Source organism: Saccoglossus kowalevskii, chromosome 16, assembly GCF_978046115.1.
Source record: "Saccoglossus kowalevskii chromosome 16, keSacKowa6.1, whole genome shotgun sequence".
Taxonomy (NCBI): domain Eukaryota; kingdom Metazoa; phylum Hemichordata; class Enteropneusta; family Harrimaniidae; genus Saccoglossus; species Saccoglossus kowalevskii.
Window position 1 is genome coordinate 10,313,089 of NC_140656.1, and position 258,715 is coordinate 10,571,803.

A 258,715-nucleotide genomic window follows, 5' to 3' on the forward strand; every position below is an offset into this window, starting at 1 on the left:
TGTATTTTATACACTAATTTCAATTTTTTTGAATACATAAAAGAAATTCGCTAAAATAAATATTCAATATGGCCAAAACTCCTTTTCAATACTCGTGACGTTGATGCAACACCTGACTATGATTTATAATTATAGACTAGATTATTTCCTTTACACCACACTATATAAATATTTTTCGATGAAAACACTCGTGCAATGATTGTTATTTTACGTACCAAAACAATAACTGGACATGCATTTTAGGAATGTCATCTTTTCATCTAACGAATATTCTATTGCGTGCTTTCTTTCATGAAATCATAATCCGATGTGTTCACCAACATGCGCTAAAAGAAAAATGTTATTAAATGCTCTCGTCTGTATTGCAATTTTGAAACCACAAGAACTTGTAAAATTGCAGTAATATTTATTTTAGAATTAATCATTTAAACCCCAATGAATGTGATTGGAATCAAACTGAAATAGACAATTATTTGCTGATTGCTAGTATATTCAATAATTTGAGTTTTTTTTCTTTCAGTAGTGAACTTTACATTAAATATAGTAATACTGTGTGACATTGTATGTTTTTGACTTTACGCTGGTTGAGAATATAATAACGTCACCCAGAGAATGATACCAATCTACTGATCTCCAATATTACGCAACACTCAATTATAACTACAGTAAAAGATTATGGGAGTTATGAATTAGATCGTCATATTGCATTCTGGGTGAATCTTATACATTATTACTTTTGCGTGGTCAGGTTTCTTGCATAGATTTATTTACCTAAAAATGTACATTTATAGTATATATGGGTAAAATGGGAACCAGAAATAGCCGTGGGCTAATCTAGTCTGATTCCTCAGTGTTTGCAGAAGCAAATGAATTACACTAAAACTAATAATCTAAAACTGTATACTAGTATATAAACGAAGCAAGTAATAATAATAATATTCTGTGGTAGCTGGTTCCAAGGCTTAGGGCCAGTATTTTTAATGGAACGTTGGTCTGCATTACTACTTTGGAATGAGTAAATTTCCATTGGTTTGAAATCTAGCATGATAAGTTTTTGCTACAAACTGAAAGTGCAGTGAAATAGGATTAGAAAACGTCCATGAGGGCTATCAAAGACGAAAAGGGCTAATTGTAACTGCTGATGTTTGTATATGTCAAGTATATTACAATTATTAAATAATGGAGAAGTAAGTAAAAATTGAGGTGACCCAGTAACAGTACGTACAATTCGTTTTTAAATTATATATATATATATATATATATATTGGATATAATTATTTATATATTGGATATAAATTAATATTGTATGTATTTCCCCAGGTTTCCAACATTATATCTGAAATATGTGGCAAAATAAATAAATTATACTGTAATAATAAAAATTGATCTTTGAACAATTTTTCTTAGTTTATATATGATACCTGCTTTGACACTTACTTTGCTCGTCACATGATCAATATGTGGGTTTTTTTTTTCAATTCAAATTGTAGCCCAGCAGAACACCAACATATGTATTTTACCTCTAAATAGTATATTATTCAGATTGGGTGGTGTCATGTGATCGCCCCTAGCTGCAAAGGACAATGGAGGATATGATGTATTTTTTTGTCACGATTACGTTGATTTATTTGACATTGCGGATTGGGTGAGCGCTGCGACTGTTTGGAGAGAACTGATCGTTCACACCGAACATAAAGTAGAAGTGTTACTCGCTGATTTTGTTATTACTATCTGATTAAAATATGATGTATAGTACGGCGTGAATTTAATATAATTTTATATATTTTATTTTATTTTATTTTTTAATATATATTTTTATTAGTTTGTAATTGGTTTGTATTATAATTACGTACACCTTATTTTGTATTACCGGTACATACCAAAACTCTTAAAAAACTGCCTGAAAATTAATAAAATAAAATAAAATAAAATAAAATAAAATAAAATAAAATAAAATAAAATAAAATAAAATAAAATAAAATAAAATAAAATAAAATAAAATAAAATAAAATAAAATAAAATAAAATAAAATAAAATAAAATAAAATAAAATAAAATAAAATAAAATAATTATACACATATTTAAAAGAAAGCCCGATCTAGGATCTTATTTCAATCAGATTGGTTTTGCGCACGTATTAAAGGCATCCTATGGGTAATTTTGTCAACAAGATCATAAGCTATATTGTTGATCAGCCTGAGTGAGTGGCATTTGTTATGATACATTTTCTTGTTGGTTGGCAAACTTTAGACAAATCGTCGTCACGGTGCAACGGTCTGTATCCACCGATATTATTCAGCTAAATGACTGGCGTACAAATGCAATGTATATCCGCTAACACTGTATATCTTTGTCATTTGAAGTACATTCGTTATTGTGCATGTTAACGTGAAATAACGTCCTGTTTTACTGACTATATTAATAAATGCAGTAAATAAAGAACACCACCAACAATGTATTTACTTTTCCGATCACACAAAATAAATAATGTCTTAATCAAGTGGTAATCTATTAACGTCCCAAGATGCGTTGACCCGTGCATGGGACATGCACGACATCACTTACATATCTGTTGGTATTTTTAGACTATAAATGCGTTTATTGGTGAAGCAGAAACAATTATATCTCGACGATTGTGCAGATAATTGCGTCGAGTAGGCGTGAGAGTAATAACCATAGACCGCATAATATACCTGTAGTCGATGTTCGAACAGTTCGAGTGTTTCATTCGTGTGTCGGGCGTGGATGCGACACACTGAAACCGTTCATGCGTCGCTGTTGAAAGATGCGCCGAGTCGTCAGTGTGCCTCGCCCCCTCGTTTGTTATATATTGCTTTGTTGTTTCCTCATTGCATTTTTATCTGTATTTTTTGTTTGTTTCTGCATGTGAACAGACATGCTTCGAAATTTACAAGAGTATAAAACATTCACCATTGTGCATTGGACGTTGTGACTTGTGTTTATGCATAACATTCGTCCGTATTACGAACTCTCTTTAACCTCGTGCATATATTAATGTGTTGACGTGAGCGCACGTTTATACATGTACGGTACTCCATTTTAACGAGAATTATTGTTTTATTGCAGTATTTTCAATTTGCATGTCATCGAAACAGTGAGTGAATGAGGCGATGAAATCATTATAAGTGCAGAGTATTTGTGTATTATCATGCGAAAGTTTGCTGCAATATATTGCATATATTTATACAGGGGCGGATACAGGATTTTTTATGGGGGGGGTCCAAACTTTAAAATCGCCTGACTAAGTTAATGATTTTTTTATATTGTATAAAAACAAATTGAATATTTTTTTCAACGGGGGCCCCGGCCGGACCCCAGAACCCCCTAGACCCGCCACTGTTATATCATAAGGAAACACTGGAATTTCATGAAATTATAAATTAGTGTCTCGTTCATATTTTACTTTGAAATAGATTTGAGTCCGTGGCATTTGTGGCGTTATTACATAAACAAACTACTTCGTTGATCCCTTATTTTGGGGATTATTTCATAATAGATTGTTGTGAAGTCATATGGGCAATTAATACTATGTATACACTCGAAATCCAGGACCATTAATACACTGACTAACACATATGCATCATTTTGAACGTGTTGAGCCGGGCCAATTGTTTGAAATAAAAAAATGCAATTGTATTGATTAGTTCGTGTTTTTTAAATAAATAATGAGCTTTTTAACTAACATCTTTTTCATCAAATAACTGTTTAAAATTTACATCAACACACGGAATTTCCGGACTTGTCAGCAAATGGATTCATAACAGCGTTTATTATGCTGAATCGTGTTTTATGAAAAGATTTATTCCCTTTCATAGTTACGAATTTATTGTTATGTAAATTAGAATATAATGAGACGATTCAATATGCTTAAAGCAGAATCTGATAGTAATTGATTTTTATAAATAAAGTTTGTTCGCTATTGGGTGTGTAGACATTACAGAAGTGTGTATTACTAGGATATCATATTCACACTATGTTCCGTTATTTCTGGATAATGCAAGATAAAAAAAAGTATTGCATCTTTAATTTCATTCAATGAACACCGTTTGTTTGTTTGGTTTTTCGAATTTTGGGTTTAGTCAGTTTAATGACAGTTTAAATAAATGACAAATAATATACAAAAGTATATGAATTTTGCATATTGTCGTTTTTACGTATCGTGGTTGTCGGTGTCTCGACACAAAATCACCATACGTCAGATGGCCATAGCGTGTCATTGTTTATAAACTAGCGTCTATCCATGAGCCTCTGCGTTTTTAGCGTGTGTTGCTATCCGAGTCGTCTCAACCCTCCCGCTTTAAAGTAAATATATAATGCGCCTCTAAAAATATTAATAAACTGAATAAATTAATGAACTAATTTGTGATGTAAATATTATTACACACTAAACTATATGTCAACATGTAACTGGTTATGCGGGTTTCAGTGTCACGTGGTATTTTTGTCCAAATACGTCATGGAATCCGCCATTTTTTTCAGTCTCGTTCGCAGCTATTAGTACTATACTCATCAAAATTGTACTATAAGTATCAATCACACCGCAGCATATTAGTTAAATGTTTCATTTAAAAAACGCATTTCATTTGTAGTCGCTTTGTGGCAGTTGTGTGTGTCACTAGTCAGTGACCGTGCGAGCCATGATTCCTCTAAGATCGTTCTACACACAAATTGATGATGTAGTCGGACAGAATATATCACGCTCACCCTGAGAAATGCGCAAATGAATTAGCGACATGTTACGACACAGTCTTCATCCCATAGGTCTTTGCGATCATACTCCTACTTCATCGAACTATCTGAAATTGGTCAGACACTTGAATTAGACGCCCAGAAAGAATCGAAATTGAGTAAAAATCAGAAAGTACTTGTACATTAAAGCGGGGGGTGTCGTCACCTGCGCATGCGTCAGATGGCCATAGCGTGTCATTGTTTACAAACAAGTGTCTACCCATGCGTTTGGCGTGTGTTGTTATCGTCGCTTGGAACCCAATTCCCGCGCGTCCCACAGGTAACGACCCTTCCGCTTTAAGCTCACCTTGGACATGTAATTTTGTGTATTCAAACGTCGATAACATAATAGTTATTTCATTAGTTATATTTTTGAAACCATCATAATTTTTTTCTAATCAGACTGAATTCATTTGATGTAGATTTGATTTCCTGTCCACATGTAAGGTAATTTTAAAACGAAGAGAAATGTATGTCTCTACAATATGACGACTTCCATCTATTTTTTGATACTGACATTTTCAGCTCTTATGAACTCTGCGATTTGGACGATAATCCACCCAGTCAATCGCAGCCGTGGATATATAAAATCAATTATATTATGTTATATTTTGAAACACGGTCATGTAATCTGAGACGAGACACACTGTAAGTATGATGAGTTAGACACATTTGATAATACTGAAGGGAAACAAACACTTTAGGATCACACAAAAAAAATATTTTTTTAATCAAGTTGCATATAAAGAATGTCATGCGATGGCGGTTAGGATGGGGGTACAATGACGTGAGAATGGATTCTAGAAATACACAGTTTTCAGTATCTCTATATTTCATTTAATAGCGAGCCAGATATCGTCAATAATGCATATAGTACAGTCCCGTGAGCTATAATATTGTTTTTTTTTTTTTATAACATTATAATCAGAGTCAAGGTGCTAACGCGATATTTGTAGGTTCGGCTTGCATGTCAATCTGAGTGCCACGCCCAGATTTCTTGTTCCATTGAGATTCGGCACTCAATTTTTCAGTGTTTACCACGACCAACGTGACCAATGCGAACAAGACGACGTAATTGACATAGTAAATAGTATGAAATTTAACAAGCGTCAACCGGAAATTATACCTCATTAACGGGATATCAGTGACGCCACACCCAGACGTCCCCAAGACAGTACAAAATGCGTAAAATGGCTGCATTTAAGTGTAACCATTTAGTAATTATATGAGGTAATTGGACCCAGATGATGTGTAAATGAAGAATGAAATCAACGAGCAACTTGTTCGCAGCAGTCGCAAACAGAATGTAATCAAGTGCATTTCATTCATTCATTCATTCATTCCGTTACTTATAATACATTTAGTCTAATTCCGTTGCGATTACGTAACGAACATATGATACAGTGTGTGTGACGTCAGACTCTTTTCAATAATACGAGATCTGATGAAATATTCGTAAATGTTTTATCGCTGTGATGTTATCAGTTCATACTGACATTAAACGATATTAGATCTGACGTCCCCAGTGAGCTTCCAGGCGTTATACTCCCCGAGTCGTTAAATACCCGTCAATGTTGCCAATCCTTTTCAAAAATAAACATTTCTTTACTTTAATCAATTCTGGCGTGTCAAATCAAATCGTCATTCGCATTTGTATGTATATTATCATTGTACCGTGTGATTAATATAACCCCTTGAAAATACACGAACATTTTTTTACTATTGAAAAGGTTGTCTAAATTGATTAATCATTTAACACGTTACAACAGTGCACAGCCTAGAGAAAAACAATGATCATGATTTTCAGAAATCGAATACGCATGCTCTGTAGGTTACTTGTACGTACTATAAATATGAAGCGCATGCGCGTTTGCGTTGTTCATTGTCTTAATGAAAGGATACTATATTGTGTGGCTGCAAAAGCAACGTGTTTAGTTGATGATCAAGCTTCATTACGCGTCCAGATCGATATGCAAAGTGATAAAGAAGTAAAATTAAATGTATATGTCTTTGTTTTTTGGTCTTGTTTTATTTTTCTGAATTATCCTCAACCCAGAACAGAATGGAAGCCACGAGATAATAAGCAAGGATGACTACCTTTCACTTGGGAGCTGCAGGTTTACATTTCAAGTTGCAATGGCAGCCTGGGATGATGCTATTTGATGAAGGTTTTACTATACAGTGTTATCTCGTACACTGGCGGTTTCTAATAAACTGAATACCATACAGAGTGAAAACGAGACACAATACATTGGTGCATCAGACGTGGAATTTGATTCACCTGATGCAAATATAAATTATCCAAAATTACATAATAGATATAGGTAGATATTAATCGAAATAAAAATTTCAAAATTGTCTTTCAAAATGATTTACCATACGGCGCTAAACAGAGTTTTGCATTCGTAATCACATTATTGCCCTATCCAGATTATTTCCCTGAAAAAATATTATTTTCCTAACAAGACCATTGCTATAATATTCAAAAGAATATAAATAGCAGATGAATAACCACGTTATGAAAAATTCAGTTTGACAACCTCAAATTTTGAAATTTGTATTACACGCTTCTAAACATAGAGAAAATCTACCTAACCAGTTGTGACTAGCAGATTCAACAATTATTCAAAGAACCTCTTTGTGTATTATTCTATTTTTGATTTATTGTACCATAGGCCTGAGGCCATTGTACTGAATAAATTCATATCATAAATAACCAGATAATTATATTCTAACGGAATTATGGCCCTAGAAAATAAGATTTGTGCCCAAGTAACCAGGTTATTGTCCCCAAACACACTGTAATGTCCTTAGTCAGACTATTGCCATATCCATATTATTGCCCTTAAACAGATTATTGTCCTTGTCGATTTACTGCTCTTACCAGGTTATTATCTTAACCATATTATTGTCCCAACCAGATTATTGTCATAGCCAAGTTATTAACCTAGCCGGATTTATACCGTAATCACCTGATCCCTGATCAAGTAACCAGGTGACTGCAATAACCAGATTATTGGCCAATTTACCGAATTTGAGCTCAGGTAACCAGATGCTTTCCTAACCAAATGATTGCTCTAACCAGATGCATCAACAATTATTTCTGATTTACATAACTTGTCTAACTTATTCGACTGTTGATCCAGTAGTTTTTTCGCTCAATATTTTTAGAGCAAATAAGTAGTATTTCTTTTAACAAAATAACAAAATTTATGATGTTGGATACATTAAGTTTACTGGTGCGTAATGGCAGCGAAAATTGATTGAGTGTGACGTGTTTGAGTTTTTTTTTTTGCAGGACTCAGTTGTTGTCTCTCACTAGTAATCCTATTTAGCTTTCGCGGCTAACATCACCATGCGAAACATACACTATTACCATATTGCCTAGAGACATACTTGACTTGTTTCCATGGCAATAAGGTAATTACTCGAGTTTGCATTACGAAATACAAGGATAGAAAAGAGGTCACTCCTCGCTAATAAAAACACGAGACGTTTAATTTCCGTCGGGAGAAAATAAAACCTTGAGACTAGAATTACGAAGATTTCATTTTGAATATGAGGACGACATCGCATTCAGCACAAAAGAACATATCCATATATGAAGATTCTTATCTGTCGCCGTGACTAATATGAAAATCCACCCAATAGGTATTATAAATACAACATTCCAGCACGACGTCCTTTTGTATGACAAGTACGTGAATAGTTTGCCCGGCTCAGTGTGATGATGCACTCCGAGTACAATAAGTGCGACGTTAAATCTTCTTGCCAATTATGTTGCCAGTCAGTGAATCAGTCGGTCTAGAGTGTTACCAGAATAGAATAGAATAGAATAGAATAGAATAGAATAGAATAGAATAGAATAGAATAGAATAGAATAGAATAGAATAGAATAGAATAGAATAGAATAGAATAGAATAGAATAGAATTTCATAAGATGAAGAATACATCCACATACTTATACTTGAGGACGAGGACATTAGATAGATGAGTGATATCCTTGTCAAATCGTTGATATCATCAACCACGCTGCTTGATAACAAAGCCATATCAAAATGTATATTAAAAGATAGAATCATATATACGGAGTTTATGTGCCTGGTTTTCTAAATGTCAGTATTCATTCGTTCTAATCGCAAAGACAAAACTTCATATTAAATCCACGAGTAAAATAAAATAAAATAAAATATAGCAGACACACGTTTTAGCCAAACTGAACTGAGTGCCGTATTTCTACTATAATATAATCTTGTCTGAGTGGTTCAGACTATGAAATACAAATCTCAGTATTTTCAGTGGTTGCTATGAGACAGCATTACGTGGTTTGGTCATTCGCTGATCAATACATCTACAGTACATCGCGTTATTAATAGCATTCAGTGTTTTCCAAATAAAGTGTCAGATTGGTGCTCTGCTGCTGTTTCTTTTGCTTTGTATTGTCTATTTCATTTTATTGTCCGTCCCTCAGACTTTCATGATCACGTAGTTATATGCCATATCAATTCCGCGCTGTGACCCGGTATTATATTGGATTCATTCTATTTTCTTCTGTTTTAAATTTGGCTTATTAAGAGATTTGGCTAGATCAGAGAATCTGGTTATGTATAATAATAATATTTATGTTTTATGCCATGACTGATTTGATTTTTAATGTGTGATGTGACGTTTCAATATTGTGTTCATTTTAACGACCTTCACCTGGACTGGGTTCTTTTTATCATCGGGTTTACAGTCATAACGCATAATATGGCAATATCCTTGGTTGATTTGGCTTATTTGATTTCATTATATTTATTATTATTTTTTATGCAAGTTCATGAATCAGATATCCGAGTCTACACCTCAGAAAGAACATTTTGGGCACCTATTATTGATTCCCATTCGCGGACGGATACAGCGCATTTGTAGTAACTCGGACACGAATTCTGTGACTCTTTTATTCGACTGCGTCCGGATGGGGACGCCAATAGTACAACCTTGGGTCAGCCAGATTAGTCAGAATTGTTGAATTAGACCACCCGTCTGACCAATCAGAGTTCGTAACCCGCATTCTTAATCTTAAACAACACCGAACACACGAAACCATTAGATGTTTGTTATTAATGCGGCGAGGTCAACCGTTTATTGTTCGGCTCTGTGTTGAACCAAATCAACCACAATTGCTTGACATGGCTTACCCCCTATTCACATTATGGCGTCCGTGAGACACCTTCGGTCCGCACCCTTCGAAACGATGTCACTAACCCACTTACGAAGTATACCGATTCTACAACTTTTACCAGAATATTAAAAATATCGTGCGAAGCTTGAGCACAAATGACAATAACATAAACTAACCTGGGTTATTTTTAAACAATAGATCCTATCACAATGATGGCGCAGATGGTGCAGCGTAACACGGTGGACGAGCAAACACAGTGAAAGTCAAAGCAATACATGGCAGAACGCCGTAGGTGAAAGCGGGGGTCTGTGGGGTGATATGCGGGTCTAACCACGCTGCCCTGCATTGTACATGGTGGCAATCGTGCTTTATTCACGATGTTATATGTGTGAGTGTGTGTCCAACAATTATCGTCTCCCAATCTGTATAACGGTTGGTCAATAATGAGACGAGTTTACGTGCTTTGAATGAAACGCTGCCCGCACTTGAATTAATTACGTTTTTTTTGTTACATACGTTAAAGATATACAAAAACCGTCATCATTAATAATAGGAAAATTGAAATGGCAAACGCGAGTCCATGGTTTAATTACAAATCTCGGGATTGAGGCTTTGTTTTTTTAAACGACCAACAAATGTTATGTACAATACGATCACGTATCGCATGGGCGATCTTTTGATGATACGAATGTACATTTCAACTCCCACACAGAACAATTAAAGTCATGTTAAATTTAAGCAGCCTAAGTTGAAAATATAAATGTATATATATATATATATAACGCACATACTTTGCATTCAGCCACGTGTATTTTTAGAAATATTGTGATCCACTGGAACCAGTAAATATACACTGTACGTCGACCACTCCCAAATAGAATACGAACTCCGGGACGGACGTGAGAGAGGGTCGGAGGAAAGGGGTTGAGAATCCACCTACCTTTCCGATATCACCAACACAGGTCGATGGTATATGCCACGGAGAATTCAACAGCGGCGGATGTGTAATCCACGGAATGCGGTGTTCGCTGAAAACAAGAGTACAGTTGGTAGTTCCGCAGTGTACCTTTCTCAAACGCCAGTCACATATACGCTGTTATGACAAAGCCCCAGTGTATTCCCACCAATGGCGTGCTGTATTGATCGCCTGGGGGCGCTGTTACTCGTAGGCGTTCAACTTCCAGACCAATTAACAAATGCAATTTTACATCCACTTAAAGTTCGCCTCAGGTGATGAAACATGAATATGCAAAGCGGTAATTTCTTAATGACTTTTTCCTTGAGGGATACATGACACACACTTATATATTCACTAACACAGTGATTTCTATAATGTGATATGCCGGGTAGACACAGAGCTTAGTTGGCCGCTATTATAAATGATTTAATAATTTAAAAGCATCGCGATGTTGTGAGTGAAAAGATTAAATAAATGACAAACGGCAAATAACAAAATTACAAAGACTTGTGTAGTAAAATTACGTCACGGTGTCAAGGTCATATGCCAAACTCGCTTTTACTGGGATGAGACCCATGTTCTTATCAAAATGTACTCTATACTTTGTCGAATTACTGAAAAATGACTTCGAATTACTAAGAAATGGGAAAGTGTTATTATTTTGACGACTTGGTGTTTACATTTGCATATATTTTGCATAATTAATGAGTCCATTTAACATGTTAGAGTACACATACTTTTTGGAATACACCGTACCAAGTCTGTACAGAACTTTGATTTAAATTTCCATATTAAAAAACAGACAGTGCAAGCTGCGTATGTACTACAATTTAGTTCATGTGGGACGAAACAAACAAATGCTTTGTATTATTTGGAAATAGATTTTCAGAAACATCAATTATAGTGCTAATAGCAAATATACAATATGTGATGTTTAATGGGAAATATGGGTTTAAAACTAAGTATCAACGAACATTGGTTTCATTCCATAGTAATCTAAAAATAAGTGTTATTGATGTTTGGTCTATATGATAAGTGTTAGTAGATTAATGAGAAGATTTTCGAAGGTCTGTGTCCGAATACTGACAACCCCGGATTCTGTGTTTTTTTTCCGAGTGAATGATTTTAACACTACTTTCATTGAATTTTTAAAAGACAGGTCGTCACTCTCCCTGAAAATAATGGAACAGTCCGGCATATATCCGTTTCTCATTTAAAAAGAGAAAAGTTGTTCGATCCAAGACTACTTTCGAAAGCTGACTGGCCAAAAAGTGCCACTGTCCGAAAACTGCCATAGTGAGTTTATACTGGTTACTATAGATACTGAGGCTATAAAATAATATACTTAATATTTATTTGGGCAACTAATCTTCAAACACTGACCTAGTTTTCCTTTACTCGTAAAACACGGACAATTTTAGGCGCACTTCAATCGATGCTTAGAGAGGGTTGCCATCTCCCCGGGGTACTCATCTAGAGTTTACGTGGGAATGCTCCGCAGCTAGGCGTGAATGGCGCCCTCACCGACCGAGCGGCATCACACCTTGCAGACCATGGCGAACATCACACCCCACTAACTTTAGAGCACCGCAGAGGGCGCAACTCACGCGACCTTGTCAGGCTACTCTGCAGCCAGTTGAAAATTGAACCTAAAAAAACATTTGAGGGCGCTTCTGACAACAAAATTGTTGTTTTTCGCCAATGACCTAAATTTTTACTAAAATGTCCAAAAAACCGGTCACTGGTAGCATAGTGGTTGTCGCATCAGACTCGGTAGACCCAAGTTCAAATCCTACCTTAGGCTGAACATCAAAAGGGTCGACCCATACCCTGGGTGAGTGTGCCACAGACTCAATGGGAAGGCCAATTCCACTGGCCGAGATTCATTCACTAACGAATGCGACTCTGGGGGAGGATAGCGCATTAATTTTTCATTTGTTAGGAAGATGGCTACATAGCCCTGTCTTGTAATCCAAAATATGAATATGAATTCTGTGGCAAAAATGCACCATGTGCAACTTGCACATACAAAAAAGTCAGGAGAGACAACAGTAACATCCAATGTCCGCCTGGCACAAAACTTAAAATTGGGGATACTGAAGCTCATCATTGCTCGAGTAAATAAGTGAAAGTTGTCACAAACCTCGTGACACTGCATTTATATTCCCAAATAAACATCCGATACTTTTTGTACAAATATGTAAATACAACCCAGATTATGGCGACCAGCCAGTGCTGATATAGGGCGAATATAATCTGTGTTTTTATCAGGGGGGAAATCTTCTCTCCTCTAGGGTTCTCCACACGTGCCTGGGGGGGGGGAATCTCGTCTCGTCTCTATATCTAGTCCCCTTGAGGTACGGGACCGGGAAAGTCACTTAACTCTACAGTCAAATAAGACACACACAACGAAATACGTTTCAACTCTCGTCTTAGTCGGCCAGTCGAGTACTCTATAAGACACAGCGCCCTGGGGAAAAGTCCCCAAGACTATCGCAAGGCTGAACCAAGACTCGCCCAAGACTCTCTAGGACTGGACTTAGACTCTCTTAGGCTGGACTTAGACTGCGTCTTTTGTGGAGTACTCGCCAAGACCAACTCAAACTCTCTTTATTCATTTTCAAAACTCTAACCAATTACAAAATAGTAAAAAGACTCTAGGGCGTAACCTTCAATCATAAAGCCAATCACACTAAGTACTGAATACGTCATATCTTTTGATTAATCGTTCACTACATTAATAACTACGAATACCAACTGTCAGAAATAGTAGTCTGAATAGCGACGGTTATATCGTAATTAGTTCCAAATCACTGAGTCGAGTTTCGTCCAAAACTTCGCCTGCCTAAACGATGTCAGACATAACACAGCAATTCAGCTAATAATCAGCTAATTAAGTCGATTAACAGATACGCAAAAACAAATTCATCATATTTTTATCACACATCAGACAGACGGGAAAGTAATCAAAAATTTTAATTTAACAGGAATAATTTAAACAAGGTGAATTATATTCTTTGGAATTTATCGATATTTGGCGCATTAACAAGCTAAATGTTAAATGACTCACGTCAAACCAAACTATCCCGGTTATTCAAAGCTGTTTGAATTACTTTTTCATTTAAGACATCATTCAGGATAATGTCAAATCTGTCTCTAATGTTCCACCATTATGCTCTGACAGCCTGAGGTCATTTTGCTAAAAATGTGTAAAGGTCAATCTCTTGTTCATTATATGAAACAAAATTACAAACTATGTAGTGTGTTCAGCAACTCATGTATGAACAATGACTTTAATAAATATGATTTTACTTTTACATTTACTGTATTTTTCTGTATAAAAAAAACGAAAGAATCACGCAATGTCGGAAATGGAAAAAATACTGCATGATTAAGAAAAATCGTTAACGTTTTACAACTAAAATTTGGCGGACAACAAATCCAAAACATTTTGGACGAGCTTCACAGTATCCGTAACTCTATTATTAGGTTGCGATGGCAACTGGTATGTGTTTGGTGGAAGAACTGAAAGTGATGTGTTGAGCTTAGAAAAGGAAACGAGGCTCAGACCACTGAACCGATCTCCAAGAAAAATACAATACCAATTCTACCGGATTTATTAATTGTATAATTGTAGCGACACCGGTCGAATGTGTCAAGAAGATAGGATGATGATTACGATTTATAAATACACAGTGTGAGGGCGCTTTCACTTTCACAAAAGTGCTACTTGGCGCTACAATTATACTCTGCAGATTTTTACAAAATGTTTTGAAAAATACATTGTAAAGATAATGTGTTTTATTCAGTCTAACTCAATTAAAATAAATACATGAAAACATTGTTTTAAATTGTATCTGGGATGTGAAAAACATAGTAAATAGAAATACACTGACTACCTGGGTTGCGATTGTGGTGATGGGGTGTGGGTTAATAAGTTTGGTGTTTTGTTGAGTCACAGAAAATTGAATCGATTCGGATTACTACGAGAAGTTACCTTACTGCTTGACAGTTAATTATGCATGACGTTCCAAATATTGTTTAGCATATCCACAGTCCCCCCATCCCTCTATAGAGGGACTGTGGCATATCGTAAATCAGTTGCATTGGAACAACAAGTTTACTTCAGTTTTAACCGGCTAAGCGTCTTGATTGATTGATTGATTGATTGATTGATTGATTGATTGATTGATTGATTGATTGATTGATTGATTGATTGATTGATTGATTGATTGATTGATTGATTGATTGATTGATAGATTGAGTATGTTCTGGGGCATTAGAGACATCTTTCGTATTGAATTCACTCAAATTCAGGACATTGTTTTCGCTGTTTCTAATGAGTGGAGAATTTTAATTGACAATAACTTAAATGCACATACACAAATCTAGGAATACTGTTACTACCATTCCGTTTAATACTAGTATGTTGATATGCAGTCATTAACAAGTATTCGTATGTACAATATCCTATGAAAATATATTATCATTATTGAATCGTTATGGCAGGATATAAAGTGAAAAGATTCATACATGCGATATTAAAAAGAAACAAAAACAAAACAATTAACATATAAACATAAACGAAATATTTCATTACACTAGGGTGGTAGAGGTGTACAGTATGTATAAGACTACGGTACTGACATAAATGCGTGCAAGATGGTAAAAGCACTACCCTGTTGTCAAATAGGTATAAAGGAATATAGAGAGAAACAAACATGTTTTAATTAAGAGCGTCAAATGTAGTAATATTGCAGGATACACCGTTACCCATGCCGCTAGCACTACAGTTCCGGGCCGGCCCTGGAATAAACGAAACGCGTTATTATACGCAACACGGAGATCATTAAGGATCTCCCGGAAGTAAACCATTCCAACCTATATATTTTATGAAAGCCCAGACTTTATCCTAAATGAAAATCAATGTTATGTCATGCGCAACCCACAGTTAGTCAAGTGATCGTTGAGTAAATAAAACCATTATTGAGACTTTTAATCAGTATTGTGAAGAAATTAAAACGGCTATTAAAAATGTGTTCATCGAAAAAATATACGAAAAAAAAACGATTTTGAGTAACTTTTCTGGTTTATTGGAAGTTTGTGTTTTACTAGTTTGTGTGCCCGTTTTTACATTCGTGCAGTAAGATCTCTAGAATGTGTAAAAAATCCTGAAAACCGATGCGATTTCCGAATGTGTTGAAAGCACAGTTGTGTACGGTACACGTTAGAAAAAAATGATCAGAACAACGTAATTTCAACACCACTGCTACAACTAGAAAAGTTTCGAAGCAGAATTTTGGCTCTGCCGTGGAATGATCGTTTTATGTCCTCACCGATACAATTATCAGCAACAATACATCCAAGATAGACGTGCTTTTGCACAATTCTAAGCTTAGAGTCAGCAAGATATACGGATGGAAGTACACCGCTTCTAAGAGCACTCTTCCGGGGAATAATGTTCATTTATTCAGACTCTTTAGGATTGTAGACAATAATGGGCCATGTTCATAGCAAACAAAACAAAAGTTTGCAAACCGCGGATGGACGAATTCAAGATAAAAAAAAACCGCCAACGCAACAGCCCACTTTAGATGACTTTAAAAGATCAGCGAGGTCATCTATATATACACTGAAAATAAAGGCGAAATCTTATCTTACCGAACGAAGTAGACTTTCCCTCCAACGAACAGTAAACAACCGAGTACGGTACCAAACAATTACAATGCGAATAACAGCATAACCAGGTATGACCCTTGTAAATCAAATTTCTAAACCAATGGTTCACACGGACAAATGTCTTGGTGGCATCTAAAAAGCATGCATATTGTACGAATGATAATAGTAAGTAAATAATGTCTGTCATGGCATAAATACACATGTTAGAGAACACAGTGAAGATGGCAATAGATCTGGAGTTATTTTTGCAGATCAAGTCACCTGTTTTATCTTTCACTATATAGACCAGGATTGTTTTCATAAAATCACCGAGTAGAAAACCACAGATCACCATGGAGATCACCATTATTTAACCTAAAACTCGCTATTATGTCCATTTTGTTACAACGATGTTGAAACACTGGAACATTTATTAGTTTTTTGGTCACCGTCATAAAAATTCATGGAAATCACGTCAGGTCAAGTGTAGTACTATATAAAGTTACTAGGAATGACAGTCTAGCTATTACCATAGCCATACCATATGGGCCCAGCCCCTGTTACATTGTATTGATACATATCTATATTCTATGGAATCAGTCCTGCTATATTGTATTGATATACATCTATATTCTATGAGATTAGCTTCTGGTACATTGTATTGATATATATCTATATTCTATATTCTATGGGTTCACCTTCTGGTTCTCATTCTATAGATACATATCTATATTATATGGGACCAGGTCTTGCTACATTGTATTGATACATATCTATATTCCATGGGACCAGCTTCTGGTTCATTGTATTGATAAATATCTATATTCTATGGATCAGCCCCTGGTACATTGTGTTGATAAACATCCATTTTCTATGGGATCAGCTTCTGGTACATTATATTGATACATGTCTTTTTTTATATGGAATTTGCCCCAGGTACATTTGATTGATATACACATATATTCTATGGGATCAGCTTCTGGTACATTGTATTGACACATATCTATATTCTATGGGACCAGGTCCTGCTACATTGTATTGATACATATCTATATTATATGGGACCAGGTCCTGCTACATTGTATTGATACATATCTATATTATATGGGACCAGGTCATGCTACATTGTATTGATACATATCTATATTCTATGGGACCAGGTCCTGCTACATTGTATTGATACATATCTATATTATATGGGACCAGGTCTTGCTACATTGTATTGATACATATCTATATTCCATGGGATCAGCTTCTGGTTCATTGTATTGATAAATATCTATATTCTATGGGATCAGCCCCTGGTACATTGTGTTGATAAACATCCATATTCTATGGGATCAGCTTCTGGTACATTATATTGATACATGTCTATATTATATGGAATTTGCCCCAGGTACATTGTATTGATATACATATATATTCTATGGGATCAGCTTCTGGTACATTGTATTGACACATATCTATATTCTATGGGACCAGGTCCTGCTACATTGTATTGATACATATCTATATTATATGGGACCAGGTCCTGGTTCATTGTATTGATACATATCCATATTACATGGGACCAGGTCCTGCTACATTGTTTTGATATATATCTATATTATATCATGGGATCAGCCACTAGTGTATTGTATTGATATATATCTATATTCTATGCGATCAGCTTCTGGTTCATTGTATTGATACATATCTATATTCTTTAGAATCAGCCACTGGTACATTGTATTGATATATATCTATATTCTATGAGATCATTGTATTGATATATATCTATATTCTATGAGATCATTGTATTGATATATATCTATATTCTATGAGATCATTGTATTGATATATATCTATGTTACATGGGATCAGCTTCTGGTTCATTGTATTGATACATATCTATATTCTATGGAATCAGTCCTGCTATATTGTATTGATATACATCTATATTCTATATTCTATGGGAACAGCTTCTGGTTCATTGTATTGATACATATCTATATTCTATGGGTTCACCTTCTGGTTCTCATTGTATGGATACATATCTATATTATATGGGACCAGGTCTTGCTACATTGTATTGATACATATCTATATTCCATGGGATCAGCTTCTGGTTCATTGTATTGATAAATATCTATATTCTATGGGATCAGCCCCTGGTACATTGTGTTGATAAACATCCATATTCTATGGGATCAGCTTCTGGTACATTATATTGATACATGTCTATATTCTATGGAATTTGCCCCAGGTACATTGTATTGATATACATATATATTCTATGGGATCAGCTTCTGGTACATTGTATTGACACATATCTATATTCTATGGGACCAGGTCCTGCTACATTGTATTGATACATATCTATATTATATGGGACCAGGTCCTGCTACATTGTATTGATACATATCCATATTCTATGGGACCAGGTCCTGCTACATTGTATTGATACATATCTATATTCTATGGGACCAGGTCCTGCTACATTGTATTGATACATATCTATATTCCATGGGATCAGCTTCTGGTTCATTGTATTGATAAATATCTATATTCTATGGGATCAGTCCCTGGTACATTGTGTTGATAAACATCCATATTCTATGGGATCAGCTTCTGGTACATTATATTGATACATGTCTATATTATATGGAATTTGCCCCAGGTACATTGTATTGATATACATATATATTCTATGGGATCAGCTTCTGGTACATTGTATTGATACATATCTATATTCTATGGGACCAGGTCCTGCTACATTGTGTTGATACATATCTATATTATATGGGACCAGGTCCTGCTACATTGTATTGATACATATCTATATTATATGGGACCAGGTCCTGCTACATTGTATTGATACACATCTATATTCTATGGGACCAGGTCCTGCTACATTGTATTGATACATATCTATATTATATGGGACCAGGTCTTGCTACATTGTATTGATACACATCTATATTCCATGGGACCAGGTCTTGCTATATTGTATTGATACATATCTATATTCCATGGGATCAGCTTCTGGTTCATTGTATTGATGAATATCTATATTCTATGGGATCAGCCCCTGGTACATTATATTGATACATGTCTATATTATATGGAATTTGCCGCAGGTACATTGTATTTATACATATCTATTATTACATGGGACCAGGTCCTGCTACATTGTATTGATACATATCTATATTATATGGGACCAGGTCCTGCTACATTGTATTGATGCATATCTATATTATATAGGACCAGGTCCTGCTACATTGTATTGATACATATCTATATTATATGGGACCAGGTCCTGCTACATTGTATTGATACATATCTATATTATATGGGACCAGGTCCTGCTACATTGTATTGATACATATCTATATTATATGGGACCAGGTCCTGCTACATTGTATTGATACATATCTATATCATACAAGATCAGGTCCTGCTAAGTTGTATTGACACAGGTGGAACCGCATGTGCAAGATCAGCATAATAATATAGCCCCAACCAATGACAGACATTGTGTTGCAGATAGATGGACAGTTCTGCGAGCTTAGAGTTTGAACCCAGACTTTGTGTTGATTTTTTTGGTTATGCAGTAAAACTAGGTGTTGCATCTTTTATGTGATCTGTATAAAAGTCTCAGAACACATTATAAAAACAAAGATTCGACTTGAACACAAAGCGAATAACAAAATAACTTATGTCTAAAATTATTTTATTTTTTTCCCCCATACTGCAAGTGATTAAACAAAAATGGGTTGATAATGCATGTCAACATCAAGCTACAGTTACCTTATACTCCACAGTTCATTGAGGAGTTCAGCGGGAATTGTATTCCTCCTCGATCACCTACCCTGCTTACAAGCTTTAAGTAGACAATGTCATAATGCTGAAAATTCCTCAATAAACAATGGATACACACTGTAACCATAGTAACTGTGACTTATGAATTACTGGACAAGATCCTGGCTCTGTGGAGGACAGATTATACAAATCTACTGTACATTAGAAGTCCCTAAGTATAAATAGCACCATCTAGTATATTTGTGTGAATTTGTGAACCACCCCCTCTAGAGTTCATGATTGGTAAACTAAATATGGAAGATTACAACAAACAGACTGAAGCATATTGTTCTAAATGTACTCTTAAAGATCCTGTACTCAAATTGTACTTCACATTTTAAGTATCGAGCTTTATATGCGTTCATTACCTTATTATCCAAAACCACATTAAAAATGTAAACTCAATTGAAAGCTATAGATGTATGCAATACAAGGAGCCAATCAGGAAATGTAAAAGCAATCACATGATTTCTTCCAAAATGTCAGTCAGCCATGACAGATGGAAACATTTACAAGATATACAAAAACAAATCAATAATTTAGAGAATATTTTTCATTACATGCACTTTTATCTGTCTTGAGACGATTGTTCTAACTTCATTCAGTTCTAAGTTTGTGTAAAAAGTACCCCCTAGCTCCCCAAAATTAAATGTACATTGAAAACTAACAGGTGCAACTCAACTTGAATTTAGAGAGAAGGTTAGGGGTGCTTCCACAGGTGTAAAATTGCAATACATCATATACTGGATATACCTGGTCCTTAATTATAGCACCACTGGGTAATTCCCGCCATTTTTTAAAAGTAATATTGACGAGAGTAGATTTTAACTTGCATTTTTTCACATACCTACATGTAATTGCATTTTGATATCACACCTGTAAAAGTACACCACAAAAGCTTTCTCGAAAATCCACGACTCCCTAACTCCCCATTATTACAAACATCAGAAAAAGATCCTGCCACAATAATTCATCCCATTTTATAAAAAAAAGATTCCAATTCCACTTTATAATTCAACTTTTCCAGTTTTCCTTTTATCTGCTTTGTCTTCTGGTTCCTCTTCCTTAGTTTCTTTCTCCACTATTCTTTCCACATAGGGACCAGTTTTAAACTCCTCCGGCACTTCGCCATCTTTTTCATCTTTTTTATAAAAACCTTTGCTTTTTAATAAATGATTGCATTCATCCCTATCATATACGCTCAGATCAATTTTCTGTAAAGTAAACACAACAGTTTGTTACACATTGTGCTTGACCCGTGTCTAAATCACCCGCACACCAGACCAGACCATATCACGTATGCAATTTTGAGTAGAGATCAATTCTCTCAACAATAGTGACATCGAGTATTCATCTTTCTGTAATTTTCACTAAATTTAATTTCAAAATTAATTGGCAAGGCAAGAACAATTCCCAAATTCATTTTTTCAGAATACAGTATACAGGTCATATTAGATGAACAAAGACAAGACATTATTTTGGTTTTACCTCCACGACCTCTCCTTCTGCATCCAGTAAGAGAAGATCAGGGTTACGACCTGGCATTGCTTTGAATTCTACATTATGACTGAAAAAAATAGTTAAGGTGAAAACTTTGTTTCAAATGACGTTACTAAGCTAAGAGTCTTATCCCTAAGCATGTTCATATCGGGCGAACAAATGAGTAAACAAAAAAATAAAATACTAGCCAACAGATGAATTTATAAAAGTTGTGGCGTTGAAATTTCTTGAGGGTTTTAACAAATTAATAAATTACCGAAAATCACAGCAAAGTAATGCAGTTTAGGTTTAAAATGTCTTTATCGTCTGCAAACATGATTATCTATACTGTACTGCTATACTATAATTATGTTAGTTCTGTTTTTAGTAAGAATTTGTAATAATCATTACAAACATTATTTGTGATACTTAATAAACTCTCTGAGCATCATCATTTTTCAGGTTTTAGTCTGTACATGACAAAAGTTGACTCTGGCACTCAAAGGGATTATATGAAAGCTACATCCATTAAAGCACTCTGCGATCTATTCATAGTAGACATGGAGTGGGGTTCAGGAGCTCTACGCTTACTGGCTTACTTGTGCCTTACTGTAGTGTCCCACAAATACCATTTTCACAACAAATACTGTGCAACTTGATGTTAATTTGATACTTTTTCAATTACAGTTCATTCGGAATAAGGATATTTTCATCAGAATTCAATGTAAAGATAGAGAAATTGAGCAAGCAGTAGACTGAAATTGTTAACCTTATTCACACATCCAATGCATGTTGGGCACTTGAGAACATTAGTTGCATTCACGCACAGCTCCTTAGCACGGGCTAAGAGGTCAAATTCCTTAGCCAGTGCTAAGAAAACGTGCGTGAACGCTTAGCACGGGCTAAGGAATGCTAAGTACGGGTTAAATCTGATCCGAATTTAAGACGCGGTTTAGACCCTAGCACGGGCTAATGAAGTATGCGCGAACGCTTAGCCCAGGGCTAAGCACCCTCTGCGGCGACCTTTGGGTGTGAAAATTGTCTCATGTTCGTATAACGACAATATTCCACCAGTCATTACTCCGCGCTCGCTTCCACACTAACCGGGTCACTGTAGTAGAGCGTACAGCAGCTCCAATCGTAGACAAAATAAATTTGGTTCGCTGTCTACGACATGTATTAATAAACTCTGTATTCTGTTACGACCGTTGTATACTGTTTATGTGCATCCAAATAAGTTGGGTCCGTCTTCTCTCGCGTTCCTGTGCACGTCGCTTCAAAATTAGAAGGAAACATGCCAGCAGCAGAAATAGAACCTCGCGCGTGTCATCCTTTTTCGTTCGTAAATAGCGGATTACCAAAGGTCACCGACTAATGGCACCCCTTAGCCCGTGTTAACGACTGGCCCTCCCTGTGCGTGGACGCAATTGGGTCTAGCCGAAATGCAAATATGCTAGATAAGCCTAAATCAGCTTAAATCTTAGCCCGTACTTCGTGTAACGTGAACACAACTATTATTGAAATTAAAGGCTTTTGTTTCAACAAGAGTGATGAAAGTACAAAAGCAAATGTTTACTAAAATGATTAGCTTACATGTAACGTATACCTGTTTACATGATTATATTTTATACTCTAAATTGATTTGTACATATCTATCATGTTTACATTTGGTTGTTTTTTTTCCCCTTTTTACGACAACGCAAGAGAAAATTATGCTAATGTCACTGGGCTTTAAACATAGCACTGATGACCTTACACAATGGGTAAAAGCATTGGCATTCTAAACTGGATTATTTGAAAAATACATGTGCATGAAATGTTAGACCTACTTGTTGCTGGGAAAAGATTTTGGCATTTAAAAAAGCCTCCTAGATACATCAGAAACTGAATTGAGAGTAAGTATACTAAATTATTCAGTATTAAAATGAGTAGATACCAGAGTTCGTTAATCCCATACAAATGATAGGTAACATATGGTGTGAGATTTAATTTGAGCGTTCTTAAAATCATCCAACCCCAGTGGTGATTGACACAAGTCTTTTAGAGTAGCGTGGTTGATAAATTTGAATATGGTGATTATATTGCCATGAAAAATCAAGTTTCTATATTTCATGCTTTAGTTCAATGATTAACAAGAAATTGTAATTCTGGTGTTAATTTTAATTGATATTACTCATAGATGTAAAATTTACTCTATTTAAAAGCATCCCTAAAATAGCATATAACCAATAGTTGCATTTATTGAATACTAACGGTAGACCTTGGACACACCCATGTCATTCCTGTACAAGTGCATGCACAGTTGATAGCAAATATGGTAAAAATAATTATAATTAAAAAATAAATATTTGTGATCCGGCATTTCAAAATATATATCTTTTCATGAAGAGAATCATTATAAATTCATAATATTTTATATTTCCACTATAACCAGCATAACTGAAATTAATTATTTCTCTGCTGTTGAAGGCACGGAATGACAATATGTCATGACCACACAAATGTAAACAATGCCTGTCAATCACAACCTCACTTTATAAGGTAATAACATATTGTCAGATATTGAGTTTAAAGTGCAGATATGATGGTATGATATGCAAATAATATAAAAATACAAGATCAGAGTAAAATTATATCACCCAACCGATGTACTACGTGATGGTATACTTTATAGGAAAATGGACGAGAAAAGGAAATCATGAATAAACAAGCAAAGCCACCCCAATATCAACATATGTCGCAGTACAATGTGTTTGAGTACATAATTAGGATTAATTCGTATAAGCTTTTGAAGGCGGTAATTGTAACCATATTGCATCAGTTAAGTAACCAATCACAATAAGCCACACTGCTGTTACTCCATGGTCAGATTAAAAGGCATACATGCATAAATAATGATTTAGAAACTAAATTAGATAGTTCAGTTACCATATCTCTTATTTTGGACAGGGCCAACCAAATGTACATAAAAATTGAATTTAATTGCCAAAAATGTGGAACTATGAATTAATGCACAGAAATGAAATTTTAATATTAACATTGTTTTCTATTACTACAATATCCATATGGCAGGGATTAATGGCAATAATACATCCAGGGGCTCAAGCCAAAGATATAATCTTCACTGTATCTAGTTTTATAATCTCCATCATTTCTACATCAGCTTCATGTTGAAGCATGCCTTACTTGAGAGCACTATGTAACAAACGTTCTGTATTTGTTGCTGATTCTATGAGGCTGCTGCACATTGACACTGGGAAATGTTTAAAAAAAAAAAATACTATGAAAAATGTATTCAGTCGGTGCCATGATTGCATTTGTCTATAGTAAATATGGTTCAATATGGCCAATTTTTTTTAGTGTAATACACTATGTATTATGCGAGACCATGTGGGCAGATTCATTTTCTTATCAATTTTTATAACCTTTGACCTTGTTTATTCATACCACATTTAATTGACAGTATAATTCTCAGAATCATCATTTTAAGAACCATCTGTTTTTTTCTGCATTACATTTTATGAATATAATCCTATGGGGACTTGCACACGCAGCATCAATAAATCCTATTTTTTGTAAGCACCACACATTTAATTAGTTAATGAGATAGTTTCACACCATAAAATTTATACCAGACAGGATCTAAGGCGCTGCCGTTGTTTTTCGCAACTCGAGTGTAGTAGTTGCTGTTCACGAGTTCACCTCTGTCGCATTCATTGTATGCACGCTATTGATGATTAAAGCGAGTCGAGTTGTACCGTTTTTTTTACGTGTTATAGTTTCAGTTCATCACCTGACTTTTGAGAAGACCCCCTCCCCCAGACAGACCTCAAATTAATTGAATTCAATCCCTCATTTGTGTTAAACGCTAAACTCAAAATGAAGCTGGTGACGAAAATTGTAAAGGATACAAAAAAGGCAAATCCTCAAAGATGAATTTCTTCACTTTGGGAAGCCTGTTCAGTCGTCATCCTTGGCAACTCTGAAAAAAAAGAAAAACAGAAAACATGAATCAGAATTACACAGGTAATATTTATTTCACAGAATTCAACATCTAGTGTGACTATCTGTTCAAATTTTGTCTAATTAGTACTGTGAAATACTTTATTTTAGCTGGAATTAATTTTTGCTGAAAAGACATTTTTGGTGTTTTGTATGTACATGGTAATTTATTTTCACTAATTTTTGACATATTGAATGTAAAATATAGGAAAAAAGATATAGTTGCTGGATTTTACTTTCACTGAATCGTTCCTTCAGCGAAAATAGCAAAAATTAATTCCAAGTGAAAATAAAGTATTCTACATTATTTTACACAAGTTGCATATATCACATGGGACCCATATTGACACAGCATGTTGTAAAAAATAGCAGCCTTTGGCACAAATTTTACTCTGTACAACGGGCAGCATATGGTTCTATAAAGCCGGGCATGTTAATATTTCTATGGTACTATTTAGTAGTTTTTTGTTGTTGCTGGCACTGCTCACAGACACAATTTACATCATCAATCACCTATTCCCTACCGTTATTTAGAATATCAATGGAAAGTTCAAATTACCCAGTAGTAAGGCCAGAATTTTTTTTTATTCTTTGTTTCTCGAGTTTTTATAAAGCAATTTTTTTGAGGAGGGCGAAAAAAAAAAAAAATTAATTCTTTTTTCCCATTAGATTTGTGTGATTCTCAAAGAATTGTAAGTGAGATCATTGATTGGAGAGAAGAAATGAAATAAAATTGTATTCCATGTACCGGTATAACCTTGTTTCTCATCTGCGCAAGACTTCGGTACTTTGATCACGATACTCCCATGAAAATGCAACTTGGGTTTGTTATGCGGCGGGCGGAAAAAAATGAAGATAAAATAAGTTTTTTTAGCAATTTTTTGCACTTACAAGTCGGCGAGCGCGAGAAATTACGCTGAAATACAAACAAGGGATAATAAAAGTCTGGCCTAATTCTTTGCAAACCTAGCAGTCCATATGAGCTACCATTTCCCAAATATAACCATTATAGTAAATAGTACATATATTAGATAGTGTTTGGGCCACAAGCTACTACTGAGAAGTCATGGACTGGGAAAGACACTTTATATCGATTCAAACCATAGTGTTATTCCACACATGAATTCAAAACACAACCTAATTTTTATATAACAGTGGATGCGTTTACATAAATGACAACAAATACAGTATGGTAATAATAATATCAGCTTTCCTTGATAATTTTGTATTTGTCAATTTAACTGTCTTTCATCCATTGAAAAATACTGATCACATCAAATGACACAATTTCTAGAACTGAAGTTCTATTAGAACAAAATAAAAAACAATTTATGAATGTCTTTGAGACTGTTTACAGTTACTCTCGGGAAAAACTCAGACATGAGAAATACTAAAAAATAGGACTTGCACAGGTAACCCAATAGATGTTGATAATTCATCTAAATTTGTGAGGTTTTGTGTGCATGTATTACATGTTTTTCTTTATTTTACAGAGAAAGTTACAGATATTCACCAGTAATCTACTAATTATTTTTTTTTATATACACGAAGAGCGGAACTGCACGCAGGACTGACAGCTTAACGTCACCTCCATATGGAAGCTATTATGGCAAATTATGATTGTTACAAGCCTGCAAAGTGAGCAGTATATACACTCACACTTTTGCTGGTGAGTAGGCACACAACCACCGGAGTATCAAACCTTCAATCAACCCAATGCTGACATTACGTTTGCAAACATATTCGCATTTACTGTTTTATATAATTGTTATAACCATGCATTGGCGATGACAAAAGTAGGGTAATGCAAATTTAATTGCCAGCAAGTTAATGACAGATTATATCTGCGGTACCAAAACTTGCATAATTACTATGGATTATTACCAGTATTCAGCGACAGCTCAGCTACATCAACCGTAATGAATTATAGCAATGTCACTTCACTAATTTAATAATTATGAATATCTGATCATGCTCTAACAAATTCCAAAATGATTGCTCGCATGACCCTATATATATAATCAGCTTTTACTTCCTGTTTTCTAATTTAAAATAAAATAAACTATATCGTACTATACAAATTTCACTATCTGCATTGAATAGTATCACAAATTTGATCATACAAGTACCAATTTTGTGAAAGTGATATATTTTAATGTTGAAGTATATTGGAAAATATATTTATATACATTTTCGCACAGTCTGGAACTTAATGCATTGCAGATCTCATGAACTCAAAGCCATGGATCTCCTTTACATTTAACTTATCTCTGATTTAATATACATTAGAATTAATCAATAATAAACATTAAAGAAATCAAGGAAAAATAAAATTGTAATGACAATCATAATATTCCTTTTTGTCAAATTTAAACATTATTATGTCCACGTGTACTTATGGCCGCAGATGTTTACGATAAAACATGTTGAGATGGCAAAAATACTGTACCATTGGTTCGCTCCAATATTTCGCTGTAAATACACATTATTTTACATACCTCAACTCTGGCGCTCATAATTGGCTTCTTTTCAGCGTCTTCTGATAGCGCCAGCGCAAGAAATGCGCTGAAAAACAGCAATTTGTTCATCATGTTTACGTAACTCTTGTTCACACCGGCCTTGCCAATAATCTGAATCAATGTGTTGTCGGTTTCCTATTTGTAGTCGGGAGTTCCGGGGGCAAAGGTCACACGCGCGTTTGAGCTGGTTAACTCCTAATGCACGCACCAATATTTTAACTATCATATCGTTATATCTGAGGAACTGTTATTATAACGTTACCGCCATAATAGCGGTCGTGAGCGATTTATGAATAAAATAATATAAAAAACAAACATTAAAAAGCATTTACCCAGAATGCCTTAGAAAGTCACGTTGATCCAACATGGCGCTTGTCTGCTCAAGTAAGTAATGCTTCTTTATTATTTTCTTGGTTTTATTGGCTTACATTGAAACAGGAATATTTATTTACTGGATATTCTTATGCTGTAGATGTATAAAGTTGTTTGATTATACCTGGTACGCTCGTGAGTTAATACCGTTTCCAAGAAAACAACAAATTCTCGGGTTGTTAAACAAACTTTAGCCATACATACACAGTGTTCCATGCCATGCCTATGAATCTAGGCGCGTAAACAAAGGGAATCCCGAGTTATTCTGAACTATCGTTATTGCTTTTAATTGTATTTTGCCCGTTTTTATTGTTTAACGGTGTATCATCTTCTGTAGTCAACCTAAGTGCTGGAAGTTTGCCATATTTTGATCCAACTTTCAAAGTAGCAATGTTATGGCTTCTCTAATGTCACGTGTCCTTTTGTGTTGATTGGATTGGCTAACTGTGTTGTAATCTGTTGACATGTGTTGATTGATATTGATAGTAGTTAGGGGTATGTGTAAAAGCAAACAGACAATATTGAGGTCTGTGTATTGTTCTTATTTATTACACCTGTAATTTTTTCGGTCCATACTTGATCAAAATTACGTTTTCAGAAATTGTATTTCAAATATGAAAGTTAGCACAGTTTTTTTTTATTTAAAAGATTCTTCATAACATTTAACAATAATGAAAGAACAGCGTATGTTACACGTGTGTGTGGTGTGTTGGCTTGGGCAGTTTTATTTTGTCAATTAAGTAGGAGAAAGAAGTAAAACATTACAAAGCTCAAAATGCGAAAAATGAAAAATAAATTAATATCAGAGTGCAGAGCTTAATTTGCTTTTTCAGATCACCAGCTTACCTTCACCTGATCGTACTGTGCAGTGTCTTTAACTCTTGAAAGCTTTGAAGTATCGGCATACTTAGCAATGTCTAGTGTGAATGAAATCACCATTACGTTCTTTTCAGTGCTATGTAAGCAAATACAGCAATACCATATTGAATTTTCAATAATACCATAAGCTGTTTAATTTAGGCAGCTGGGCTGGTAATTAGTTTGTTAGAACTAAAAAAATTTTACTATAATTATTTTCAGCCTTGGTAATAAAGACAAATACAATTAATTTATTGTTTCCGGTAATGATCTAAAAAAAATAATGGGTTAGGCTGAGAAAAAAAATATCTGTTTCTCGTTTTCGCGTGCATCATTTTGAACTATGCGCCTCTAACATTATTTTTTTCTTCTAAAGCATTCCAAAATCGCTTGTACTCGCACTTGTCTCAAATTTCCCCCATCTTTTTTTCTCTGTAAATTAATCAAGATGTTTTGATCATATTGTAGAAAATGTCTATATATTATGCTGAATTGTTTTCTACTCGACATTTTACTATTATAGTTAGTCACGAAGTGCCGGAACATCCCGTGTTGTCACCAACCTCTGGTCACATATTTGAAAAAAGACTAATAGAGAAATATATCAGTGATAATGGTACTGATCCCATCAATGGTGAAGACCTCTCAGAAGACCAGTTGATTGACATCAAGGGTGAGTTGAGCTCAATACATGCCATCTTGTTGGCGCACAATGCACCGATTGTGTTCTTATCAGGAAATAAATATGTGGGCCAGAATTGTTCCATGAGTTTAGAGCGCATGATGATGACGCAATTACCTATCTGTGTAGAGATGTATTTCGGTGCTCTGAAAATGGACGAAATGTTCTTAAATATTTGATATTTGGTGATGTTTCATTCCATATCAATAAATTGTCATGTGTATTTTCTTATTTCTGTTAAAGAGTGTGTCACATAAATCATTTTTAATGAGAACACTGCTTGTGATCTGTGGGGAACATTTCATATGAAACGACTCATCAACATTCATGAGTGAATTTTCATACAACAATTACATTCGATGGTTCTAGTTGTATTATGGAGGAAAATAAATTTACAATGTAGCTGTACATGTATACGAAAATGTACCATGAACGACACACATGTCAGCTCCTAGTATGTCATTTGCTGATGATAAGTTTTAGTTAGGTTACCATGTTTTCAATATAATTGCACTGTTCCAGTAGTAGTGGCAGGGAATGAAAAAAAAACATTATACAACTAGCAATGAAAACAATGGAATTTACCGTAAAATCTTTATTAGAAGCCGCATCCCTAATAGAAGTCGCACCCCTTTAAACATTCTTTTCAAACATTTGAGAACCAAAAATTCATTTTTTCTCTAATAGAAACCACATTCCCTCTGTTGCATTGTAGCATTTCAATAGAAGCCGTGGCTTCTAATACAGATTTTACAGTACTGTAGGAAGCTGTATCTGTATTCGTTCAAAAATGTATCAACACTCATTCCAATGTTGAAGAATTGGAGGGGATTGTTGTCGAACATTGAAGCGTTCAAGATTATTGATGTCACAATCAAACAACTTCCTCAGTTTGCATTGGACACAGAAGTTCTATTAGCATATGACAGAATCGTGTCACTGAGTGCAAATATTTTTACAGTGCAAAACATCTTTTCCATTGCCATTTTAGGCTTTTACATTGATTAAATAATTACTACAAGCAGGAAGAAGATGTATAATAATAAGGTTATCATGAGAATATAGCAAAGTATGCACTCAGGCAGTATGGGTCACATTAACTTCTGCTATGCATTCATTTATCGCCATGCTGCCTTCATGCATATTTTGTGGTGTTCTCGCCAAAACCTTTTTTTTTCTCATGACCTCACACAGTGTTCATATTTAGCACATATAGAGAATAGCGTTTGTGTTTAAGATAAAATTTACTTGTGCATACTCATGAATGTATTTTGCTTTTAGTGAGTCCCGTAGTGAAGCCACGCCCACCCACGGCTACAAGTATACCAGCTATATTGAAAGCTTTACAGGATGAATGGGATGCATGTATGTTGCATAGTTTTACACTTAGACAACAACTACAGACGGCAAGACAAGAATTATCTCATGCCTTGTATCAGCATGATGCTGCCTGTCGTGTCATCGCTCGTCTCACTAAAGAAGTGATGGCTGCAAGAGAAGGTGAGTGTTTCATCATTGTCATCTCCATTTGCCTTTTTGATTGCTATCTACCTAGTCGTATATGCATTATATTTGCACTCTGAGATCATGCCCTAGCTTTATTGGGTAATATGGGTCTATTATGCAAAATGTTTTACTGTATGAATAAATTTCAGGAAATGTACAAGGATCTTTCTGTATTCTTTCTTGTTCTGAATTCTGGCACCTGGCGATATTTCTGAACTGATGCAAATCTTTGTGAATCCGTTCATGTGTAAACACTATTCAGTAGCATTAGTGAATGAAATACAAACACATCGAATATATGAAGTTAAAACAATCATTCTCATTTGTGTGTACTGAGAATCCATGTAGACTTTACTACACGTTTCATACTATCAAATATTTCACATAATAGTCCTAGCTTTATGAATCACCTTTAAAGGGATTTCGCATTTTGATTTCGTACACAATTCAACCTGTTTTGGATTGTTGGTTTTGTACTGTAGCAGGCAAGCTAAGTATGTCTTGGGGCTGTTCATTGTAGGCTTATGGTGCCACTATGGTATATACTTTGCCCGCAAGCTACTGTCATCCCATGCCATATTGTATTTGAATGATGTGTTAAGTATGTGTGATGTAGGTACAAATTTTGTTTATTAACAGAGCAGTGCTCTTCTCAGGCTACAACCAGCATGGCAGTGCTGCCAGGGTGCTCTGAGAGACCCTCTCACTTGTCTGACAAGGCCATGGTCAAAATCATTACTGTCATGTTTGATTTTCGCACATTTTCTATTGCCTATGATTTCCGCAGCTAGTGTTCTGTAACACTCGTCTTAGCTGTGTTCTTAGCCATGAACAATGACCAACAGAAGGCAGAAAGCTGAAAGTTTATGTATAAGGAAGTGGACGTAAAACTGTCACTTCTGTGTACTGTTTCTATCGTCAGTGCATGTAAAAGATCCAATTGTTCTTGTCCCAAAGAGTAGCGGTTACCGTGGGACAAGTGACATATTCATATACGGTAACACATGTGTATGCATTTCCGAGTCTGTAAATTATAATAAGAGTTGGTATAATATACATCTTCAATCACATAAATACTTTTTAAATAAATAAAATGTCTTTTCTGCAGCCTTGTGTTTTGTATTCACATGTTCTCTGGCACTTAAGTACTACTTTTCAACTCCCAGCCAATAATTGTCATCAAAGTTTACTCTGATTGACACATGGTCAGCATCTAATGCCCAAAGCACATGGGTTGACAGTCGGTCTATATTTTCAACTGTTTATACATTTCAGCCTTGGCTACATTGAAACCCCAGGCTGCTACTGGTATTATACCAACCACACCCACACAGCCTTCATTACCACCTGCCGTCATGGTGGCCGGTATGGAGCCCATGGAAGCTGCTGAAGCTGGTGAGGAAGCCGGAATGACTGATGAAGTTATCCAGAAGGTAATACAAGTGTTCACAACCTTTCAGTTATAAAGTGCCATTTAAGGTGGCTTGTGAGCATTCGACTTAGGGGCGAATACATTGTGATCTTTTGGTTCAAAAGTATTACATAATTGTTGATATAGACACATCATCAATTTTTGGGCTTTTTAAAATTTTTATGAAATATTTTGTTGGAAGAAAACTATATCTGAAAACATGCAAAAATGGGCAAAAATAAACAAGTATGGGCAAAAATAGGCATGTTTATTTGTGATTCTGGAATCTTATTGTGCACACCGTCTCATCCCCTACATATGTAGATATCTAAAACTGAACTTCTTCACAATTATATTTAATTCTAGATGTAGCTAATAAAAAGATTCACACCATATGTGCATTTATGGTGGTAATAATTTGCTTACAATGAAATAAAAACTTTCAGAATCAATTTTCATTCTCAAACATCTTTTGTTTGTAATTTTAAAAGATTCTTGTTGCCAACTTGTGCACATTATAGAAGCTCTCAAAAAACTGAAATAACCGAATATTCTATCTGATTCATCCAGGGTTCTCCCCAGAAAAAATGCATAGCGCTGCAACTAATTTGCATATTAATTTGCATATTAATTTGCATATCATTTACGTACATTTTCTTCATTAATTAACAGAACTCATTTACATTTATGAATATTAATGAGCTCAGTCACAGTGCAAATATTTTTTTTAATGGAATCAACACATTATGTTTCACAATTTAGAAGAGTTTGAAACATTCTCCAAATACTGATGCTGCAGACTAAAAACAAACACAAATAAATTTTTGTTGCAATTTAATTGTCTATTGTAAAACGTTGAATAAAACGCATTCGAAACGTTAAGCCAGAAATATGTTCACGAATTTCATGATTTTATTTACTCCAAAAACATTCACCTTCAAAAAATCGACAACGTAATTAATTGGCGTATTGTTGTAATTTATTATTCGTACCATCAACTTCTAAAACGTTTACATTTACAGTAATGAGCGAACAAATTAAACTTCAAAACGATCATCAAAGTTACGACGTGACATAACTTACTTGGCGATGTTATACACCGGTTATACCAATAATTCCTCACTAAATGTTACTTCTTTTTTTTTTATATGAAATTAAAGTAAAATCTGACTTATTTTTATCGGGAGCGATTATTTTTGATCACTCGATCGCTTTGGTAAAAAAAAAACAGACCCGCCATGATATTTGTGAACATTAGCATGTGTCCTTTGACCCGATGGGTCAAGAATGTCATTAACCAATCAAAATGCCGTATGGTAATGCCGGTAGAATCCGAAGTTTTCCGAATGGTAGTGATCATAAAAATTTACATTGCGGAAGTTAAGCGATGTCGTAGCACGATGTGTTGGCATCGATTTCAATTGAAAACTGCATGATGGTTTTCGAAAGAGGTGATTAGCAATTTTTAAAAGGTAAAATAGGTCTTGAAAGAAGAGTTTTTACATGATTCGTGATGATAACAGTTCAAATGTCTTTTACCAAATCACGCAATAAACACGTTGTTTTTTCTTGAGTAGCATAAACTGATCGTAAACTCTGCTTTGACCATGTTAGATCGAGGTGGAATTGATTTTAAAAGAATTTTAGCTTTCAATCTAAAGACTGTCTATCGCAGAAAGTATTTACTTACAAAGAGGTGCTAATTTCACAAATTTGACTAGCCGCTACGTATCGTGGGACTAGGTCTATTGTTTTCAAATTATAATCCACGACTGGCAGGATGCGTGTCGGTCAATACGTAATTATAATAACAATCGGACAATAGTCCTGGTCTGAAGCGTTTCCGTTGTGGTCACTAATTTTGAGTGACGGTCGGGGCTGACCAGTGTGGCGAACAAAGCTTTTGCACATCTGATATTGGCATTTCAAATATGAAATCAAGCGCCGAGGTCGGAACACTTAGCGCCGAGGTCTCAAGTAAAGCGCCGAGCTTCACAAGTATAGCGCCGCGGACCTCGGCGCTAAAAAGCCCTGGGGAGAACCCTGATGAAGACTTGTTCCTTCACTGATTCAAATCGTAGAGCTCAATGATCACCAGTTAGTCTAAGTTGTTCACATGCAAATCCACCAAACTTTAAACTTTGGCACTAAAAGAAATTCAAGCAAAATCAAAATTATCAAAGTGGATCACATGCATGTCATATCACAAACATCGATAACTTTCAAAGTGATGACATTTAATTGTCTTAAACACTTATTAAAATCTGACCTTGTCTGAATAATAACACCGAGAAGTTGAAGATGATTAGTGGTCTCGTTATTAAATACTAATACTATATTTGTATACTCTGTGTAGTTACAAGACAAGGCACAGTTGTTGACTGCCGAGCGTAAGAAGCGTGGAAAAAGAGTACCCGAGGGATTGGTTGGAAGTGAAGATATTAGAAACTATAAACAACAGTCTACACATCCTGTAAGTAACTACTGTAAAAGGGTTAATTATTCACTGGGTTTTAATTTTGCTTATTTCGCTGACTGGAAAATGCGCTAAATTAAAACCCAGTGAATATGTAAAATTTAGCATAGAACACATTATCTAAATGATAAAACCGTGAATTTAAAACCAGTGAAATTTAAACCCAGTGAAAATTAGTCATTTTAAAAGTATGCCAGCATAAAATGAAACAAAGAACACCAATGCTGCATACTGTATTAGCTCTATTAGAAACACATCCCCAATAAAATTGCTTATAAAACAAAAATCACATTTGTTAGTCTCCGTTCGGACGCAGTCCGAAAACGAGGACTTATGTTTTGACCTCCGTGTATCCATGCGTGTGTGCGTCCGGCCGGACATGTATCTTAGAAATGCCTGGACCAATCACAATCAAACTTCACACATATTTCATACATGATATTATACATATGCACGTCAATTTGTTTCACAATCTGATTCAAGATGGCCGAATGGCGGCCATTTTTTGTGCTAAAAATTCATAAAAATCAAGCATTTCTCGGCTGTTTACAGATGGATTTTGTTTCAAACTTGGTATATACATTAGACATTATGGGACCTTGATGCAAATAATTTTGTTTTTCAGATAAGATTCAAAATGGCCGACTGGCGGCCATTTTGTTTTAATAAATGTGGTTCTCGTGCCATATCTGACTTGCTTTCACTGATTATGTTCAAATTTTAAATATTCATTATACGTCATGTCATAGACAGATATATTGGTTTGACGATTCTATTCAAAATGGCCAAATGGTGGCCATTTTTGTGCTAAAAAATCATCAAATATCAAGCATTTATGGATGGATTTCGTTCAAACTTGGTACATATATTAGACATTACAGGTTCCTGATGCACGTCATTTTATTTTTCAGATTGGATTCAAAATAGCTGACTGCCAGGCATTTTTTTTTAATGATTGGGCTTCTGGAGCCATATCTCTTAAATGCTTTGACTGATTATATTCAAATTTTATATATTCGTTATACATCATGTTATATATATATACATGTATTCAAAATGGCTGATTTTGAATGCTGTTCCAGAGCAATATCTCTCAATATGGACAAGTATTTGTTTGACGATCAGATACAAATGTCAATCATTTTAATGTTAAAAAATCATATTCCTGACATGGTTATATTCCAGCTATATTACTATAAACAAAACTATATATCTTAAATTTGATAACTAACGGGGACTGTGCCATGCATGGCTTGTTAAAACATTACTTGTTTTAATCTTAGAAACATCTCTGTAATTTACGTAAGTACATAAGCTACTCATGGAGCAAACACGGTATATCTGTCTTCTATTCTAACAACGCTCAATCTTTGTGTTCAATGTACAGTGGGGAAAAAGCTTTTACTCTATTATGTGTTGATGAATCCGCTGGACAAATTCTTGAATGAAATCTGAGATCAACCAATCATCCCTTGATACACTAGACTTAAAGTGACTAAAGTGACAATCTTTGTCCTTAACATACAGCTAAAACATTACAGTTTATAGCGTGGAGACTTATTCTGAGTATATTGTTGCTCTAACTTAATAACTGATGATGCCATGATGTCTATTATCTATCGATCAAATCAGAGGTGACATCTCAAACAACAAGACTTACTGTAAAATCTGTATTAGAAGCTGCGGCTTCTATTAAAATGGTACAATGCAATAGAGGGGATGAGGCTTCTATTAGAGCATCTACACATATGAGAAATGGTGAATGTTTGCTTCTCAATTGTTAAAAAAGAATGGGTGCAATTTCTATTAGAGAAGCGGCTTCTAATACAGATTTACGGTACTCTATAATATCTAGCTGAGTTTAATTGCTAATGATATTTTTGAATTTTGTATTCATTCTACGCTAGTGGCGCTGGAAGTTGAGGATGAGACAACTTCAAAACTGCATTACCTTTTAATCTAGGAAACTAGATTTGTCTACTGTGGAATACGTTATTTTCGCTGGAATTAATTTTCGCTGAAAAGGCTGTTTGGGCATTTTGTATGGAATTTATTTTCACTGATTTTTTTATGAGTTTAATGTGAAATATAGGACCAAAAGTATATTCGCTGGATTTTATTTTCACGGAATCATCCCTTCAGCGAAAATAGCGAAAATAAATTCCAAGCGAAAATAAAGTATTCTACAGTATTCAGTCATTGTCTTACTAATTACTTATTTTTGTCTCCTCTCATCCAGGGTTTGCATAGTGCAAGCGTACCCGGCATCTTGTCAATGGACTTGCATGCTTCAGACACATCAAAGGTACTCACAGGTGAGTAGCACCCCCTACAGTTCAAAAGTGATAGGCCTGAAATACTGTACTTGTCACCCTATGCTGTTGTAATTGACACCTCCTTTGTGCAAAGCTTTTAATGATGGTAGCTTGTTGAATTTTAATTTAATACTTTGAAAATTTGTTTTCTTTAAATCTATTTATATTAAGGATCGTTAAACTGAATTGAAGATTACATGTACTGTAAAATTCCGATTTGAGGCAGCGGCTTTAATTAAAATTCATTTTTTCAATGGACGAATTCAGATGCGTGAAGTGTTGGTGCGGCTTTAATTAGAGCATTCACTTCAGTAACAGTGGGAAATGTTTCTCAGAAAACAAAGGCCAGAAGGGATAATGAGATGCACGACACTCGATTGCAACTTTGTTGCGATTCTAAGCGCACTTTCGGGTTTTTACACACAGACAAATTTGTCACAAACGAAATTTCACACTGTATAACATACTGCACAATAAATAATATCTACAAATAGATTTTTATGCATTGGCAGATTACGGTACCGTATACTATATAATCTCTTGAATGGACGTCACTCTAATTTGTTAGCACTCTCACAACTGAGAGACAGACGTCTGACACAGTTGATTGCGTTCAACTACTGGCATGTTCGACTTCCTGCAGAGTGTTTGTACCTTCCATGTTCTAATTAAGACAATCGGGGAAATCACATTAAATAAAAAGAAAAATGTTCACAAGATAACAAAAAAATATTTAGTACGGTATATTTAATGTATTATGTATTTATTTTCATATTTTTTTTGATAACGAAAAGTATATTCTAAAAGAAGTAAAAACCAAAACGAATGCAGTCTTAGTAGCAAATGATCACAGTAACGCAATCCAGCCGGTCATACTGCATTTCACACAAGTGAATAACTTACTTGTTTTCGAAGTGTTACAGTTGATGATTGTTACTCAGTAGTGATTACAATAACGTACAAAAAATAAATTCGTTAAATTGTTGTGAAAATTCAACTTAACTTCACTGCAAACGAATGTGAATGCTCGATCCGATAGGTTCAAACACTTTAATGACTTGAAACCGTTTTTTGACCTGATAGGTCAAGTCACTAATTAACCACTCAAATTGCTGGATGGGACCAACATGTTAAAATTACCATAGCTCATGTAAATATGTTAATGGTGGTTCAGCAACACTGGACACGGAAGAGATTTACCGTTGTTGTAGCGCGATCGTTTGATTTTGATGGGAAAACTGCATGATTTTTTTTTTCAAATCAAGAAATTAGTTGTTTTCGAAAGATAAGCTGAGCATTAAAGAAGAATTTAACACTTTTGACGATAATAACAGCTCATTGTTGAAACACACTTTACTCATTCATGCTACCCACAATAAACACTGTACTCTCAAATAAGCGTCAATGACTACGAAAAACCTAAATTAGACTCTAATCTAGGCGTCAGGAAAGATTGAAATGTTCGAAAAGTTATGCCTTAATATAATATAAAATTAAATGGTACATCTTTTTCTGAAATGTGTGGTGGCTGTTGGGTTTGTGAAAGTTTTGAGTGCGGCTTATATTGCAGACATTTTCTTGGGATCAAAACTTGACAATTTCAACATGAAACAATGTCTCAAGTTAGGGGTGCGGCTTCTATTAAAACTGCAGCCTCTAATCTGATTTTTACGGTATATGTCTTGTTCAAAATACTTACCTTTTTATAGGTTCATGCCATCAAAATCCCCCCAAAAAGTTTTTTTTGCCATGATTCAAGAGCCCAAAATGGTTAAAACTGTCATTTTTACACTGGGTTTTTACATAGAGATTATATCTTCAAATTTTTCTCTGTGACATGGGAGGAAAAAGTCGTGTAATATTATATTACCGTAACATAAATCCTAATCTTATGAAAACATTTGAAAAATATTTAGTGAGTTTCCATGGTGACAAGTTTTCCATGATGTATAACTGACCTACCATTACTGATTCAAATCATTGTCATACCAAATCGGTGATTTAATATGATCCTACTCACTATGATACAATTGTTATCCGAATCACTGATTGTAACATGTTTCAAATTGCTATGATGCCCTCACATGATGCCCTCTAAATTGCAGAGATCAAATATAATACAAATTACTACCGTGATGACTTGAGATTCGCTTGTTCATCTTAACTGAATAGACTACATCTTTGATATGACTGTATTTCTCTGTTTCACCACTAGGTGGCGCTGATAAGACTGCTGTTGTATTTAACAAAGACACTGAACATGTTGTAACGATTTTGAAAGGACATACAAAGAAAGTTACCAATGTCATCTACCATCCAGAGGAAGTAAGTTGATAATGTTAATCTGAACTTGAACTTCAACACATTCAATTTTGAATCGTGTCACGTGGGGATCATACACAACATTTCATCTATGAATTTTAAGCCTTTTAATAATTTGATTTCATGAACTTCTTGAATTTAGTGGTGGGGGGGTAATGTTTATTTATTTGCATATTTCTTACTAATCCTCTACCCCAATTTTGTTATACTTGTCTCTGCTTTTGTAAGGTTGCAGAGTATTTACAAATTGTCATAATGATATTGATGGCATGGATCTCTTCACTAGCCAATCATTTACAAGTTGTTGTCTTAATTGTTCCAATAGGACATTGTATTCACATCATCACCGGACACCACTATTCGTGTGTGGATGGTAGCAAATGGGTCATGTACACAAGTTATCCGTGCTCATGAAGGTCCAGTCACTGGTATCAGTTTACATGCAACGGGTGATTATCTACTCAGCTGTTCCGAAGATAGGCACTGGGCGTTCTCTGATATTAGAACTGGCCGTGTTCTCACTAGAATTTCAGATGAATCTGTCAGTCATCGTAAGTTCACGTTAATTTAGTAAAATGGAGCATTTCTAAATTTTAACCCTCTTAGTTCCTCAGCTATCTGTCTTCAATTAGTTTGTGAGTGTGGTTATATTCTGTAAAAAAACTTCCCAATTCGCAATAATTATCCTGTTATATTTGATAACTCATGGTCTCTTGATTATTGTTACAGTTTTTTGATAGAACACATGAACATCAATTGTACTGGAGAGCTTTGACTATTGATTTGCATTTTCTAACGATTTTTGTTCTATCCCAATCATACTACTCAGCATATGACACCTTTACCTGAGTATGCATTTCGACTCGTCAAATAAAGTAGTCCCATTTCTAGTTCCTTTTCAAATACTGTGTATGAATAGTAAAATGACATGCTTAAGTGTTTTATGGTTGTTACGCAATAACTCAAATTTATTTTCAGCGCTGACATGTGCTCAGTTCCATCCCGATGGTCTCATCTTTGGTACTGGTACTGGTGACAGCATGATTAAGATATGGGATTTGAAAGAGCGGGCTAATGTGGCCAACTTCCCAGGACATTCCGGACCGATCTCGGCTATCTCCTTTTCTGAGAATGGTTATTATCTTGCTACATCGGCAGACGACTCTGTCGTCAAATTGTGGGATCTACGAAAACTGAAGAATTTCAAGACAATCTCATTGGATGATCGATATGAGGTATTTTTTATTTTCTCTTCACTACTGGTGATGGTATTAATTTTCCAAATATTTTCTGTGAAATATAAATATTATTTGTGTACTGGCGTAATAGCAGTATTGTAAATTCTGATTTATGACTTGTTTGATAATCTGCATAATGATTATAATTTGTAGACTTTATTATTGATAAAAGCCATGGATACAGCAAAAATGATCACTTCATTTAGGGGTTGGGGAGTTGAAGTTAATTCAATCTGTGCAGAAACAGCAATGTTTACATAGTTTGTTACATTTTTGCACTTTTGTTTACAGGGAGAGTGAAGCAAAAGATAACTTTTGTTGTACACATGCTTTAATTACCCAATGCCCTTTATTGCAAGACTTAATTATGTCTGAATGAGATGGTGGGATACTTTGCTACATAGAGGATGAGGGCATGATTATCTTTATTATTGTTTTGCAGGTGAAATCTCTGTGTTTTGATCAGAGTGGTACATACTTGGCTGTAGCTGGTACCGATGTACGTGTATATCTCTGTAAACAATGGGATAACCTGGCAGTATTCAAAGGTAAGATGTGTGCACTATACCGTTCATGTATATGAGGTTTTTACGATGATACCTCAAAGTATGCATGAAGACAGTACAACAGAAGTATCGACCACCGTGCAGCAGAGATCGATATAACGGTGACTATGTGAGTGCTTACTTTGAGGTATCCTCATAATAACCTTATTATTATACATCTTTTCCGTCCAAGGATACATCATAGGAATGCCGAAATCCAAAATGTTTACAACAGAATCAGCAAACTTTGTGTGGAATCCAGTCAACCTTGGTGGCAGCCATGTTTGTTTTTATTATGCCCCATTCCATATTTGGAATTCGCATTTCCTAATATGGAAGAATGAAAATACCCAATAAAAATACCGCAAAATTAGGGCAGGCTGTAACTTATGGCATTACGGTGACAGATGTATAATAATACTCATTATTACAGCCAATTACTGGTTGTGCAGGGTACCTGTGCTTTATATTTTGTCTCCTACTCAGCTGAGCAGTGGGTACAGTTTGACAGATACAGTACATTCAACAAGATACGTACATTACACGGTTTGTTTGATTTTTTCCTCAGATCACTCGGATATGGCTACGGGAGTGCGATTTGGTCGGCATGCGTCATTCATCGCATCTACAGGTATGGACCGAAGTCTCAAATTCTATGGCCTATAGAGAATTTTAACTGGAGTACAGATAGTCACATACGAATCACTTGAAAACAGACAAAAGATTTTTACTGCAACATGTATTCATATTTTCTCGTAATTTTTCTGAATGTTATGAATAATTCAGTACCGGTACCTTATCCTGAATTGTAAATTTGCCATGTGCGATACACGCCTAGTGATTACCAACAATGTATGGGATTTTTATAGTTGGCAAGATCAATATCGTCAGACGTTGTCCTACACTGGAACACGCAAATAACACTAGTACATTTCCCCATTGCTATCACCATGAATTCATAAGTTAAGTTTATTTTCTTGTTAAGTAATTTCAAAAACAGGGCAGTGTAGAATAAGTCCCCATTTGAAATTGTTCCAACCCCACTTCCCTCTCTTCCATCCACTGTGTTAGTAGGAATGGAACACTGAAATATTGTAATATCTATTACCTTTAAAAAATATCATTCATGAATTATCAAAACTTGTGAACATGAGTAGTTTCAATTTAATCTACTTGTACAATCTTGACCAAAAAATTGAAAAAAAAAATATGCTAAAGGGAAATGTGTAACGTTATTGTAATCTGTAAGAACACTGTTGTGTATACACTTGTTTTCATAAAATTTATTGGAATTTATGATTATTACTGCCATTTAATATTTTATTTAATCCATTATTGTGACAAAAGTAATTATTGTTTCAGCTTGAGAATATGAATTTGAAAATATTAAAGATGTTTTAAAGATCTTGTACTTTCTGCCATAAAGGTTGCACATCCTGGTACTTTCTTCGGTAAAGGTCGCACATCCTGGTACTTTCTGCCATAAAGGTCGCACATCCTGGTACTTTCTGCCATAAAGGTCGCACATCCTGGTACTTTCTGCCATAAAGACTGCACATCATTTTCCAAAACTGAGTGGTTGTCATTCAATTTCACAAACAGTTTATATTATGCAAAAATTGAGGTATAATTCTGGAAATTATATTGTTTTAGAGCTGCATCATGCTCAGAAATGCCAGGATGTGTGACCTTTTGGGGTCATACAAACATCTCAATTTTCCTCGTATATTGTTTTCAGATTTGATTGTAATTTTTGAAGTATATTTTTGATGGCAGTTGCATATTTTTATTCTTAGGATAAACTATTATATAGCTGCATTTTTTTAACAGGATAAAAACTTAGGTGAAAGGGCCTTACAAGAAAATTCGTCAGTGGATTTACTGTTTTTTTTTTTTTTACTTGGATTTGTGATGGTATCTGACTCTGTAATACAAATATACCTATCTGTAGAAGACAGTCGGTTTTTGAACATGGAAGACTGGCTGGTTAAAGTAAATACAATTTATTCCACTTTGTAAAGCTTTGTTTTCATCAATAAATAGCCTTCTTTTTTTTCAAATATGGATTGAATGTTTGGTGTACCTGTACAACTATTTTTACCAGAGTTGATTGCTTAAAATGTTACCTCCTTGTCGTCAAGGCTAGAGGATATCCTTGAACCCTTTCAGTGCCATTGTCAACTTTTGGCACCATCTACAAAATGATTTTGTACAGTCATCCTCCCCACATGAAATATTGATAAAAATTGACAAACCTTTTGATCAAAAACTAAAGTCAATATCTGAAACAGTCTGTATGATCCAAAATGATGATGAAATTTACTGAAAATTCTCCAAAATGTGAAATATTTGCACTTAATTTTAGGCAAGAAAAATATCTGGCACTCAAGACTTTATTGAAATTATGATAGACATATTTTGATCATTATGAAGGCCGTCAAAGCAATTGGATAGAGAATATAATCAGATAATCTATAAAATGTCCTTCATTACCTACTATGTTATCAAAACTTTTCACTAGCTGCCCTCTATGGTCACTTTTAAACTATTTAGAAACATTACTTGCTTCTAGAGGGCTCTATCACTCGCTCATTCAGTCCTCATCTGGGCTGTCTGGTGCTTGAGGCGAAACAAGGAGTTTCCATCTGGCTCTGTCGGCTGCTATCCTGGGGACAGTCTCTTACTCCTGAGTTCTTTTTCTATTACATTCAAACATCCAACTCAGATGTTGCTTTTGAGCGTCAGGATGTCCGCTGTCAAGCTGGAGATGTCTATTCGACTTTGGTCCCTGCCGCCATACGTCCAGGTACCTGGACAGCTTCTCTCCTTCTGCCAGGTAGATTTAAATTCCTTGTTGTCCTGTAGCGTAGAAGGTTTTACGGGGTGGGGTTGCTAACGCCCAGCCCTCCTTCTTTCTAATCCAGGCTTGGGACCAGCCATGGTGGAGATGGCTCTATCAAACACGATCAACTAGTTGATTGTCGCATATGACTTATTTACTACTTTCGTGTCACTGAGAATGTTCTAGAACCGTACTGTGTCTGGGTGGAATATTCTAGATTTTTTTGTAGAGACTGGTTGAATAGGTAATAGAACACTGTAGGAGGCAATAGAAGGTAATGGAACATTCTAGAAATTTATAGTAAATTCCAGACTCATTATGTATGCTGATGTAATGGTCTATTTATAGACAGTGTGGGTATATATAGGGGAGTTGTTAAGCACTGAGTTCAGATCGGAGATCTCGTTGAATTGTATTGGAGTTTAAGTATCTAGTTATTGGAGGTTTGGAGTTTTACCGCGTTATTGTACTTGATGTTTGCAGAGTATAATAATACCAGTAGCAGTTGAAACCTCATCTGTTGGCTTCGTGTTTGTATGTTATCATCGCCGCCAGGGAAGTCTTTCTGTTACTGTTGCCATTTTGGTATTTGAACCATCACACCTGTACTATACCAATTACGGTAATATTACGTTGCGTGTGACATTGATGTATCAACAATTTAATTTGTTAATTTCATTCTGCATTGGTAGCTCATGATCGAATTGCACAGATTTGTTCACATTGCACTCCTGAAACCAGTGAATAAGACACTGCTACTATCAGTATGCAAATTAGTATGTGATGATTAAACCAATCATTGATGAGTTCCGAGGTCAAAAGTAGCTAATATTGTCACCAAATGAATAAATAACAATTTAAAGTAATGACTGAATAACTTTTTTTTGAATAAATCTGAAATACCGTATTTTTTCTATTAGAAGCACAACTCCAATAGAAATGCATATAAATCCAATATCACTTTTATTGTATACTGAATCATTAAAATATTATTTGTTTATTAGAGAAACAACTGTAATTGAGGTAAGCACATGTGCTACTAATAGAGAAAATATGGTAGATGTTTTAAAAATCAGAGATTTTTGCCACACTGAAAACTGCAGATATTGCCTTGAAATGCAAGTGAACCAACCTATTCATAAAAATAAAAATACATTTATTTTACCAAACTTTTTATAAATTAAAGAGCGATGGTCGTTACTAGCCACAATGAACTGAAATAGTTTTGGTTCTAGCCACCCAGACTTCACAAAACTTATTACATAATCCATATCTTTAACACAAAGTTTGTGTTCTAATAATTTTTATTGGAAGAGGCGTTAAATATTTTGAAACATAAATTTCGGATTGAGGATTACACTACAACTACAGATTAGCATTTGAGTCAATGCGAGGCCAATCACAGGATAGCGTCTCATTAGCTACCCAACCATAACACCCAAAGGACCAATCAGAGAGCATCTTTTATATTGACATTTTTTTTTTTTATGTATTATACAGTCATGTGTGTAGGCGCTGATTGTGAATTTCCTGCCCACTGCATTTTACTAGTACTCGCCAGAGGAAATATGTAACGACCGATGATTTGTGACTTAATAACTCATCCATATACTTTGGTATTAATTGTTTGCATATTGAATAAGCAATTGCTTTATGGTTTGTTTCCGGTCAATAAATTCAGTCTGAGTGTCTGACGTGCATAATCCAGTAAATTGCTTCTGGGCGACTACTATTACGTCAAACAAGTAATAAAATTGTCTACAATCAGTAAGTTTGAATAGAACGTAATTTATAAATACTCATTGAATAGCTATATAGGAACAATCAAATTTCCCTTGTCGATATTATTTTATGTTTGTCACAGTCTGTGGAGGTTTTGTTGGATACCATTAATAGTTCTAAACTTTTTCAGCTGCTTAATAATTATATTAAATGTGCTTCATCGCTGTCAGCCACCATTTGTATTTGCATCTTCTTAAAAAGTGCAAGCAAGACGACTTTGATATTTGATTACATGTACATGTACCTTGGCTGGACCTATATCTATATCATTTTGAGCTAATACAGGTATCTCTGATTCGCAGTGTATATTTTTGTTAAAAACTAATGATTTTTATTTCTCTTAAAAAAATTACTGAGAAAATGATTCAGTGAAAATAAAATCGACTGAATATACCTTTTTTCTTATCATTCAACTCGTCAAAAATCAGTGAAAATAAATTCCATACAAAATACTCAAAAAGTCTTTTCAGCTAAAATAAAGTATTCTATAGTATATGAATTTGCAGTTTTCTTTTTTTTTCCATGTGTGTGAAAAATTAATCCTTACCTAAGTTGCCTAATGAAATTCACATTGCTACAAAGTGTTGCGATTTTCACTATCTCTCAAAAATTTAGTCGCTTGTGAAATTACTGCAGTTTACAGTATATGTGATTGGTGTTGTACGCCAGTGCTGATTCAACTATTTCAGCGCCATTTTTGTTTCCAATTAAATTTATATAAATAAATTCTTTCACATTTTCTGTAATTTTCACAGAATTCAATCTTAATTTTGTACCAAACTGACAAAATTTGACATTGCTTCTGGATTTTGATCAAAAAAAGTTGAAATTTTTGGAACATTTCGTGTGGAAAAGAGCAAACATAAATGGTACTATTTTGTGGATGGTGGCTGAAGTTGGCTTTGGTGTCAAAAGGATTAGAACCCTGCCAAATATTCATTTGATTTATTTTCTGCATACTGTAAAACTTTTCAGCTAACACGTTAATTTAGCTAATTTTAACTAATTCATCATTTTGCTACTGTAAAATACTTTATTTTACCTGGAATTAATTTCGCTTTTTGGATGTTTTGTATAGAATTTATTTTCACTAATTTTTGACAATGAGTTGAATGTAAAATATAGAAAAAAAAAATATTTGCTGGTTTGCTGGATTTTATTTTCACTCAATCATTGCAAAAATCTAAATTATTTTACAGTAATTCATGATGTCATTTAAAATAAAGTATATTTATTGTCGCAATGAGATTGTTGTCACTTTAGCTAAATTACGGTTCCGTAAATTCATGCATGGAGTCAAATTTGCTTTTTCAACATGTTTTACAATATTTATAGCGCTATTGGTCGGATTGACGCAATAAATAAGACACTTAAGTACGGTACTGTTCATTGATGATTTTAATGGATAATGTACACAAGGAGTAAGGTATCCATTGTTTTCAAGAACTGTCAATTGTGTCTAAATCAGACCCTGTTTAAACCATCACATGTCAAAACTGAACATTGCTTTTGTAGTCCTTTCTCATCAGACTTAAATTGCTTATTATAAAAAAAAAAGATCCTATATAAACTGACCAATCCCTTTGATGTTAATAGCAGATATCAGACAGAGGTAGAACAGCTCGTCAAATCTTTTTATTTTAATCTGTCCTTTTTGGAAATAACAACAAAAATACTACAGATATGTTACATAAACGACACTGTATTGAAGTAGAAACTACTAAGCAACAAATCAAAGTATATATGTCCATTTTAAAAAATAACTTAAAAAACAATTCTATTTAAGTCTCGGATGTGTATTCGTAAGGCACATGTAATTACTGATAAGGCAATTTTGTCGATGCTCGCTTGGTTTTAAAATCTGAAAGCCTCTTTTTATTTCCACTCTAAGATGTCAGTAAAGCAACACAGGCAAGCTATTATTAGAAAGATTACAGCACTAATCATACCTTGAAGCATCGGACACTACACATTTAAAATTTTATGTAAACATGCATGGTACAATAGATATGACATTTTAAAATGTGAAATCAGAAAGTGTTTTTTCTTGAACTCTGACCCCAAATGGTCCGTCTCTTGTGAATTGGTTGCCTTTACAGTGAAATTGTATGGCAGTAATTTTTTTTTTTTAAAAATGTATCTTTTTACATACAGGATAATGCCACTTGATAGAAGGTGTCAAGGATTATTTTTTTGAGGCGGATGGGTACGGGTAGTAGCTAGCGTACATTATGCATAAAAGTGATATGCAGATATATTGGAAAGAAAATTTTTGAACAAAAAAACAAAACCGAATTATTATATATTATATTTTCCTCACCACCATCATTTTTGCTTGGATTCATAATTTTAAAAATACAAATTTCATTTTATAATCCAAACTACAGTGTCTATATAAAAATTGCAATTGCAGATTCTGTATCTAAATGAAAACCATTCTCTATTTCACCCAAAACACTGAATAATACGCCATACGAATAAAAAAAACACAATTTATAGTAAAAAGGAAGATAGAATGTAATGAAAATTTGCAGATGTTAAAAATTTGTAAATCAAAATACATCATGCAGAGAAAATGAGCAGCTGTATAATATTTGCATCTAATTACTGTCTCCATCATCAATGGTCAATGATAGATGACAGTTGATGAATATGCAAACGTTCGACCCATATATAGCATTCCATGCAAACATGTTCTCACAATAAGCAAATGAACTGCCCATATATGGTGGTGGAGGTGATATATTGCCCATATATGGGAGTAATAAGACTTTTTTTATCTTGATATATAGTACATCATTTAAGATTTCCTCACCAATTTTGGCAAAATGGAAAAAATCATTTTTATTTACAGCAATTGAAAATTTTAACTTATCAAAGTAAGATTGCACTTATTTCTTTGTAAAATGTTCTCATCAGCTGTCGGCAAAAGATTCTTTTTCCTTTTCTTTTTCTCTTCTTTCAAATGCTTGATGTGCTCTTTCTAAATCACTGATGACATCAAGTAATGTTGCTGCAGCTGCCATACGTGAATCATGGAAAGACTGGCTTTTCTTTAAACCACCTGTAGAGGGAGTGAAGAAATAAACATAGTCAAACTATAGAAGCCTTGCCATATGTGATAAGCATGGAATACTGAGATGAATGCCTTTGAATCATCAAATCACGATAACTTGTTGTTGAGTGAAACAAATGTTACCATGGGCAACCGAATAAAGTGATAATGAATACTACTATCTCTCCTCCAATTTTTCTTGGAATATTGCAATATTCTTTAGAACAGTACAGTCTTAGTGGTGATTGTTTGCACAATTCTGAATTATGTTGCAGATGGTACTTGTGAACAATTGATTTTATGGGTGATGTTTCTCTGTGAAAATTTTAGTAAATTAATTGAATGAAATATCAATTTGAATCATAGGAGCATTCTCCATTGGAACACAATGAATTAATCACAGCACAGACATACACTTTAATTTCAATTTCAAACCTGTCCCCCTATGAATATAGTCAATGTGGTACTTTTGAATGCAATCTCCCAAGGATATTGCAATGTTCCAAGGATATTGCAATGTTCTAAGGGGTATCGCAATGTCCCAAGGATATCGCAATGTTCTAAGGATATTGCAATGTTCTAAGGGGTATCGCAATGTTCTAAGGGGTATCACAATGTTCTAAGGGGTATCGCAATGTTCTAAAGGATATTACAATGTTTCAAGGGGTATCGCAATGTTCCAAGGATATTGCATGTTCTAAGGGGTATCGCAATGTTCCAAGGCTATTGCAATTGTTCTAAAGGATATTGCAATGTTCTAAGGGGTATCGCAATGTTCCAAGATATTCCAATGTTCTAAGGGGTATCGCAATGTTCCAAGGGGTATCGCAATGTTCCAAGGATATTGCAATGCTCTATGGGGTATAGCAATGTTCCAAGGATATTGCAATGTTCTAAGGGGTATCGCAATGTTCCAAGGATATTGCAATGTTCTAAGGGGTATCACAATGTTCCAAGGGGTATCGCAATGTTCTAAGGATGTAGCAATGTTCTAAGGATGTAGCAATGTTCTAAGGATGTAGCAATGTTCTAAGGATGTAGCAATGTTCTAAGGATGTAGCAATGTTCTAAGGATGTAGCAATGTTCTAAGCAATATTACAATGTTCAACGGGATATTGAAATGTTCTTAGCAATATTGCAATCTTCCAAAAGAAATTTATAGAGACAGTTTTCATGATCAGTTTATTTTGATGCCTGCTGTAAGTTCATTCTTACTTGAGCTGTCATCTTCCGGTACTATGTCATCCCCATTCACTGTTTGACTAATGGCATCTGCGGCTGCATTACCAAGATCTGATGATTCCAAATATTTAGTTCTGAAACAAATAAAAATAAATATTGAATATATAATCAAATGCAAAATATTATTTTTTAAAGAAAACAAGTGCCACAGGGCTGCTTAGTGTAATTCCTGGTATTCCCCAATGACAAGTTTTTAACTCTCCCCTCTGTAGCATCCTGTAGCATTTGAAGCGCCCTCAACCAATATAATGTCATAATGTCATAATGACAAATTCTTAAATGGCGGCAGACGTCGTGCCGCGTCCTGTTCGATATGGGACTCATAGCGACGTATACAACGCATGTAAAATACATTGTTTATTTACATGAAATTCGAACATGTGCTGCGCGACGACCAACGCTCTTTAACCCTTCTCCTGTTACACCCTCTAGATTTGAAGCGCCCCCTAGAGTCAAAATCAATCGGTAGTGATACACACCTTAACATGTCCCTTCCTAGTAACAACTGTGAATATATTGTCTGTGTTTCCGCATCAGGATCCAGTGGATCACGCCAATCACCAAGAGTACACGCTGAATGAGTTTTACTACACCCTCTGGCTGTAATAAGAGTAAACACAAAAGCAGTATTAAAAACAAAAGAATACTAGTTCACCTTATATGAAGACACTTACACACCAGATAAACATGTATAAAAGATAATTTATTAAAACAAGGCAGCAATACAAGAAATAAAATGTATGCATTAAAATATTGAAAAAAAACAATAAAAAATTGGGCAGGCAAGGGGTCACCCTTCAAATTCGCAATGGTGACTCATTGGGCAAAGATGTTCATAACTTGCCATGCCACACAAAGGAAATACCAGAAAGTGAGTGTTCGACCTTGTAATGGGGAACAGGATGAAGAATAACTAATATATGAGGATAAGAAAATAAAGTGCTCTGTCAATCTGTTTTCCAAAACAGTGAATGCGTTTTTTTTATTTTAGAATTTGTCATAAAATTGTGCTTTGACTTTTCATATACATAAGGAAATTATTTCTAAGGATGCAATAAATTCATTATTATTATTTTTATACATGTATTATTATACATTTGATCTTGGTTGTTTTTTAAAATAATTCTAAAGCTCTTTCTTTTATCTCTTAGATTTCTTTCATTTATTTTGCTGACCCCCATACCAACCCCCCCCCCCCCCAAGTTTCTAATGGTTAATTCCTAAGTTTGCATAATAACCTATTAAAGCACGGTAGTCGTCCTGCTATATGGGTCTCATATAAACAAAGATGGCTCCTTTGACTGTTACGCAGATCAACAAGTATAAACTGACACGTTTCCAAGCTTTAATTAGGCAATTTTCATGTGATTGGAAGGTATCGAAAGAGTCACAGGCGGTAATCAGTGCAAGTTGCGCCCAGGTCAAACCTCATACTTGTGATTTCTATTTGAAGAGTGCATTGGATTGTGGGAAAATCAATGTTTATCAACACAAATGTTGAACATGCGCAGACGACTACCGTGCTTTAACAATGCACCCAAAAATGTTCACTGTCATTTTATGAATTTTAAGATGATTACAGACAGAATGATTATATGATGTTTGTTTCATTAATAGGAAGTTAATTTCAAGGTTATTCTCAAAATACAGATGTATTTTTGTCAACTCCACTGACAGACAGATTGTGGGTCTCAAACAAAAGCAATCAACAAATCAACTACAGAGGGCGCTGCTCCAAAAAACTGCATCATCTTGCACAATCCTGTACATCAAATGGACTGTCGATCAAGAACAATCTGAAAATGTCAGTAAGTATCTAGGACTGCCTTACTGAGTAATAAACTACGGAGCTCATATACATATATCAACCCCATTCTTGATCATGAACTTCGGGTTTTCAATGTTGGTTAAAAAATTCAACTCTTAATCCGTCTAGATATTCTCAGTGTGAAAGCAGGTGTTGTGGCTATTTTTAGCATTAATACATTCTGGTTAACAAATAGCATGACTATTTATGTTGACATATGGGATCACAAGCAGTGGCTCGCCCATCAAACACATACATTTCTATTCATTCTATCATGGGTAGGAATTTGTAGTTTAAATTGTTTTCTTGTGAAAAGTGGCAATTGATGTTACAGCATTAAAACAGTTAAGTGGTTGTTCCAGATATATGTTTTTCATTTCAACCTTTGCCTTCGGTTTGATTTGTTTAATACTCACAAATTTGAAGTTTGAATGAAAATATTAATTTTTATCAAATATATAATTACACTATAAATTTTGCTAAGAACTATATAAGAATACAAAATGATAATTTTAGATATAAATAAATAACTTGATTTTTATCAAATATGTTGTCAGAAGTTAATGTACACCAAGACTTCAAAAACTAAGGTGCCATAGGTTATGTTATAAAAGGAATTGTTAAGTGGTTTATACAAATGCCAATAGAAATAGAATCATTGAAAAGTCTAAAGTATAGTTTTTTAAATTATAATGTACTTTTGGTGTCTGTGAGACTGATTAAATGTCATACTGACAGTGTAAGTATTGAAATAATGCATGTCAAAAGATAAGACGTATCCTATAAATACAAGCTTGATTCTAGACAAAGTTGAGATGCACTCAACCGGCATAGCTCAGATAAGGTACACGGATTGACATGAGATTTGTTCTCAATGACGTCAACTGTCATGCTAACGTAGTTTTGTCCTCAGGTCACCGATATTAATCCACACAAAAAGTTGTTCCTGCAAATCATTCTATATCTATGATGCAGATACAATAATATAATAACATTCACATTTATTATGTTATAATTACGATAGAGAGTGTATCTCAGTTAATCACCCATGACTTAACTATCTACCTTAAAAGTATCTACAAGTATTAAAAAATCAATATTTATTAACATTTTTATTAACTGTTATAAATTATACTCAAAATAGTACTAGTAAAAGTAATATAGTTTTGTAATTAAGTTTACTCTGAAATAATAATTTTTAGTTTTACATGTATTTATAAGTAAAGGAAATAAAAGGTTGCATTAATCAGAAAAAATCAAGGCTTTAATATTAAAAATAAATACTTTCAAAAGCAGTGAATTTTTGATGTTCACTTGTTTTTATAGCAGATTTCACTGATTATTGCAATTATTGAAAAATATACGCAGTGAATAGTTTAATGCATTTTTTAAGTGTTAGATAGTGGTATAGTGATGTACTCTGTCGATGCTTGATTGCTTTTATAAATGAATCACTAAATCATGTCAATTCAGTTGACAGCATCTTGTCTTATTGCTATTACATCATCTACAGACGAGAATGTTTCTCGTAAGCAGCTAATAACCAACAAGTACTGTACCACATGGGTAAAATTACCCATGATGCTTCTGTATAATGTCAGTATAATTATACACAAGACAGATTTGAAAATCAACATTTTTATGAAGTAATGAGAGAAGCTTATAAAATATTGTGTGGAAAATAAAAAAAATATAAATAAAAAAAAAAAGATTATAAAATGATTTTAAATTAAGGATAAATAATATAGTTAAGGTTTAACCCTGCTAGCCTCAATGGCACTTAATAATATTGTATTTTATAGGAAAATACTGTATATGCTACAGACAGCAAGTCCAATAATCCATAAACAACGATGTAAGGCTATGCAAGGGTTATATGCAAATATTGATTGATATATCATACTCTCAAAAACAATTTTAATATATTATCAAAACATAAAATTCTATTTTCATTTTACGACTATATACATATATAGTATAGAAGAAAAAGTTGATCAAAAGTGAAAAATGTGGTAGTGGGTGAAAGGTCATGTGGCAGTGGGTGAAAGGTCATGTGGCAGTGGGTGAAAGGTCATCTGACAGTGGATCATTACAACTATGTTCCAATGTTGAATTAATACTTGGAGGGAAGCCTGCTCACAAATAGAACAGCTACCGTTTCAAATTTATAGTCAGACGACTGAAAACCATTCTAATTTCACTAGAGACAAATTTTGAAATCTGTGAAAAACGTGAAATTTTGAGTGTTAATGCAGTGTGAATTTCACAGAATGTTGCCCACATACTGTCATACAAAATCATTAAATCAATATAATCCCTTGCAGCCAAAATTTAACAGGTTGTTTTTCTTTTCTCAACAAATTTAGGTTGAATGGACGATAACAATTGACAATAAAATCTGCCAGATAAAAAAAAAAAATTGGTGAATTATTACATCTGTGAAAATCATACGACTTGAAAGAGGTCAGAGGTCAGTTTGCCAGGATCATCTAATCTTTCAGCATGCCTGACAAATTGCCAAATTTATGACTGTCATAAAAACTCAATATATCATGAAATTGTTATTTAAACTGATCCTACTAAATTCTGTAGATAATACATAGTACTCTGCTCTTGACAATCGGCTGAATTACACAAACAAAATCAATGCAGTGGTGGTGAGGGATTGCCTAGCAACAAATAGTTTTGTCGTTATATTGAATATAGTTTAATTCAGAATAATTGTTAATAATCCAGTCTCACTAGAGAAGCGTTACTATATGAATATGGCTCAGACAGTACAGAACAACTTACGAATATTCTAAAAGCTTGTTAGTTAATCTCGGGGGTGCATGCTTGGAAATCCAGGCATTATCACTGCCTGGCAGTCATCACTGCAGTTAAAACAAAGTCAGTCACCTCTCAGAAAACTGTACTTTGGGTAAGCTGTTGAGACTCCCTTGAGCAGTGTACCAAGACTTCCCCCTACATGTGCAACACATATAAATATATAAGTTTGTGCTGTTTTAGACTTTAGCTGTTTTCATCGGCTCTTTGACCGGTGTACGTTCCACAGCAGCTCGCATAGAATCCATAAATACATGGTACAGTGGTGCTCGTCATAGAACATTCCATGACGTAGTGCCACCCCGAGCATTTTAAGTTGCAAGTGCTATATTTGTTATTCATTTGAATTATATTATAAGGCATTGTGATTGGTCAAATTATTTTCAACTGTCATTTGCAATTATAAATAATTATTATCTATAAATGTTTTTATATGAAAAAAAAAACTTTCACCCCGGAATGAAATTCAGTGTTTTAGCAATTTTTTTTTATAAAAAAGAGACAGAGACAATTTTTGACAATTTATTTTGCAGAAAATAATTTGAGTTAAAACGTGAGAAATTAATCATTAAAACATGAGAAATTAATCATTAAAACATGAGAAATTAATCATTAAAACATGAGAAATTAATCATTCAATATATAAGAGAGGGTAACCATGGTAGAAATATTATAACACAATAATTATGCTCCTATTTAGATTTTTCATGAATGTTTTTTTTTTTTTAAATAGCTGTGACATGCACAACCGACATGCGGTGACCAAATGTAAATATTTGTTGTGTGAACCTCAGTCAGGGTAAATATGGTATGAATCAACGTATTTTTTTAACGCTTTTCTCAATTATTTCTTGAAAAGAGAGACATAAGTTTGGTTCTAGTTCTTGATATTTTGCTACAGTCAACAACCTTCGCATGACATCTCACTGTACTTTACAGATGAATTGAAAGTACAGATTATTGAATCGAACCGCTGAGTACACCTGCAGGCACAGAACAACACGATAGTATGACAATTCGTGTGAAACATGACCTTCTCGGATATTATTCAGCATTTTTCCAATATACTTTAACAAATATTGAAAAAAAAGTATTAATGCATTGAACGCAATAATTTTTCCCTCCAAAATGTTTGTGTTACATTTTGCACATTTTTGTGTGTTTTTCTACAACTTTGTTTTCAATCAAATGGACATAATTTCTGACTTGCTGATGTTAATTTAAAAAAAAATCGTCTTTATATGTGAAAGATAACAAGTTGACAGGTTAATATTAAAGCCATTCCTGTATTATTCTGGAATTTGCATTCACTTACTTCTGCCTCATTTTCATATTATAAAAACAAATAGAACAGAAAACAAAAAAATGAAAAGTAATATTTTGTGGTGACTGGACTTTTTATTTGCGACTGAAATCAACAAGCAAAAAAAGTTGTCAAACTATTTTCAGTCATCATTCACTTCCCCACACAAAAAAATGAAAATAATAAAAAAAAAAGTGTCATTTATATTGGGAAAACAGTTTACAGGAAACATACTTTTTATGTGCACGTTCATATTACAGCGCCTTCTCATTCTTTTGATGCTATCAAAGCACTTTATACACTAGAAACATGCAGTTACTGGAGTATCGATTATCTTACCTGATTTAGCCGTCTGCAAACAACATGTCCAGCGACTTCCCCTGTACGCTCCAGGATGAAATGTATCCATCATATTTACATTAGAAACGCACGTCTTTCTAATCGCAGACAACCATTGGTGCATGTCATTTACATCCTACAAAAAAAATGTAACAAATGTTTATTTCACATATGTATAGCATGGGACACACATCATATATTGGCCTGCCGTGAAGTACTTCCTTGACAAAAAATTTGGTATTCATTGTTTAGAGTGGTTTAGAGTGGAATTTTGATTGAAAGACTAAGAAACCCTAATTTCAGATTCTTTAATTTTTTTATTAAAATAAACCAGTTTCAGTTTTCTTATTTCAGGGAAAAATGGCAAAAAAATTGCAATTAAAATCATCATTATACCCAGATTTCAAAAGAAACTAGAGTTTAAATTTATTTGCTCATGAATACGTAACTGAAATGGACCCCTCATGAATATGCAAATATAATGCACTTCCTCATGAATATGCAAATACAAAGACTTGCTCATGAATATGCAAATTGCAATTAAAATCGTCATTATACCCAGATTTCAAAAGAAACTACCCTAGAGCTTAAATTTATTTGCTCATGAATACGTAACTGAAATGGACCCCTCATGAATATGCAAATATAATGCACTTCCTCATGAATATGCAAATACAAAGACTTGCTCATGAATATGCAAATTAATAGACTTGCTCATGAATATGCAATTCTTTGTAAGTCATACTAATTCTGTACTTTCTTCTGAATTTATTCTGAACAAGGGAAATTCTGTTTTGACACTCGAAAAATGATGATGAACTGAAACTTTTCATCAGGATTGAAAAGATATTTCTTTCACTGAATGTCGTTATTATATCAATTCATTCTGTGACCTAGTTTTTAATCAAAAGCTGTAAAATAGAGTGAGTGAAAATGTATTCATGTAATGAAAGTAGTTTAATTGATACAACTTTAAATTGGCTCAATTTGGTTGATTCAGATGATAATATATTTTGTGCATTAATTGTCATAGAAATCTGTAATAAAAAAATTACAATTTTATTTAAATTATCCCATTGAAGCAACCCCTACGTATTTTTTTTTACTTACTTTTTTACATTTACTTTATTTCCCTGATTTTATTTTTTTGTATTGCATTCATCTTGCATTGTTTTGCAATTATTTGCAATTAAATAAATATAAATATGCAATTATTACATAACCATTAAAGTAAAGAGTCACAGTGACTTGAGCAAAATGTTTTTCTTATAGGGCTGTGGTCATCGTACCACGTTGTATTCAAAATGGAACTCATATAGCGACCTTTACAATGCGTGTGAAATACATTATCTGTTTACATGAGATTCGAACACGTGCTGCACAACGACCTCCGCCCTTTAAGAATGTTCCAATTCTAAACTTTTTCGATGCACAATATTTTTCGCTCTCAATTATTGAAACATAATTATTATCTGTTATATTTTTTTTTTTAAATAACGTCTTCAATGGTCTACCTCTAAACAAAAATTACGCATATAAACTTAGCTGACCTTGGCCTGCATGTAAAGTGTTTTGGGGTTTCCCTCTGAGTCTTTGTAGATGACTTGCATCATATATGGCCGTTGAAATGCATTAGTGTCGACTCTTTCCACTGCACAGGTACGGGGAATCTGTATCGTTGACCTGACCTGTGGAGAAAAAGACGAGAAAAAAAACAAACAAGCATATTGTTTTATATTGATATGTCATAAAGATTACTAGACATGGAATTCAATTGACGATCACTAATGAATTCTCTTCACGGACTAAACCCATTTTCTTTGAAGTAAAATCGATAAGAACCATGACGTCTGACTTGCCATTTGTTTTGAAAAAAAAAAAACGTCTGTAAATTACACAAATGTGTACTTTTCGGTTCCTTTACGGGAGAACAAAATTGTTTATAGACTGATCGAGTGATTATGATGACACCATTTCAATTTTCTTTTTTTCCCAGCAACACATATATCTAATTAACCTTTTGAACAAAGTCTACTTTCGGCACTTTTCACAAAATGAAACGCCACATTTTTTTTTTCATATTTGCCAAAGTTTTGATCAATACCTATATATCTGCATGGCCCAAAAATTATCAAAATTATATTAATATACTGTAGAATACTTTATTTTCGCTTGGAATTTATTTTCGCTATTTTCGCTGAAGGGATGATTCCGTGAAAATAAAATCCAGCGAATATACTTTTTTTCCTATATTTTACATTAAACTCATCAAAAATCAGTGAAAATAAATTCCATACAATATGCCCAAAAAGCCTTTTCAGCGAAAATTAATTCCAGCGAAAATAAAGTATTCCACAGTACATAAACACGGGCAAAATGTGGCACAAATATTTTGAAGATAAAAAATATGGTGTTAACATAATTCCTTATATCTTATACACAAAGCAAAACAAAAATAATAAATATTGTGTGCAAATGAGGGTGTGGGACAAAATTTGTAATTTTATTGTTTTTAATACTAGGTTTACTATTAAAGTTTCATGCTTTCCTAAAAAAACAATACTGTATACTGACAGCTTTCAACCCCTATCATGGTACATTTCCCTAATCTGCCTCGTGTGGAGCCTTTCACTGAATTGTCACTCCCAGCATGCAATTGGGACATACATGAGTTTTTCAAACCACTTCAAAGGACAATTCTCAGCTTGAACTTCTCTGTGAAATATCATTCACACATCATCTACGATAGATGTTAATTGTCTATATTTAAAAAAAAAAAACATGGATTTTTTTCTCATCTGAATATGTTATTTATCATGACATGCAAGATACATTCAGCATGGAAGATGAGGAGTTAGGGAACCAATACGCTGATGAAGGCTAATGATAAAAGTCTACACATGTATCATAAATCAAACCCATCCATCATTAAATGATACCGTATATGAAACGACTATAGGCAAGCTGTTTTATAGCATTTCTACACAGTCTAGAGTATATAAACATGGTTGTCTTCTTTTTCTGATGTCATTTCGTTCTCCAAATTTTATTTTAGCATAATCAATTATAAGTATTAATATAATTTGTATGTTGTCATTAACACTGACAATCAGACTACTCTGTAATGGTATTCCTTCTAAATAGTTCCAAGAAAAGCAACATTGAGTATCTTCATGCTTTTCACTGGTTCCCAGCATCCCTTGCAAACAGCAAGAAGAACACAGGTAAAATGGACATTGTAATCGACATATTAATTGTTCCCCTGGGCTGGGATTCTGGTTCTGGATTTATGTGCCTAATTGACTTGATCTTAAAGGGTAGTGGTGATGTCATGTGAGTCCTATTTGATATATATGGGTCTCATAGCGGTGTACACAATGCGTGGAAAATGCGATCACGTGCTGTGTGACAATTACCACCATAATCCATTCTCCTCAAATCAGTCTGTAATACTGCAATAAACACCGCACTAATTCAGTCTACCGGTACTTGTTATGTCTAAGGTGGTTCTATCAAAACAGTTTTATATTTTTAGAGTTAAAAGAAGACATTGCTTTACGACCAAGAGCGTAAGCACTGATGTCAAGCAACCAAGGGAAATAGAACAAAGAATGAAAACGTGATTAACCAATCAGAATGCCAGAACCCTTACTATAGTTACCAGCCTCTGTGTGCCCTAGCTGACACTTGAGGGAGGGGGTCGAACCAGCCAAATGCTCGCTTATCTTATGTCGGTGACCCTGAAAAATGTAACAAATGAGCATCTGCATGCCTGTCCTATGGTGGTTTCTCCCTCTATAGTTGACCCTGAGAAATGCGACAATGCATGAGCATCTGCATGCCAAGACTATGTTGTTTACATCTACAGGAAACCTTAGTAAGTACCTTGTTGTATATGTATACATTAAAAACAGTTGAAAGAAGAATATATCAAAAGATATCAAATGGCTGATCTTCCTGTTTCCTGCCATAATGGACATGTGCATCTTTAGTTCCTTGACTTAAGGATGTAGTAGCTAGGTTTTCCGGAAGTAAAATACGTATTAATTATATTCCTATTATTTCAACCTACTGTAAAATACTTTATTTTGGCCCAATTAACTTTCGCTGAAAAGGCTTCTTTAGTGTTGTGTATGGAATTTATTTTCACTGATTTTTGATGAGTTGAATGTAAAATATATGAAAAAAAGTATATTCGCTGGATTTTATTATCACTGAATCCTCCCTTCAGTGAAAATAACGAAAATAAATTCCAAGCGAAAACAAATTATTTTACAGTATGTATTTTATGAAAGCGCTTAAATAACCGTGAATAAAAATCAATGTTATATCAAGAGCAACCCTCAATTGATCATACGATCACTATATAAGTAAATAAATCCATGATTGAGATTTTGAATCAGTATTGTGAAGAAATTAAAAGGGGTATTAAAATGTGCTAATTGTAAATTGTAGAATAAAACCATTTCTGTTCTGTTGTCCATGTTTGTGTTTTCTAGACTAGGGTGTTTGTTTTTACATTCAGGCAGTAATATCTCTAGAATGCATAAATTTATAAAAGAATCCTGAAAACTTTTTCTTCATTTATACCAAATCTACAATCACTGAAAAAGTAAAGAACTCTGTTGTGTGCCCACCGAGTAGTACTTGATTAACTGCATGGGTTAACGTTTAAATGTACAACGGATGACCAACCATGATAGTAGTTGCATATACAGTGGTAATATCTGACGCTGTGAAACCTGTAAACATCGTAATTCATCGTAAAGCTCTAATTTCTGTTCGTTAATTAACTAAATTGAACTGTTTTCGGGCCTTGATTCAGGCCAGCGTAGAATGACACAAGTGTTATCACAACTACAATGTAACAATATTTGCTTTGATTGTCGTGTAGAGTGAACCACACTCAAGATTTTTTAAAATGATCACTTCCAAATGACGAATAAATGGGCATCGCTGCTTATATGAGGGTCGACAAGGGGTATTTTCGTAAATTGTTTTTATTTTCGTAATAATTTATTTTAAAAATATAAAAAAACGTAAATTCGTAGACATGAACAAGGTGTAAAATGTAATTAGCTATTTATTTTTGTAAGCATATAAAACATTTTTCAAATTAAACGTTGTAATTTCCAATTTTGATTCTTCAACTCAAATTTTCAAAAATATTGTAAAAACGTGAAATATAATTAGGAATTTGCTTTATCTGTAGAATAAAAACCTATTTTTTACTGTAAATGGAACTTTCATTTTATTTCTCGTAAAAATGTAAAATGCCGTTTTTATTTCCTGTTACCTGTACCAGCTATCCCCCCCCCCATATCTAGTGCTAGGATGGTTTGATTTTAATAATGGAACTATGATGAATGTCGTTCAGGATTTGTGAAAAGCTTAATATATCAGCAAACTTTTTAACGTGTATGGAAATCATCTTGGAAACATTCCATGTTCTTAAGTATTCCCGCGTTCCATTGTACATGGCATTGTCATCAGTTATCGATTCGTCGTGGTATAAACCCCTACACTCTGCAAACTGAGTGAAGAGCGTTTCACAGTTTTTCTGGTGTGATGTCATCTTCTTAAATTTGTCAATATTCTCAGTCATGCACATGCGATCACTGTCAATATTCTCAGTCACATATTTAACGCTGAGTGAAGTTCACTGTCTTTGTAATATAACCTTTGCATTTGTGCCAGGTACTTGGTGGTATCTTTATACTCATCGATATTATGTTTTTTTTCTCGCAGCTCCTTTTTTTTCTCAGCATCTTCAAAATGTTTGTGCAATAAATTAATGAGCTGACTGTTTAGATATGCGTTGTGTAGTGTACGTTGGCTATGGTATGCGTGTCTGTGTATTGTTTCTGCTGTTTCTTATGCAAATTAGGGTCCAAGCTTTAATTCTACTAATCCACTGTTTATCTTTGTTGTCATTAAGTTCTTAAGTGTAAAGTTTCTTGTTACACAACCTTTTTCAGACTCACTTGCAAAAAAATTTGATTCTGATGTCATAACTATATGAATACAGTAAGCATTCATTTTTGTGAAAAAGTAAACTTTGAGTGTCTTACACCAACAAAAATCTCTACTACATCCTTAAGGACTATAATTTAGCAATTTTTGGAGCTTTCACCAATATTAAGTGAGACAGAAATTCTACTGAATTATACCCATGCAGCTGCTACGGATGATTGGCCGCTGATTAACCACGGATCGTACAATCATAATACTCTCTGATATCTAAAAAATTCAATTGAATCAATTATTATAACTGCTGACTAACTATATACATTGGCCCCTCGCTAAGTCGTACGGGGGTTTCGAGATCTAAGCAAAAACTGTGATTTATTCAGGGGGGGGGGTCACAATTTACCTCGTGAAGAGATGGGGGTTTGTTGATTTCATCAAGTCTTGGTTATTTTGGTATATTATATAAAAATTTTAACCTTTAATTGACACTTAATTCAAATTTTGTCACTTTTCACAAAATAAATCGGCGTAATTTTTTTCCATCTTTTTCAAACATTTTTTATCAAGACCTGTGACTGATTGAAAATTCTGACCATATGATCCAAAATTAACAAAAAAATAACAGAGAAATACAAAAAATGTTGCACGAAAATCTTGGCAAGAAAATTATAATAGCATTCAAAACGTTTTAAACAAATTAAGAGAATTACATTTGTGATACATCCTGCTGTGGATCTTTTTTTATTTATTTTAGCTAGAAGTAATTTTCACTGAGAACAATAAGATATACTGTAGAATACTTTATTTTTGCTTGGAATTTATTTTCGCTATTTTCGCTGAAGGGATGATTCCGTGAAAATAAAATCCAGCGAATATACTTTTTTTCCTATATTTCACATTAATCTCATCAAAAATCAGTGAAAATAAATTCCAAGCAAAACGCCCAAAAAGCCCTTTCAGCGAAAATTAATTCCAGCAAAAATAAAGTATTCCACAGTATGTTGGAAAATATTGTATTTTTATCGACTTTAACAATATTACATGCAAACAATTAATATTATTATTTTCACGATATTATTATTGTGAAACCCAAGCATGGATTAACACTTTCTATTTTGCAATTGTGGTGTGACTATACAAGCTGAGATATTGTTTTTGTAGCTTTTGGTGGAGAGTATAATGATGCGATGGAAATCGTAACTCCTAAGGGAGATTGATGCTGCTGACATCGTGAACATATAGCGTATTATATCCACAGTTACCAGGATGTGACAGTTTGTATTATACCGCGTCGTGTGCGGTGATAAGCGCACTTAGTACAGAATGTAAAGAGATACATTTATAGCATTTGAGTTTTATACAGAGTTAAGAATTGCACTTCGAGCATATCTATAACATACCACCACTGAGCACACTGCGGTTGAAAGCCACAGCTCAAATTTACCCACCTATGGCAGTTGAATCTTTTAATGAACGTAGTCAGTCTCGTAATGCTGACATTGAGTGAAAAAGAGTACTTTACGTCACCCTCATGCTGAGAAAAAACATTATTTTTTTACACATCATTTACACAGTGATGCTTTCAAACTTTAAACCACTTTAGGTTCACCAGAGACAAATTTTCCCAAATTTCGCAGTCCGGGAAAATCATGAGATTTTGTAGCAGTTATATGGGTTCTATGACATGGAGTGTAAGCGACTTATGCAAATTTTCATAAAATCATCAAATCATGAGAATTCCTAGCAATGACAATAAGTTGGTTTATATCGGTATATTTGTAAGAAGGGGTTGACCATATCAGAAACTCTGAGGGAAGATATTAAACTATATATATGTCAACTTATTTTTTTCTTTGCCTTAACTTTGAGCTTGTGGCAGGATTGTTGTGGTATATATTTTGTTGTTTAATCTCCTCTATAATTTTTTTTTTTTCTTTAAAAAAAGATATTTTTTTTTATTTCTGTAATTTTCTTAATACCAGAGTATAATACCCCCACAATTATAATGGTCAAAGCCATGTTTAGTCTAAATAGTCTGCTAGCTGATCTAATCACCAAAATAGCCACTTATTGTCGATTCACAAGCAGATTAATACAGTTACCATATTTGTTCTATCTCCATCTCCAAAATAACATTTTGCATTTATTCCAAATTCTGGGTTGTTAAAGAGCAGACGCAGTGATTGTCATACCATGAGTCTCATATAATGTAAACAACTTGTGTAAAATTCTCACATGTCTAAAAAATTGCCGGTGTTAACACTGTTTTTTGTTTTAATATTTTGCAAATATTAGATAATCTGCTGAAATGTTTTGATCTTTCGTTGATATTGTAATAAAGTCCTGTCCAACCCCTTTTCAGCTGCTTTTTCTGCAATCACAGTACCATATACTCTAGCATTCCTAGACATTCCATCCATCATTCTTTGAATATTCGATTCTCTCCAAACAGATATCAGTAATCTTGTTTCTTTGTCTGACCAGTTCGACATTCGACCTGTAACCTCTGACGCCATCTTGTGTAATGACAAGCTTAAATAAGTTGGCAATAGAGGGCATTTGGCCATCGTATTGTGTTCACACTGCACATTGCGTTGTGCAAGGGCTGTTGTGACAAGAGCGTTTAGGATTTGGTCCACCCCATTTTACGACGGTGTCAAAAACGCCGATGCCACAACGGCGTATTCCGTTCACACACATATTTTAACAACTTTCTCAAATGAAAGGCATTGTGACAACGGCTTATGCCGTCCAGTGAGAACACCACTATACATTGTGTGTTTACACAAAATTTGAATATCATAACTACTACAGTCCTATTTATAACCATAGATACACCATTGTCATTTAAAGCACAGTGCACGACTTAGAGAAACAATAGTACATGTACTATAGTGTAACCAGGATACTGCATATATACTCTCCTTTAAAAAATAACAAAGAAGAAACATCTAAAACTCAAAAAATAACATTAAATTCAAAACACCATAGAGGCACAACACGATTAATTCCAAGTATGGGGTTCTATTTTGCACACCAAGTAATCTTAAATCCTTTTAGGGAAAATCCCTTGATAATACACTACTCTTTACAACATTGTAAGCTTAACACTGCATTCTTTTCTCTGCACACCCATAGCTCTCTTTTCTTTACATGCCTAGTTCTCTCTATGCTTTCCAGTCAATACCTCACAGTGTTTAATGTCCCCAAATGCTTTCTTTAATCTTGAAACATAAGAGCTATTTAATCTGACAGTATATGTATTATTTCTTATGAATAATCCCTAATTTTGAAGGAATCATTTAGCCTAGTTCTTATTTGATGAATTATCAAATCTCAGAAAACTGACAGAAAATTTAATAACAAGACTATAATTTTATATTTTTAGCAAAATTATGTCATTATGAGTTATATAGAACTAATTTGCAACAATTAAACCAAATGATATTAGTGGTTACCATTGAGGTATTACTGAAATATTACAGAATCAAAATATAATTAAATCTCACACGCAAATAGCCATATCATTATTCAAATATTTACACCTATTAATTATTACCCTTTTTTTTGCCAACATTTATCAAAAAAATAATTGTTTCTTAAAATTGATGCAAATAAAAGTTTCAAATGTTTAAAAGAGACTCAATTATGAAAGCATTCATAACTGAAACCCCCATTTTATCAGGAATAAAGTCCACTCATGAAAGCATTAATGTGAATTCTTCATTATCAATTTATTTGATGAAAGCTAAGTCTACAAATTCTATTATTTCATAACTTAACATCCTTCTTCAATTCATCCCATTGACACTCGTTACAATTAGAGTCTCTCAGCCGTTTACATCACTTATATACATCACTATAATCCTATTTAAGTTTGACCTTTTACTGACCCCTGTAGAAATGTACCGTCTGTCTCCATGCACATTTTCTAGAATGCTGCAGTTATTTCTTGGACCATATACTGTATTTCAGATTTGAATGCTTTTGTTCTGGACAGTTAAGTTTTTCCAATATTTTGAATATTCATACATGTCTCAGGAATATTTGTATGCAGAAATTACGTTTACATCTCCTAATCAGCATTCTAGATGAAGAAGAGACTTGGGGCATTCTTGATGTCAATATATATTACTAAGTGCAATATTCAAAATATAAAGTATGCATTCTGTTGCCTTGGAAATGTGCATCATCTTTACAAATATGCTAAGAAATGACATATTTAATGAACTGTTGAGTTTGTTACATTGGCAAACCAGTAGAGCATGTTACCATGACAACACTAATATAAGCTTTATAACCATTGATGTCATACACATCTTTTTGGATTTATTTTTGACAAGGTCGTTATAGTTCATCGGATGTGGGATGGTTTGAAAGAGATCTGAATTCTGTATGTTGCAGCTAGGAAAGCAAGATAATTTTAATGGTCATTTCAAATGAATTACTTCCTAATACTGTGAATATTTATTTGCTAATTTGCATAATTATTGCCATCAAGTAGCATGTGCTTGAAGATGTACATTTTCTCATGATGTTAAAACAAATATTTGACACATATCATGATGTAGAGGAAGAAAAGGAAAATTTTGTAGGAAATCTGACTGTGTGTGAGAATTGTTGCGATAAAAATGTTATCTTACTTCGATCTCTGGCTCTTTTGCATATGATAGATTTTCATTGCTCAACCAGAAGTAACGTTTCTTAAATGTGAACGGTGTGACGACTGCAATGTCTTCTCCGCGTCTTTTTCGCACATAGCCTTCTTTGATGGTCATCGAATGATGGAAGACACTTCTCTGTTGTAATTCACCTGCAGGGACTGGGGAGTAAAATAATCAACATAAACATTATCTCATATTTTACAAGAAGTGTGTTTCCTCTTAACACACAAACGTATACATATACCGTAAATATAAAGAGATATTATCTCATATTTTACAAGAAGTGTGTTTCCTCTTAACACACAAACATATACATATACCGTAAATATAAAGAGATATTATTACCACAATAAACATAAATTCAATTTAAGCCACCCAAAATTGATATTCCCTATTTTTAAGCAGAAAACACCAAATATAAAAAGTATGATATTTTATAATAAATATATTGAAAATTACTTTATCAAAAATATAACTTGGTGAATGAATTTATTAAAACACTCAAATGCAAATACAAATATCTGAATTATAAATCTTAAGCGATACAAGCAAATAAACAAAATAGTTATGAAAAGAATATGTCAATTTTGTTTATTATAAGTGCAGAGAACAAAAAGCGACAAAAAGACCACCACAAAAGTCAAGCGAATTGTGTTTAGTTTGGAAACAATTGAGAAATAATTCGTGGAAGAAAAACTTTATAGATGACCAGCTTTTTTAAATTTTGTTGTAGATATTTTTATTTTATTTTATTTTTTTTTTTACTTTTGTTTGTGGTAAGTCTTTGTGTTATTTATTCAAATCCTGTCACCGTAAACTTCCTTAGTTACAATAAACGTGACAGAGTGTATGCAGTGCCTTGCAGTGTATGTGTAAAAGTGATGCAAGGAAAAAAAAAAATGGAGTGGTTGCCAAGGCTTGCATGCAAATTAGCAAATGAGGTATTTTGATTGGCCCACCTTTCAGGTAATCCAGGTCATGTTGGGCTGTGACAGAGAGCAAGATGATTACAAGTGATGAGAGAAACAAGGTAAACAACAAGAAATGAATAATCTGGAGGAAATAATAGGAATAATTCTTGGAGATAATGGTCTGCGTGAAATGGTTAGTTGGCATCTTTATAGGTTCATATACAACTAAAAACTATAATAAAAATATTCATATTGATACTGAGAAAAGTAATAATATCTAAATAAAAATAAAAAAATGAAAAATTATGTTAATTAAAATGAAAAAAAATATGGTAAGTAAGTTACATTTAATGTTAACATGCTATGTTTTTATTTTGTTAGTATGTCTTCTGTGGAAAAAAATCAAAAAGTTAATTTTTTAATATTTTAGTGGATTAAATGTGGTGATTTAAAGGGCGGTAGTCGTCGTGTCGCGTCCTTTTCGATATGGGACTCATAGCGACGTACACAACACATGTAAAATGCAGTGTTTGTTCACATGAAATTCGAACAAATGCTGCGCGATGACCACCACCCTTTAACATCTATCACTCTCACCAACTGAAAATCTTCTTGTTTCATCTAATGTCTATAATTATGAAGGGGCTCAACTTCAAATCAACCCCTACCTTCAAATAATGGTATAGTCCGTTATTGCTTTCAGAATGTCCAACTTGCCTGACTCTGTAATCCTTTCTAACCTTTATATATGGTTTATTTCTATTTTCTAAAAGTTCAGTAATTTTGTGTAACTGCAATAATGTTGTTCTCTATCTTCTAATAATGGTATGGTCCAGTGTCAATCAAGGTCAAATAGATGAACAGTGTTCAATCCAATGGGAATTGGATCAGTTTACCAATGGTACATAAATTTACTCCAAATACAATTGGACATTAATTTAAAATTTACTTTTCCCTTTGAAAATTAATTTCATGCAAAACTTTGATTCTTGTGAATTTTTAGACATTTTTTAAATAAAACAAAAAAAAATTATTGACCGTTTCTCTCTCTTCGTCATATATATTTCTAATCTAATATAAACATTAGCGTACTCATTAATTGCTCTGTTCTGTTAAAACCCTTAACTGCTGAGTTGCCATGGAAATGTGATAAAATCACAGCAGAACTAGTTCAACAATATTATGTTAATTAACTGTTTGTCCTTGCAACAAATTGGTGACTTCATTATTTTATAAACAGTGGCCATGGAATAAGTAGGGAAATAAACTAATAGTGGTGCCAGGTGTTTTATAGTCACATGATTTGATTCAACCAATCAGCTTAGAACAGATGTAGCGACACATGCCATTGAGATATATGTCACCACTTAAACTAAGAGCGTTTATCGATCGATATTAACTAACATACCTTCTTCTTCGTCAATGTCAATCAGTCTGTCAAGAAAGTCTTTTATTCGGATAGCGCTATCCATGATAACAGGAAACAAAGGTTCCATATACTGCTCCTTTCCAAGCTGAGCTCCAAGGTTTCCTATACTTTGTATAGTCTAGAATGATAAAATATTTATAATTATTGATAACAGGTTGATCCAAACACCAAACATTGTCCAGAACTGGAAAACGAATGTATTTAATTCAGACAGAAAATATTCAAAATTAAAATTAAAAGTTTAAGGTCAATTTATTTTTCAAAATTGATGCAACCATGTATTTTAAATTTTTTTTTTTTTGAAAATTGTCATAAAATTGAAAATTTGATATTTTAAATATTTAAAAAATAATGATAAATCTTTTAAACAAGCAGCGTCTCGGCTGAGATAGATCCGCTGGCATGTTTCAATTAAAGAACTGAAGATATTATTAGAAAATGAACAAATCTGAGAGAGGTCCATCTGAGGTACCCACATGTATAACATCAAAGCAATCCGACTTGCGGTTTTTAACAAGAATTCAAAAATATCACTTTTTACCAAAAACGACAAAAATATTCATCAAAATTAGAGAATTGATAATATCATCATGATAATAAGTAATAAGAATTGTAGTTTACTAGAAGAAGTCGAAAGATTAAAAAGTTGACACGGACAACAGACGGCGACCGACAATCACTCATGTGATAAGCTCCGCTCGACAAAGTCGACAGCGAAGCTAAAAAGCTGTATGAGCAGAAACAAGAATATTTTTTTCCTCTGCCTTATATTATTAGCATGATTTATGCAATAAATTAAATGCATAAATAAAGGGACGAATGAAACAACAGTTGACACATTGCACAACCCCTTAAATATGAACAAATGTATTTGTACTATTCTCATCATCTATCATGTCTACTTACTGGATATGTAAACACTTCTAACTCACTCACAACTCTTTTAATTTAAACACCAAACTACTGTCTAAATAAGCTTTAAACTATGAAGCTACCTCTACGTATGAATTATCTCTGTAATGAACCACCTGTTGTACATTACTGGATGTGTCAAATAAAGTTAACATGAATCACTCAACATTTTCAATGACAAAACCCATTCCATTTCCCAAGATTTAAGACTCATTACATTTTTTTAGTTTAAAAACCCATTCTATTTTTCCAGATTAATAAAGGCACATTCCATTTTCTGGATTAAAGGCTCATTGCATTTTCTCAGATTAAAGACCCATTCTATTTTACCAGATTAATAAATGCACATTGCATTTTCCCGATTAAAGGCTCATTGCATTTTCTTAGATTAAAGACCCATTCTATTTTCCCAGATTAATAAAGGCACATTCTATTTTCTGGATTAAAGGCTCATTGCGTTTTCTCAAATTAAAGATCCATTCTATTTTCCTAGATTAATAAAGTCACATTCCTTTTTTGGGGATTAAATGCTCAGTGCATTTTCTCAGATTCTATTTTCCCAAATTAATAAAGGCACATTCAATTTTTTCTGGATTTAAGGCTCATTGCATTTTCTCAGATTGAAGACCCATTCTATTTTCCCAGATTAATAAAGGCACATACCATTTTCTGGATTAAGGCTCATTGCATTTTCTCAAATTAAAGACCCATTCTATTTTCCTAGATTTATAAAGGCACATTCCATTTTTTTGGATTGAATGCTCATTGCATTTTCTCAGATTCTATTTTCCCAGATTAATAAAGGCACATTCAATTTTTTTGGGATTAAAGGCACATTGCATTTTCTCAGATTAAAGACCCATTCTATTTTCCCAAATTAATAAAGCCGCATTCCATGTTCTGGAATAAAGGCTCCTTGTATTTTTTCAGATTAAAGAGCCATTTTCATAGCATTTAAACTTTATTGAAAATTGACAAAATGCATTCAATGCAGACAGATTGGATTATACTTCCAGCACAGGGCACCTCATTAAGACCTTTAATTTGCTCACAAACTAAGAATATGTTTTTCCCATTATTGAGCTGATTGGACCAAATAAGTCTTTGAGGAAAACTCTGTCACTTGTTATTAGTTGAGTTATGTTAGAGTTGCACGGTCGTAATCCCCGGCCGTAATCATTATACCTTGTAAACGGCAGTGTACGATTACAAGCTATCATTATAAGGACACCCATGAAGCAGAATGCTATGTCAACGGTTGTACTTATATTACAAGATAACTTCACACCTGAGGTTTTCACCAAAAAACCTTCGGTGATTGTGTTAAATCAAAATCAATTATCGTAAATAGATTCCAAAAAGCCTAAGGGTCTGATTAAATTAAGATTAAATTAACTTGAAAGCAGATGTTCCTCACCTTGGCCAGCAGTGTTAGTGTGCGGCTGACATATTTGTCGGCATGTTGTTCTCGCAATGAAAATAGTTTCGGTGATAATATTGCTGGTGCAAAAAATCTCAGAAATAAAAACCCGCTGATACACAGATATTTGATATCCTAGAAAATAAAACAGAAATGTCATTATTATTATTATTATTATTATTATTATAATTTATTGATAGGTTTGATGGTTTTGATATAAAATTAAATTGATTTTTTGATTTTGGTGTTTATATTATTCTGTAGGGATTTCAACATTTTATCTCAAAAACTGATGTAATGTTGATTCTTTTTTTTTTCTGTCAAAATATGGTATATATTTCTGTTGCTAGACTCGAAGCTTAATTGACAACTTTGTTCTATTCACATACGTCAATGTTGGCGGGGTTTTTTTGAAGCCTTTAAAACATCTATATGAAATGCCAAATTGTTTCCGCTGTAACTGTAAAAACTATAAACTATAAAAAAATGAAGACAACACCTTTGGTATGAAAATTTTTAAAGCATCAAAAGATTACCATGGAAACCACTCTGTGAATCTCTCCACAGCAACCTTACAACTAAAGTAGCTAGAACATACTGTACATAACAATCTGCAATGGATCAAACCATTATTTAGTGAGGGGGGATGGGTGATAGATTTTTTACATACCTCGTGTTCATGATCAGGAAACCTGTCTTCTACGCGCTTCCTGAGTTGCTTAAATGCAAGCCTCATGACAGGTGGACATCGATCGACAGACATTAGTATGCAGTTAATGATAGAAACCAGGTATGAAGTCAATGTGGCTGTACTGTGTTCTAACATTTGATTGGCACTCATGGTTTTCACACTCAGTTTCCTAAGAGCAAAAAAACGAGATTCATCACAAATTTAAAACCTAGCTGTCCAATAAAAGCTTGACTTAGCTGAACATTATTTATACCTAGTCTCTTTTTATGTACGTGAAAAGTTGTTTATTTTATTATGTAAATAAGCCAATAGTATTCATTCAAATCTCATTGGTATATTAAAAAAGGAGATGCTGAATTGTTCGAGTTACGAACATTGAGTTACGAACATGACCCTGCTCATATTTTAGAAACCATTCCCAAATTTTAACTTGATGATTAATTAACAGTTAACAGAACTTCGAGTTCCGGGCAACATATATTTTTGTTGTTGTTGAACGTCCACATTTAGTAACATGACCACGCCTGTATTTTAGAAACCACGCCCACTTTTGCGAAACCATGCCTAAATTGCAACTTGATGTTTAATTAACAGTTAACAGAACTTCGAGTTCCGGACAACATATATTTTTGTTGTTGTTGAATGTCCACATTTAGTAACATGACCACGCCTGTATTTTAGAAACCACGCCCACTTTTGCGAAACCATGCCTAAATTGCAACTTGATGTTTAATTAACAGTTAACAGAACTTCGAGTTCCGGACAACATATATTTTTGTTGTTGTTGAATGTCCACATTTAGTAACATGACCACGCCTGTATTTTAGAAACCATGCACACTTTTGCGAAACCACGCCTAAATTGCAACTTGATGTTTAATTAACAGTTAACAGAACTTCGAGAAAGAAGTGAGTATAAAGTTATTATATAGCAATGAGTCAATATATGAACTTTTAGAGCATGGGTGAGTTAATACAGGCCTTGTAAAGAAGTATATTATTTCTCTAGTTAACAATGTGTGTACAGTACGAGATTAAGGTCATACAAATGCTCTGGGTGAAATTTATTTCCATTTATTGACAGCATTGCAGTGGAAATAAAACTGATCTTTGAACTCAGGTGTCATGCTACAATTACCTGCATGTTATGCATGAGCTCTGAAATGCATTTATAGTCAATTTCTTGTTTCATTCTTGTTTCAGATGTCAATAAATAAATATTTCTAAATTCATCATTCTTGTGTATTAAACTCTTGCTTCATCAATTGCATCATTGTTGTTGTCGTCATTATATAAATTTAACCGTACTCACACTCCTATACAGTCTTACCTCCGGAGTTGATCCAATTTATCCGGATCAAGTTCCACCAGTTTTCGTTCATCAAATATCTTATCAATGACAGGTGCTAGTGTTTCATGTAAATAAGGCATTCCGATGACTTTCATGAACTGGTCAACTGATTTGGTTGCCAAGGTGTTTCCTCTGAATAGAGTGTTAGCATCCTCTATAAGAGACAGAAAGTTGGTAAAAAGTCTTAAATTGGTAAAAATAGCTTGGAAATGGTTAACCTTTTCACCACCAGAATTTCTCACCCAAATTTGTCTGCACTTTTTTTTTATATTCTTCAATATATATATTCTTCGGAAATGAACCCTAATTTTGGAGCCAACAGACAATTTTTAGTTTTTACTTGAAAAATTTGACTATGTTTGTCCTAATCTTCTGGAGGAAAGTACAGACTATAAATTGGACTATTTTGTGAATTTGTGATGAAAAAAGGGAACTGGTGGTGAAAAGGTTAAGGGGTGGTTGTCGCACCATGCTTGCAATAGATAACCGGGTCCCATATGAACGAGATAACATTTATGACAATGAAATGCACATGCACACATCTGCAGAAACAACTTTTAATGTTGCAGATCAGAGAGTAGAAGAACAGACAGATATCAAAGTTTATAGTATTTCAGGGCTCAACGGCCATCTTCTTGGTCACCTCCCATCTATCTCGGCTTCGCAGCAGGATCTCCTTGATCCATCAAGGACAAGATCTTGACCTACCTTGCGGGTGGGTCATGGCTTTGACCTCTGTAGTGTGACTGAAGGAGCCCCTTCCCGATTTTGTAGTAAAATTTGTATATGGAAGTTGTTTTATGATATTGTGTTTTGTGCTTCTGTATTTGATTAAGACTTGTATTTTACCATTGTCGTTTTTTTTTGTACTAAATGCAAAACTGTTCCTCTTACAAGCGTGTGGTATGCTGTGTGTTCCGGCTGCTTTTACATTACAACCATTAATGTATAAAGCAGCATAATCACTTGGAAAACTTAAAAAATAAAAGAAGTTTATGAGTAAAGCTAAATTTCCTGTTCAGCAATTAATACCCTACAGTTACATTTAAATAAACAGTTATTTAAACACTTTACGACATCTGGCAGCCGTTCTGCATGTACATATATAAGCTGATCTCCTATATTTAACACTTTTATGAACATTGCAGTCGTGTATATCATTCAAAGCTGCATAGGGATTTCAATTTTATACTCAGCTTGATTTAAGGCACTCCACATGTAAATGAGATGGTGTCTTTTCCCGATAGCTAAAATACCACTGTGATTCAGTCTTGCTATACCATTTGTTGAATAATAACATATTATTCGTCTAGACACTAGTCTGATTGATGCTACTACAGCAGTGGAACCAATTATCAGTCTGTTTTAGGGAGATGTCTAATTATAGCGGTTTATATGTTATCTGTCAGCTCCATGACATGTTAAGCTTGCTCGTAAACTGTGATAGATGCTTCGGTGCTATTATCATCAATATTTCCATTATGTATCTGCAGGGTTTATGTATGATTCAATATTATTCAGAATTGAGTATTTTCTGTTATGCAAATGAGGTGGTTATTTTCAGTTATGCAAATGAGGCTGTTATTTTCAGTTTAATATGGAAATGAGGCTGTTATTTTCAGTTATGCAAATGAGGCTGTTATTTTCAGTTATGCAAATGAGACTGTTATTTTCAGTTATGCAAATGAGGCTGTTATTTTCAGTTATGCAAATGAGACTGAACAGTACAATTAATTAATTCTACAACCATAAAATATTTTTCATCAATCAACGAGTTTCAATATAACAGTCAGGAAGGTATGTCATGTATATTCATGCATAAACCTTTAACTTTAGGTTCACTGGTATATCATATTTTTGAAATTAATCAACTTCTTTGGTATTTAATTTCTTTGTGTTCGTTTATTTAATTCTCAAACTGATGTATAGGAGGATAAGTGGAGGATGGTGAATGAGTAGTAGATTTGCCAGTGATATAAAAAATGGTTGCTAGGCAAAATAAGTTTTATATATTAAACAATTAACGTATTGCCTGTTGACATGTTTTATCTCATTCATTATTAGTATCAGTAGAGGCTTTCAACAGGCAATGTGTTAATCTTTTCACCACCAAATTTTTCTGCACTTTTTTCTTATATTCTTCAATATTTCTGGAAATGAACCCTAATTTTGGGGCCAATAGAAACAAATTTGAGTCAATTTTCAGTTTTTACTAAAAAAAATTGGCTATCATTGTCCCAATTATTTGAAGGAAAGTGCAGACTATAAACAAGACTATTTTGTGAATTTGTGATGAAAAGAGGGAATTGTTTCTTCTGCTTTACTGCTAAAAAAATAGGACCAAGTAGATTCAATGAAATAATATACATGTAGTACCATTTTAGTACATGGCGCAACTAGTATACATCTATTTTGAACTTTGTCATTATGTGATAAACCCAAATATTACCGAGTAACTATATACTAAAATAATTTATTGGGTTAATACTAGAAATTGAATTTGTTTATTTAGCTTAGCCAAAAAAGAACGTAATTTCAATATTTTTCACAAATAAACCATCTAAAACTGAAATTCATAAATGATGCAAGATTAATCAGTATTTCCACAAAAAATTTGAGATGGCTGAACAGTTAGATTTATATAATTTAGACACTTTTTTTTATAACAAATTGTGATTTAGTGTGATTAGTTGAACTTGTATCATAAATATTTGATGTAATAATGTAACAATTGCAATTAATGATAGAACTATGGTGGAATGCTACACAGAGGAAATATCATTGTCGTTTTCTTCATTTTTACATATTTCATGTCATGAGGATGAAGAAAATAGAATAAAAATAACTCAGTTCGGGGAAAAACGTTGGAGTGAAAATAGCATGTTTTGTTTGTTTCAGGGCATTTTTCCATTGTTATCTATGTAATGGAATGGATATATCTCCTTTATATATAAATGTACTTTTTTGTGTCTACAAATATTACAAATCGACAATATTTTTCATGGGTTTCTATCAAGGAAAAATGTTATCATTGTGGTATATGTAACTGCTGCTAAAATGCTAATATTTTATGCATATTAATTTACCATTTTTCTTCAAAAACAGATTGACACACATACTGTTGATTAAAATGAATAATTGTGGGCAGATTTTAACGCAAAATACCATATATCCCTATGAATTAAAGTGCACCATTCGTCACGCTTGATTCAAGTCCTATGCAACATATACAACAACAACATCATTGCTCATTTTAAAAAATGTTTTACACAAATAATTTTTTTTACCTATCTGCAAATTTGATGATCAGCTGATTTAACAATTTTAAGCCAATAAATTGATAATACATCATTGAGTAGTTGTAAATGGGTATGAAATTTTAATGTGTGAATTAAATGCATTGGAACAGAATCCAGCAATCTTAAAGAATTTATTCATGCAATGTTATTTTGCTTGTCAGTGGTAATTCCTACAATCATAAATTAACCATAGGTCACCATAAAAAAAAATTTCACGTCTGTTTTCATCTTTAGAATGACTTACACAGGTCTACTTGAAAGCATACTTCATCCTGAACTTGTGCTGTAAGAGCCCCTTCACATGTTTTTTTTTTTTTCACGTGGTTAATCGTTATTATACATATGCTTGGGGTGACTAAATTGTCTATCATTGCATCTTATGGTCACATGCACTTTAACACCAGACTAAGACGTTTAATATCTCTGGTGCAGTTTTTACATTATGTTTAATCTCTTTTTCAGAGGGTAATGAACCGTAACATTTCTATCTAAAACACTGCTTTGCTGCTTCCCAATTGTCAAATTAATTGTTGATTTAGTGCTTTAGTGCATGATGACCTTTTCGTGAGTTTCCGCTCAAAATGAAGTAAGCCTTTTACTTAATTGCTGAAACATTTAGTATTAAAACCCACTCATCAATTACAAATTCGATATCACAGTTAGTAACCTTTAGCGATGGTTTAATATCCTCCATTAAAGAAACTATCATGCAATTATCATGAGTCTGCCAGTATCTACCCATACCATAATGGTTGCACATCGGTCATATCATGGAAACATTAAAATATTTTGGGTAACTTGGCCAATTTGGGTCATATGGTAACTTGGCCAATTAGGGTTATATGGTGACTTGGCCAATTTGGGTCATATGGTCACTTGACTAATTAGGATCATATGGTGACTTGGCCAATTTGGGTCACACAGTCACTTGGCCAATTAGGGTCATATAGTGACTTGGCCAATTTCGGACATATAAAAGAATTTGACAGTTTGGGTCATATGGTTACGGGGCCAATTTGGGTCACAAGGTCACTTGGCCATATAGGGTCATATGGTTACTTGGCCAATTAGGGTCATATGGTGACTTGGCCATATAGGGTCATATGGTTACTTGGCCAATTAGGGTCATATGGTGACTTGGCCAGTTTGGGTCATATGGTCACATGACCAATTTTGGTCATATGACGACTTGGCCAATTTGAGTCATATGGTGACTCGGCCAATTTGGGTCACATGGTGACTTGGCCAATTTGGGTCACATGGTGACTTGGCCAATTTGGTTCATATGGTAACTTGGCCAATTTGGGTTATATGGCCAATTTGGGTCACATGGTCACTTGGCCAATTAGGGTCATATGGTTACTTAGCCAATTAAGGTCATATGGTGACTTGGCCAATTAGGGTCATATGGTAACTTGGTCAATTAGGGTTGTATGGTGACTTGGCCAATTAGGGTTGTATGGTGACTTGGCCAATTTGGTTCATATGGTAACTTGGCCAATTTGGGTCACATGGCCAATTTGGGTCACATGGTCACTTGGCCAATTAGGGTTATATGGTGACTTGGCCAATTTAGGTCATATGGTAACTTGGTCAATTAGGGTTGTATGGTGACTTGGCCAATTAGGGTTATATGGTGACTTGGCCAATTTAGGTCATATGGTAACTTGGTCAATTAGGGTTGTATGGTAACTTGGCCAATTAGGGTTATATGGTGACTTGGCCAATTTAGGTCATATGGTAACTTGGTCAATTAGGGTTGTATGGTAACTTGGTCAATTAGGGTTGTATGGTGACTTGGCCAATTAGGGTTGTATGGTAACTTGGCCAATTAGGGTCATATGGTGACTTGGCCAATTTCGGACATATAAAAGAATTTGACAGTTTGGGTCATATGGTTACAGGGCCAATTTGGGTCACAAGGTTACTTGGCCATATAGGGTCATATGGTTACTTGGCCAATTAGGGTTATATGGTGACTTGGCCAATTTAGGTCATATGGTAACTTGGTCAATTAGGATTGTATGGTGACTTGGCCATATAGGGTCATATGGTTACTTGGCCAATTAGGGTCATATGGTGACTTGGCCAGTTTGGGTCATATGGTCACATGACCAATTTTGGTCATATGACGACTTGGCCAATTTGAGTCATATGGTGACTCGGCCAATTTGGGTCATATGCCCAATTTGGGTCACATGGTGACTTGGCCAATTTGGGTCACACAGTCACTTGGCCAATTAGGGTCATATGGTGACTTGGCCAATTTCGGACATATAAAAGAATTTGACAGTTTGGGTCATATGGTTACAGGGCCAATTTGGGTCACAAGGTCACTTGGCCATATAGGGTCATATGGTTACTTGGCCAATTAGGGTCATATGGTGACTTGGCCAGTTTGGGTCATATGGTCACATGACCAATTTTGGTCACATGACGACTTGGCCAATTTGAGTCATATGGTGACTCGGCCAATTTGGGTCACATGGTGACTTGGCCAATTTGGGTCACATGGTGACTTGGCCAATTTGGGTCACATGGTGACTTGGCCAATTAGGGTCATATGGTGACTTGGCCAATTTGGGTCATATGGTGACTTGGCCAATTTGGTTCATATGGTGACTTGGCCAATTTGGTTCATATGGTAACTTGGCCAATTTGGGTCATATGGCCAATTAGGGTCACATGGTCACTTGGCCAATTAGGGTCATATGGTGACTTAGCCAATTAAGGTCATATGGTGACTTGGCCAATTAGGGTCATATGGTAACTTGGTCAATTAGGGTTGTATGGTGACTTGGCCAATTAGGGTTGTATGGTGACTTGGCCAATTTGGTCCATATGGTAACTTGGCCAATTTGGGTCATATGGCCAATTTGGGTCACATGGTCACTTGGCCAATTAGGGTTATATGGTGACTTGGCCAATTTAGGTCATATGGTAACTTGGTCAATTAGGGTTGTATGGTGACTTGGCCATATAGGATCATATGGTTACTTGGCCAATTAGGGTCATATGGTGACTTGGCCAGTTTGGGTCATATGGTCACATGACCAATTTTGGTCATATGACGACTTGGCCAATTTGAGTCATATGGTGACTCGGCTAATTTGGGTCATATGCCCAATTTGGGTCACATGGTGACTTGGCCAATTTGGGTCACATGGTGACTTGGCCAATTTGGGTCACACAGTCACTTGGCCAATTAGGGTCATATGGTGACTTGGCCAATTTCGGACATATAAAAGAATTTGACAGTTTGGGTCATATGGTTACAGGGCCAATTTGGGTCACAAGGTCACAGGGCCAATTTGGGTCACAAGGTCACTTGGCCATATAGGGTCATATGGTTACTTGGCCAATTAGGGTCATATGGTGACTTAGCCAGTTTGGGTCATATGGTCACATGACCAATTTTGGTCATATGACGACTTGGCCAATTTGAGTCATATGGTGACTCGGCCAATTTGGGTCATATGCCCAATTTGGGTCACATGGTGACTTGGCCAATTAGGGTCACATGGTGACTTGGCCAATTAGGGTCACATGGTGACTTGGCCAATTTGGGTCATATGGTGACTTGGCCAATTTGGTTCATATGGTAACTTGGCCAATTTGGGTCATATGGCCAATTAGGGTCACATGGTCACTTGGCCAATTAGGGTCATATGGTAACTTGGTCAATTAGGGTTGTATGGTGACTTGGCCAATTAGGGTTGTATGGTGACTTGGCCAATTTGGTCCATATGGTAACTTGGCCAATTTGGGTCATATGGCCAATTTGGGTCACATGGTCACTTGGCCAATTAGGGTTATATGGTGACTTGGCCAATTTAGGTCATATGGTAACTTGGTCAATTAGGGTTGTATGGTGACTTGGCCAATTAGGGTTGTATGGTAACTTGGCCAATTAGGGTTATATGGTGACTTGGCCAATTAGGGTTATATGGTGACTTGGCCAATTTGGGTCATATGTTCACTTGACTAATTAGGATCATATGGTGACTTGGCCAATTTGGTTCATATGGTAACTTGGCCAATTTGGGTCATATGGCCAATTAGGGTCACATGGTCACTTGGCCAATTAGGGTCACATGGTCTCTTGGCCAATTAGGGTCATATGGTGACTTGACCAATTAGGGTCATATGGTGACTTGGCCAATTAGGGTCGTATGGTGACTTAGCCAATTTGGGTCATATGGTGACTTGGCCAATTAGGATCATATGGTGACTTGGCCAATTTGGGTAATATGGTCACTTGGCCAATTAGGATCATATGGTGACTTGGCCAAATTGGGTCATATGGTAACTGGGCCAATTATGGTGACATTCATGTGACAGATACTTGACCAAATTGTGTCTTATAGTATCTTGGCCAATATGTTGTGACATGGCCAATTTAGGTTAAATATTGAATTGATAAGTTTGAGTCACATGAGGCCATGGCCAATTTGGTTCATATAGATATTGACTTAACTAGTTCATGTGATACAGTTATTGTCTAAATTTTGTCTTATGGAATGGATGTCATGATGTGTCATATGATTGGCTAATTAAACCCATGGTGATTTAGAATTCCAACTTTAATTACACTTTTTAATTTGGTTATCAGTTAGTGTCCAATAACTGGCAACTTACTTGCTCTGCCAACTTCTTGCATTATTAGTACATCTAAAAATGGCAGCACCATACCCTGACCTAAAAATATCTTCACTAACGTAGTCGCTACCTCCATTTTATCAAGCGTCATCACTTCTTCTAACATATTGAGTGGTGTGGAACCTTCTGCCTGTATAAGAGAATGGAAACAACGTGTATGAAACAACATATACTGAAAACATTTGCCCCCCCCCCCCCAAGACAATTGTCAAGAATTGTGAGTCAGCGAAAAATGGTGGCTTATGGGAATTCATGCCTCCACATGATTATCATAACACTAAAATATGATAGTGAAAATTAAACACCTTACTAACTGTAAAATACTTTATTTTAGCTGGATTTAATTTTTGCTGAAAAAACTTTTTGGGAACTTTGTATGGAATTTATGTAATATATAAAGCCAAACATTTCACCATCTCATATGACTAATTTTTTCTCGTCCAATTTTTCAATTTATTTTTGGTTAAAAACACATTTGCAAAAGTTCAATTCTTCAAAGTAAAATGATATTTATTATACATGTAGTGTTTAACAGATTTCTCTTAGTCACACTACCACAATTTAGGTATTAAAATGTAATAATATTATTGCATTTGGATGACAGTGTGTGTCACTTAAATATTCTGATCATCAGATAAATTTATAATGTAAAAAAGCAAAAGCATTTTGTTTGCAGAAATTAATGATACATTAGTTGTAGTTCTCATTACTGAAGAATACAATAGATTTTATATATCTATTAATTTCCTCCCACACCATCTCCTTCTGTTCCACCAAATAACCCCTGATAAAAGCCATTATTTGCAGCCCAAAACTAATTTTGATCCGTGCAATTTCCACAAATACAAAGATTCAATTTCAAGTGATGCATCAATTTAATGAACCATTACTGTATAATTGGGTAAATTGGCAGTATAAAATATTGATTGAAATTTCCTTATAACAGTCAAATCATATACTACAATCTGAAAAAATCCTTCTGTTATAAGCCCAGCGAGAAGGCCTATTATTATGATTTAAAAAAAGAAAATACATGTAGGAAATATAATTAAGGAAATATACAAATTTGATTGTAACTGACTAATCTGCATATTTATACTTAAAGCCTTTTAGCTTGATGAAAAAAAATAACCTTTTGTTTCAAACATTTATGTAAGTTCTTGTACTAAAATTAAACTTCCTTAGACGACAATGTAAAAACTTAAAAAGCAGAGCTTTTTACAATCTACCTAAAATCTATAAAAAATAAAATAAAAAGAGTAATTTTTTAGTTTAAAATGAAATACTAAACATCATTATCACATACGTTTAAAGTCCAAATAATGAAGATGATTAAACTACACTGGTATTGGTTAAGTTACAAATTTGTACACAGCTGCATGCATGTATTTAAATTGTATCATTCCACCAATCAAAAAACAGATGGTTTTTGCAAAAATTCTGCATACAAAACCTAAAGCATGCTAATATCGGGATTACATTCATGGGTTTCTGTGACCTTTATGTGACCTCGCATCTTGACAAAAATCCTAAATGCGATACGTAACCAAGAGCCCAATCCTAGTTTGAGCTTTATTTGTACTTTTTTCTCTCATTTTTTTTAAATATGTTTTCAATTATTATTATACACTTTCTATTACTTTATTTCATTTGGATTTATTATTAATTTGCTGGTAGTATTTACAAAATAATAAAATATATAGTAAAAATAAAATAAAATATGTAAATTAAAATCAAATTCATGCCGTACAATACATCGTAATTTAATCAGATTGTCAACAGCTTATAGATACTTTCCATTTTACTGACTGATGCTGAGAAAAATCTACAAGTATATTTGACTTTGATATATGCGTACATGTGAAAACACAATGTCTCGTGAACTCACATACCAAGTGAACTGATTTCAATTCACAATAAATCTTGTAAATAATCGTTGCCTTCTAAATTAATTCAAAAACAATATATTATTTTTATGAGAATTGTTAGACATTAATCCCCACACCAAGTGGTCGATGTGGACATTACTATTAAAGTGAATGTACCTGTGTATGTCATTTGTGTATCTCGGATTATTGCTATAATACTGGCTTGAGGGCTCGACTTTAATGGAAAGTTGAATTTCATGGAAAAAATATACAATGTATTGAAAAATTAGTTCTGAGAATGTGCAAAACTAATAAACATAAACACTTGAGAATGTAGCATTGTTTACTGTCAGTTTAATTGTCAGAATCAAACTACAAACCTGACTAGAGATGCTAGAAATTAAGTGCTCCTGTGTAAAATGAATTCTTAATTGCTTATGCTAGTTTACCGATTGATTCACAACTTAAATGATATATCGTGATTCAATCCATTTGACCAAACTGTTGTTAGATCACAAAATAAACCAAGTTTGAAATACCTAAATACAGGGCAGCTGTCGTCATGCCACGCATGCGCAAGATATATGGGTCTCATATAGACAAAGATGGTGACTTTGACTGTTGCGCAGATCAATGAGTACAAACTGAGACATTACTAAGCTTTAATTAGATATTTTTTAGGTGATTAGATCGAGGTATCAAAGGAGTCATCGCCGGTAATTAATGCAAATCGCGCCCATATCAAACCTTTTACGTTCCATTGGAAGAACACATTGGATTGTGGAAAAATCAGTGTTTATCAACACAAATGTCACACATGCGCAGCGCGACGACCATCGCCTTTAATATTCGCAGATAGTGTAGGATACTCAACTACATACACAGTATATGCCAGTGTACAGTTTAAAAGCATTTGAGCAAAACCACTATTATATGATACAGAATAAACAGACTGAAAATGAATTAAATGGCATAAACTAGCTGCTGATATCAAATATTCATTCACACAAATATCAAGTGCATATGCATTTGGCCAAACAGAACTTGAACTAGTTTGATAAATATCTATAGTCACAGATTGATGCCAAACAGTCATCAGTCATGTAACTACAAAAATACTATCTATGTACCAAGTTTTAATCCATTTGCGCAAACTATTGATACAATATCAACAAAACCCATATGCAAATTAATATATGCAGATTAATTCCAAAGCAGTGATACACATTCAACTACACAAAAAGTATGCATTTACAAATTTTTAACTTCTGTAAGCATATCAACAAACCATGCTGAATCAAACTATGCAAATTAGCTGATTAATATGCACATATTTGAACTAAAAACTAATCGGGTCTGGAGTTTATTACAAATTGCATTCATTGTTAATTACTCACCTGGGCCTGAGATACAGATTCCACTAATAAATCTATAAGAGGTTGGTAGTACTGTGAAGGCAAAATTCTCTCTTCTGAACACCTGACCTTTAACCTCAGTGACCCAAGGTCGGGGCTGAAAATAACAAAAAGAAAATTTTGATTCAACCCAGAAAACAAATACAACAGTTTTTAGTCAATTTAATTTCACAATCAATATGAGCATGCATTTTTTATCTTATTTTATTTTAAAATCTGAATTTTTCTTCTTTTTTTTTTTCTAAAATTCTAGAAAACAAATCAAAATATGAGCACACACACAGAATGTATAGAAACATGATAATTTCTGTCATGGCCTATACTTTTCTAAAAGTTATAATAATGAAGCGTTTTCATGCAATTATTTCTGAGTCTGTCAAGCCTATATTTGTTGAAATTAGACCTAATTTCATTTTTTAATATACTTTGAGTAAATGAGATTATGTCCAGTATATTATTATTTTTTCCCACTTATAAAATTTGCATCTACACATGGGTTTTGGTCTAAATATACAAGAATTCATGAATATTTAACCCTAAAATGTAGTTCATGACATTAAATATTGCGTAATGTAATTAATGGAGTCGCTCAATAATTAAACCAAACCATTTTTCACAAGCTTTTTTAGGATTCACAGAAAATCAATAAAAAGCTTCTGAGAAGACTAGTACATTGCATATACAGTACAGTTTTGGCATAGCAAGCTGGGTGTAATTTGCTGTTCCATAAAAACTTGTAATTTTTAAAATGAGTATTATTGTCATCCATAATTTTACCTTATGTCATGTGGTATTTGGATATAGGTATATGTAAATTATATGCAAAGTACAAATTAACAGATTGTCCAATTTGCTATATGGAAATTTGGATTAGCAAAATGTTACACTGTAAGTTGCGCTCGAACTGTAGACTTGACCTGATCATGTCATTCTTGCATTAATTTTAATTCTCACATTTTTATCAACAACGATGACAATACTGTAAAATACTTTATTTTAGCTGGAATTAGTTTTCGCTGAAAAGACTTTTTCTGTATTTTGTATTTTCACTGATTTTTGATGAGTTGAAAATGTAAAATACAGGAAAAAAAGGTATAATCACTGGCTGGATTTTACTTTTCACTAAATCATTCCTTTAGTAAAAATAGCGAAAATTAATTCCAATGGAAAATAAAGTGTTTTACAGTATGTAAATTACATCAACAACTCTACTTTGGAAATTGTTTATTATTTATCTGAGGGTAAATTAACATGTTATTCCCTTCAGTCTGTACGATTCTTTGCAGTCCAATTAACATGCTTTCCGGTACTTATGCTCAAAGATTCCATCACTTAGTTTTATTGAGCTGCATAAAATATGGTTCATATGTGATCAATTGCCACTAAATGCTATTAATTCACTCTGATAATAATAGATCAGATAAGCTGACTTTGAACTTGATGTTTCACTATACTGAGCAGATGTTTTTCTACTTAATATACAGCGATTACCCACAATACTTAAATTGTATGTGCTTATAAATCTTCCCAGAGTGCTTTTTTGATTCACAAATGGCTTTTGACTAGTTTTCTGACAGGTATGCTATTTCAATGTTAATTAAGTTCTGCATGTATTTATTACCTGAAAATACAATAATGACACCCAAGTATTTTTCAATCTCCATCTGTTCTCTGAAAAGCAGACCTTGCTAACAGTTTTTTCCTTTTTTTTATATTTACAAAATTAAGGCATGCAATTTTTAATGTCATTAACTGAGCCTTAAGATTTCAATTGAATTTTTTTTTTTTTAAATACAATGTTTTTCTAGTTTGATGCTTGCTTCCTGAATACATTAACTGAACACATCATTCTGATTGGTCAAGACCGTAGTTTTAATTATGCAAACCATGGTTAGCTAGATGATATACCATGGTTTTTCATGTTTACAATTAGGCCCCAAATGTGAATAGTATATACACATCGTTCTGATTGGTCAAGACCGTAGTTTTAATTATGCAAACCATGGTTAGCTAGATGATATACCATGGTTTTTCATGTTTACAATTAGGCCCCAAATGTGAATAGTATATACATATCGTTCTGATTGGTCAAGACCGTAGTTTTAATTATGCAAACCATGGTTAGCTAGATGATATACCATGGTTTTTCATGTTTACAATTAGGCCCCAAATGTGAATAGTATATACACATCGTTCTGATTGGTTAAGGCCGTAGTTTTAATTATGCAAACCATGGTTTTTCATTTTTACAATTAGGCCCCAAATGTGATTAATATATACACAAATGAATTCAAAAAAAATATAAGTTTGCGCTATGGAAAAGCATGAGAAAAATATTTCTTTTTCCAGAATTACACGAGCAACACCAAAAACAAACGTCTGCTCGCTTGTGAACTTATATAAGTTTTGTTGATCCTCCAAGTAAGGTCTACGGCAAATATAATTGGTGTTTTAATTTTTTTTAAAATTATGTTGTTTGAGACGATATTACAAGCATGTAAATAAACCTTTGTATGCTGAAATACTTGCACGAATTTGCAGTGTATCTTAATAACTGCATGCTTGTTCCAGGGCTCATTTCATTTAACAACAGTTGCAAGTCAAACTTTTAAGATGCTTTTTTGAACACGGTCTTTGGTGTTTTAAAATTATTTTTGTGTTAGTATAAGATAAAATACTATATTGTATAATCCACTCCTTATGTACCTTATGTTGTGAATTGTGCAATATATCTACCTACCTGAGGCGAATGTTTAAATTATTCCTTAAATCATACAGGTTTAGACCCAATTGTAAATTAGTCATTTTTGTATTCTCATGGGGAAAAAAGTTGTGTGGTCTAGGCCCGGGAGACTCAGGCACTTGAATGGGAACTTTGTAGACATGCAATACAAAAACATGTATTATAGATGATTTTCAAACAGATAGTCACGTCTGTATACACATGTACGCTGTTTATATACGCATTTAGGGGCATTTTTAGAATGCCATGTTTGAGCATGTGCCAATTAGAGTGCCCCTCAGTGTTTCGAGTGGAAATTTAAGAGAATAAATGCATACTCTATGCTTACTACGATAAATAGAAGTATTTTATCATCACACAAAACCTTTAACTTGGATCAAAACCACCAATAATTTTTACAATTTTTAAAATTTACCAGCTTTGCCTGTAAAAGCACAACTGGATTTTCAAAAGTGGCTGCTATCAATATGGATACATTTGTTGGTCTGACGATAGTGTAGTGCGCTGCTCTGACGATAGTGTAGTGCGCTGCTCTGACGATAGTGTAGTGCGCTGCTCTGACGATAGTGTAGTGCGCTGCTCTGACGATAGTGTAGTGCGCTGCTCTGACGATAGTGTAGTGCGCTGCTCTGACGATAGTGTAGTGCGCTGCTCAGACGATAGTGTAGTGTGCGGTTCTGACGATAGTGTAGTGTGCAGTTCTGACGATAGTGTAGTGCGCAGTTCTGACTATAGTGTAGTGTGCAGTTCTGACCTTAGTGTAGTGTGCAATTCTGACGATAGTGTAGTGCACAGTCCTGACGATAGTGTAGTGCACAGTCCTGACGATAGTGTAGTGCACAGTTCTGACGATAGTGTAGTGCACAGTCCTGACAATAGTGTAGTGCACAGTTCTGACGATAGTATAGTGTGCAGTTCTGACGATAGTGTAGTGCACAGTTCTGACGATAGTGTAGTGCGCAGTTCTGACGATAGTGTAGTGCACAGTTCTGATGATAGTGTAGTGCGCAGTTCTGACAACAGTGTAGTGCACAGTTCTGACGATAGTGTAGTGTGCGGTTCTGACAATAGTGTAGTGCACAGTTCTGACGATAGTGTAGTGCACAGTTCTGACGATAGTGTAGTGTGCAGTTCTGACGATAGTGTAGTGTGCAGTTCTGACGATAGTGTAGTGCACAGTTCTGACGATAGTGTAGTGCGCTGCTCTGACGATAGTGTAGTGTGCGGTTCTGACGATAGTGTAGTGCACAGTTCTGACGATAGTGTAGTGCACAGTTCGGACGATAGTGTAGTGCACAGTTCTGACGATAGTGTAGTGCACAGTTCTGACGATAGTGTAGTGTGCAGTTCTGACGATAGTGTAGTGCACAGTTCTGACGATAGTGTAGTGTGCAGTTCTGACGATAGTGTAGTGCACAGTTCTGACAATAGTGTAGTGTGCAGTTATGACGATAGTATGGTGCACAGTTCTGACCATAGTGCAGTGTGCAGTTCTGACGATAGTGTAGTGCACAGTTCTGACGATAGTGTAGTGCGCAGTTCTGATAATAGTGTAGTGCACAGTTCTGACGATAGTATAGTGCGCAGTTCTGACGATAGTGTAGTGCACAGTTCTTACGATAGTGTAGTGCGCAGTTCTGATAATAGTGTAGTGCACAGTTCTGACGATAGTATAGTGCGCAGTTCTGACGATAGTGTAGTGCGCAGTTCTGACAATAGTGTAGTGCACAGTTCTGACAGTAGTGTAGTGCGCAGTTCTGACGATAGTGAAGTGCACAGTTCTGACGATGGTGTAGTGCACAGTTCTGACGATAGTGTAGTGCACAGTTCTGACGATAGTGTAGTGCACAGTTCTGACGATAGTGTAATGCACAGTTCTGACGATGGTGCAGTGTGCAGTTCTGACAATAGTGTAGTGTGCAGTTCTGACGATAGTGTAGTGCACAGTTCTGATGATAGTGTAGTGCGCAGTTCTGACAATAGTGTAGTGCACAGTTCTGACGATAGTATAGTGTGCAGTTCTGACGATAGTGTAGTGCGCAGTTCTGACGATAGTGTAGTGCACGGTTCTGATGATAGTGTAGTGCACAGTTCTGACGATAGTGTAGTGCACAGGTCTGACGATAGTGTAGTGCGCAGTTCTGACGATAGTGTAGTGCACAGTTCTGACAATAGTGTAGTGTGCAGTTATGACGATAGTATGGTGCACAGTTCTGATGATAGTGTAGTGTGCAGTTCTGACGATAGTGTAGTGCACAGTTCTGACGATAGTGTAGTGTGCAGTTCTGACGATAGTGTAGTGCACAGTCCTGACGATAGTGTAGTACACAGTTCTGACGATAGTGTAGTGCACAGTTCTGATGATAGTGTAGTGCACAGTTCTGACAATAGTGTAGTGTGCAGTTATGAAGATAGTATGGTGCACAGTTCTGACGATAGTGTAGTGTGCAGTTCTGACGATAGTGTAGTGCAAGTTCTGACGATAGTGTAGTGCGCAGTTCTGACAATAGTGTAGTGCACAGTTCTGACGATAGTATAGTGCGCAGTTCTGACGATAGTGTAGTGCGCAGTTCTGACGATAGTGTAGTGCGCAGTTCTGACGATAGTGTAGTGCACAGTTCTGATGATAGTGTAGTGCGCAGTTCTGACAACAGTGTAGTGCACAGTTCTGACGATAGTATAGTGCGCAGTTCTTACGATAGTGTAGTGCGCAGATCTGATGATAGTGTAGTGCACAGTTCTGATGATAGTGTAGTGCACAGTTCTGACGATAGTGTAGTGCACAGTTCTGACGATAGTGTAGTGCACAGTTCTGACGATAGTATAGTGCGCAGTTCTGACGATAGTGTAGTGCGCAGTTCTGACGATAGTGTAGTGCGCAGTTCTGACGATAGTGTAGTGCACAGTTCTGATGATAGTGTAGTGCGCAGTTCTGACAACAGTGTAGTGCACAGTTCTGACGATAGTATAGTGCGCAGTTCTGACGATAGTGTAGTGCGCAGATCTGATGATAGTGTAGTGCACAGTTCTGATGATAGTGTAGTGCACAGTTCTGACGATAGTGTAGTGTGCAGTTATGACGATAGTATGGTGCACATTTCTGACGATAGTGTAGTGTGCAGTTCTGACAATAGTGTAATGCACAGTTCTGACGATAGTATAGTGCGCAGTTCTGACGATAGTGTAGTGCGCAGTTCTGACGATAGTGTAGTGCGCAGTTCTGATGATAGTGTAGTGTGCAGTTCTGACGATAGTGTAGTGTGCGGTTCTGACAATAGTGTAGTGCACAGTTCTGACGATAGTGTAGTGCACAGTTCTGACGATAGTGTAGTGTGCAGTTCTGACGATAGTGTAGTGTGCAGTTCTGACGATAGTGTAGTGCACAGTTCTGACGATAGTGTAGTGCACAGTTCTGACGATAGTGTAGTGCGCTGCTCTGACGATAGTGTAGTGCGCTGCTCTGACGATAGTGTAGTGTGCGGTTCTGACGATAGTGTAGTGCACAGTTCTGACGATAGTGTAGTGCACAGTTCTGACGATAGTGTAGTGTGCAGTTCTGACAATAGTGTAGTGTGCAGTTCTGACGATAGTGTAGTGCACAGTTCTGACGATAGTGTAGTGTGCAGTTCTGACGATAGTGTAGTGCGCTGCTCTGACGATAGTGTAGTGTGCGGTTCTGACGATAGTGTAGTGTGCAGTTCTGACGATAGTGTAGTGCACAGTTCTGACGATAGTGTAGTGCGCTGCTCTGACGATAGTGTAGTGTGCGGTTCTGACGATAGTGTAGTGTGCGGTTCTGACGATAGTGTAGTGTGCAGTTCTGACGATAGTGTAGTGCACAGTTCTGACGATAGTGTAGTGCGCTGCTCTGACGATAGTGTAGTGTGCGGTTCTGACGATAGTGTAGTGCACAGTTCTGACGATAGTGTAGTGCACAGTTCTGACGATAGTGTAGTGTGCAGTTCTGACGATAGTGTAGTGCACAGTTCTGACAATAGTGTAGTGCGCTGCTCTGACGATAGTGTAGTGTGCGGTTCTGACGATAGTGTAGTGCACAGTTCTGACGATAGTGTAGTGCACAGTTCGGACGATAGTGTAGTGCACAGTTCTGACGATAGTGTAGTGCACAGTTCTGACGATAGTGTAGTGTGCAGTTCTGACGATAGTGTAGTGCACAGTTCTGACGATAGTGTAGTGTGCAGTTCTGACGATAGTGTAGTGCACAGTTCTGACAATAGTGTAGTGTGCAGTTATGACGATAGTATGGTGCACAGTTCTGACCATAGTGCAGTGTGCAGTTCTGACGATAGTGTAGTGCACAGTTCTGACGATAGTGTAGTGCGCAGTTCTGATAATAGTGTAGTGCACAGTTCTGACGATAGTATAGTGCGCAGTTCTGACGATAGTGTAGTGCACAGTTCTGACGATAGTGTAGTGCGCAGTTCTGATAATAGTGTAGTGCACAGTTCTGACGATAGTATAGTGCGCAGTTCTGACGATAGTGTAGTGCGCAGTTCTGACAATAGTGTAGTGCACAGTTCTGACAGTAGTGTAGTGCGCAGTTCTGACGATAGTGAAGTGCACAGTTCTGACGATGGTGTAGTGCACAGTTCTGACGATAGTGTAGTGCACAGTTCTGACGATAGTGTAGTGCACAGTTCTGACGATAGTGTAATGCACAGTTCTGACGATGGTGCAGTGTGCAGTTCTGACAATAGTGTAGTGTGCAGTTCTGACGATAGTGTAGTGCACAGTTCTGATGATAGTGTAGTGCGCAGTTCTGACAATAGTGTAGTGCACAGTTCTGACGATAGTATAGTGTGCAGTTCTGACGATAGTGTAGTGCGCAGTTCTGACGATAGTGTAGTGCACGGTTCTGATGATAGTGTAGTGCACATTTCTGACGATAGTGTAGTGCACAGGTCTGACGATAGTGTAGTGCGCAGTTCTGACGATAGTGTAGTGCACAGTTCTGACAATAGTGTAGTGTGCAGTTATGACGATAGTATGGTGCACAGTTCTGATGATAGTGTAGTGTGCAGTTCTGACGATAGTGTAGTGCACAGTTCTGACGATAGTGTAGTGTGCAGTTCTGACGATAGTGTAGTGCACAGTCCTGACGATAGTGTAGTACACAGTTCTGACGATAGTGTAGTGCACAGTTCTGATGATAGTGTAGTGCACAGTTCTGACAATAGTGTAGTGTGCAGTTATGAAGATAGTATGGTGCACAGTTCTGACGATAGTGTAGTGTGCAGTTCTGACGATAGTGTAGTGCAAGTTCTGACGATAGTGTAGTGCGCAGTTCTGACAATAGTGTAGTGCACAGTTCTGACGATAGTATAGTGCGCAGTTCTGACGATAGTGTAGTGCGCAGTTCTGACGATAGTGTAGTGCGCAGTTCTGACGATAGTGTAGTGCACAGTTCTGATGATAGTGTAGTGCGCAGTTCTGACAACAGTGTAGTGCACAGTTCTGACGATAGTATAGTGCGCAGTTCTTACGATAGTGTAGTGCGCAGATCTGATGATAGTGTAGTGCACAGTTCTGATGATAGTGTAGTGCACAGTTCTGACGATAGTGTAGTGCACAGTTCTGACGATAGTGTAGTGCACAGTTCTGACGATAGTATAGTGCGCAGTTCTGACGATAGTGTAGTGCGCAGTTCTGACGATAGTGTAGTGCGCAGTTCTGACGATAGTGTAGTGCACAGTTCTGATGATAGTGTAGTGCGCAGTTCTGACAACAGTGTAGTGCACAGTTCTGACGATAGTATAGTGCGCAGTTCTGACGATAGTGTAGTGCGCAGATCTGATGATAGTGTAGTGCACAGTTCTGATGATAGTGTAGTGCACAGTTCTGACGATAGTGTAGTGTGCAGTTATGACGATAGTATGGTGCACATTTCTGACGATAGTGTAGTGTGCAGTTCTGACAATAGTGTAATGCACAGTTCTGACGATAGTATAGTGCGCAGTTCTGACGATAGTGTAGTGCGCAGTTCTGACGATAGTGTAGTGCGCAGTTCTGATGATAGTGTAGTGCGCAGTTCTGACGATAGTGTAGTGCGCAGTTCTGACAATAGTGTAGTGCACAGTTCTGACGATAGTATAGTGCGCAGTTCTGACGATAGTGTAGTGCACGGTTCTGATGATAGTGTAGTGCGCAGTTCTGACGATAGTGTAGTGCACGGTTCTGACAATAGTATAGTGCACAGTTCTGACGATAGTGTAATGCACAGTTCTGACAATAGTATAGTGCACAGTTCTGACGATAGTGTAATGCACAGTTCTGACGATAGTGTAGTGTGCAGTTCTGACAATAGTGTAGTGCACAGTTCTGATGATAGTGTAGTGCACAGTTCTGACGATAGTGTAGTGCGCAGTTCTGACGATAGTGAAGTGCACAGTTCTGACGATGGTGTAGTGCACAGTTCTGACGATAGTGTAGTGCACAGTTCTGACGATAGTGTAGTGCACGGTTCTGACGATAGTATAGTGCACAGTTCTGACGATAGTGTAGTGCACAGTTCTGACGATAGTGTAATGCACAGTTCTGACGATGGTGCAGTGTGCAGTTCTGACAATAGTAGTTCTGACGATAGTGTAGTGCGCAGTTCTGACGATAGTGTAGTGCACAGTTCTGATGATAGTGTAGTGCGCAGTTCTGACAACAGTGTAGTGCACAGTTCTGATGATAGTATAGTGCGCAGTTCTGACGATAGTGTAGTGCGCAGATCTGATGATAGTGTAGTGCACAGTTCTGATGATAGTGTAGTGCACAGTTCTGACGATAGTGTAGTGCACAGTTCTGACGATAGTGTGGTGCGCAGTTCTGACGATAGTGTCGTGCACAGTTCTGACAATAGTGTAGTGTGCAGTTATGACGATAGTATGGTGCACAGTTCTGACGATATTGTAGTGTGCAGTTCTGACAATAGTATAGTGCACAGTTCTGACGATAGTGTAGTGCACAGTTCTGACGATAGTGTAATGCGCAGTTCTGACGATAGTGTAATGCACAGTTCTGACAATAGTGTAGTGCGCAGTTCTGACGATAGTGTAGTGCACAGTTCTGACGATAGTGTAGTGCACGGTTCTGACAATAGTATAGTGCACAGTTCTGACGATAGTGTAATGCACAGTTCTGACGATAGTGTAGTGTGCAGTTCTGACAATAGTGTAGTGCACAGTTCTGATGATAGTGTAGTGCACAGTTCTGACGATAGTGTAGTGCGCAGTTCTGACAATAGTGTAGTGCGCAGTTCTGACGATAGTGTAGTGCACGGTTCTGACAATAGTGTAATGCACAGTTCTGACGATAGTGTAGTGCACAGTTCTGACGATAGTGTAGTGCGCAGTTCTGACAATAGTGTAGTGCACAGTTCTGACGATAGTATAGTGCGCAGTTCTGACGATAGTGTAGTGCGCAGTTCTGACGATAGTGTAGTGCGCAGTTCTGACGATAGTGTAGTGCACAGTTCTGATGATAGTGTAGTGCGCAGTTCTGACAACAGTGTAGTGCACAGTTCTGACGATAGTATAGTGCGCAGTTCTGACGATAGTGTAGTGCGCAGATCTGATGATAGTGTAGTGCACAGTTCTGATGATAGTGTAGTGCACAGTTCTGACGATAGTGTAGTGCACAGTTCTGACGATAGTGTGGTGCGCAGTTCTGACGATAGTGTCGTGCACAGTTCTGACAATAGTGTAGTGTGCAGTTATGACGATAGTATGGTGCACAGTTCTGACGATAGTGTAGTGTGCAGTTCTGACAATAGTGTAATGCACAGTTCTGACGATAGTATAATGCGCAGTTCTGACGATAGTGTAGTGCGCAGTTCTGACGATAGTGTAGTGCGCAGTTCTGATGATAGTGTAGTGCGCAGTTCTGATGATAGTGTAGTGCTCAGTTCTGATGATAGTGTAGTGCGCAGTTCTGACAATAGTGTAGTGCACAGTTCTGACGATAGTATAGTGCGCAGTTCTGACGATAGTGTAGTGCACGGTTCTGACGATAGTGTAGTGCGCAGTTCTGACGATAGTGTAGTGCACGGTTCTGACAATAGTATAGTGCACAGTTCTGACGATAGTGTAATGCACAGTTCTGACGATAGTGTAGTGTGCAGTTCTGACAATAGTGTAGTGCACAGTTCTGATGATAGTGTAGTGCACAGTTCTGACCATAGTGTAGTGCGCAGTTCTGACAATAGTGTAGTGCGCAGTTCTGACGATAGTGTAGTGCACGGTTCTGACAATAGTGTAATGCACAGTTCTGACGATAGTGTAATGCACAGTTCTGACGATAGTGTAGTGTGCAGTTCTGATGATAGTGTAGTGCGCAGTTCTGACAACAGTGTAGTGCACAGTTCTGACGATAGTATAGTGCGCAGTTCTGACGATAGTGTAGTGCGCAGATCTGATGATAGTGTAGTGCACAGTTCTGATGATAGTGTAGTGCACAGTTCTGACGATAGTGTAGTGCACAGTTCTGACGATAGTGTGGTGCGCAGTTCTGGCGATAGTGTCGTGCACAGTTCTGACAATAGTGTAGTGTGCAGTTATGACGATAGTATGGTGCACAGTTCTGACGATATTGTAGTGTGCAGTTCTGACAATAGTATAGTGCACAGTTCTGACGATAGTGTAGTGCACAGTTCTGACGATAGTGTAATGCGCAGTTCTGACGATAGTGTAATGCACAGTTCTGACGATAGTGTAGTGCACGGTTCTGACAATAGTATAGTGCACAGTTCTGACGATAGTGTAATGCACAGTTCTGACGATAGTGTAGTGTGCAGTTCTGACAATAGTGTAGTGCACAGTTCTGATGATAGTGTAGTGCACAGTTCTGACGATAGTGTAGTGCGCAGTTCTGACAATAGTGTAGTGCGCAGTTCTGACGATAGTGTAGTGCACGGTTCTGACAATAGTGTAATGCACAGTTCTGACGATAGTATAGTGCGCAGTTCTGACGATAGTGTAGTGCGCAGTTCTGACGATAGTGTAGTGCGCAGTTCTGACGATAGTGTAGTGCACAGTTCTGATGATAGTGTAGTGCGCAGTTCTGACAACAGTGTAGTGCACAGTTCTGACGATAGTATAGTGCGCAGTTCTGACGATAGTGTAGTGCGCAGATCTGATGATAGTGTAGTGCACAGTTCTGATGATAGTGTAGTGCACAGTTCTGACGATAGTGTAGTGCACAGTTCTGACGATAGTGTGGTGCGCAGTTCTGACGATAGTGTCGTGCACAGTTCTGACAATAGTGTAGTGTGCAGTTATGACGATAGTATGGTGCACAGTTCTGACGATAGTGTAGTGTGCAGTTCTGACAATAGTGTAATGCACAGTTCTGACGATAGTATAATGCGCAGTTCTGACGATAGTGTAGTGCGCAGTTCTGACGATAGTGTAGTGCGCAGTTCTGATGATAGTGTAGTGCGCAGTTCTGATGATAGTGTAGTGCTCAGTTCTGATGATAGTGTAGTGCGCAGTTCTGACAATAGTGTAGTGCACAGTTCTGACGATAGTATAGTGCGCAGTTCTGACGATAGTGTAGTGCACGGTTCTGACGATAGTGTAGTGCGCAGTTCTGACGATAGTGTAGTGCACGGTTCTGACAATAGTATAGTGCACAGTTCTGACGATAGTGTAATGCACAGTTCTGACGATAGTGTAGTGTGCAGTTCTGACAATAGTGTAGTGCACAGTTCTGATGATAGTGTAGTGCACAGTTCTGACCATAGTGTAGTGCGCAGTTCTGACAATAGTGTAGTGCGCAGTTCTGACGATAGTGTAGTGCACGGTTCTGACAATAGTGTAATGCACAGTTCTGACGATAGTGTAATGCACAGTTCTGACGATAGTGTAGTGTGCAGTTCTGATGATAGTGTAGTGCACAGTTCTGATGATAGTGTAGTGCGCAGTTCTGACAACAGTGTAGTGCACAGTTCTGATGATAGTATAGTGCGCAGTTCTGACAATAGTGTAGTGCACAGTTCTGATGATAGTGTAGTGCACAGTTCTGACGATAGTGTAGTGCACAGTTCTGACGATAGTGTAGTGCACAGTTCTGACGATAGTATGGTGCACAGTTCTGACGGTAGTGTAGTGTGCAGTTCTGACGATAGTGTAGTGCACAGTTCTGACGATGGTGTAGTGCACAGTTCTGACAATAGTGTAGTGCACAGTTCTGACGATAGTGTAGTGCACAGTTCTGACGATAGTGTAGTGCACAGTTCTGACAATAGTGTAGTGCACAGTTCTGACGATAGTATGGTGCACAGTTCTGACGGTAGTGTAGTGCACAGTTCTGACGATAGTATGGTGCACAGTTCTGACGATAGTGTAGTGCACAGTTCTGACGATAGTGTAGTGCACAGTTCTGACGATAGTGTAGTGCACAGTTCTGACAATAGTGTAGTGCACAGTTCTGACGATAGTATGGTGCACAGTTCTGACGGTAGTGTAGTGTGCAGTTCTGACGATAGTGTAGTGCACAGTTCTGACGATGGTGTAGTGCACAGTTCTGACGATAGTGTAGTGCACAGTTCTGACGATAGTGTAGTGCACAGTTCTGACGATAGTGTAGTGCACAGTTCTGATGATAGTGTAGTGCACAGTTCTGACGATAGTGTAGGGTGCAGTTCTGACGATGGTGTAGTGCACAGTTCTGACGATAGTGTAGTGCACACCATTGAGAAGAATCTATGGATATCAATTTTGCACGGGGAAATGTACTAGTATTTCCCAATCTTTGTAGAATGTATGTATTACACTCTCATGAATATTCATTAGCAAGTTTGCATTATTAATTTTTCTGTAATATCAAGTTGAATATACAGACAATGGTTTGCTGCTATTACATTACACCCAACATATTTTGAAAATGCATGTTTTTACGTAACGATTTTGAAGAATGCCCCAAGTTAGAATTCTAATATGTCATTCTGAATACACTATGAAGTTTTTATGAGGATACCGCAAAGTATGCACAAAGACAGTACAACAAGAGTATCGACCAACACTATTTTGTACAAAGCTCATATTTACTGATTATTAATGAATTAAACTTCAAGATACAGCATCACAATTAATTTTGGAAATTAGTTTAATTTAATTTTGGGCAATTTCCAACACTGATTATGATGATATTAGCAATTGAAAATTACTTTATATAGTCCATTTTTATAACATAACATAACATTGACCAATATGTTGTACTTTTTTTTAATGGGCAATATATTGCTATAGATTTTCCAATATTAATCTGGATTAAAAATACTGTAGAATACTTTTTTTTTTAGCTGGAATTAATTTTCGCTGAAAAGACTTTTTGTGTATTTTGTATTGAATTTATTTTCACTGATTATTGGCGGGTTGAATGTAAAATATAGTAAAAATGTTATATTTGCTGGATTTTATTTTCACTGAATCATTCTTTCAGCGAAAATAGTGAAAATTAATTTAAAACGAAAATATAAAAGCATTTTACAGTATAATGTTTTTGATTCAAAAAATATAATTATTCAAACATACCCTTCTGTTTGATCTTGCTCTTGAACTTGTCTGGTTTTCAATCGTATCCACTCATCATATGTTTTATTAGGAACTAAGTCAACTGGGTGTATTTCTAATTGTCCCATAAAGTCATTGTTTCCCAGTCTATCCCAGTCCCATATGCTCAACGAAATAACCGAGTCCTTTAGCGGTTCTGTTATTTCAAACTCAAATGATTCATACCATCTTGGAAATCTTGTTCTTCTAATAATCTGAAATAGAAATATTTTGGTAATATAGTTGAGAAATTGTGACTTTTAGAACAGTGGGATATGGGTGATTTTTTTTAGTTTCCATATTGTTCAAAACAAGGGCTCATATATTCATCTCTGTAGGTGCTTGTATGCATCGCACCTAGTATTGTGATTTTTAGAACAGTGGAATATGAATGGATTCACAGTGCATTATGGGATATACCAAAATATAACAAAACAAATTTTTTTTTTAGTCTCATATATTCATCTCTGTAGGTCCTTGTATGCATCGCACCTAGTATCTCAGACATGCATTCATTTCATGATTCAATTCAAGATGATTTATTAGTTGCAAATGTAATGCAAAAATGCATCAAAATCCAGCATTCCATTCATTTCGGAACTAGATTGCAGTCGTCATGGATGGATTTTATTCAACTTGGTAAATCTACATTAAAAATCATCATAGAAATTCGCAATGTCCGACTGGTGGCCATTTTGATTGAACATCTTTTTTTTCTGTCACAATTCTATCTGACATGTTTGGGTTTTATTACGTACAAACTTCACCCTGACAAACTACACAAACTGGACCAAATTGTTATAGTTGTGTATACATTGGATATAAAATGAAACCTCCATACATATGTGCATTTCATATTCATTATTTCGATTAACCTTTTTAACCATTGCTTAGAGGTCAAAGGTCATGAATTGAGAGGTCTAAAGTCCAGAAAAACAAGAAATATAAAAATAATTATTTATTAAATTCACAAAACAAAAACAGAGAAAATTTAATTGAAACAGACTGGTTATTTTGTGGAGCATATGTTAGTGGCATATATAATACTAATACTGGACAAATAAATACCTGTGTGGTTTTTGTTATTCCATTGAATATCAGCTTGGCAAATGGATCTGATGTCCCAGTCTTGTCCTTTGCGGCCAGATCCCTGTCAGAGGTCAAAGATGAAAATTCAATATAATTAAGTATTAAGTTGTTTGCTCTGCTGTCAGCTGATGCAGAACTTAGGGTAAATATTTGGCATCCCATTTTCATAAATAATACTTAATCTCAAAAACTATTTTTTCAAATTGTTTCCATACCTGATTTTAATTTGTTCATATCATGATGATAATTTTAATTCCTCTAATTTAAGTGTATATTTTTGTATTTTTTCATACAAAAATTACATTTTTTTTTATGTGGATGACCCTCTATTATGTGACATTGATTTGTTCATTGCATGACGACATCTGTTTTATTTTTTTATGAATACATGTAATTTAGCGATTCAGGATTATAGACAACTGCTGTTCTATTTCTTTGATATATATGTTTAGTGTATTCAGAATCTCAGATAAGACTATTAAATTTTGAATTATATAAATCCACAGATAGAACAGCAAAGCTGTCTAGACCAAGAGAACACTAGTATTTACTTAGCCGTAAATCAACAAAATTCATTTCATAATAAATATTGTAGCAAAGTCATTCAAAGACAAAAGTATGTTTTTAGCTCGTCCAAAGGACCAGTGATCATGAAGCACTGATTTTTGGTATGAAGATTCCTTATTGGTTGAAGATAGTAATTTGTTCAAGAGAAGTGGCTCCATCAACAAATTGGGTCAAAAAAGCTGAAAATTTATAATTTTGTCAATTTCTCAAAAACTGTCAGTCTAATTGACATGCTATTTAGCATGTGTGGCCTGTTGATGTAGTAGCATTATCTTCAAATTTGTATTTTAAAGCGCGGTGGTCGTCGCGCAGCGCGTGTTCGAATTTCATGTAAATAAACAAAGTACTTCACACGCGTTATATATGTCACTATGAGTCCCATATCGAACAGGATGCGGCGCGACGACTACTGCCCTTTAAATGATTTTGTATTTATTATTTTTTGATATTTTTAGCCAAAAGTGTTATTTTTGACTCCAAAACTGTCAGGCAAATTGCTTTGATATTTAGTATGTAGGGATCTGGGCATCTGGGGCAGACCTCTCTCACGGTTGTTCACGAAGTCTTCAATATTGTGCAACTTATCTTTTCTTTTATTTTTGACTCTCCATATATGGGACTTACAGAATGCATAGACCTAAGTGTAAGCAGTGACCATCAGCTTTGATTCTTAGTATGAAGGTACCCTATAGGGTAGGAATTGGAATTTCTTTATGAGATTGAAATGTTCATAGATCAGTCTATAATACTGCAAATTGGGTCAAAAAAAGCTAAAAATTGATATTTTTGTCAATTTCTCAAAAACCATCAGTCTGATTGACTTTGTATTTAGCATATAAGTACTTGTCCTCTGTGTTGCCTGTTGATATGGTAGCATTATCTTCAATTTTCTATTTTTAGTGAATTTTTTATTATTTTTTTGTCCAAGTCATGATTTTTGAGAAATTTCTTTCCAATCTTCACTCAGATTGCTTTGATGTTGACCATAAAGTCACCTGATATAACCATCTCTGTGATTTTGTCATATGGTGAAGTTATCTTTAATTTTGTATTCTTAGTGATTTTTTTAGATGCTATTTGTTGAATTTTTTGGCAGAAATGCTATTTTCAAGAATCTTTTCAAACTGCTAGATTGTTAGTTTTTAAGTTTTTATTTCAGGTTCCTTATTGGTTGAAGATGGTAATTTGTTCAAGAGGTGTTGATTGACTAATAAATCTGCAAATTGAGTCAGAAATGCCAAAACATCTCAATTTTTGTAATTTTATGTCAGATTGACTTCATATTTAGCATGCAGGAACATGGACTGTGTCTTGTCAATGTTGTGGTTTTATTTTCAATTTTTTGTTGTTATTGATTTATTTTGTTCTATGTATTTTTTGTCCAAAACAAAACTTTTGAACTAAATTATATATGGCAGGGATATATCTGGGCTGGTTCTCTGTTCTCAGAATGTACATGAACATGGAGTACACAATTTATACAGTGATCACCCACATACAGCATTGCTTAACTATACATTGCATGCTCAAAGCAATATCAATGTCACTGTGTTGTGAAATTGTCTAATTTCAGCTACAAAATTTAACACATACAGATTAATCTTGGCCTTGACACACTTGAGCAAGTATTGTAAATTATACTTCTAATTCGTTACTTGGCTAATGTTATAATTACCGACGAGCATCAGACCCACGGGCCTATTTTTTCTTCATTGTCTCCTGGATTCGCAAGTACTAACTTACAAACATGTATAGTACATTTTGCCTCAGAAATGATATACCAGGTTTACAGTTGAATCAAAGTACCGGTATGTATATATTATATATATAAAGGCAGAATTTGATATGTTGAAAAAACCTGTCAACAAGCAAGCTCCTCTCTGATTGGTATGACTGTTAGGTGTTAGGGTTGGGTAGCACATCCTTGTGGGTATAGCTTCGTATTACCTCCAAGTTTGGGACTAAATGACTACAATAAATTGGGAAATTGGGAAGATACACAAAAGCAAACAGTTATTTTGATGTAACCACTAGGTGCCAAAATCTGTAAATTATTGAATCACATATTTTACGATTGGGAGGAGACATCATCAACAGGTGGTTGTTCTAGACAACACCCCTGTGTAATAATGTTACAGTCCTATTTAATGTTTACAAGATTTAGAATTGTCAAATTATTTGTAATAAACACACTGGTTTACGCATGTTAATTTGTGTTCCACATAAAAACACTTTACATGTAGCACATGGCAACAACACTAGCTTATAGTATCTATGCAGAAAAGTTTCAGAGTCTCCCTTGAGGTGTTGCCATGGCAAAATGTGGCTAATTATATGCCCAGTGAAAGAGAAAAAAGTATTGAATCATGTAACAAACACGTCATCTGTCGCATCAAAGAAATCCCTATCCCTTCAGGAGGAACAGGAAATTGTATTTTCATGCAGACGCATTAGCCCTATTTTGGTTTTAGTTTCTTTTGTTCTCGAAATGTAACGAAATATCATACAGCTCACCTCAGCTTTCTAATCTATAGGAAACAAAATATACATAACTTGAGACAGCTATGGTTTGTAGCATATATCAAATATAATTGTCTACTTCCTGTTCCTGACGACTTTGATCCCGATGATTTTTGTTCTTACGGATATCATTACCATTATGTTGAGTGCTTCCTGTCGTTGTAAAAGCCCGGTAATGACGAGCATACTTTCTCATTTTGTAGTTATCAAATAATCTGTTTCTAAACTTGAGATTTAGTTAAGCTCATCTACAGCGACATAGCATCATTATCGTATCACGATAGTACAATTCAAATTTCTGTTCATATTTACGAGTGGGCTTCAAAGATGTAGTCAAGGTTGTAGAGGTTTTCAGGAAGTAAAATTCGCACTAATTATTTTCATAGAAGAATTGCTTTAAACCTTATCAAACTATGTATTTTATGAAAGCTCATAATTCACACTAATTAAAAATCAAAGGGTATTTTCGTAAGCTGTAATCAATTGTTTTTATTTTCGAAATAATGTAATTTAAATAAATAAAAAAACGTGAATTCGTAGACATGGGCAAGGTGTAAAATGTGATCACCTATTTATTAGTCCGTAATTTTGTACAAAGTTATTATTGTTTTTATTTTGAGTTATTTTATGAAATATTAAAAATTATGGACATTTTACCAGAGATAATTTCAGATTCGATAAAATTTGTCTGTTTGTTTTTTGAATATGTTGTCTCAGTCCAAAATCACGAGGCTGAGGCAAATTGTTAATGTTTAATTTTATAGCTAAATAAAAATTAGCTGTAACCTTTTCACCACCAGACTTCCTTGCCCAAATTATTCTGTACTTTTTTGTTTATATTCTTCAATATTTCTGGAAATGAAAATTTGTGTCAATTTTCAGTTTTTACTCAAAAAATTTGACCATTTTTGTCCCAATATTCTGAAGAAAAGTGCAGACTATAAACAGGACTATTTTGTGATGAAAAGAGGGAACTGGTGGTGAAAAGGTTAAATTAAGAAGAGCCAGTTTTTACTAGGTATACACTTTAAATATCTGTGAATCAGTCCATTTTGGTTTTTTCCATCACGGTCTAAATTTCTGATAGTGCATGATTTAGGATTGATGAAAAAATATTCATTGTTTTCAACATTTCATGAAACATTTAAAACTAAAGCATGACCAAGTAATGTATGACTTTGTTTTCATAGTGGTTAACCTATAGATGTCATGTTATGCATATTATTTAAGATTTTTTTTTCAAAAAACAGATTGAGACTGAACAAAAGTCCACAGATACTACAAAAACAATTAGAGATTTTTAAGCAAACTACCCAGTATATAAAAAATTTCTCTTACAGGAACATACCATTATGTTGTAGGGGTGACAGCTATACTTACCTAGCTTCTATAACTTGACATTTCACTGTATACTGATTGTTGACTTCAACTAATGTGATATTGATGTGTATTTCTCCCTGTATTTCAGTGTCTCTGTTAACTTTCTTTAATTTGAACCACTTTTCGATTCCAGCTTTCAAAAAATAAAACAAAGATCGTTAAGTTTTTTCTTTTCAACTGCAAGCTGCATTGAACAATGATAAGAATAACAAATTAGATTTTTTAAATTGATCGCAATCTGAGTATATCCAGACATTTTCAACTCATACTTTCTAACCACCTCTTATATTAGCATATAATTTTCATGATGACAATGAATATTTTATCATTAATAATTGTTGCATGCAGTTTCTGGCAAGCGAATGCAGATGAGTAGTTTATTGATTACTTAAAATACAACTGACGTAACCATAGAACATTGAAGCACGTGAACTGCGTCAGCCGGTTATTAGTTCACACACGATTTGTGTGTCGCCGCTGATCAAAATGACTCGAAACAGTCCGTTGCCAGAAAACAATTGCTTTATCACTGAAGAACATTCCGATGCTTTCATGAATGTGCTCAATTTGTGAAACAACCAAACAAAATAAATGGCCGCCACTCAGCCATTATTTGATCAGATCATTAAGCAAACAGATTGTTTACAACATTTGTTGTCTTTGTGAATGATATTGGTCAATGTATGGAGGAGAAATTATTTCAAGATTCAGATGGTGATCAACTCTATGATTTTTTGCTATTTTTTTGTTACTTCCTTCATGAAAAAGAGACAAATGAGCTAAAAGTATGTATGCTTTTATGGCTGGCATGCAGAGCTGTTATTTAATACATTGATTTAGTGATACATTCATATGTAAGAAGATAAGTTGTTCTCTTTTTGGTATGTTTGAATGTATTTAAATTGCTATATTGAAATTACTACTGTATTTTCTCTATTTGAATCATACCCCAAATAACAGTATTTCTTTTATTAGAATTAAGAACACTTCAAACAGAGGTCCATGTACCATATTTTTGTTTTTAGAATTGCAAGCACCGCCAAGTTAGAAAAATTTTAAAATTACAAATTGTTCTGTGGGTGACAAAATCTTGAACAATTTATAAATTTCGTGCAAGTGACAAAAATGCTCAAAGGGATAAGCTTTTCAACAAACACACCATCACGTACAAACATCGGGAATCAAAATAAAGTGAGATGAAAACATGTACCACAGATAATATTCATTCAAGTATTTGATATACTCTAGATATTATCTTCGACTTAACAGTAATTTTATATGTGCATCGCATGAAATACATGAATGTTAAGTATCAGCATGGTTCAGTGTCGTCAATGATTAAAATTGGTGGATTTCCCTTATTGCCATGGGGATCAACAGAAAAAAAATCACCACATGTGTTCATTCATTATTATACTATCATTTTGTACTTGTTCTTTACAAATCACCAAAAATGGTGATATAATAATGTTATACAGTTGATAGATGTATCTAAAATTACACGTTTTTTTTTTTCAATTGTTGCTTTTGAGATTAGATAATATTCTTTTGCATCAATGGTTTAAAAAGGCAACAAAATATCATAATTGAAGGCATGTGTTTTATCATGTGGGTGCTTTTATTGACAAAACAGACTTTTGAGCCTGCTGAGTAGCATCATTTGCTGCTATAACAACAAGCTATGTAACCCAGAATTTTTATAGATAACTTAAAAAGCAGATCGTTTATGGACCTAACTGAAATATTTGTAATAATGCTCTAATCTACCATGCTAATCTGTCACTGTAATCCACTGATGGATTACACATCTGTACCTCCTGCTGAATTCCACTATATGATAGATTAAAATAACATGTTTTGTCACTGGTGTATTATGCTAACTTCTGCCTCACTAATCCACCATGATGGATTATGCTAATTTCTACATTTCACTGTAATCCATCATGAAAGATTATAATAATCTATACCTCTCACTAATCTACCATGATGGAATATGCTAATCTGTATTTCACCATGTTGAATTATGCTAATTCATACCTCACACTAATCCACCATGAAGTATTATACTAATCTCTTTGTTCCACTTTAATCCACTATGATGGATTATGCTAATTTCTATCTCTCACTGTAATCCACCATGTTGGATTTTGCTAATTCATACCTTGCACTAATCCACCATGAAGTATTATACTAATATCTTTGTTCCACTTTAATCCACTATGATGGATTATGTTAATTTCTATCTCTCACTGTAATCCACCATGGTGGTCTATACTAATTCATACCTTGCACTATTTCACTATCATGGATTATGTTAATTCATACTTTCCTCTTTAATCCACCTAAGCTAGCAACCAAAATACACAGAATTAAATAAAAAATAACATTCAAGGAATATATTTTAAATTAGTTGAATAAACATAATCTAACTCTTAGCTCTAGTACTTCCACCTTTTGTAAATTTATATGTCTGTGTGTTCTTTATACCAAGGGTGACTTAAATCCTGAGGGATGAAAAATGGATCAATAATGGAATTTATCGGCAATTTTGGATGAAATTCAGAATACGTATTATAGATTGAAATTTCACTCAAAATTAATTGGGCTATTTCTATTTTTCCATTTTCAGTTTTTATATAATATATGACATCAATGAAAATATAATTTGTGGTTTCAATGAATATTAATAGCAGATGCAGATAACCCATGGATTATTTACTGCATGATGACATCAGTGATTGGTGGGAAGCTAATACACGTGGGTCAATGTCAATGAGAGTTTAAAGTTATCTGGTCGGCATGCTACTGTGCGTGCGTCAATTACACAATGGGACGGCAGATTTGATGAACAATGAATGAGGCGAGTAGAGTAGCAACTCATCATAAAACTGATGACTGGATGTATAACAATGTCTGCCTATTTTCTTCTCACTATGATCCATGAACAGTTGCTTAGCAACTATGGAACACAAAATTTTCATCTATTAATTACGTTTTACCATTGAAACCTAAACCAGTTTTACATTATTTATTACTTTTCAGCTCAGAAGTATTTCTTCACACTTCAGTGATTTCAAGATGAATTGGTTGTCATAGAAACCATACAAGTTGAACCACTTTTACAACTTTGTAAGTCAGAACCACTGCAGATTAAAAAGCAAAATATTGTTTAAGCAAAAAAAAAAACAATTAGGGCAATTTGAATTTGTAAATTATTTCAATATTTGTTAACAAAGCAAAGAATGAACATTCTGTATAATAATTTTAATATGTTTAATAATCTTGCATAATTTATGTGCTCCCAGTAATTTTGAAATTTGAAATGTTTTTTTTAGTGGCCAATAACTAAAATTTAGCCATAAATTAATAAATAAATATTATTTGTATTTGTTGTATGCAGATCTATCAAGTTTATAATATAAACCACTACTGGTCACATGCAAACCACCACTGGTCACATGCAAACCACCACTGGTTACATGCAAACCACCACTGGTCACATGCAAACCACCACTGGTCACATGCAAACCACCACTGGTCACATGCAAACCACCACTGGTCGCATGCAAACCACCACTGGTCGCATGCAAACCACCACTGGTCACATGCACCACCACTGGTTACATGCAAACCACCACTGGTTACATGCAAACCACCACTGGTCACATGCACCACCACTGGTCACATGCAAATCACCACTGGTCACATATAAACCACCACTGGTCACATGCAAACCACCAATGGTCACATGCAAACCACCACTGGTCACATGCAAACCTCCAATTGTCACATGCAAACCACCACTGATCACATGCAAACCACCACAGGTTACATGTAAACCACTACTGGTCACATGCAAACCACCACTGGTCACAAGCAAGCCACCACTGGTCACATGCAAACCACCACTGGTCACATGCAAACCACCACTGGTCGCATGCAAACCACCACTGGTCGCATGCAAACCACCACTGGTCGCATGCAAACCACCACTGGTCACATGCACCACCACTGGTTACATGCAAACCACCACTGGTCACATGCAAACCACCACTGGTCGCATGCAAACCACCACTGGTTACATGCAAACCACCACTGGTCACATGCACCACCACTGGTCACATGCAAATCACCACTGGTCACATATAAACCACCACTGGTCACATGCAAACCACCACTGGTCACATGCAAACCACCACTGGTCACATGCAAACCACCACTGATCACATGCAAACCACCACAAGGTCACATGTAAACCACTACTGGTCACATGCAAACCACCACTGGTCACATGCAAACCACCACTGGTTACATGCACCACCACTGGTCACATGCAAACCACCACAAGGTTACATGTAAACCACTACTGGTCACATGCAAACCACCACTGGTCACAAGCAAGCCACCACTGGTCACATGCAAACCACCACTGGTCACATGCAAACCACCATTGGTCACATGCAAACCACCACTGGTCACATGCAAACCACCACTGGTCACATGCAAACCTCCAATTGTCACATACAAACCACCACTGGTCACATGCAAACCACCACTGGTCACATGCAAACCACCACTGGTCACATGCAAACCACCATTGGTCACATGCAAACCACCACTGGTCACATGCAAACCACCACTGGTCACATGCAAACCTCCAATTGTCACATGCAGACCACCACTGGTCACATGCAAACCTCCAATTGTCACATACAAACCACCACTGGTCACATGCAAACCACCACTGGTCACATGCAAACCACCACTGGTCACATGCAAACCACCACTGGTCACATGCAAACCACCACTGGTCACATGCAAACCTCCAATTGTCACATACAAACCACCACTGGTCACATGCAAACCACTACTGGTCACATGCAAACCACCAGTGGTCACATGCAAACCACTACTGGTCACATGCAAACCACCACTGGTCATATACAAACCTCCAATGGTCACATGCAAACCACCACTGGTCACATGCAAACCACCATTGGTCACATGCAAACCCCCATTGGTCACATGCAAACCCCCACTGGTCACATGCAAACCACCACTGGTCACATGCAAACCACCACTGGTTACATGCACCACCACTGGTCACATGCAAACCACCACAAGGTCACATGTAAACCACCACTGATCACATGCAAACCACCACTATATGAACACTGTACTCTGAGTTAAGATTATTTAGATATCCCATAATGTACTGTAAAACATGTCTTTTTCGCGAGCATGTCTTTTTCGCGAATTTAGCGAGAGAACTGATTTGCTAATTCAAGATGTCGCTAATGACTTTATTGTCAATTCAAAATAGCCGCCAAACAAAGAAATCAACAATGACAAGAGAGATTCGCTAAATCAACATTTCGCTATTACGTCATTTTACCACAATTCGCTAAAATTGCATGCCGCTTTTTCAACATGTTTTACAGTACCTCAGCCTTTGTCTGATGACATCATCGTAGTCTGGTATATGAACCCGCATAAAAAATATGCCACGAAAAAATGTTTCTGGTAAAGTTTGTTTACACAAATCAACGCTCATAGACAGCATTTTATTTTTTATTTTTTTTTCTGAAATAGTCATTAAATTCATAATTTTTTCATGATAACCAAACTTTGTTTCACTTTTTCTAAAATTCTCACAAAAAGCCTAATTTTAATAGACACACATGGTGGTAAACATTAATATTTTTTTCTGGCCTAATTTTCTCGCAATATTTAACATTATATGTCATTTTTAGTATTCATAAATCCAACAATATTTTAATAAATAATATAATAAATATTATATCTTGAAAATAATATTTTTTTCCTGATTTCAATAAATATCATCATTGATGAAAATTATGCAAATATATGCATGAACACAGTTGTTCAGTTAAGCGTTACAACTAAAAGATGAGACTAGTACTGGCAACAGGTGTTTTTGGTAACCATGGCAATTCTAATATTTCGCTTCTGGCTATGGTCAACATGGTCATCACGTACAAATAAAACCTTCTATTGTATAGCAAACAGTGTGTTATTGTGTCTGGTAGTGGAACGTAACTCAGCAAGGGGTTCACCAACAGACACTGGGGGCGGTGGGGGTAAACTATACTGTGCAAATTGTGTTTCTTTATTAATTTTTCCTTATCACAATTCATTTTTGTCACAATCCAGCTTAATTTATTAAAATTTCCAAATCTTATTAATCCTTCATCATCATTGCACTCTTAACCTTTCCATGAAAGATATCAATGAAATCTGTGATCAAATCTATAATGCATATTCCACAAAATCAAAATTAAAAATTAATATCTGCACCAAATATTGAAATGTAAAAATTAACACGATTTTTGGTCAAATGACCACTCCGGCAAAATAGAAATTTGTGCATATTAAACATACTGTAATTAACATTATTATTCCAATTCTCTTTGCAATATGAACTTTGACCTATTAGTCTGATCAATCCAGGCATTAGCTAAAGCCCCAACATTACAGTTGCGCTAGATAACAGTCTATATAAAAGCATGTAGCAACCATACGGATTGTCCACTGTTAAATAAATGTAGTGTTCAATACCGCTTTGATTGACAGCCTTGGAATTGAATGTACATCAAAGCATGTATTAAATCCACTAGTACATATGGTACTTGTCAACAAATCCCTCAAAGTCCTTGTTACGTTTCTATAGCTTAACGGCAATCAATCGATGTACATGTGTACACTGGAAATCTGTTGGTTGTAAACTCTCTAAATCCTGTTCTGGTCATTTAGAACATGTCGGACTACAAGCTACAATTCTTTGTTCAAAGTATTCATTTTATTTTTCCAAATATTTTATTTCATAATGAGTGTCATGAGTTGATAACCATGTTGACTAACAGAACACTGGGGGGGGTGGTGGCAATATGTGTTGGCAAGACCCCCCCCCCTAAATTTTTTTTTATGTTTAAGTACAAATGAAAAACAGAAAATTGAGTCTCAAAAATACAACAATTATATATATTGCACATACTGTTCAACTGAAACCATCGGTGAAAGTACGCATGTAATTTCATACAAATCAGAGGAACTAATTAACAATCAAACAGCAGTGGGTACCATACTACCAACATTGAAACAACATTAAACCAACATAAAAACAATAATAAATCAACATTAAACCAACATAAAAACAATATTGAAACAATATTAAACCAACATTAAACCAACATTAACCCAACATTAAAAGAACAAAAAAACAACATTAACCAACTTTATAACAACATTAAGCCAACATTAAACCAACATAAAAACAACATTATATCCAGATACATTACATATATATATATGTTCTGCTTATTAAAGAAATCAGAACAGAAAAAAAAATCGTTGACATAGATACTAGTAATCGGATTCCTAATTATAAAATATATATATTTTGTGACGATCATAATACTTACCTCGAGGGTTATTATCAAGAAACTCTTTGTCCATGGAAATTTTTCCCATAGTATCATCTCCACTGTATGAGAAATTAGATAAACATTAAAAGTGAAAATACATGTTTACATTTCCTCTGGTTTAAAAAACTAGCTGGGTAAGAGAGAATCAGAATTAACATATTGGAATATTATTAATTGATTTAATTTTGAGACGAGAGTTTCTGTCATTAATATTTAATTTAATAACGAAGGTGTATGACAGACACGTCGTAGTCTAGTTGCTAGGGTCAGTGGGTATAGTTGCAATGGATGAACATTGCAAGTATGAGAAATATTAGTTTTGGAGCTGGTTGCTTTGCATGTTGTCATGGTAACATCCTTTTCATATGTTGTCAATAACTACCAAAAAAATGCTGGGTTAAAAAAACAGAGGAAGCAAATTATTTAATTATACTGTCAACCGTGTTCTACAAAAATGCTATTATTTTATAAAATTTACAACTTAACTATAAATTTGATATTATGCAAATTTTGTATTTAATATGTATGAATGAAAAATTAGGTGTGCAGATTATCTAAATAATTAATAGGCAAGTAATCAGTGGTGCTTGATACATCGGCAACACACAGACAGGGTAAACTCAAAGGCTCTCACTGTAAGCAAAGACAAAGTGTTATGCAAAGTACTTCCATATATGGGAAGTTATGAAAATTTCTTCCTTATATGGGAAGTTATGAAAATTATTTCCATATGTGGGGGTTTCCCCCCTGTTTATGCAAATTGCTTCCATATATGGGTTCATGCATTCTGGACAGTTATAAATATTACTACTATATCATGCATATATAATGAGAGGATATACTAATTACTTCTTGTAAATAAAATCATGCATTCTGGGAGGTTATGCAAATTACTTCCATATATGGGAAGTTATGCAAATTACTGGACAGTTATAAATATTACTAATATATCATGCATATATAATGAGAGGATATGCTAATTACTTCTTGTAAATAAAATCATGCATTCTGGGAGGTTATGCAAATTACTTCCATATATTCTTGCCTGAAAGATACAATTTCAAATCATCAGACCACATATGTATGGTAGTTCACATACCTGAGTGTGTCTTCATCGAGAACATAAATTGCCAAATTATGGAATCCACTTGGTAAATGCAAAGTATATTCCTCTCCCCAGAATGGATCCAATGTTTTCCATACAGTGGCTGTCCTGTATCAAATAAAAACATCATATTATTAATAAAAATCACAATACAATACATTGAATTGCTGGAGCTTTTTTTAGCTCCGCTGTCGACAAAGTCAACACATTCTCCGTTGTCGTCAGTCGTCGTCAACTTCACAATTTCAACTTCTTCTTTGAAACCGCAAGTCAGAGTGTTTTCAAATTTGATATGCCTTGGATGGTTCTTTCTCAGATTTTTTCATTTTATGTCAAAATCTCAAATTCTCTATTTTTGGGTGATTATTTTTGTCATTTTTGGTAAAAAGTGATATTTTCAACTTCTTGTTAAAAACAGCAATTCCGATTGCTTTTATATTACATATATAGGTACTACATGTGGACCTCTCCCAGATTTGTTTATTTTGTGATGATATCTTTAATTCTCTAATTTTGATGAATATTTTTGTAATTTTTGGTAAAAAGTGATATTTTCGAATTCTTGTTGAAAACAACAAGTCCGATTGCTTTGATACTATACATATTGTTCATTTTCTAATGATATCTTCAGTTCTTTAATTGAAATGTGCTTTGCTAACAGCAGAGCTATCTCAGCCGAGAGGCTGCTTGTTTAAAAACTTTGGATGATAGAGTGTAAGCATATTTTAATCATTTCCATTGTTCCAAAATACATGTGCAAATTAGCCACAATGTAAAGCATTTACTTTGAGATGGTTCTCTTAAAGTTTCTGTCAGATTCTAAAGAGAAGTTGAGTGTTTCTGGTCGATTTGCATGCACATTATGTTTGTTTTTATTTTGAAATTTTCATGAAACATTTACTACTTTTATTTTGATTTTTCATGAAAAATTATTTTTTCTGCCATTTTTACTAAAATTCTGACAAAATAAATCTGATGTACGTGATAATCAAAGACACAAAGCAAATGAACAAATTTGAATCCAGAAAAAAAATAAGTTATGACCAAAAATTATTTATCATATACAATGTATGCAAAGAATCTGGAAATAAAAATCCCAAAACATAAAAAAAATCAAACTGCACATATTGTTACAACACGTCACATGCTAGCGAAATTAAAAAACTTTAAAACATGGTTTTAGAGAAAAAGTCAAAAGACAAAATGACATCTAGCATTTACGAACAATGAGTTTAAATTTATTCATGCAAAAAAGAAACTGAAAATTGACAATTGCAACGATTGCTATTCAAAAATACTCGTTAACATTATGCTAATTATGTCGTTGTGTGCCAGGCAGTGGTAAGCTTAATACTCTATGTAACATGTATTGTCAGCTCAGTAAGGGTCATTTGCAGGGCAATAAAAACAGTCAACAACATTTGAAATTGTTTTATTTCTTTCGCTAATCAGTCAATCAAATTTTGATTTTAATTTATTTTTGGTATTTGTATTCTATGTATTATGTGATTTGATTTACTGTATCCACAAATTAGTCAGGCATGTAATAAAATTATTATATTATTATTATTAACAATCAATTTAAATTTATTCATGCAGGAAGGAAACTGAAAATCAACAATGACACATGTTTAAATTTTGTGGTGGTCATCGCACACAATCAAATTGTGTGGCGGTCATTGTGGAAATTCAAATTGCGTGGCGGTCATTGTGGATATTCAAATTGTGTGGTGGTCACTGTGGAAATTCAAATTGTGTGGTGGTCATTGTGGAAATTCAAATTGTGTGGTGGTCACTGTGGAAATTCAAATTGTGTGGTGGTCATTGTGGAAATTCAAATTGTGTGGTGGTCATTGTGGAAATTCAAATTGTGTAGTGGTCATTGTGGAAATTTAAATTATGTGGTGGTCATTGCACACATTGAAATTGTGTGGTGGTCATTGTGAAAATTCAAATTGTGTGGTGGTCATTGTGGAAATTCAAATTGTGTGGTGGTCATTGTGGAAATTCAAATTGTGTGGTGATCATTGTGGAAATTCAAATTGTGTGGTGGTCAATGTGGAAATTCAAATTGTGTGGTGGTCAATGTGGAAAATCAAATTTTGCAGCGGTTGTCAAGAACATTACAATTTTGTGGTGGTCATTGCTAACTTTCAAATTTTGTGGTAATCGTTGTAGACATTAACATTTGTTGATAAAAAGAAATGTATTTTTCATGTATACATCGCATAAGACACATACATACCATACACAACACTCAGTGACATCTGTCACCCTTTACCCCTTAATCAACATATTATTAAAACTTTATCGGTAAGATTCAGTCATGAAATATTCACACTTTAATGTTTTTCACACATACTTTGCAGACAATCTATGAAATTCGCAAGCACAAATTATATGCTTTTAGTATACTGTCTGTTTCCATGACAACTGATTCATTTTTTTTTTCACCTTTGTCCTTCTGATCTCATAAATACAATATTTATCGCTCAAGCTAAATCTCTGTATCAAATTGATTTCATTTTTCAAAATTGATCAAAGTTTGACAGCAAATTCCAACATGTGTTCCATTGGCTGCTTCTTGCATTGACACATTGGTGTTTGTTTCAGTTCATTTTTAGCTTATTTTCAGTTTGTTATTTGTTTATGTTTTTCTTAGCGAGCTGAATTACAATAACTTTACATACCCGCTAATTACACTGCACCATCAATGGATGCTGTATGGTAAGGATACAGATCAGACTAAGGGATATATATAAAATATAGATACACAATTAGGTTTTTTAAATTGTGTTTTTTAAGTATTTTGCAAGTGCAGTACTACTATTTAATATGCAAGTGAATATTAAATTTCGGTTAGCTGTATTACACATTTTTAATTTACAGTCTTCTAAAAGCATATTAATTTCTTTCTTGAGTGAAGAAGTTAGACTTACAGTAACAGTTAGAATCTATCTTAATTACCGGTAGAAAAGTTCATGTATTTTCATGTATTTAACAGTGTTTATTGGTTCAATAGTAGCCAATCAGGGTGAGCTAACCATTCATGTTACTTCCTTCCATTTTATTATTTTTTTATTTCTGTGTTATAGTTTTGTTCAGTCTAATTTTGAAAATCAAAATAACTAATTTTCCTCTACAAAACGGATCTTTGACTATATATAGAACTTTGACATTTTAAATTGTCATAAACGTAAGAATCATATTTTGGTATAAACAGCTTAATACACTGTTTCTTTGACATTTTACGTATTCAGAAATGCCCCGGGGGAAGTGCAGAGAATCATGTACTTCGCATGGCACAGAACAGAATCTCCTCACTACCTACCTGATCTTTCCATCAATGGAACACATACATGTACCGGTACATGTACTGCCCATGGACTCATCATTATCAATGTGGCAATTATTAAATTCATTGTTTGAAAAATTAATTTAAATAGGTTTTTCCAGTCTCTACTGAAAAATGTGTATGAGGTTTTATTTATATATAGCAGGGGATTACCTCCTAGAACTGCCTATGATTTTTGAGAAGGACTTTAAAGTACAATATATTTTCATATTCTCATTTGAATTCAATCTGTATGTCATAAAAATGCTAAAATGGAATTCCTAGCTACTGAAAGTGACAAACATAAATATTTGAAATTAATTACTAATGAAAACAGAAAACATGTAATATCATCCTTATCATATACTATATATGAGTGAGATAATGTTAAAGAATTTACATAATTTGAAAAACCTAGCTAGTAAAATACTATTAATATTGTGAATGATAACAAAATCACTGCATCATACAACCTTGAGTTTCAATCCTATGATTGACTGAATTAGGTCGAGGTAATGTAGGTATAAGTTTCCATCTTCGACCTTTTTAGAAAATTGAGCAGCATGCATAACCGCATTAAAAAAAATATAAAGTTACAATATATTACAAACACATAAAACATTTTACGTTTTTGTCAGTAAAAGAAAAGATGCCGTGAGAGATTGCATTGTCATAACAAATAAAGAGTACCAAATTTGTACAAAAACCAGCACTTTTTGAATCGTGCACATCAAATGGACAATAAATAATACTGTAAGCAAATTTGTGTCTCAAAGAAACCTGAAAACTAACAATGCAACCCAAACACTCTGAAAGATAAAAGTAACACATCGAATTGTAGAGTGGAAAGATAAATGTTTACAACTGCAATGAACACAAATGTTAACTTTTTGAGTGCTATATTTTCCCCGCCAATATTTCGGTGCACACTTTTCGCCTATTTTTATGTATTTTAAACAAATTTATTTGGAACAAATGGACAGCATTTTCAATTGGCTACAGGTCAAAATTTTTAAGCAATTAATCTAATAAAAGCTGTAAGTAGCTTTGCATGGGTCTAAGCAAGATTCATATTGTACACTACAAGTGAAGTTTAACAGGCTCAGATAAGCATGGTGATTGATGGTTGCCATGTTTGGTATGTTTTTGTTGTCTCATTTCATCTATGTTTCACACATATTTCATGTCGGTAGAATGATAGGACATCGGAGCATATCCCAATATTGTGTTTGTTATATTCATAGAATCCAATACGGAACACACAACACATGCGTATCACTGATAGATACAACACACTAAATATCGGATCATTCAGTCGAGCAGTTTAGGAGAAATACATTTTTTTGGACATTTTCCGTTAATCTATTGTGGCAACCAAACTATGCAACCATAATAACATTGTCAAGTTGTAATGCACAGGTACAACAATGTACGACAACCAAATTGTGATATTAATGTAGTTGTTGTTAGAAACAAATTAATTGTTTTAAGCATTTTATATTGTTTTTGGTAAATCCAATATGGCTGCCAAAGTTACACTCCTTATGGGGTCAAACTTTGTGAATTTTTGAAATGTTTTTGGAATGTCAGCAGTACCTTGGGAGCAATTGTAATTTTGGGTTCTTAGATATAGATGTGTATAGGCCAAAATTCAGCCTAAATCTTTGAGAAAAACATTTTGACAAATTTAAGCTATTATTTGTCAAAATATTAAATTAAAAGTCACATGACTGCAGTTGTTTTGATTATTAAAGTAAAAGCACATGTAGATGCTAGTATTACCTTTTATTTAGTATTTTCTTTTTTTTTTATTACATGTATTTGATTTTTTTTGTATTTTATGTCAAGATCTCAAATGGGATATGATAGCAATAAAGATTTACTTACTTACTTTAAACAAATCCAGCCATAGCAGTATGGGCACTTTTAGTTTCAGATATAAATCTATTTTTCATTAAATCAAAATGGCAGCCAAACCCTGAGACCTATCACACGCTTTAAGCTCAAAAGGTAAATAAACTATATGAAGGTACATATTGTATGACAACATTTAATCAGCTAAGCACTTTTATGAGGGATTTCAGCTTCTTACATAAAAACAAAATAGTGACAAAAGTCATATGAACGCTTTAGATTGTTTTCATCGAAGTGCATGAGAGCGCAAATGACGAAGATCTGTTAAAAAAAAAGTTGACTCTCCTTCCTCCACTATACGATAAATATACGACAAATAATCTGGACGATAACAACACCAGTAGGGATTGAAGCCCAGAAGACTCGGACCCCTAATGAATTTCTGCAGCAATCTGAATTATATCCATCAACATAAAAGCCATGTTGACGATAACAATAGACCTTCACTATATAGTTACCAACATCAGCGCTGAACATGTTTAGTAATAGTTTTCACAAATCACGTATATATTTTCACTAATAAGTGTATCTAGGACATAATGCACACTGGGAAGAGATCGACCCCCCCTCCTCGACCCCCACCCCCACCCCTAAGAGTTCATCTTTAATATTAGGTACACATTTGATTGGATTCTTGTTTGAGTATAATCTGTGCTATATACCAGTAGGTATAAATCTCTCGAACCAATCAATCCTTGAGCCTCATGCATGCACTATGATAGATGTAATCAGACATTGCTATCGAATATACACATGGGTACTTAGAAATAATCATCTCAAATCCTACTGAAAATAATATTTGCGTTATTTATCATTCAAGATATTTACTGCGGATGGCATTAATAATAGTGCTCAATACGAGACAATGTTACAGTCATCGTAGAGTTAAGACTGTTATAATTGGACAATCCTACCAATATCAACATTAGTAATATACTAGTAATTCTAATGCAATGTACATTGATAATAATTTTTATTTGTGTGCTGTATATATATTACAAGTAATAGTATTATAATGCTGACATTTTTATTAAATTAATGTCACATAGCTGCTCTATTAGAAGCGCATCTCCAATATAACTACATAAAACCAAAAATTGGCTATTGAAATTTCTCTTATTGTTGACATAATAGAGAAAATGTTGTATTTGTTTGAGGTTATGCACACCTGAATATTTTATTTAATAATATTTACAGATTCCTATATGTTAATATAAACCTATAATGCAACCTTGTCACAATTATCCGATAATCTTGCAGCCAATTGACAATGGGAAACAAATTTTATGAGAGTCAAATACTAGTATTTCATGAATAAAGCCAACTTTTGTGATCTTTCAAAAAATCATCCTCCACATTTCCATAATTTTTTTTTTTTTAAAAATGTTGATCAACAGCTTTAGCCATTATGTCTATTTGTTCGAAAATAAACAAATAAAATATTGATAAATACATTAAAAAATGTAAAATGTTACCTCCAAATTAAAAATACAAAAAAAGAATGATTCTGGCCTCTTTAATTCAAGTCCAACACTTCAGTTTCTAAGCATTACAAAAAATTGGACTAATTTATTACCACAATTTACTAAACGTGTTCTTGAGCATGAACTGTGATTTTTTTTTGCCTTTTAATAAAGGTACTATAAGCACTAAAAATGTCTCTTGAACCGAATTGAAAACTGAGGAAACATCTTGTTAATGAAGTGTATATATTACAAGGAGGGTTGGAGAGTCCCTATAAATACATTACTTGTATTAGACGTTACTGTGAAATACTTTATTTTTGCTTGGAATTAATTTTTGCTATTTTCGCTGAAGGGATGATTCAGTGAAAATAAAATCTAGCAAATATACCTATTTTCCTATATTTTACATTCAACTTGTCAAGAATCACTGAAAATAAAAACACCCAAAAATTCTTTTCAGCGAAAATTAATTCTAGCTAAAATTAAGTATTTTACAGTAGATAAATCCCAATCGAATCGTGTATACACAAATTTAAAATTATTAAATTCTTGAACATTACATCATACACCCTCCATTATTGTATCTGTATCCTTGAAATCTATAATCAAAAATAATCAAATCAGTTGAACTAAATCTATGAACCATTCTGCAGAATTACTACACAATTATAATAATGTGTTAAAAGAGTTGATCCAAAATATTCCCATTATGTCAGTTAAAAATATACCCTTTCCATGGAATCTAAACAAGATTCATTCATGGCATAAATATTTTATTTAGATAAGTTTTCATAAATTACATCTAAATTGATGTTATATGCAATTAATTAATATTCATCATTATAAAAATCAAGTTAAAAGATTTCATAAATTATTAAATGTATATTTTGGATAATATGAAAAATAAATTAATAAATCAATAGGTGTAGTGTAAACATAATAATTTATTATAAGACAATATACAGTATATGATGAATTGAATTCTAAGCAACGATATTTGTCATTCAATATTTTATACATAGTTCTTTCCGATTGTGTTTATGTCAATTCCAGGATCTATGATGGTGCCTTGGAGCAATTGACTATTCTTTGAAGACAGCTAGGAGACGTTTATTTTCAGTTTCACTATTTTTAGTTATAATTACTTCGCTTCTAATTCATTGATTTGTGAGTAGAAACGACTATTTTTACACTGTTTTAATTTTGTCATTTTCACTGATCAAAAATAGCAAAATTAACCAAGTGGACTACCTAATACATTTACAGTTACTTTGTTCTCAATCCTTTTTTTTTTTTTTTTTTTTTTTTTGCAATCTATTCTATTAGGGAAGTCTGGTTAAATGAGGCATATCAATATGAACTCACATCGACCTTTACAGATTCAAACAAAACCATTACCTCAGGTGAGCATGTCTAAAAATGTACACACAAATTGGGTTTAGAATTACAATCAAATCGTTGTCTAAAATCGGCATGGCCAATGAAACAAACAGGCTTGCTAGCCAAATTTTGATTGGCTAAAAGAGGTTAGAACATTCCAATAATTTATGCAGGGGTGGTGAGGGGCACTAATGTTGCAATGACTTCTAAACATAATCTACAGGAAGCACAATGTAGCTAATTTTCAATAAACAAACATGTATGTTCACAGATCCCAGATCTCTGAAATAAAGCATATATGCCTAATTTCAAAAAAAAAAGATATTAACCTCATATCCTGCAGAGGTCGAACCATAAGCTCTACGCTGTGACGATTATCATGATTATAACCATTTTACTTGGGCCCGTTGTAATCCCGCAAAATCTAGCCCCAGAGGGACTAGCATGACTGATAACCTGTGATAGGGTAACCCAAAGACAAGATTATACGATGACACAAATTGAGGACATTATTCTATAGAGACCAGATAAGGATACGGTAAGTTCTACCCATATATCAAGATGTTTTGTAATTGCGTTATAATTAATCTCTAGAAAGATTACTTTCTGCAGCGTATATGAACAATTATATCTTATCTCGGAACTAATTTGTTTGGCATTGGAAAATGTTGGTTAAATGAACTTGACTTTTAATTGACATACTTGTTTGTATTTCACCGCCCACTACAAGTTCTTTTAGATTAAAGTAATCCATTTGACACTTACCGGTACATCCACTTTAACAATATAATGCAGCCTCATTTTTCACATATTTTTTTCAAATCTTTTAATAACAACCTGCATGCAAAGGAAACTTACCGGTACAACAATTTTGTCCAAAATTAACAAAAAAATTACAGGAAATGGTAGTGGTGAAAATTACGGCACGATTTACTGCAAATACATCTTATACTATGTTCTTATAGTATATTTAATTAAATGGCGGTGGTCGTCACACAGCGTGGGTTCGAATTTTCTGTAAACAAATAATGTATTCGTCTAGCGTTGTGTTTGTCGCTATGAGTTTCATATCAAACAGGACGTGGTGCAACGACCACCACCCTTTAAAGCCAGATATATAATATCATACATTTGGTTAATGTAAATTGTGCTACTTCATATGCAAGAATTTGTACACGAATTTTCTGGCAGACTGCAGTTTTTGAGTGAGCGTATCTGTGTATGATCCACTGTGGTACTTAACATCTCGATAATAAAGTCCGTTACAATTTTATGATTTGAATATAAGAAACACAAAAATATAAAATTTATGGAAACTAAGATATTAATTTTATGCAGTAAAGTAGTTTTAATTTGAATAAATATTTCACTTCACATTAGTCTCCATATCTCTTGCAATATCCCTCTGAAATAATTGTACATTTCATCCATTTATTTGTTTATTTAGGTTGTGTCTTTTTTCTTTACAGGTTTCAATCAGAAACAACAATGATAACTAGAGAAGATAAATCAACTTTATCATACTAAATATACTAAATATCTGGTGCAATCAAAAATGATGGTATCTTGTACCTCAATTTATATTTGCATAATTAAAACTTATTAATTATCACATCTTTAATCACTCACATTAAGCATTGCCACATGCTTAATAGTAGAAAATGGTCATTTTAATTTGGAGAGTATAATCCCTTGAAACATCTATTGTTAACATCACATTTTTGTTGAAATTGAGACATGCTAATGTATTTCAAAAGCATGTTATACTTGAATAGACCATTTAACAAATATGAAATTGATAATCATCAATTTTTGAAATCTACCTCATCTGAACCAGATTTGACCTTGAATATCTTTCTTCAACAGTATTTCATATTATCCTTCTGGACATTCTGTTCAATTCAGAAAATCCACAAATTTGTTTTTTTTTAGTTGAAGGATTAAGATAAAAATTACATTAACCTAGAGTGGGTGAATTTCATTTTCAGGGAAAGATATTTTAAACACTATTTAAACAATTTTAAATCTATTGAAAAAATGCTTTTAATTTATCGTAATTAAAGTCACTTAGATGATAAAATTATCATATCAAGATTGGATAAATACAAAGGGTGCAAGTCATGTCTATGAATTGTTAGACAAAGTGTGTTAACACTAATATGGATACAAGTTAGTCATATTGATGCATGATGTCGTTAAAGTCACACTATATGTGAATGTCACATGCACCCTGCAACGACAGCTTCTATATCTACCTCTAACAATGACAAGCTCAAATGCGATACTGTATAACGACCATGATTGGGAGCTCGTATGTAACAATTAAGTTTTCTCTCCCATGATCCAACAAAGGAATTTCAATTGTCTTGCTCATTTGCATGTTGAACTTGCTGGTTAATTACTTAAAGCGAGAGGGTCGTCACCTGCGCACACACGGGAATTGAGTCCCTAGCGACGATAACAACACACACTAAAAACGCAAAGGCTCATGGTTAGATGCTTGTTTGTAAACAATGACACACTATGGCCATCTGACGCATGCGCAGGTGACGACTCCCCCGCATTAATTGCCAATTAAGGAAAATCAACATTGCTAGATACTGGTATATATTGTGTTAACAAGTATTAGAAACCTGAAACAAATGAACATCTGAATATTATTAAAAAGTCAATGCATGTCTTATATCACAACATGTAGTATGTATATTTCTCTGTGATTTCCAAATGAGAGTTTGTTGACTCAATGTCAATTAATGAAACTAACTTGTAAACAATATACTACGTAACTGTAAAATCTGTATTTGAAACCGTGGCTTCTATTAAAATGGTACAATAGAACAGAGGGAATGTGGTTTCTATTATAACATCTACACATTTTTTGGTTCTCAAATTTTCAAAAAGAATGGGTTCGGCTTTTATGGGATGCGATTTCTAATAAAGATTTCACGGTAAAGATTTTTACGCATAAAACACCCTTTTTTATTGTGTTTAGACAACATAATATACGAATTAATTATAAGACCTACTTCAAATACTACCTTAAAGTATTGCATAAAATAATATCAATAAAGTTATTGATAATTTGAATTGTAACATTTTATGGTAGTTTAGAGATAAAGTCAATAAATCCTTATAAATTTACAAGCTTTGCGTAGAATTCAATAACACTTTATCCTTTGGGACGATTAATATTCACATTCAGTCAATCGAAAACATTTTATTGTTATGATGTTTTCATCAATTGCCCCAATTTGACAAGATGAGGTAATATCAGCGACAATAAACACAATTTTCACTTTATTTTGTAATTATGGGAAATGAAAAAATTTATATTACCACTCTTTCCTTCAACATGAAAGAATAAATTAATATTTTATAGGTTGAATAGTTTTTATTCTATTTTTCAAATTCAGGTGTGAATATGTGACTATTTAATTATTTTACATTCGGAATTATTGGTAGTTGTCTCCCATGTTAAAAGCACATTACTTACATAAATTGTGTTGCAGTTGACATTTCATAAATTAACTTAAATATGGCAATAGGGATGACCATTTCCTAATATGTAATGGATCTTATTTTCTACAGTTTATACACATTCTTCAGCCACGGATGAAAACCTACAAAAGGTGGTGCTTGTTTTAATACATTTAACTACATATAATAAATGTAACCGCAGACTTAGCAGAATTCACAATAATAGTTTTTTCTGGATCTTCTAAAATTAATAAAACTTGGTACATAGATGATCTAGGATAATGTTGTCAGACAAGATATATGACCGAAATATCAAGCCATCATATATGGTCATGATTTCATTAAATATTTATAATTGTTATACCTTAATGTCAGATGAATATACAAACATAAGTCGCCTGTCTTAATTTTTCACCCCAAATTGGACTTGTTGTATACTGAATCATTGAAGTATTATTAATTTCGACCCCAGAATCACTTCTGTAATTTTATGTAAGCGCATGCACTATTTATTAATAATGCAAATATGGTAATTTTAAAGCGTGAGGGTTGTCACCTGCGTACGTGCGGGAATTGAGTCCCAAGCAACGATAACAACACACGCTAAAAATGCAAAGGCTCATGGGTAGATGCATGTTTGTAAAAAATGACATGCTATGGCCATCTGACGCATGCGCAGGTGACGACTCTCCCCACTTTAAATGATGCCTGAAGGCATAACTGCTATAGGAAATTAAAATAAATGTTAAACATTTAATAGTCAATGCTTTAGCTTTACACATTCACCCCAGGAGTCATTCCAATATTTAAATGATTCCAATATTCAAGCCAAATCCTATAATTAAATTGGTATAATTTCTTAAATGATGAATTCACAGGTTTGAGTCAATCTAATTCAAGTGTATAGATTTAATTATTCCTCTACAAATAAACTTAGCATGTTTCTTATTAAGAAATTTGTATGACTAAAAATTAATTAAAATTTAATTAATTAAAATACTTACATTACATTTAGTTGGCAGCACTGGATTAGTGTTAAATGCGCAGTAACTACAGCTGCGAAACTAATTTGCATACTATTGCCACTGTATGGGTTGTATAAACCTGACACATCACCTTTCGTTTTTTTCAATTGGTTTTAAAAAGGTTATTTTATCTCAGTATTACGTGTATATATGGTAGAATACAATTATTAAGAAACGAGGGTCATGGTGCCAATCTTGTGTTAGAATTGTGTTGATAAGCAGTGATTTTCCCGCTACCCAGTGTGCTCCTAGTTGCTGTAAATTCTCTTCATTTCTCATCAACGTTATATTATTTCAATTATTTGTAAAATTACTATACAATAAAATACATACATAATACATTTTTTACTCCTATACAATCTTTTTTCAAAATTAATTTCATTGAATTAGTAGAGCACGGAGGAGAGTTCAGAAAATATATAAAATGCAAACAAAATTATGCTGAAGAATACGAGACAATTTGCTAAGAGGCATTTCTTGCTTGCAACCTATATATGTATGTTTTATAGGTCATCAAACTCTGTGAAAAAAAACATCACTTAGACAGAAAATTGACCACTTTTTTTTTTGAAACCCTACAATTCAAGAGCTATATATAAAACTATATGTAACAAGTCAGCGCAATTTAAAAAAAACGCATGTCTGCAAAATCTGGAGTGACTGAGTCGGGGAGAATACATGTTGATGATACTATGTAGGAAAGGATATGCAGGCTGTCCTGAGGTGTCTGTCTATGATTTATGAATGATCTTTTGACCTATAATGAAAATCCTAATATTACTCAGATGGATTTTTGATTTTTTTTTTTTAAATCTTCATTCATCCATCCCTCAATCAGATTTGCGAGATATTAGTGACCAAAATACAGACTACATTTCGTTTTATATTAGTAGATCGATAATCGTCCATTCATCAATTTTTTAAAACAAATTTACATTTATTATTCTATAATAATTAATGTGTATTTCTTACATATGTTAAACCTTGAACTTGACTCATCCTTGATATTTTTATGTGTTAATAATTAATTGTAAGGACAGGCTAGGTTGTGTGTATTACTATCAAGTGTACCATGGGTCAAATTACATGTCTGCTTAAATTATCATGGCAATACATCTGCTATTATGTACAAAACACCAGATGGGAGGGGGGGTCATTGGAAATACAATGACATGTGTAGTAACTAATATTTATTAAATCTGTATTTCCACCAACAATGATAGTTTTTTTTAAATAAATTGGTACAATACTGCACTTGTTTTTGTTCATCAAAATTATTGATTTAGCTCTTCATTTTAAGGTATCAGATAGGATGAATTGAATTGAAATGAAATTAATATGTTTTAATTAAATATGTAATTTCATATCATGACCTATTTTATCCTTGGCATTATTTTTTTTGTAATTTTTCATCCAATTTGTTATAATAGTCAAGAGTTTTTAATAGATAATTGGTATAAAGATATATCTGCCAAATTTCCTGATAACATTTCTCATATATAACAAATTAATAGATTTGGGGGGTTACCATTAAAAAGATTGGAGGGAGGGGTTATGGTTCATAAATTCAACTATATTATAACACTTCATGCACCTATTTAATGAAAAATAAAAATATAGTCTAAATGAAAAGAAAAGTTTGAGAAATTGTAATGTTCAACCCCTTATGCAAGTGTTTGTTTTTGATGTCTATTTTTGCTGTTTAAATTTGTTGACTAAATCTTTTTAATGTAATTTCATGGAACTTGTTTCTGAATCATTTTTTTTTGGTTTTCAAGACAGAACTCTTGGAAAAATGTTGTTATTGTTCTGTTTTTTATTTAATATTATTATTATTCTACCTGATTTTTTTTAAAATTGTCTTTGTGATTTTTTTTCAACTTGTGCTTGGACAGACTGTATGTAAAGTGGACGGACATAGTAAAGATGAATTTATGGTGAATTGACAATGAAATGAACTCAATGCATAAATCATGGTCTGACTTGTAACACAATACTTGTTAACAAATCATCGTGAAAATAAATTTGCCATCTCAATGAACCATGTATTGTCGCTGAAACCTGAAGTTTGAGCGGTTCGGACAATTGTGCATTACCTTCTGCTTCTACGGTTAATCAATTCAAAAAACGACCATCTGTGAATTGATTGCTGTCATGCTCTGTGAGCTTGGAAGCTATGTTAGGTAAAACCGGAAGCTGGCAGTTCACCTTCCAAGAAAAGAGTCTGATCATGGAGCTAAATGGCCTGATATACAAAGCGATTTCCAGCAAGACTGTAATTTTGGATGTACCCTCCTCCAAAACCCTCCCCTAAGGATAATCGGACTCCCTGTAAGTTGAATTTCTAATGTGTATCTTATAAGAGCTTTGTAAAAAAAAAAAAAAAAAAAAAACCTCGTTCGTGGGGAATAGGTACTGACAATCAGAACAAATTGCCTTTTATGTCAATTCAGACTTTGTGTTTAAATGTCAACGCAAATCACGGAATGGCCAATATCTGAACAGGCTTTCAAGTTCGTTTGTTGCATTATAGCGTTGATTTCATTTTCATTCCTAACCTATACGAGGAGATGCTGGCGAGTAGACGACGCATACATCATAAAGTTCGAGTCTGTCACTCTCAATATGTTGCAACTATCGATGCTGTTTACATTTCGCGTTCGTGTTTCCGGGTACCTCGTACGTTCTCGGGAATGTCACCATGACAATGGCATTTAACGATCGACCTGATGTAATTAATGTAATTGTTTGTTGGCCGCCGCGGATGCCCGTCTTGTTTGCATAATACACACCGGCGACTAAATGATTGAATGATTGTACACAATGCAATATTCGCAATGTCGTCATTGTAGTACTCGCTAGTACCAAACACTGACTAAATGGGAGTGTTTTGTCAGTGGGGGATTACATTCGATGATACCAAGTTAGTGCAGATAGTACTAAAAAACTGGTTACAACGAAAGCAATGCATTACGCCTGTAGACTATGTTTTCTCTCTCTTTCAATCCACGTCATTCATAAACAGCCCACACTCGCCATGTGTGCGTGTGGCTGAGCGGTATAAACAATTAATGGCGACGGTGGTGTCCAAACTCACTCATGATTATAACAAATACTATACCTTGCGATAACTTCATTGTCTATTTTCACCAAGCAATACGGATCGCTTGTACCACTCCTGCGTGATTCCAAATATAGAAAAATAAGTAAGATCAAAGTTTGTAATATCCACAAACATGTGGTTAACTGGGCCGATCCACAGGTGTTTATGTATGTGTATATATATATATATACATATACACGATCGCCATGAGTGTTAACACTGAAATTTCCATCAACTGTTAATAGTAATGATATTTCAACTTACAGATCTTTTGCAGGTAAGTTTTTTCCCTCGCCAATCCGCAGATATATCGAAGTGTTCTTCGCCATCCCGTGTGCACCAAAACAACGAAATCCGTATAGATCGGTGATTTATCGCCGTCTTGTCACAAAAACAAAATAAATAAATGACCGCACCTTTCTGTGGGTGGCAGCAGGGCGCTTAATGACTGGATTACTTTACCCGGTGAAGTTAACCTTTGGTTTGGTGCAAACTATCCATTACAAACGTCGTTAGATTAAGTTGACAACAGAATGAGCTGAATAAGTCGGTCGTTCTAGATAGCAAAGTGTGCTGCTACTGAGCGTGCATGGCTGTGTAATATATATACGGAAAGCGGTTTAAATGCGTGGCGTTGTATCTACTATATAGCTCGGAATCCCAACATCAGGATTCTACCATTTATAGTAGGGGAGTCTGGCCTTATACGCCAAACACGGGAAGGGGCTACTAATACTTGCATTGTCCGCTATTATATTATATTTTCTTTTTTTTTTTTGAACACGTATAGTTTTGTTTGTTTGTTTGTTTTAACTATTAAAAATGCATATAGCCTCGTTGAGGGTGTTGAAACTACTTTCTCCGTATTAACGATTAATGGAAGTTTCACAAAGTGTTCTTATTTTAATAATTTTCAATCAGATTAACATCTATGTACTAATAGTTTGATGGTTTATCCCGATCGTGGTGTTCATCCTGCGCTAGTTGGTGTCATGCGGGCTAGCGACTGTACTGTGATATTAAAAAAAAATCAAATCAACTACCAATATCAATGATATCAGTTGAACACATTTATTACCAGAATGAAGTAAAAGGTATTCACTTTAATTTAATTCTGTGCTTCTCGTCTCGTAAATTGTACCCAGAATTAAGGATCTAGTATTAATACTTTATTTTACTGTAAAACACGTCTTTTTAGCTAGAATGTCATTTTAGCTAATTTGGCTAACATGTAATTTTGCCAATTCAAAATGTCGCTAATTTAGAATAAAGTATATTCTCACAATGAGATTGTTGGCATTTTAGATAAATTAAGATTTTGTTAATTCATGTATTGAGTCAAATTCGCTAAAATGGCATGCAACAATGTGTTTTACAGTAATTCTTTTGAACGAGTTTCATATGTATACATGTAGCTCTACTAGTATGTGTGTATTTATCGGTACTGTGCGACTATCACGGTCATTACGCTGTGGGAACACGCGCTACTATACGAACAATATACAATCCTTTATACCTCCCAAAATATATCTCTCCAGACTCCCGTTATTGAAATAAAACACAATTACATTATCTTTGTTTCAACTAAGAGAAGTAGCGGTTTATGCTCTAGTTCGTATTGTTGATTAAAGTAGTTATCCCAAGGGGGAAATACGTTACACATATCTACCATGTGCAATGACAGACCCGTATCACAAGGAAGCTACTACGAAGTGTGGAACTCAGGTTTTGTGGTCCCGTATCCCGACAAACACCTGACACCAGCACATTGCCAGGGGCAACGCCAGTCAACTGCAAATTGAAATTGAGACATATAAGCAGATTACGTGTAGTACAAAGGTGACATTCTATTGAAAAGGCCACTTGGCGATTTTAATAATAGTAGATAGTACATTAAAAAGTGTAATGTTTGTATCATTAATTATTTAGGCTTTCGTCCATCACGTTGACACGATGTGGGAAATCATCGCTGCCTGTAGATTATACTGAGGGCGCTGGATTTACTTTCTAGCAGGCTCATCCCATCCCATGCGGCTTTGCGATGAGCCGTCCTAAGGCACAGCGTGGAACCCGTTAGACAAAGCAACGACGGAGATTCGTTTTCTGCGTGATAGTAGTTATTAGTAGTCTCTAGGGGGCGGTATTAGCGGTTTCAATGGAACTGCGATGACACTGTTACTCCGCCCCCAAGGATACAGTGTCATCGCAGTTCCATCGAAACCCACTAATACCACCCCAAAAATATAATGCGCTCACGGTACTGTACGTTATCGGGTCGTCTCGCGCACTCAAATGTATTTCGTCTGTTCTACTGTGCGCATGCGTGCCTATGCTCGCTAATATGAAGGGGTAGCAGCATTGACGCTTCTACACCGATCTGACGCATATCGCGCAAGGTGTGCCGGGAGTTTGTTCGAAATTTCGAACGTTTCGAAGTCAATCGTCGATTGCCACGTATTTTACGGATATATTAAATCGTTCCAGAGACCTGTTTACTAAATAATGATAAATGAAACTTAGAAAACTTGTAAGAACAAACTGGGCCCAAATTGCTCAAATTGCAATAAGTTTACGCTGCTAGAGTCTGGTTCGGACGCGTGATTTTATTGCGCTCAAGTACGTTCTATTTTCGAACTAGTTGAAACCGGAAATAACGCAACTACTTTCCAACTTCAAACACAAATTTGATTATCGTTATTATGTGTTAGTTTCTGTTGTTTCAAAGATTGAATTATGTATGACAATAATATTTCACTCTATAAACAATATTTCACTAAAATATGTGATTCAAAGGCAACCCAAATTGTAAAAAGCAATATCAAGTTCCGCGTATGAATACTGTTGTAAAGAGGCGGCGGAGCGGAATTTTAGCCAAAATCGGCTAGTAAGGCGTCATATGACACAGGTTTGTGCTGGGACAGCGCTTCCGGTGACGACACAACGGGGGTAGCAGTTTCGCTGGTTCCCAGCGTCCTTTGCGAATGGCAAGTAAAAAACCGACTTATTATTGATTGATATCGGATATTATCGGAGAAAGACGATAATAAACCTAATGGTTTCTAGTATTAGATCTAAAAGACTATCTTATTAGAGTATTCTCACAATTTTAGATAATCTAATCAATTATCCGACAATGAATCTAATGACATTGTCACGCCTTCATGTCAGAAGAGTCCAACATGGCGGGCCTCAACGTGTAGTTTCTACTCGGCGTGTTTTATGTATTTACGGAGCAAATCTCGATGAAGGTGTATCATTTTGCATCATTGGAATGATTTCTTGAATCGTTCAGGAGTTCTCCAGATTGATTTGAATCGTTACGGTGGTTGTCGGGAAGTGTGAGAGTGGACACAAACAATCAGTTCAATTTGGTTTTGGATATGGTTTGTTTTGAACTGTTGAACAGAAACTCTGCGACAATGGCGAGACCTAACTGAACACTGGAACGAGTCAATAATTGGTCGACACAAATAGTTTTTGAATCCACGGGGACAAACCGCAAAACTTTTTCTTTTGGCCAATAAGCTGCTTGTTATCAACTATCGCCTTAAAATCGGCCTGGGGATTAAAACTAGGGCCGGCCCTGGCACACCTTCCCAAAGGTGGGTTATTGGCCTAAATAATTAGGTTCGTATTTCGTCACACACGAAATTTAGTCACGTCCACATTTCGGGTAAGCCTAAGGCCTGCATTATTTTCCAATGTGAAGCCAACTGTCTCCCTAGATGGCGACGGATATGCGCTCTTGCATGATGTCACAGTTCTTCTATCCCGGTCTGGAAACTGTCATTGTATTGGCCGTAAATTGGCCCCTTTCCCTGGCAAAAGCGCGTTGCGGGTATGGGTAAAACATTGTCACGTGATCAGTACACAGTCGGTCACTATTTTTGAAATCGACAGTGCTATGTGTTTTTCACAACTTAGTGGTTTATTCAAGAATTCGAGATTTTTCACATAATTAGAGTAGTTATTTATTTAAACAATTTTACCAGCAGAGACTCATTTTCGCAATAAATGTTCATACCTTTAGATAGAGGGACTGTGAATTATTGCATGTTGTCTTTGCACCTGTAACTCGGAGGGTTGGGTTAAAAACTCATTATTTGGGCGGATTTTAGATTAATTATTAGATTCATATAACATATGATTGGAATAATCAAACTGATTAGCCACACGGCATGAAATTACGTGAATTGTGAATAAAAAAAAAACGAACGAAATTCACATTCGTGTTACATGACTTATAACCCCCTTTTGTCTGTATGTGAAATACTAATTTCTAGTAAATACAACATAATTTTGCCCGCTTACACAATATCATTGATATATTTCCTGTATGTGTACTTAAATTTGTATGTAATTGTCCCAATATTTATATTATAACCTAAATATTAAAAAGATGTAAATGACATTGTATTTAAGATTGGCCATTCATGTATTTTCCTTTTAGGTAAAATCAACAATTGTCACATTTTTTAAACGCATTGTTCCCAGTTATCACTGTGTAATATTGACTTTAATGGTCACAAAGATATTTTAATAACCAAAACAAATTATGGTTTTCATGTTATATAGATGATCTTCATATTTTCATCTTCAATTTATGTTGGCGTTGTACTACTTCTTATATATATGTTCTGAATAAGATGACGTCACGGGCAGTATATTGTATAGTCTGTCTGTTAACATATTCTAATCCCATATATATATATCTCATTTAAACCGCTTAAAGCGGGGGAGTCGTCACCTGCGCATGCGTCAGATGGCCATAGCGTGTCATTGTTTACAAACAAGCGTCTACCCATAAGCCTTTGCGTTTCTGGCGTGTGTTGTTATCGTCGCCTGGGACTCGATTCCCGAGCGTGCGCAGGTGACGACCCTCCCGCTTTAATCGTTTACGAATGCTAGTTAACCATTTATTGATACATGTATTATTGGTAACTGACAGATTTATTGGAGTTTACTGGTTTACATCTGCAATAAATAATATCTTTATTTGTATGACTGTTCTCCATTTATTGGCCATGTGTTCAGTGCCTGCTTGTAAGTAAACGCACCGAATGCGTATATGTACAGATCAATTGCAATTGTATTATTTGGATAAGACTCGACGCTGCTAACGCATGCGCACTTTTGATACGGGAATTTCCTGAAAGTTGTGCCCTCTGATTAATTATTTTGAAGTTCGAAACAACTTTTAACTGTACTAGTAATTTATAAACCTCATTTTGTATTATGACCAGTTTAAAATCAAAAATGGCCGTCGAAGTAGGAATTAACGAGGAGAAATCTTAAAATCATTTTTACGGGAACATATTTCGGCATCTACTGTATGTGTTTGTGTGTAAAAATAATCATAAATCATATTACACTGCGTATGGCACGAGTCGCTCAATTGTGATCATCTGATTAAAACGGACCTTTGACCTTACGTATATACGTATCTGCCATATTTTTAAAGCTGTCCTATCGTCTAAATATTTTGACAAATGTTGTTATTTCAGCCATAACTACCACGACTGATAAGCAAATCAACGCATGGAAAAATGAAGGACAGAAAAATTTCCCTTGGAACAATTAAAACACAGATAGAAGTAACATGAGTGTGGCATGTATTGTCTCCCCTTTTTCATGAAACCTCCCGTGAATTGTCTACTACTTTATTTGTGAAATCTGGGTTTCCTGATAACGTGTGATATGTAAATACTAGTAATAACATCAATTATTGTTGTAAATATTGTGTTAGATCACAGTCCCTTCATCTAAATGGACTGTGGTTAGATACAACCCCCCCCCCCCCACACACACACACACATAGTTCCGTGAGTTGCAGTCTAAACAAAGATTGTAAAGCGACATGAATATATGTTTATTCTCAGGGCCGTAAAACATTCTGTACTACATCAGCCAAGAAAACGTCAAGCTTAGAGGTCAATGGTCAGACAGACAATGGGAATACGTCACAATATAGAATCATCAGATCGAGTTGAGTTGGTTATCTGCCTTAGACTGAGTTCAAGGCAACATGGCAAAACTTATTACCGTCTTCCTCGCCGCCGTTGCGATCTCTTTGAGTTTGGCTGAAACCACTGTTGAAGTTACTAGCGGTAAGTCTATGCGAAGATCACCAGTTTGCTTTTTATCAACACGTGGATTTATAACACTTTGGCCTTCGTGGTGATTGTGATTGTGATTACCGAGATAGTCATTAACTACGTGTATTGAGATCGGAAACACACCTACTTACCTAATACGTCGTTATAAGGGCGAATGTAAGGTGCCAATGGGATAGTGCTAAAAACGTTATTAAAAATGACGTCGGATATATTGACTAAAGTTGAGTACTGTAAATTTTACTGGGTTTACATTTCACTGATCTAGCATTTCAGGCATATTCAGTGGGTTTTAAATTCACGGTTTTATCGTTTAGATAATGTGTTCTATGCTAAGTTTTATATATTCACTGGGTTTTAATTTAGCACATTTTCCAGTCAACGAAATAAGCAAAATTACAACCTAGTGAATAGTTAACCCATTTACAGTATAATGGATACGGTGACACGTTAATATACATTTATTAATAGTAGCCCATATTAATTCAAAGGTCACAGTGACGATACCTACGTCCATGCCGAGTGTTATAGCTATGCTATGTATTATTGATTGAATCATGGTAATATATCGTGTAGTCGGCAGTTGCGCTGACACATTATATTGGAAGGAGCTTTATGTATATTCGACTGTGCGTGGGGATGGACAACTGTTATCATGTTTAATTTCGATTCTTTATCACAAATATTGAAATTGGATGCCCGGCACTCGACGAAACTACTTTTATTGCCTTTATTTCATACCCGGGCCACTTTGAGTATAGCGCCACCAACCGTTCATTAAATATACTACTGTGTTTTTATTGTATTTTTGTGTCCTATTTGTATATTGTTTGGCACAGATTCGATGTAGTTTATATTTTTAGATAAGCCAGCGTTAACAGTAGTGCCGAGCGACAGGGTGGTGGCTCTGAACCAAACGGCAACTTTTGAGTGCGCCGTCACTGGCAACCTCGCACCAATAAAATTCTGGCAGAAATATGGAAAACAGGTATAGTATGAACTATTAATCATAAGGTTGGACGGGTACTCATTCGGAGAGTGAAATCTTATTTGAATAATCTTGTTTCAAAGTTTAATATGAAATATGCAAATTTAATTCGGATATCTTAGTATTATTAATTGAAACTACTTTTATTTCTTGCCTCTCCAAGGGACTGCTATTTCCAGATCAAGTTGAAGGTCGGCTTGCGGTCACCGCGGAAGGGGAGTTACAGATTTCCCATGTGAGACGAGAAGATGAGGGAGACTATATTTGTACTGCCATGAGCTCGTCGTTAACATTAACAGCAAAAGCTCACCTCACAGTAATAGGTTAGTTTCCAGAGAAAAGTTCACTCAGGCTGCCGATCCCCGCAGCGTAGTGGCTGGCACAGTAATAAAGTATAATGACAAAATATAATTTACATTTACATGTGAATGTTTTCTTTCCTTTAAAATTTTTGTCTTTTTGCCCTCCTCTGCAGATTCTGAAACAAATGATGAACGACAGAGGGCACTCAACCTGGCATATACGAAGGCTTCTGAATGGTTAAAATCACAACAGAATGACCAGTGGGGCTGGGAGCACACCCCCAGTGTTATTCTCTCACTACAACTGACCAATCAGACATGGTTCAACAGAACAGATCTAGGAGTCCAAATGAACATCAAGCAACTTGAGATTGAACTATTGACATTCCTTAGCGCTCGCAAAAGGGTGTAAGTAATCCGATATTTGGATAATGGTTGCCATCAAGGTTTTGTCATATGAAAGAACAATTTTTATATTTAGTCAATTGCGCCCTATGTAGTTCATCGTGAGGAAGTATTTTCAGTGTTATGTTCTAGCTGTACACATTTACAGTGGTATTTTTTTACTGGAATATTCCAACATCAAACTCTAATCTAAGAAACAACGTACTACTATTGCCACTTTTGAAGCGATGAACGTATGGATAAACTACAATGAAAAGAACCATTTATTTAATGCAAACAAATTTAATGGGATTCATAAAAATAAATTTACATTCGTCATCTGTTGCATCCGCAGACCATCGTATGGCAGTAAGGACGAGCTAAAAGAATTATCACCCGGCCATCTTGCGTATTTCATCTTGGCTCTCCATTCTACGTGCCACAATGTCGAGGACTTTTTCGGACATGATTTGATTCGACTTCTGGAACATAAAATGCATAACTTCCCAGTCGATAACTTCAACAACCACTTCCAGTACAGTCTTGCTCTGTTGGCACTCTGTAATACTAAGTCTCTGGTTAAGCATCGGTATGTTCAAGATGTTGCAAATGGACAAGATATTCATGGCGGATATTTTTATGATGATAAAGGTGAAACATTTTACAGTTTATTTTTCGTAATGTCACCAATCGCTTGGCGAGTTTGATGTTCTTTAACTTCGCTGTCGACTTTGTCGAGTGGAGCTTATCATATGAATGATTGTCCATCGTTGTCGTCCGTGCCAACTTTTTACTTTTTCGACTTCTTCTTGAAAATTACCAGCCTAAATGCTTTGATACTAGGTGTATCTCTTAGATTTGTTAATTTCATGATATCTGTAATTCTAAATTATTAAAATTTTAATTTTGGTGAATATTTTTGTCATTTTTGGTAAAACCATTTGTCCGATTACTTTGATATTATATATATAGGTACTACATGAGGACCTCTCTCAGATTTGTTCATTTCATGATGAGATCTTCAATTCTCTAATTTTGATGAATATTTTTGACATTTTTGGTAAAAAAGTGACATTTTCGAACTGCAAGTCCGATTGCTTTGATACTATACATATTGTTCATTTTCTAATGATATTTTCAGTTCTTTAATTGAAATCTGCATTGCTAACAGCGGAGCTATCTCAGCCGAGATCCTGCTTGTTTTTTTCTTTCAAAGTAACCTCTTTTGGCAGTTTCTCTGATAATACATGTTTGTACTTTTTCAGACACTACGGCGATGGTTGTTACAGCTATGTCCTGTCTCGCCAACAGACCACAGTTTGCAAATGATACGACTGTTAATTCGACTTTACAACGAGGAATAAGTAACCTGATTAGCTGTCAACACGAGGAAGGAAGTTTCGGAAATGTACATTCCACGGCTCTGGCTTATCAAGTAATTAATTTATTGGTTTGACTTTTGTTAACTTAAAGCGCGGTAGTCGTCGCGTTGCGCATGTGCGAGATATATGGGTCTCATATAAACAAAGATGGCGACTTTGACTGTTGCGCAGATCAACGAGTACGAACTGAGACATTTCCAAGCTTTAATTAGGTAATTTTCATCTGATTGGATGGTATCGGAAAAGTCACCGGCGGTAATCAGTGCAAGGCGCGCCCAGGTCAAACCTCATACTTGGGATTTCCATTTGAAGAGCGCATTGGATTGTGGGAAAATCAATGTTTATCAACACAAATGTCGCACATGCGCAGCGCGACGACCACCGCGCTTTGATATAGTACTCTAAAATATAAAAAAAAATACCCAGCATTTAATTATTTTGCAATAAATTCTACTCCAAGGCAATACAAGGATTCTGAAAAAGCTGGGGTCACCAGCATAATTTTCGGAAAATTGATGGTTGTATTTTAGTGAATAGTTGCCATTTTAGCAGTATTATAACTATCTTTATTAACTATAACTTTTACTATAGATTCCTATGACATATCTCAAATTATAGACTGGTAACATCGGGTGATGGTATACTTTATGTTGTCCCGAATTTGTTCAGAAATCTGGGTTTAAAAACTGTCAATGGAGTTATAAAAACAACGATTTTTGAAAAATATTAGGTCAAATTTCTCAAAAAACTGTAACACACAAAATAATGCTATTTCTTTATGCCATGGGACAATATCTCTATGATTTTCCACAATAGACTAATGGACATTGTCATGCGATTTATGACCAACACTCTCAAACAGTTTGTGTTGGCTTCTACTTTAAGGCACCTTTATTGATTTGATGTTCTGAATACAAATTGTTTTGGGGATTCGTCATTAAAAACCCTTTGCCGTCTTTTGCCAAAATAGACGGCAATCTTTTGCCAAAATAACTGCAAGACATTTTTGAAAACAAAAACGGGAAAATTACAGATAAAAATAACAAAAAAAATGTCTCGGAATTTCAGGTCCTTTTAACAATTAAGGTTAATCAAAGAGTTGTAAACTAGCTAAAGTCTCAATAAACATGATTACAGAATCCCACACTACTTGAGAGTTGGCACTTGGTCCACATTATACATATTGTGTTCGAATAATTCCCACATCACAAAGTACCTCAGGACAATCAAGTCTAGGCAGGATTTGAGGCACATGCAAGCCGAGTTCTTCTCGTTTGTAAATCAGTTGAGAATCAACACAACTGTTAAAAGGATGTTTAAAATAACCCTTTCATATCTGATTCTGATCAGTAGAATCGCAAGATAATATGCCCTTATGCAAATGTATAATATCTAAATCCAGAATGTCCAAACTTGAATTTATTCATGGTGACACCCTTAATGTTGTAGTCACATTTTAACGTCAAATGGCGTTTCGTTTCAATTATCCCGAGAGAAAGAAATCCATGCTATTTCCAGAAATTGTAAGTATCTAAGTATATATAAGTGCTCACATTAAAGACCACAGATATGCTAAAACCAAAGAGATCGACATCAAGGAATTCCCAAACGTCAAATCCAGCCGAACACTGTTCTGCATACAAAGTACTAATACCCAAATAAGCTTGGTTAACTCCAAATCTGACAAACAAATTCAATCATATCATTTGAAGAAAAGATTCACCACTCTTTAAAACCTAGTTGTTACACAGCTGGCCTTCTTTACCGGCGCCACCGTGTCTGAATAGTTGTCATTCACAAGCCTAACAATGTTAATTAACAATGTTAATTGTATGTCATCAATGCCGATGCTTCCCATATATGTATCATGTATAACCTGTGTTTCCATCTTTTTTATCTAGGCTCTGGTAGCAGCCAGGGTACCCCCTTCTAAATGGCAACCCGACGATGTCCTCAGTAGTATCCTGGCTGAACAAGAAGACGACGGTTCTTTTAATGGCCACCTGATGACAACTATGCAGGTATTGCCATCGCTGGTCGGTAAACACTACAGTGACATCAACACTGAAATGTGCAATATAAAAGAGCAAAAAGGTAAACGCACAGTTGCTGTTTGACAGACAGAACTTGCCAATTAAATATGGAATATTGAAGTACCTTGTTGTTGAACACCAATTAAGAATAGATACAAGTATACTCGAACTATTTCTTTATATTAACATAATTGATTGCAATTTGTGTTCAAATGAATTGACCGAGATTTATTGATCAGAAGACACTACTCGGCATTTACTTTACTTAAAGTTCTCGGGGGGAATCAACGTAAAGCTTTCAGGGAATAACCATGTCACATCTACAAGAATATTATTTTACATACATACATACATACAATTCCTAGGAAAATCGTACAAGCTTCTCCCCGGCCGCGAAATAAATTTACATATATACTGTTTTCGATAATGTACATACCCAAGCCTGAGTTTTCTCATCCAATACAATCGTGCTAATGTAGGTTCCCATACTATATATTAATTTACAACCATAGTGACGTCACACGTCACATTTGTTTCAACCTATCATGTTATTGTTTTGTTTTTCTTTTTAGAAGAACAGGATGCCATTAAGTTGCACAATCCAAACTCTAGTGAAGACACTATCACCGTTAATATAACGGTGATTGATGCTGTTAATAATGGCAACACATTGGCTTCGTACAGCGTGAATGCGCCTCCAAAAACCAGTCTATATAGTATCATGGAGGGTATTACAGATCTCACGTATGTACAGCTGCTAAGGACTAATTACTAATCAATCAATAACAATATTTTTATCAATATTATTTCGGTTTTATTTTTGACTCTTTAATTATTTATAGATAAATGACTTTATTATTTTTATCCGTTTTAGTTTTGAAGCAACCGATAGTGCATGGGGTCACTATATTCAATCAATGTTTGGTATCCGAAGCGACAACGTGAAACAAACTTACTGGGCCATTTACAAAAATTACTTGGAAACACTGGCAGTTGGTAAGTTTGTTTTTGGTAAACAACACCGCTATGTATAAAAGCGTGTGTGTATACCATAATGGTATATATATTGCAAAAGGCTTGTGTTCTTTTATATGGAGATGGTGAACAAAATCTCTCTCAATTTGTGAACATGTATATTGTACATTGGATTTAACAAACATTGCACCTTGGTTGAGAATGTGCAACTTTAGCCAACGTCTGGCGCTGACGAGGAGATGTTCTTCATGAATTATTGAAAAAGGTTGCCCAAGAATGGGGTTTGAATCCGCAACTTCTATAAATAGAAGCCATGAATCAACATATCACAATCGACAAAGTCAATCCAAGACGACATGTGGTTCGTGTGAAGCTCGAAATATGCCACTATTTTATTATTACCATTACTACTATTATTATGGTTTTGAATTATCTATGGCAAATCGTTTGGCTGATCCTTTTTCGTTTATGCAAATTAAGTGCAGGTCAACAATGCAGCAAGACCAGTCGAGCAGCCAGCAGCCAACAGTTAACTATACATCTTGTCTGTTGTAATATAAGCCATACGATTCCATACACGACAATGAGGTTTTTAATTGTAAACTTGCTTGTAAAATGATGTTTGAAATGACCCTTTCAGCCCTGATTGTAAGCGTACCAATACCTATTCCTATAATGCATTGCGGCGAAACTGCATATTTCGTCGGTAGTCGTATATTGTTTGTGAAACGATACAATCTATTTAAATCTATCGAACTATGTTGAGTAAATATTACCATCTATCAGGGTTTCGACCTACTCACCCCTTTTTTTTATTTTATCGTTATTTTCTGTAGGAGTGGACGATTATTACCCTGAAGATGGTGATCACGTGATCTTCAAGTTCGTCAATTACGGGAATTAGTGATTAGTCTTACATTCCGCTTGGACTGATATTCTCAATTTATTTACTTCAATTGTTCGAAAAGAAGCGAAAAAAATACAAAGTAAATTTGATGACCATATATTTTTATCTAGCTTTTGTGAACAGCGACACAGACTAAAACGATGTTGTCAAGGAAATCAAAATAAGCTTAATCACAATGGCGGGAACTTGTTTTGCCAAGCTAATGGTGATCTGAAGCGATGGACCATGAGAGTTGTATTTTTTCACATGTTCTTTCAGTGATTGTCATATATATATATATCTAGATGGAATAAATTAAGTTAGAAATAACATCATACCAACCAATTTCATATGTTCATGAAGACAAAATAACATTAAATAACTGAGTATATTACAATATATTGTCAAATTAGTAAATAATAGATGATGGATATTAAAGCGTTCAGGTTTGGTGTCGCACTACAATAGACCGTTTGCGAGTTTCTGTGTTCGAGCACGGCATAAATATCCGCCATTTTGTATTCCTTATTTCTAGATGGTTGCTAAGAAACCGGACTGTAATCTTCCGAGTATCTATTTATTATAAAAAAAACGATGCTGCAGAATCACTTATGAGAAAAAAAACATCATTGTGTCAACACAGGTGGCGCTATTCAGCACAGACGGTTGGTTTGCGGCGATCTGCGTGTCAATGAGAAAAACATAGATATTATTTCTTGTAATTTGATTAATTGATAACTTGATAATCTGTTAGTAAACTAGCAAACACGGACTGGACAACTTTCTAATCTTATCGCAAATAAGAGTCACTCATTGTATTTCCCCTCTGGTTACCAATCTTCGTGTTTTTCATTTCTAGTGTAACCATAAATGTAAAATATCACCCTTCCTGATTGATACAACCGTTAAATAAAAGCACTAAAATTCACATCGAAACTTGTTGAAAATAATTCTGGCTCCGATTTAGGTATATTGGGTTAGTCTGAGAATGGAATGGAATTTCTAAAAAAAAAAGACAATAAATGTATGAAAAATAAAGTACCAACTATAAACATTTCCGTCGTTTTAGAAACGTCAAATTCGGATAAAAATGTTAAATAAAATCAGTCCAAATCTTGCCGGGCCTAATCTTCTCTTTGTTCAGTGTGTGTATGACTTGAACTGTGATAAAAAACACTCTCTTAGCGATATTTGGTCAGAGGATGTCAAGTATGCCAGGAAATAAAAGTTAAAATATTAGCAAAATCAAAATTTCGAATATGCCAGGCGAAACTCTTATAAATCTTGAATCAAGTGACCAATCGAAACGGGAATCAAACATCGATACCTCAAATTTAGTATGATTATCACACAAATATTTAATCACACTGGTGTTTATAGTATGTCAAATGGGAATTCGTGAATGCCGAATCCGGAGTTATTCCGTGCACTCCTCTGTGAATAGTCACGCCAAGTGTACAGCGTGCTAACATATACGGGGCCGTGGTATGCAGAATTCTGTCCTGTAATTGATACCATCACAATATGTTTATATGGCGAGATGTATTTAACTCGACCGTATACCCAGAATGCATTACATTTAGAAACGGATACACATATTTCCTTCTGTACCCCCAACCCTAACCCTACTCTTACATTCCGGCGCTCCCAATTTAATTGGGGATTAAATTGTTCAATTGTATACTAGTATGCCCCTAGATAATCAATACTTATCTAGAGTAGCATATGTAATTGAAGGGGGTGGGTGGGAGTGAGGGTTAAAGTTAGAGTTAAGGTTGGGGTGTGTACAAAAGGAACTCTTTTTTCGAAAAGTAATTCTCCAGGTTGTATTTAAAGATACAATATGGACGAAAACATATATCAAATTATGATATATCGTAAACTTTTGCAGGACATACAAAAGTGCCAGTTAGATGAAAAAATAAAATCATTAATACGCATGCGCTGTGATTGTTACTGTACGTACCAAAACAACCAGTGCGCATGCGTACTAAAAAGTTTCATTGTTTCATCGAACAAATACTGAACAATGTACTAGAACAGCGTCAATGAACTCATCAACATATAGTATTAACAACAATACTCAAAAGTACGTATTCGCGTCTACTGCGTAACATTGCATTTTAAGGCAGTGACTGAGGCGAACACACCTGACAAGGCGTAGTATTGCTGTCAGCAGTACGAATATTTTCGTTTTCATTATTAAAATGTCTTCCTCATTTACAAGTAATCGTGTATCCACCTCCGATCATTTCCCTATAGTAAGAAACAGATTGACCCCAATCCCCTGCGGAATTACAACAAGCGAAACTGGACCAGACTTTAAATTCTGTTAGGGGGCTTGACTTTTAGTTTTATGGGAGGCAGGAGACCGGGTGGGATATCATCGAGAACGTTCACGTAGTTAACTCACCTACCACCTACGACCGATACCCACGTAGACCACACGTAGTGTGCTAACGCCCTTTATCGGTTGGCGGGTATTCTATTATTGTATAAAATCGTCTTTTGAGCAGGTACAGTGAATAGCAGAAAGATGTACCCGATGATCATCTTTCATTCAAATTGAAATATTCAATAGTGATTGAACCGAGAGCTCCACATTGTCTTGCACATTGGATGATGTTGAACTAACTCATTAATATTAATTATGATGTCGTCATATCGTTTCTAGATTTGTCAATTTGAATTCATTCTACCAGTCATTTTAATTTATAAAAAACTATATTTATAAAATGTTCATATCGACCACAGCTTTGTGCCTTTCAATGTATATGCTTTTTCCATTTGTGACGAGTCTGTTTCGTTTTTTGGTTTTGTTTGGGACAACGCTGCTATTGTCGACTTGTTCTGAAAACTGGTTTGCAAATTGTAACGATGCTTATTGTCGGTGACCTCATACGAAAGTGTTAAAGCGGGAGGGTCGTCACCTGCGCACGCGCGGGAATTGAGTTCCAAGCGACGATAACAACACACGTTAAAACGCAAAGGTTCATGGTTAGACGCTTGTTTGTAAACAATGACAGGCTATAGCTGTCTGACGTATGCGCAGGTGAAGACTCCCCCGCTTTAAATGAGAAATATGTCTTGTGTGTTTCTGAGAAATTTGCTAACTTTCAGCTGATATTATGGTATCAGTGTGAGATGGAATCATTGTGTTGTTTGCAATAATGTTGCTGCATATTTTTCACATACTACAATGTTACTGCTCGGTACTAAGCACGTCCAAATAACAACTAATTCATCTCAAATAATTCGTGTTTATAACTTTGTGCACAATATATTATCAGTATTTGAATAAGCTTACACGTCACGTCTTGAATTTTCAAGGTGTAATGTTCCAGCTAACTGCATCTATATGATACAATATACCCGGAACTGTAACCAAGGAACTCAGCATGTTTGAAATTGTAATATTTGTAACGACGAATTTGATTGAGCCACAACTTTACTATGACGAGAACTTCTCGTTCGCACCTGACGATAAAACAGCAGCGTTTTCGCTGATACTAAAAAAAAACTTACGGGCAAAGTTGTCACAGCAGATCGCGAGCTAATTTTGACCAGTAAGCGATTTGTTTATCAGAAATTTGCATTCGGTTGGCAAAAATGTAAACAACTGACGTCATAGAGCAACGGCCTATAAGTGAGAAGGGTATATGCTCTGCATAGGTATATTAGTGGTGAAAGTGCGGAGGTGAAAATTAAACAGAACAGTGCGGACGATACAGTTTTCACCTCCACATGACCCATTCTTCACGTCTGCACGACCCATTCACCACGTCTGCACGACCCATTTTTCACGTCTGCACTACCCATTCTTCACGTCTGCACGACCCATTTTCGCCAACACACAACCACTTTTCTCATAATGCGTTCTACATTAAATAAATGGCGAAAGTGATAACAATGCCAGTATATGAACGAGGAAGTGGAATTGCCTATATTTTAAAAGTAAAAGTGTTATGAGCATTCTATATTTATCCGAGCCTTCCAAGAACCATTACGTCATATCCGTCTTATCCGACTGAGTCAATATCAGCATAGCTACTCATAGTCACAACGCAGTCAGGCAACCTAGTGTGAGTGCGCAGTTATATTCGATAACAAGACATGATGGCTGGACAATTTACCGTTTTCCTTCTGATAACTCTCGGTTCCTTGAACGTTGCAGAGAAGGTTTGTGGTAAGTCTGGTCGATATGTGATAATGTTAGTGTTTGAGTAACAGTCAGTTTAGTCAGAAGTATAAACAATTTAGTGTATATATGCAAAGTCTGTTCCGTTACATACATATGATGGCCAAAATAGGCTCCGCCACGATTGGATTCAAATAGCCGCAAATTCTTGTACACAAATCACAATACAACAACGATCACTTCATGCAGTAATTACTGAGCATAGCGCTTGCTTTGAACACAATACTCAACAAAGTTTTACAATGTGACGTCATATTATCGATTTTTTGCCAACCAGTATAGGCTACATCGCAATACCAAATTAAAGTACACTGTGGGATAGTTATGTCAGATTGCACGAGCGGGCACGCTTTGTGATTGACGGAGTTGCATTTGATTCGGTCAGAACTATTCCACAGTACAATATCAATAGCGATATGGTCTATGCGAATGCTTACCAGTGCCACTCACTGATCAACAATAGCTCACAGCTGCCGTGACAACATTGCCCATTCGTTGTTTTACTGGGAGGAGCACGTACATGTTTACGCAATAACAACAGCAGCAGTAAACAACGCTGTTATTTTTGTTCTTGTTGTTCATGCCAATAATGCAACCACTGCTCACACTCTCTGTAAGCGTGGATGTACCAATACAACTTGTATTTTTCTATCGCCCCCTCGAAAAAATGTTGGGGGGCGTCGCAACTCCAAAATCAAGCTGAAACCCTTTGTGTCAGCAACATTAACCCCTCAAAATGCAGGAAATAGCGTTTTCGAGGGTCTAGGTTTTAAGGGGGAACATGCCACCAGCCACCTTAGTAAGGCCGCGTCTTCTGCGCAAGTTTGGTTAGCAGATCTCGCCCCATGCAACATTTCGTTCCGCCGCCCCTGTTTTGCCAACGCTTTCAACAACCACATGACACATGGGAAGCTGACTGTGGCATGACACCATTTGTACTGTTATAATCTTGTGAAATACGTCAATATCACCAGTTTGTATCAAGAGCCTTTATTTTGGTAACATCAAAAGCGACAGAGACAGGTTACAGGTGTACTGACACGTCATAAGTTCTCTCTGTACTTACTCTCACGTTCAGTAAATTTCCGCATATATACTCAAGCGTGTGACCCAATCTACGTGTGATTTTAGAGTATTTACTGACCCATGACAGCTGCGTCAAGCAGAGTGAGCAAGTTCCCTTTCATCCTCAATTCCGTTGTCGATGGTGGGCGTTCCCTGGAAACCCAACTCAGAATAGCCCATCCTTATTCCGTGGAAACTGACATTATTTACATAAGCATACACTCGTAAATCTCTTCGCAGGCAAACCATTATTAACCAAAGTTCTGTTGACAATTCAATGTTCGGTTGTTTACCAAATCAACAAGAACTTAACGAATTAAAAATTGTACTTTTTTTTCAACCAATTGCATGTATATATATATATAGTAAGGTTTCAATTTCAGTCACCAACTCAACTAAAGTTTTTGAGTTGAATTATTGAAATTATTATTTTTATTCACTTTGTGTTGCTTCGATTTGTTTTTCAGGATGATGATAATGTTGATTACTAATCAAATATTGTTTGCAGAGAAACACTTTTGTTGTATGTATTGCCGTGTTTTAAATGCACGAACATCCGATCACTTAATGTAGTCGTTGACTCCCACTCAGGTGTCAAATTTCATGCGACTGATTAATAGCTCAGCAGGTCACATATCAAAACAACAACGGACTTTTCTTGCGCAGCATCTCCCAGTCGTATGTACATCCGGGTATATAAGGGTCAGCTAATACTGTTTAACCAGCAAGTCAGTGACCCGAAACTATTCCAGTGACAGCAAGCAGTTACATTCCATTGTATATTCTAATGAATGTTGCATTTCAAGTCGCCAGTAGGTTGCACTCATTGAGAGTACAATCACAACGTATCATAAATCTAACAAAAGGTTCATCCACGACTCCACAAAAGAAGAAACATCGAATTTAAGCGGGGGAGTCCTCACCTGCGCATGCGTCAGATGGCCATAGCGTGTCATTGTTTACAAACAAGAGTCTACCCATGAGCCTTTGCGTTTTTTAGCGTGTATTGTTATCGCTTGGGACTCAATTCCAGCGCGCGCGTGCGCAGGTGACGACCCTTCCGCTTTAAATGAATGCTCGCTTCATAGCCAACAACTTCGCGAACGAAACAACAATATCACGAGTAAGAGCAGACCGTGCGACCGGTGGTGGAGTGTGTATGTTGAATCCACGGTGAGACAAGCGACTACAACTACTTCATAAGCGCTTTTTACCTAGAAATCCACACATGGGTGCTATGCTCTGGCTTCCACCGCAACACATCATGCGGAATTTATTTGACTTTTTAAACGTGAAGCGCGGGAATTGAGTTCCAAGCGACGATAACAACACACGATGAAAACGCAAAAAACTCATGGGTAGACGCTTGTTTGTAAACAACGACACGCTATGGCCGTTTGCCACAAGCATGAAACTATTCATCATTACGATTGGCATAGCCCTGTACTGTACTTTGTACTAACACAGAGCGAATCTGTATGGCATATCGACATCCAACATACATCCAATAAAGAACAAACATTTAACGAAAAAAATGGCCGCTAGTCGGTTAATTTGAATCGTATCAAATTTTGTTGTTCTTGAATAATAATAGTATTTGATTTATAGGTCACTTTTTCAATATCGATACAATCGAATTTTTTGGCTTATAATATTCATTTTACTAGTTCCGTTCACCTTGCAGGTCCTGATACCAGTGATGAATTGAACCGATTGGCTGTGAATGCTTATAAGAATGCCTCGCTCTGGTTACAATCACAACAAAACGACCAATGGGGATGGGATGACACATCGACCATTGTTCTGGTATTGCAATTGACCAATGACAATTGGTTTAACAGAGAGAATTTGGAAAGTCAATTAAATGTTAAACAACTTGAGATTGAAATGCTTTCTCATCTCCGGATGTGTATGTGAGTATGCTTAATATTTAGCAATACACAGCGAACTTTCAAACCATTGAAATAACACGCACATATTGAGTTTCAATTTAAATCTATTGCACGGAAAGCTATAAAAAACACAACATAAGTAGTAGATCCTAAAGTGAAAGTACCAATTGTCTTCCAGGTACAATAGTACGAGCGGTGCCGAACAATCCACCGATCTGCCGGCTGGAAATCTTGCCTACTACGTTCTGGCTCTTTATTCCACCTGCCACGATGTCTCCGATTTTTACGGTCATGATTTACTTCAACTTCTGAAACAGAAAATGCACAATTTCCCAGTTGAGAGCTTCAGCAATCCATTTCAATACAGCCTAGCACTGTTGGCTCTTTGCAATGCCGAGTCGTATATCGACAGTTCCTTTGTTAATATGTTTAAAGGACTACAGGATGATGACGGCAGCTATTTCTATGGTGACGTAGGTAAGATGTTATTACTAATAACAATATTGCTATAATATATTTAAATGGTTAGATTATTCACAAAAAAACCATTTCTAGATGTTCTTCGTCGATCTCCACTTTCCTGGAATGAACGTAACAGTCCATGTATGTAACAATTTTTACCCGACATTATATATTTTAAAAACATTAAAAATATTATATGAATTGTTATTTTCTGCAGATACAACAGCAATGGCCGCCATGGCTTTGACGTGTATGTCGCATATGCCACAGTTTGTGAATGATGCAACTATAAATGCAACACTAGATGGATGTGTCGATTATCTACGCAGTCGTCAAGAGCCAAGTGGTAATTATGCAAATATATTTGCATCAGCTTTGTCTGATCAGGTAAATTACTACACATGTACATTGCATATACTATAGCTAGCAGTGGCATTAGTGTATTGGAGTAAATCTATTGCTACTACTATTATATACCAGTAAAACAGTTCTGAAAATGTAAAAACAGTAAAAACATACTTTGTGATAAAAAAAGTTCTAAAATGATAATAAATATCTGAAAGCATGAGACAGCAATAATCAGAACAATAACATGGAACTGCAAAATATTTTTTGAATGTCCTGTATGTAGTACTTTATATATAGTGGTATTTTTGAAAATGTTATATGTTTTTTCATTGAGTTATAAATTCGATATTAAACGTCAAAAATACATTCACCAAATTAAAGTTCAATATCTGAATGTTCAATGTGCGTTTCGTAGGTTTTCATACAATAATTTCTTGTTAATGGCAGGTATTTGATTATAGATTTAGTTTGCGACGCTAAGGTTATTGAATGTTCGAAATAACATTTAGGAATCTACAAAAAACTTAAGTATGTGTATTTTGCATGTGCGGACCAACTAAATCCAACACATGTAATTAAGTAAACCTATGTCTTAAAGAATTCTTTTGATTTGACATAAAGCAAAATAAACATTTCCTGAATGTGATCTTTCAGGCTTTCACAGCTGCTGGGATACCTTCCTCTGAATGGCAGTGTGAAAACCTTATTCGTAGTATCCTGGCTGAGCAAGACGACGACGGTTCTTTTAATGGCCACCTGATGACAACTATGCAGGTATTGCCATCGCTGGTCGGCAAACACTACAGTGAAATCAACACTGAAATGTGCAATATTACATCGAACAAAGGTAAGACATACACGTCTGGCGGTGATGACACTAATGTAGTCTTCACCATGACATAAATCACTTATTGTCTCACTCGTAAGAATGTTCTATATTCCTAAAATCGTATTTATCTCTGTATAATCTTAGACAAGCAAGACATCATTCAGCTGTTTTGGGAAAATGTCGGCGGAGACTTAATTTCGGTGTCTATAACTGTTATTGATACCATCAACTATGACCAGGTATTAGGGAAGTTCAACGTCTATGTATCCCCTGGGAATAATCTGTATAGCATTATGATTGCTCTAGAGGCGTCCACTGACGGGGAATTCAAGTAAGTGTTTGATATACCTATACGTCTACTCATATTTTTGGTTCTCTGCGAGATCCCGCGTTATGCCTGACATCGAACGTAAAACCAGGACAAACAATACAATACATCGCGTGGGATTCAGCACACGCAAAACTATTTCTTGGGTATTTCCACGCTAAATAATGATGATTTGATGATGGTCAGTTTTGATGAATTATAGTAGTATATTTCAACGCCACATTCCTTCCTGAATGTTAGTCAAATCGACATTGAACTATAAAAAGAGAAATTCAATTTCAAAATCAAATCATTCGTACCGCGCCTTTTACGTAATACGCGATATCACGCTGTGAACGGAGCCACCACCTATTGTGTAACATGTCTTTGCTTTTATGGTAAATTTTTTGAAGCATCTCGGATAATTTTGAAAGAGTGCTAGTATATGTTGTGTAAAACAATGTGATAAAACTACATGTTCTGAAGTTCTACTTTTCGTATTCAAGTTTTATTGCTGAGGACTCTGCATGGGGTCACTATATCACTTCAATGTATGGCATTCAAAGCAGTACTGTGGATGAAACATACTGGGCCATTTACAACTACACGCAACCATTGGCAGTCGGTGAGTTTAATTTATATAAGTCCAAGTCGAGAACAACTGAACACTATATTGTTCATTGTGACATAAAATATAGTGCTATACTATCCTCAAGATCTGTGAAGTAGTGAGAGTGTTGCATAAATAGGTTTGCCGCCAAATGTAAGTGTGTAACTTGCTCATAGGAGAGAAAAATTCGTATGTGATCACTAATTGGCACTATGAGGGTTTCTAAGCCTCTAAATACGGTTTGTTGTGCATAGGTAGAAAATATCCATATTTGTGCATTGAATTGAAAAGCGCTCGCTCCTAGATGGATTTCAGAACAGTTACATTCAAGTAGAGCATGTGTTAGTATGTGTCAATGCTTCTGCGAGGTACATTCAATAGTGCTCCAATACAAGAGTAAGTCGTGTAACTGGTTCAATCAGTTTTACTAACTGGTTGGTAATTAGCTAAAACATTGTAATACTAGCCACCATAGGTAAAACTAGCTCACCCGTGATAGATGCACTGTTATATAATAGCTTTTACAATGCTGTTGATGTTCACGATTTCTTGACATGGAATGCAAGCTAGAAGTAACATACCCAACCATGGATCGTATTACATATGGGAAATTGATAAGTCCAATTACAAGAACGCAAAATCCAACCCAAAATTCCACAAGAACAAATTAGTTAACTAGTGTAAACAATGCGGGCTTCGTCTATCAGGGGTTGTTATGGGTGGATGGTTCGTCAGGTTGAATATACGGGAAGTGGTTGTAACGGGGAATGGGTAACTCGCAAGGCAGTGAGTGGTACACTAGGATCGCTCGACACTTATACGCACCATTCAATCATAAGGACACCAGTAATATAGTATATCCAGATATTTATTACAACTACAATCGTCACCATACGCCCCCGGTCCTCTTCTCACTTAATACGCTAGAACCCCCCATTTCGTTATAAACGACAGTGTTAATCGTTCAACCAATAGTCTAAATACTTTGCATGCGTTGTCATGACGGCATGTGGACTCCGCCAGTGAGGGCGTCGCCCCATAGCATCGTCATGACAACATCAATGCAACTTGGTGACACTAGTTACATTTTAATGTCCACATTTTCAAAAGATCAGTGTTACAGCAAAATCTCAAAGATAATAGCTCACGTCACAAATCTGAATTCCAGATAAAGCAAAGTTTGGACAGTTTGTACCTGTTATTTTTTTCGCTTATGTTGTTATATATATTACATGATCATTGTCTTTTTTTCTTTTTTATCCAGGCGTGGATGACTACTACCCCAACAATGATGATAATATCATCTTCAAATTCACCAGCTATGCTGCGGTAGATGCAACTGATGACACAGTGGAGAGTGGCAGCCAGCAAAAGAACCTGCAATCATTAGTATTGGTGATTTTATTCTCACTTGGAGAACTCTTCTTCAGATGGTACAACTTTTAAGTCAAAGACCACTTCATTTAATCAATATCATCAGATTTGTTCTTTTATCCAGCAACCACATTTGTGCTAATTTTAACTTTCTTTAATCTAATATACATTTCACAAGAATTATGGGCATAAGGATACTATCATTTACACTTACCAAATATATACTTTTTTGCAACATAGACTAGGTAATATAATGTATTCAATCAGACACGTATACATTTCTCGAATTTGGGTAATCAACATTATTACCAACATATTCATGATGCCAGCGCATGTATATTTTCATTGAATATTATTGATGTCTTTGATATAATCCAAATATGTAGTTAAATTCATACATTATCTAGTATAGTGGCAGAAAAGGCCACAATTAGTTTCAGTGTGACAGTCTGAAAGCAGTGGCAGATGTTGAACTCTTATTTACACGGTGATACAGTTGCTAGAATATACAATGATCAATGAATGTGAGTGAATTTGAGTAGTTTGATTGAAAATACAGTGGACAAAATATATATTTTCGTGAAGACTATATTTTATACAAAACTAATAATTACAAATCTTATTATTAAAAATTGCAGTAGTTGTAGCATGAATTGACCATGTTATTGACGATTGAAAATACAGTGGACAAAATATATATTTTCGTGAAGACTATATTTCATACATAATTACAATAATTACAAATCTTATTATTAAAAATTGATATATAGCTACAATTTATGGAATTGATGAGCAATTGTCAACTGAATGTATATACTTCGACATAGCAGGTCTTTAAGGATTCAATGACAGCATAATTTCGTGTATCTTTTACAAATAATAATAATAATTGTATCATTTAGTTGTTTTCCCTGCTTTTGAAGGTTAACAGTTCATTTTATATGCATTCATATTATATTTATTCCAGATACAGATTTTGAAATTATGCTTATTTTTGATCGACCAGCATTTAAACTTGGAATTTACAAATAAAGATAATCATAACAATTCAATTGAGTTTCAACAATATGTTGGTCACAGTAATCATTATTTAAAATATTCTTACATGGCAAACGTCCTCTGAAAGATTGTAATCTAATCCGTAAAAAATATCATTTGTATTACTTATATAGATTAAAATACTAAAAGTATTATATACGAATAATACAAAATATTGTATTTTCAGCTGAATTTGAAAGGTGCTAGGCGCTAGAAGTACCTATCCAAACCCAGCCATTTAAGGGCGTCAAAACTTATTGCAATTCATCTGGTGCACCACCATTAACAAATATCAGGTTAGACGAATTGGCTCAGACTCTGTGAGTCTTTACTATTTGTGGACGATAAAGCAGTTTGTTTCACAGCCTTACCAAGCCATGTGAGTACCAACCAGGGCTGATATTGTATTACGTGAATAATATGCCAAAAATGATTTCCTCTTCAACTGTGGTCATTGCTGTGTAGCGAGAGGTTCTACTGTTATGTGTATGTGTGATACATTTGCGTGCAAGATTACAATCTATGTGATCCGTGCATTCCTTTGTGTTGGATTCCTAGTCCCTAGACCAACCACTACTGTAACAAGAGTTATGTATTTGAGCATCATCCTGATGACTAAAAGTCACTGCCAATGCCAGATTAATAAGAACATGTGCTCTTACAAATACTACAAAAGCTGAACTATGAGCATGACCCTCACCGTATTGTCAAAGGTCCCCTTTGGTTGGATTAAGGTAGAAAAAAACTAGTTAACTTCTATTTGCAGGTAAGTGCATTGCCTGTATTGGCAAGTAACACCCCCTATACTGGATTATTTTGTATATAGGTTTCCCCACACATGAGTTTTGTTGACGCCTTGCTCGCTCTCTGAGAGGTTCAGCTGAGATGTCAGTTTGTTACTATATTTATGTTTTCTGTGGGAGAGACATGTTATGTAAATAACCACCATTCTGTTATAATAAGATTACTTTCTAGAGGTATATTTAAATATACAAGAATACCTTGCATGGTTACACGCCTCCGGCATAACTTTGTATGGTTATATGGCCCTGCAACAGTTCAGTGTACACGCGGCCACCACGTGTACCATGCACTAACACGGACATTAAGGGGTGAATGCGATGACAGCACGCACTTCACACACCACAGCAAGGTCGGTAACTGTCATGTGGCAAGAAGGATACAAATCTTGAGCAGCAAAATGTTAAATACCAGCCATGACGCAACACAGTATATTGTGTCAATCGTGCAGTATGCCATTAAGAGTGACACCTAGTGCAACTTACTTTCCAGCACCCAGATGGATTTTGAAATTTCTATCATGTAACATGACTGTGTTTGGTTGGATAAGTCAACGCATACTTTTCATTTAAATTCAATAGTGTACAATACAAATCATATAATTGCAATTATATAAATTTGCTTCATAATAATTGACCTCTGCAGTTTCACTAAACCAGTTGGCAATTAGCTACAGAAATGTAGTGTTAGCTACCACGGCTATTTTAATTCATCTTTATTAGGAGCATGGAAAAAATAATACTAGTTGTGCTTGCATAGTATATTTATCATGGAATTACGCTTAAATAATTTAGACAATACACGGCCATCCGTCTGATTGGAATTGCGTCCTACAAGGATCACTACTTGGTTTTTTTCACTGTTCATTATGTATGTATCAGTGTTTGCAAAATACTCTATAATATTCAAATCAATTCATACTCGTTCTGACTGCAACAATCTCTAAGAAGATATTCATCATGTTCTAATCTAGTGTTTCATATGGCCGTTTAAATAATGCAAAATATCATGTGATTTCTTTTAGTGCCAAACATAGCAATATATTCACAAAACAACTCATAACAGAAGTGTTCGATGCCTTGCAAAGCAAAACTATGGGCGGCTATTTGTATTGTATTTTGAAATAATCAGGTACTTCCTCCAATACTAGTTTATTGTGAAGAATATTACTGATGTTGTTATTTTATGAATATGAATTCTGTCCTCACTATTGAAAATATAAAATATTGGCAATGTCTGATAGAAGACAGTCGATATTCCGATGAATGAAGATTAGTCATGCTCTTAACATTCGAATACTGTATTCAAAATGGTGTGAATACGTAGTGGTTGATCAGGCATAGCTAACAGGTCATTGAACTGGAATATAACGTTTTTGTTATTTTTACCGTGCCTATGGCCATGGCTGCCTCGTTACTTTTGTCTAGGGCTAGACAAACTGCCCATACCAAGAAGATTGTTATCACATCCATACGACATTGCTGTTTGGAGGGTATACACTAGTGATACGATATGTTCAGCACAGTTGAGTGTTTGGAGGAAAATGCGAGAATGAGTAGTGACTGAATCGAAATACAATTAAAAATATTCCAACTTTTTTTGAATTGTAATTTTCAAATTGTAACATTTTTATTCCCTGTCATTGTTTTTTGTTCATATTGGTAATTGTCCGTTCATCTACAATTACAATTTCCATCTTCCTTGATTGCTTTGATCTTTGCTTTTGATACTTCGCATGTGGATTCCTAGGGTCGACCTCTGTCAGATTTGTTCATTTCATGACAATATCTTCAATTATCTATTTTTGGTAAAAAAATGCTATTTTCGGATTATTCTTGAAAACTACTTGCTGGATTGTTTTGATACTTGGTATATATGGATACCTTGAGTGAACTTATTCCGTGACGATATCTGCAATTCTCTATTTTTGATGAATATTTTTTGTCGTTTTTGTAAAAAATGCTATTTTCGACTTTTTTTAAACTCAATTGTTTTGATACTTAGTATGTATGTACATTGGGTGAACGTTTATCCGATTTGTTCATTTTATCAAATTTTTTTGCTATTTTTGATCAACAATTTTATTGCTTTGATACTTGATATATGTGTATGTTGGATGGACTTCTATTAGATTAGTTCCTTCTGTGCATTAGGGAAACACTCACGGCTCTGAAACAGTGGAGCTATTGTGACCGTTGAAATGTATTTTTTGTATCCTGAATATCAGTCACTAATATTTTGGTAATACAACACTGCTGCAGCCACTTATTATATTGATTCATGCTGTGATTCATTTCAAATAATATTCTGTACATATACCCCGACAGTAATTTCTAGATCCCAAGAATAGTCGGCTTCGCCACGGTCAACCAATATTGTGATTGACTATAAGCACCAGTTAAACATTACGCGTTCTACTCACTGTACACCCACTTATATAATGCCTAGATACTCAGAAATATCACACAATTAACTTAAAGTGTATATACGGCTACAAAAATTCTTAATTTGCTATTTATGGTTTTAAAAACAGTACAGTAAATCTGATAGTCCGTGAAATATATATTGCCACCAGTCTTCGTATACATGCATAAAATATCAATACACATAATTGATATGTGTAATGCTTCATAAATGATTCCTAAATCTTACAATTAAAGTTACTTTGTATAATCACATGCATTCATTTCATTTTAGTCAATATGACATCTTGAGTCAATAGATATCACAAGTTTGAATTGTCGAGGTATTCCGAATTCGATTAAAATAACTTGGAAATCGCTCTGCATCAATATTACTAAGCGTAGCTTATGAACTTGAAGAAAATATGATCACCATCTTCAGGGAAAAAATAATCAACACCTAGATGAAATAAAACAATAGTCTTTAACAACAGGCATTATGTGTTCAATAATTATTTCACTTTTTTTACTGGTATTTATCCTCACTGCGAAGTGAAAAATAATAATTATGTATAATATTTCCTGCACTTATTTGAATACCAGTCACATTATTGAAATGACCATTTTCCATATATTTTGTTGTGCTAACTTGTTTATACATTTTTGGAAAATAGATGTTAACATTCCACGTCAACTTACAGAGTTGGTGGCAGTATAACCTCATGACCAGGATTTGTGAAGCAGATTTCTGGCATTTTTCCTGAAGTGACCAGTTTTCAATACTTGCATTCGTATAGAAGTACAATAACGCAAGAAGGTAGGACCACCTTTGTTTGTGGAAAGCGAGATGAATTTATGATACTTTTTGCTACCGTTTTATTTGTGTTTGTTTTTATGTGTTACTAGAACTGGTCCTAAATCCTGATAAATTATTATGCTTATAGTGCCTTTAAGGAGTGACAATGGCTACTGCAAAGTATAAGTAGTTCGAATTTCGTTTTGCCATTCACAGTTGCATAGTTGTACTCTTATATAGTTTCTCTATCTAAAAGTATCACTGGATGAATCGTTTATTTTCTTTAATAAGAGTTATGATTGGTTGAGGCATTTGTTATGGTTGTGTTCTATGAATTGTTTGATAATGTTTTGTTTTTTCAAGGAGAAATCGACATTATTGGTAATTTACATAATGTTTAGATGAAATCACTAAGTGACCTTATTTTCTAAATATTTTTTATCATACTGTTGGATTATGATTGTCTGTATTTTCGACACCAGGAGACGCTAATGATGTATTCAAATGAGTTATGTAGGTTGCTTAACTATATAAAAACTTTGCAGAATAAATGTAGTTCCTGTCAATTATATTCATCTGTATTATAATTAAGACTTACCAACTGACAGTGATTCGTCATGATTGGAAATATGCCAGAATGTTTTAGCCACATTATCGCCTTTAATACCATACATTGATTCGATGAAGTGGCCCCATGTGGTATCCTTGGGTACAAAACTGAAAACAATGACAATAGTATATAGTTATGGTGTTTAGAATAAATAGTATGATATAAGTATGACAAAACATTATTGATATTGAAAATATATAAATATATAGAGGTATCAAATGAGAATGTTTAACATTTAAAGTTATGGCGGTTCTGCGAAGAAACTGATCAGGTTCGTTCCTACTGTACAATTAGGAGAATTATAAATTAATTATATATTATATTATATATTAAATGTATATCCTGGTAGAAAGCTGACAATTTTACTATAATGTTGCATATATCCATATTACGATACCAACAGTAAGGAGTGCAGAGGATAATGTGAAACTTAATTGCTGTAATCTTTTTTTCCCATCATTTCTTTATTTTAAGAAAAATATAGCATATATATTAGTCAAATTGCCATGTTATTGCATAATACCCACCAACAAAAACAACAACTTACTTAAAGCTTCCTTGAGTGAATATTACAAGACCTTGCATGATGCTATATAGATTATACCCAGAGGCTACATAGAAGCTGAATGATCCCAACTCTTCGTTATCATCAAGAACATTAATTACTGATATGCTCATGGAAATTAAATCACCGCCCTCGTTGTGATCAAATAGCTCGGGAATATCTTCTTCCTCTGAAAATAAAATAGACAGTATAATCAACTAGACTATTTTTGAAGGAATACTATGTTCCAGTTCTGGTTTACCAATTAATACACAATTTGTATCGCAGCGTAAATTTAAAAGCGCAGAGCTTGATTTATGTGTTTAGATTTGGGGGGTCACCTTTTAAGCAATGGGTTTTTAAATACTTTTGAACGATGTTATCAAAATAGTTCAGTTTTAAGAATATAAAATGATCTCTTACTTGAGAATGAGAATATTGTATTTGCAATGATTAAATAAGAGAATCACCAATTAGGCTAAAGTCTATGCAATGATGATCTCTTGTTTGAGAATGAAAATATTATTACATTTGCAATTATTGCACCATAAATGAACCCTATACATGTGTATTTTACCACAATCAGATATAGAGGAATTAATATATTAAATTTTGCATCATCGGTGGAAAATCAACATGACAAATAATGACAGACATTAGGTAGATCATTTATGTAAATAATAAATGAGGGTGAACTAATCACAGAAGACTGGGATAGATCACAATTATTTGAGTGATGATTGTCAATAATTAGTCAGTGTGTGTGATATGAATAAGGAACACCCAGCAGTTTCCCAGAGAATCCATGAAGTTTAAAGTAATTAAAATAATGGCGACAAGTATGTGTTTCACTGCAATACGGAAAACAGTGTAAAAATTGTCAACTTTACATTATTACTGATGCACTGAAAATCATGTGATATAGAATTTGTTTGAGTGGATTGGAAAACCTGCATTGAGTATTCAAGTAATCACTACAATACAAATATAGATTTAATAAAAAAGTACAAGCAGATGTCTGTATAGCTATGATAGAACCAGTTCTATACAGTCGTAAAAGTAGTGATCAGACCAATATATATGAAAGAAGATAATATTTGATAATCGTTATAAGTAACTACTAAAATAGTTTTGAGCAATAGTCTGCAGTAAGTCAGATGATAATAATTATTTGCGTTTGTATGAATTTGAATGGGAATTGTAAACTAATCTTGCAGACAAAGCCTATTCCAATAATTCTAAAGCAAAAACTCATTAAATGATTATGCAAGTATGAAAAGTTACCAACTGAACAGAGTGTCGATTTTCTGACTTTTCCACAACGACGATCACATCTCTTTCATTTTTGTGATATTGCCAGTGAATCATTAAGTAAGTTTTGCCAATCATATGTGAAGTAAACATATTAATCTGCCACATCTTGTCATAAGCGGATGTACTAGTACCAATGGTCACTACCACAACTGCCACACAAGTGTGTCATGAAATGTACATGCTAAAGCCTATACAATATAATCCTAAGATTAACATGTTACTATTAGTTGTCACATTGAAAGGATTACAAAATAAACACAAGATAATTCATATTCTCTGTCAGGTTGTGAAAATGAATGTTGCTGTGGTGGCCACATTGTATTCAGCCGATTTTAATGTATACAATAAAATGTAAAACACAATAGTTCGTACCTTCTTCCTCTGTGGGACACATTTCTGTATTGATGTGACTGTAGTGTTTTCCTGTTAGCGCTGGCAGTACTTGAATAGTCGCCATCAGTTGGCCTTTGAATGAACCATCCAGATTTTGTTCATCTATGAGTGTACTGACAAGTTCTGAGCACTGCCATTCGGAAGGAGGTACTCCAGCTGCCATGTAAGCCTAATATTGAAATATCCTATAACCATACAATGTCTCGAAAGCAAATCAAAATACCGATAACATAATATCAAATCAATATTCAATGTTATCACAAATAGCACAGAGACTGTTTAGTATGAAATAATATCAGTATTATTATCAACGATTCGATAAAAAACAAATTGGACCACAAGTTTGAATGACCCTCAAATAAGGCATTACACATTTAACCACTGAATGTGCCTACATATGTAATGAAATCAGTTTTCATGAGTAATATATATATATATAATCTATTAGATATGGTAATTACTTGGTAGGCAAGAGAGGATGCATGTATATTTCCGAAACTACCATCTGACTCCTGATGTTCATTTATATAGCTTATTCCTCGCTGCAGTGCCTCATTGATATCCGTATGATTAGCAAACTCTGGCATGTCTCGAAGACATGACAATGCAGACACGACCATGGCAGCTATGTCTGCAAAATATATACATGGTTTGAAATATTGACATTTAGGTGAAATCAACGTTATAAAGTAGGATTTATAATAGTAATATTAAATAATTTGACTTTCAAAATTGCCATTAACTAATTACTCGTGAAATGATAATGTATTCAGTCATCTAGACAAACCCGAATATAATATCATGGTCAATATTGATCAGCTATTTGATTCCTTTATTGAGCATTTTACAATAATATCGGAAAACAAATATACTGCAATGCAATGTACACATACGATAGATAACATTACTAGGTGAGTACACAATAAATATGTATTCTCAAAATAAGCATGTAAAACAGATCATAAATATTCTTGTTCCCCGAGAGAGTTCAAAATGTTGAAAATGTAAATCTGATGAAATCTGATGAAAACAACATGCGAGTATCAAGACAAACAAAAACAAATGGAGTGTGTAACCAAGAGGAGAGCCTCCTAGCACTTGACATATTTATGATAAAATACAAAGAGTGTTATCCTCGTTTCCACACAGAACACAGTTAACAACGTGTATATATTGCGGCCTTGGAATAAACTTGAAAAAAACGATTGCTTGAAAGTCCCGTTGGCTGAGCTAGAGAAGTTTAAATATGGTAAAGTACCAGTATTCAAGTGTGAAGACAAGAAGGTTTGTAGAAGCACGTAAAGTATTGGAGATATAAGTAGATGCCCATATCAGTTTAAAGCTTGAAGCAGTTAGGCAAAACGTTTCTGAATGTTATATATTTAGTTGTAGATAGTGATGACAAGAAACCAATTTGATGTGGACACCAAACCAAACAGGTCTTCAATTCCAAGCATACATGTCTCATGATATCATGTATGCAGTGGTGCCGTGTCATTTATAGTCGTTACGTCATCGTCTTTGTTACTTAATTGTCAGTAGGCTTTAAATTACCTTTCATATATAGATTGCATATTTGTTGTAGAATTATTTTGATCACCATTAAGATTTGGCGTTTGTTTCCCATGTGTGTGTGCCCTTTCATTTTACATGACAGGCAAGTTAGTTTGTCAGACGAAACGTAAGTGTTGTATAATTGACTTTAAAAAGTCAATAAAGCATTGATATTTATATCTTATAAGTGAACATAAACCTGGCGACGAAAAGCGGGAACAAATACACGTTTTATCGTTGTTCTTCGAGTAAGATTGCTCGCACCGCGCTTTATACCTCGCACACAATTGGCTAAAAAGTCGGTCTTCGGTCGGTATGGTATAAGGGGGGTTCGAAAGACACATGTAACCGCCTTCCAATACGTGTAAACTAGAATACTATGAATATTCTCACACCGTATCGCATGATAATTAGCTCATTTTTAGCTGTTCCATGACTTTTCCACTAATATCTAAAGAGCCACTCATTAAGTTTTGATGAAACTAGGTACATAGATGCTCTGAACTCATGCGAAGATTTGATTAGTTTTTGGTAAAAAATACGTGCATATTAATTACCTAATTTGCATGATAATTAGCTAATATTTAGCTGTTCCATGACTGTTCACTGATATCTTTGAACTGATGCTTTGAACTTGAACTAATGCCATGTTTTGATTAGTTTTGGGTGAAAATATGTGCGTTGGCGTCTCGTGAGCCTCAGCCATCTGTGTCATCAACCACCTTGCCAAATCATTGCCTTGCCAAGGCAAGAAAAACTTCAAACAAAAACACAATATGTAGTGACAAGAACAACTGAAACGAGCGTCAATGTAAAAAAAGCTAATTGCAGTAGAAAAACAGGGAACCAAAATAAGATGTGAATATATAACCTGCCTATGATCTATACAATCACATTGCACTATCGATGACATACTTACCCACACCTGCATGGCTACCAAAATCAATATCTTCTGTTATTACATCAACAAATGTACGCATAATTCGTGAATTCGAGTTACACAGAGCCAAGATAGCAAAACTATACTGGAAGTAGTTGCTGAAGTCTTGTGTTGGAAAACGACGCATCTTAAATGTTAGAATCGATGGTAAGTTATATCCGAAGAAATCTGAGACTTTGTGACAAGTAGTATTAAGGCCCAAGATATAATTAGCCAGGCGGCCTGCAGCTAAGTTTCTGAAGTCGTTTCCATTATCATCTTCATCTGAATCACTCTCTGCCCTGAATCTGAAAAAAATTTTGTTAAAAATGTGCCAATTGTCTGGAATAATGTTTTTGTCTGTGTTTGATTATATATCGCATACTATATGCACTTTACAGTTATGTCTCATTCCACTTGATTTTTCTCCTGGTTTTGCATATTTATCGTTTATGATGTTATTTCTTTGATACTCACGGTGGTCTAGTCATACTTAGGAGACTGAGCATCTCAATCTCAAGTTGTTTCACGGACAGTTGACTTTCTAAATGTTCTTCGTTAAACCATGTTGGATCAGTCAGTTGTAGTGTAAGTACGGCGGCTGGGGTGACCTGGTGGTCCCAGCCCCATTGATCATTATGTTGTGATTCCAACCAATCAAATGCTGCCACTTTGGTCTGGTTGGCTGAGTCTTGTAAACCATTACTGGTGTCGGGCCCTGAAAAATGATAGAAAAAAAAGGCGATGGGGTCAAATATTACCCAGATAAATAGAAGTGCTAGCATTTGTCAATATGTCTTTGCCCACAAATAGATAACAGTTTTATTCACAGTTGCATTTCAGATAGATAATTTCAATTCTGCTCAAGACAGTATTTCAGGTACATTTAAAGTAGCAACGTGGGTAATAAGAAATTACCTTTTATTCAGACTAAAATATACTACGTATGCTATAACAACCAGTGCATCATCCTAAAGCTAAGGCATAGTCATAAATGCTAGTACATGTACATATGTCGTACAAACACCTTAATGATGGCCAATTTCACTCTTGTACATTAGGACTTCCGGAAGTTTTTATAATTTTCAGCCACGCGAATGACCTGTGAATTGCACAGAATGTTCGCTAGCGAGGTGGGGTTGGGTATACTATATTATATAAGCGTATACAATTTATTTTAAAACCTGTTGCATTTTATGTTTGAAAGAATTATCTTAACACTTAATGATTGTGATTGCATATATATTTCTCCCAAAGCTCCCCTTAATAAAGTTATGAAAAAAATGAAATTATGCAAATTCGGTAACTAATTAGATTGAAAGGTGGGTTGTTATCAGTATTAGAATAAATGATGGGATTGTGTTGACGACATACAGACAAATGAAACTCCAACAAAGATGTTTGTAACAGCGCCCTCTTGTGTTGGGGTTCGGACTTACGCATTTTGATGTTCAAGACTAAAATTCATAGCAACTTTGGACAATTTGTAATTTTACTGAATATTCCAGCACTATTTTTTATTCAGTACACTTAACACAAAGAAATTATAGCACTTGCTGGATATTATCAAACGATTAAAGTCTGCTCCAAACAACGTTTTAATGAACACGCCCTCACACTGTCAAGATGAACATGCGTAAGGCGACACGGGTAATTATAGGTGATTATGGGTTCAGATAGGATAATGCATGAACAATACACACAATCCAGTTATTCTGGCGGGTAAGAAGCCGTTAATTATTGTTTTTATGGATATCAAGGTTCCAATAATATGATTAAGCCCATTCATGTATTGCATCAAAACATGGGCAGAGTATATTCGTTTCTAAACTACATTAGACTGGTATAAGCTTGTTCATCAGCGTTGTTATGTTATTGTAATGTTAAATTGCAACTCCAAGCACCAAAACTAGAGTACGCATTTATACTAATGGCCATCACAACTTAACAGTGCTCCAGTCCGCGGAATTTGACTTCTATGCATGTAAAGGAATCCACCATTTACGTTACAGGGTTTTAATTAGTAATATCTGAGGGATCATAATACAATGGGAAGTAATATCCCATAATGCATTGCATAAATGAGCAATAATATGCATACAATTTGCATGAAGCAGTAAACATTAGCTAGTTCATTGCGCTCATAATCTAACGTGCGGCTTAAATTTGCTTTGTCGGAAGACTTGCAAACATGTATTAAAACTTAGTCAGCGTCTATACTTATATTATTTCACCAGAAAATAACTTGGTGTAAGTACTATACTGATACTCATATCACAAGTTTAGCGTCATCTCGCTATTAAACTTAAGTAGAGTGCTATCTAGGTTGTTGACATCGGTTAACAGAGGAACACAATTTAATTCCTTTCAATTGATTAGCGTCAGCTGTTTTCAAAGGTTGAGATTAGACGTGATTTATTACTGGTTACGTGATTGGTTCTTGACACATTCTGAACAGGGCACACCTCCAACTTGTGACAGTACATTGTCATTTAAAAACGTCGCCTTGTGCATCTATGATCGAAAAGAGCATCCATAAAAAATCGCCCAATTTAACATTAATAAAATGACAAATATCAAATCAGCCGACCAATTTTTAATAATATGTTTCGATCATAAACTGTCAAAATCGAAGACAATATTGGTTTAGCGCCGAGAATAAGGGTAATTTCATTTCAATCATCTCAAAAGTCAAACACGAAGAATATCTGGGTAAAGATGTGAAAAGTTGTTGCAAAAATGAGTCACTGCAGATAAAATAGATTAATTAAGGAACTATTCACCGGCTAAAATATGACCTTATACAGATATCCTGATTAAAAAATTAAACGAAAAAGCTCGAATTTGTGAATAAACAGCTAAGTTGTAAAAAACTAATAGCATCGACGATGTCAAAAATAGTGACCGACTGTGACAATGCCATATCCGCAACGCGTCATTGCCAGGGAAAGAGGCCAATTCACACCTAATACAATGACCGTTTCCAGACCGGAGATAGAGGGACTTTGGGGCTAGGTTCTTACCCTATATAAGCATTATTATGGCCTTGAATTTATTCCATTACCCAATTTCCAGTTAGTTGCCATCTAGGTGGCTTTCTAACCCTGGAAGACCGACGTGGCTTAATAAAATCAACTGGTTCTTCATTATTGTCACGTCTTTCCGGTGAGGATTAAGATAAGGTTAAGGCTTGAGATAAGGTTGGGGGTAACCATATTAGTAGGCACGGATGTAATCTCAGTATTCCAATCTGAGTTTTCAACTTCGTTTAGGCCTGAAGGGCTGCAGGCTTAATTTGATAGCAATCATTAAGTCTAACATCATATATATATCTGACAGTGGTCATCAGACAGACCAACAACCGAGTAACTGTTCCTGACAAAAGTTTTATTTTTATCACCATACAGGTATACCAGGTCTCCAAGACATATATTTCCTGCAATAGATTTGGACTTGCACTTTCGATTTCGATTTCGAACTAGGATCATGGCTAAATATGTGAATGTTGTTGTATTATTTGTCGGCCATCTATAGGTAACTGTGTCAGCATCCTTTATTTTATATTTTTGTCATATTACCTCAAACCCTGAAAATAGAAGTGTGCATGGAATCACAGGAAGAAGCAGTGTGCATTGCCATGTGATTACTGTCATAATGGTGATTGACAGGTCATACTTATTTTCAACTCTGGAAGGACAGTTGGAATTTACCAGGTGTGCTTGTGATTTACATAATAAAGGGTGTTTAAAACTTTGGAAGAAGAATTGGAATCTACCCTCCAGAATAACAGCGTTCCCCTGCAAGCAAGAATCCTGTATTTCTTTGTTGTTGTGTTGCAGAAGCCATTGACCGTCATCCATTATTGCGTCCTGGAACTGCGAGTTATCACCAATGCACACTTCCCTAAACAATCAATTGCATGTGCTGTGCTTTATTTCTTGTAATTATTTTGAGAGGTATTACAGCTAGAAGCTTCAACCTGATATTTTGGTATATGTGTATTTCATTTCCAACTATTGTCCTGTCTAACACATTCTAGCAGTGAAAGAACCCCCTGTCCAGTGTGAGTGCTGTGGGTGGCCCTCTCAATTGCGATAAGCAGGCCTAACACTGTGACAAACTGTTGACCAGTGAACTGGTCTCTTTGTTTCCATATCTCACGTGCCGATAAGTCTACTTTCCTTATTCTGGCATTTAGATTAGCGGTCAATATTGCTAAAGTAGTAGTGGATAAGGGACCTACCTCAGGGTTTACGTTGAGACATTCAAGGCCCAGATATAATTTGCCATTTTATTGAGAGAGTACAATGTGGCAGTAATTACTTTATTTTTCCCAGATGCATCTGTGATTATCGACAATTTTGTGGTGCATATTGAGCAGTTTTAAATAAGTCTTGATTTTGCTGATTGTTGTCCAGCTGTTGCCTTCTCCAAAAGATCAATAAGCATAACCTTCAAAGACACGACTTTGTATGCTCCAATAAATAATCTCAACCCTGAGACATTGTTCAACATGAACATATAAAACATGTAGGCATCAGTTGTGTAACAGTCAGCATTTTAACACAAAAACGGTTAAAGATAAATGCGTTAACCAAATGCAGAAGCAAGCAAAATAAAAATCTGACTACAAACATGTTTAAATCTAACTACAAAAAATTAGGAAGGGCCCCTCCAGTCACATAACAGAGTCAAGGTATTGGTCCACCAGTCTTGACCTTGATGGGTTTAGGTGTTCCTGCTGCGTAGCCTAGATAGATAGGAGGTGACAAAGAAGATGACCATCATACCATGAGCCCAAACCAAGGGATGCATAAAGTGGTGACCAAAGGGACCCATAATAATTGTGAGAATGAGGCTTGGCCAAGGGAACTGGTACGTTGGCGGTGGGAGCGGTAACTGGAGGACAGAGCTCTTTCAGTCCAGGTGGAAGTGTGGAATGGAGAAATGAGAAAAGAGAGGTAAGTCAGCCTGGAGTGCATCTTGGCGGTCCAGGTGGGAACAAAAAAGTGCTAGTTTAGCTCGGCTGAGGATGTAGCCAGTACATCGGCTCAGGAGAGAACACATGTAGAATATATTTAAAACTAAATCAATACCAATACCATAGGCCAATTTAGTGAAGCTGCAAATGAGGAAAGACAAACTGCTAAAGGAACGGAAATGAGAATTAAAGCTGAATGTACACTGTAGAATGCTAGGTGGTAAAGCAAGTGTGGTTGTTACATGGTAAGTGTTCTAAAAGCTGAGTGCAGCAACAGTTCAGGTGTTATGATGTATGTGTGATAACAGGTGATAGGTCATCTGCCCATTGTTTGAATAAGGTGGACTGTGAGATACACGCTTGCAGCGGTAGTGGTTTCCCCAAAGCGAAATGAATGTCCTGCAAAAATGTGAGCATGAACGTGGAGTCTAGCAAGAAGAAACTGAAGCGAGTTGCTGAATGCCGGCATGATTGAGTGGCATTTCTTCAGGAAGCATGCAAAGCTGCCTATATCTTATTGCAAACAAAATAGAGGTAACGTAGGGTAGAAACATGGCAAAGGATGTAGCCAGTTGGATAGAGTCGCTGATCAAATACGCAGCCGAACTGGATGGTCTTTTTAATGATTTGACGATCAACACAAGAGCATCCACTGCGCATGCGTTACCGGGTATCTTAATTTCTCTAATACATAGGCCGACTTGCGGGTTGAAAAATTGTGATAACGAGGTAAATTCACTACAGCATAGGAATCCAAAAAATTTCATCAGAAAAGCAGCTTCCAACAGTAGGTCAAAATAGGGCCCGTATATGCCTGAACAAATTAGCAACTTTTTCGTGTAACAGAATCTTGCAAATTGTGAATAGTCAACAGGACATAGTGGAGGCAAAGTAAATTCAGTCAATGACTAGTAACAAGTGGATTTGGGTGACCTCTGAATAGATTTATTGCGAATTCCTGCTAGGTAAACATTGATGGTGCTGAATGGGAGATACAATTATGTGGCAACATGGTTTCCTGAATGGCATATATCACAGACATGTGAATACTAGCAGCTGGATCTTTTGCAACCAGTGAAGGAATTAAAATTATTGCAAACTGTGTGGAATTCATGTACGACCATTTCTGGCATCGGTAGCATGCTGTACAGAGGAGCCCTGGCCTGGTCGTTTTGAATATGATGTACGCTACAGGCATATATCGGCGTTGCATCTTTCCTAATTCCCCGTCCATCAGTGTGGTCAAGCGTAAACGAGTATAAGGCTGTATGCAGTTGAGCATTTCTCCCCGGACAACGTCCCTTACCGCTTCATGGCAATGTAAACGTGTTGTTGAAAGCCAAACGCCGAGGGCAAGACGGACAGAAGTCTGATTGGGCCCAAGCGCAGGGCATTTTACAAAATCGGTTTTAGCAAGCCAAAATCACAAAATCATATTTTGGTAAAATATATTTTATCAACATCCCTAGCATAATATATTGTGATTGGATTTCGTGTTAGCAATATCAAACTATGATTTAATGACTTATTCTTCGTCAATATTACTCTGCGTAGCTGATGAACTTGAAGAAGATTTGATTACCATTTTCAGGATAATAATCATCAACTCCTAATTGAAAAAAAAACAATAGTAAGAATTCAACAAAACAATAAAATAGTAGCAGTATATAAGTATAGCTTCCTGAATTACCTTGAATCAAAGTATATATATATATAATTCATTATAAACATATAATAAAAGTGAGCGTGACAATTATTTGTATATAACGTAAGTGTAATGACAATAATTTATACACAATCTGTTTTTATGATATGCAAATAACATTTCAAATTTATCATATATTTGAACAAATAAGTTCAATAATTCTCTTCATTATATACAACAATTTCTACCACAATTGTATTATGTATATATTATGAAGAATTGTGTAATTATTACATATAATTTGATTATATCGTTAAATGCACAACCGGTACCCCATAGAAACCTTGGTATTGTATCAAACGTATTTAACATATGTTGTAACAAGTAGTTCCACATTGTTTGACAATATGAATACAAATTGCTGTTTATCTTATTTTTAATTGTGAGAAAAGATTGTTTTTATTCATCAGTTGTTTTTTAAGATGCTCGGCAAGATGTAACATATTGTCAACTTTTCAATTGCTTAACATTTAATAATATTTAAGCAATAATGCCCGCCCAAAAGAGGGTATACCACGAGTGTATTGTGCATTATCAAGTGGTATACCCAACTTCGGCGGGGGTTATTGCTATTATATTATACCAGTATATTGACAATTCGATAAAACTCGTGAAAAAGAGTTGACTTGCATCTACTATAAGATCACGATTATGGCCCTTGAACATGAATATTTATAAGAATAGTATGTATTCTACACATACTATTCTTTGCATTACATATGCAACACAGTTCAAACAGTTTAAATTGAATACAAACTAATTTTTATTCCTCGTGAAAACGAAACGTATCCACGTAACAAAAGATGACCTTTTACTGACTGCATCAACGCCATTTGAAATACAGGGTTGTGTACAGTTTGGATCATTTAAACAACGGATTTCCCACGTTTTCATTCCGTTTTTTTGTACAATTTGGACTGTAATTTTCCCATTGAAAGTACAGTTGTGAAACAAATCGGTTTTCTGACTGTGGATATTTGACGTTCAGCGATAATTGGTTCGATCAGTTTTTCAGTTTGTGTGCGTTATCATGTATCAGTAATGATCTAGTCAATCAACTTACCCACTGATAATTGTTCGTCATGATTGGAAATAGACCAGTATGTTTTAGCCACATTATCGCCTTTAATACCATACATTGATTCGATGAAGTGACCCAATGGCGGTTCCATCTTGACAACATACCTAAAACAATATTATAATTTACCAGCGACCCTACTGTCTTATCTTATACTGTCTTGTAAGTCTTATCGCGAATCGTACTCTCGATTTGACATATTGTGGCGGTATGTAAGCTAAGGGGTCAAATGGAACTGGTATCTTACAAGTTGGACGTGAAAACTGTTGTATATCCGTAAGTTGACTCAAATAATAAGTTTTGTTACCACAGTGGTGTCATTACCATAATCACGCGTGCTATTCTCACAATTTGTTGTGAAATAATGTCACGATTGATCTATGGGAACTCGTTAGAAGTGAGTACAATCCGATTGAACATTGTTTATTATTGATTGCAACTTTCCCTGAAAAATTGTCTGCATAAAATTCTGATGTACTCGCATTTATTTTGATATCATTATAGTAAATGAACTCAAGTACGTCAACTGGAAACTCAATTTTGTTATTGGAAAATTTACTATAGCGAACGTCGACACAGGCATATGTTGTATGAATATTGTGCAGGATTTGTAAACGGCCAAGAAACCACAATGTACAGTGGAAGATACACCGACATTTCCATTTGTCGTAAATATTTCCATCACCATGTCAATGATCATTGCTTGGAAATGTGCATTGTGAACAGAGAGAACTCTAAACTGCCAGTTATCGAGAGTTACACATGACTTGTTGTGTATACCACAAAAGTGACAGAGACTTTTTTCCCGTCGTTCGGCAAAGAGCTGTGTGTTGGATTCGAGACTGCATAGTCGGTTTCGAACATATAATGTGTTTAATGCGACTCTTATGCACCGAAATGCTAGAAATATTATTGTATTAACTACATGCATAGTTAAGTGGTGATTTTGTGTTTTGTATTATTGTTCTTGACAAAGTGTTTTATGCAGACAGAAGTATGTCTGGTTTAGTCAGGGACTGACTACTGATATTTAAGGGTAATTACTACTTTAAAAAAAATAGATTAGTCCGAGAGTTATGGTTGCTGAATGAAGGTTTCACATTCAACACATGCATTGTAGTTGAATGTCATAGTACCACTGACTAAGCGCAATTTGACACTATCGACATAGCAACAATATAGATTACTTTTTGTAAAGCTAAGGTTCACAACATGAATAGTATTGATTTATAGGTTTAAGGGTTACTATTGTTGTTTGCTTATATGTGTCATTATTATCTATGTCATTGGAGCAGTGTATCTATCATTAATGTTGTTGATGTTATTGTTACTGGTTATCCCGAAGATGTACATAGATTTGAATTTATTTAACCTGTGTCTTGCTTTGTGTTCAACTGTATGATATACAGTGTACATGGTCACATGAAATCACAACTCATTGGTATTTCCTCGTTACCTGCCTGAGATATTTCATTTGGAACCAATATCTCTTGTATATACTGGTTAAACTAGTTGCCTTACTAAAGGAGTTAGAAATATTCAAAACGTTTTCCTTTGTTGATGGTAATGTGAGTAGTGCTATAATTGACATTTCTAAAAAATATCTTTCAGGATGACCATTGTGAAATAATAGTGACTGGTAATCTCAACCAGCTTATTCCATACTGACTGTCGTGTCTTGACAACAACACAGAATGAACTCCAATATAAATGATAACATCAGGCGAGTACTGGGACTTCTATAGTTGTTACCCAAGAGCATAGCTGAAGGAAATGTGTAGGCAATAATGGTCATTGCAATTTATTCAGGGATAACAATTGTGGGAACAGATAAGTGGATTTAGAGCCACGACATGTCTTCACCAGGTGTTGGAGCTGACGAGCCATGGTATGACTGATAATGGATGGGAACATTTGAAGAGCTTGAAGTGGTAGGAAAGAGAGGAAGGGAAAATCTTTCAAGCTCATACCTTCCCAGGGTATTAACTGCTACAACTGCAAAAAGGGCGACCATTTTCTAGGTATGTGCTTTAGTCAGTGAGGGAATTCGATTGGAAATGAGCTTGTCACGTACCACTGGGATGCAGATGCGATTGGTTGAAAACATGCTTGACTGTAATCGATTATTTTTCTTCAAAAGTAACAATAGTTGGTGGGAAACAACTTGAAATGGGTATACGTCAGCCATATTGAGGCACACCTCCAGCATTTAATGGCAAGGATTGTACCACCATTGCAGATGTCCACCCAGACGGCCCGGGCTCATTAGCATAGTTTATATCATCTGATGCGCGACCATTACATATTTAATGCTAGGTGTAAAGCATAGAGACACAGTTTTCATTTGACATGAAATATAATGTTATTTATTTTATTAAATGCCATGTTCTGCATACTAGTACATGGACAACCTAGATGAGCACAAGTTTTCGAAAACCATGTGTTTGTATATCACATGTTCACATACATCACTATATTTCGATTTAAACAAAATTCACGTGATATATCAAAATGGTTTGGTTATATTGATTAATTACAAAATGGTTTAATATATTTTGGTATAATAAAGCATCTTGTTGCATATTGGTGAGTGACTGATTAGCTGTCTGTATGTCTGTCGTCTATTGTACATCATGAATTGCTTGGATACTTCGTGGTCCTCTCTCAGATTTGTAAATGTCGTGATGATATCAATAATTGTCATTTTTAGCGAAAAAAGTTTATTTTTGACTTATTCTTAAAAACTATTAGCATAATTGCCTTGATATGTTATATGTAGATAACTACCTGATTTTGTTATAATATCATAAATTTTCTACTTTTTAGCAAATGTTTTGGGTCAAAAAAGCTATTTTCAACTTCTTGAAAAAGACAAGCAAAGTTACTCTAATACGTTTTATGTGGGTACGTTTTGGATGGGCTGCTATTTGATTTGAATACTTCTTGACGATATCTTGATTTTTGGCAAATATTGTTGTAATTTTTAGTAAAAATGCCATTTTTGACTTCTGCTTGCAAACCACTACTTCAATTGATTTGACCTCTATTAGTTTAATTTTATTTGTGACATTTTAGGGAAACACTCCGCTAATTCACGGACATATCCTTCAGCCAGAATTGATAAATCCACTACTTGGGTATTATTAAAGTTATCCCTATCAGTGATAAAATCTAAATACAGGAATGGAAACACATATAATAAAATATAAGCAAAGGCAAGACTATTTGTTTCCCTACTATGTTGTTTATGTAACTATGCATGCACTTATTATTGCAATGCTTTGTTGAAACAGCGGAACTATCAGCTCGATTTCATAATTTTTGTTCACAGTAATTTACATCCATTAATGAGATGCTAAATGTTGAGTTGGGAGTTGAAATTTCCTCATGGTCTGATGAACATGACACATTGCATTGTGTGTTTCCAATGGTGTTCAAGCATGTTCCTTTTTCTACGTTAATTTTTATAGCTCGCAAGTTTTACAAAGTTTGGCTTTGTGATGGTAATTTATGGGTGGGTGGGTGGTTTACCTCATTGTACTTAGGTCAGTTACAAGGTAATTATATTAATCGTTCTAATTACACTATAATTAGCCCATTTGCATAGTTACGACTGTCAAAACTAGCCTCTCTATGATAGTATTATATCTATTATTTAATGAAACAGGTTCTGTATACATTTGCAATTTGTGGCAAGTGTAACATGATAGTTGTTTCTGAAACGCTTACGAGATTGGATAACATCAAGTGGTTTATATCTGCTTTAACAATTCATTGTCAATGAAACTGAAGAAAATGTTGTTCATGTCTTCTTATCTGATTACAAATTAAATTGGTATGGTCATGTATTGCTACGTGCACAATAAACCAATAAAAAATGTATAACACAGGTGAATTTGCTATCTAATATAATATAATATACAAAACCTAATCGTCCATGACAGTTGGTCTGACATATGACCTCACTTTCCCGCAGTGGACGGAGTGGTATACAATTTATTGTAGAGAATGGTTGACTAGAATGATTTTTATGTCACATACACACGTGCAACCTTGAGCAACGCAACTAACGCTGGTGTGCTGGTCTATTTTGAAATAGGGTGAGGTATAAATTGCCTAGTACGTGATAAGTACGTGTTTCTCTGCTTATACTAGTGAACATACATACATACAAAGTTGAATTTTCCATCTAATATAATATTCAAAACCTCATCATCCGTGACAGTTGGTCTGACATATGACATCACTTTCCCGCAGGGGGAGAACTGGTATACAATTGGTTGTTAGAGAGTTGTTGACTAGAATATAAATGCTTTACACAATTGGTCCTTTGAGAAATGATGAATGGAACAGACCATTTAATTCGTTAAAGTCTAGCAACTCGGACGGTAGTTACCGTAACAGCCTATTTTGAGTTTACTATAACTGAGAACCAGCCATTTAAATACCATTAGCGTTGTCATAGTCAAACTTCAACTAGCAGTAACTAGCACAAATTAATCGTGATTATCGTGATTATGGTTGATAGGTATATGTCATTCATTATAAAAAAAAAAAAATAAGCCATATTAAAGACTTCCTAATTAAAATTATTAAATTAAAATTAAAACACAAATAACAACTCACTTGAAGTCTCCATGAGAAAAGATCTTAAGACCTTGCATGATACTATATAGATTATATCCAGAGGCTACATAAAAGCTGAATGCTCCTAATTTGTTGTTATCATCAAGAACATTAATCACTGATATGCTCATGGAAATTAAATCACCACCCTCGTTATGATCAAACAGCTCAGGAATGTCCGACTTCTCTGAAAATAAATAGAACAGTATAATAAAGTGTTCAAAGCTATCAAAAGATAATTAAATTAAAATAAAATACTCTTTAAGTTTGGTTTAGCACACCTTAATTGAATCCAAAAACCTATAAAGCCAGTGATTTCGGGACAGGTTAAGAAAAGATAGAAAGCTTGCTATAATTTCTAATTCAGTCTGTGTTGAGGTTAAATGATAATGGATAAACAAACGGACAGCATCATTGTAATTGCAGGCTTTAGAATTATCATCGGCTAACTGTTTCTTGGTCAATCAAGTTACCCATACGACCTGCAGTATAATTACCCATGTAGTTCATTCATGCTAGGTCTCGCAGTCCGGCAACAAAGTTGTTGTAGGTCAAGCATAAAACGTACATGCTAAATCCTGTGCAAGAAAACTGCCTTACTTATTGTTGAATAGTGAGATTTTGCCTGCCTTTGTTGGTATGTCATCATGCTAAATCAATCAAATAACTGTATTACCTGCAATGTGCTTGTTCATTTTACCCAACGCGTCTTCAGTCATCAAGATATTTAATGGAATATATAACCACTCAGTACTTCCGTGAAATGTAGTGATGAATAGAGTAATAGTCTATTATAACGGGAGTTATTGGCCATAGAGGGCATAATTCCAATCATTTCGTTTCTCCCAACATAAAAACAAATAATCTATTGCTTTGATACTTTGAGGGCTCATCATTAGCTACATTTTGTTGTAAGAAACTTAATTTTAAATTGTTGAATGATTTAAGCAGAAACACAAGAGACATTTTGAATATTTTATAGTGTATAACACAGTCAACATAAATTATCTAATTGATTAGCATTTAACATTAGTTAAAATTGATACAAAACCATTACGCTTTTTTATTTCTTTTATAAAATATGATACTATCGTATGATACTATCTTTTTTTTGGTTAATGAGAGAATCGTTGGTATATTTGGTCCTGTTATAGATGAAAAGAAGTACACAATAATGAATGAATACTCTAGACAGCTAAGTTCACTAAAGCTGGGTCATAACGGGAACAAAGAGTAACTGTCTATAGATGATGATGCATTTTTATCTCACATACATACATGCAACCTTGAGCAACGCAACTAACGCTGGTGTGCTGGTCTATTTTGAAATAGGGTGAGGTATAAATTGCCTAGTACGTGATTAGTACATGTTTCTCCACTTCTAATAGTGAACATACATACATACATACATACATACATACATACATACATACATACAAAGTTGAATTTTCCATCTAATATAATATTCAAAACCTAATCATCCGTGACAGTTGGTCATATGACCTCACTTTCCCGCAGGGGGAGAACTGGTATACAATTTATTGTAGAGAGTTGTTGACTAGAATATAAATGCTTTACACAATTGGTCCTTTGAAAAATGGTGAATGGAACAGACCCTTCAACTCGTTAAAATCTAGCTACTTGGACGGTAGTAAACAGCCTGTTTGGAGTTTACTATAACTGAGACCAAAACAGCCACTTAAATACCATTAGCGTTGTCATAGTCAAACTTTAACTAGCAGTAACTAACACAAATAAGGTGTAAGTGTTATTCAGGTTGGTAAAAATATGTCATTCGTTACACAAAATAAAATATGCCATATTAAACAGACTTCCTAATTCAAATTATTAAATTAAAATTAAAACATAAATAACAATTCACTTGAAGTCTCCATGAGATAAAATTACAAGACCTTTCATCCAGAGGCTACATAGAAGCTGATGCTCCTAACTTTTCGTTATCATCAAGAACATTAATCACTGATGTGCTCATGAAAATTAAACAGCTCAGGATTGTCTGACTTCTCTGAAAATAAATGAAACAGTATAATAAACTGATCAAAAGCTAGATATTTAAATTAAAATAAAATGCTCTTTTAGTTTGGTTTAGCGCACCTCAACAACAAAAGGTGAACAATGCACATGACCCATCAGTGTATTCTCCAAGGGGTCGCTTTGGCACTTTTCCGGGGACACCCCTTTTCATTAACCAATATACAAAATGTGCCTATACAGTTCACGAAAAAAAACGATAAAACACAATTACAGATCAAAATATATAATAAAAGGCTCCTACTCTTTTACGGGAATTGTTTGACAGGATTTAAAAAATGCAATATCCGACATAATGTGTTGTAACTGCTCGATTATTTCTTCACATTGAAATATATCATAGCATGTCTAAATAACAACTAATTCATCGCAAAATAATCGGTGTTTATAACTTTATACATAATATATTCTTAGTATTTGAATAAGCTTACACGTCACGTCTTGAATTTTCAAGGTGTAATGTTCCAGCTAACTGCAGCCACATAATAAAATATACCCGGAACTGTAACCAAGGAACTCAGCATGTTTGAAATTGATTCGGTTGGCAAAAACGTAAACAAATGACGTCATATTGCAACATCCTATTGAGTCAATAGCAGCCTTGCTACCTAAAGTCACAATGCAGTCAGACCTAGTGTGATTGCGCAGTTATATTCCATAACAAGACATAATGGCTGGAAAATTTATCGTTTTCCTTCTGATAACTCTCGGTTCCTTGAACGTTGCAGAGAAGGTTTGTGGTAAGTCTGTACCTAGGCAAGGTCTATTGTCTGATTTAATGCGTACTTCGAAGCTGTATGCGAATCTGATTTTGAAGAACTGTGGTCAGTATCTTCGTACGAGTTACTATCAATTTGGTTTTAGAAAAGGTCATTCCAACCGATATGTGTAATTTTTACCCAAAGAAATGATCGATTTCATGAACTTGTTTTGCAAGTTATTGCATGGAAGTGTTCTAATTGTTATGTAATCGAATAATAATCAACATTTTAACGTACGCTGGGGATTCACATTCTCTAAAAGATTTCATATTTAAATGGTACTAGGCAAGGCAGTATTCTATCACCACATCTGTTTAGTTCTTGCATAGATGAACTAAGCAACTAACTCGGCGATATGGGTGTTGTGTGCCATTTATCTTGAAAATGTCTTAAATGTCTTCTGTGACTGCGAAAGTTCGCAAAACAATTTTTCCTAATTTCTTATTATTATAATTTAACTTTAAAAAATCACCACAGCTTAGCCAGTTTAACAAACCATTATTGACCAAAGTTCTGTTGACAATTCAGTTTTCAGTTGTTGACCAGATCAACGTGATCTTAATGAATTCAAAATTGCTTTTTTTTTCAACCAAATGCATGTATATAATGATATATATATATAGGTTTTGATTCAAGTCACCAATTAAAATTATTGTTTTTATTCACTCTGTTGCTTCGATTTGTTTTCAGGGTGTGGAGTTGATTCTTTATCAAATATGTGTGATTTGTTTGTAATTTTTTGTAGAACAACGCTTTTTGTACGTATGGCCGTGTTTCAAATGCACGTACTCCGATCACTTTGTAGTCTTTGACTCGCACTCAGGTGTCAAATTTCATGTGACTTAATTAATAGCTCAGCTGGTCATATATCGAAACAACAAAGGACTTTTGTTGCGCAGCACCTCATAGTCGAATTATCATCCGGGTGTATTTACTTCCATGTTACATGTTAAGGCGCACGTGCACCTACAGCTAATACCAGCAAGTCGGTGACCCGAAACTATTTCAGTGAAACCAACCATTCCATTTTATATTCTAATGGTATGTTGCATTTCAAGTTGGCAGTAGAGTACACCCTCAACATATCATAACAATAACAAGTCTAACAAAACGTAAATCCACGACACCAAAAAAGACAATGAGGGAAATACAACATTGAATGAAAATTAAATGAATTCTCGCTTTATAGCCAACAACTTCGCGACCGAAACAACAATATCACAACTGAAATCAGACCGTACGACAGGTCGTGGAGTGTGTATGTTGAATCTACTGTGAGAGAAGCTTTCACAACTACTTAATATGCGCTATTTACCTATCAGTTGTATGCTCTGGTTTGTGCTCACAGCAAACATCTTTCATTTCTGTTATTGGTGTAAGCAGTTATGGATCAAAGAAAAACAACAAAACTACTCATCGTTACGGTTGATATATACCCGTACTGTACTGTACTCAATTGTACTGTACTTTGTGTCATCACCCAGTGAACCTGTACGACACATTGACATCTAATAACAACCGACGAGCGGCCATTATGTTTGTTATTTTTAATCGTATTGAATTTTATTGGAATTGAATATTAATAGTATTTTATTTATTTGTTATTTTTGCGTGGTCAATGCGAATAAATTGTTTTGGCTTATAATATTCATTTTACTAGTTCCGTTCACCTTGCAGGGCCTGATACCAGTGATGAATTGAACCGATTGGCTGAGAATGCATATAAGAATGCCTCGCTCTGGTTACAATCACAACAAAACGACCAATGGGGATGGGATGACACATCGACCATTGTTCTGGTATTGCAATTGACCAATGACAATTGGTTTAACAGAGAGAATTTGGAAAGTCAATTAAATGTTAAACAACTTGAGATTGAAATGCTTTCTCATCTCCGGATGTGTATGTGAGTATGCTTAATATTTAGCAATACATAGCGAACTTTCAAACCATTGAAATAACACGCACATATTGAGTTTCAATTTAAATCTATTGCACGGAAAGCTATAAAAAACACAACATAAGTAGTAGATCCTAAAGTGAAAGTACCAATTGTCTTCCAGGTACAATAGTACGAGCGGTGCCGAACAATCCACCGATCTGCCGGCTGGAAATCTTGCCTACTACGTTCTGGCTCTTTATTCCACCTGCCACGATGTCTCCGATTTTTACGGTCATGATTTACTTCAACTTCTGAAACAGAAAATGCACAATTTCCCAGTTGAGAGCTTCAGCAATCCATTTCAATACAGCCTAGCACTGTTGGCTCTTTGCAATGCCGAGTCGTATATCGACAGTTCCTTTGTTAATATGTTTAAAGGACTTCAGGATGATGACGGCAGCTATTTCTATGGTGACGTAGGTAAGATGTTATTACTAATAACAATATTGCTATAATATATTTAAATGGTTAGATTATTCACAAAAAAACCATTTCTAGATGTTCTTCGTCGATCTCCACTTTCCTGGAATGAACGTAACAGTCCATGTATGTAACAATTTTTACCCGACATTATATATTTTAAAAACATTAAAAATATTATATGAATTGTTATTTTCTGCAGATACAACAGCAATGGCCGCCATGGCTTTGACGTGTATGTCGCATATGGCACAGTTTGTGAATGATGCAACTATAAATGCAACACTAGATGGATGTGTCGATTATCTACGCAGTCGTCAAGAGCCAAGTGGTAATTATGCAAATATATTTGCATCAGCTTTGTCTGATCAGGTAAATTACTACACACGTACACAATGAATGAACACATGTACATTGCATATACTATAGCTAGCAGTGGCATTAGTGTATTGGAGTAAATCTATTGCTACTACTATTATATACCAGTAAAACAGTTCTGAAAATGTAAAAACAGTAAAAACATACTTTGTGATAAAAAAGTTCTAAAATGATAATAAATATCTGAAAGCATGAGACAGCAATAATCAGAACAATAACATGGAACTGCAAAATATTTTTTGAATGTCCTGTATGTAGTACTTTATATATAGTGGTATTTTTGAAAATGTTATATGTTTTTTCATTGAGTTATAAATTCGATATTAAACGTCAAAAATACATTCACCAAATTAAAGTTCAATATCTGAATGTTCAATGTGCGTTTCGTAGGTTTTCATACAATAATTTCTTGTTAATGGCAGGTATTTGATTATAGATTTAGTTTGCGACGCTAAGGTTATTGAATGTTCGAAATAACATTTAGGAATCTACAAAAAACTTAAGTATGTGTATTTTGCATGTGCGGACCAACTAAATCCAACACATGTAATTAAGTAAACCTATGTCTTAAAGAATTCTTTTGATTTGACATAAAGCAAAATAAACATTTCCTGAATGTGATCTTTCAGGCTTTCACAGCTGCTGGGATACCTCCCTCTGAATGGCAGTGTGAAAACCTTATTCGTAGTATCCTGGCTGAGCAAGACGACGACGGTTCTTTTAATGGCCACCTGATGACAACTATGCAGGTATTGCCATCGCTGGTCGGCAAACACTACAGTGAAATCAACACTGAAATGTGCAATATTACATCGAACAAAGGTAAGACATACACGTCTGGCGGTGATGACACTAATGTAGTCTTCACCATGACATAAATCACTTATTGTCTCACTCGTAAGAATGTTCTATATTCCTAAAATCGTATTTATCTCTGTATAATCTTAGACAAGCAAGACATCATTCAGCTGTTTTGGGAAAATGTTGGCGGAGACTTAATTTCGGTGTCTATAACTGTTATTGATACCATCAACTATGACCAGGTATTAGGGAAGTTCAACGTCTATGTATCCCCTGGGAATAATCTGTATAGCATTATGATTGCTCTAGAGGCGTCCACTGACGGGGAATTCAAGTAAGTGTTTGATATACCTATACGTCTACTCATATTTTTGGTTCTCTGCGAGATCCCGCGTTATGCCTGACATCGAACGTAAAACCAGGACAAACAATACAATACATCGCGTGGGATTCAGCACACGCAAAACTATTTCTTGGGTATTTCCACGCTAAATAATGATGATTTGATGATGGTCAGTTTTGATGAATTATAGTAGTATATTTCAACGCCACATTCCTTCCTGAATGTTAGTCAAATCGACATTGAACTATAAAAAGAGAAATTCAATTTCAAAATCAAATCATTCGTACCGCGCCTTTTACGTAATACGCGATATCACGCTGTGAACGGAGCCACCACCTATTGTGTAACATGTCTTTGCTTTTATGGTAAATTTTTTGAAGCATCTCGGATAATTTTGAAAGAGTGCTAGTATATGTTGTGTAAAACAATGTGATAAAACTACATGTTCTGAAGTTCTACTTTTCGTATTCAAGTTTTATTGCTGAGGACTCTGCATGGGGTCACTATATCACTTCAATGTATGGCATTCAAAGCAGTACTGTGGATGAAACATACTGGGCCATTTACAACTACACGCAACCATTGGCAGTCGGTGAGTTTAATTTATATAAGTCCAAGTCGAGAACAACTGAACACTATATTGTTCATTGTGACATAAAATATAGTGCTATACTATCCTCAAGATCTGTGAAGTAGTGAGAGTGTTGCATAAATAGGTTTGCCGCCAAATGTAAGTGTGTAACTTGCTCATAGGAGAGAAAAATTCGTATGTGATCACTAATTGGCACTATGAGGGTTTCTAAGCGTCTAAATACGGTTTGTTGTGCATAGGTAGAAAATATCCATATTTGTGCATTGAATTGAAAAGCGCTCGCTCCTAGATGGATTTCAGAACAGTTACATTCAAGTAGAGCATGTGTTAGTATGTGTCAATGCTTCTGCGAGGTACATTCAATAGTGCTCCAATACAAGAGTAAGTCGTGTAACTGGTTCAATCAGTTTCACTAACTGGTTGGTAATTAGCTAAAACATTGTAATACTAGCCACCATAGGTAAAACTAGCTCACCCGTGATAGATGCACTGTTATATAATAGCTTTTACAATGCTGTTGATGTTCACGATTCCTTTACATGGAATGCAAAGTAGAAGTAACATACCCAACCATAGATCGTATTACATATGGGAAATTGATAAGTCCAATTACAAGAACGCAAAATCCAACCCAAAATTCCACAAGAACAAATTAGTTAACTAATGTAAACAATGCGGGCTTCGTCTATCAGGGGTTGTTATGGGTGGATGGTTCGTCAGGTTGAATATACGGGAAGTGGTTGTAACGGGGAATGGGTAACTCGCAAGGCAGTGAGTGGTACACTAGGATCGCTCGACACTTATATGCACCATTCAATCATAAGGACACCAGTAATATAGTATATCCAGATATTTATTACAACTACAATCGTCACCATACGCCCCCGGTCCTCTTCTCACTTAATACGCTAGAACCCCCCATTTCGTTATAAACGACAGTGTTAATCGTTCAACCAATAGTCTAAATACTTTGCATGCGTTGTCATGACGGCATGTGGACTCCGCCAGTGAGGGCGTCGCCCCATAGCATCGTCATGACAACATCAATGCAACTTGGTGACACTAGTTACATTTTAATGTCCACATTTTCAAAAGATCAGTGTTACAGCAAAATCTCAAAGATAATAGCTCACGTCACAAATCTGAATTCCAGATAAAGCAAAGTTTGGACAGTTTGTACTTGTTATTTTTTTCGCTTATGTTGTTATATATATTACATGATCATTGTCTTTTTTTCTTTTTTATCCAGGCGTGGATGACTACTACCCCAACAATGATGATAATATCATCTTCAAATTCACCAGCTATGCTGCGGTAGATGCAACTGATGACACAGTGGAGAGTGGCAGCCAGCAAAAGAACCCCCAATCATTAGTATTGGTGATTTTATTCTCACTTGGAGAACTCTTCTTCAGATGGTACAACTTTTAAGTCAAAGACCACTTCATTTAATCAATATCATCAGATTTGTTCTTTTATCCAGCAACCACATTTGTGCTAATTTTAACTTTCTTTAATCTAATATACATTTCACAAGAATTATGGGCATAAGGATACTATCATTTACACTTACCAAATATATACTTTTTTGCAACATAGACTAGGTAATATAATGTATTCAATCAGACACGTATACATTTCTCGAATTTGGGTAATCAACATTATTACCAACATATTCATGATGCCAGCGCATGTATATTTTCATTGAATATTATTGATGTCTTTGATATAATCCAAATATGTAGTTAAATTCATACATTATCTAGTATAGTGGCAGAAAAGGCCACAATTAGTTTCAGTGTGACAGTCTGAAAGCAGTGGCAGATGTTGAACTCTTATTTACACGGTGATACAGTTGCTAGAATATACAATGATCAATGAATGTATTTAATTTGAGTAGTTTGATTGAAAATACAGTGGACAAAATATATATTTTCGTGAAGACTATATTTTATACAAAACTAATAATTACAAATCTTATTATTAAAAATTGCAGTAGTTGTAGCATGAATTGACCATGTTATTGACGATTGAAAATACAGTGGACAAAATATATATTTTCGTGAAGACTATATTTCATACATAATTACAATAATTACAAATCTTATTATTAAAAATTGATATATAGCTACAATTTATGGAATTGATGAGCAATTGTCAACTGAATGTATATACTTCGACATAGCAGGTCTTTAAGGATTCAATGACAGCATAATTTCGTGTATCTTTTACAAATAATAATAATAATTGTATCATTTAGTTGTTTTCCCTGCTTTTGAAGGTTAACAGTTCATTTTATATGCATTCATATTATATTTATTCCAGATACAGATTTTGAAATTATGCTTATTTTTGATCGACCAGCATTTAAACTTGGAATTTACAAATAAAGATAATCATAACAATTCAATTGAGTTTCAACAATATGTTGGTCACAGTAAATTGTAATATAATCATTATTTAAAATATTCTTACATGGCAAACGTCCTCTGAAAGATTGTAATCTAATCCGTAAAAAATATCATTTGTATTACTTATATAGACTAAAATACTAAAAGTAATAAAGTATTATATACGAATAATACAAAATATTGTATTTTCAGCTGAATTTGAAAGGTGCTAGGCGCTAGAAGTACCTATCCAAACCCAGCCATTTAAGGGCGTCAAAACTTATTGCAATTCATCTGGTGCACCACCATTAACAAATATCAGGTTAGACGAATTGGCTCAGACTCTGTGAGTCTTTACTATTTGTGGACGATAAAGCAGTTTGTTTCACAGCCTTACCAAGCCATGTGAGTACCAACCAGGGCTGATATTGTATTACGTGAATAATATGCCAAAAATGATTTCCTCTTCAACTGTGGTCATTGCTGTGTAGCGAGAGGTTCTACTGTTATGTGTATGTGTGATACATTTGCGTGCAAGATTACAATCTATGTGATCCGTGCATTCCTTTGTGTTGGATTCCTAGTCCCTAGACCAACCACTACTGTAACAAGAGTTATGAATTTGAGCATCATCCTGATGACTAAAAGTCACTGCCAATGCCAGATTAATAAGAACATGTGCTCTTACAAATACTACAAAAGCTGAACTATGAGCATGACCCTCACCGTATTGTCAAAGGTCCCCTTGGGTTGGATTAAGGTAGAAAAAAACTAGTTAACTTCTATTTGCAGGTAAGTGCATTGCCTGTATTGGCAAGTAACACCCCCTATACTGGATTATTTTGTATATAGGTTTCCCCACACATGAGTTTTGTTGACGCCTTGCTCGCTCTCTGAGAGGTTCAGCTGAGATGTCAGTTTGTTACTATATTTATGTTTTCTGTGGGAGAGACATGTTATGTAAATAACCACCATTCTGTTATAATAAGATTACTTTCTAGAGGTATATTTAAATATACAAGAATACCTTGCATGGTTACACGCCTCCGGCATAACTTTGTATGGTTATATGGCCCTGCAACAGTTCAGTGTACACGCGGCCACCACGTGTACCATGCACTAACACGGACATTAAGGGGTGAATGCGATGACAGCACGCACTTCACACACCACAGCAAGGTCGGTAACTGTCATGTGGCAAGAAGGATACAAATCTTGAGCAGCAAAATGTTAAATACCAGCCATGACGCAACACAGTATATTGTGTCAATCGTGCAGTATGCCATTAAGAGTGACACCTAGTGCAACTTACTTTCCAGCACCCAGATGGATTTTGAAATTTCTATCATGTAACATGACTGTGTTTGGTTGGATAAGTCAACGCATACTTTTCATTTAAATTCAATAGTGTACAATACAAATCATATAATTGCAATTATATAAATTTGCTTCATAATAATTGACCTCTGCAGTTTCACTAAACCAGTTGGCAATTAGCTACAGAAATGTAGTGTTAGCTACCACGGCTATTTTAATTCATCTTTATTAGGAGCATGGAAAAAATTATACTAGTTGTGCTTGCATAGTATATTTATCATGGAATTACGCTTAAATAATTTAGACAATACACGGCCATCCGTCTGATTGGAATTGCGTCCTACAAGGATCACTACTTGGTTTTTTTCACTGTTCATTATGTATGTATCAGTGTTTGCAAAATACTCTATAATATTCAAATCAATTCATACTCGTTCTGACTGCAACAATCTCTAAGAAGATATTCATCATGTTCTAATCTAGTGTTTCATATGGCAGTTTAAATAATGCAAAATATCATGTGATTTCTTTTAGTGCCAAACATAGCAATATATTCACAAAACAACTCATAACAGAAGTGTTCGATGCCTTGCAAAGCAAAACTATGGGCGGCTATTTGTATTGTATTTTGAAATAATCAGGTACTTCCTCCAATACTAGTTTATTGTGAAGAATATTACTGATGTTGTTATTTTATGAATATGAATTCTGTCCTCACTATTGAAAATATAAAATATTGGCAATGTCTGATAGAAGACAGTCGATATTCCGATGAATGAAGATTAGTCATGCTCTTAACATTCGAATACTGTATTCAAAATGGTGTGAATACGTAGTGGTTGATCAGGCATAGCTAACAGGTCATTGAACTGGAATATAACGTTTTTGTTATTTTTACCGTGCCTATGGCCATGGCTGCCTCGTTACTTTTGTCTAGGGCTAGACAAACTGCCCATACCAAGAAGATTGTTATCACATCCATACGACATTGCTGTTTGGAGGGTATAAACTAGTGATACGATATGTTCAGCACAGTTGAGTGTTTGGAGGAAAATGCGAGAATGAGTAGTGACTGAATCGAAATACAATTAAAAATATTCCAACTTTTTTTGAATTGTAATTTTCAAATTGTAACATTTTTATTCCCTGTCATTGTTTTTTGTTCATATTGGTAATTGTCCGTTCATCTACAATTACAATTTCCATCTTCCTTGATTGCTTTGATCTTTGCTTTTGATACTTCGCATGTGGATTCCTAGGGTCGACCTCTGTCAGATTTGTTCATTTCATGACAATATCTTCAATTATCTATTTTTGGTAAAAAATGCTATTTTCGGATTATTCTTGAAAACTACTTGCTGGATTGTTTTGATACTTGGTATATATGGATACCTTGAGTGAACTTATTCCGTGACGATATCTGCAATTCTCTATTTTTGATGAATATTTTTTGTCGTTTTTGTAAAAAATGCTATTTTCGACTTTTTTAAACTCAATTGTTTTGATACTTAGTATGTATGTACATTGGGTGAACGTTTATCCGATTTGTTCATTTTATCAAATTTTTTTGCTATTTTTGATCAACAATTTTATTGCTTTGATACTTGATATATGTGTATGTTGGATGGACTTCTATTAGATTAGTTCCTTCTGTGCATTAGGGAAAGACTCATGGCTCTGAAACAGTGGAGCTATTGTGACCGTTGAAATGTATTTTTTGTATCCTGAATATCAGTCACTAATATTTTGGTAATACAACACTGCTACAGCCACTTATTATATTGATTCATGCTGTGATTCATTTCAAATAATATTCTGTACATATACCCCGACAGTAATTTCTAAATCCCAAGAATAGTCGGCCTCGCCACGGTCACCCAAGATTGTGATTGACTATAAGCACCAGTTAAACATTACGCGTTCTACTCACTGTACACCCACTTATCTAATGCCTAGATACTCAGAAATATCACACAATTAACTTAAAGTGTATATACGGCTACAAAATTTCTTAATTTGCTATTTATGATGCATAGTTTATTATTATAGTTTAAATGAGTACAGTAAATCTGATAGTCCGTGAAATAAATACTGCCACCAGTTTTTGTATACATGCATAAAACGTCAATACACATAATTGATATGTGTAATGCTTCATAAATGATTCCTAAATCTTACAATTAAAGTTACTTTGTATAATCACATGCATTCATTTCATTTTAGTCAATATCACATCTTGAGTCAATAGATATCACCAGTTTGAATTGTCGAGGTATTCCGAATTCGATTAAAATAACTTGGAAATCGTTCTGCATCAATATTACTAAGCGTAGCTTATGAACTTGAAGAAAATATGATCACCATCTTCAGGAAAAAAATAATCAACACCTAGATGAAATAAAACAATAGTCTTTAACAACAGGCATTATGTGTTCAATAATTACTTCACTTTGTTTACTGTTTTTTATCCTCACTGCGAAGTGAAAAATAATAATTATGTATAATATTTCCTGCACTTATTTGAATACCAGTCACATTATTGAAATGACCATTCTCCATATATTTTGTTGTGCTAACTTGTTTATACATTTTTGGAAAATAGATGTTAACATTCCACATCAACTTACAGAGTTAGTGGCAGTATAACCTCATGACCAGGATTTGTGAAGCAGATTTCTGGCATTTTTCCTGAAGTGACCAGTTTTCAATGCTTCATTCGTATAGAAGTACAATAACGCAAGAAGGTAGGACTACCTTTGTTTGTGGAAAGCGAGATGAATTTATGATACTTTTTGCTACCGTTTTATTTGTGTTTGTTTTTATGTGTTACTAGAACTGGTCCTAAATCCTGATAAATTATTATGTTTATAGTGCCTTTAAGGAGTGACAATGGCTACTGCAAAATATAAGTAGTTCGAATTTAGTTTTGCCATTCACAGTTGCATAGTTGAACTCTTATATAGTTCCTCTATCTAAAAGTATCACTGGATGGTTAGTTTATTTTCTTTAATAAGAGTTATGATTGGTTGAGGCATTTGTTATAAGATAATATTGGTTGTGTTCTATGAATTGTTTGATAATGTTTTGTTTTTTCAAGGAGAAATCGACATTATTGGTAATTTACATAATGTTTAGATGAAATCACTAAGTGACCTTATTTTCTAAATATTTTTTATCATACTGTCGTATTATGATTTTGTCTGTATTTTCGACACCAGGAGACGCTAATGATGTATTCAAATGAGTTATGTAGGTTGCTTTACTATATAAAAACTTTGCAGAATAAATGTAGTTCCTGTCAATTATGTTTATCTGTATTATAATTAAGACTTACCAACTGACAGTGATTCGTCATGATTGGAAATATGCCAGAATGTTTTAGCCACATTATCGCCTTTAATACCATACATTGATTCGATGAAGTGGCCCCATGTGGTATCCTTGGGTACAAAACTGTAAAAAATAATGACAATAGTATATAGTTATGCTGTTTAGAATAAATATTATGATATAAGTATGATAAAAATTATTGATATTGAAAATATATAAATATATAGAGGTATCGAATGAAAGTGTATTACACTCCTGTAGTAATTTAAAATTACAGTAGTTATGGCGGTTCTGCGGAGAAACTAATCAGGTTCGTTCCTACTGTAAGATTAGGAGAATTATAAATTAATTATATATTATATTATATATAAAATGTTTATCCTGGTAGAAAGCTGGCGATTTTACTATAATGTTGCATATATCCATATTACGATACCAACAGTAAGGAGTACAGAGGATAATGTGAAACTTAAATGCTGTAATCTATTTTTTTTCCATCATTTCTTTATTTTAAGAAAAATATAGCATATATATTAGTCAAATTGCCATTTCATCGCATAATACCCACCAAAAAAACAACAACTTACTTAAAGCTTCCTTGAGTGAATAATACAAGACCTTGCATGATGCTATATAGATTATACCCAGAGGCTACATAGAAGCTGAATGATCCTAACTCTTCGTTATCATCAAGAACATTAATCACTGATATGCTCATGGAAATTAAATCACCGCCCTCGTTGTGATCAAATAACTCGGGAATATCTTCTTCTTCTGAAAATAAAATAGACAGTATAATCAACTGGACTATTTTTGAAGGAATACTATTTTCCAGTTCTGGTTTACCATTTAATATATAATTTGTATCGCAGCGTAAATTTAAAAGCGCAGAGCTTGATTTATGTGTTTAGATTTGGGGGGTCACCTTTTAAGCAATGGGTTTTTAAATACTTTTGAACGATGTTATCAAAATAGTTCAGTTTTAAGAATATAAAATGATCTCTTATTTGAGAATGAGAATATTGTATTTGCAATGATTAAATAAGAGAATCACCAATTAGACTAAAGTCTATGCAATGATGATCTCTTGTTTGAGAATGAAAATATTATTACATTTGCAATTATTGCACCATAAATAAACTCTATACATGTGTAATTTACCACAATCAGATATAGAGGAATTAATATATTAAATTTTGCATCATCGGTGGAAAATCAACATGACAAATAATTACAGGCATTAGGTAGATCATTTATGTAAATAATAAATGAGGGTGAACTAATCACAGAAGACTGGGATATGATCACAGTTATTTGAGTGATGATTGTCAATAATTAGTCAGTGTGTGTGATATGAATAAGGAACACCCAGCAGTTTCCCAGAGAATCCATGAAGTATAAAGTAATTAAAATAATGGCGACAAGTATGCGTTTCACTGCAATACGGAAAACAGTGTAAAAATTGTCAACTTTACATTATTACTGATGCACTGAAAATCATGTGATATAGAATTTGTTTGAGTGGATTGAAAAACTTGCATTGAGTATTAAAGTAATCACTACAATACAAATATAGATTTAATAAAAAAAAGTACAAGCAGGTGGCTGTATAGCCATGATAGAACCAGTTCTATAACAGTCGTAAAAGTAGTGCTCAGACCAATACATATGAAAGAAGATAATATTTGATAATCGTTTTAAGTAACTACTAAAATAGTTTTAATTTGAGCAATAGTCTGTAGTGGGTCAGATGATAATGAATTGCGTTAGTATGAATCAGAATGGTAATTGTAAACTTATCTTGCAGACCATGCAATTCTAAAGCAAAAACTCATTAAGTCACTATGCAAGTATGAAAAGTCACGAACTGTGCAGAGTGTCGATTTTCTGACTTATCCACAAACACGACGATTACATCTTTTTCATTCTTGTGATGTTGTGAGTGAACCATTAAGTCAGTTTTGCCTTTCATATGTAAGGATATACTGTCAGGTAAACATATTAATCTGCCAGATCATACCCGGACCAATGGTCACTGCCACACAAGTGTACCATGAAATGTACATGTTAAAGCCTATACAATATAATCCTCAGATTAACATGTTACTATTAGTTGTTATATTGTAAGAATTACAAAATAAATACAAGATAATTCAAAATATCTGTCAGGTTTCGAAAATGAATGTTACAGTGGTGGCCACATTACATTCAGTCGATTTTAATGTATGCAATCAAATATAAAACACACTATTTCGTACCTTCTTCCTCTGTGGGGCACATTTCTGTGTTGATGTGACTGTAGTGTTTTCCTGCTAGCGTTGGCAGTACCTGAATTGTCGCCATCAGTTGGCCTTTGAATGAACCATCCTGATTTTGTTCGTCTATGAGTGTACTAACAAGGTCCGTGCACTGCCATTCAGAGGGAGGTACTCCAGCTGCCATATAAGCCTAATATTGAAATGTCATATAACCATTCAATGTCTCGAAAGCAAATCAAAATACTGATAACATCAAATCAGTATTCAATGTTATCACAGATAGCATAAGAACTGCTTGGTATGAAATAATAGTAGTATTATTATTATCAACGATTCGACAAATAAACAAATTGGACCACAAGTTTGAATGGTCCTCAAATGAGACATTACACATTTAACCACTGAATGTGCCTACATATGTAATGATATCAGTTTTCATGTGTAATGGACGTGGTAATTACTTGGTAGGCAAGGGACGATGCATGTATATTTCCGAAACTACCATCTGATTCCTGATGTTCATTTATATAGCTTATTCCTCGCTGCAGTGCCTCATTTATATCCGTATGATTAGCAAACTCTGGCATGTCTCGTAGACATGACAATGCAGTCACGACCATGGCAGCTATGTCTGCAAAATATATACATGGTTTGATTAAAAGCTAAACACATTTAGGTGAAATCAACATTGTAAAGTAAGATTTATATTAGTAATGTTAAACAATTCGACTTGCAAGATTGCCATTAACTAATTACTCGTGAAATTCAGTTATCTAGACAAACCCGAATATAATATCATGGTCAATATTGATCTGCTATTTGATTCCTTTATTGAGCATTTTACAAACGGAAAACAAACATACTGCAATGCAATGAACACATACGATAGATAACATTACTAGGTGAGTACACAATAAATATGTTTTCTCAAAATAAGCATGTAAAACAGATCATAAATATTCTTGTTCCCCGAGAGAGTTCAAAATGTTGAAAATGTAAATTTTGAGAATAAATCTGATGAAAACAACATGCGAGTATCAAGACAAACAAAAACAAATGGAGTGTGTAACCAAGAGGAGAGTCTCCTAGTACTTGACATATTTATGATAAAATACAAAGAGTGTTATCCTCGTTTCCACACAGAACACAGTTAACAACGTGTATATATTGCGGCTTTGGAATAAATTTGAAAAAAACGATTGCTTGAAAGTCCCGTTGGCTGAGCTAGAAAAGTTTAAATATGGTAAAGTACCAGTATTCAAGTGTGAAGACAAGAATGTTTGTAGAAGCACGTAAAGTATTGGATGTATAAAAAGATGTCCATATCAGTTTAAAGTATGAAGCAGTTAGGGAAAACATTTCTGAATGTTATGTATTTAGTTGTAGATAGTGCTGACCACCTGTGTCATCGACGACCTTGCCAAATCATTGCCTTGCCAAGGCAAGAAACACTTCAAACAACAACACAATATGTAGTGACAAGAACAACTGAAACGAGCGTCAATGTAAAAAAAGCTAATTGCAGTAGAAAAACAGGGAACCAAAAAAAGATATAACCTGCCTATGATCTATACAATCACATTGCACTATCGATGACATACTTACCCACACCAGCATGGCTACCAAAATCAATATCTTCTGTTATTACATCAACAAATGTACGCATAATTCGTGAATTCGAGTTACACAGAGCCAAGATAGCAAAACTATACTGGAAGTAGTTGCTGAAGTCTTGTGTTGGAAAACGACGCATCTTAAATGTTAGAATCGATGGTAAGTTATATCCGAAGAAATCTGAGACTTTGTGACAAGTAGTATTAAGGCCCAAGATATAATTAGCCAGGCGGCCTGCAGCTAAGTTTCTGAACTCGTTTCCATTATCATCTTCATCTGAATCACTCTCTGCCCTGAATCTGAAAAAAATGTTGTTAAAAATGTGCCAATTGTCTGGAATAATGTTTTTGTCTGTGTTTGATTATATATCGCATACTATATGCACTTTACAGTTATGTCTCATTCCACTTGATTTTTCTCCTGGTTTTGCATATTTATCGTTTATGATGTTATTTCTTTGATACTCACGGTGGTCTAGTCATACTTAGGAGACTGAGCATCTCAATCTCAAGTTGTTTCACGGACAGTTGACTTTCTAAATGTTCTTCGTTAAACCATGTTGGATCAGTCAGTTGTAGTGTAAGTACGGCGGCTGGGGTGACCTGGTGGTCCCAGCCCCATTGATCATTATGTTGTGATTCCAACCAATCAAATGCTGCCTCTTTGGCCTGGTTGGCTGAGTCTTGTAAACCATTACTGGTGTCGGGACCTGAAAAATGATAGAAAAAAGGCGATGGGGTCAAATATTACCTAGATAAATAGAAGTGCTAGCATTTGTCAATATGTCTTTGCCCATAAATAGATAACAGTTTTATTCACAATTGCATTTCAGATAGATAATTTCAATTCTGTTCAAGACAGTATTTCAGGTACATTTAAAGTAGCAACGTGGGTAATAAGAAATTACCTTTTATTCAGACTAAAAGTTACGTACGCTATAATAACCAGTGCATCATTCTAAAGCTAAGGCATAGTCATAAATGCTAGAACATATGTCGTATAAACACCTTAATGATGGCCAATTTCACTCTTGTACTTCAGGACTTCCGAAAGTTTTTATCATTTTCAGCCACGCGAATGACCGGTGAATTGCACAGAATGTTCGCTAGCGAGGTGGGGTTGGGTGGCGAGGTGCGCCTCATTTTTCTGTATTCATATCTATATTATATAATATAAGCGAATACAATTTATTTTAAAACCTGTTGCATTTTATGTTTGAAAGAATTATCTTAAAACTTAATGATATTAATTAAATTATGAAAAAAATGAAATTATGCAAATTCGGTAACTAATTAGATTCAAAGGTGGATTATTATCAGTATTAGATTAAATGATGGGCTTGTGTTGACTATATACAGACAAATGAAATTCAAAAAAGATGTTTGTAACAGCGTCCTCTTGTGTTGGGGTTCGGACTTACGCGTGTTGATGTTCAAGACTAAAATTCATAGCTACTTTGGACAATTTGTAATTTTACTGGATATTCCAGCACTATTTTTTATTCAATATACTTAACAGAAAGAAATTAGAGCACATGCTGGATGTTATCAAACGGTTAAAGTCTGCTTCAAACAACGTTTAAATGAACGCGCCCTCACAGTGTCTAGATAAACATGCGTAAGGCGACCCATGACCTTATATGGGATTATGGGTTCAGATAGGATAATGCATAACACACAATCCAATTATTCACGAGAAAATAAAAATATCTCTATTCGGAGAACGCATATTTAGCAAGCAACAGACCGTGGTACATGTAGGCAGACTAATATGTGGAGTCTGGTGGGCAAGTCCTAAACCCCACTCAAAGTAGAGTATAACTTTGACTCTATCACCTGGCGTAGATACTCTCTTTATGATATCCGTGTATTTGTTTTTATAGATATCAAGGTTCCAATATTTAATCATATTCATGTATTGCAACAAAACATGGGCGAAGTATATTCGTTCCTCAACTACATTAGACTGGCATAACCGTTGTTATGTTATCGTAATGTTAAGTTGTGACTCCAAACACCAAAACTAGATTACGCATTTATACTAATGGTCATCACAACTGAACAGTGCTCCAGTCCGCGGAATTTGACTTATATGCATGTAAAGGACTCCACCATTTACGTTACAGGGTTGTAATTAGTAATATCTGAGGGATCATAATACAATGGGAAGTAATATCCCATAATGCATTGCATAAATGAGCAATAATATGCATACAATTTGCATGAAGCAGTAAACATCAGCTAGTTCATTGCGCTCATAATCTAACGTGCGGCTTAAATTTGCTTTGTCGGAAGACTTGCAAACATGTATTAAAACTTAGTCAGCGTCTATACTATATTATTTCACCAGAAAATAACTTGGTGTAAGTACTATACTGATACTCATATCACAAGTTTAGCGTCATCTCGCTATTAAACTTAAGTAGAGTGCTATCTAGGTTGTTGACATCGGTTAACAGAGGAACGTAATTTAATTCCTTTCAATTGATTAGCGTCAGCTGTTTTCAAGGGTTGAGATTAGACGTGATTTATTACTGGTTACGAACTAGTTGAGCGAGGCTAACCGAGTCGTAAACTCGCTGTGGTTCGTAACCAGTCTTGTGATTGATTCTTGACACATTCTGAACAGGGCACACCTCCAATTATGCCGTTCTTTCTGTGTAACCGTTAATTATTCGTAAATGGAGTTTTATAGTTTTCTTGATTTATTCTTGTGATATCGGTCAAATAAAAGTAAGTCTTTGGCGAAATTTGATAAAGCAACTAATATTCTTCAAGCTGGTATTTTTTATAGATTTTATTTTTCATTCTTTTTGTCCTTTTCTCCAGTTTAAAAAATATGGGCTCGCTCGAGCCTTCATCCCGTGTCTATTCCGTACACTAGATACACGCCGATACTCCGGCCCTCGCCCATAGAGACTGCGCACAGTTGATTATATTTCCTGGGCTCCCTGTGTTCAGTGTATACAACTGGCCGACTGCAGTTCGGGACTGCTCAATGTGGGGGTCTTTGCTAATTGCTGTTGATTTTTTTGAGAATAGTCAGGGCATTGAAATCATGAATCATTAGTGCAATGTACTGAATTATTATGAATCGAATCGTAAAAGAAGTACTGTTTTGTAGTTTGAGCAATTCATAAATTTTACTATTTGTATTTCTTTTTCTTTTAAAAAAATCGAATCGTCGGGGAAAAGGGGAGAACGCCATATAACACGTACATTCATTGTTTTTGTTGTGAATAAACGCGAAGGATACTAAAACAAGACCATAGGTGATATTTGGTACAGTCAATGTCCAGTTGTTGACGATAAAATATACAAGTTTGGACATTATGTCACAATTTCTCTCGATAGTTCTGCAACCTGATAAAAATGGTTGGTTCATCTCAGATTGTTATCAATTAAAGTACCAATAAATGAGATAACTCCAGCTCCGGGTCTTAATGGCCCTACTGCCGATACTTGTACACTTATGAAACAATAAAGTAGGGTTTCTTTTATTGATGAACAGCGTGTTTGCGTCACACCATGGCAGGACATTGTTAAGATGAAAAGTGGTATCATTCGGGTTCAGTGAACAAATGTTAACATAAGTACAATATAAATTGGACTTGTCGGCAAACAAGAAGAAATATAAAAATAGACGAATTGGGATGATCGTTATTGTATAGTAAAATCAACGCGGGACATAACTTTGGATGGGGTTCAAATTGACGCTAAACTATAAAAAAAAACTATATCATACATATTACAACTACAATTTTGTGTTTGATAACATTCAAAATAAAGAATTTTAAGAAGATAACATGCATTAAAGCAAACAAATATGTAGTTCAATGTTACACTCACCACAAACTTTGTCGGTAGTCTCTGCAAACCTCACAGAAACTAAAGCGACCACAAAACAGATGAGAGTACGTTGAACCATGTTGCTTGCTCAAATTCTAACTGCGTCAGTGTAGCTCTTTCGGATGTTAGGTGGATGTTATAGCCACGTAACCAGTTGTTGCATGGATGTAGAACATTCCATTTGTTGTGTGTAGGGTGTTACCATACAGCTGACTGTGATTACAGTCTCAGCCATGGGCACATACTGTGGACAGTAGTGTAAATATCAATTAATTTGATATAAGTCAATTACAAGAATAACCCTGCTTTCTTCAACTTTTCACTTCCCTGGAGTGAATGGGTAACTGGCAAGGGGTGAGTTTACCTCTAACGTGGTTTCAGCTGCTCAGTAGGGATGGCCTCCGAGGAAGTTAGATTTCCTCAAGAATCACTGCGTTTTGATGACGTTAAAGCGACCTGACTACGTAATATCATTCCTGGAAATTGAAATTCAATATTGCTGCCCTGGGGCAATTTGTTTTTTGGTCAAGCTGAAATAAATCATTTTGCAATATCAAGTAACCCAATTAGAAATTGAAATTAAGCCAGAAAGATTTCAGGTACTGTGCATACAATTTACGCAGCCACGCAGGTTATCAAAAGGCTAATTTTCCCAATAATCCCATGTCTAGACGGTACCAGTATGTTAAAGAATTAAACACAGCACTGTGCATCTAATATATAGACCAACACATGTCAATAACCTGGTTTTCGAAATAATCCCATGCCTCGACGCTACTACTATACCAATAGAATAATTATAGCATTATACACACAATATATACATCCACGCAGGTCAATAGACCAGTTTTCGCAATAATACGGTTTTAGCACAAATGTTTGTTCTACAATTTGGGAAACCTATACTAAATTTCAATAAAAATGCCCGGGTGACAGTGAGAGTATTTTTGTCAAATCAGGGGCCACATTCTCTTCTATTTTGTTGTCAGGTTTAGTGTTTTTACCTGGGTTATCAAATCAGCATGAATTACTCGTACTTCAACAGTGGAATATTTTCTTCTCATGAGATAATATTTTGTAAAATAACTCGTTGAAATACGAAATCAACGTAATTATTTTGTATACAAACTCTGGGTGAACTACGGTTTATCAGTGACGCATTTCTGGAAAGTCTGACGCGTGATGAGGCTTAGGTTACATAGCAACGCACCACAGCATCAAACGTGTCATGTGGGTACCATGTGTGAAACAGGTTGTCGATGCTGTACTGAGTAAGCTTTATATTAGACACTCTTTAAGTTTAAGTTACACTCTGCTGGTTCAACTTTAACCGTATGAACTGTCAACTAGCAGGGTAACAACTGTGATTCTATATCACAAGATGATGTCAAGTTTTCAAGTGCTGTCCCCAGTAAAGTAATTAAAACTGCCCACCGTACGGATACACATGGGAAACTATGTGTTTTACTATTTAATTACCAATGACATTGACCAACATATGTTAAACTAACATTTAGTCAGTCCTCTGTGAAACTTTCTGCAGTCAACAGCTTAAGGATAAGGCTCCTGCAGAATGACACTGTACATTGTACTGTTACATACAGTCAAAGATAGCTGGAAAGACCACAGACTATAGGGGTTACAAATGACTCTGTATCCAATGATGGAACCTACTCTATGGAGGCTACCTATTCCTGATCTATGTCAGTATCTTTGTGTTTCTGCTTGACTACTTGCTGTCTGCTACCACATTGAGCTCCAGATCTAAACTTGCTACATTAACTTTAACTTTACTATAGCTGTGTACATCTATCCTTCTCCGCATCTTTATTGTGTGGGAGAAGTATGATGTATACACCATGGACATGATCATCGATGACGTTTGACAGTGACTCTTTATTATAACCAATAACCGATAACCAATCGCATTGGACCGTGTACATGACATCATGGCAAACAATTAAATAATATAATATACCATTTCTGGGATATAGTGGATATATTCCGCATTGTTGATGTTTGTATTCTGGGTCTGAACTAACTCATATTGCGGATAACTCTCACAACTCTCACGACTACGTTTATGTCTAATACACGTTTTAGCTACCATCATTCACTTTTATTGGTGAAATCTCAAGTTCTTAACCAATTCAAAATCACACAACAGAGAGAAACAACATTCCATACTTGTCATATATATATATATATATATATATATATATATATATATATATATATATATCTGTAAAATATCACTTAAATAAACTGCCCACGAAAATAACAATTCTATCTAATAACAAGTATTATAATAGCATAATAACTGAAAGCCCAGAACTAACTAGCATGTGTGAGGAATGTTAAGTACCTATATTGTAGCCATGATGAATGGAATTAGTCGCCCGGTGAATTTCACGTAGCCAGCAAATGGAGTGCACGAATTGAAGCATCTACCTTCGCAGCCATAATACCAGGCGTCCTTCCCAATTTGACTTCTCAGAATTTAATTTTAAATGCCCAGTTTGGTTGTGGTAGTCACCAAATTTCAGATCATGCTAAAGTGTGGAATTGCTTCCTTGGCAACATCTCCAGTGGCAACAGCCACAGAACCAAGCTGTGTCAGTTTTATTGTGTCACTTGGCCCACAACACCTGTTCATTCATCCAGCAAAGTCCAGGAGCTATATAATCTAACTCTAACTTGTGGGACGTTATCAGTTCATATTATGATAACATTTAAATACATAATTACACCTCATTATGATAAATAAATGCATTATTTCACTACTCTTCAGACTCTTTGTCAGAAAGTCCAAAGACGATGGGAAAATTCTCGGCATACAAAAAAGCACAAAACGATACAACATTTTAATAATATCAATAATTTTATCAGTTCATCCACTGCACATGTGTCCGGTTCTCAAAACATTACCAACAAGTTTACAGTCTCACTGTTTATAAAGTGTATATCACCACACTGTAACATCACACCTATGTGTGACTGTATATACGTATATAGTAATATTGATGATCAACTGGATCATACACTCAATACCGGTATGGTAATGATGCATTAGTAAGATGGTATTAGTACAAACATCTCACAAACTCTGAAGATTGAGAACAGTAAGAAGACACATGTTCACGAAATTATGAACCACATTAATAATACGTACCAAAATGTCCGAGGGAACTGTGGACCCACAATAAATTCAAAATTAGAAAGTGAGGCGAAATAACGAGGGCTACAGGTGCGCGTGATATGCAGCATACAGGGGCAGCATCTGCTCCCGTGATGCCTACAATTTTAATATGTATCCGTCAGTCATGTATATCTGATAACAAGAATCTCTTTGAAAAGCTATTCTTGAGTCTTCTGATATGACTCTAGTTACTGGAAGAGATTGATGAAGACACCACGGTGAACCATTCATTTGTGATATTAGGAGGGATGTACAGCTATGCGGGATGTTGTTGGGATAATACCTCTCAATGTTCATTGGATTAAGTATGGAAGAAGCATGATGGGGTATGAATAAATACAGTGGCTGAGATTTATTTAAAAATTTGAAGTCGGGTTAAATCTGAAAACATAAGTATATTTTTGCAACATGATAAAATGCAAGGTTATGCAGAAAAAATGTCTGAAATAGGGAAACAAACATCTAATTGCGATAATAAGGAACCCCAAAATACCAAATTGTATCATTTTTCAGTATACAATAAAAGCGTAACAGTTATGCTCCTATTCTGGCAGTCTAAAGCATTGATTAAAAAAACATGGTTTGAACACACAACATATGTTTGGATACATGATGGGAAAGGTAATTTAAAAACACCCATCCCATCTGTTAGCAACTGGAAAGTGTTTCATTTGGGTGAATAGTGGTCTAATTTGCAGTGCAGCTGTTTCATGAGTGAGTTAGAATATTAGGAAGGCGCCAATCTACCTGGCTATTTGCCATAGAGTGGAAAATTTCTTTCAGCTTCGATAGATTTTTTTGATTACATTTATTTACTATGTATACCTGCAGTCCGTCTATCTGCGATCTGGAAACGGCTAGCGCTCTTTTGTATGGAACCGCGTTGCGTCAGGAAGTCAGACAGATTACGAAACCGTCAGAATATTCAGCAAATTAACCGCCATGACCTCAGATTACGGGCAACTACAACATAAACAAAACATTTTAATACAATTAGCACTATGAAATTTTGTTTTTTTGAATCCTGATACGTATCACTCCAGCCAACTAACTCATAATCATCCAGAGTCTGGCATGTAAAGATTAATATCGGGAACTGTGTCCATTATCAGAGGGAAATTCTTCTTCTCTGGGGTTCTCCACACTTGTCAGGGGGGAATCTCGTCTCGTCTCTATATCTTGTCGGCTTGAGGTACGGGATCGGGAAAGTCACTTAAGCTCTACAGTCAAACAGACGCACACAACGAAATACGTATCAACTCTCGTCTTTAGTCGGTCAGTCGAGTACTCTATAAGACACAGCGCCCTGGGGGAAAAGTCCCCAAGACTATCACAAGGCTGACCCAAGACTGCGTCTCTCGTGGTGTTCTCGCCAAGACCAACTAAAACTCCTTTATTCACTTTCAAAACCTTAACCAATTACAAAGAAGTTAAAAGACTCAACTTGCACAATCAAACTAAGTACACGTCATATCTTTTGATTAATCGTTCACTATATTACTAACTGCAAATACCCAACTGTCAGAAATAGTAGTCCGGATAGCGACGGTTGTATCGTAATTAGTTCCAAATCAAGTCAAGTTCCGTCCAGAACCTCGCATGAGCCTAAATGATGACAGATATAACACAGCCATTCAGTAGTAATCAGCTAACCAAGTCGGTCAACAAATACGCGATAACTAATTCATAACACCATCTTCTAGTTTTCATAGGAAAAAACGGCGCGTGCCAACATGCTGACATCGCTAACAAATCTTGTCAAAAAGGCGTCGTTCATGTTAACGTAGTCGATCGAAAAACCTTGTATATTTCTGATTCTTGGGGGTTCATAAAAATTCAAGTCAAATATACAACAATAAATGACTTTATTTATATGATTTTTCAGCACTGAATAGCGTAAATTGTCATTTCAAAATGTCGCCATTTGCATTTATGATCGAAAAGAGCATAAAATAGCCCAATTTAACATTAATAAAATGCGGCGTGACAAATAACAAATCAGTCCACCGATTTTTAATGATACGTTTTGATCATACATTGTCAAAATCGAAGACCAATACTGGTTTCGCGCCAATAAGAAAGGTAAATAATTCCTTTCAATTAATGTTTTCAAAATGTAACTCAAATATACAAGCTATATTAACAGCTTAAAGCCACTCTTTGCCAATCGTATCAACAACGTTTTGTTTGATCATCAGAGGGGATTAGAAATTTTTTTGAACTTGAAAAAATACAAACATTTCCACGACTTTCCACTATAAATGATTGATAGCACACTAAGAAAGAATGCACGAAAGTTGCCTTTTATCTTTTCCATGTCTGTGATGAAACAAAAACTAAACAAAAATACACCAGCTGGTTTTGTCAATGAGTCTCCCATGCAAGTACTGACCACGCCCGATTGAGCTTAACCTTAGACATTGGTCGATCAGCTAACTACACTGCTACACGACTAAATTGAGTTTTTCTCGAATTGGCGGCTATTTCATGTTTGTCAATGTTTTAAAATTGATATTGTTTGCACAAGTAACTTCTTGAATTGACCTTTGACCTCTACATGCTTCGAGAGGCAGTACGATAATTTAACGGCAATTTACGAAAAAAATATTCACATTTTCGAACTTTTAACTATGGATCCCGTAAATATAATATCATAGGTCACATTCCGAACTGAATCTACCAACTTTGCAAACGCTTTGCACAACTTTGTTAGCAGTTTTTCTTCCATTATTCAGTTCGCTGTTGAAATAGTCTGCCTGTATACGGGGCATTTGTTAGACATTTAGTTAATGTTTACAAAATTTAACTGCAGGGTTGACATGACAATGACTTAGGTCAAATATACGAGCACCTCTGCCAACTTTTCAATCGCTTTTTACAACTTTGCAAGCTTGTTTTTCAACATTGTACAGTCACCTCATGTGACGATCTGCTAATATAGACTGTTTTCCTCTTCTTTTTATTCATTTTTCCGACTTTATAACCGCGGGGTTTGATATGCAAACAACTTAGGTCAAATATACAAATACATCTATCAACTTTGCAATCACTTTGCACAACTTTGCACGGTGTATTAACAGCTTAAAGCCACTCTTTGCCAACCGTATCAACAACGTGTTGTTTGATCATCAGAGGGGATTAGAAATTTTTTTGAACTTGAAAAAATACAAAAATTTCCACGACTTTCCACTATAAATGATTGATAGCACACTAAGAAAGAATGCACGAAAGTTGCCTTTTATCTTTTCCATGTCTGTGATGAAACAAAAACTAAACAAAAATCCACCAGCTGGTTTTGTCAATGAGTCTCCCATGCAAGTACTGACCACGCCCGATTGAGCTTAACCTTAGACATTGGTCGATCACCTAACTACACTGCTACACGACTAAATTGAGTTTTACTCGAATTGGCGGCTATTTCATGTTTGTCAATGTTTTAAAATTGATATTGTTTGCACAAGTAACTTCTTGAATTGACCTTTGACCTCTACATGCTTCGAGAGGCAGTACGATAATTTAACGGCAATTTACGAAAAAAATATTCACATTTTCGAACTTTTAACTATGGATCCCGTAAATATAATATCATAGGTCACATTCCGAACTGAATCTACCAACTTTGCAAACGCTTTGCACAACTTTGTTAGCAGTTTTTCTTCCATTATTCAGTTCGCTGTTGAAATAGTCTGCATGTATACGGGGCATTTGTTAGACATTTAGTTAATGTTTACAAAATTTAACTGCAGGGTTGGCATGACAATGACTTAGGTCAAATATACGAGCACCTCTGCCAACTTTTCAATCGCTTTTTACAACTTTGCAAGCTTGTTTTTCAACATTGTACAGTCACCTCATGTGACGATCTGCTAATATAGACTGTTTTCCTCTTCTTTTTATTCATTTTTCCGACTTTACAACCGCGGGGTTTGATATGTCAACAACCCAGCTCAAATATACATCTAACAACTTTGCAATCACATTGCACGGTGTATTAACAGTTTAAAGCCACTCTTTGCCGACCGTATCAACAACGTGTTGTTTGATCATTACAGGAGATTTGAACAGTTTTTTGATCTTGAAAAAATACTAACATTTCTACGACTTTCTACTATAAAAGATTGATATCACACTAAGAAACAATGCACGAAAATTGCCTTTTATCTTTTCCATGTCTGTGATGAAACAAAAACTAAACAACAATCTACCAGCTGGTTTTGTCAATGGGTCTCCCATGCAAGTACTAACCACGCCCGATTGAGCTTAACCTTAGACATCGGTCCATCAGCTAACTACAATGCTGCACGACTGAATTGAGTTTTACCCGAATTGGCGGCTATTTCATGTTTGTCAATGTTTTAAAATTGATATCGTTTGCACGAATAACTTCTTGAATTGACCTTTGACCTCTACATGCTTCGAGAGACAGTACAATAATTTAACGGCAATTTACGAAAGATTTATTCACATTTTCGAACTTCTAACTATGGGGCCCGTTAATATAATATCATAGGTCACATTCCCAACTGAATTTACCAACTGCGGGGTTGGCATGACAATGACTTAGGTCAAATATACGAGCACTTCCTCCAACTTTTCAATCGTTTTTCACAACTTTGCAAGCTTGTTTTTCAATATTGTACAGTCAGCTCATGTGACGATCTGCTAATATAGACTGTTTTCTTCTTCTTTTTATTCATTTTTTCGACTTTACAACTGCGGGGTTTGATATGTCAACAACCCAGCTCAAATATACAATTACTCCTATCAACTTTGCAATCACATTGCACGGTGTATTAACAGCTTAAAACCACTCTTTGCCGATCGTATCAACAACGTGTTGTTTGATCATCAGAGGGGATTTGAAAACTGTTTTGAACTTGAAAAAATACAAAAATGTCCACGACTTTCTAGTATAATGATTGATATCCCAGTAAGAAAGAATGTACGAAAGTTGCCTTTTATCGTTACCATGTCTGTGATGAAACAAAAACTAAACTAAAATCCACCAGCTGGTTTTGTCAATGGGTCGCCCATGCAAGTACTAACCACGCCCGATTGAGCTTAATCTTAGACATCGGTCCATCACCTAACTAAACTGCTGCAAGACTAAATTGAGTTTTACCCGAATTGGCGGCTATTTCATGTTTGTCAATGTTTTAAAATTGATATCGTTTGCACGAGTAACTTCTTGAATTGACCTTTGACCTCTACATGCTTTGAGAGACAGTACGATAATTTAACGGCAATTTACGAAAGATTTATTCACATTTTCAAACTTTTAACTATGGGTCCCGTTAATATAATATCATAGGTCACATTCCCAACTCAATCTTCCAACTTTGCAATCGCTTTGCACAACATTGTAAGCAGTTTGTCTTCCATTTTTCAGTGCGCTGTTGAGATAGTATGTATGTATACAGGGTATTTTTTAGACATTTATTTAATGTTTTCAAAATGTTAACTGCGGGCTTGGCATGACAATGACTTATGTCAATTATACGAGCACCTCCGCCTATTTTTCAATCGTTTTTAACAACTTTGCAAGCTTGTTTTTCAACATTGTACAGTCACCTCATATGACGATCTGCTAATATAGACTGTTTTCCTCTTCTTTTTATTCATTTTTCCGACTTTACAACCGCGGGGTTTGATATGTCAACAACCCAGCTCAAATATACATCTAACAACTTTGCAATCACATTGCACGGTGTATTAACAGTTTAAAGCCACTCTTTGCCGACCGTATCAACAACGTGTTGTTTGATCATTACAGGAGATTTGAACAATTTTTTGATCTTGAAAAAATACTAACATTTCTACGACTTTCTACTATAAAAGATTGATATCACACTAAGAAACAATGCACGAAAATTGCCTTTTATCTTTTCCATGTCTGTGATGAAACAAAAACTAAACAACAATCTACCAGCTGGTTTTGTCAATGGGTCTCCCATGCAAGTACTAACCACGCCCGATTGAGCTTAACCTTAGACATCGGTCCATCAGCTAACTACACTGCTGCACGACTAAATTGAGTTTTACCCGAATTGGCGGCTATTTCATGTTTGTCAATGTTTTAAAATTGATATCGTTTGCACGAATAACTTCTTGAATTGACCTTTGACCTATACATGCTTCGAGAGACAGTACGATAATTTAACGGCAATTTACGAAAGATTTATTCACATTTTCGAACTTCTAACAATGGGGCCCGTTAATATAATATCATAGGTCACATTCCCAACTGAATCTACCAGCTTTGCAATCGCTTTGCACAACTTTGTAAGCAGTTTGTCTTCCATTTTTCAGTTCGCTGTTGAGATTGTCTGCATGTATACGGGGCATTTTTTAAATATTTAGTTAATGTTTTCAAAATTTAACTGCGGGGTTGGCATGACAATGACTTAGGTCAAATATACGAGCACTTCCTCCAACTTTTCAATCGTTTTTCACAACTTTGCAAGCTTGTTTTTCAATATTGTACAGTCAGCTCATGTGACGATCTGCTAATATAGACTGTTTTCTTCTTCTTTTTATTCATTTTTTCGACTTTACAACTGCGGGGTTTGATATGTCAACAACCCAGCTCAAATATACAATTACTCCTATCAACTTTGCAATCACATTGCACGGTGTATTAACAGCTTAAAACCACTCTTTGCCGACCGTATCAACAACGTGTTGTTTGATCATCAGAGGGGATTTGAAAACTGTTTTGAACTTGAAAAAATACAAAAATGTCCACGACTTTCTAGTATAATGATTGATATCCCAGTAAGAAAGAATGTACGAAAGTTGCCTTTTATCGTTACCATGTCTGTGATGAAACAAAAACTAAACTAAAATCCACCAGCTGGTTTTGTCAATGGGTCGCCCATGCAAGTACTAACCACGCCCGATTGAGCTTAATCTTAGACATCGGTCCATCACCTAACTAAACTGCTGCAAGACTAAATTGAGTTTTACCCGAATTGGCGGCTATTTCATGTTTGTCAATGTTTTCAAATTGATATCGTTTGCACGAGTAACTTCTTGAATTGACCTTTGACCTCTACATGCTTTGAGAGACAGTACGATAATTTAACGGCAATTTACGAAAGATTTATTCACATTTTCAAACTTTTAACTATGGGTCCCGTTAATATAATATCATAGGTAACATTCCCAACTCAATCTTCCAACTTTGCAATCGCTTTGCACAACATTGTAAGCAGTTTGTCTTCCATTTTTCAGTTCGCTGTTGAGATAGTATGTATGTATACAGGGTATTTTTTAGACATTTATTTAATGTTTTCAAAATGTTAACTGCGGGCTTGGCATGACAATGACTTATGTCAATTATACGAGCACCTCCGCCTATTTTTCAATCGTTTTTAACAACTTTGCAAGCTTGTTTTTCAACATTGTACAGTCACCTCATGTGACGATCTGCTAATATAGACTGTTTTCCTCTTCTTTTTATTCATTTTTCCGACTTTACAACCGCGGGGTTTGATATGTCAACAACCCAGCTCAAATATACATCTAACAACTTTGCAATCACATTGCACGGTGTATTAACAGTTTAAAGCCACTCTTTGCCGACCGTATCAACAACGTGTTGTTTGATCATTACAGGAGATTTGAACAGTTTTTTGATCTTGAAAAAATACTAACATTTCTACGACTTTCTACTATAAAAGATTGATATCACACTAAGAAACAATGCACGAAAATTGCCTTTTATCTTTTCCATGTCTGTGATGAAACAAAATCTAAACAACAATCTACCAGCTGGTTTTGTCAATGGGTCTCCCATGCAAGTTCTAACCACGCCCGATTGAGCTTAACCTTAGACATCGGTCCATCAGCTAACTACAATGCTGCACGACTAAATTGAGTTTTACCCGAATTGGCGGCTATTTCATGTTTGTCAATGTTTTAAAATTGATATCGTTTGCACGAATAACTTCTTGAATTGACCTTTGACCTCTACATGCTTCGAGAGACAGTACAATAATTTAACGGCAATTTACGAAAGATTTATTCACATTTTCGAACTTCTAACTATGGGGCCCGTTAATATAATATCATAGGTCACATTCCCAACTGAATTTACCAGCTTTGCAATCGCTTTGCACAACTTTGTAAGCAGTTTGTCTTCCATTTTTCAGTTCGCTGTTGAGATTGTCTGCATGTATACGGGGCATTTTTTAAACATTTAGTTAATGTTTTCAAAATTTAACTGCGGGGTTGGAATGACAATGACTTAGGTCAAATATACGAGCACTTCCTCCAACTTTTCAATCGTTTTTCACAACTTTGCAAGCTTGTTTTTCAATATTGTACAGTCACCTCATGTGACGATCTGCTAATATAGACTGTTTTCTTCTTCTTTTTATTCATTTTTCCGACTTTACAACTGCGGGGTTTGATATGTCAACAACCCAGCTCAAATATACATCTAACAACTTTGCAATCACATTGCACGGTGTATTAACAGTTTAAAGCCACTCTTTGCCGACCGTATCAACAACGTGTTGTTTGATCATCAGAGGGAATTTGAAAACTTTTTTGAACTTGAAAAAATACAAAAGTGTCCACGACTTTCTACTATAAATGATTGATATCCCAGTAAGAAAGAATGTACGAAAGTTGCCTTTTTATCGTTACCATGTCTGTGATGAAACAAAAACTAAACAAAAATCCACCAGCTGGTTTTGTCAATGGGTCTCCCATGCAAGTACTAACCACGCCCGATTGAGCTTAACCTTAGACATCGGTCCATCAGCTAACTACACTGCTGCACGACTAAATTGAGTTTTACTCGAATTGGCGGCTATTTCATGTTTGCCAATGTTTTAAAATTGATATTGTTTGCACGAGTAACTTCTTGAATTGACCTTTGACCTCTACATGCTTCGAGAGGCAGTACGATAATTTAACGGCAATTTACGAAAAAAAATATTCACATTTTCGAACTTCTAACTATGGATCCCGTAAATATAATATCATAGGTCACATTTCCAACTGAATCTTCCAACTTTGCACTCGCTTTGCACAACATTGTAAGCAGTTTGTCTTCCATTTTTCAGTTCGCTGTTGAGATAGTATGCATGTATACAGGGTATTTTTAGACATTTATTTAATGTTTTCAAAATTTTAACTGCGGGCTTGGCATGACAATGACTTATGTCAATTATACGAGCACCTCCGCCTATTTTTCAATCGTTTTTAACAACTTTGCAAGCTTGTTTTTCAACATTGTACAGTCACCTCATGTGACGATCTGCTAATATAGACTGTTTTCCTCTTCTTTTTATTCATTTTTCCGACTTTACAACCGCGGGGTTTGATATGTCAACAACCCAGCTCAAATATACATCTAACAACTTTGCAATCACATTGCACGGTGTATTAACAGTTTAAAGCCACTCTTTGCCGACCGTATCAACAACGTGTTGTTTGATCATTACAGGAGATTTGAACAGTTTTTTGATCTTGAAAAAATACTAACATTTCTACGACTTTCTACTATAAAAGATTGATATCACACTAAGAAACAATGCACGAAAATTGCCTTTTATCTTTTCCATGTCTGTGATGAAACAAAAACTAAACAACAATCTACCAGCTGGTTTTGTCAATGGGTCTCCCATGCAAGTACTAACCACGCCCGATTGAGCTTAACCTTAGACATCGGTCCATCAGCTAACTACAATGCTGCACGACTAAATTGAGTTTTACCCGAATTGGCGGCTATTTCATGTTTGTCAATGTTTTAAAATTGATATCGTTTGCACGAATAACTTCTTGAATTGACCTTTGACCTCTACATGCTTCGAGAGACAGTACAATAATTTAACGGCAATTTACGAAAGATTTATTCACATTTTCGAACTTCTAACTATGGGGCCCGTTAATATAATATCATAGGTCACATTCCCAACTGAATTTACCAGCTTTGCAATCGCTTTGCACAACTTTGTAAGCAGTTTGTCTTCCATTTTTCAGTTCGCTGTTGAGATTGTCTGCATGTATACGGGGCATTTTTTAAACATTTAGTTAATGTTTTCAAAATTTAACTGCGGGGTTGGAATGACAATGACTTAGGTCAAATATACGAGCACTTCCTCCAACTTTTCAATCGTTTTTCACAACTTTGCAAGCTTGTTTTTCAATATTGTACAGTCACCTCATGTGACGATCTGCTAATATAGACTGTTTTCTTCTTCTTTTTATTCATTTTTCCGACTTTACAACTGCGGGGTTTGATATGTCAACAACCCAGCTCAAATATACATCTAACAACTTTGCAATCACATTGCACGGTGTATTAACAGTTTAAAGCCACTCTTTGCCGACCGTATCAACAACGTGTTGTTTGATCATCAGAGAGAATTTGAAAACTTTTTTGAACTTGAAAAAATACAAAAGTGTCCACGACTTTCTACTATAAATGATTGATATCCCAGTAAGAAAGAATGTACGAAAGTTGCCTTTTTATCGTTACCATGTCTGTGATGAAACAAAAACTAAACAAAAATCCACCAGCTGGTTTTGTCAATGGGTCTCCCATGCAAGTACTAACCACGCCCGATTGAGCTTAACCTTAGACATCGGTCCATCAGCTAACTACACTGCTGCACGACTAAATTGAGTTTTACTCGAATTGGCGGCTATTTCATGTTTGCCAATGTTTTAAAATTGATATTGTTTGCACGAGTAACTTCTTGAATTGACCTTTGACCTCTACATGCTTCGAGAGGCAGTACGATAATTTAACGGCAATTTACGAAAAAAATATTCACATTTTCGAACTTCTAACTATGGATCCCGTAAATATAATATCATAGGTCACATTTCCAACTGAATCTTCCAACTTTGCACTCGCTTTGCACAACATTGTAAGCAGTTTGTCTTCCATTTTTCAGTTCGCTGTTGAGATAGTATGCATGTATACAGGGTATTTTTAGACATTTATTTAATGTTTTCAAAATTTTAACTGCGGGCTTGGCATGACAATGACTTATGTCAATTATACGAGCACCTCCGCCTATTTTTCAATCGTTTTTAACAACTTTGCAAGCTTGTTTTTCAACATTGTACAGTCACCTCATGTGACGATCTGCTAATATAGACTGTTTTCCTCTTCTTTTTATTCATTTTTCCGACTTTACAACCGCGGGGTTTGATATGTCAACAACCCAGCTCAAATATACATCTAACAACTTTGCAATCACATTGCACGGTGTATTAACAGTTTAAAGCCACTCTTTGCCGACCGTATCAACAACGTGTTGTTTGATCATTACAGGAGATTTGAACAGTTTTTTGATCTTGAAAAAATACTAACATTTCTACGACTTTCTACTATAAAAGATTGATATCACACTAAGAAACAATGCACGAAAATTGCCTTTTATCTTTTCCATGTCTGTGATGAAACAAAAACTAAACAACAATCTACCAGCTGGTTTTGTCAATGGGTCTCCCATGCAAGTACTAACCACGCCCGATTGAGCTTAACCTTAGACATCGGTCCATCAGCTAACTACAATGCTGCACGACTGAATTGAGTTTTACCCGAATTGGCGGCTATTTCATGTTTGTCAATGTTTTAAAATTGATATCGTTTGCACGAATAACTTCTTGAATTGACCTTTGACCTCTACATGCTTCGAGAGACAGTACAATAATTTAACGGCAATTTACGAAAGATTTATTCACATTTTCGAACTTCTAACTATGGGGCCCGTTAATATAATATCATAGGTCACATTCCCAACTGAATTTACCAGCTTTGCAATCGCTTTGCACAACTTTGTAAGCAGTTTGTCTTCCATTTTTCAGTTCGCTGTTGAGATAGTATGTATGTATACAGGGTATTTTTTAGACATTTATTTAATGTTTTCAAAATTTAACTGCGGGGTTGGCATGACAATGACTTAGGTCAAATATACGAGCACTTCCTCCAACTTTTCAATCGTTTTTCACAACTTTGCAAGCTTGTTTTTCAATATTGTACAGTCAGCTCATGTGACGATCTGCTAATATAGACTGTTTTCTTCTTCTTTTTATTCATTTTTTCGACTTTACAACTGCGGGGTTTGATATGTCAACAACCCAGCTCAAATATACAATTACTCCTATCAACTTTGCAATCACATTGCACGGTGTATTAACAGCTTAAAACCACTCTTTGCCGACCGTATCAACAACGTGTTGTTTGATCATCAGAGGGGATTTGAAAACTGTTTTGAACTTGAAAAAATACAAAAATGTCCACGACTTTCTAGTATAATGATTGATATCCCAGTAAGAAAGAATGTACGAAAGTTGCCTTTTATCGTTACCATGTCTGTGATGAAACAAAAACTAAACTAAAATCCACCAGCTGGTTTTGTCAATGGGTCGCCCATGCAAGTACTAACCACGCCCGATTGAGCTTAATCTTAGACATCGGTCCATCACCTAACTAAACTGCTGCAAGACTAAATTGAGTTTTACCCGAATTGGCGGCTATTTCATGTTTGTCAATGTTTTAAAATTGATATCGTTTGCACGAGTAACTTCTTGAATTGACCTTTGACCTCTACATGCTTTGAGAGACAGTACGATAATTTAACGGCAATTTACGAAAGATTTATTCACATTTTCAAACTTTTAACTATGGGTCCCGTTAATATAATATCATAGGTCACATTCCCAACTCAATCTTCCAACTTTGCAATCGCTTTGCACAACATTGTAAGCAGTTTGTCTTCCAATTTTCAGTTCGCTGTTGAGATAGTATGTATGTATACAGGGTATTTTTTAGACATTTATTTAATGTTTTCAAAATGTTAACTGCGGGCTTGGCATGACAATGACTTATGTCAATTATACGAGCACCTCCGCCTATTTTTCAATCGTTTTTAACAACTTTGCAAGCTTGTTTTTCAACATTGTACAGTCACCTCATGTGACGATCTGCTAATATAGACTGTTTTCCTCTTCTTTTTATTCATTTTTCCGACTTTACAACCGCGGGGTTTGATATGTCAACAACCCAGCTCAAATATACATCTAACAACTTTGCAATCACATTGCACGGTGTATTAACAGTTTAAAGCCACTCTTTGCCGACCGTATCAACAACGTGTTGTTTGATCATTACAGGAGATTTGAACAGTTTTTTGATCTTGAAAAAATACTAACATTTCTACGACTTTCTACTATAAAAGATTGATATCACACTAAGAAACAATGCACGAAAATTGCCTTTTATCTTTTCCATGTCTGTGATGAAACAAAAACTAAACAACAATCTACCAGCTGGTTTTGTCAATGGGTCTCCCATGCAAGTACTAACCACGCCCGATTGAGCTTAACCTTAGACATCGGTCCATCAGCTAACTACAATGCTGCACGACTGAATTGAGTTTTACCCGAATTGGCGGCTATTTCATGTTTGTCAATGTTTTAAAATTGATATCGTTTGCACGAATAACTTCTTGAATTGACCTTTGACCTCTACATGCTTCGAGAGACAGTACAATAATTTAACGGCAATTTACGAAAGATTTATTCACATTTTCGAACTTCTAACTATGGGGCCCGTTAATATAATATCATAGGTCACATTCCCAACTGAATTTACCAGCTTTGCAATCGCTTTGCACAACTTTGTAAGCAGTTTGTCTTCCATTTTTCAGTTCGCTGTTGAGATAGTATGTATGTATACAGGGTATTTTTTAGACATTTATTTAATGTTTTCAAAATTTAACTGCGGGGTTGGCATGACAATGACTTAGGTCAAATATACGAGCACTTCCTCCAACTTTTCAATCGTTTTTCACAACTTTGCAAGCTTGTTTTTCAATATTGTACAGTCAGCTCATGTGACGATCTGCTAATATAGACTGTTTTCTTCTTCTTTTTATTCATTTTTTCGACTTTACAACTGCGGGGTTTGATATGTCAACAACCCAGCTCAAATATACAATTACTCCTATCAACTTTGCAATCACATTGCACGGTGTATTAACAGCTTAAAACCACTCTTTGCCGACCGTATCAACAACGTGTTGTTTGATCATCAGAGGGGATTTGAAAACTGTTTTGAACTTGAAAAAATACAAAAATGTCCACGACTTTCTAGTATAATGATTGATATCCCAGTAAGAAAGAATGTACGAAAGTTGCCTTTTATCGTTACCATGTCTGTGATGAAACAAAAACTAAACTAAAATCCACCAGCTGGTTTTGTCAATGGGTCGCCCATGCAAGTACTAACCACGCCCGATTGAGCTTAATCTTAGACATCGGTCCATCACCTAACTAAACTGCTGCAAGACTAAATTGAGTTTTACCCGAATTGGCGGCTATTTCATGTTTGTCAATGTTTTAAAATTGATATCGTTTGCACGAGTAACTTCTTGAATTGACCTTTGACCTCTACATGCTTTGAGAGACAGTACGATAATTTAACGGCAATTTACGAAAGATTTATTCACATTTTCAAACTTTTAACTATGGGTCCCGTTAATATAATATCATAGGTCACATTCCCAACTCAATCTTCCAACTTTGCAATCGCTTTGCACAACATTGTAAGCAGTTTGTCTTCCAATTTTCAGTTCGCTGTTGAGATAGTATGTATGTATACAGGGTATTTTTTAGACATTTATTTAATGTTTTCAAAATGTTAACTGCGGGCTTGGCATGACAATGACTTATGTCAATTATACGAGCACCTCCGCCTATTTTTCAATCGTTTTTAACAACTTTGCAAGCTTGTTTTTCAACATTGTACAGTCACCTCATGTGACGATCTGCTAATATAGACTGTTTTCCTCTTCTTTTTATTCATTTTTCCGACTTTACAACCGCGGGGTTTGATATGTCAACAACCCAGCTCAAATATACATCTAACAACTTTGCAATCACATTGCACGGTGTATTAACAGTTTAAAGCCACTCTTTGCCGACCGTATCAACAACGTGTTGTTTGATCATTACAGGAGATTTGAACAGTTTTTTGATCTTGAAAAAATACTAACATTTCTACGACTTTCTACTATAAAAGATTGATATCACACTAAGAAACAATGCACGAAAATTGCCTTTTATCTTTTCCATGTCTGTGATGAAACAAAAACTAAACAACAATCTACCAGCTGGTTTTGTCAATGGGTCTCCCATGCAAGTACTAACCACGCCCGATTGAGCTTAACCTTAGACATCGGTCCATCAGCTAACTACAATGCTGCACGACTGAATCGAGTTTTACCCGAATTGGCGGCTATTTCATGTTTGTCAATGTTTTAAAATTGATATCGTTTGCACGAATAACTTCTTGAATTGACCTTTGACCTCTACATGCTTCGAGAGACAGTACAATAATTTAACGGCAATTTACGAAAGATTTATTCACATTTTCGAACTTCTAACTATGGGGCCCGTTAATATAATATCATAGGTCACATTCCCAACTGAATTTACCAGCTTTGCAATCGCTTTGCACAACTTTGTAAGCAGTTTGTCTTCCATTTTTCAGTTCGCTGTTGAGATAGTATGTATGTATACAGGGTATTTTTTAGACATTTATTTAATGTTTTCAAAATTTAACTGCGGGGTTGGCATGACAATGACTTAGGTCAAATATACGAGCACTTCCTCCAACTTTTCAATCGTTTTTCACAACTTTGCAAGCTTGTTTTTCAATATTGTACAGTCAGCTCATGTGACGATCTGCTAATATAGACTGTTTTCTTCTTCTTTTTATTCATTTTTTCGACTTTACAACTGCGGGGTTTGATATGTCAACAACCCAGCTCAAATATACAATTACTCCTATCAACTTTGCAATCACATTGCACGGTGTATTAACAGCTTAAAACCACTCTTTGCCGACCGTATCAACAACGTGTTGTTTGATCATCAGAGGGGATTTGAAAACTGTTTTGAACTTGAAAAAATACAAAAATGTCCACGACTTTCTAGTATAATGATTGATATCCCAGTAAGAAAGAATGTACGAAAGTTGCCTTTTATCGTTACCATGTCTGTGATGAAACAAAAACTAAACTAAAATCCACCAGCTGGTTTTGTCAATGGGTCGCCCATGCAAGTACTAACCACGCCCGATTGAGCTTAATCTTAGACATCGGTCCATCACCTAACTAAACTGCTGCAAGACTAAATTGAGTTTTACCCGAATTGGCGGCTATTTCATGTTTGTCAATGTTTTAAAATTGATATCGTTTGCACGAGTAACTTCTTGAATTGACCTTTGACCTCTACATGCTTTGAGAGACAGTACGATAATTTAACGGCAATTTACGAAAGATTTATTCACATTTTCAAACTTTTAACTATGGGTCCCGTTAATATAATATCATAGGTCACATTCCCAACTCAATCTTCCAACTTTGCAATCGCTTTGCACAACATTGTAAGCAGTTTGTCTTCCAATTTTCAGTTCGCTGTTGAGATAGTATGTATGTATACAGGGTATTTTTTAGACATTTATTTAATGTTTTCAAAATGTTAACTGCGGGCTTGGCATGACAATGACTTATGTCAATTATACGAGCACCTCCGCCTATTTTTCAATCGTTTTTAACAACTTTGCAAGCTTGTTTTTCAACATTGTACAGTCACCTCATGTGACGATCTGCTAATATAGACTGTTTTCCTCTTCTTTTTATTCATTTTTCCGACTTTACAACCGCGGGGTTTGATATGTCAACAACCCAGCTCAAATATACATCTAACAACTTTGCAATCACATTGCACGGTGTATTAACAGTTTAAAGCCACTCTTTGCCGACCGTATCAACAACGTGTTGTTTGATCATTACAGGAGATTTGAACAGTTTTTTGATCTTGAAAAAATACTAACATTTCTACGACTTTCTACTATAAAAGATTGATATCACACTAAGAAACAATGCACGAAAATTGCCTTTTATCTTTTCCATGTCTGTGATGAAACAAAAACTAAACAACAATCTACCAGCTGGTTTTGTCAATGGGTCTCCCATGCAAGTACTAACCACGCCCGATTGAGCTTAACCTTAGACATCGGTCCATCAGCTAACTACAATGCTGCACGACTAAATTGAGTTTTACCCGAATTGGCGGCTATTTCATGTTTGTCAATGTTTTAAAATTGATATCGTTTGCACGAATAACTTCTTGAATTGACCTTTGACCTCTACATGCTTCGAGAGACAGTACAATAATTTAACGGCAATTTACGAAAGATTTATTCACATTTTCGAACTTCTAACTATGGGGCCCGTTAATATAATATCATAGGTCACATTCCCAACTGAATTTACCAGCTTTGCAATCGCTTTGCACAACTTTGTAAGCAGTTTGTCTTCCATTTTTCAGTTCGCTGTTGAGATTGTCTGCATGTATACGGGGCATTTTTTAAACATTTAGTTAATGTTTTCAAAATTTAACTGCGGGGTTGGCATGACAATGACTTAGGTCAAATATACGAGCACTTCCCCCAACTTTTCAATCGTTTTTCACAACTTTGCAAGCTTGTTTTTCAATATTGTACAGTCACCTCATGTGACGATCTGCTAATATAGACTGTTTTCTTCTTCTTTTTATTCATTTTTCCGACTTTACAACTGCGGGGTTTGATATGTCAACAACCCAGCTCAAATATACATCTAACAACTTTGCAATCACATTGCACGGTGTATTAACAGTTTAAAGCCACTCTTTGCCGACCATATCAACAACGTGTTGTTTGATCATCAGAGGGAATTTGAAAACTTTTTTGAACTTGAAAAAATACAAAAGTGTCCACGACTTTCTACTATAAATGATTGATATCCCAGTAAGAAAGAATGTACGAAAGTTGCCTTTTTATCGTTACCATGTCTGTGATGAAACAAAAACTAAACAAAAATCCACCAGCTGGTTTTGTCAATGGGTCTCCCATGCAAGTACTAACCACGCCCGATTGAGCTTAACCTTAGACATCGGTCCATCAGCTAACTACACTGCTGCACGACTAAATTGAGTTTTACTCGAATTGGCGGCTATTTCATGTTTGCCAATGTTTTAAAATTGATATTGTTTGCACGAGTAACTTCTTGAATTGACCTTTGACCTCTACATGCTTCGAGAGGCAGTACGATAATTTAACGGCAATTTACGAAAAAAATATTCACATTTTCGAACTTCTAACTATGGATCCCGTAAATATAATATCATAGGTCACATTTCCAACTGAATCTTCCAACTTTGCACTCGCTTTGCACAACATTGTAAGCAGTTTGTCTTCCATTTTTCAGTTCGCTGTTGAGATAGTATGCATGTATACAGGGTATTTTTAGACATTTATTTAATGTTTTCAAAATTTTAACTGCGGGCTTGGCATGACAATGACTTATGTCAATTATACGAGCACCTCCGCCTATTTTTCAATCGTTTTTAACAACTTTGCAAGCTTGTTTTTCAACATTGTACAGTCACCTCATGTGACGATCTGCTAATATAGACTGTTTTCCTCTTCTTTTTATTCATTTTTCCGACTTTACAACCGCGGGGTTTGATATGTCAACAACCCAGCTCAAATATACATCTAACAACTTTGCAATCACTTTGCACGGTGTATTAACAGTTTAAAGCCACTCTTTGCCGACCGTATCAACAACGTGTTGTTTGATCATTAGAGGAGATTTGAACAGTTTTTTTATCTTGAAAAAATACTAACATTTCTACGACTTTCTACTATAAAAGATTGATATCACACTAAGAAACTATGCACGAAAATTGCCTTTTATCTTTTCCATGTCTGTGATGAAACAAAAACTAAACAACAAACTACCAGCTGGTTTTGTCAATGAGTCTCCCATGCAAGTACTAACCAGGCCCGATTGAGCTTAACCTTAGACAACGGTCCATCAGCTAACTACAATGCTGCACGACTGAATTGAGTTTTACCCGAATTGGCGGCTATTTCATGTTTGTCAATGTTTTAAAATTGATATCGTTTGCACGAATAACTTCTTGAATTGACCTTTGACCTCTACATGCTTCGAGAGACAATACGATAATTTAACGGCAATTTACGAAAGATTTATTCACATTTTCGAACTTCTAACTATGGGGCCCGTTAATATAATATCATAGGTCACATTCCCAACTGAATCTACCAGCTTTGCAATCGCTTTGCACAACTTTGTAAGCAGTTTGTCTTCCATTTTTCAGTTCGCTGTTGAGATTGTCTGCATGTATACGGGGCATTTTTTAAACATTTAGTTAATGTTTTCAAAATTTAACTGCGGGGTTGGCATGACAATGACTTAGGTCAAATATACGAGCACTTCCCCCAACTTTTCAATCGTTTTTCACAACTTTGCAAGCTTGTTTTTCAACATTGTACAGTCACCTCATGTGACGATCTGCTAATATAGACTGTTTTCCTCTTCTTTTTATTCATTTTTCCGACTTTATAACCGCGGGGTTTGATATGCCAACAACTTAGGTCAAATATACAAATACATCTATCAACTTTGCACAACTTTGCACGGTGTATTAACAGCTTAAAGCCACTCTTTGCCAACCGTATCAACAACGTGTTGTTTGATCATCAGAGGGGATTAGAATTTTTTTTGAACTTGAAAAAATACAAAAATTTCCACGACTTTCCACTATAAATGATTGATAGCACACTAAGAAAGAATGCACGAAAGTTGCCTTTTATCTTTTCCATGTCTGTGATGAAACAAAAACTAAACAAAAATCCACCAGCTGGTTTTGTCAATGAGTCTCCCATGCAAGTACTGACCACGCCCGATTGAGCTTAACCTTAGACATTGGTCGATCACCTAACTACACTGCTACACGACAAAATTGAGTTTTACTCGAATTGGCGGCTATTTCATGTTTGTCAATGTTTTAAAATTGATATTGTTTGCACGAGTAACTTCTTGAATTGACCTTTGACCTCTACATGCTTCGAGAGGCAGTACGATAATTTAACGGCAATTTACGAAAAAAATATTCACATTTTCAAATATACGAGCACTTCCTCCAACTTTTCAATCGTTTTTCACAACTTTGCAAGCTTGTTTTTCAATATTGTACAGTCAGCTCATGTGACGATCTGCTAATATAGGCTGTTTTCCTCTTCTTTTTATTCATTTTTCCGACTTTACAACCGCGGGGTTTGATATGTCAACAACCCAGCTCAAATATACATCTAACAACTTTGCAATCACTTTGCACGGTGTATTAACAGTTTAAAGCCACTCTTTGCCGACCATATCAACAACGTGTTGTTTGATCATTAGAGGAGATTTGAACAGTTTTTTCATCTTGAAAAAATACTAACATTTCTACGACTTTCTACTATAAAAGATTGATATCACACTAAGAAACAATGCACGAAAATTGCCTTTTATCTTTTCCATGTCTGTGGTGAAACAAAAACTAAACAACAATCTACCAGCTGGTTTTGTCAATGGGTCTCCCATGCAAGTACTAAACACGCCCGATTGAGCTTACCCTTAGACGTCGGTCCATCAGCTAACTACGCTGCTGCACGACTAAATTGAGTTTTACCTGAATTGGCGGCTATTTCATGTTTGTCAATGTTTTAAAATTGATATCATTTGCACGAATAACTTCTTGAATTGACCTTTGACCTCTACATGCTTCGAGAGACAGTACGATAATTTAACGGCAATTTACGAAAGATTTATTCACATTTTCGAACTTCTAACTATGGGGCCCGTTAATATAATATCATAGGTCACATTCCCAACTGAATCTACCAGCTTTGCAATCGCTTTGCACAACTTTGTAAGCAGTTTGTCTTCCATTTTTCAGTTCGCTGTTGAGATTGTCTGCATGTATACGGGGCATTTTTTAAACATTTAGTTAATGTTTTCAAAATTTAACTGCGGGGTTGGCATGACAATGACTTAGGTCAAATATACGAGCACTTCCCCCAACTTTTCAATCGTTTTTCACAACTTTGCAAGCTTGTTTTTCAACATTGTACAGTCACCTCATGTGACGATCTGCTAATATAGACTGTTTTCCTCTTCTTTTTATTCATTTTTCCGACTTTATAACCGCGGGGTTTGATATGCCAACAACTTAGGTCAAATATACAAATACATCTATCAACTTTGCACAACTTTGCACGGTGTATTAACAGCTTAAAGCCACTCTTTGCCAACCGTATCAACAACGTGTTGTTTGATCATCAGAGGGGATTAGAAATTTTTTTGAACTTGAAAAAATACAAAAATTTCCACGACTTTCCACTATAAATGATTGATAGCACACTAAGAAAGAATGCACGAAAGTTGCCTTTTATCTTTTCCATGTCTGTGATGAAACAAAAACTAAACAAAAATCCACCAGCTGGTTTTGTCAATGCGTCTCCCATGCAAGTACTGACCACGCCCAATTGAGCTTAACCTTAGACATTGGTCGATCACCTAACTACACTGCTACACGACAAAATTGAGTTTTACTCGAATTGGCGGCTATTTCATGTTTGTCAATGTTTTAAAATTGATATTGTTTGCACGAGTAACTTCTTGAATTGACCTTTGACCTCTACATGCTTCGAGAGGCAGTACGATAATTTAACGGCAATTTACGAAAAAAATATTCACATTTTCAAATATACGAGCACTTCCTCCAACTTTTCAATCGTTTTTCACAACTTTGCAAGCATGTTTTTCAATATTGTACAGTCAGCTCATGTGACGATCTGCTAATATAGGCTGTTTTCCTCTTCTTTTTATTCATTTTTCCGACTTTACAACCGCGGGGTTTGATATGTCAACAACCCAGCTCAAATATACATCTAACAACTTTGCAATCACTTTGCACGGTGTATTAACAGTTTAAAGCCACTCTTTGCCGACCATATCAACAACGTGTTGTTTGATCATTACAGGAGATTTGAACAGTTTTTTCATCTTGAAAAAATACTAACATTTCTACGACTTTCTACTATAAAAGATTGATATCACACTAAGAAACAATGCACGAAAATTGCCTTTTATCTTTTCCATGTCTGTGATGAAACAAAAACTAAACAACAATCTACCAGCTGGTTTTGTCAATGGGTCTCCCATGCAAGTACTAAACACGCCCGATTGAGCTTACCCTTAGACATCAGTCCATCAGCTAACTACGCTGCTGCACGACTAAATTGAGTTTTACCTGAATTGGCGGCTATTTCATGTTTGTCAATGTTTTAAAATTGATATCATTTGCACGAATAACTTCTTGAATTGACCTTTGACCTATACATGCTTCGAGAAACAGTACGATAATTTAACGGCAATTTACGAAAGATTTATTCACATTTTCGAACTTCTAACTATGGCGCCCGTTAATATAATATCATAGGTCACATTCCCAACTGAATCTACCAGCTTTGCAATCGCTTTGCACAACTTTGTAAGCAGTTTGTCTTCCATTTTTCAGTTCGCTGTTGAGATTGTCTGCATGTATACGAGGCATTTTTTAAACATTTAGTTAATTTTTTCAAAATTTAACTGCGGGGTTGGCATGACAATGACTTAGGTCAAATATACGAGCACTTCCTCCAACTTTTCAATCGTTTTTCACAACTTTGCAAGCTTGTTTTTCAATATTGTACAGTCAGCTCATGTGACGATCTGCTAATATAGACTGTTTTCTTCTTCTTTTTATTCATTTTTCCGTCTTTACAACTGCGGGGTTTGATATGTCAACAACCCAGCTCAAATATACAAATACATCCAACAACTTTGCAATCACTTTGCACGATGTATTAACAGTTTAAAGCCACTCTTTGCCGACCGTATCAACAACGTGTTGTTTGATCATCAGAGGGAATTTGAAAACTTTTTTGAACTTGAAAAAATACAAAAGTGTCCACGACTTTCTACTATAAATGATTGATATCCCAGTAAGAAAGAATGTACGAAAGTTGCCTTTTTATCGTTACCATGTCTGTGATGAAACAAAAACTAAACAAAAATCCACCAGCTGGTTTTGTCAATGGGTCTCCCATGCAAGTACTAACCTCGCCCGATTGAGCTTAACCTTAGACATCGGTCCATCAGCTAACTACACTGCTGCACGACTAAATTGAGTTTTACCCGAATTGGCGGCTATTTCATGTTTGTCAATGTTTTAAAATTGATATCGTTTGCACGAATAACTTCTTGAATTGACCTTTGACCTCTACATGCTTCGAGAGACAGTACGATAATTTAACGGCAATTTACGAAAGATTTATTCACATTTTCGAACTTCTAACTATGGGGCCCGTTAATATAATATCATAGGTCACATTCCCAACTGAATCTACCAGCTTTGCAATCGCTTTGCACAACTTTGTAAGCAGTTTGTCTTCCATTTTTCAGTTCGCTGTTGAGATTGTCTGCATGTATACGGGGCATTTTTTAAACATTTAGTTAATGTTTTCAAAATTTAACTGCGGGGTTGGCATGACAATGACTTAGGACAAATATACGAGCACTTCCCCCAACTTTTCAATCGTTTTTCACAACTTTGCAAGCTTGTTTTTCAACATTGTACAGTCACCTCATGTGACGATCTGCTAATATAGACTGTTTTCTTCTTCTTTTTATTCATTTTTTCGACTTTACAACTGCGGGGTTTGATATGTCAACAACCCAGCACAAATATACAAATACATCTATCAACTTTGCAATCACATTGCACGGTGTATTAACAGCTTAAAGCCACTCTTTGCCAACCGTATCAACAACGTGTTGTTTGATCATCAGAGGGGATTAGAAATTTTTTTGAACTTGAAAAAATACAAAAATTTCCACGACTTTCCACTATAAATGATTGATAGCACACTAAGAAAGAATGCACGAAAGTTGCCTTTTATCTTTTCCATGTCTGTGATGAAACAAAAACTAAACAAAAATCCACCAGCTGGTTTTGTCAATGAGTCTCCCATGCAAGTACTGACCACGCCCAATTGAGCTTAACCTTAGACATTGGTCGATCACCTAACTACACTGCTACACGACAAAATTGAGTTTTACTCGAATTGGCGGCTATTTCATGTTTGTCAAGGTTTTAAAATTGATATTGTTTGCACGAGTAACTTCTTGAATTGACCTTTGACCTCTACATGCTTCGAGAGGCAGTACGATAATTTAACGGCAATTTACGAAAAAAATATTCACATTTTCAAATATACGAGCACTTCCTCCAACTTTTCAATCGTTTTTCACAACTTTGCAAGCTTGTTTTTCAATATTGTACAGTCAGCTCATGTGACGATCTGCTAATATAGGCTGTTTTCCTCTTCTTTTTATTCATTTTTCCGACTTTACAACCGCGGGGTTTGATATGTCAACAACCCAGCTCAAATATACATCTAACAACTTTGCAATCACTTTGCACGGTGTATTAACAGTTTAAAGCCACTCTTTGCCGACCATATCAACAACGTGTTGTTTGATCATTACAGGAGATTTGAACAGTTTTTTCATCTTGAAAAAATACTAACATTTCTACGACTTTCTACTATAAAAGATTGATATCACACTAAGAAACAATGCACGAAAATTGCCTTTTATCTTTACCATGTCTGTGATGAAACAAAAACTAAACAACAATCTACCAGCTGGTTTTGTCAATGGGTCTCCCATGCAAGTACTAAACACGCCCGATTGAGCTTACCCTTAGACATCAGTCCATCAGCTAACTACGCTGCTGCACGACTAAATTGAGTTTTACCTGAATTGGCGGCTATTTCATGTTTGTCAATGTTTTAAAATTGATATCATTTGCACGAATAACTTCTTGAATTGACCTTTGACCTATACATGCTTCGAGAGACAGTACGATAATTTAACGGCAATTTACGAAAGATTTATTCACATTTTCGAACTTCTAACTATGGGGCCCGTTAATATAATATCATAGGTCACATTCCCAACTGAATCTACCAGCTTTGCAATCGCTTTGCACAACTTTGTAAGCAGTTTGTCTTCCATTTTTCAGTTCGCTGTTGAGATTGTCTGCATGTATACGAGGCATTTTTTAAACATTTAGTTAATTTTTTCAAAATTTAACTGCGGGGTTGGCATGACAATGACTTAGGTCAAATATACGAGCACTTCCTCCAACTTTTCAATCGTTTTTCACAACTTTGCAAGCTTGTTTTTCAATATTGTACAGTCAGCTCATGTAACGATCTGCTAATATAGACTGTTTTCTTCTTCTTTTTATTCATTTTTCCGTCTTTACAACTGCGGGGTTTGATATGTCAACAACCCAGCTCAAATATACAAATACATCCAACAACTTTGCAATCACTTTGCACGATGTATTAACAGTTTAAAGCCACTCTTTGCCGACCGTATCAACAACGTGTTGTTTGATCATCAGAGGGAATTTGAAAACTTTTTTGAACTTGAAAAAATACAAAAGTGTCCACGACTTTCTACTATAAATGATTGATATCCCAGTAAGAAAGAATGTACGAAAGTTGCCTTTTTATCGTTACCATGTCTGTGATGAAACAAAAACTAAACAAAAATCCACCAGCTGGTTTTGTCAATGGGTCTCCCATGCAAGTACTAACCTCGCCCGATTGAGCTTAACCTTAGACATCGGTCCATCAGCTAACTACACTGCTGCACGACTAAATTGAGTTTTACACGAATTGGCGGCTATTTCATGTTTGTCAATGTTTTAAAATTGATATCGTTTGCACGAATAACTTCTTGAATTGACCTTTGACCTCTACATGCTTCGAGAGACAGTACGATAATTTAACGGCAATTTACGAAAGATTTATTCACATTTTCGAACTTCTAACTATGGGGCCCGTTAATATAATATCATAGGTCACATTCCCAACTGAATCTACCAGCTTTGCAATCGCTTTGCACAACTTTGTAAGCAGTTTGTCTTCCATTTTTCAGTTCGCTGTTGAGATTGTCTGCATGTATACGGGGCATTTTTTAAACATTTAGTTAATGTTTTCAAAATTTAACTGCGGGGTTGGCATGACAATGACTTAGGTCAAATATACGAGCACTTCCCCCAACTTTTCAATCGTTTTTCACAAATTTGCAAGCTTGTTTTTCAACATTGTACAGTCACCTCATGTGACGATCTGCTAATATAGACTGTTTTCCTCTTCTTTTTATTCATTTTTCCGACTTTATAACCGCGGGGTTTGATATGCCAACAACTTAGGTCAAATATACAAATACATCTAACAACTTTGCACGGTGTATTAACAGCTTAAAGCCACTCTTTGCCAACCGTATCAACAACGTGTTGTTTGATCATCAGAGGGGATTAGAAATTTTTTTGAACTTGAAAAAATACAAAAATTTCCACGACTTTCCACTATAAATGATTGATAGCACACTAAGAAAGAATGCACGAAAGTTGCCTTTTATCTTTTCCATGTCTGTGATGAAACAAAAACTAAACAAAAATCCACCAGCTGGTTTTGTCAATGAGTCTCCCATGCAAGTACTGACCACGCCCGATTGAGCTTAACCTTAGACATTGGTCGATCACCTAACTACACTGCTACACGACAAAATTGAGTTTTACTCGAATTGGCGGCTATTTCATGTTTGTCAAGGTTTTAAAATTGATATTGTTTGCACGAGTAACTTCTTGAATTGACCTTTGACCTCTACATGCTTCGAGAGGCAGTACGATAATTTAACGGCAATTTACGAAAAAAAATATTCACATTTTCAAATATACGAGCACTTCCTCCAACTTTTCAATCGTTTTTCACAACTTTGCAAGCTTGTTTTTCAATATTGTACAGTCAGCTCATGTGACGATCTGCTAATATAGGCTGTTTTCCTCTTCTTTTTATTCATTTTTCCGACTTTACAACCGCGGGGTTTGATATGTCAACAACCCAGCTCAAATATACATCTAACAACTTTGCAATCACTTTGCACGGTGTATTAACAGTTTAAAGCCACTCTTTGCCGACCATATCAACAACGTGTTGTTTGATCATTACAGGAGATTTGAACAGTTTTTTCATCTTGAAAAAATACTAACATTTCTACGACTTTCTACTATAAAAGATTGATATCACACTAAGAAACAATGCACGAAAATTGCCTTTTATCTTTTCCATGTCTGTGATGAAACAAAAACTAAACAACAATCTACCAGCTGGTTTTGTCAATGGGTCTCCCATGCAAGTACTAAACACGCCCGATTGAGCTTACCCTTAGACATCAGTCCATCAGCTAACTACGCTGCTGCACGACTAAATTGAGTTTTACCTGAATTGGCGGCTATTTCATGTTTGTCAATGTTTTAAAATTGATATCATTTGCACGAATAACTTCTTGAATTGACCTTTGACCTATACATGCTTCGAGAGACAGTACGATAATTTAACGGCAATTTACGAAAGATTTATTCACATTTTCGAACTTCTAACTATGGGGCCCGTTAATATAATATCATAGGTCACATTCCCAACTGAATCTACCAGCTTTGCAATCGCTTTGCACAACTTTGTAAGCAGTTTGTCTTCCATTTTTCAGTTCGCTGTTGAGATTGTCTGCATGTATACGAGGCATTTTTTAAACATTTAGTTAATTTTTTCAAAATTTAACTGCGGGGTTGGCATGACAATGACTTAGGTCAAATATACGAGCACTTCCTCCAACTTTTCAATCGTTTTTCACAACTTTGCAAGCTTGTTTTTCAATATTGTACAGTCAGCTCATGTGACGATCTGCTAATATAGACTGTTTTCTTCTTCTTTTTATTCATTTTTCCGTCTTTACAACTGCGGGGTTTGATATGTCAACAACCCAGCTCAAATATACAAATACATCCAACAACTTTGCAATCACTTTGCACGATGTATTAACAGTTTAAAGCCACTCTTTGCCGACCGTATCAACAACGTGTTGTTTGATCATCAGAGGGAATTTGAAAACTTTTTTGAACTTGAAAAAATACAAAAGTGTCCACGACTTTCTACTATAAATGATTGATATCCCAGTAAGAAAGAATGTACGAAAGTTGCCTTTTTATCGTTACCATGTCTGTGATGAAACAAGAACTAAACAAAAATCCACCAGCTGGTTTTGTCAATGGGTCTCCCATGCAAGTACTAACCTCGCCCGATTGAGCTTAACCTTAGACATCGGTCCATCAGCTAACTACACTGCTGCACAACTAAATTGAGTTTTACCCGAATTGGCGGCTATTTCATGTTTGTCAATGTTTTAAAATTGATATCGTTTGCACGAATAACTTCTTGAATTGACCTTTGACCTCTACATGCTTCGAGAGACAGTACGATAATTTAACGGCAATTTACGAAAGATTTATTCACATTTTCGAACTTCTAACTATGGGGCCCGTTAATATAATATCATAGGTCACATTCCCAACTGAATCTACCAGCTTTGCAATCGCTTTGCACAACTTTGTAAGCAGTTTGTCTTCCATTTTTCAGTTCGCTGTTGAGATTGTCTGCATGTATACGGGGCATTTTTTAAACATTTAGTTAATGTTTTCAAAATTTAACTGCGGGGTTGGCATGACAATGACTTAGGTCAAATATACGAGCACTTCCCCCAACTTTTCAATCGTTTTTCACAACTGTGCAAGCTTGTTTTTCAACATTGTACAGTCACCTCATGTGACGATCTGCTAATATAGACTGTTTTCCTCTTCTTTTTATTCATTTTTCCGACTTTATAACCGCGGGGTTTGATATGCCAACAACTTAGGTCAAATATACAAATACATCTATCAACTTTGCACAACTTTGCACGGTGTATTAACAGCTTAAAGCCACTCTTTGCCAACCGTATCAACAACGTGTTGTTTGATCATCAGAGGGGATTAGAAATTTTTTTGAACTTGAAAAAATACAAAAATTTCCACGACTTTCCACTATAAATGATTGATAGCACACTAAGAAAGAATGCACGAAAGTTGCCTTTTATCTTTTCCATGTCTGTGATGAAACAAAAACTAAACAAAAATCCACCAGCTGGTTTTGTCAATGAGTCTCCCATGCAAGTACTGACCACGCCCAATTGAGCTTAACCTTAGACATTGGTCGATCACCTAACTACACTGCTACACGACAAAATTGAGTTTTACTCGAATTGGCGGCTATTTCATGTTTGTCAATGTTTTAAAATTGATATTGTTTGCACGAGTAACTTCTTGAATTGACCTTTGACCTCTACATGCTTCGAGAGGCAGTACGATAATTTAACGGCAATTTACGAAAAAAATATTCACATTTTCAAATATACGAGCACTTCCTCCAACTTTTCAATCGTTTTTCACAACTTTGCAAGCTTGTTTTTCAATATTGTACAGTCAGCTCATGTGACGATCTGCTAATATAGGCTGTTTTCCTCTTCTTTTTATTCATTTTTCCGACTTTACAACCGCGGGGTTTGATATGTCAACAACCCAGCTCAAATATACATCTAACAACTTTGCAATCACTTTGCACGGTGTATTAACAGTTTAAAGCCACTCTTTGCCGACCATATCAACAACGTGTTGTTTGATCATTACAGGAGATTTGAACAGTTTTTTCATCTTGAAAAAATACTAACATTTCTACGACTTTCTACTATAAAAGATTGATATCACACTAAGAAACAATGCACGAAAATTGCCTTTTATCTTTTCCATGTCTGTGATGAAACAAAAACTAAACAACAATCTACCAGCTGGTTTTGTCAATGGGTCTCCCATGCAAGTACTAAACACGCCCGATTGAGCTTACCCTTAGACATCGGTCCATCAGCTAACTACGCTGCTGCATGACTAAATTGAGTTTTACCTGAATTGGCGGCTATTTCATGTTTGTCAATGTTTTAAAATTGATATCATTTGCACGAATAACTTCTTGAATTGACCTTTGACCTATACATGCTTCGAGAGACAGTACGATAATTTAACGGCAATTTACGAAAGATTTATTCACATTTTCGAACTTCTAACTATGGGGCCCGTTAATATAATATCATAGGTCACATTCCCAACTGAATCTACCAGCTTTGCAATCGCTTTGCACAACTTTGTAAGCAGTTTGTCTTCCATTTTTCAGTTCGCTGTTGAGATTGTCTGCATGTATACGAGGCATTTTTTAAACATTTAGTTAATTTTTTCAAAATTTAACTGCGGGGTTGGCATGACAATGACTTAGGTCAAATATACGAGCACTTCCTCCAACTTTTCAATCGTTTTTCACAACTTTGCAAGCTTGTTTTTCAATATTGTACAGTCAGCTCATGTGACGATCTGCTAATATAGACTGTTTTCTTCTTCTTTTTATTCATTTTTCCGTCTTTACAACTGCGGGGTTTGATATGTCAACAACCCAGCTCAAATATACAAATACATCCAACAACTTTGCAATCACTTTGCACGATGTATTAACAGTTTAAAGCCACTCTTTGCCGACCGTATCAACAACGTGTTGTTTGATCATCAGAGGGAATTTGAAAACTTTTTTGAACTTGAAAAAATACAAAAGTGTCCACGACTTTCTACTATAAATGATTGATATCCCAGTAAGAAAGAATGTACGAAAGTTGCCTTTTTATCGTTACCATGTCTGTGATGAAACAAAAACTAAACAAAAATCCACCAGCTGGTTTTGTCAATGGGTCTCCCATGCAAGTACTAACCTCGCCCGATTGAGCTTAACCTTAGACATCGGTCCATCAGCTAACTACACTGCTGCACGACTAAATTGAGTTTTACCCGAATTGGCGGCTATTTCATGTTTGTCAATGTTTTAAAATTGATATCGTTTGCACGAATAACTTCTTGAATTGACCTTTGACCTCTACATGCTTCGAGAGACAGTACGATAATTTAACGGCAATTTACGAAAGATTTATTCACATTTTCGAACTTCTAACTATGGGGCCCGTTAATATAATATCATAGGTCACATTCCCAACTGAATCTACCAGCTTTGCAATCGCTTTGCACAACTTTGTAAGCAGTTTGTCTTCCATTTTTCAATTCGCTGTTGAGATTGTCTGCATGTATACGGGGCATTTTTTAAACATTTAGTTAATGTTTTCAAAATTTAACTGCGGGGTTGGCATGACAATGACTTAGGTCAAATATACGAGCACTTCCTCCAACTTTTCAATCGTTTTTCACAACTTTGCAAGCTTGTTTTTCAATATTGTACAGTCAGCTCATGTGACGATCTGCTAATATAGACTGTTTTCTTCTTCTTTTTATTCATTTTTCCGACTTTACAACTGCGGGGTTTGATATGCCAACAACTCAGCTCAAATATACAAATACATCTATCAACTTTTCAATCACATTTCACGGTGTATTAACAGCTTAAAACCACTCTTTGCCGACCGTATCAACAACGTGTTGTTTGATCATCAGAGGGGATTTGAAAACTTTTTTGAACTTGAAAAAATACAAAAATGTCCACGACTTTCTACTATAAATGATTGATATCCCAGTAAGAAAGAATGTACGAAAGTTGCCTTTTTATCGTTACCATGTCTGTGATGAAACAAAAACTAAACAAAAATCCACCAGCTGTTTTGTCAATGGGTCTCCCATGCAAGTACTAACCACGCCCGATTGAGCTTAATCTTAGACATCGGTCCATCACCTAACTACACTGCTGCAAGACTAAATTAAGTTTTACCCGAATTGGCGGCTATTTCATGTTTGTCAATGTTTTAAAATTGATATCGTTTGCACGAGTAACTTCTTGAATTGACCTTTGACCTCTACATGCTTTGAGAGACTGTACGATAATTTAACGGCAATTTACGAAAGATTTATTCACATTTTCAAACTTTTAACTATGGGTCCTGTTAATATAATATCATAGGTCACATTCCCAACTGAATCTTCCAACTTTGCAATCGCTTTGCACAACTTTGTAAGCAGTTTGTCTTCCATTTTTCAGTTCGCTGTGGAGATAGTCTGCATGTATACGGGGCATTTTTTTAGACATTTAGCTAATGTTTTCAAAATTTAACTGCGGGGTTTTCGTGACAATGACTTTTCAATCGTTTTTCAAAACTTGTTTCAAAACTTGCAAGCTTGTTTTTCACCATTCTTCAGTAACCTCGTGTGACGATCTGCTAATATAGATTGTTTTCTTCCAGCAGTTATTCATATTTTCGACTTTACAACTGCGGGATGTGATATGCCAACAACTTAGGTCAAATATTCAAAACAACTACCAACTTTGCAATCGCTTTGCGCAAGTTTGTACAACTTTGCAAGGTGTATTAACAACTTAAAGCAACTATGTGCCGACCGAACAACTTGTTCTTTGGACATTAGAGAGAATTTCAAAACATTTTTAAAATACTGTGTAAAAACACCGAGCAGAACAATAAGTCGACTTTGAGAAAAAAATATTATTTTCTCAAAAAATCTACCCAACCACATGGCTAGTAACTTGAGATTTTCACCAGCCTGACTGAATAGTAATTTCAAGCACTGGTAGTGTAGTGTAAGATTTCAGCATACATAATCAACACTGCCGATTAAAATAATACCAGCTGTGTACCAAGTAAACAATTATTTCCCACAATTCACTGGTAATAATAATATTACTAATAATAATACAAATTCTATCATGAACGGTCTTATTTTGATAGCGACCTGTGACAATGGGCAAATTGTGGTTCCCACGTCTAAATTTACATAATTGAATACGATGTACTGGATCGATTATCAGAATGTAATCTTCCACAGATAATGACTTTTTGATTATTCTATAAGTGGTACACAACCTATTTTCTAGCATATCAGCATTCAAGTTGTGTGTATACATGTCCGATAATCTAAGTTTTATCGCTTGCCACGTTCTATTTACATTTGATCCAATCTGCGAAATATTTGACATACCAGCCGTATCCAGAACACCTTTAATTTTTAACATCCAGGCCGATTTGTATACATCTCTGTCATGTAACACTTTCGATAAATTGTGATAATTTGCAAGATTTATTTTGTATAATACTACTCTAAAAATGTATCATTCTAATTTCCACCAACTTACGAAGAGGGGCATACCCCAAGTTCACCGAATACCATACAATTTGCAGTATTTTTGTGTACTTTGGGAAGCCGTTTACAAAACTTTAGATAAAAAGATTTTATCTGAGAAAGATCTGCATGACCCCATATTTCACATCCATACACTAACACCGGTACTAACTGATGAAATAACTCTAGTTGTATGTCGATGGGTAGACATAATTTTGTTGCCTTCATCAGTAAGCTAAACATGGCACGTCTGGCCTGGTTTGTCTGCTTACATATTGTTTTCCTGAATTTGTTATTATAATTGAATGTTAAGCCAAGATAAATATAATCAAATGTTACTTCAATGGTTTCATTGCCAAACTTAAACTTTTTAACTTTCCCACGCGAGAAAATAACAACCTCCGTGTTATTAGCATTTACAGTTAAATGCCATTCATTGCAATAGGTATAAACAGCATTTAGTGCAGATTCTGTTTCTGATTCAGACAGTACAATGGTATCATCAGCATATAATAAAGTGAATAACTTAAGAAATACTTCTATATCCTCATTACTTAAATATATTTTAGTCTCGCTAGCCATATAGTTTAAACCATTATAGTGCTTACTGATAAAATACTCGAAATCGTTAAGATAAATAGCAAACAACAGTGGTGAAAGATTTTCACCATGTCTAACACCAACATTACATATAAAGAAATCAGATTTATCGCTTCTGTCAATAACACAATAATTTGCTTGGTTGTACATATTATAAATAACTGTAATAATTTTACCGTTTATATGGATGGAGATTAGTTTAAACCATAGACTTGTCCTGTCAATCAGATCAAACGCTTTTTATAGTCAATAAAAGCACAGTATACTCTTTTCTTATTATGCAAATATAAATCAATAACCGAGTGTAGGACAAACATATGATCTAGCGTGGAATATCCCGCCTTGAAACCTGCTTGCTCTTCACCCAAGAAACCCACACAATTCAAATAAGATGTCAACCTGTCATTATTAACAGCTGTAAATAATTTGCCTAAACAACTTAGTAGCGTAATGCCTCTGTAGTTGCTAGGGTTACTGGGGTCACCTGTGTTCTTAAAAATGGTTTAATACAGCCCATTGTCCAAGATGTAGGAACGATACCAGTTTCCAAAACTATATTAAACAATTGTACAATCACGGATGTAATATCATCACGACTGTTTTTCAGAAATTCATTTATAATTAAATCTACACTATCTGATGCTGCTTTATTATTATTTAACTTTTTAATTTGAGTGATAACCTCATCCACTGTAATGCTAGTATTAATTTCCTCGTTATTTGAATGGGTGATCAGCCCGGGATCGAAATTATGTACGTTTTCCTTATTGGTGGACTGTCCAAGATTTTCAAAATGCTATTTGAATCTATCAATATCAATTATATTATTGTTATCATTAGCCGAAATAGAATTGTTTAAAACAGGCCAACATTTTTCTGGTTTTGATTTTTTCATCGTACGAAGTTTCACATACGTTTTAAGTCTGAATTCCCGTTTACATTTTGCAAGCAATTTTTTGTACCTTTTACTAATTGAGTGAAACACATTCCTGTCATTATCAGATTTTGTTTCTTTATATACTTTTTGCTTTAATATATTCAGATCTTAATTTGTCGCAGTCTTTATTAAACCATGGATTACTTCTTCGTTTATAATCAAATTTATTATTGATTCTGATTTTAATGTCTTTCATCATGCCAAGTTGTTTAGTGGGATTAATAAACATGTGACATATCTGGTTGACGAGGTCATCCATTTTAACCTGGTCCAACTGACCCGGATCTATTGCAGCGAGGCTAGCATCAATCTCCTTAATTGTATTTTCATCAAAACAATCTTTATATTTCTGGGACAAGTTTGGAATCCACTTGGGACGTACGTGAGTAGCAGTGTTATTACATTTTGTATTGGCTGATATATCGACAATTGGGGTTGCATTGGATACATAGTTTGATTTCAAAGTTAAGCATATAGGACTGTGCTTATCCGATAATAATTCATCAAAGACATCAACATAGAAATTAGTAGCATTTATAAACAACTGAGGTGAGGCAAGTATAAAATCTACCAAACTCGAATCAGCACAGGTTAAATTACCACATCCAAAGTCATCCCCAATACGTCCATCCAGAAAATGAATATCCAAACTTTTACATAATTTAACAAGCTTATACCAATTGTTATTTGTCGACTTATCACAGCTGTATCTATCAGTACATAAACCTGGTGAGTCCATGTCAAATTTGTATTACAGATATCACCATTCTCTTCAATATCTGTAACACCAAAGTGATCAGCATTTACAAAATCGTCCAACAAACCAGTTCTAGCATTATGATCTCCAACCAATAAAGTCGGCAAATCGTATAAACACTTAATATTAATCAGATCATCTGCGATATTGTCAAATAATTCATTATCATAGTATTTGGATCCTTCGTGTGGGATATATACAGAACCAATAATAAAATCATAACCTAAGATTTGCTTTTCTACTTCAATCCACAAAACGCGGTCAGAAGACAAATTTTGGTTCACATGAATATAGCCTCTATATGGCTTTTAGTTTGCTTTTCCTTACACAATACTTAAAAACCAGGTATAGAAAAGCGGTCAATTTGATCAGTTTTAGTCTCACAAACAATGTCAAAATGTTTGATGTAATCAAGAAAAATTCCATTGTCAATTAGACCACAAACATTCAGTCCTACGATATTAATGATCTTCGATTCTGATGTTGCATAACTGTGATCATGTTTTAATCCTAAAATGGCTGGGCCACAACGATTCTATAGCTCAAAATAAACGCCGGCTTCTTTTACTTGCTGTTCACTCCATCCAATTCCAATTAAATCATCTGCAGTATTGATAACTTTTTTCACAGGTTTGTTGTCCTCCAACACCACACAAAAGATTTTTCCGTCGATTGTCCACCGTCGTCTTGTCTCAGCTTACTGACTATTTTCCTACGTAGTGTTGTTAAGTCGTCATTAATGAACACCTGGTTATACTTTTGAATGTCTTTGAGTTTTCTTTTGTTTTTCATAATGGCGCTCTTGATGTCACGGCGGACAAACTGCACAATAATTGGTCTGACACGCTTACCACGTGTTGGGAGCCTGTGTGAAGTGCTAATGTCTGCACTTGTCAAATTCACACCCATGTCTTTTGCCAAGGTAACAATTAATTCATTGGTATTTTCTTGCCGGAGACCTGGATATTCGCCTTACGCGAATACTGCTCTAATTTTTTTTTCTTCAAATTTCTGAGACTGTATTATTTTCTTAATTTTATCCATTTTGGCATCAAACCCAGATTCAAGTACATATATTCGTTTTACGTTTTCCGCTCTCATTTCATCTTAAAATAATTTCATTGATGCTGTCACTGCAGATGTTACAGATTTGATTATTAAAGGCTGCATTGCCAAAATAACACTACTAACAATGTCACCTACTTTGGCATGGTCACCTGCATCCACCTGTTGCGTCGCAGAGCTCGATGCTTTCCGTTGGGAACATCGTAGTTTTTTTACCACTCGTTTCAACTTTTAATGCGTTTTCAATGGCTTCTGTAATAGTTCTGTTGTAATCCGGGCTACCAGATTCACCCATCATTTTTTTTCTTACTATTGTTGGCCGCACCAGAGCTTTCGTGTGTCGCCTCCTTGTCCACAACAACTCGCAACAGAGATCTCCAGAGATCTGGTGCAATCCTAGGTATTGCAGAGCCGGGGTTTAAAATAGTGAGAAGAAAGTTGTACTCTCTAATAGGAGTCTGAACTAAAACTATCCTCTATCAAAAGTAAGCATCACACTTGCAGGAATGAGTACAAGGTAAAGAGTAGTGTAGCTTATCATGCATGCATTTATTTTTTCCATAAATGTCTGTATTCTCCAATGTCAAAACTGTCATCAAAATCTTCCTTAATAACTGTTTTCGTCTATTGTTGTAATTTTGTAAGCCTTGCTTTCTTTTCTTCATCAGTTAATGCATTTATAGATCAATAGGAAACTGAAATTCAATGCAAACAAGAAACACTTGGCAAATCCCGAGTTCCAATTTCACTTGCAAATTTCACTTGCTGCGCGTCGGTCGATACTTCAGCTGTACTGTCTTCGTGCATACTTTGAAGTATCCTCGTAATAACCTTATAGTATTGACGCACTGCATTGAAAACGCGCCACCTGTTCCAAACTGAAACATTTAAGCCAATAACTCGGCTTAGTCTGTGTCAGAATACATATACTGCGAGCACTGCTCTTTATTGTATCGGTTATAGATATACAGAATTTCGATCTAGTCAATCCGAGTCGAATAAGATTCTGGGACAGAATAGTTTCGTAGAGCCGTTGATTTGCTGCTTGGTAATTAGTATTTCGTCAGTATTTGGTATGTCCATTCCTGAAAAAGACGCATATTTGTTAGTGCATAGTTAGCTGGGAATTGTCCAACTAGTATAAAGATTATAAAAGTTAATATTTTGGTCTTAAAAAAATGTCGCTATAGAGATACAAGTCAATCATCACAGTTTTGAATCGGCTTACACAAGAACATTGCAGTAATGTAACAGTGTGAGGTGATTATTATCATAGTGAAATTTGAATATATTTACTTAAATTTCTGTCGCCAGACTCTGTGTGTCAACAATAAAACAAGTGTGATTGGGTTGTAGGATGGAAATGGGTAGATTACCCTTAATTGCAAGAATCCATTACCAGGCAATCAAATATTATCAAAATATTTTGAACAATGGACCTATCAGCTTTACATACCATGCTATTAAGGAACTGCAACAAAACTGCTATAAAAATACATGGCTAGCTAGTCTAATTAACATTAGTAAAATTTACAAAATTAACATTCAGTCTGTACAAAAACAAACTTTTTATCAGTTGGCCAAAGATCATTTATAAATTCATGGCTTCAGGACATCAAAAGACCAGATTCAAAAATGAGAACATATTCTTTATTAAAAGATGACATTAGCACATCACCTTATTTATACCTGTTGAATAAGAGAGAAGAAATTAAGCTTATGTCTAAACTGAGACTTAGCAACCACAGATTAGAAATAGAGCTAGGACGTTACAAGAGACCAAAACATCAGTTGACAGCAGAGTTTGCAGGATGTGTAACATACTTGAAGATGAAATACATTTAATTACATCCTGTAAACTCTATAATACAGATCGTGTGAAACTATATATGGTCTTTACTGAACAATTTCCAGATTTCCAGTCTGCCAGTAATATTGAAAAATTTAAGTATATCATGAATACATCAGCAATAAAACTCATTAAACATGTTATTACCTATCTTAAATCATCTTATACTTTACATGCTAACTTCCAAGCACAATGTAAATTTTCTTCTCTTAAGCACTATTAGTACTGCACCTAGTAGTAGTTGTGTCTTTTTTTATGTGATTTAGTTACTTCTTTTTCTTATACTTTTATTACAATTAGCTAAAATTGAGATGTAATTTCACAATACGGCGTAATAAAGTTATTATTATTATTATTATTATTATTATTATTATTATTATTATTATTATTATTATTATTATTATTATTATTATTATTATTATTATTATTATTATATAGTGGATATACCTTAATTTGTGTAACTGAGTAATGTGACCACGTCCTGGTAATGAGTAACAATTATGAGCCCCACTCAAAGCTCATTTCAATGTTTCTTGACCATATATTTTAAATTTAGAAAATTCCCTTTGTTTCCCCTTGACTAAACATTGTTTTGTGTTCTCGGATTTGTAAATTCCAATTGACTATGATTTAGTTTCACTACGTTGATATTTCTTGTTATTACTTGTTAATAAACACTTTAAATCCACTCTAAATACCTCCAACGACATGCACAATTACATACTTTCTATTATTTTGGACGTTATTTCTAGATGATTAACATCGTTTTTAGTTTGTTTCCAGAGTTTTGTTGTGAATATTACAAACTAAACAATATGCAAATTAGGGCAGCAACAACCAAGTTGTCCCTTGAGTGCGTACAGTTCAAATGCAATTTCAAAACGACATTTCAAATGCGATATTTAGATATTAATATGATTATAATCTGAAAGGTGATTAATATATCTATATGTCATCTAATTTTGTTAATAACAGAATATGTGATGGTTGTTCTTTAATTAAAATCAATCTGTACTTTGATTAAACAACACCTTTACTATGGAAGATTGTGCCCTCAAGTGACAGCCATGGCTCTCTTCGTTTTTACACGTCACAATATCACACATAGAAGAAATGAAACCGTACAGGTGACGTTGAGGGCATCATATTTAAACAACATGTACTCTTGTACTGTTTTGTCTGTCTGTATATTACGGTGGCTTGTTAGGGTCTTTCACTGCTTTTCGAATTTCTCACATTTTCACCTGTATTTTTCGGCTTTATTTCGAATTTCCGACAATTTCACTTTAATTTACACCTTGGTGGAAATATTTAAACCGCGGTGAGAATAATTTTCTGAATAATGTCAAATTAAAATTATGCAACATACATTTCAGAAATTTGGGACAAGAATATATTTCGATTTTAGGAAAATTAAATGATACACTGGTAAATATGCATGTCGACCATGCTAACAAATCATCATGAAACATAGTTAACGAGTTATTAATCTTAATGTATGTGCATTGAAGACGAAATTCAGCGAACTTGAGTACTGGCTAACGCTTTGCTGGGGGCATTTGAAACATACATTGGACAGTGTTAGCATATAAAGAGAGGTATGCATATGATAGACGCTATATGCTCCTTGGGAATCAAATTCACTAGTTTCTTGTCCAGAATCGGTTTCTGAATCCCACAATTGAACTGAATCTCAAGCGCGTATATTGTATCTTTTCAATTGTGTTCCAAATGCTTCATTCTTTAGAACTGGCTAATGTAGTATTTTCTTTTTGTTTGCTTTCTTTGGACTAAATAAATTATTATTTGAGTGATATATCCACGCACAGATTATAATAATTGCTTAATATACGAGTCAAAATGCTCAGAGTACAATCGACTATGTTAAGTTGAATAATGCACCATCAAATTTTGCGAAATTAATAGTTAAGTGCAGAGCAAGTCAATTCTTAGACGTTCGTTCGAAAATCTTCACAATCGATGATACGTTGCTGAGATGTACGTTATCTTGAGTAACGAACAACTCAAGCAAGTATATCTTATGAATGCGTGACTTATACAAATTAATACCAACTTACAAACATGGCATATATATCATTAATTACCATCACAACGTATAAATTATGTAACTATCACGTATATTGTTATACGCATACGATTGTTTCACAATTCACGACGATAATGACGGGTTTGAAAAATACAATTGCTTCATTTAGTTGCCTTCGTCAAATTGCGGACTACGGAAAACCCGTAGTAAGTTTTAAAAAATCAATTACTCTATTTTTTCCCTAATTCACTATCATTATTTATTCACATATTATGTGCCCAATAGCCAACAAAATGTGTGACGATATTGTTCTATTGCACAAATATGAGCACAACGTATTTCATCAACAGACTGATTAAGTGCATGGTAACGTTTATTTCCCTCGGGAACAGTGATATTTCTATTAATAAAACAAATATTTTGCAATATCGTAGTAAATTAATTCCATAAATTAGAAGTTAATGCGTTAGTGATTACGTCAAAGTGACATATTTAGCATATTACATATTTAATTGTATTTCAAAATTTTCTTTTAGAACGAAGTATAACTAATTAATTATAATTAACTAATAATTTAATTACTATTACGTAACATGATATGGATGAAACTTTCATTTTTATAGACCTGCTTGTATTCTTAATGTAGGATGCAAGATTCCCTTCTCAAATTTGGGAGAACTGCCTGGGACACTATTTGTGTTTGGGTGTGTAACCCTTAAAGTACAATCGATATACGACTTCTACTGATATATCGATGAGCAAAAAACAAACATACTATCGTCTGTTTGTTTGGTGTTTATTTACTATTCCACGATATTATGCCATGAGTGTGTTTAAAATATGGATATTATAAAACATCGGGTAATGCAAACAAAATAGTTTAGAATAGGTTTATGTTTGCAGATTGTACGGTCTCATTCTCAGTCGATAGACTGTAAACGCATCAACTCATCCATCTATGCTGCATTTTCACTCTCAAACAAATCGCTATTTTCCCTTTTAAGTACGGGGTTACCGTCGCTGACAATCCATATTTTATTTTTATAATGTCCCAAGTGACTAGTAACGAACACGATAAATAACGCTGTGTTCATTTCTTACGCTATCCGAATGTTTTATTCTTTAAGACGTTGAAAACATAGCATTCTCTTCCGACAAAGACTGTTTTCCCAAGTAAGTAAGTAAGTAAATAAATCATGGCAGTAAAGCCATACAGTAGACACAATGTTTATTTTCTGGTGGAAATGGAATGAGAATTGTATGTCTTTAATTTAATGAGATTTCACTAGATTATTTTGTATTTCATCGAATGTAGTTTGTATAGCATTATGGCGCGAATCCCTAGATTGTGGCGTTAATCTATTTACTAATATATACTGTTTGCATAACACAAAACAAAAATGATTCGATTGTGTAAAACCATTCCGATGCCCCATTCCACTCCTTATCATATCCCTAGTGAGCAATCGCGGACAAGATGATTGACGGTGTGTATATTTCTCAAACTGCCCGGATGTTTAATTTATATAGACGTGACTAGTTGGTTCGCAGTGAGTAGAGTTACATGGGTAATAGACGTTGAGTGCATTAAGAATATAGATACATACATGACTACTGAATATACCATGAATTAAATTAGAAGGGAGAGAAGTGAATGTTTATTTAAAGTGCAAGCTAAATTAGGGTATATTAAGTGTTTTTAATAGGCCCGTGCAACCAGGCATTTAAGACAACGGTGAACTGAAAAAAAAAAAGAAAACTGAAAAACTCGAAAATTGTCTTAACCTGTTTGTTGGTTTAACATAAAACGTACCACCATATATAAAATATGATATTGTGGATGCAGGAGTAAGAATTTATACTATCAAGTCTGTGATGCACCACAAAACACTACGAGAAGAAAGTACCATTACAATCACATTAGATAGAAGACTTATAAACAGTCACATGATGTTGCTTTTGCAAATCTCTGCGGTTCCAACCACCAACCAATATTTACACCATGCAATGTTGACATATGGTATTGGGTGAGAAGGATTAAAAAGCAGTGGTTGTCGCGCCACGCATGCGCGATATATGGGACTCATATAAACACTAATGTAAAGAAACAGAAAATAAAATTTTTCTTGTCAATTTATTTCATGAAAATCGATACATGCATACAATCATTTTAATTTTATAATAGTCATAAAATTGTGCTTTTTAATTTCTACAAAAACATTTTTAAACGAAGCGATTAGTTTATGAATGAAAATGCAGACAAACTTATTTCCTCCAATCAGCATTTACTAAATCTAGCATTTACCGTTGGTTATAATCATTTACGAGTTTTAGTAATCATTTCTGTGGACTTTTTTGTGATCGGCAATGTGTGTGATATTATGTCGGTTGGTCGTTTACCGGTCGTGCCGGTGAATGCCTGTTTTTCTTTCCGCGGGTACGTTGTTGCTGCTAGGAGTCACGCGTTAATCACTATTTCACACAATTGCGAATAATGTTACCGTGTTCAGAGTGCAAAAAAAACGATTTCATTAGTTTGCTTCGAACGTCGAAACACTGGTCTGACTTATTTATGTCCCAAAACACTAAAACTATAATTGTATTTTCAAATCGAGGTTACTGAGATATAATCACTATTTTTATATTTCCTTAATGTGTTTCACGGCGCCCGTCACCAAAATTAATATCGGAAAGAATCCATAGATTGCATTGACGTATTTGAGAGCTAGCGACAGTCGAGTGCTTGTATACAGGATTGAACCATTATTTCCTATGAGGTCAATCCAAGTCATTCACATTTGAGGCACCGTCCGAATCGCACGGTTTGTTGGTGCCGACGCATTGCCGACTGCACCAACCCGTAAAGGATCAGCCTGGGTAAACGCGTAATCAGACGCCCAATCAGACGCTGTGTAACATTGCGCGGTAAGCTAAAGAACAAAATGTCGGAAATGGCGACGTGTACTAGCACGGTTACATCAAATTTGTTCTACTACCCGTGCGTGTAAAGTGTGTTTAGGTTGTTTGCCAAACCCTAAAAACCGGCGCTGCATTTTTTCACCCAGTTTTCTACAGTTTCAGCAAAGTGACAAATATTTATGTCGACCATATTTTAACAAAGTGATGAAACTGTCAACTCTGGAAGGAAATCTCAGAAACTCTACTGGATTGATCATTCAAGAGTTGAACTGTTGAGGATGTTTATCTTGTAATAAAATACACACTGTAGTGGTTCAATCTGCCAAGGGTTGGTTTCGAGGTGTGACCCAAAACAAACGTTTCTTGGCTGGCGAAGATGCATTTGAGGGGGCAATAATATTACATAATAAGTGAAGATGAAAATCATGATTATGTAATTAGAACGCGGAGAACGTATTTTTGTCAATTGAGTAGTTTGTTTCCTTCTCACCGAAGGCTTCGTTACCATAAGCTACAGTGAACACTCCAATGCGGTAATCCTTAAAATGGTTCAGTCCAGCAAGATATTCAAACTGGTACCAACATACCTTTGAAGAAAATATTCATACCATATTCACGTCTTACTAAAAAGAAATTCTTGACTTTATTGAAATTCAAAAAGCTATAATAAGCAATAATATGCTTCGGTGGGTCAAGGTCAATTATTATTCATAATGAGTGTAATCCCTCTAGAATAATTAGTCTTTTGTGCATATAACATATGGTGGAATCCATTACTATCCATTTAAATTACTAATGTAATAAGTTACTCAGTCAATGCCACATTTGATATGTTCACAGTTTATTCAATATGCAAACATCCGTATTTACTGTGTTTACTTAATATTTGTGCGGATTAGCATTTAGTTTATAAATTACTCGGAAAAAATGCGATTATAATGACTCTAATTAGCGTATAGTGAACACCTAAATTGAGAGACAGAAAACCTGCATATTTCACTGACTGCATATCGAATGCCTGCTTTTTCTGCATAATTTACATGTATGAATATCAAGTACTGAATGTATAGAAAATGTGTCATTATTTCCTTGAAAACTTGGTCAGATTCGAGGGCAGAGGAGAAAAATCACTGTTACGGAACAGTGATAATAATTATACCACGATCTTTGTTTGAGAGTATATATGTGAATTGTATATTTTCATTATTATTTTTCCCTGTGTGTGTTATATTTTGGGCAACTCAATAGAAAATGTTCTTCATCCTCAATTGAATTTGTGTCACAGTTATTGCATATTCTTTTTGTTACTAATTCTAATTTTTTTTAACATTTTTCTCTTATAAGTGCTCATTCAAATATGGCTCAAAGATGTATCCTGTTTTAAATTTAACATATGTTCTCAGTTTGCTATTTTCATTGGAAATCAGTTCTTTCCAGAAACTGGCATATTTATTTTCAAGAGAAGTTTTTTGTTTCATAGTGAGTGTTTTTCTTTTATGAAGTTTAGTGAATTGTCTTTCAATTTTGTATGTATTGTATTTAGCCATTTGTATTGTATAGTATTGTGATGAGTTTGTTCTAGGTATGCCTGTTTTGTAAGATTATCATCGGAGAGTTCCTTTATATGCACCCAGTAATTATTATCTTAAACTTTTGCACTGAGCAGTAATGGTTAATGACCAACCTCTGCTCTTGATGCTAAGTTACAAGATTTTTTTATTTACTTGTAAGATTTGTTTGCAGAATTTAATAATCCTGCATGTATAGGATCCATAATTCTGCGCCATAAAGCAAAATTGTTTTTATGTAAATGTTAAGTAGTTTCATTTTTACTTTTATGTCTAGATGTCAATTGATTTCCAAGTTTACTTGCTAAATTTAACATAGTATCAACAAAACTCCCATTTGATTTTATTGTGATTTCTAGATATGTATAACTGTTTGTTGTTTGAATGTTATCTTTTCCAAAACTGAATTGGTATTTTCCTCAATGAACCAACTATAACTTGAGTTTTTGAAAGGTTCACACTCAATTTCCACTGAGTGCAATATTGATTTAGTGTATTTAATGATGTCCGCATACAAGCCTGGACAGTGGAAGTGAGGGCAAAATCATCTGCATATAAAATTAACAATGTTATTATTTAGGAGTGCTATTCAGTATTGGCGTTATCCAAACTATCCTTTAAATCATTAATAAAAAATGTTGAAAAGAATTAATTAGAAAAGGGGTTAATTATACATTCCTGTTTTGCTCCTCTACTAATAGCGAATACTTTGGTTATATAATTATTTATATTAATTCAATTGTTTGTGTTTGAATACATGTATTTTTATTATTTTGTAAAACTTGCCATTAATATTTTATCTGTTCATAAGCAGGATTTTTGTGTTTACTTATAGCACCAACAGACAATTAGTAATTTGAATAGCCACGCCGCGGGCATTCGATATATCAATAAGGGCGAAAAATATGTTGTCTTTCTGTTTTAAAAACGATACATAATTGTTGATTTGAACTTTTTTTACCCAACCAAAAATATTTTAGGTCAGAAAAACTACCTTTAATACCGTGTCTTGTATAACCAATATATTTAAAGAAGATAGTCGTCGCGCCTACAACGAGTGAGTGTTGTTTTCAGGAAAGTCGAAGACGCGTTGCGCGACGACTACCGCCCTTTAAACACGGTACCTGACGCACGTACACGTGACTGTACACGCATAAACACACGTACTTTGCCTACATAGTAGGTAAATAGAAACCATTTTCCTCACGCTGGTTTACCTCTCTCAAGTTTTTAATTATTCGTAAAACCTGTTGAAAATATAATACAATTTAGCGATTTTAATGTAGTGTGTCTTAAGTCCAAGTTCATGTGTAACTATTCAGTCCATTTCTATGCAGTAGGTAAAGCGCAGTGGTCGTCACGCAACGCGTGTTCGAATTTCATGTAAATAAACAATGTATTTTACACGCGTTGTATACGTCGCTATGAGTCCCATATCGAACAGGACGCGGCACGACGACTGTCGCCCTTAATGTATGTTGGGAACCAAAACTATACACGTTACGGTTTCACAGCTTGTAATCCCATAATGCATTTGGTTGATGAACTACACGTTCGTAACGAGCTTTCACAGCTATGGGCTCTTTGACAGAAAATACAATTACTATATGCAAGAACCGCGCCAAATTGATTTGATGACTACATGTACCAGCCTTGATCATACCCGCATTTGTGGAATCGCTTAATGCGATATTGTAAATAATGCATCAGCACAGAGCGGTTAGAATAAATTAGTTCTGCTTAATAATAGTCATTTTAATAGCATTTTCGTCCTACAAAGCATTTCCTGTACAGTTCGACCCATCAAGTGTGGCTTTTTTTACGGAGGCTTGCTATATATACGTTAAGTATTGTATATTTCTGTATAAAATATGGATACTGTATTATTTATTAAAAACATGGAACTATTAAAGTCATAATGTAATAGTTTTTTTTTACAAAATAGCTACATCACACAAGTGTTGCAATGGCTTCAATGTGTACAATATTGCCGTTCCATTATTGCGGTCACAATCATTTCCCCTCGTTATGTGTGAAATCAAACGTGGGAACGGGACAAACAAAGGCCATGGCGTCGTCTTAGTGGTGTCAAAAAATCACGTTGGATTCGACAAAAAGCAAAATTTTTTTTCCACGCTCAATAATGTCCTATACATTATTGATGAAGGCCAATTTTGATAAAGTAAAGGTATCCAAAACGTCACGTTTCCCTCGGTAAGATCGGGATATCGATATTGAGCTATACAAATTCAAGTTCAAAAGCAAATTATTTGATTTTTGCGGCGTAGACGTTCGATCCGCGTCTTTCACGCATTTCGCGAGATTTCGTAGTGAACGGAAACTCACCTATTAGCTTGGCAATATTCAAATTAGTAAAATTTGGTGTGAAAAATGTTTTTACAATCGTTGCCACTAATTGCGACAGTGTGATTTATATGTTATTACACACATACATCAAACACTTACCGAGATTTTCATTAGTGCAGTGTATAGCCTGGTGTTGTAGGTAATTTGTTACTAGGGTAACGGTCACCTATCATATCATATGTCACGTCTCTTTCCCTATTAATGTCATTGAGTGAGTCTTGGTGTTAGTGGCATTATTCTACATAGTGCAGTACTGTTCATACTAAAATAAAAAATGAGTATTTAAAAATCAAAAAACAATAATAAAATAATTCACAGTGGTGAATTACAGAAACGCTTGCACTACATTACGCTGGCAAGTCATTAACATTTCGGTATTATTCGCTGTAAAATTCAATTTTCATAAATTAATTTCAAAACTTTGTGTCAATTTGGGTACATCTGTGTGTAATTTATGTACATTAACTATTAAGCATTAAATAACATATCAGAGGTGATCTTTCATGGAGAGAGCATTAAATACCAGGTTATCAGCACTAAGCATCAAAAACAGTAAAGTCGGTATTTAATGTAATCGTCATTAAATATTAACGCTTAGATCATCAACATAAAGATTAAAAGTAATGCTGAGATTAGTAATGAGTCAGTGGTCTACATGGAACAACAAACTGTTTCGGTATCAATATAGTATGGTGATGACAAACAGAAGTCGGCGCGATTGAAAGCTTTATATATGTATCCACCGTGACATAACACATACATTTTATTATGTATTTTACAAAAATCAAACTTAAAGGGCGGTGGTCGTCGTCGGTATATATATATATATGTAAATAAGAAGCCGTAGGATCAATTCAACAAATATCTGTGTATATACAGATAAATGTGCTACTGTAGGGTAGTAATGTTCTTAATTTCCTCATTTCTGCTGATATCAATACAAGAAATTATCAGAAAAAAATCTAAAACGAACAAATAAAATATTTTTGTGAAAACAAACCATTACAGTAGCACATTTTAAGCGAATCCAATTATCCCGAAATAGTTCCAATCGTGTTATATATATATATATTGCCACCGGAGCGATATTTGAATCGGGAATATATCCGTTTTTATTAACTCATATATGGCATAAAGATATCAATATATGCGGCTTCTCTTTAGCTAATGGAAGTGAATCAGCGTATCAAGCACTACCTTCCATCTACGGCATGTTGACTGTAATAGTACTGCCAAAGCATGGTTAATTGATGAAGACAGCGGTAACAGATTTATTCATGCATGCTTCGGCATGCACCACTAGAGTCCAATCCATTAAGTATGTAGTGAAGAAGATCTCTTGAGAGTCTTTTCAGGAGCATCAAGTAAGTGAAGTGTCTTCGTAGTGTGTTTGGATATAATGGCTGATATTATTAAACCAACCCTTTACATACGGGGTAATCATGCATGCAATACTAAACAAAACAACTGCACATAATTAATGACTTTAGTGGCATTGCGAATTTATATGTGTACAATTAGCCCCTCCATCCCAATGCGCTAGTCGATTGATATGGAGTGCACAGTAGCGAGGTACTTCAGAATAAATCAACCAATCCTTACACTAAGGACATATTCAACATTATCATCATTTCAATGGTGTCACCCATTAATAGATTGTAATTTTTCGAAAAATGAAATAAATACACCGTATTAATCCTACATCTTGATTTTTTTTAATGCAGTACATGGTGAACTATCGTATCAGTATATCTCCCTGGATGTGATGTTCACAACAGTATATATCTAACCGGATGCAGACGAATTTTTCACATGGGGCAGTTTACATTGTCTACTCGCAGAAAATATATATGATGTTGTTAGTTTTTGCTATTCTGCAAAAAAGGGGGGAATTGTGTTCAATGAAAGATGCCCATAAGAGTGAAGAAATACTGAAACATTTTGTCGAGTATATTCAGATAATCACCTATTGTCCTTTTACATTCTGAACAGTGCAATTTTCTGCAGGTGTTGGTGTTATTACATGGGGTTATTGTATGTAGAACAGAGCACAACTGTCAAATCACGTGCTTTACTTGACCCACCATGTTAATGCATGGCACGAAGACGAATGACGAAGGAAGGGGAAAAAATATTTAAACATTTGACCATTATCTCAGCATAGGACGAGTCTAACTGTATCTCTATTTTTTTAAAAGGATAAGGCCTCGCAAAAATAAAATTCTTGTCAAATTTATTTTTTTTTATTTATTTTGCTAAAATATTTGTTGAAAGACACATTTTTAAGGTTTCATCATTTTGTCAACAGAGGGCGCTGTACATTGGTGACATAATTGAAAAAAAAATATTAACCAGCACTTTTGATGGTTGCGCACGCTGACCAGAAACATATTTTTAGGCCTCAACACTTGACCCGACACGACATGTCACATGGCTCAAAATGCTTGTTATTAATGAATATGCTTTTAACGACCAATCAATTAAATATAGTATAATAGTGAGTTTAAGTCATGTGTCCTGTCATTAATGACTCTACTGATGATCTGAGGTAGGTAATAATGCTTAGCGTCTGTCCGTTCACCACGTGACTGTCGAGACTATGTACAATTTAAAAATAGTATTGTTCCATTGATTGACGTCTTTAAAACTAGACACGCTTGTTACCGATTTCGGCGGCCAAATACGTTGGCTGTCCGCATTTGTAATAAAACAATGAAAATACTGCTCCTAGAAATTAAACCAACATCGGAGATACGATATAATCAGACATCAGCGGGTCAAGACATCCAAAGCATAAAAACGTCTGGGCGGCATTTAAATCAAATGCTCCAGAATACCGAGGCTAAGCCGCTTAGAAGCGTCATGATCACTACAGGCGCCATCTACAACAATTAATATGCAAGACATTAAAGGATATTACATAATTAATATAATTTCTGTCACCCAATACATGGCCTGCAATTAACAATACGGAGCGTTGACAACAGTGTTAAGATGATGCTCCGTATTTGAAATCATGAAAAGACATTAACTTACACAAATATAATGCACCCATTGCCTTAAATAAGAAATACTTGACATCTTCTTGGTCACCGCAATCTAATCACCGCAAGCCCCCAAGCGATTCTTTAGAAAATGTGTTTACATATAACAATTAGTCGTGTCTGTTTGTCTGCATGATGGATGGACACTGAGGTCATGTGAAATACATGTGATGTAGTTACCATTACAGCTTATGTATTTACTATATGTTACCACTCGTGCATCTACCTGCAGCAGAGTTTGAGCGAACGTCTACGTGGTCACCATTTGAACATGGCACAGTCGATTCTAGGCTTATTTCATTAACGTTTGATGATCCTAACTACGACACTCAACGTTTAAATTATATTGAGACACAGCGTGAATATTGTTTTAGGTTCCGTTGCTAATTACACGAGAAAGCAATCATCCATCATAGTTCATCTTGAATGGAAATATCGATTCAGACGCACAGACTGTGACACAAATGACATGATTGAAGATTATAAATAAGAGTGCAACAATATTTATATTATTATCAATATCATAAAACGTGAGATGCATTAACTGGCTGTGAACTAAAAATTCTATTGTTTTCTGGGTAGTTTGTGAAAATTCATTAAAGATGAACAAGAACAAAATGACGATTATTGCATAGATTAGTGTACGTGTTTCCTGATAATACATTGTCATGGCAACAGTGAAGCAAATGTTACGAGTAAGGAGTAGAAGAAAGGACTATCCTCAGACAGTTAAAACGGAAGAGTCGTCACTTGTGCACGCAGCAGACGGCACAGTGTGTGACCATGAGCCTTTGCGTTTTTAGCGTGCGTTGTTATCGTCGCCTAAGTAGGACTCAATTCGCGCGCGTGCGCAGGTGACGCCCCCCTCTGTTTTAAGGATATTTCTGGCAATAATACTTCTTTGGAGAACAAGTTCGTAACATTTGAATTGTTTTAAGCTCCAACTTAAAAAAGACTGGTTAACCACCAATAATTTGGGCTACAATGACAGTTTACTGAAAATCTAATATTTTTTAGGGGATATAACATCCTTTCAACTTTTTACTTGTATCACTAGTACATTATATCCCCTGGTAGTCTGTGCGTCTTCAAAGGTGTCACGTGACACCGGATTGATGAATGACATTGCTTCGAGGCTGAACCCCATAGGGAGAGATTACTATAGACAGCAGGGTAATAACCGTATTCCGATATCCACGCTCGCAACATATTTTATTAGTTTCCTCTGAGATGAAGATGAAAAAACCTTCCAACTCATTCACAGCTACTATTCCATTGTATCATTGCCTTTACACAGATAAACAGAGTCTGCTTTCTACGTTTGATGTATTTGGTGATTAGCTTTTACATTACAGTACTCTGTTGGCCACTTCTTTATTGAGTTGTCTCAATTTACTGTCACTAGACTAAACATAGCAGTTAGACTAAAGGTCGAGGTAGTACGTACGATATAGGTTTAATATTATAACGTGTCGGATGAATGTGTAATCTAGAGCCAGTGGCAGACTTCTTCGTGTTATTTTCATAGCTACTGTAATAAAAAGGCGGAAGTACCCGAAGGTAGACGGCAGACAGACACGCAAATATTGGGGATGGCCATTATAAATTTTGGGTGAAGATTGTAGATTTTAATAAGGCACCTTACAGTAACAATTTTGAACAATTATTCTTTGGGAGAGGAAAAATAAACAAATAAAACATCATCGTCCTTCTGAAAAAAATAATCACGCTCATAAACGGGAGTTTAGTTTTCTTGTGGTCGACCCCTCACTACACATTGGGAAATACCAGATGTGTTATTTGCACTGACGCAAATATTTCACTAAGACAGTTTTCAAATACGCCGCACTGTCATTTACTTATCAAATGTTTGCGTTTGCTTTCACGTGATGTGGGGTTCAATGACACTTTCAAACACGTATGGTGAGGTATTAGAACTACGTGCGTCTGTGGTGTTTTCTTGTGTCACTGACGCCAAAGGAGTCCGTGCAGCTATCTATTTCAGAACTGGTATATGTGTATAATCAAAGCAAACGTGCAGTCACGTCAACACCATGTAGGATCGCTACCCAACGTGAAAAGAATAATAATAACAGTGGTAACGACTCTCTCTAATTCACGATTTTTGTAAGAATACCGGCGCCCCCCCCCCGCTCATATTATACTAGTATGTCCTTCATTTGTCATCGAATCTCGGATGAGAAATAAACGCTCACAAACATTGGGATAAACCTTAGTATCATCCCCAATGGATATCAGCTCGTGATTTTGTCAATACTTGGATGAACAATCACGCGTCTATTTAAAGCGGGAGGGTCGTCACCTGCGCACGCGCGGGAATTGAGTCCCAAGCGACGATAACAACATACGCTAAAAACGCAAAGGATCATGGGTAAACGCTTGTTTGTAAACAATGACACGCTATGGCCATCTGACGCATGCGCAGGTGACGACTCCCCGCTTAAACTTGTTTCAAGAGTTGTACTCATTTAAATAAACTGTTCTCTTTAACCATTGAACGCTAGACGGAATAAATAGCTTGCGGGGAATATATTTATAATATCATTATAATAGAAACGAGGGATATTATTAGTAACGAGTTTTTTCCTAACACCTAACAGTGGGACCAATCAGAGAGCAGCTTGTTTGTTGAGAGTTTTATTCGACCTACTGCGGTAATTATTCATCTTACATAAATTAGTAACACAGCCTATCAGTAGCATTTTCTATGGCGGGTTGTTTTCAAATTTGCATACGGTCTGATTTATTATGAAAATGATTTGTGTGAACCCAGCATGCAAACAAGCATAGTGATCACGTCGCGTCTATTCGAGATAAATGGGTTGTCGATTGAAGATAACTTGTCAGGTGGCCTATGAAACAAAAATGGCGGGAAACAGTTGCATTGGCGATCAATTAACGTTGTGAGTCGGTAATTACCCATTCCATCCACGTTTGATTGATAGTCCTTTTCATGTAAGTAGCGTGTTAAATAATGACGCCATATCTCTGAAATTTTTACGGAGACGCTCAATGAACCAAATAAAGCCAGTATGCAAAATATAGGAATTGCCTGGCGTGTGTGTGCCTGCCAGTCATCTTTTAGACTGAACACATGCATCTCTGAATCTAGCAGACCGTTAACATTAAAAAGTGTACATGAAAAACTCTACTCTAATGTAACGGAAATACGAGTACTATTTCCGTACGGTCGAGTGGTTACCGCGTACGCCTCCACTGGCGAGTCGCTGCGCTGTATGCATGAGTACGAATCTCGTGTTATTATGTGAACGTTCATTTGCCTTTTAAAGCGGGGGAGTCCTCACCTGCGCATGCGTCATATGGCCATAGCGTGTTATTGTTTACAAACAAGCGTCTACCCATGAGCCTTTGCGTTTTAGCGTGTGTTGATATCGTCGCTTAGAACATCAATTCCCGCGCGTGCGCAGGAGACGACCCCTTCGCTTTAATTGTTTTCATCAAAACAACACTCCTACAATTATTAACCATAGATCTGGGTATTTAAAGCGGGAGGGTCGTTACCTGCGCGCGCGCGTGTACATAGTCACTGAGAATGTACCACGTATTCGGAATCGGACAGATCTTTAGTATACGAGCATCATAAAACCAGTTTTCCTAAATAGTTTGATGAATGTAAACGTATAAGATCTATTAAATTAATCTTTAGTTAATATCAGCAGATAGCACATGGCCAACAACCCTCGACCAATCAGAGTTGCGATGAAGTGCGGTTCTATTTCACCACGAATTCACTTAGATCACGACTGAAAACACGCAAGAAAACAAAGGATTTCCATGGCAACAATTCATTTATAACACCAATATCAGATACAAAGTATCCATTGATTTACAATAAACATCCAGTTCACTGAAAAGGACAATATTTCGTCGCCATTTCCTTTTTTCACAATGATACGAGAAATGTTATTTGGAATTGTCCCGTTCGCGTATTGTATATACGGTTGCGGTACTAGTATCTTTAAAATACGAGCACTGGACACTAGAGCGAGTCGACTGACACTGGCCGTGCTCGATTCAACTGACACTACTGGCAGCACATAGGTCTTCGTTGCAACATTTTGACAAAATGTAACATAATGTACTAAAATATTATTTCACAAGTTTGATTGCTGTCAAAATGTCATCATTTGATTGGCTAATTACGAATCTTTTCTCGGGCTGATTGGCCAGTGCTGAGTCGGTTATACGTAATTAAATAATCTGAGTAGCTATATGGAAAGAATTTATATAAAACAATTAAATGATTCAAAGGTTTAGATTGATTATATTCGTATGTCGAAATTACTGAATCATGGTTCAAGGGTACCGATAGCTGTGTCTCGAACCGATCTTAAATTCATGTTTGGTGGCGAAGTTGGCCAAGGTCAAGGTCGTTTAATTCTCATGTATATTTGTTTAACTCACGTTTTCCTCACGTATAACATTCCTTTGATATTAGAATAATATACTCGCAAATATTGTTAAGATATTAAGATATTTTTTAAGATATTATCTGCAACATTGTGGTTTAATTTCGAACAGGATAATGATTATAATAACGATTTTAATGTACTGAAATATTCAAAATACTATTACTATATCTGCTTGTGTGGTTTCACTGTAAATTATTTCTGTGCAGGCCAATCGGCCACCTTTGCCACTGGAACAAGAGTTGTACATATTTCACCGTGTTTATTTCTTGCCTTTTGAACTGATCTGTCGTCAAATCTTTGTGTTTGGCTCAGAAATGATGACTTTTTTTCATTTGAAATTTTCAGCGTAGGCGTGTAATGGGACAACATGACTGTGCTTAGGTCACGTGTCCAGGGAATCGGCGTACTCAGTATATTTTACTTTTCATGAGTCTCATGTAATCCAGTAAAATTGCTCAAAAGATTATTTCCTTTATAATCTCAACAATCATTATAGACTGCGTGTGAAGAGCGTCCCATAGGATTCAAATTGGATTGTTGTTTGTATTTGGAAGCGAAGCGCCGGTAATTGAATCTTCATGAATCGCAACCAAGCCAGTTACATTTTACCAAACACCCTCCCCTCATTCTCAGGTTTGTTCAACGGAATTCCCTGGTCTATGCGTTCTCCTGGCGTCTTTTTCAATCCCACTTATGCTAAAAACAATGTTTCCAACACGGGTGTATTGATTTATACTTTGTCAATCCCGTATCGTAACATCGGTTCAATATATAGTTCCCTTAAAATGATTTGTGCATGTCTTGGAGTTCCTTAAATTATCGATCTCGTCATCAAGTGACATTTGCGCGATAGTTGTGAGCATTGTGTCAGTTGCCTACTTACTTTGACGAGTATAGATTTTATCGAATTCGTTTGTTGGTTTGTGGAATGAATTTATGCTGACACGTATATGACCTGAATTACGTCATAACAAGCAATTGTGGCATGCGCCATGTTTTAGCAGACGACAGCTTTAAATATTAAAAAAGTCGAACTCTCGTCTGCTTGTTGAATTACTTGAATTACTTTCGAATTTATGCTGACACAAACATAACTTGAATTACGTCATAACATGTAAGTGTGACATGCGCAATATTTTAGCAGACGACAGTTTGAAATAAAAACAAATACTAAATTCTCGTTTGGTTTGTGGAATTAATCTCAAACCTATGCTGAGACGCATATCAGTTTAACTACGTCATCACATGGAAATACGTCCTGCGCAGTTGCATGCGCAATATTTTAGCAGACGACAATAAAACAATACCAAATTCTCGTTTGTTTTGTGGAATTATTTTCAAACCTATGCTGAGACGCATAACAGTTGAACTACATCATCACATGGAAATGCGTCCTGCGCAGTGGCATGCGCAATATTTTAGCAGACGACAATTTGAAAAAAAGGGGGGGGTCATGATTTTTTTCTGTATTAAAAAAACGGCTGCAGTTGACGTTATTATCAACAATCATTTGTTTATTAATGGCATTCGAGAGCACTTCGGCAAGGACATTACCGATAATAGCATGTCAAATTGCCCACAGTAGAGGAAAAATGTCAGTATTTGTCATGTGTCGTGTCTTTTATGTGTGTTTTTCTTTACAGTTTTTGAACAAACTTCAATACATTTAATGTTTTTCGAACATGCACAAATGCCTTAACTGTAATTAACCTAACGTTGCTAAAAAAAAGGACCAAGAATCGCATTATAGAAGATACCATTGCTGAATTAAGTGTTTCTTTAGTTTTATTAGTTAAAAGTGATACCGTATGTGGATGCCATTCGATGCGTCACACAATATTATCACATCGTGACCTATGGCGGTAACCGTAAAAATGTTATCCTTTTTTTAGTCTTTTATATACTATTAGTTACTACAACCCATTTGGCGACA

The 258,715-nt window shown here is 35.1% G+C and overlaps 10 protein-coding genes across 14 annotated transcripts; 4 read left to right on the forward strand and 6 right to left on the reverse strand.

The window, feature by feature from the left end:
- Positions 1–21,169: 21,169 nt before the first annotated feature.
- Positions 21,170–28,509, reverse strand: SELM (selenoprotein M). Its single transcript, NM_001199882.1, has 4 exons — positions 28,352–28,509; positions 25,763–25,833; positions 21,861–21,939; positions 21,170–21,586 (listed from the first exon to the last, which is right to left on the reverse strand). Exons 1-4 carry the CDS (start codon positions 28,442–28,444, stop codon positions 21,380–21,382), a joined length of 450 nt encoding a protein of 149 aa, NP_001186811.1. The 5' UTR covers positions 28,445–28,509; the 3' UTR covers positions 21,170–21,379.
- A 200-nt stretch (positions 28,510–28,709) lies between these two features.
- On the forward strand, positions 28,710–44,157 carry LOC100376966 (pre-mRNA-processing factor 19). The gene is made up of 11 exons (XM_085491008.1): positions 28,710–28,756; positions 30,126–30,275; positions 31,566–31,784; positions 33,066–33,223; positions 35,558–35,674; positions 37,917–37,992; positions 40,208–40,317; positions 40,640–40,865; positions 41,293–41,549; positions 41,995–42,100; positions 42,666–44,157. The coding sequence occupies exons 1-11, from the start codon at positions 28,738–28,740 to the stop codon at positions 42,761–42,763; spliced, it is 1,536 nt and encodes a 511-aa protein (XP_085347134.1). The 5' UTR covers positions 28,710–28,737; the 3' UTR covers positions 42,764–44,157.
- Positions 44,158–48,096: 3,939 nt separating this feature from the next.
- On the reverse strand, positions 48,097–130,637 carry LOC100366857 (rasGAP-activating-like protein 1). Of its 3 annotated transcripts, none has more exons than XM_085491017.1 (20): positions 130,253–130,629; positions 130,007–130,063; positions 114,284–114,397; positions 113,182–113,243; positions 105,740–105,872; positions 101,252–101,333; positions 100,166–100,398; positions 85,865–85,979; positions 82,579–82,729; positions 74,621–74,795; positions 73,271–73,460; positions 72,598–72,735; positions 70,248–70,386; positions 68,888–68,914; positions 67,908–68,086; positions 58,845–58,982; positions 57,295–57,430; positions 51,499–51,619; positions 50,993–51,093; positions 48,097–49,785 (listed from the first exon to the last, which is right to left on the reverse strand). In XM_085491017.1, exons 1-20 carry the CDS (start codon positions 130,315–130,317, stop codon positions 49,637–49,639), a joined length of 2,505 nt encoding a protein of 834 aa, XP_085347143.1. In that variant the 5' UTR covers positions 130,318–130,629; the 3' UTR covers positions 48,097–49,636. The 3 variants fall into 3 exon arrangements, 2 of the variants coding, with proteins under 2 accessions (XP_085347143.1, XP_085347144.1); XR_014926610.1 differs by having other exon boundaries at positions 49,688–49,785; positions 50,993–51,070; positions 130,253–130,637; XM_085491018.1 differs by lacking the exon at positions 68,888–68,914.
- Positions 130,638–135,963: 5,326 nt separating this feature from the next.
- On the forward strand, positions 135,964–143,381 carry LOC100367010 (transcobalamin-1-like). Of its 2 annotated transcripts, none has more exons than XM_002734094.4 (10): positions 135,964–136,095; positions 136,965–137,089; positions 137,253–137,412; positions 137,565–137,799; positions 138,131–138,426; positions 139,041–139,210; positions 141,059–141,251; positions 141,763–141,934; positions 142,065–142,186; positions 143,002–143,381. In XM_002734094.4, exons 1-10 carry the CDS (start codon positions 136,014–136,016, stop codon positions 143,067–143,069), a joined length of 1,623 nt encoding a protein of 540 aa, XP_002734140.3. In that variant the 5' UTR covers positions 135,964–136,013; the 3' UTR covers positions 143,070–143,381. The 2 variants fall into 2 exon arrangements, with proteins under 2 accessions (XP_002734140.3, XP_085347594.1); XM_085491468.1 differs by having other exon boundaries at positions 141,766–141,934.
- A 3,725-nt stretch (positions 143,382–147,106) lies between these two features.
- On the forward strand, positions 147,107–155,202 carry LOC146733654 (cobalamin binding intrinsic factor-like). The gene is made up of 8 exons (XM_085491009.1): positions 147,107–147,237; positions 149,999–150,227; positions 150,385–150,683; positions 150,886–151,055; positions 151,671–151,863; positions 151,990–152,176; positions 152,659–152,777; positions 154,027–155,202. Exons 1-8 carry the CDS (start codon positions 147,165–147,167, stop codon positions 154,206–154,208), a joined length of 1,452 nt encoding a protein of 483 aa, XP_085347135.1. The 5' UTR covers positions 147,107–147,164; the 3' UTR covers positions 154,209–155,202.
- A 3,273-nt stretch (positions 155,203–158,475) lies between these two features.
- Positions 158,476–160,472, reverse strand: LOC146733655 (uncharacterized). The gene is made up of 3 exons (XM_085491010.1): positions 160,331–160,472; positions 159,772–159,890; positions 158,476–158,837 (listed from the first exon to the last, which is right to left on the reverse strand). The coding sequence occupies exons 1-3, from the start codon at positions 160,459–160,461 to the stop codon at positions 158,773–158,775; spliced, it is 315 nt and encodes a 104-aa protein (XP_085347136.1). The 5' UTR covers positions 160,462–160,472; the 3' UTR covers positions 158,476–158,772.
- Positions 160,473–161,290: 818 nt separating this feature from the next.
- Positions 161,291–165,950, reverse strand: LOC146733656 (uncharacterized protein CG3556-like). The gene is made up of 6 exons (XM_085490857.1): positions 165,947–165,950; positions 164,985–165,225; positions 164,508–164,815; positions 162,496–162,665; positions 162,014–162,203; positions 161,291–161,301 (listed from the first exon to the last, which is right to left on the reverse strand). Exons 1-6 carry the CDS (start codon positions 165,948–165,950, stop codon positions 161,291–161,293), a joined length of 924 nt encoding a protein of 307 aa, XP_085346983.1.
- Positions 165,951–170,411: 4,461 nt separating this feature from the next.
- On the reverse strand, positions 170,412–177,658 carry LOC144350619 (uncharacterized). Its single transcript, XM_078008696.1, has 4 exons — positions 177,574–177,658; positions 176,898–177,084; positions 172,257–172,378; positions 170,412–171,097 (listed from the first exon to the last, which is right to left on the reverse strand). The coding sequence occupies exons 1-4, from the start codon at positions 177,614–177,616 to the stop codon at positions 171,030–171,032; spliced, it is 420 nt and encodes a 139-aa protein (XP_077864822.1). The 5' UTR covers positions 177,617–177,658; the 3' UTR covers positions 170,412–171,029.
- A 1,883-nt stretch (positions 177,659–179,541) lies between these two features.
- On the forward strand, positions 179,542–186,610 carry LOC102802891 (cobalamin binding intrinsic factor-like). The gene is made up of 8 exons (XM_085491011.1): positions 179,542–179,689; positions 181,388–181,616; positions 181,774–182,072; positions 182,275–182,444; positions 183,080–183,272; positions 183,399–183,585; positions 184,068–184,186; positions 185,436–186,610. The coding sequence occupies exons 1-8, from the start codon at positions 179,620–179,622 to the stop codon at positions 185,615–185,617; spliced, it is 1,449 nt and encodes a 482-aa protein (XP_085347137.1). The 5' UTR covers positions 179,542–179,619; the 3' UTR covers positions 185,618–186,610.
- Positions 186,611–189,900: 3,290 nt separating this feature from the next.
- Positions 189,901–199,083, reverse strand: LOC102810305 (cobalamin binding intrinsic factor-like). 2 transcript variants are annotated; one of them, XM_085491013.1, is made up of 8 exons: positions 198,944–199,083; positions 195,564–195,804; positions 195,087–195,394; positions 193,943–194,112; positions 193,482–193,671; positions 191,811–191,994; positions 191,228–191,346; positions 189,901–190,281 (listed from the first exon to the last, which is right to left on the reverse strand). In XM_085491013.1, exons 1-8 carry the CDS (start codon positions 199,020–199,022, stop codon positions 190,217–190,219), a joined length of 1,356 nt encoding a protein of 451 aa, XP_085347139.1. In that variant the 5' UTR covers positions 199,023–199,083; the 3' UTR covers positions 189,901–190,216. The 2 variants fall into 2 exon arrangements, with proteins under 2 accessions (XP_085347139.1, XP_085347138.1); XM_085491012.1 differs by having other exon boundaries at positions 191,811–191,997.
- Positions 199,084–258,715: the final 59,632 nt, after the last annotated feature.

What these genes read in the sequence shown, in the direction of transcription:
- LOC100366857 (XM_085491017.1), bottom strand. Translation starts at nt 130,317, where the DNA reads ATGGCGAAGAACACTTCGATATATCTGCGGATTGGCGAGGGAAAAAAC. An exon ending in CTCGATGAAGACACACTCAG is followed by an intron (nt 113,244 to 114,283) that starts GTATGTGAACTA and finishes TTTCTCATACAG; the next exon opens with TGGAGATGATACTATGGGAA. An exon ending in GAGCAAGATCAAACAGAAGG is followed by an intron (nt 85,980 to 100,165) that starts GTATGTTTGAAT and finishes TGTTATTTTCAG; the next exon opens with CCCCGACCTTGGGTCACTGA.
- LOC102810305 (XM_085491012.1), bottom strand. Translation starts at nt 199,022, where the DNA reads ATGGTTCAACGTACTCTCATCTGTTTTGTGGTCGCTTTAGTTTCTGTG. An exon ending in TGGTAGCCATGCTGGTGTGG is followed by an intron (nt 194,113 to 195,086) that starts GTAAGTATGTCA and finishes TATATTTTGCAG; the next exon opens with ACATAGCTGCCATGGTCGTG. An exon ending in CATCGTCCCTTGCCTACCAA is followed by an intron (nt 193,672 to 193,942) that starts GTAATTACCACG and finishes TTTCAATATTAG; the next exon opens with GCTTATATGGCAGCTGGAGT.
- LOC144350619 (XM_078008696.1), bottom strand. Translation starts at nt 177,616, where the DNA reads ATGACTGAAGACGCGTTGGGTAAAATGAACAAGCACATTGCAG. An exon ending in TTTTCTCATGGAGACTTCAA is followed by an intron (nt 172,379 to 176,897) that starts GTGAGTTGTTAT and finishes ATATTGTTTTAG; the next exon opens with GTATGTTGTCAAGATGGAAC. An exon ending in TGACGAACAATTATCAGTGG is followed by an intron (nt 171,098 to 172,256) that starts GTAAGTTGATTG and finishes TTTTTCAATTAG; the next exon opens with GAGTTGATGATTATTATCCT.
- LOC146733656 (XM_085490857.1), bottom strand. An exon ending in TGGTAGCCATGCAGGTGTGG is followed by an intron (nt 162,666 to 164,507) that starts GTAAGTATGTCA and finishes TATATTTTGCAG; the next exon opens with ACATAGCTGCCATGGTCGTG. An exon ending in CATCCTCTCTTGCCTACCAA is followed by an intron (nt 162,204 to 162,495) that starts GTAATTACCATA and finishes TTTCAATATTAG; the next exon opens with GCTTACATGGCAGCTGGAGT.
- LOC100367010 (XM_002734094.4), top strand. Translation starts at nt 136,014, where the DNA reads ATGGCAAAACTTATTACCGTCTTCCTCGCCGCCGTTGCGATCTCTTTG. An exon ending in CTTAGCGCTCGCAAAAGGGT is followed by an intron (nt 137,800 to 138,130) that starts GTAAGTAATCCG and finishes TTGCATCCGCAG; the next exon opens with ACCATCGTATGGCAGTAAGG. An exon ending in CCACGGCTCTGGCTTATCAA is followed by an intron (nt 139,211 to 141,058) that starts GTAATTAATTTA and finishes TTTTTTATCTAG; the next exon opens with GCTCTGGTAGCAGCCAGGGT.
- LOC100376966 (XM_085491008.1), top strand. An exon ending in AGTGATGGCTGCAAGAGAAG is followed by an intron (nt 31,785 to 33,065) that starts GTGAGTGTTTCA and finishes TATACATTTCAG; the next exon opens with CCTTGGCTACATTGAAACCC. An exon ending in AGATGAATCTGTCAGTCATC is followed by an intron (nt 40,866 to 41,292) that starts GTAAGTTCACGT and finishes ATTTATTTTCAG; the next exon opens with CGCTGACATGTGCTCAGTTC.
- LOC146733655 (XM_085491010.1), bottom strand. Translation starts at nt 160,461, where the DNA reads ATGAGCATATCAGTAATTAATGTTCTTGATGATAACGAAGAGTTGGGA. An exon ending in TTCACTCAAGGAAGCTTTAA is followed by an intron (nt 159,891 to 160,330) that starts GTAAGTTGTTGT and finishes CATTGTTTTCAG; the next exon opens with TTTTGTACCCAAGGATACCA. An exon ending in TGACGAATCACTGTCAGTTG is followed by an intron (nt 158,838 to 159,771) that starts GTAAGTCTTAAT and finishes TATTTCATCTAG; the next exon opens with GTGTTGATTATTTTTTCCCT.
- LOC102802891 (XM_085491011.1), top strand. Translation starts at nt 179,620, where the DNA reads ATGGCTGGAAAATTTATCGTTTTCCTTCTGATAACTCTCGGTTCCTTG. An exon ending in CGTTGCAGAGAAGGTTTGTG is followed by an intron (nt 179,690 to 181,387) that starts GTAAGTCTGTAC and finishes TTCACCTTGCAG; the next exon opens with GGCCTGATACCAGTGATGAA. An exon ending in CAATATTACATCGAACAAAG is followed by an intron (nt 183,273 to 183,398) that starts GTAAGACATACA and finishes GTATAATCTTAG; the next exon opens with ACAAGCAAGACATCATTCAG.
- LOC146733654 (XM_085491009.1), top strand. Translation starts at nt 147,165, where the DNA reads ATGATGGCTGGACAATTTACCGTTTTCCTTCTGATAACTCTCGGTTCC. An exon ending in TCTCATCTCCGGATGTGTAT is followed by an intron (nt 150,228 to 150,384) that starts GTGAGTATGCTT and finishes ATTGTCTTCCAG; the next exon opens with GTACAATAGTACGAGCGGTG. An exon ending in CAATATTACATCGAACAAAG is followed by an intron (nt 151,864 to 151,989) that starts GTAAGACATACA and finishes GTATAATCTTAG; the next exon opens with ACAAGCAAGACATCATTCAG.